This window comes from Eretmochelys imbricata, chromosome 16 (assembly GCF_965152235.1).
Source record: "Eretmochelys imbricata isolate rEreImb1 chromosome 16, rEreImb1.hap1, whole genome shotgun sequence".
NCBI lineage: Eukaryota > Metazoa > Chordata > Testudines > Cheloniidae > Eretmochelys > Eretmochelys imbricata.
The window spans coordinates 16,499,269-16,762,179 of record NC_135587.1 but is presented as its reverse complement, the minus strand read 5'-3'; the positions used below and the strand labels follow the sequence as shown (position 1 = coordinate 16,762,179).

Genomic DNA, 262,911 nt, shown 5'->3' with positions numbered 1-262,911 from the left:
GATTGACGCCAGGGTCTATGGAGGCTTCACTGGACGTGGAGTGACGGAAAGAGGCCACAGCCCCTCTTCTCTCCATGGCCTATAGATGCCAAGGGATACCCCAAAAGTGTCTGGCCCTGGCTGTGGTTGGGGCGCACCTAGAGCCTCAGCACATCCTTGGAAGCCCCTGTCCTGACCCACCCTTACCACCTCCATCCTGGTCTCACCACTGTGGGCCTTTGTGGCAAAGCACAAGGCCAGCCAGAGAATTCTGGGAAGGATTCTATGGGAGGGACCCCCCAAACCGGACTCATTTTACATAAAAGGCGTATGGGCCCCCGCTGTGGGAATAGGGCCCAGCAGTCTGTTCCCATCAGCCCAGCAATGGCTCTGTAATGTTTCACATCCGTCACATTTTCCAGGCTCTTTGCAAGAAGAGGGCTAGAAAGAAACTTTTCTTTTTTTTACATGAAAACGGAGAGTCTCCCTCTATTTCTTATTGTGCCAAACTGAGGAGCAAGGGAGACCTTGGGTGTCACTGAGCCCAATGCCTAGCTCTGCCTCGGCTCTCACACCCCCAACACTGTCAGTGCTCCCCAGTCCTGACCGGGGGCACCCCTGCTGTTCCAGTTTGGGGCTCCCCGCATAGCTTTGCTTGCAGGGACCCCGTCACTCAGACACCATCTTTGCCCTAACCTCCAGCACCCTTGTTATTCAAGTGACGCCAACTGTGCTGAACTGTGTTTTACGATGGCCAGGCACTCTCCCATCGGGGACTGGGCTGAGACGCCCAAACTCCTCCTCTCTGGTTCCCCGCAGGAAGGCAAGTTTGGGCTGCAGGACTCCAGGATCCCCATTCCCTCTTGTGCGACTGAGCAGAGCAGTCAGAGAGCTCCAAGGCCCCTTTCCCCAAGCACTTAAGGAAGCCTCCCGGCTCTGAGGAGTTGAGGTAGCTTCTTCTTCTAGGGAGGCTCAGACTTGAAAAGTGTCTCCAGTAGGTGGCAGGGACAGACCATCATTAATCCCTGTCAAGCTACTAGCAGGGAAATGCTACTGGGGTGGGATGGAGGTGCTCAGAGGAACAATAGGTCACCCGAACAGGAGAGCAGGAGCCCAGCGGGGTTACAAGGAGCGCCAGGCCGTGATTCCCTGAGCAGCTTCTCAGACAAGAAGAACATTTTGCTTCACCTGCCTTTGTGCTGCCCATTTCTGATGCGTTCCTCACCCAAGAGACCAGTTGAGGATTTAAAACCAAGAGCTGAAAGGGCTGAAGTGTGAGGGGTCTCAACCACAGAGCACCGGCCCTGAGGTGAATCAGAGTGGTGCCGTCCTGGCCAAACACTTGCTACTCAGCGCAGGCTGCGTGGGCATGGGACATCTGAGATTCAGATTGAGACCAGAAGAAGCATGGTATCCGTCAGACCCTTTGTTGGTGTCCCCTGAATAGATATGTGGGCACAGTTGGCAACGGGCTTTGTTGCAAGGATAGGTTCCTGGGTTAGTGGTTCTGTTGTGTGGTATGTGGTTGTTGGTGAGTATTTGCTTCAGGTTGCGGGGGGTTGCCAACTGTGCCCACATATCTATTCAGGGGACATCATCAAAGGGCCTAATAACATCAGCCACACTATCAGAGGCTCGTTCACCTGCACATCCACCAATGTGATATATGCCATCATGTGCCAGCAATGCCCCTCTGCCATTTACATTGGTCAAACTGGACAGTCTCTACGTAAAAGAATAAATGGACACAAATCAGATGTCAAGAATTATAACATTCATAAACCAGTCGGAGAACACTTCAATCTCTCTGGTCACGCAATCACCGACATGAAGGTGGCTATCTTACAACAAAAAAACTTCAAATCCAGACTCCAGCGAGAAACTGCTGAATTGGAATTCATTTGCAAATTGGATACTATTAATTTAGGCTTAAATAGAGACTGGGAGTGGCTAAGTCATTATGCAAGGTAGCCTATTTCCCCTTGTTTTTTCCTTACCCCCACCCCCCAGACGTTCTGGTTAAACTTGGATTTAAACTTGGAGAGTGGTCAGTTTGGATGAGCTATTGCCAGCAGGAGAGTGAGTTTGTGTGTGTGTGTGTGTGTGTGTGTGTTTCCGGGGCGGGGGGGGGGGGGCGTAAGAAAGCCTGGATTTGTGCAGGAAATGACCCACCTTGATTATCATACACATTGTGAAGAGAGTGGTCACTTTGGATAAGCTATTACCAGCAGGAGAGTGAGTTTGTGTGTGGGGGGGCGGAGGGTGAGAAAACCTGGATTTGTGCTGGAAATGGCCCAACTTGATGATCACTTTAGATAAGCTATTACCAGCAGGACAGCGGGGTGGGAGGAGGTATTGTTTCATGGTCTCTGTGTGTATATAAAGTCTTCTGCAGTTTCCACTGTATGCATCCGATGAAGTGAGCTGTAGCTCACGAAAGCTCATGCTCAAATAAATAGGTTAGTCTCTAAGGTGCCACAAGTCCTCCTTCTCAGTCATGCAAATGCCTACCATAGAGGAGCTGCACTCACTTAACACAATCCTTGCACGGGAACAGCTTCTTTGGGTTTGCAAGTCTTGGTTCATTCTGGTGCACTGCGTGTCTGCTGAGGGTTTGCACTGGGGCATGGGCTCCTACTTTGACTCAGCTACTCCTGTGGCTAAATCCACAATGGAGACGAGGCCCGAGACTTACCTCCAGAACCCAATGGTCCCCAGCTGCTGACTGAAAGGAGATGCTGGCCTCTGTCTGATTTGCTAGGAGCTTGTTTAGGCTTCCCCCACTCAGACGTCACTCCATAATCCACAACAGGGAGCCTCTGGTCATTCTTTCAAGTTTTTTGTGGAAGAGTCCTACAGAATTTAACAGAGAGCAGTTATTTTATATAAGTCTTTGTGGCCCATGCTAGGATTCAATAGGATGGGTCACAAAATATGGAAAAAGTCTGCATTTTCTGTTGCATTCTATATGTTTTTAAGAGCAATTTCTATACACCCTCCTAGCTGTTAAATTCTATATGGCTTGCCATAATGGTACTGATGAAGAAGTGGGTGCCGAGACACAGAGTAGCTGAGGACACGGACACTTGGATGGACACAGACGCTTGGTTTGGTGCATGCCTCTGAACTGCTATCGGCCAGCGTAAGCCTCACCATGGGGAAATGACAGCATCAATTCAGTCCTGCTAAGAGAACTTCACTCCCAATGCCAACCACTTCACAACGCCTGACTCCCTGCAGCGAGGCAGGTGTGAGGCTGAGGCTGTGATTCCACCCTGAACAATCCTCACACCCCAGCTGCCAGTATCCCCAAATGTTCTTTAGCTTTGGGGCACATATGTTGTGTCTTGTACCCTGGAGTACACACAGCTCAACCTTTACCTCTAACTGTGTCCTAGGTCTATACACTATTCTACCAATGCACCTCAGTCACATCCAGCACCCACCTTCTCTGTTGAGGTTGCACAGTTCTGCCAATGCACCTCACCCCAGACCTGCTCAACCCCACTTATTCCATCCCAGCATCTCCACACAGCTCTGTCCATGCTCCTCATTCCAGCCACGGAGCACCCCCAGCTAGTCTAGCCCTGGGCCTCCATGCTGCTTTGCCAAGACATCTCAGTCCCAGCCGACAACATCCAGCTATTACAGCCCCTCACCCGCCAGCTTGTCCCTTGCAGCTCAACCTTGATTTAACACCCCTTGCTATGCCAGGCCTAGACCCCCCCCTCTCAGTTCTGCCAATACACCTCAGTCTCAACTTTCAAGAATAGGGTCAGGTGAGGGAAGGGAACTGGAGGTTGGCTGAAAGAGCATAGACTTGATGGAGCTGCTGCTAGCCCCTTCAAGGGCATGGGGCCAGGCACCCTCCCAAAGGAGATCAGGAAGTGTCCAGCTTTTTCCATCTTCAGGCCTCACTGCAAGATTCAACTCTTCACCCATGCGTTCCCTGAAGCACCAGAGCAGAAGAAAGCCCATTGGTGCACTCAGAAATAAATAGAAGCCGATGGCCAAGCCAAGGAGTAGGACAGAGAACAGACTGTCTCTTCTGGACAAGCTCTCCTTGCTTTTCTATAATCTGTTACAGTTACCCACAGCAGTGCTCCCTGGTTAGAATAACTCGCCCTTAGAAGCTCTCTGGAAAGGTTCTTGAAACTTAGCCCTTATTTATAATTTAAACTCCCTCCCTCGCCTTTTCTTTTGTTCTTATTTATTTATTTAGGTCTCACAGCTTGCCTCTCAGCACTGGGGAGAGGGCACTGGAGACCAGCCGTGAATTACCAAGGTCTTAGGGAGTCCAAAAGCAGTTCCCACAGCACTGCAGTTTCAAAGCCTCATTAGCATGTATCGACCCAAGTTCTGACAGCTGCAACTGATTCCTCAAGGAAGGGAGAGTTCCCAGTGCTGAGAAACTTCACATCAGCTGCTCATGGCGAAATGGCCTGTAGCAAAGCAGCTGATGTTTCCCCGTGCTCCATTTTTTCCCCTTTAAATAAAAAGTCATTTTCCTCCTATGGATTTTGGGGAGGGGGGAGGAGCAGGGGGGGAGGGGGAGAATGGGATTGTTGGTGAGCATGAATTCTCCACAGAAAGGAAAGGAAGGAACCATTTCCTTCGGGGCTGGAGCTGTTCAAAGTACATTGCTAGGGGGCTTCTGGCCCCAGGGAATTGAGGCAAGGGAACCGCTAGGAGATCAGATGGGGTGGGGTGGAAGTTGAGGGAAAGGGAGGGCAGAGGAGGATGAGGGAAGCTGGGGTGTGTGGGGATCATGGTGCGGTGGGATGGGAGGAGACAGGATCATGGGGGGAAGGACGATGGTTTGGGGTGAGACTGAGGGGGCTGGGAGAACATGGGGTAAACTGAGTACAGTGATGTGGGGTAAGGTGGGGCCGAGGAGGGGTGGGTGAGTTGAGCTGAGGGGAAGCAGGGCAGAGAGGTATGAGGAGCCAGGCCAGCGGTTTCGGGGAAGGAGGCCGAACAGGCAGGGGGTTTTCTCCGACCCTCTCTCTCTAGCACATTCCCATTCCAACAGCTTCTTCTCTCGTGGCCAGTGCTGGGACGGGCCTTCTGACCCCCACTGCATGGGGCCAGCTAACTGACTGGCACAGCGCGCCCTAAGAGCAGAGCTGGGGGCTGTCCTATTTCCAGCCCCCCAGAATGAGCACACCCTACACGCTCCCAGACTCAGCTGTGACACATTCTCCATGGAGCACAGCCTTGGTCAACCTGCGCTCTCTGCTGTGCGCATGAAGCCCCAACACGGGTGTCTGCCTCCCCCCTCCACCTCGGTCCTCCCCTCTACACCCAGCTCCGCGGAGCCTGGCCCTTCAGCCAGGCCGTGGCATAGACTGGTCTGCACACAGACTGCAGGAGAGAGGCTCTGAGCTGAGCGGCCACGCTCAGGGAGGGAGGATGGCTAGGAAACCAGAGCGTAAGAACTGAGCTGAAGAGAATCTGACACTTTACCCACGCACTGCTTATTATCAATGCCACCCAGCCCGGGCAGGACCTGGGAGAAATGACACAAAATATAAAAGCTGGCCGGCTAGAAGTGGGCAGTGCAAGAGCCCTGGGGCGGTGGAGATTGCTGCCGGGTGCCCTGAGGGAAGAGGATCTGAGATGAAGAGAAGGGGAAGGGAAGAACTACTTCTCTCTCTTCTTCGCATGACTCTGGATATTTGGGAACAAATTTTGCAGTTTATCAGGGCCTCTGGATGTGCTTTGTGCTCTGTCAGGCTGGCACATTATTGCCAAACAGAGCTGCCTGGGTCCAGGAGGGGATGGGGAAGGCTCCCCCACGTAATAAAAAAAGCAGGGAAGAGAAATGCAAACTGCCTGTCAAGCAGCTGCAGCAGCAAGAAGGGGCCTCTGCCAGGGAGTCACTGACACCATGGGCACTTCAGAAGGAAAGCTCTGCCCAGGTGTGACGATGTGACGCAGCAGGGAGAGGGGAGTGTTGACCTGGGAATGTGCCCTGGGGATGGGAGACCTGAGAGCCTGTCACCTGAGCCGGGATGGGGAGGTAACACCTCTGCCCAGGAATGTGAACAGAGGCTGCAGGAGAGAGCAGTTTGGGGCTGGGTGGAGGAACACAGGGAACCCCAGGGCTGGGGTCTAAGCTCTCTGCTCCCCCAGAAGGACTTGACTGAGGGGTCCTGTTTGTACCCACAAGCTCTGTTTTGGACTGTGTTCCTGTTGTCCAATAAACCTTCTGTTTTACTGGCTGGCTGAGAGTCTCAGTGAATCCCAGGAAGAGGGGTGCAGGGCCTGGACTCCCCCACACTCCGCGATGACTGGTGGCAGCGGTGGGATGTACTGCACCCCAACGGTGCTTCCTGCAGTAAGTGACTGGGGAACAGTAAAACGAAGGGGGATTGACGGGGACCAGGCGTGCTGAAGATTCAGAGAGAGACACTTTCAGGGGGCGGTTAACCCCTGGGAGTGTGTGACCAGAGAGAAGGACTTTTGCAGTAACAGGGTCCCCCGGGGGATTGCAGTGAGCGGTCCCAGGGGCGGAGGAGTCTGCAGCTCGGTGACCTCAAGAAGGACTGGCACACGAGGGGTTTTTCCTGGAAACTGTAGAAAGCTGCCCAGGCCTGTGAGTGGCCAGCAGGGAGATGTACGCTAAATGCCTTAAGAGTGACCTGGTGGAGCTGTGCAGGCAGAGGGGGCTGCGCATTGGGAGGTCCACCAAGGAACAGCTGATTGCCCAGTTGGAGGAGAGGGATCGCTTGGATGACCTGATCCCTGTCCCGGAGGGAAGCCGCCCGGCGGACGCAGCGTGGGCCCTGGGGCCTGACCAGGCTGGGAGGGGTCAGACTGCTGCTGAGGACATCCCGAGACCCTTCCTACCTATGCCTGGGGGAGGGGTTGGGGGAAGCCCGGTGAATACCGAGGGCACCCTGACCCCGGCAGCCAGCAGGGGATCCTCCCAGCGGAGCTCCCCATCCGTGGGGCGGATGCGGCTGGAATGGGAGAGGGAGATGAAAATAAGGGAGCTGGAGGATCATGAAAAACAATGTCAACATGAGCAGGAGGAGAAGGAGCGGGAAGGGAACGTAGGCATGAGCAGGAGGAGAAGGAGAAACAAAGACAGCATGAACTGGAGCTGGCTGGGCTGAGGAGCAGTGGGGCCCCGGCTGCGGTGAGTGAGGGGGGACCCAAGACTACAAGGAGCTTTGATAAGTGCTTCCTGGCCCAGCGGAAGGAGGGGGAGGACATAGATAGCTTCCTGACTGCCTTTGAGAATGTCTGCAAGATGCACAGGGTTGACCCTGCAGACAGGCTCCAGTTTCTCACTCCCTTACTGGACCCCAAAGCCGTGGAGGTGTACAGCCGAATGAAAGGGCTGGAGGCAGGGGACTATGAACTGTTCAAACAGGCCCTGCTGCATGAGTTTGGGCTGACCCCCGAGATGTACCGGAGAAGGTTCCGGAGTCAGCGTAAAACGCCTGAGATCACATACCTACAACTGGTCAACCGAATGCAGGGATATGCCCGCAAGTGGACGGCTGGAGCCCAAGCTAAAGAGGACCTGCTTGACCTAATCGTACTGGAGCAACTGTATGAACAGTGCCCATCCGACCTGAGGCTGTGGTTGGTAGACAGAAAACTAACCCCCCCCAGCAGGCTCTCTCCTGCAGCCTCTGTTCACATTCCTGGGCAGAAAGAAAAGGAGTACTTGTGGCACCTTAGAGACTAACCAATTTATTTGAGCATGAGCTTTCGTGAGCTACAGCTCACTTCATCAGATGCATACCGTGGAAACTGCAGCAGACTTTATATATACACAGAGAATATGAAACAATACCTCCTCCCACCCCACTGTCCTGCTGGTAATAGCTTATCTAAAGTAATCATCAGGTTAGGCCGTTTCCAGCACAAATCCAGGTTTTCTCACCCTCCACCCCCCCACACAAAAGCTCATGCTCAAATAAATTGGTTAGTCTCTAAGGTGCCACAAGTACTCCTTTTCTTTTTGCGAATACAGACTAACACGGCTGTTACTCTGATTCCTGGGCAGAGGTGTTATCTCCCTCTCCCGGCTCAGGTGACAGGCTCTCAGGTCTCCCATCCCCAAGGCACATTCCCCGGTCAACACTCCCCTCTCCCTGCTGCGTCACATGTCACATCGTCACACCAGGGGCCCCTGAAGCCTGCAGCGGTAGCAGCCAGAGAGCTGCCCTTGGCTGGAACAAGGAAGAGCTGCTGAAGATGAGCACCCAGCCCTGTGTCCAGTGCTGTCCAGAAGTGATGGGCACAGGCTGTCGAGCTGCTCTCTTCCTTGCCCCTGCAGCTGCTCCAGGCCCAGTTGCAAGTGTGCACAAACCTTCTGTGATCAGTGAGCCTGGTCCTCCTTTATGAATAGTCCAAACATCCACTCCTTTACCCACTTTGTCTTCTGCAAAGCACTAGGGAGACCGAAAGAGCAGCTCATGGTGACAGTTCTGGACTGGGATTCAGGAGATTTTGGTTCAATTCCCAGCTCTGCTGTAGACCTGCTGTGTAACCTTGGGCAAGTCTCTGCATCTGTTCCCCTGCTAAAAATTGGAAGTGATAATCCTTCCTCTCTCCCACCATTCATCTGTGGTGTCTAGCTTGCTTGTAAGCTCTTTGGAACCAGGTTTTTTTTACTGTGTATTTGTACAGAGTCTAAACAATGGGGCAGGGATCTTGGTTGGGCCCTCTAGGCACTGCATAATACATATAATAGCAGGAGAAGGACATTTTTGGGATACCTGCCAGTACAACGGCTGGGCAGTGAGAGATGTTGCTAACCATGGATCAGTGGCTGGTGGTGATGGCCGTTTGTGGACTCAGGCGAAGACGACATTACTGATTTAGTTTTACGGGGATACACAGATGAACAAGAACCAGTTAGCCAGGCCAATGCTTGTGTTGAGATCTGTTTTACTTTATCCAGATAAGGTGCTAGATTAGAGTGACCAGACAGCAAATGTGAAAAATCGGGACATGGGGTGGGGGGGCAGTAATAGGAGCCTATATAAGAAAAAGACCTAAAAATTGGGACTGTACCTATAAAATCGGGACATCTGGTCACCCTATGCTAGATGAGAATCTGAATGAGAAACCATTGCAAAGCAGGTAGGCAAAGAGGCAAGTGCCAGGGCTGTTCACAATGACGGCGGTGAAGGATGCATCTTGCACAATGGCATAACAGCCGGACTTGCACTGAGTACAAAAGGCAGTGTCGTTCACCCATGCAGATCCAAAGGGAGCAGAACATAAAGCCCTTTATTAAGGCCCACTCTACTACTACTGGATAAGTATGGCTGGACTAGACTTACACTGGAAGTGACTGGAGGTTCTATCAGCAGCAGGTCTGTACGATTTGCAGCAATAGGTTGTCACAGCTGGCCAAGAGAAAGGAAAACTTTGACATGGCTGAAAGTGCGTGATGATTAATCGTTGCCACTGCTGACTGACAGTCTGGCAAGGGACCACGGAAGTGTCCTGGAACGTGCTTCATGGCTCGTCAGACACACTCCGGTTGGCACCCTGGCAGAGAACTGTTAACACGTTCCCAGAATGGGCTTTGTCAGGCACTGGTTGATTGATTGGCATGCTGGCAAGAGGCAGAATCTTTTACATGTCCCAGAGAGAACTCCACCGTTTGTCAGGATCCGGCAGACACTTGGAGAGCGAGAGCATTTCCAGAGACCCCTTTTTGCCAGGATCCTGCTACAGTTATAGGTCACAGAAAAAGCAGCGGAGTTAGCACACAGCTTGGTAACCAGCAGAGCAGTTTGCCCTGTTGCAAGAGCAGTTCCTGCCAGGTGACTCCACTTTGGATGCTAACCGAGAGGTCATAAGAACGGCCCTACTGGGTCAGACCAGAGGTCCATCTAGCCCAGTGTCCTGTCTTCCGACAGCGGCCAATGCCAGGTGCCCCAGAGGGAATGAATGGAACAGGGAATCATCAAATGATCCATCCCCTGCCGCCCATTCCCCGCTTCTGGCAAACAGAACCTAGGAGCACCATCCCTGCCCATCCTGGCTAATAGCCATTGACAGACTATCCTCCATGAATTGATCTAGTTGGTTTTTGAACCCTGTTATAGGTCTGTGTTGGATTACTGCAGCAGGGGCCCCTCTATGAAGCATGGCAAAATTGTTCACCTGCTTTCCTCAGGGGTATTCGTGTCATGCCTGGGAGTAAACTCCCTGGAGCGCGTGCTCCTGTTTTCAGTCAGCGATCACACTTACAGCCCCTTCAAATGACAACAGCTGGCTTCAGCTTCGACTTGGCTGATTGGAGAAATAAGCTCGAGCCAGGGGGTTTGGTCCATGTCCATCTCTAATCAGTACATCTTTCTGGGTCAACAAGTCTTGTGACTGAATTCAAAATTATTTTGGGCTTGCCCTCGCTCCTCCTCCTTTGAGAGCAAGATCATCAGAGGAATCTTCCTTTCATTTCATGTGGCTAGAGCCTGGAAAGATAACGTCCTCTTGCAGGGGAGGGGTCTTGAATATAGTTACAGGATCCCCCAGTCTCATTCTAAGCCGTGTTCTTCCGTGGGAGACCCCAAGCCACCTCAAGTATTATGGGAATTTCCAAATGCCACAGGGGAGAAGCCAATGGACTCCAGCCTTCTCAAGGCAGGAGAAGGAAGCGGTGGGACAAGAATGGTGGAGGGCACCCAGAGGGCAGCTCAGGAATTATCCTTGTTCCCTCTGTCAGATTGGGATGCCAATGGCATGGAACTGATCCACAGCCTGGTACCTCCACGGCCAGCTAAGGAGCCTTTGCCCATCTGCTCTGGTCCAGTTTCTCCAAGCATGATGGAGGAAGAGCTGCATGGGTTTGACTTTCACACGATGGTACGCTGTCACCATCAGGTCACACAGCCACGAGGCCCCAGAGCCAGGATCCCTTCCCGAGCATTTCGCCACCCAGCCCCAGCCATCCCAAACTGGGTGCCTCACAAGGGTTAAGAGCCTTCCAGGCGGCTGGGAGAAAACGTTCCTCTGATTTGCTTAATGAACGTTAATTAAGAAGACAGAAGATAGCAGATTCCTTCAGGGTAGAGATGAAAGGCTCGTTAATTAAATCTGGAGAGAGAGGGAGCAGGGCCAACTGATCCTCCTCCTGATCAGACTTGACAATGCAGGCACCGGCAGAGGCAAGGTGTGTCCGAGGGCAGAAAATCCCCCTTCCTCCCCCGCCCCTCAGTTCAAAGCAAGGAGTGTAGCCGGCATGGAGCTTAGTCTGTCTTTTGAAGGGGCACTCAGGTGCGGGGGTGGAATCACTTTGCATGCAGCGTGGCTCTCCGTAGTTTTGAGGGGAAGGGGGATCCTGTCTGCTACCAACACCCACTGGCCTGCCTTTCTGGTCTTTGTCTGGACAGGGGAGGCCGGAGCTGTGCTGTGCTGAGAATCAGAGCAGGGACAGTTACACGGAGCTCCTGTATTCCTGCAGTCACACCCGAGTCCCAAGCTGCAGAGAGGGGTGAACAGGAATGAGAGGAACCAGACTCTGTTCCAAGGCAGATCACTCACCTGGGCATCAGAGGCTCCTTTCCTCAAGCCAGAGTTTTTTATTGCAGAGGAGCCATCTATCTTCTCCAGCTCTGCCTGCTTTCTCCCTTCCCTTCCCTTCGGTCACTGGCCCCATCTTAAAAAATGGGTAGCGTGCAGTCTGTAGCTGGGGGAAGGAATTCACAGCCCTGAAAAGTGGGCACACCTGAATCGGGCACTGTATGGAGCTGGAGCCAGACGTGGCCAGCATTGAGAGCTGCTTGGGTGCAGGGTTTCGGGTTGGGCCCTTCCCTACCTTTAACCATTGCAAGAAAATAAACCCTGTACATAAAGTTCTCTCCTGGAAGCTGCACTTCCCATAGCAGCAAGTGAGAAGAGGTCTCTCTCTCTCTCAATTCACTCCCTGGGGAGGAGGAGAAGTGGGCTTAAATTTCAGTGTGCACCTGGGAGACTCTGGCCTTGCAGCTACAAATCTGATCCATAGGGTGTCTGTGCCACTCTTGCCCTCAGGAAATCAGAGCCAGGCAAAGCTATCTACAAAGGAGGAGCTCGGATTCTGGGTGCTAGTTCACTGGCGACCGTCCAACAAGACACAGCTGGGACAATCTTCCCTCCTGCAGCCACTAAACTGGCTCTCCCCAAAATTTCCCAACTTTGCTCAAACTCAGATGCCAGCCTTCGGTTGGAGCTGGGGTGGTTTTCACTGCCACACGCTACTACCAGACCAGCTGCCTGGATGGCCTGGCCCGATCCAAGCACCGGGACCGGCTGTATTCGGAGCTCTGAGGGACTGCTCTTCCCAGCATGGCAGCCGTTGGGGAGGGACTAGGTAAGGGCTCTTCAGTGAAGGTCTTTGGAGCAATTTCCAGCTGTCCTCTAGGGGTCCTGTGCTAGCAGGTGCCATTCATCTTCCACTCCTAGTGACTGACAGGCAGGGGCAGAGATGGCTGGGTGTGGAGGGGAAGTGGGCAAGGCCTTCAGGGGAGGGGAAGCTGCAAGAGCTGGGCCAGGGAACTGAAGGCAGCTACAGGACTCTGGTAGCTGCATTCTGGATGCACCACAGAACTGTCCCTCCGCTGCTAAGGGGTTAATACAGTTCAGCTGGATGTGGCATTCTCCTTCCGTTCCTGTCCTCAGGCCCGGCCCCATCTTGTACCATTGAAGTCAATGGGAGTTTTGCAACTGACTTCAGTGGGACCAGGAAACAGGATCCGGACCTTAAATTGTTGTGAAGCACTGCTGTGCGCTGTTAAGCAGCTGCCAGTCCCTGCCCAGAGGTGGCTGCATTTCAGTCCCTGGAGCTGCGATCCCCATGTATAATTTGTAAGGCACTTTGGGATCCTTGGCTGAAAAGCCCTGCCTACCCGCCAACTGCTAGCATTACTGCCTTCTTGGCCAACAGTCCGTGACAGTGGGAGCCTCTCGCCTGGGGACCCTCCCCTCCCACAGTGACCAGCATCTGGCATGATATTTCAATGCACTTGCTTTACCTCATAGTCATGAAGCAGGATGCTTCCTTCCTCCGTGAGCTACTTATTAAAATGGGCTTTTCTGCCCGAGCTGAGATCCAGAGACTGCCAGGCGCTAACAGGACTCTGCTAATACTCTCCATCCTTCCTGGGCCAGGCATTCAGCATACAAGCAGACTGCTCTACAGTATCGTCTGCTTTTATCTCCCATTTAGTTTTAGCTGCAGCTAGAGGGATCCCCCAATTCTATTTCCTTATCATCAGCATCTAGCATCCCTGGCAGAATCGGCCCTAATCTCCTTCCACCACATCACACCCTTTTGCGGCCACATATTCTGCGGGAGAGGGTAACATTTCTTTCTCTCCCACACTGGTGAGTTTGTTTCTCCTCTCTTTTTCCTCTGACTGCAGCTGCAATTCAAAGCTTACCCTTTGAGGATCCTTCCAACGGGATGGGATTAGAGGGAGGTTCTAGCCACAAGGCTACATGTGCATTTAAATAGACAGGGGGGAAAAGTCCCCTTTCTCTTCTGTCACATTCAGACATTTCCAGCCAAGAGAGGCAGCAGCATGTGCCTTGAAGCAAGGGAATCCATGACTCCATCTGCGTTACCTGGAAGAAGGGTGGTCTGCAGTCTGCACAAATACAAACTGCAACAATAATAAGGTGCTTGGGGCATCCCAGAGATATACACAAATAAAGAACATGACGAGCAGTCGGAAGGGAAACAGAGTCAATGGCTTAAAAGCCAAAAGGCAAGGGAGGTGTGGAGGGGGCATTACAGGTGAATAGGAAGGGAGAGAACAGAAAGACACAGAGAGAACAAGAACATGGGAAACCCACCTTGACCTGTTCCTGGGTGCTCAGCTCTAGAATTTCTGAGGAACCTTGGCTCCCCACGTGGATGCCATCATGTCTCACTTGGTACCTCATCCTTTCCTGGGTGACCCTGCCGGATGTGCCCTCCAGCAGCAGGCTACAGCAAAACAGGTACACCTGCCTTGGTTTCCCCCTTTCTTGTGGGGTCCCCAGTAATGCCAGACAAGCTCTCCAATTATCAACAGCCCTTTAAGGGGTTAATTTATTACAAAAGTCCCACAACCACAGCCCAGAATTCCCCTGCAGGATCCAAACACTACAATTTTTCGAATCCTAACAGTCCTTCAACACCAAATACAGCTCTGGTGTCTCTCACCAGGCGCCAGTCCTCAGGTAAATCCCCAGCATCTCTCACCACGCCTCACCCCAGCCCCTCTAGCTGGGGTCTTTCTCTGCCTTTTTTCCTTCTCAGATACGGCTCCAGCTCTTGTCCCCAGACATCAGCGTCAGCCTTCAGCCTCCTCGGTCTGTGGCAGTTTGTAGATGACCTGCCTGCCCCTGGCATTGCCTTGTGGCCTGGCTGCACTGCTTGCTCGAGAACCCTCATCACTCCCATCTTCAGGGCATCCCCTCCCTGAAGCTCTCAGGCCAGCTTTGCTCTCCAGGCTCTGGACTCTGCACTCCCACTCTGGGTTCTCAACTTCCTTTTGCCTTTGGACTGTCTCTCATTTGTAATGCCCAGGGGCAGCCCCACCCTCCTTATTACACCAAACTAGGGCACCCTTGGACCGGAACTGAAGAGCTGGGCCCAATTCCATTTAAGGGGCCCCTACGCAGTTACCCCCCCCCACACACACACACACACAGAGCTCCCTCACTTCCCCTTGACCTGAGCAAGGTTTGGTTCAGGGAAGCTTCCCAAAAGGCTGCTGAGAACTATCTGGAACTCCTGAGCATCTAAGACCCAGGCTCCAGGGTGAGATTTCCAAGTTGTACAACTTCCAGCCATGGGCAGAAATACCTCCCACGGAGCATCTCTCTCCCACAAAGCTTTAGCTTCCCAGCTGGGACCGCAAAGTAAAAACTCCCTGATGTGAGCACTCAGCCCCTTAGCATTCAGTTTAATTCTAGACCTTAATTCAAATGCTGGGGTGGGGGAAGGTTTTCTACATGCTTCTGCATCAATTCTCCCTTCCCTACTCTATCTCCCAAGTCCTGCTCTTGTAGATCTGTGTCTTTCCTGCGATAGTGGACACCATCCACATAGGTGCCTAAACCAGCATAGGGAGCAGCTTTCACCACAGATCCAGCCCTGGCCTCAGGTGAGCAATGCAACCCCACATGGCATCTCTGTGTATGCAAAACGGGTCATGCAGGGGATTGGGAATAGGACAGAACTTTCACTTCTAGGTTGCCAGTTCAAGTCCAGCCCATGTCAATAGTATTGGAAAGTTAGCATCATGGGCCACTCAGCGGCCTATGTGAAAGGAGTTACATGATCTCAGTCCAGTTCCACCACTTACAATTGTCACTTCAGAATGCCCCCCTTGCTGGCCATTTCAGCAGACCAGGATCAAATGGGCCAAGGAAGCTAAATTCCCCTCTCACTCATGTAGCTGATCTCTCCAAGGACTGCCAACTAAAAGCATGACCAGCTTGAGCTAAAGAGCCAAGGCTTCCTAGCTGGGCCTGTAATGGACTCACGTCCCTGGGAGACGCACTTGCCAGCACGGCTGTTGCTCCTGCTGAACCTGCTCTGTGATCTCCAGCCGTGTCATTCTAGCGCCTTTCACCAGGACTCAATGCACATATGAAGAAATGAAAATGGAAATCCTTTAGGTCTTAATACAATACACAGGCCCTTTAAGATTTGGGACAAAGGGCCAACCAAACAGAAAATGGCAAATGAAGTGTAAATAATGGCTGAAGTTTCTCTCTCTTCATCTGGATTTATTTTCTAAACCTGAACTTTATAAATGTCAGAGAATAGCTAAATGTGAGGCCCTGGAATAACTAAATCACTATTAGAATTCCCTGCGTTAACAACAATCATATTCTAGCTCAGTAATAGCATATTAGTGCTAATCCCTACTAAGGCAGAGGGAATTGCACACAGCTCTGAATGAAGGGGGTATTTGATTAACATTGTCATAAATAAAACTCTAATGATGCCAAGCTAAACCACGCCAGGGTGGGACAGGGAGGGTGGCACGAAGGGGAAAGAGTCAGGAGTAACAGAAGGAAATTAAGTCAAGAGAGATGTAGGCTTGAATATCAGGAGAAATTTATGGTGGGATCAGAGAGAAGAATCTATTTATTTTAGGTACTTACATACCCCCTGTTACCATAGCACCTGAACTCTCACCATCTTACGTGTATTTATCCTCACCACACCAACATGCTGTTATCCCCACTTTACAGATGGGAAACTGAGGCAAAGAGCAACTAAGTGACTTGCCCAAGCTCACACAGGAAGACTATGGCAGAGCTGGAAATGGAACCCGGGTCCTTGTACTAGGAATAGCAATGGGGAAGTGGCTATGTTGCTCCAGCCCTCGGTGACCTGTCCCTAAAGAATCAGAGGACAGAATTACCTGAGTGATGAGGATTCCACCTTAGTAAAACCCTGTTATCTAGGGTGCTTTTACACGTGGAAAAAAATTGGATATGTAATTCATATCTGGTGCAGCTCCAAAAGTGGTAGCGATGGTGGAAGCTGTAGGGTAATCAGCGTGCGCTCCCTTCTCAATTACTCAGGTTTCATAATGTCCTAATCCTGTGCAGAGAATCTTCCAAGGAAGCTGGGACCAGAGTTCTAATGCAACCTAAACAAAGAGAAAAATAAAACCAAGAAACTCATTTCTGGGGTAGGGGAAGCAACCTTTTTAAAATATCTTGTATAGAACTGAAAATTTAAAGGGCACAAATGCCACATCCTCCCTATTTACAGTTTTCATTTAAACTATTAACAGTGGAGGAGAGGACACAACACATGGAAATACCATATTGAGGAACGGATGGACTTGGGACCCAAGATGGCTTAGGACCATCAGGAAAATCCTAGTGACCATTGGGATAGGTAAATCACAGAGATCTTCTTGTGGTATAGTATAAATCCATCGGTCATTTTCAAGTGCCTGGTTTCTTTCAGCAGATGGATATACCCTATAGTTCCACATTCACGGTTACTCTCTCTGTTCCTCAGGGCAACAGTATTCATTGGGAAGAAATCTTGTCTTACGAAAGCTTTTACCCACAAAGTTTGCCAGACCCACACAAGAATGAAGCTTCCACCATCGGTGAGAGGCTAAGTCAAAGCCCATGGAAGTCTCTGCAACTCTTTCCATTGACTTCAGTGAGCTTTGGCTCAGACTCAGAAGAGGAGGAAAGGGGTCTTTACGCTTCTAAGATCATGTGCAGGTAGCTGAGGAAAACAGGGGACTTGACAATGATGGGCATTGGCTGGGGTCAGCTGAGCACAACAGACCTTTCTTGTGGATTTGGATAAAGCCAGACATGCCCTTTCGTTGGGTTTGGGCTTATTAGTAACCTAATGATTCAAGCTAAAAAATCTCAGAGTCCACAATCACCAGCCTTATGGTATTAGCTCACAAGCAAGGCCTAAACAGCATAACACCACTAGAAAATCTTTCTAATTAATTAGCCAGCAGCTTAGCCTTGCGCCTCTATAACAGCCTCCTGGACAAAGCTGCTACTCTTCCTCATTCACCCCTTGCTGTCCAGCTATACTCCCTTTATAAGCCCCCTTAATGGGCTTGTTAGCATAACCTGAGGCTACCTCATTTGCTAACAAGGCTCATCTGGCTCTTCTTTGATCCAGACAGTCTGGAGAGGGATTGGCCAAAGCTGTCCTCAGAATTGCTGTGATAGGAACCTGCTTTGCCCAAGCCTGGCACCTGGGCTGCTACAGCAGGGTGAGCTGTGCACAAAGTACCTTGTGCCACGGGAGCTTAACCCTGCATCCTGTAGAGTGAGGGTGGTGTCCCTCCCAAGAAACATCCCTCTCATCACTCATAGGATCTGGCCACCTGTTTGGAGTGGATGTCTTTTCTCCTTACTCCAGTTCACCTTAGCTGCTTAGTACAAACTCAGATCCCATCCCCTTCACCTGCTCCACATCTGTCCATGTAACCCACATGCAGGAGCCCATCCAGTATAAACTGGAATAAGTTTAGGTTCTATTATGTACCAGAAGTGAGTGATGTGCCCATTGCAGGGTCCTAGGCTCAGCCAGGAAATGAGATGTCCTGACTCTTTATATTGGTGTTTTTTATTTATTTAACATAGGGTGTATGAGGGCTGAAGCCACGAGACACTAAAGGGACCTGAACTGCATATCACATGAGGCCTGCAAAGAGAGAGCACTGTGTTCCAGTCCTGTGGTGGTTTTATTCCATTAATACTACTCCTTCAGGACTCTCTTTGCAATACCCCTCAAGTGCTTACATTACATTCCCCTGACACTCCCATTTTTTAACTCCCACACCCAAGAACCCAGGACAGGTGGCCTCCGAGACCGAAGATCTCGGTTTAGCCAAAGCATAGGACCAGCATGGGTGCAGTAGATCCTACCAACACCCCTCAGCTGCAGAGAGCATTTCAAGGGGTGATTCCAGACTCCAGGGCCCATTCAAACCCTTGGTCTCCTTCCTAACAAAAAGGGACCAGCCATAACTCCTTGCACATGGAATACGCAGCGATGTGGGCACAAGGCGGTGGGCTAAGACCCATTCATTTCATATATTGGCTGCTAAGCAGCTATCAGATGGTAACAGATGGTCACCGCCAACCTGAAAAGGAGCTAAACCAATAACCTAGAGGTGAAAAGCTCTATATCCCATTACAAGTCATTTGTTAAATTACCTTCTCAGTCTCTATTCAATTAGCCTCTGCTCCCCCCTATTAAATAACTCTCTGCACACCTGTTAAGTTACCAGTGAGGTTGGAGTGATTGTTATGAAGAGTCTAGGGGCAAATGAGTAAAACAACTGAACTTATTAAGAATCAGAGATGAATTCAACTGGGCTTAAGCCAAACTGGACAAGCTCTTCTTGTCTAGCTGTAGCTCACGAAAGCTTATGCTCAAATAAATTGGTTAGTCTCTAAGGTGCCATTAGTACTCCTTTTCTTTTTGTCTACCCCAATCTACTCCTTATACAGTGCCCACCACCATGGCATCTGAGCCGGTAAGAGACAATACCTGGTCCATCAAGTTCTACAAAAACTCCATGGAGTGCACTGTCCCGGCAGGATTTTAAGTTAGAGTCACCCATCCGATCATCTGAGCACATTCTCATTGGCGGATTACAACCTGAGGCTGATAAGCGGTCACCAGCAGGGTTTTGTAATTTTGTACAAATTAACCCTTTCATGAGGCATCACCTGCAATGCAAGTCATGTTCCTAGGAACTTAAAATTCCGCCCGCCTGCAATGGTGAATTCCTGCTCTGTGGGGTGAACTCCATTGAACAACACTGAGCTCTGGAAAATGAGCTTCTCCCTTTAAGAAAAGCAGGAATTTAAGGCGCCACCACTGTACCCTTCTCCTCCCAGAAGCCCCGGCTACTAGCTTGAAAATAGCCAAGGAAACACAGGACAGTTAGGCCCCAGTGCTGCTGTTTCACCATGCCAGCCAGACTGGGCCCAGAATTATCTGTTTATCATCATCATGTAGTCTCTAGGTCTTTTTCCTGCTGAGATTCTTTAAGGGGCAGTTTTTCAGAAGTGCCAAGCCCCTGGAGTCCCATTGGCTGTGATGAGTTGCAAGTGCTCAACACCTCAGGCAACTCAGATTCTGCCTGACCGCAGTATCAGTCTCCATCACCTCCTTTCTCTGTTTTCCAATAAAAACAGACCCAATTTACTTTGCACCAAATAAGAAGCTGTTGTGATAGCTTCAGGTTTGAAGCAAAAGAAATAACCCTGGTAATGTGATCTTCCGTGCCCTTATATTCCAAAGTGTGTCACACCAGACTTGGGCTGTGAGCCTGATTTAATATTCTCATGGAAAAGAGTGCCCCTGATCCAATTACCACTGGGATTTTGGTACAGTCAGCAGTCGCGATGCAGGATGGAAGAGGCTCTGGCCGGAGAAGTAAAGCGCAGAGACTGAATTACCTCTGCTCCCTGAGGAGGAACTAATCCCAGACAGGTCAGGCCAGGGTCACTGAAAGTGGCAGCCCAGGGAGTCTCTGACTACATTGTCCCCTGCTGCCATCCTCAGACAAGGGATATAGAGGTGACCTGAGTCCCCAGCTCCCCCTTGCTGCTGCTTAGCAGCAGCTAGCCCCTGCATGGCTAGGAGGAAAGAGCCACACATCCAAACAATGGCCTGGAAACAGTAAGCAAGTGGGGAGAGTCCAGTGACTCCTGTGTGGCCCCGCAGGGAAATGGGGTTCGATTCTCGCTGCCTTCTCCCTCACAGGCAGCTGGGGACGAGAGGGCAGCAAAGGCAGTGCCCACAGCTGAGGAGGGACTAGAAGGGCTGTCGCTCAGCGGGCGGCTCCCATGCTGAGGGAGGGAGGGAGGGTGCGGGAGGGCTTTTCAGCCCTCTCAAAGGGAGCTAGCCTCCCGCCCAGCCTGCAGGGGGAAATCACTGCTGCATGGATCCCCAAAGTGCGCAGCAAAGCTGACAAACATGGGGCCATGCAGTCCCCACCTGCACCCATTCCCTGAGCCACCTGGCACCCCCATGCTCCTGCCTGCACCACAGGATCAGGGCAGAGATGGGGCCAGGAACTGGGAATCCTTGTGGACTCTGGGCCAAGATGGACATGTGTCTACTGAGAGAGACAAGGTGGGTGAGGTAAGAGCTTGTATTGACCCAGCTTCTGCTGGTGAGAGAGACCTGCTCGGGACCCGAAGAAAAGCTCTGTGTGGCTCAAAAGCTCATGGTTTTCACCACCAGAAGTTGGTTCAATAAGAGATATTACCTCCCCCACCGCCCTGTGTCTCTCTGATATCCCGGCTACACTGATACTGCCTGCTCCTACTGACACCAACAATGGCAAGCCAGCGGCCAGCACCAGTGTCTTGGACCCCTGCAGTGGGCGCCATACAGCATGGAGGGATAGGAACTACTGACCTTTTCTTTCCCTCTGCAACATGGGGAGCAGAGGGGCCTATGTGCCAGGGATCAGGGAATAATGAGATACAGAACCTGACACACATACTCTCTCTCCTTCATCTGCTACTAACACTCAGATGACTCCAGGGCTGAAGAGAGCAACACCATCTGAATCACTATTGGGCCCCAACTCAGATTAGTGCCCCATTGTGCCGGGCACTGTACAAACACACAGTAAGAGATGGTCCTTGCTGCAGATAGCCACAGAGCCAGGACTACAACCCAGGTCCCATAGACCCCCGATCCAGTGCCCTGAGCACTAGGCCATGCTGCTTCTCAGCCGGGGAGAGGACGAGAGGACCAACATCATCTCCAGTGAAAACTACAAGGAGAGTTTTTAATTTTTAAAATTTTGAGCAGGGTGGAATGTAACTTCCCAGCTGGGACATAGCCAGAGCCCTGGCTGCACACCAGCCCATTTCATAGATTCATAGATATTTAGGTCAGAAGGGACCATTATGATCATCTAGTCTGACCTCCTGCACAACGCAGGCCACAGAATTTCACCCACCACTCCTACAAAAAAACCTCACACCTATATCTGTGCTATAGAAGTCCTCAAATCGTAGTTTAAAGACTTCAAGGAGCAGAGAATCCTCCAGCAAGTGACCCGTGCCCCATGCTACAGAGGAAGGCAAAAAACCTCCAGGGCCTCCTCCAATCTGCCCTGGAGGAAAATTCCTTCCCGACCCCAAATATGGCGATCAGCTAAACCCTGAGCATATGGGCAAGATTCATCAGCCAGACACTACAGAAAATTCTTTCCTGGGTAACTCGGATCTCACCCCATCTAATAGCCCATCACAGGCATTGTGCCTATTTACCATGAATATTTAATTACCAAAACCATGTTATCCCATCATACCATCTCCTCCATAAACTTATCGAGTTTAATCTTAAAGCCAGATAGATCTTTTGCCCCCACTGCTTCCGTTGGAAGGCTATTCCAAAACTTCACTCCTCTGATGATTAAAAACCTTCGTCTAATTTCTAGTCTAAATTTCCTAGTGGCCAGTTTATAACCATTTGTTCTTGTGTCCACATTGGTACTGAGCTTAAATAATTCCTCTCCCTCTCTGGTATTTATCCCTCTGATACATTTATAGAGAGCAATCATATCTCCCCTCAACCTTCTTTTAGTTAGGCTAAACAAGCCAAGCTCCTTAAGTCTCCTGTCATAAGACAGGTTTTCCATTCCTCGGATCATCCTAGTAGCCCTTCTCTGTACCTGTTCCAGTTTGAATTCATCCTTCTTAAACATGGGAGACCAGAACTGCACACAGTATTCCAGGTGAGGTCTCACCAGTGCCTTGTATAACGGTACTAAAACCTCCTTATCCCTACTGGAAATACCTCTCCTGATGCATCTCAAGACCACATTAGCTTTTTTCACAGCCATATCACATTGGCGGCTCATAGTCATCCTATGATCAACCAATACTCCAAGGTCCTTTTCCTCCTCCGTTACTTCTAATTGATGCGTCCCTAGCTTATAACTAAAATTCCTGTTATTAATCCCTAAATGCATGACCTTACACTTCTCATTATTAAATTTCATCCTATTATTATTACTCCAGTTTACAAGGTCATTCAGATCCTCCTGTAGGGTATCCCTGTCCTTCTCTAAATTGGCAATACCTCCCAGCTTTGTATCATCCGCAAACTTTATTAGCACACTCCCACTTTTTGTGCCAAGGTCAGTAATAAAAAGATTAAATAAGATTGGTCCCAAAACCAATCCTTGAGGAACTCCACTGGTAACCTCCCTCCAGCCTGACAGTTCACCTTTCAGTAGGACCCGTTGTAGTCTCCCCTTTAACCAATTCCTTATTCACCTTTCAGTTTTCATATTGATCCCCATCTTTTCCAATTTAACTAATAATTCCCCATATGGCACAGTATCAAATGCCTTACTAAAATCTAGGTAAATTAGATCCACTGCGTTTCCTTTGTCTAAAAAATCTGTTACTTTCTCAAAGAAGGAGATCAGGGTGGTTTGGCACGATCTACCTTTTGTAAAACCATGTTGTATTTTGTCCCATTTACCAATGACTTCAATGTCCTTAACTACTTTCTCCTTCAAAATTTTTTCCAAGACCTTGCATACTACAGATGTCAAACTAACAGGCCTATAATTACCCGGATCACTTTTTTTCCCTTTCTTAAAAATAGGAACTATGTTAGCAATTCTCCAATCATGTGGTACAACCCCTGAGTTTACAGATTCATTAAAAATTCTTGCTAATGGGCTCGCAATTTCTTGTGCCAATTCCTTTAATATTCTTGGATGAAGATTATCTGGGCCCCCCGATTTAGTCCCATTAAGCTGTTTGAGTTTCGCTTCTACCTCTGATGTGGTAATATCTACCTCCATATCCTCATTCCCATTTGTCATGCTACCATTATCCCTAAGATCCTCTTTAGTCTTATTAAAGACTGAGGCGAAGTATTTGTTTAGATATTGGGCCATGCCTTGATTATCCTTGACCTCCACTCCATCCTCAGTGTTTAGCGGTCCCACTTCTTTCTTTGTTTTCTTCTTCTTTATATGACTATAGAACCTTTTACTATTGGTTTTAATTCCCTTTGCAAGGTCCAACTCTATTTGACTTTTAGCCTCTCTCACTTTTTCCCTACGTGTTCTGACCTCAATAAGGTAGCTTTCCTTGCTGATCCCTCCCTTCTTCCACTCCCTATATGCTTTCTGCTTTTTCTTAATCACCTCTCTGAGATGCTTGCTCATCCAGCTTGGTCTACAACTCCTGCCTATGATTTTTTTCCCCTTACTTGGGATGTAGGCTTCCGATAGCTTCTGCAGCTTTGATTTAAAATAATCCCAGGCCTCCTCTAACTTTAGATCCATAAATTCTTCAGTCCAATCCACTTCCCTAACTAATTTCCTTAATTTTTGAAAGACAGCACTTTTGAAATCAAAAACCCTAGCTGCAGATTTATTTTTATTAATCCTTCCGTTCAGTTTGAACTGAATTAGCTCATGATCACTTGAGCCAAGATTATCCCCTACAACCATTTCTTCTATGAGGTCCTCACTACTCACCAAAACCAAATCTAAAATGGCATCCCCTCTAGGCGGTTCAGCAACTACTTGCTGAAGGAATCCATCAGCTATCACATCTAGGAAAATCTGAGCCCTATTATTATTACTAGCACTCGTCCTCCAGTCTATATCGGGGAAGTTAAAGTCTCCCATGATCACACAGTTTCCATTAGTATTTACTTTATTAAAAACATTAAAAAGGGCTCTATCCATGTCCAAATTAGATCCCGGCAGTCTATAGCACACCCCAAGCACTATCCCAGGGGAGGCTCTAATAGTTTTCTTCCCCAATTTAATTTTTGCCCAGACGGACTCAGTCATATCCATTTCATCGCTTCTTATTTCTTTACAGTCTATCTCATCATTGATATACAATGCTACTCCACCACCTTTACCTTTATTTCGGTCTTTCCTAAACAGCACATACCCTTCAATACCTGTAGTCCAGTCATGACGACTATTCCACCATGTTTCCGTTATCCCTAGAATATCTGGTTTCATTTCCTGCACCAGTAGCTCTAGTTCCTCCATTTTGTTACCTAGGCTCCTCGCATTGGTGTACAAACATCTTAATTTTTGCTGCTTGGCCTCACTCACATTCTGCACCCTATTAGGCACGGTCATTTTACTACCAGTGTAACCTATTAGACTGGTATCTACACTGCCCTTCCTCCTACCCATGGCTGTATCCACTCTTACTTCATTTTCTTTCCTCTCAATGCTAAAATTCTGGCGTGGAGATTACCTGGACATCTCCCAACCATCTCCCCCTAATTTCTAGTTTAAAGCTCTCTTAATCAGTTGTGCCAACCTCCATCCTAGAAGTCTATTTCCTTCCCTACTCAGATGAAGTCCATCCCGAGAGAACTGTCCTCTATCCATGAATGCCTCCCAGTGGCCATACATCCCAAAGCCCTCCTTATAGCACCACTGCCTAAGCCATCTGTTGATAGTCATAATCCAGTGCCAAGAGCCAGGATGTCAGTTACTGACCCCTTCACTCAGGGCCTCACTTTTACGTGATCTTATCCAGCTACATGAATAGCAGGACCGTGTTGCCAACTTAGAGACTTTGTCACTAGATTTAGTGACTTTTTGGTTTCCCTAGGGAGAAAATAAGTGTCAAAGTGACCAGTGACAAACCTAGCGACTTTCACTGCCAATGATAGGGACATTCAGAGAAAGAAGTCACCAATATCTATAGTCACGAAATCATTCACAAGTAGCTCAATAGTGTTCATAAAATCCATTCCATGCTCTTCTTACTACGTTCTGTTGCACACCACGTCAATGTCATTATGTCTCAACTAAGCACGTCCTCAGAAGGAATCACATGCCAGAGCTTCTTGGGCTGAGATCACTATACTCTGCAGGCGAGGAAAAGAAGTTAGTGGAGGCTAATTAAATACTTTGCTAAAGCCAGGCACACTTTGGAGAGAGCAGCAGATTAGCCAGGGCTTGTTTTTACACAAATGTTCTTCCTCACCGCTCCATAGTAGGGCGCACAGCCTGTGATGTAGGGAAAGATGGCTAATAAAGTGGGCAGGGTAGGGGAAGCAGGTTAGCCAGCGAGGAGAGCTGCACGGATGGCAGGTGGGGTGGGATGAGACAGGGCCATGTGCCCCAGTGGGGCAGGGGGGCATTGTGCCTTCAGGAAGGAAGCCCTCACTACAGGATCAAAGGTGGAGCTAGCTTGATTTCAGTTCCCCTTTACTCCTTCCCCCGGCTTGGCCTGGGGTTACGGGCCCAGCTGTTTTCGGAAATGAAACCCTGGCAGCAGGGGGAAGAGGGTCCAGCTAGCAGATTTTTGTTTTTAAATCTACTTTCTTTGCTCCCTGCAGAGCCGAGCTCAGGTCAGGCGAATGCCCTCTTGCCCCTGGTGCTGGGCTCTCCCTTTCGCTCACCTGTCTGCTCCAATCCAGGCAACAAGAAAGGGAGGCTCAGCTGAAATCAACCAACTGCAGCCATACTGGGCTGCCGTGTACAGAGAGCCGGGGAGGGGGGCGGCGGGGGGAGGCCCTCAGGATTTGAGACCAGCAATAAGGACACAAAGGGGCAGAGCAGCCGTGCCCCTTTTGTCCCTCCCAGGGTGTCTGGGGCTGGGAGGGGGCCAGCAGACACTGAGATTTGGTAACACCACCCAGGACCCAGATAACTGAGGAACGACTGTGGAGAGGGGAGGGTAATGGGGGTCTGGGTGAGACGGTCTGTGAGAGGAGTGGGGCCAGTGCATTAGATTCAGACCGAGCCAGGAGTAAAGCATCAGGTTGAAAACCCAGCTTGACTGCACAGAGACAGGTCCCCGCCTCTGGCCACCGACACAGACGCAGAGAATGGCAAATGAGGGCTCAGGCGAAATCTCCAGACGTTTCAGGGCAGCCCATGGGAGGAAGGGGTGGGGGCTCTCTCTGTCATCTTCCTCCTCCCAAAAATGACTGGGGAAGGGGGGGGTTACACGTATTCAGTGGGTGGAGATGGCTTGAGTCATCTCCCTGAGTTGGAGTGTAGGGAAAAGGGGTGACAACCCTCCCTAACATCCCAAGCTGCTGCGGTGGGAGCCAACACAATCCGCTTTGTTGCTCTGCAATTCAAGCCTATTTTAACCTCTAGGCACCTTGTTTTAGCCATCTGGTGAATCAGTATTATAATGCGAATGCTTATCTACTTCCTGGAGGTGCAGTTAGTCTTTGTTAAATAATGTTTGCAAGGGGCTTTGAGATCCTTGGATGAAAGATGCCATGGAAATGCTAAGTATTATTGCTTAAATAGTCTCCCTTTTCAAATCTCTCCCATTGGGGAGCTCTTACATTATAAAGACTGAACTTCATCATGAAGGCACTGGTGATGCATCCGCAGTCAAGGCTGCACTGAGATTTCCACTTAAAACAGGACTAAAAATCACTCTGTTTTGCTCTCTAATGATTGCTGCTCTGAATCCACCTTCAAGTCAATGTATCTGGATGGTTATTAGATATCCTGTGTCATTTATTTTCATTGACTGACACAAAAAGTGCAGTCAGAAGACTAATATTATCTCTGTCAGTTGGCACTTAAAATGTTGTTTTAATTGTATAGTGGTATTTTATTTGGCAATAATAAAACATAAGACGCAGCAAACCCTGACGATATTTCCCCCCCATTTAAAATTTCCATTCAGTCATTTTATGGTACATTTTATCTAGAGCACAACACATTAAACTTTTTTTAAAAGTAAATTGTTTAGTCGCCTCTGGTCTTTGGATACGTTTTCAGCCTGTAAATATCAAACCAGAAAACCCACTGATTATTCAAACATCAAATGTTATTTTTAACCAAGAAAATCTTTTTTTTTCAGCTTCTCTGAGAGAGAAACCTGTTTCTAGTTCCCCCAGACTCCAAACGAAACAGGAAACCATAGCTGATCCAAGATGTAATAATAAGAGTAATAAAAACACATAGCAGCTTTACATCTTCAAAGCGCTGTACAAACAGTAAGGTTGGGAATGGCACACTTTATCCACCCATGATTTTACTCTCACAAGGGCACTTTTATTGGTATAGGCGGTTAGGAGTGGAGCTAGTTTAGCACTGTTAATGCACCTCCCAAGGAAGGCTGTAATTTATTTATTATTAAGCTCAAGAGAGAGAGCCGTGGGACAAACCCAGTACTTGATGTGTCTGGATGTTATCGCTCTTCTCTTTAGATAGTAAGATCATTGGGGCAGAGATTAGGTGGACAATCCAGTTCCTCATTAAGCCAATGGGAGTCACACCACTGATGTCAGTGGGAGCTGGATCAGGCCCTGTGTCTCGTGTGTGCTCTGCGGAACACTGACAATGTTTATTTAGTGGTTGGTCATAAGAACAGCCAGACTGGGTCAAACCAAAGGTCCATCTAGCCCAGTATCCAGTCTCCCGACAGTAGACAATGCCAGGTGCTTCAGAAGGAATGAACAGAACAGATAATCATTGAGTGATCCATCCCCAGTCACCCATTCCCAGCTTCTGGCAAACAGAGGCTAGGGACCCCATCCCCGCCCATCCTGGCTAATGGTCAGAGCAGGGCAAATCTCCTAGTGCCTTCAGCAGGGCCAGGCCCTACAGTGGCGAGTGGAGAAGTATGAAGACCACATTTAAGATGGGTGTGAAGATCCTGGTGGGAGATGAATGATTGAAGGTGACACAACAGGGCAGAAGCAGATGTAATGGGGTGAAATTAAAAAAAAGAGAAAGTGAATCTGATTCACGTGAAAACTCCTGACAGTGATATCTCTTAGTCTGCAAAATAGTCTCCCGAGGGAAGTGCTATAATTTGAGACATTTATTACAATGACTTGATAAAGCACTCGGATAATACCCTGTAGGGAACAACCAGCCCTGCACTCGCATTAGGTGGCCTAAGTGGGTCTTTTCTATCTTGATTGCTATAGCATAGGCATAGAATTAGCAGATCTTCATTGGTGCATTGGGGCTCACAGAACCAATCAGAGGGAAAGTCAGTAGTTAAATAGCTAAAGATAGATAGAAATCTCAACTCAGAATAGAATGCGGGGGAGGGGATTTTGGCTCTTCTAAATGGTTCTCCGCAAATAAAGTTCTAGGCTGAAATCTAACGAATTGTAAGGAAATCAAAACAGATCTGACCAGGCCAGTGTAGACCCCAAGTCGTTCAGCCTTTGTCAGAACTCGGTGCAGGCTGACGGGACTTTCAGAGAGATGGATCATTTTAAGGAGAGGACAGTGGCATGTTGGTCCAGTGACAGCTAAGAAGAAAGAAGCGGAAATGCGATGACAAATGCACGACATGTGGCTTTACACCGGTCGATTCGGAACCACGGTGTGTTCTGCCTTCTGAAGTGCTGGCTGCCTAGAGAATGAAGCCTTCAAAATGACTGTGCCATTTAGAAACCAAACATCTGTCACTGAAACATAAACCTGAGGATTTTTTTCCCCCCAGAGAAAACATGAAGCCTTGAATAATCAACAAGACTTGATTACCCAGACGGACTGTGTCAGCATGAACACCCCTTCAGGTATTTTTTTTTTAGTATCTACAAATCACATAGCAGCCTCAGTCAGAATCTCTTCCCCTTCCCCGCTTCACAAGTTATAGGTTGGAAGCAGCTACCAGCAAAGCAGAGACTCTTTGTCAAATAACCCTGTTTTGTGTTGCGTGAGTGACAGGACACAAGACACCCAGGAGCAAATGCTTTCAAAGTTCAGGGAAAGTGACCAGTTAGCAATTCAGCATGATGAGTCAGATGATGGCTCTGCTTCACCATTCCAAACAACGCCAGCAGGTTCCAGCAGCAAAAACATGCCTGCAAGCCTGCGCCAGGTCCTTGGAGGTGGTGAACTTTATAACCGTTCGGCCAATGAATTCTCTCGACTTCTTGCAGGGCGGCGTAAATGGCTAATGCTACGGAAGTGCTGCCCTCACTAACACCTTCCATAATTCATTCACTCGGTGGGTCTTCTTGACATCTTCTGATGCCTAAATGAGCTGACCCCTTCTCTCCAGGGATGGAGCATGAAGGTTTTGGCCAGGCACAATAAAGTAGGCACACCCATCTGCATACCTGTCAGTTGGTCTTCCCGAGCAGAAAGAGTTAGCTCGGAGTCATTTCTTCAATGTTCAGATTTCGTGGAGGCCAGCTAATCACCAGCTCATCGGTGTCTAACTGGACAAGTTGCCACGGGAGTTCAAGCCAAGTGATGGGAGCCATCGAGGTGGTGGATGGTTGTACTGTGAGAGGAATGCACCCTCTGGGCTCATCATTTCAAGGGCCAAAGTGGGGCAGTCTCAGCACAAGTCCAAATTCTTGTGTCACCTGCCAAGGACTCCTACGGCATAGGCAAGGGTTTTCACCAGCCCACACTGTCAAAGGAAAGACTTGAGATAGGCAACCTACCCAGTCTAATATGTCACAGGACATGTTACCTGCAATCTGCTGCTTTACCACTGCAGTCACAGAATACGTGTTTAGAGAAGCCCATCATTTTGTGTCTGCCAACACCCCAACTTCTTCCTGCTTCAGCTAGTAACACTCCTGCCATGACTCACAGGCAGGGAGGCTAGAGGGCATGGTCCTTGCTGTCCATGTTCCTGTCATCCACTTCAGTCCCAAAGGCTCACACCAAAGGCTTCTACCCAGATGAGGGAGGTTTTCCTTAATGGTCGGTTTCTTCAGGTGGGGTATGAGATACCCAGGCAAAGGTTAATTGGTGAAAGCCAGAATCTCTCAGAAGTTGCTAGGTAACAGCGCCCTGCCCCTTAGGATGGGATCAGCCAATGGGAGCGTGTGCTGGCAACATCATGGTTCCAGTTTGTGTTTCATCATTGACTTAGTGTATTGACTTGCTATCCTGCATGGTGAGGGGGTGGCCGTGGACCTTCAGGAGCAGATCTGGGTTGCCTGTCTCCAACCTGGAGACGGCTCTTTCCTGCTCTGCTCCTGCAGTTTCAGATAAACTTTCAATAAACTCTGCTGTTATTCAAACTGGCAGTGGGATTCCTAATGACTTTTAGTAAAAACGTGGCGATTAAATGGAGGCATCTTGCAAACTTGCTGGGGAAGCTGGAAGCTCTGGCAGGTTTTGCTGGTGATCAGGGGACACTGCTGCCCCTGGAGTTTAGTTCTCCACCAGTGGACACCCCCACCATCCCATCCCCAGGTTCCAGCTGTCAGTGCTGTAGCCTGGGAGAGGCACCCACACCTGCCACTTACCTGCATATGCTCCTCCAAATGGCCTAGGGACGCTGTTTTCCATGCAGAAGATGGCTTACATTAAAATCTTTCCTGTGTTTTTTTAACGATAGCCCATTTGCCATCATTAACTATAGATGGAGTAATACTGCAGTGAGGGAGATCATGGCTGGAAATGAAAATCCTTGTTAACTGTGAGCATCTCCAGCAGGGGTTCCTACTTTATATCCTCTCTCTTAGTTCCTGTTGGGCCCTCCTCTGCTCTTTTGTGCCATTGTCCTGAAGAGACTTCTGGGTAGCCAGATAATGAGCTTCTTTCAGCCCATGGTCAGCTGCTCCCCTCCTTGCTCCCACCTCAGTTACAGAGTGGCTAAAGTGCTCTTTTCTGCACTGGCCCCCTGCAAAGCTCTTTGGATAGCCATATAATCAGCTTCCAGCCAGCCTTGTCGCTAGCTCTCTGCTCTGCACAAGAAAGGCTAAAGCGCGCTCATTTGGATCAATCCCCTGCAAAGCACTCTGAGTAGCCAAATAATCAACTCAGAACTAGAGATGGGTTGGAATTAAAGCCCTGGATCCAAGCATCCCAGGATATTAAAGAGAGAGGAAGGTAAGAGGTTAAAATTAGAACCTGGATCCACAGTTTTCAAACCAAAATAACCCATGAAACGTAGGAAGTTTCAAAATCCAGACCCCAGTGCAAAGCAAATAAGCCCCCTCTTTATAATGGACTGAATCAAAATCCTCTTGCTGAGCCCCTCAAGCTCCGGGGTGTCTAATATCAAGGTAGCCAAAATAGATGGCTTGAGCCATGATCCTGCAATTAGCTCTCCTCTGAACCAGCATTTCTGCCCTCCTTTGAGCTCCCCCTCTCTCCACCACATGCTTGATCCTGCTCGCACTGATGATGACGAAAGCTTTTCCATGGGCTTTGATTGGAACAGGATTGGGCCTGTACACCAAAGGGCTTGGGGGTGAGAGTTATAAGAACATTATCTCAGTGCTGAGCAGCCTAACAGTGACCACCCCTCACCTTCCCACCACACTGCCCCCCGCCCCGCCAGCGCGTGAACACAGCAGCGTGAGCAAGCCGCAAAAGCATGCAGATACGCCTGCTCCCACCTGGGACTATTCAAAGCCAAATTTTCATAGAAAGAATGGATTACAACAAGACAGTTCAATCAATATGCTGCTGTGGTAGAGAGAGGCAGAGGGAAAAAGGAGAAGGAGAAAGGGAAAAAAGCAAGAGGAAGAGAGAGCAGAAAATATTTGTCATGACTGTTGAGGTTGGTTTTTTCTTGTGTTTGTGTGCAAAAAGAAAAAAAAAGAGAAAAAAAAAAGCAATGTACACAAAGGCCCCTGTGGTTTCTGGGCAGCAGGCTCTCAATCTTCCACAGATGACTTAGCTTCTCCCACTAGCGAAAGCAGGAGCACATTTCTACCCTTGCTAATTGGAATTCATTGGAACATACGCAATACTGGGCCGAGCTCCTGGGTGCCGAGCGTGGGCCTACGCTCAATGTATTCCGGTCTCAGGTATTTATTTAACCTCCCCCTCCCCACTCTGGGCTTCACCACCAAGATTTCTCCAAGCTGATTAATGCTTCAGTAGCAGGGAATCCCCAGCAGCTGCGCCAGGGTGTTAGGGTGGGAGAGAGACCCCCTGCGTGGAACACCAAGAAGCTGGAGGAGTTTAAGCTTTCTGGGCAAGGGGGGAGTCCAGCGAGGGGAAAGGAGGTTGAAGGATTTCTGGACACGGGACTAAGGGTCCATACCTGCAATGTGAGGCGCTGAGCACCCTCAGTTGCCACTAAATGCAAGTGGAGCTGGGGATCCCTTGGGATCAGGCTCCCTAGGGGGTGTGGGGCATTAAGAATGTTCCTTCAAAGGACTCATAAGTTTTGCAAAGGGACAAGCAGGCCAGGGGATTTTACCAAGAGCGAAGAGGCCCAAAGCCAAAGGGGCTCTGGCAGGTTTCAATCGGGGATCCAAGTCAAAGAAATAAAACTGCTGTGGAACATATGGGTACCTGTGCAATAGATTCCCATCCCTGTTTTCCTCCCCCATGGCACCTAGTTTATTGATAGCATCTAAATACGCCTGCTGGACATTCACTGGGACTGACTTCATCGAAACAGCTTGCGGGGACCGATCTGGGCAGCACCACCCCACGGCAATGGAAATATTGACATGCCAAAAAATGGCACTGCCATTCCGAGATCCCTCATAGCCGAGGAGCCATATATTCCATGCCAGGTACCTGACCGTGCCATGCTGCCGCACCGCAGAAGAGCAGCTCAGTCACAACGCGAGAGAAATGCAGTGGGCCACATTGCACAGTGATGCTGCCTTACAACCACATGACCAGACCCAGTTCACCGGTGCAGCTGTGGACTCCACTGAAGGTCGGAATGTCTCTGCTGGACAACGGCTCTACCCAAGTTCTCTGCAGCCTCTTAAAGCTTCAGCTGGTAGCAGAACAAGGAGGTGCTGGGGACCGCGGCTGTGTTTGCACAGATGCTCTTTGCTCTCAGATTGCTGCCCACAGGAAGGATGTGGGACAGTTAATCATCCTACCCCGGGCAGCTCTCTCCTGACTCTAGTCCTGTGCTAAATGCTTCTTGTGCACTGTGCCAAATTCCTATCAGCGATGGAAGAGACCAGAGCTGAGGGCCCCTTCAGAGAGCGAGGAGCTGCTAACTACATCCAGAGAATGATCTGGGCCCCTTCCTCATAGAGGGGACATGCAGGGACTCAGCTGCCCAATGTGCTCCCCTTCATCATGGAGCCCAACTCAGCTACCATTCCTCCCCACACCACACCCTGCTCCCTCCCTCACTAGCAAGATGGCCATAGCACCTTGTCTTCAGGGGAGACACGGTCATCCCTCTCCCTGGTGGGAGAGGGCTCCTGACACTGATTAATGGATCAGGCGGGAAAGGGAGTGCTGTGAAACATGAAGGCAATGCCTTTCCCTGGGAGACCCATGGTACACTTGTGCCACACACCTGATCTCCACTAGCCTGGAGACCGAGCAGCTGGCAAAGATGCCTCTGAACCTGGCTCTCTGGACCCAAAAGCACAGGGGCTTGTGCTGACGACCGGCCCCCGGCTGCCAACCACGGTTCCACTTCCTTTAGCGGAGCAGCATTTGTATTGCATTCATTTTTCGGTTTCCAGATCCAGCCCTCTGGCCCTGATGCCAAAGCATTTATAAGTACAAAATTAAATACATGGGGCTGGATCCCCAGCTGGCATAAATCAGCCTGGCTCCACTGAAGTCCATCGATCAACCTTGCTGTAAACCAGCTGAGGATCTGGCCCATTTTACTTAAAGTTGAAATCAATCAACTGGTGCCACTGTTCCTAGCTGTCTGTGCCCAGTTCTCCCTTAGGCACAGTGGGACAGTGGAACTCACTGCGACAGGAGCTTGGTGCATCAGATAAATAGTACGGGCCCCGTTCTCCTCTCACCTGGGATTTCAGTGAGGTTACTCTTGATTTACACTGGCATAAGTGACTGGAGAATAAGGCCCCTCTGATTGCTTTGAAAAAGGGGCTGGCTCATTTTACGACCAGTGATAATGTTTATGCTGTAGCGGAGCACGGTCAGGTCAAACCAATCTCACCTCATGCTTCAGGGTTTAAGCTGATCACCTGGGCAGTCAAGAAGGGCAGTCCCTGCCCCGGTGCCTAGTACTGCCCAGGTGTCACAGGGTTATTTCCTTCTTCCACAGCAACAGCTGCTAGCCCTTGCTGGTGGCAGAAACCTAAGCCAGCCAGAATTCCCCAGGCCAGCTTAGCCCCTATGTTCCTGCCTCCCACCAGCCCTAATGGGAGTCAAGGAGAGAACAGACCTTTTCAGAAAGATTGTTTCCTTCCATTAGCTGCAAAAACCTTAATGGATCCCACATTGTTTGTCTCTGAAGCCTGCGTCCCCTTCTGCAGGCCAGTCCGCAGAGCAGTGTCACGCAGGCTGAGAATGTCCACGGGCCAATCTGGTTTGTAGAAGGTAAAGGTTGTGGGCAGAGCCTGGGGTGCGGCTCACTGGCTGGGACAGATGTGGGGAACTCTGATCACTATCCCGGTGACCCTGTGGGAAGCTCGGCAGCTGGGGCATGCTCTCCTTGCCACCGGGGTCAACTATTGTGCATTTCTCTAGTGCCCTCCCTCTCAGATCACAATAGACACATGCATGGATGGATGCCCTTCCGTGAGGGCGCCATCATCCCCATTTCAGGGTGGCAAAGGGACTCGACCAGGTCACTTGGTGTCCCAGCCAGGACTCAAAACCTGCCCTCCATGGGCTCCCAAGGCTGCTCTTCTCCTCTGGGACGTATGGAGCAGGATGGTCTCAGCCTTTGACATCCTGGCTGCACGTGGGACTCTCTCCAACCCAGGAGTCTCAGCCAAACGATCTTTTCCCCCAAACTGTTGCCTCTGTCTTGCTCTGTCCCTGTAACGCTGGCATGATCTCCCCAGGCTTATTCCTCTCTTCCCTTCCCCTGACCAATGGAGTCTCCAGGGCCAAAATGCTGCCTCTGATCTCAGCGGCTCCTGCCAGCATATCTTTCTTCTGTGCCCTCGCTGTATTCTGTATTCTCGCCCATACCAGATGTTTGATTTCCATTTGATAACTGGGTAAGTGCCTTTGTTTTCCTTCTCCAGAGAATCTCCTACTGTCACTCCCAAGCCAGTGCGATGAGGGGACTGAGGGACGAAGGGTTCGGGGAAGCTGGGAGCTGATTGCCACAGAGCGATAGAATGAGAACACATCAACTCTGGCACGTGTGTTCATTATTACGTTGTCTGCTGTCACCTGTGCTGTAGGGGCTGGATCCAGAGCCCCCTGACCTCCCTGGGCTTTGGATCCAGCCTCAGAAATCTATTTGTTTTGTGGCCTTGGCTATTGATTCCTCCTGTGCAGAGCAAAGACCCTGACCTAGATAATACACACAATGACTGACTGAGTTCTCTGCCTTCAGAAGAATCTGCCCTCCCGCTACGGGGGAGCTGCGTGAAGCCGTCGGTAGGAAAAGCCTCGCTGGGATTTAAAGCCGAAGCAATCTGCACTGGGGAGATCTGACGCTGATTGCAGGCCTTGCTTCTGGAAGTGCCTTGGCATGAAGTTAGGCCCAGGGGCCAGGAGGAAGCTCCAACAAGTGTGGCCAATCCTGGTCACTGCAAGGAATGGTTCTTTTTCAAAACCTGGGCTCGTGCCCTTCATGGCTTCTTTAGGGCACACAAGGAGGGTGGGAAAGGCTCTTGCCTGCTGCACTCTAGACTTGCCATGCAGAAGCAGGGAGATGGCAAGGAAATACTGGCCAGGAGGAACTGTGGGAAGGCATTGGCAGACTGGTGGCACCTCAGAGGCTTCGTCTGAGAGCACACTGCCAAGTGGTCCTCTTAGCAGCTCAAGTGTTGGCCACTGTCAGGCTTTAGCCCATCCCTCCCCCCGCCCCATGCCTCCGAGGGGCCAGCTGCCTGGGGGCGTCAAGCATCACCACGCTCAGGCTTGAGGGTTTTGCGTGCGGCCAGGAGTCAGGCTCAGGCCACCATGCGAGGAAGAGCCTGAGTTCATTTTGCAGTGAAGCCCTAAGAGTGGTTGCTCTCCCAGCTGAGCCAGGGGGGCACTGCGGAGGCTTGGGGGGATCTCCTCTGCAGAACAACTCCCACTGCGCCTGGCGGAGAGGGCCCCACAACAGGCACACACCCCGATGTCCTCCCTCCTCCCTCACCTGCCGCAGTTACGAGGCTGTGACACCGGTCCAGCCTTCACACAGTACGTGGTGGCAGCCCCCTCCGGCAGGCCAGGCGCACACGGGGATGATTTCACCGTGAAGGGGGCCAGAGCAACCTGTTCCCGTCCCTTCTCTTCCCCGGGGGCGGGGCGACAGCTTGCTCCGGTCGCTCTGCGCTGACAGGCCACGGTCAAGGCACAGATTTGAGATTCTATTCGAGCCGCTTTCCTTTCGGCCTTCTCCTCCCCTCGCCACGGAGCGAGGCGCCTTGCCTTCCTGCGAGCCAGGTACGTTTCTTTTCTCTCTCTGCAGCCAGGACAGCGCGAGAGGCCCTCACAGCCAGGGAAGAGAAAGAGATGCAGGGTTCAAACAAAAAACAAACAATCCCTGGCTCTATGTAATTTCTCTGCCGCCGATTGAAGGGGTTTTTTTTGGTACTTTCCCCGGTGTCTGTTTGGAATGAGGCGCGCATCTCCTTTGCATCCTGCACTCCTGGCTGCTGAGGAACGGAAGGGGCTCAGGTCTTCGAAGGAGCTGCCCTTTCATTATGAATACGATTATGATGGCTGATGAGGTGTGTGTGTAGCAACTACTTGCCAGCGCTAATGGCGGTGTCCCAAGAACCGTGCGCTCTGCTATTCAGGGGGTTAGTGCAGACAACTCTCTTGTCCCCCCCTCTTTCCTCCAACCCACCCTCACTTAGCATCTTGATCAGCCACTCGCTGCAGTGCGAAAACGCCTGCCAGCAAGAAACTCTCGTGGAGCGCAGGGAAGGGGCCGGGAATCGCTCAGCTGAAAAATGACTGGGCCAAATATGGTCCTGAGCTTACTGCGCTAAAGTTGCATCTGAAGAAGTGGGTTTTTCACCCACGAAAGCTTACGCCCAGATAAATCCGTTAGTTTTTAAGGTGCCACCGGGCTCCTCGCTGATTTTCACTGCACTAAAGTCATCGGAATCAGAGCCAAATCCATGATAACCCCCGCCCCCCCTCCCCGGCCCACGTCAAGGGGTGATACCTGATCTGTGCCTGTGAGTGTATTGAACAGGTGGGACACACAGGCCGGATGTAAGCGCTTAGGAAGCTGAACAGAACTTTACTGCAATAAAGACTGAAACAGCCACACCTCCTCCTGCCTCCTTGACTCCCCTGGGCAGGGCTCCCCCACCTGTTCAAAGCCCTGCCAGCAGGTAGAGAAACAAACTCACCTGACTCCCAGCCGCAAGGGGTCCATTTTAATCAAGACGATCCAAGTCACTGATTTGAATCATGACCTCAGATCAATAACTAAAAAGAAAGGTCTTGATTTAATGTACTGACTTGCTGGTTATTCCCCTTGGCCTGTGTTAGAGCAGACTCCTGGGCAGGTAACTAGGCACTTTGGTTCAGATCTTCAAAGATACGTAGACTCCTAATTGTCGGACCCAAGACGTAGACAGCTGGGTCTAGTGGTTGGAGCAGGAGTTGCTGCTGGGAGTCAGGCAACAATGCAGGAAACCTGGGTCCAATGTAGCAGCCAGGTAGGGCCCACTTACACAGCCAACTGTGTGTCCCTCTTTGGGTTTAAATAGGAAGCCCTGGCCAATCAGAGTTCACAGTGTTTCTCCAATCAGGCCCAGGAAACCAGCCCTGGTGTAAATTCAGGTCTCACGGCCTCTCCTGCTCAGGGGTTAGCAACCAGCTGCTGGGTGGGAGCAGGGCTGGGGGCGGTGCCAGGTTCAAGAGACGTGGTGTCATGACGTGCTCTATGCCGGACCACCGCTTAAAGGAGCGCCTGACGCCAGGGGGTCTGCTCCCCAGCAGTGCCAGCACTGGGTGTTTCCGGCACTCCAGTGCCACAAGCTGGTTCATGCTCGCTCTGGGCTCATAATAAACCTGAGCCCCCAGCGGGGAACTAGGATGCCTCTCCACATACCCCACCCTCCTGTCCCCCCACTCCATCCCTAAGCCCCCCCACAAGTACACACCCCTGGGGTGCGGAATCTGCCCTCCCACAGCCGGCATGGTGGAGGAGCAGGGCAGGTTGGGGGAGAAGGAGCCATCATGCGAGTGGGGGGCGCCTGACTTGGTAGTGGGGTTGGGATGTGTCTCTCATGCTGCGCCTGAGTCAGATTCCCCCTTCCTGCCTGGGCACCATTGAAGCCTCCCTGCTCACTGGGCTTCGCTGGCTGTTTGCCTAACCTTTCCTGTGGCTTTACTGGGATTTTCCTCGAGAGAGGAGACGAGCGGGGAAGAGCTGACCAGATTGAGCAGGAGATAAAAAAAATAAAAATCAAACCCTTCTGCTGGGCTTTTACCTCAAAGGCTCCAGGCTCAAATCCCTGGCAGACAATTACAGAATGCAGAGACAATAGAGAGAGGCCCCGGCTTTGTGGTGCTGAGCATTGAGCTAACACTAGGAGCTCAGCAGTAATTAATCAAGCAGCCTCCACCCTCTCCCCAGAGAGTGGAGGAGATGCTAATGGGGAGGCGAGAGGAATCCCTGGGTGCCTGGCCAATGCTGGGCTAGGCCTCGGGCCGCTGGGGTGCAAGCAATCCCTGCCAATGGAACCATCCCCCCAACATACAGCCTGCCAGGGCCCTGCTACCGAACCTCTTGCCACAACGCTCCCTTAGTGGTGTAGTGTAATCTGTGACTCAGGGCTGGCTTCTGCACAGCTGAGAGGCAAACAGCTAAGGCTGAATTCTCTCTCTTTGGCAATACTTTCCCAGGGTCTAATAATACTGACAGGGCCGACTGCCTTCTTTGCTTCCGGGTGCTTTCTAAGAGGAGATGAGACTCTATACAGAGAGCTGCAGTAAGAATGCAGGGATGAGAAACGGGTGAGAGCGGTAGGTGCCTATTATGACAGCGAACTGGCGGGACACATTCGCTGATCGCTTCTGAGCCGCTCCCCACCACCCCTGGGCATACGTCCAAGCAGGAGCTGGACTCTGCCCTGAGAGACAGCGATGGAACAGGGCCAGTCCTGGAGTCTTTGGAATCCCAGTCTAACCCCCCCTTTGCAGCAGGAGGGAAGGGGTGCAACCCCCTATGAGATCTTGGCACCCTCTGCTGGGCCACAATAGCCCCTGTTGACTGTTTGCCCCCCTTGGACCAGTGATTGGCAGGTGGGGGAATCCCACGCTCAATCTGACCCCATAGGAGGATGGACTGGCAAGCTTCCCCCGCTTCAGTCTTTGTCCAGATCATTTGTTTATTGTCTTCCCTTTCCCCCAAGTCCCCCAACTAGCCCCCTTGGAATCATTCACTAGGGGACCCCCTGCTCCAGAGACCTCAGCCTGGCCCATCAAATACAAGGAGACAGTGGGGAAGGTCCTGTGTGCCGGTTCGTGCTCGGGATCCGGCCGACACGTGAAGAGCTGCCCCAAAGAAATAACCCAATGGCCAGGAGCGCTGGCTGGGTGAAGTCCCCCGTCCCCCAAGTCACCTACTTCCAGTTTCAGGGCAGCCGGGATGTTACGTGCTGCTCTCTGGCAGCTACTCATGCAGCAAGAAGGATTCCAACACAGCTGGCTGGGCTGGAGCTCCCAGCTGCAAGCATCTGGCCCCACAGGACAGCTGTTCAAAGCACATTTCCACACACACATCTGGAGAGAGTCTGAGCAAGTCAAACCCGTCCCACTTCTGGGGCTAACTCCTGAACTCAGCGCCTGCTGCTTCTGCTGACTTCAGCGGGGGTTTATGGTCGCTCAACACCTCTGAAAACCAGACTACGGCACCTTTCTCTGGCCAAACTCTTGGCCAAGTCTCTGGGACTAAAGAAGGAGCTCAGGCTCTGGCCACTCTGAGGACCCTTCCTCCTTCCCCCCAGGGCCACCTTCCCCCCTGCCTCTCCTCACAAAGGCCTGTGCCCTTTGTCAAAGCTAACAGAGAGCCATGCACAAGCTGCCCGCGTTTCCCACCCGCACTCCCATGGCTCTGCGCAGGCTGGGGCTGGGAGGTCTAACATGACCTGACGTGCCACAAGCTCCCTTCTCAGCCAGCCAGGATGAGTCAGTCATTAGATCAACACCGGCCTCGCTGCGAGTTGCTAATGAATCTGAATAGACAAGAACAGAGTCAGCAGCCAGGACAGGGTATGGCTAGGGGCCATGTGCCCAGAGTGGCAGGGGCCCTGATTGCTGGGCTCTCTGCATTACCCCAGGGCACCCCTGTTGCTAACAGTTGGGGAGCCAGATTCTGCCAATGTTGGGTCACCAAGCCAGGACTTTGCTGTGGGAAGTGCATGTCTGTGGGGCTCTGGTCACAGAGCACTAGCCTTTGATTGTTATTATGTCCAATGTGCTTACGGTCGGGCCCGCTCTGTGCCAAGCACTTTCCAGACATTCGGGGTGGCCCGGAGGAGCTCCCAATCAAGGGACAAATGGCTGAGGAGCTAGACCATTCCTATATGCCACCCTGATCCAATGCACGCAGCATGCTAGCGTGGGACTGAAAGTGGCCAGGGCAGGAGATACAAGGAGGGGCTCAGGGAGGCTGGGCCCAGCATGGCGGGAGGCACAGAGGGCACTGGGGAAGCTGAGAAGCAGGCTGGCAAGGCTGGGATCATTGGCAGATCTACATGACATTTGACAAGGAAAGAGAAGTCGGGAGGGGCAGACAGCTGGGTGGGGAGCCTGGGGGAAGGATTCCAACTCCCTCCTCCAACGGTGGGTTCCTTTAACACAGCCTCGCCCTGCCTCTACAGCTGGAATAAAACTCTGTGCACGCGTTGATAAATTATCCATTAGGCATTGTCGCCAAGCTGGGCGAGCCCGTCTCATGTCTGTAGCATGTTGGCGAGCTTTCTCGCTAGCTACTCTGGGGAATGGGAATTGAAACAGTTATGTTGAAAGAACATAACACAGCCTGGTTCCAGCAGGTAGGTCTCCTACAGCAAGCGCCCCACCATAGCTGTGTGTTTATTAGCAGGGTCAAGCAATCCAGCCAATGACAATGGGGTTTCCGGCAATTAACCTCACCCTTCTGCCTCCCTGTGAATCTGTTTAAAAGCTGGCTTAGTGCGGCAAGTTTCAGAGGCTGCTGCGAAGACAGTGGGGGGGGGGTGATCCGCCCCCAGTGCGATACCCAGGCAGCAGCCAAGACTAACAGGCATTTCAACCAGCGCTGTGTAAAAGGGGCTGGTTGTTTAAATGAATGGAAGAAGATTGCTAGCAGCCCAACCCTCCTGAGGCTTAGCGCTGTGGTGTGGGCTGTGAGGAGCCTTTCCTTGCACGTGGGCTGGCGGATTGGTCTGTGGGAGGAGGCGGCTGAGACTCCAGGTGCTGCACAAGCAAGTAATGACAAGATGGTCCCTGCCCGGAAGACCTTGCAATCTAAGGATGAGACAAGAAGCTGGGGTGTCCGGAGCACTGGGCTGGATTTGCAAGCTATCATTTAAAGAGTGTGTGTACATGAGATTTCTGGTGTGCTGGACTTAGCCTGCCTTGGGGTATTTCAGCAACACACCAAGGGCAACTTACAAAGGAAGCTGGGGGGAGGGGTAAGAGCATCTAGACCTCTTTGAAGCCCAAGGAAAGTTCCGGTCTGAGTTTGGGCTGAGCTTTTGGGCCCCATAACCGCCCTCTCCTCATTGCCGTACACAGCAATGTCTGCACGCACTCCTACAGAGCTAGAGCCAAATCACCCATGACCCCTGTGCAAAAAGACACAATGGGAGGAGCCAGGCCATGCACACAATCATCACAACGGCATATGCACAGCACCAGGCACATGCCACACAGGATACACAAGACCCTTGCACCAGTGAACGTTGCTTACGAACAAATCGGCTTGACATAAGGACACTTTCATAAACACACACTACCATGAAACAAGCCACACAGCACAACAAAAAACACACAGCTCAGAAAAATACAAATATAGGCCAAAAGAGAGAGCGAGTGTGTGTGTGTGTGTGTGTGTGTGTGTATACACCCATATTTGGTCCATACGTATGAAACGTATATTATATATAGCAAAATATTCTCAACGCAAACCACAAACTCAAGGCACAGACACCCTGCATTTATACTGATAAATGCCATTTGCAGACAAAACAGCTTGACTCAGGGAGTCTTTTCTGCAAACACACACAACCGCACACCTGCCCCTCCCCACTTCCCCCAGCTACAGCCCCCCCTCCACGATCACAACTGCAGAATCCCCAAACAAACCACACAGTGCAAGCTAGCACACAGAGCACAGACATGGCTCTCAAGCTGCACAGGGCACAAATGTACACCCCAAGCAGCCCCGCACACCCACCGGCAAAGCTAAGTGTGCGCGTGCACCCCCCCCGCCCCCCCCCCCACACACACACATTGTCCCTTGCCCATCCCCCTTACATTGAAGCCTTCAGCCTGTCACACATGGTAACTGCTGACAAAGAACAACTGAAAAAAATCCATTCTGTCAATTGGCCCTGCCCCCCGCCAATGCCCCCCCCCCCGCTATTGTATTATGGGTTTATGTCAAGGTATGTTGGATTCTAAATTAAATGTCAGAGCCACTGTACATTCCTGGCTCCAGCTGCAGCAAATGAGTTGCTGGACTTGGAGAATATCCAGTTGTTCAGCTCAGCGTGCCTAACGCTGAGGCATGACAAGCCCATTGAATCATTCCTCGGTAGATTTCCAGGCCATGTGAAGCCAAGATAAATTTATTTTTAATGATAAATTTTATTGTCAGAGTTAAGTTGAAACAGCCTTTACGTGCACAGGCTGGCTGCTTCCAGTGGCTGATAAGCTGCAAGGTCAGAGCTGCCGGCCTCAGGGGTTGAGAGATGGGCCACTGGTGAAATGATTCGGATGGCCTCAACTCTGAATTTAGGGCCACCGCACATAGCATGTGAAGTGTAAACATAAGCTGGGCTACCAGCAGGACTGGAATGTGGAACGTTAAAAAGCAGGAACTTTTACCACTAGCGTTGAAGGACTCAAGGCCACAATTTTCAAGAGCACTCAGCTGCCATTTAGGCATTGAAACAAGTCACTAGCTTTTCAGCCCATTGCTGGGCTCCGGCTGGAAGTGTCAGCGTGAGAGCTGGTGGGTGCTGAGCATGACTGAAATCCTGACCTCAGCTGTCAGTGAGGCTTTTAAGATTCTGGTCCCATACCCCCATGCTGGTAGCAGACTCAAACCTCTTGTGTGACCTAGCCACTAGAGGGAGGCAAAGCCCAGCATTTCCCTAGCATGGAAACAGGAGAAGAGCCCAGGTGGTACCTAGACCACTGACCATGGTACAGTTTGCCATTCACCAGTGCTGGGCTACAGGGGGTGGACGAAGATGGAGGGGAACAAGAAGAGTTATCAGTGACTTTCCCTCCCTCTGCTTTGTCACCTGGCCGAACACCGGCCACTGCTTGTCTGGGGATTATGCCCACATTACTGCCAGCCAGACAAATAGCCACACGGCTATATCTGCAGTGCCACCCAGTGGCTGGACAGGGTAGTGCTAGAAGAGACATTCTAAGGGAATCTTACACATTGTAAGGAGAGCGATCACTTTAGATAAGCTATTACCAGCAGGAGAGTGGGGTGGGAGGAGGTATTTTTTCATGCTTTGTGTGTATATAAAAAGATCTTCTACACTTTCCACAGTATGCATCCGATGAAGTGAGCTGTAGCTCCCGAAAGCATATGCTCAAATAAATTGGTTAGTCTCTAAGGTGCCACAACTCCTCCTTTTCTTTTTGCGAATACAGACTAACACGGCTGTTACTCTGAAACCATTCTAAAGGAAGGAGCGATCACTGACCGCTGTCATTTGAGGTCCGAATCTTGCAAGGCATTGAGTGCCCTACACCTCTATTTGATGTCAGTTAGAATTGAGGACACTCAGCACCTTGCAGGATCGGGCTTTAAATTAAACTGACAGCAAGAGAGGATGGAATTGATCAAGACACAGAAGCCATCTTGGAACTCACTGTAGTAAATGGCCAAACGCCCATTGAATTCAATAAGAGCAAGAGCCCTTTGTGGGGAAAGCCAAGTGTAGGGGGAAACGTCCCCATCCTGGGGAATTAGATCTGACATGGCGCTCACGAAAAACCCATGTGTTGCAAATTATAGGTGTGTATGTGTGGGGGGGGCGGGGGGACAAACCAAGGCCCTGGAGCTTTTTCAACTAAGACTGGGACTGTCCAGTTTGATTCAGGGTGAAATTAACCAGCGCTCATCACCACTTCTGGAAGGGCAGAAGTTTCACTGCAGGAAGCTGCCCAGGGGAAAGTTTGCAGGGACAGGCCTGAAATTGCGGGGGTTTAGTTAATCGGCCCTGCCTTTTGTTCTGTGACCCTCTGGAATTAATTGTCATTTTCTCCCTGCCCTGCCTGACTCCTATTTGCTGAGCTCAGTGACCACAGGAATATAGGACTGGAAGGGTCCTCAAGAGGTGGCCCAGCCTCCTGCCCTGAGGCAGGACCAAGTATTAGACCATCCCTGACAGGTGTTTGCCAAACTTGATCTTAAAAACCTCTGTGGTGCCCAAGTGGATTGGATAATTAGGATCCTAGCGTACAATGGGAACACCAGATATTGAAGCATTCTGGCCCCATCGAGGCTGAGCACAGCCAAAAAATAGTCCATCAAGAACAGATGCTAAGGCAGAGCCATTCTAGCTCCCCAAGCAGCTGAAAGCACAGGTGTACTACCAGCGTGTGTGTGCGTGCACTACTGCCCTCTACTGGAGTATGGTGGACTTCCTAGTGTATTAACCGCCTTGCGACAAGCTGAGCTAGCGATGGTTTCTGTCTGTTCGACCCTGGGGGCGGGAGGGAATCCTTTTTGTATCTAGGGCTGAGGTTTCCCAGTTGGGCCCCCCCCCCCCAACCCCCTCAGCTCTCATCTCCAGGAGGAGGAAGCTGGATGGGATGGTGTTCTGTGACTGTGGATCCATTTCCATTCCCTTGTTCAGCCATGTCCCCGGAGCAGAATTCCTCTGGGCAGCGTCCACTGGCTCCCTCGACACCTTGGAGGAACAGTGGGTGCAGTCAGGGGGCTCTGCTCGGTGTCCCCCTCAATCCCTGATTTTTTATCTTTAACGTCACTCCCACTCCTGGTTTTTTGTTTTTTGTCCCCAGAAATCAATGGTGGCCTGGGCTTAGTGGTTCCTCCTCCCCTCCACCTGCCCCAGGACTGCAAATAGTCCAAACACATCTCATGCTAAGGTGTGGGCGCTTGGATGGTACAGCCTTGCCGACTGATAATTACCTGTCCATTCCCATTGGGGCACATGGCATTGGCCACTGTTGGAAGACAGGACACTGGGCGAGATGGACCTTTGGTCTGACCTAGTATGGCCCGTCTTATGTTCTTATGATGATCCAGGGAGGCTCTCTGGGCAACCTTGCCTAGGTTCCTAGTGCCCCCTCATGCATAGAGTGGAGCCATGCTGGGGAACAGTCTCCTAGACAAGGCTTCTCAGAGTGGAGGGAGAGAGACCAACTCTCTTCGTCATACACCTTGTACTGTAGCTGGTGGTCTCAGCACGTATTTGATAGAAATGCTATTCTACACAGTGTGTTGCTTCAGTAACAAAAGCATTAATAACATAACTGATATTCTGATATTCTGTACTAATGAGGGCCATATAAGCCCATGGCTAGATGCTTTGTCATTGATGTGTTTATTGTGAGTTAATTAGACCTCCATGTGCCAGCCTTTTTTCTATTGGCTAGAAGAGTCTAGGACCAGGCAAAATATGACATTATTGCAACTAACGTTCTAGTTTGCACATGTGCGTAACTGATTAGCATGGAGTGTGTAGAAAAGCAGATTGAGAACTGCTGAGGAGAGAGGAGAGCAACTGGTCAGCTTGCTTTCCTCTCGCTGTAAACCCACCTGGAATCTGCTTTCTGTGCTTACATTCAAGTTAAACACTTGGTGAATAAAACCGAAGTGATTTGTTACTTTTCAACACCCCACACTTCCCTTTACCCTCCCCGAATCCCCGCTCTGACATTCTTGTTGAAAATCATGGGCCTTCTTCTGAGCTCACGTATGCTAGAGTAAATAAGGCATAACATCACTGAGGCCACTGGCATTACCCTGGTGTGGAACTGGAGTGAGATCAGAATCAGTGCCCCTGGGTTTATACTCTGCAGTGCATGGAGCGCTGGATTTCCCTATCAGATTTCCCACTCACTTTCAGAACCTTGGAAATGTGGTTTAGCCCTTAAAACACAGGCCTGGGTTCCAGAACACCAGGGTTTGTGTCTCGCCCTGGCCACCAACTTGTTCTGTGACTCTGGCAACTCTTTGCCCCGCCGCTTCCCCATCTGTAAGGATAATATTTATCTACTTCGCAGGAGATCACAAGGCTTAAATAACATGTCTGAAGCCCACTGAGATGCGGGGGGAGGAGGACTCTCGAAGGGCAAAACGCTATTGTTATTCTGTGCAGTGATGCATTGTGGGAAGCATGCAAAGGGGAAATGGCAAATAAAATCAGACCCAGCAGATGACCTGGCTCTGTCCTGCTGGCTCAGTGAGAAGTGGAAGGTGCTGCTGCCTGGATGCTCACCCTAGGCCTCTCCATCCTGCACAGCGTGCAAGCTTCAAGCTGCCCTGCGGTCGTATGGGCGAGGGTGGAGTCGCTTCCCAACACCTCTGAACCTTAGCTGACTTGCTCCAGGCAGAAATTTTACAGCATGGACCAGTATACTTAGGCAATGCCTTGCATACACCACAACCCCTTGGCCACAGGCACAGCATCTCAGGCTCATCAGCTATTGTGCTGGTTCACAGAGAGGCTGGGACACAGCTGTCCCACGCCCTGGGCACTGGAAGGAGAGCAGAATCCCCACCAGCGGAGGTGACAGCAGGGCTTGTCAACGCCCTACGCTGCAGCCATTAGAGGGCGCCGGAGTCGCACCTTTCAACAGGCCTGACACTGAGGCCCCTGCATGGACACCAGCCAGGGAGCCAGTGGGAGCCAGCCTGGAGCTGGGGGAATGGAAATCCCCGGAAAGCACCCCTTGGCGGGGGCGGGGGTGGAGGGGGGCTCTGCACCATGCAAACAGAACAGCTCAAAGGAAAAGGCAGGTGAACTGCACAGAGGCAGTGACCCCAGGAAGCCTGAAAGCTTCAGCTACACAGCACATGGCGGGGGGAGGGGTGCACCTGCAGAGTCACTCTGTGCCCCCCCGCGCCGCCCCAGCACTGTGCAGGGACACTAGGTGGGGTCAGTGCCCCCTACGGACTCCTCCGCCCCCTAGCCCCACTGCCTCGCCCCCTCTGGGCAGCTCTGCCCCTGGCCTGCAGCTCTGGCGCCTCCGGGCTGGGCGGCAGCCCCTCGCGACCCGAATCCTGGCACCCGCTGCCTGGCCGGACATGCAGCCACCTCCGGGGAGCCGGGCGCGGCAGCAGGCTGGGCGGGGCTGGCGGACCACCCCGGGAAGGGACTGCCCGCTGCAGGCCCCCTGCGGTGCGCGGCAGGTGAGCTGCGGGGCAGGCTGTGCCTGGCATGGGGCTGCGGGTGAGGGGGCGCCCGGCTGCCCGCTGGGGCTGTTCCTTGCAATGGCAGCGGCTTCCCCGCACACCGCGTGGCTCCGGCAGCGGCTCGCGGGAGGCGAGCGGCGGGCGCCGGCAGCCCTGCCCCCTGGCCGGGGGGCACCAGGTGCCGCCGGGGCTGGGGGCAGGTGACGGGGGGGGCGCGGGGTCTGGCGGGAGGGGCCCCGGGGAGGGAGGTTTGAGAGACAGCTCCCTGCTCCGCGGGGCTGGCCGGCTGCTAATCCGCCTGAGCTCCACGGCTGCCGCGCCGTCCCCAGGCGTCGCCCAGCCGGCGGCACCCGAGCTGGGCCGGCCAAGGGCTGGGAGCGGGTCCGCTCCGCGCTCCCTGCTGCAGCCGCAGCTCCTGCCCAGGCGGGCAACGGGTTACTTCGTGCTGCCTGCCTGGCAGAAGCCTGGGGGGGGGGGCAAAGGGATAGAAGCCGGGGGGGGGCAGAGGGGGCAGGGCAGAGGGATTGAAGCGGGGGGGGTAGACAGAGGGGAGGAGGGAAGAGGGGTAGAAGCGGGGGGGGTAGACAGAGGGGAGGAGTGAAGAGGGGTAGAAGCAGGGGGGGGTAGACAGAGAGGGGAGGAGGGAAGAGGGGTAGAAGCCGAGAAGAGAGGGAGCAGGGCAGAGGGATAGAAGCGGGGGGGGGGCAGACAGAGAGGGGAGGAGGGAAGAGGGGTAGAAGCCGAGAGGGGGGGGCAGGGCAGAGGGATAGAAGCGGGGGGGGGGCAGACAGAGGGGGGAGGAGGGAAGAGGGGTAGAAGCCGAGAGGAGAGGGGGCAGGGCAGAGGGATAGAAGCCGGGGGGGGGGGACAGAGGGGGCAGGGCAGAGGGATTGAAGCGGGGGCGGAGGGAGAGGGGGCAGGGCAGAGGGATAGAAGCGGGGGGGGCAGACAGAGGGGAGGAGGGAAGAGGGGTAGAAGCGGGGGGGGGGTAGACAGAGAGGGGAGGAGGGAAGAGGGGTAGAAGCCGAGAGGAGAGGGGGCAGGGCAGAGGGATAGAAGCGGGGGGGCAGACAGAGGGGAGGAGGGAAGAGGGGTAGAAGCCGAGAGGAGGGGGGAGCAGGGCAGAGGGATAGAAGCGGGGGGGGGCGGTAGGCAGAGAGGGGAGGAGGGAAGAGGGGTAGAAGCCGGGAGGAGAGGGGGGCAGGACAGAGAGATAGAAGCGGCGGGGGGCAGGCAGAGGGGACAGAAGCGGGGGGAAAGAGGAAAGAAGGGCAGAGAGAGGAGGGAGGGCGCAGAGTCTGGGGAAGGGGCAGAGCGGGGCTCGTCCAGCAGATTTAGGGCAGGGAGGAGGAGAGGGGCGGGGGGTCGATCCAGGCCCCCTCCCCCAGGCTGCTCGGGTCTCTAGTCTGGGCGGCGGGGCTGTGCCGGGCAGATCAGTGGTTGGGAGGCGAAGTTCGGGGCCAGCCCCCCAGGCTCCGGCAGGGGAGCCGCAGGAGGGCGGGGCGCCGCCAGCCCGGGGCCGAGGGGAGCAGCTGGCTGGGCCGGCGGGGAGAGGGGCGCTGCGCTGCGGCGGTGCGGATTCAGCCCCGAACGCGCCGCAAACTTTGCCCGACGCCGCGCGGAGCGAGCTCAGGGGCTCCGCGGGGCGGCCCGGCCGCCTCCCGGGATCTCTCGGTTCCCGGGCCGGGGCGCGGATTCCCCCCCCCCTTTGAACCGGACTCGCTCCCGTCCCCCGTCCCTGGCCCAGAAGATGGTCAACGATCGATGGAAAGACATGGGCAGAGCGTCTCCACTCGAGGACGGGCAGCAGGAGAAATCCCAGGTAAGGAGCGGGAAAGGACGGGTGAGACAGGAGCGAGAACCGAGGGGAGGCTGGGTCCCCCACCATCTCTCTCCGGCGCAGGGGATAGACAGCGCCCCCAAAACTTCATAACTCCCTATGGGGGCCCCCTCTTTACCTGCACTGCGAAACACCCCGCGGTTACCCAGCCCCGAAGGGGTTTGTGTGCGCGCTGGGGGCTGGGGGCTGCCTGCTGGAGAAAGCAGCCCCTGGCAGGGCTGGCCAGGCGGAGTGTTGGATGGCAGGCTGCATGTTTGCTCCTTGGAGCCCTTGAGGAACGGGCAGGAACCGGGGTCCCTGGCTGGTGGAAAATTCGCCCTGAATTATTTAGGCTATTTATTTACAGTGAATGTCACATCATGCTCTAGGAAAGCAATTGAGAGTTACACGGGCAGCAGGTAACAGCGCCCGGGCTGCCCCAGCCTCCTCCCCTTAACTAACTGCTGCGCATTTCAAACACTTCGCTCACTTTTTAGAGAGGATTTTAGCATGGCGAGCCTGTGCTGGGGTCAGATCTGACCCTGTTAATGTACAGACTCTCCCACCACCGTCCCCAGCTGTAGTAGTCCGTGGAGCCTGCCTGGCTGGGTAGAAGAGCTGAGGGCGAGGAGGGCCAGCAGGAGAGGCGACTGGGGTGAAGGGGGTTCACACAGCACTTATTGCACCGCACAGACAGGGGATCGGGTGCCGGAGCCTGCTTGCACCCCCCTGGAGCAATGTGCATGTCCAAGGCCCCGTGTGTGTACATGTGAAGAATCCATGTGCAAGTCAGGAACACGGCCTGAATGTGTGCATCTCCATGCACGGGCTGTGAGTCTCCCTGCATGTTCTGGCACATATCCAAGGGTGGATGGGCACGAACATGTGTGCAAGCAGGTGTGCAGGTGCCTGTCCTTGTACCCCTGAGGGGAGTTGGCATCACGCGCTGCGTGGACCTGCAAAGGGCTAGAACACAGCAAGAAACAAACCTCCAACCAATGCTTCATAGGGAAGTGAAAGAAGCACAGAGGAAGAGCTGGGGAGGCTGAGATGGGGGCGGGGGGATAAGAAGAGACATATCCCTACAGCATTTCCAGCTCCCAGCACACTGCGTGGCGAGGAATCACAATAAGGAACCATGGAACTCAGGACCATGTGGGAAGCTCTGGCCCTTGGGACCTGACCTTCCCAAATGTACCAAGGGATCCGCGTCCTCCACCATCCCTGGCACGATTGCTTCCCCTTGGTCCTGTCTGCCGTTGGCCACCCAGCCATGTGTGATCAGGCTGGAGTGGTAGAAATGGATGTGACCATGGGCTGTTTGAGGATGGGGGGGCACGGGTTCCCTAGAGACAGCTGCTTTGTTCTTCTTCACCTTCTACATTTAAATGTCCAGGCAGCATTTACGCCCCCCGTTACCCCAGATGCCACCCCCACTTCAGCAGCTGTGCCGGACCTGAGCCCTTAGGGCTCCTCATCCCCCCTCAGGAGTTCACTGCGCCAACTTTCCTTTCACCCCCTAGCGAGGGTGAGAGCCACAGGGAGCAGCCTGCCAGCCCTGGGGCCATGAGGGAGAGAAATTCTGTCCACAGCTCCCCTCCAATTGTGCCCCACGTCCCAGCACACTCCTTGCAAGGTAGGCAGGAGCATTAGGGTCGGGGCTAGGGCTTCCCCTGATGGCAATAAATGAAGTTTCCCCTAGGTCAGGTTGAATGCTCAGCCCATCTGGGTAACAGAGAGCTGGCCCAGTTCCCCACCCAGGCTGTGACCCCAACACACTGGGCATTCATTGTGTATCAGAACAATCAGTGGAGTATGAATTAAAGCTGGGCTTTTCAAAGAAGCCTGGGGGAGCCGTGTGTCCAGCTCACACTGAGATTCTAGGGGAGTTGGGTTTTAGCTGCCATAGATTCCTTTGGAAGCCACAGCCTGGATCTTATTCATTTAAACCCAGGCAGACTGTTTTATAGAGCAGGTCTCCTACCATCTGCAGCATCTCCCCAACTCCCGAAAGAGCTTTACGGTGTATAAGCACTACCAGGCAGGCTCGGGCTTATACTGTATTACGGAGGAGAGCAGTGTAGAGAGATCCAGTGGCTAAATTAATCACTGCTAGGCCAGTCCCCAAAGGGTGTTGACATGAAGATCTAGTTCAAGATGAAATCTGAGAGGAGATGGCGGGGGCGGGGGGGGAGGTGTTAGCAGCATGGGAGCAGGGGAGAGAAGGGGAATAATAGATGTAGCTGCACCACTGCAAACCTCTGTTGTGGATCCAGCGTCAAACAGGACATGCATTTGAAACCTGTGTAGGCAACCAGGTCATACAGAGAGGTGGTTTGCAGAAGGAAAGGGCTGCTAAGGAGAAGGGCGGAAGAAACCAGCCAGAGCTGGAAAGCGGAGTAGAAAAGATTTTTGAGGTCAGCTGGGGGCAAATCCACAGATGGTCTCAAAAACCAAAACCGAACTAGCCCCTGAAGTGAGCAGGGGGCAGCGGAGTTCTTTGGAGGGGGGCTGATGGGGTTACGCTTATTGGCCCAGACCGTCTGAGCCCTGGGATGTGACTCTGGGCTGAGCACAGGCGGTACACCTTGCCCAGATCCTAGGCCACTGTGTTTGGCTGAACACAATATCATTGGCTTATAGCACCAGAAGGGTGAACACCGAATACACCCAAAGGGCCCTATTCATCATCACCTGCTAGACTGACCCCTAAAAGAGACGCAGGAGAGGGAGAAGGACTGATAGTTGCAGGGGTCCCTGCTGCCATGGTGCAAAAAGTCAGCTCTGTGGCAGCCCTGGGTTCAGGGGTGGGCCTGGGCAGGACAAACCCATAGCCTAGCTATTCAGGGGTGCCAGTTACCTGTGCTGGGGGCAGAACTAATTCCTGCAACCGCAGAATGCAGGGGGTATAAGCTGCAGAATTAATCTGCCTCAAAGAGAACAAAGCCATGGTCTCTGTGCTGATTTGCTTGTGGTCTAGGTGATCTGGTTAGGACATGGGAAGAGAGGACATCCAGATGCCCAGAATGAGGTGGTTGGGGGAGAGAGGGGCTCGTTATAGCCAGGCCCTGTAGGTGGAGACTGGACGATCGCTCTGACCCTGAGCACTGCTCTGTCGTGGCACAAAGGGGGCACCTGAAGCAGGAGTATGAGGCTACGGCGTGTACAGGAGCAGGGAGGGCAACCCAGGAGTAGGGGCCTGCCTGGGACAAGGCACAGGAGTGCTGATGAGAGAAGGGAGGCTGTGATGAGAAGGGAAATCAGTGAGTGCAGGGGAGGTGAGGAGGGGCTGCCCAGGGCAGAGCTCAGTGTGTGTGGCTGTGTATGGGGTAGGGTTTTTGTGCTGCTGTGATTGGTGTGTGCATGTGGCGAGGACCGCCTTAGTTGGGTAAACCAAATAAATTGGTTAGTCTCTAAGGTGCCACAAGTACTCCTTTTCTTTTTGTGAATTCAGACTAACACGGCAGTTACTCTGAAACCTTAGTTGGGTAGTGTCCCATCACTCTGGTGACTGATAAATTAACAGTCAAGAAGGATGATCCCCCCAGAGCCAGCTGGCCCCCGCATTGGACGATCTGACTTATAAGGATCTGAGCATCTTCCTCACCCTCTGCCTGATTCCAGCTCTTCTACCAGCTGCTCTGCATTGTCGCTCCCAGAGGTGGCAGATTCACCTGCTGGTGAGGTCAGAGAAGACCAGCTGCAGCCACCAAGTACAGCCAGTGGGTGCCTCTGCTCTGGGTGCCCCTCGAGACAGGCTTCTTCCTTCTCCTGACAGGCAGCTATGGAACAGCTGCTTGGGTGTGTGAGACAGTATGCATTCCGTGTAGCGCTGCTACCCTCTTCTGGCACATGCCAGCCAGCTCCCACGGCTCACCGGCGGAGGGGTGCAGGGGGCGGTGCTGTTTCGCAGGGCTGGAGGACTCTGTGCGCTCCAGAGACAAAGGTCCCAAGTGCATCTTCCATCCTGCTGCTGGGCATGTCTCTCAGCAAGCTGGGATCGGACTGATGTCCTGCGTCTCTGTGAGCCCCTAATTCTCTCTCACTCAGCACGAGCAGAACTGTTGCAGGGCTCATGGGCAATGGGACCGGGGCGGAAACAGGCAGTACATACAGGCACTGCACTCGCCTTTCCTGGATTGCTGGAGTACAGCCCGTTGCAGAGAGGACCTGTGGAGGGGTCCTGGGATCAGTCCCTGGGAGCCACGCTCTTTGACTAATCTAGGCCCTTTGGTGCCATCTGGCCCTTTCAGATAGTTTCCTCTTCAGAATCATCTTTGATGCAAGGATAAGAGTCAGACACAGCAGGATTGGGGGGGGGGGGAAGATACCCCGAAAGCAGGGAAACCCCCTCTGCCCTCACATGCTGGCTTTCACACATCAGACCCGGGGTCTCCTGGCTGCCTCTGCCAGCTGAGCTCCTGGGCTGTCTCCTTTACTTCCCAGGGGGACGCCTGCTCTGCGGAAGGGGACAGTCCTGCTCTTGTGTCTCTATCATTGTGTATTCACCAGCAGTGGCTCACGAGGCAGAGCTTGAGAGAATGCAGAGGATCTCACACACGACTGCTTTGGTGACCCAGCTCCGACCATAAGACAGCCCATCTGCAGCTCCAGCCGCTGTGCAGTGAAAAGGGTTGGGTGCTAGGCCAGCCCCCTGCTGCAGCCTTGGAGCCCTGGTCATTAACTCAGAAGCCAGGCTCTCCACTTGCTGTCGCTGCATTTCACCAGTTGTTCAATTGCTCCACTGGGCAAATGGCGATGGTTGGAGTTTGAAATTTATTTGACTTTCTTACTCGTTTCTGTGCTTGTGCAGTGCATGGGAGTGGCAGCTGTAGGAACCCCCAGGTATATGGTCCAGTCTCTCCCCCATTGCCAACTTGGCTGATAGTTTGGTATGAGCATGGAGTGAATTAGGGCTAGGGAGGATGATGTGAAAGCAATTAGGATTTGCTGGGGGATAGAAGGAGGTATGGAATTGTGTTCTCTTCCTCGTCTTCCATTCCCCAAGATGCCAGTAAGACCCCTTTATAGTCCCAATGTTCTAAATATGTCCCAGGCAGGTCACCTCTCAGGCAGCTCTATGGACGACATGCATGCTATCTACTAGCCCTTCAGATCAAAACCTACCAGAGGTTTGCCTTGAGTGAACACTTGTTTCGTCCTTTTGCTTTTGTGTTCCCGGGAAGGATGAGACAAGGCACTTGTATCAAAACCTCGTTTCTTTTCGCCTTCGATGAAACAGCTTCTTCTTTCTGCAGCGCTCAGTCCCAGAGTGGCAAGAGAGGCTTTCTTCTCACAGCCTCTTTCCTTCCCAGAATGTGATCTGTCAGTCAAAGCGACACTCCAGTCCTTCTAGGAGAGAGAGCTAGAAAGGAGGCTAGCGCGAAGAAGCAGCGCGTCTCCTGTTTCACACCAGCACAGCTCATGCAGCCCTCTGCTGCTTTAAAACAGGCCTTGTGACAGGCACTAGTTCCTAAGGCATCTGCCTTGCCCATCTGCAAGAGGCGGTTGTTAGTCCAGACTGAATGGGGATAACTGAGTCCATTCCAGTGTGCCTGTCTTGCATGTGGGCAGGGGCACTGAGAGGTTAAACAACCTTCTACCAAGGGGAAGAAGCTAACATGCTGCTTTGCGTTTAATTGGATAGCTAAAGGTGAACCGCATAGCAAAGTCAGACACCGTCTTTTATGATGCGTAAAGATGGCCTCCAATTTTTCCTCTTTGGTTTTTACATTGGAAATAACAGGCCTTCACTTCCTCCCTTTCTGTTGGTGGATCTTGTTGAGATCTTTGGAGGACTTGGGTAGTGATTTCAGGATGGGTTGAACTAAACCCCCAGATTCAAACACCATTTGAGAGTTTGTAATCTGGGACTCCATATTTTCCATCTTGGACCTCCATTTCTCTGTGGTACCCCATTTCCAAAGAGCTAACTCCTAGACATAATGGTCAGATCCTCAAGGGTCTGAGCCAATGCTCCTCTAATGCTAAGTAATGGAAAATGACCCCAAATCCATCTCCTAATGTACCCAAATCTCACATAAACCAAGCTATGCCTTGATTTACCGAGCTAACCTGAAACCGTCCTCCTTGAAGCAACAGACCGCTGCCTGATGTGCAGGTCTGGATTAATGTGTTAGAAACACAGAGCAAACGTGGGAACCTGTCTTCTCACTGAAAGCCTGCCTTATTGTCTTTGACATATTTCTTTTTAATACACAGAAAGCTGGAGTCTGTGACAAGCGCGTGGCTGCCTCTTTAAGGTGGTTCCTGCAGCCTGGCTTCCCATGCAGCCAAGTGCTGGTGCATTTCATGTCTGCTGCTTTGCTCTTCTTTGGGTGGATAAATCCATCCTGAATTCTGTTGCATGTCTCTGATAGGGAAGGAGTTATTTTTGGCTGGAGGTACAGGGAGGGCCTCCGCTTTGTCTTCCATGTATTCATCCAATCCGCAGCTTGAGTCACCTTAATGCAAATGGCTGTAGGACCATGAATAAAGGGGGGTTGAAAGCAGGTGTCATTCCAGATAGACATGCAGGAGGGGACAGTGCCTGGGAAATCTTTGCAGATGCAGCAATTTTGGTCTCGTTCCTGGATAAAGTCATCTTTGTCTCTTTGAATATGCAACACTTTCCCAGCCCTCAATTCCTTGTGACAGCTGCCACTGGGGTCAGAGGAAAATCATAGCCTCAGTCCTGCAGGTATAATGAAAAGGGGAGGCAGCCAGCGGGAAAATGGGGAGGTAATGCAGTCGCGACGTGTCAGCCAGCTGACGGCAGGGCAGAAGGGAGCTGGCGCTAATGGGGATCAGATCTTTGTGCCTGGTGATAGATAAAACCTCCCTGCGTCCCTCCAGGAGCAGTTTGCACGGACCAAGAGTCCTGCGGGTGAATCCAACAGGTATCGCAGGGAGAACTGACACAGGGGAAGAGACAGCTCAAGAGGAGAGAGATGCTGGTTGGGAGGAGCAGTCCTTCACCTGTGGGCAGCACAAGCTGCCAGGGGGCAGAAGGCACATGGGCAAATTTCTGAGCTCTCCGGCCATCTTAGCTCCTCGGTGCAAGGTCCAGTAGTTCAGGATTTGCTTCTGGTAGGGGAAAAAGGGGCAGGAGCATTTGGCCCAGAAGGAAGGGTGAACTATCCCATTCATCTCCCCAGGAGATTGCAGGGAAGGGTTTGGTCTGGGATCTCATTAGACCCAAGAGGGTGAGGAAGATATCTGAATGGGGACACAGTGGGATGGGGTAATGGAAGAGAGGGGTGTCTGTGATCGTGGGTGATTATCTGCTGTACGTGAAGTTTAAACCCTTCTAAATCTGCCACCTGGGCCAGAGAGTTCCACGAATCCTCTCTGTCCCCGCAGAGAATGAGCTGTGGCTACATCCTGTGCACGGTCCTCCTGTCTGTGGCCGTCCTCCTGGCCATTACCGTCACTGGCGCCATCCTCTTCATGAACCACTATCACAACCCCGTCACAGAGTCCCCGCCCATCATCAGCACCAACCCCGAGGAGGCCAATGCCCTGGTCACCATCGAGAAGGTGGACAGCTCCCGCATCAACATCTTCATTGACCCCAACTGTCCAGACCAAGCCAGCAGCTTCACCCGCCTGGAGAGCTTCCAGTCCTCCGTGCTGCGTGCTGTGACGGACCACGACACTGAGATGAAGTCATCCAAGGGACAGGAGCGGGCCCTGCTGGTCACTGTGGCGGAGGAGGTGGCCAAGCTCCTGACCCACGCCACTCAGCTGAGAGCCGACTGTGACAGCTTGAAGAAGGGGCACCACGCGATGGGGCAGGAACTCAAAGCCCTACAGAACGAGCAGGGGCAGCTGATACAGGTAAGCTGCACCTGCCGTGCCGGCAGGCTGGCTGACCGCAGCACGGAGCCAGAGACCGGCACTGGAGAGGGAGCGTGATGGCTATTTTCAGGATGGTCCAATCTAAATAACATTAGCTGGAGACTCTGGGCTGGAGAAGGTGTGGTGAAGTCAGAACTCCTCCCTGGGCTGCACACAGGGCTCCAATCTCCTACAACCTCAGGGTTGGCCATCCTCCTGCCAAGGATCATGCATTGCAGGTGGGAAATGCGAGGCTGGCCCCTGCTACCGCGCTCACCCACTAGAGACCAGCGCAGAGGAGGCAGCCATCCCCCCCATTGTTGTAAGGCTAATGCAGCATGCTGCTGGCAGGGCAGGGCGGCATTGCGGGGCCAGGGAGGGAGAGATAAAGCAGCATAACTGGATGATTCAAAAACTATTGTATTGGGGGGGCCAGTCCCAAGGGACCAATTCCACTATCCCTACAGCCTTCCTCCTAGCGGACGGTGGCTCCACATCTTCCTGTGGCAGCTTGCTACATGACGAGCTGGCCATAACATTTCTCCAACTGCAGCTCTTCACTTCCTCTTCTGACTTCCTGAAACACCCTGCCCCTCTCCTCTCGGTCACCTCCCCCTTTGCAGAGTTACGCAGCCAGTTGCTGCTTTTCATCCCGGTGGCGTGGGACTCCAGAGAGCTGGGTTCTAATCTCACCTCTGCCATTGACCTTCTGGGTGACTGTGACACTCTGGAGGTTCACCCAGGCCAGTAAGGGATTGTGTCACTGCCTGCCCAGTAACCTGGGGGGCCTCTGTGCTGTGCAGCTTTGACTCAGAGCCCTGACACCAGCAGCCTGCTCACAACACAGTGGCCTCACCCTGGCTTCCACCAGCCTGGTTACTCCTTGCAGGGTGACATCAACAGCCCCTCCAGGCCTGAGGCTCTCACAAACTATCTTCCCTGCAGTGTCCAGTCCCTCTCGCTGGACACTCACAGAAGTTATGAAGTTCGCTGCCTCCAAAGTGACAGAGCCCACTCCAGCCTGGTAGTTACCTGAGGATTTCACCCTTTAATTTAACACAGTGGTTTTCGACCTGTGGTCTGGAGATCCCTGGGGGTTTTAAGATTTCCTAAGCGGTCCCCACCTCCATTTAAAATGTTTTAGGGGTCCGCAAATGAAAAAAGGTTGAAAACCACTGGTTTAACACACAACACTGAGATGGTTGTCTAATAAAACAAGAATAAGTCTGTTAAAGAACAGAGATATAAGTGATAACAGGTAAGGAAAAAAGACAGGTGTGGTTACAAGTAAAACAAAATATCACTTGTTAGTCTAGTGACTAAAATATCACTTCAGTGAGTTACAATCTTTGTCTAAGCAGGGGTCTCACCCAGAGTCAGTTCCAGCTACTCTTGGTTTTCAGGCCAAGAGGATCCACCTCTCTTGAGCTCAAAGGGCTCTGCTCCCTCTGTGTCCCCTAGGTGATGGATGCCAAAATGGCCATATGCCTTTGCTTATATTTCACAAAGTCTATTGTCTCTGTTTCAAGAGTCAGGAAGGCTTCCTGAGAGTGTAGGCTCCATCCCCTGGCATGATCATTAAGCTTCCTTTCCCCTAGCTCATGTAGCTTGATGGCTTTATCTTATATGTAGATATACTACTCACTGTCTTCTGAGGTGTTACCTGGCTCAGTTTACACGAGAGGCATAACAACATTCCATTGTCTAGGACAGGCTGGGCTTATGCACTGCTTGCAAAACTCCTTTTCAGAACATTTCCATCACACATCTGTAATTCTTTATACACCACTCATACATACATCACACAATAATACTAATGACCAGTGTGTTACCAATTTGGACACGATACCTCACATGAGGCTTTTGAGACACAGATTATGACAAGTGTGTTGTGGCAATGAGTGTGTCAGGCCTGATGTGAGTTATGGTACAGGGTGCCCTCTGACAGTTGGCATTGGTGGGACTCCCTGGGCCACAGTGAACTTGGGCAAATTCAGCATTCTGTACCTCAGTTTCCCCATCTGAAAAAGAACCCTACACCTTGTGAAGGGCTACAAGATCGATAGCTGCAAGTTGCTCGGGGGTGTAACTGCTCCTTGCAAAGATGTCTGCTCTTCGTTTCCCCAAATCTCTTCTTTGCAGATCCCGTTTGCTGAGCCTTTTAAGCTTCTCGTCGCTCTGCAGTCAGGGAGCGCCTGTTTTACACTGTTGATGCCCACCCCTGAATGGAGGCCATGCCTATGACGAGCAGAGCAGCACGATCCTCTCTCTTGTTTTATGTAATACTCCAAGTGACAGCGCCCGCTCTGGGGCTGGCCTCTTTGTTCTGGAAAAGGTCCACATCGTTGCCTTCCAATGGTTTGGTTCTCCATTCTGACATGGATTGCAGGGATGAGGGGAGCCTTTTGCTGTGGCTACCCCCTCATGCACCTCTTCTGTGGATAGAATCATAGACTTTAAGGTCAGAAGGGACCATTATGATTGTCTAGTCTGACCTCCTGTACAATGCAGGCCACGGAATCTCACCCACCAACACCTGTAACAAAGCCCTAAATTATGTCTGAGCTATTGAAGTCCTCAAATCGTGGTTTAAAGACTTCAAGGTGCAGAGAATCCTCCAGCAAGTGAACCGTGCCCCACGCTGCAGACGAAGGCGAAAACCCCCCAGGGTGTCTTCCAATTTGCCCTGGAGGAAAATTCCTTCCCGACCCCAAATATGGTGATCAGCCAAACCCTGAGCATGTGGGCAAGATTCACCAGACAGACACCCACGAAAGAATTCTCTGTAGTAACTCAGATCCCACCCCATCTAATATCCCATCACAGGCCATTGGGCATATCTACCACTAGTAGCCGAGGATCAATTAATTGCCAAAATTAGGCTATCCCATCATACCATCTCCTCCATAAACTCATCAAGCTTTGTCTTGAAGCCAGATAGGTCTTTTGCCCCCACTGTTTCCCTTGGAAGGCTGTTCCAGAACTTCACTCCTCTGAGGGTTAGAAACCTTCGTCTTATTTCAAGTCTAAACTTCCTGATGGCCAGTTTATATCCATTTGTTCTTGTGTCCACATTGGTACTGAGCTTAAATAATTCTTCTCCCTCCATGGTATTTATCCCTCTGATATATTTATAGATAGCAATCACATCTCCTCTCAGCCTTCTTTTGGTTAGGCTAAACAAGCCAAGCTCCTTGAGTCTCCTGTCATAAGACAGGTTTTCCATTCCTCGGATCATCCTAGCAACCCTTCTCTGTACCGGTTCCAGTTTGAATTCATCCTTCTTAAACATGGGAGACCAGAACTGCACACAGTACTGCAGATGAGGTCTCACCAGTGCCTTGTATAACGGTACTAACACCTCCCTATCTTTGCTGGAAATACCTCGCTTGATACATCCCAAGACCACATTAGCTTTTTTCACAATCACATTGGCGGCTCATAGTTATCCTGTGATCAACCAATACTCCGAGGTCCTTCTCCTCCTCAGTTACTTCCAAGTGATGCGTCCCAAGCTTATAACTAAAACTATTTGTATTAATCCCTAAATGCATGACCTTGCACTTTTCACTATTAAATTTCATCCTATTACCATTACTCCAGTTTACAAGGTACAGATCCTCCTGTATGATATCCCGGTCCCTCTCTGTATTGGCAATACCTCCCAGCTTTGTGTCATCCGCAAACTTTATTAGCACATTTCCACTTTTTGTGCCAAGGTCAGTAATAAAAAGATGAAATAAGATTGGTCCCCAAACTGATCCCTGAGGAACTCCACTGGTAACCTCCCTCCAGCCTGACAGTTCAGCTTTTAGTGTCACCCGCTGTAGTCTCCCCTTTAACCAGTTCCTTATCCACCTTTCAGTGTTCATTTTGACCCCCATCTTTTCCAATTTAGCTAATTCTCCAGGTGGCACCGTATCAGATGCCTTACTGAAATCGAGATAAATTAGATCCACTGCATTCCCTTTGTCTAAAAAATCCGTTACCTTCTCAAAGGAGGAGATCAGGTTGGTTTGACACTATCTACCTTTTATCAAGCCACGTTGTATTTTGTCCCAGTTACTATTGACCTCAATGACCTTAACTACTTTCTTCTTCAAATTTTTTTCCAAGACCTTGCATACTACAGATGTCAAACTAACAGGCCTGTAGTTACCCGGATTGCTTTTTTTCCCTTTCTTAAAAATAGGAACTATGTTAGCAATTCTCCAGTCATATGGTACAACCCCTGAGTTTACAGATTGATTAAAAATTCTTGCTAACGGGCTTGCAATTTCATATGCCAGTTCCTTTAATATTCTTGGATGAAGATTATCTGGGACCCCAGATTTAGTCCCATTAAACTGTTCGAGTTTGGCTTCTACCTTGGATGTGGTAATATCTACCTCCATATCCTCATTCCCATTTGTCATCCTACAGTTATCCCTAAGCTCCCCATTAGCCTCCTTAAAGACTGAGGCAAAGTATTTGTTTAGATATTGGGCCATGCCTAGATTATCCTTAACCTCCACTCCATCCTCAGTGTTAAGCGGTCCCACTTCTTCTTTCTTTGTTTTCTTAGTATTTATATGGCTATAGAACCATTTACTATTGCTTTTAATTCCCTTTGCAAGGTCCAACTCTACATGGCTTTTGGCCTCTCTCACTTTATCCCTACATGTTCTGACCTCAGTAAGGTAGCTTTCCTTGCTAATCCCGCCCATCTTCCACTCCTTGTAGGCTTTCTGCTTTTTCTTAATCACCTCTCTGAGATGCTTGCTCATCCAGCTTGGTTTACAACCCCTGCCTATGAATTTTTTCCCCTTTCTTGGGATGTAGGCTTCCAATAGCTTCTGCAGCTTTGACTTGGAGTAATTCCAGGCATCCTCTGCCTTTAGATCCACAAGTTTTTCAGTCCAATCCACTTCCCTAACTAATTTCCTTAATTTTTTAAAGTTAGCCTTTTTGAAATCAAAAACCCTAGTCATGGATCTATTGTTGTTTATCCTTCCATTTAGTTTGAACTGAATTAGCTCATGATCACTCGAAGCAAGGTTGTCCCCTACAATCATTTCTTCTATGAGGTCCTCACTGCTCAGCAAAACCAGATCTAAAAAGGCATCCTCTCTTATCGGTTCCTTCAGACTTGGTGAAGGAATCCATCAGCTATCGTATCCAGGAAAATCGGAGCCCTATTATGATTACTAGCACTTGTCCTCCAGTCTATATCTGGGAAGTTAAAGTCTCCCATGTTCACACAATTCCCATTAGTATTTACTTCTTTTAAATCATCAAAGAGGTCTCTATCCATATCCAGATCGGACCCCAGCGGTCTATAGCACACCCCAAGCACTATCCAAGGGGAGGCTCTAGTAGCTTTCTTCCCCAATGTGATTTTTGCCCAGACAGTCTCTGTCTTATCCATTCCATCACTTCTTATTTCTTTACAGTCTACCTCATCATTGATATACAATGCTACTCCACCACCTTTGCCTTTATTTCTGTCTTTCCTAAACAGCACAAACTCTTCAATACCTGTATTCCAGTCATGACGACTATTCCACCATGTTTCTGTTATCCCTAGAATATCTGGTTTCACTTCCTGCACCAATAGCTCTAGTTCCTCCATTTTGTTACCTAGGCTCCTCGCATTAGTGTACAAACATCTTAATTTTTGCCGTTTAGCTTCGCTCACATTCTTTACCCTATTGGGCACAGGCATTCTACCGCCAATATTACCTATTAGACTGGTATGTACACTGCCCTTCCTCCTTATGTCCGTCTCCTACCCACAGCTGTATGCTTTCTTACTTCGTTTTCTTCCCCCTCAAAGAGAATAACTGGCGTGGAGATTACCTGGACATCTCCCAACCATCTCCCCCGAATTCCTAGTTTAAAGCTCTCTTGATCAGTTCTGCCATCCTCCATCCTAGGAGTCTATTTCCCTCCTTACTCAGGTGAAGGCCATCCCGAGAGAATCGTCCTCTGTCCATGAACGCTTCCCAGTGGCTATACATCCCAAAGCCCTCCTTATAGTACCACTGCCTGAGCCATCTGTTGAGCATCATAATCTTGTCACACCTTTGTTGCCCTTCTCTAGGAACAGGAAGAATCCCACTGAAGATCACCTGAGCCTCGATTTCCTTTAGCATCTTCCCCAGCCTGGCATGGTCTCCCTTGATACGTTCCAGCGAGAATCTAGCCGTATCATTTGTTCCCACATGAAGGATAATCAATGGATTCTCTCCCGCTCCCTTGCATAATGACAGGTTTCAGAGTAACAGCCGTGTTAGTATGTATTTGCAAAAAGAAAAGGAGTACTTGTGGCACCTTAGAGACTAACCAATTTATTTGAGCATGAGCTTTTGTGAGCTACAGCTCACTTCATCGGATGCATACCGTGGAAACTGCAGCAGACTTTATATACACACAGAGAATATGAAACAATACCTCCTCCCACCCCACTGTGAGGTATTGTTTCATATTCTCTGTGTGTATATAAAGTCTGCTGCAGTTTCCACGGTATGCATCCGATGAAGTGAGCTGTAGCTCACGAAAGCTCATGCTCAAATAAATTGGTTAGTCTCTAAGGTGCCACAAGTACTCCTTTTCTTTTCCCGCTCCCGTTAGGATCCTCTTCAGCCTCAGGTCCACATCCTGTATCTTAGCACCCGGCAGAAGGCACCCTTCTGTTCACTGGATCAGGTCTGATTACAGGCCTGTCTATTCTTCTCAGTAATGAGTCCCCAATCACTTAGACCTGCCTTTTCCTGGTGATGGTGTGATTCTCCAATCAATGCCCTGTTCCATGTGGCCTCATGTCCTCTCGATTCCTATTGTCCCTTGCAATCCTCTGCAACCCATCCTGTATCCTCCTGGGGCTCATATTTGGTGTTGTTATCTCCATTGACTCTTGCCCTCTTCCAATAAGACTATCTGCTCTTCTCTTTTTCCTTTCCCTCTCACCTTCAGTGACCACTTGCTGTGCCCATTCTTCATTTTCCAGCTCTGCAAACCTGTTCCTGAGCTCTATTTCTCCTTCACTGCCCCATCTTTTCCTCTGCCTGGTTCTCTTAGTCACATACTTCCACTGTCCACTTTCCTCACCCAGCAGTATCCCCTCAGGGTTCTTCGGTCCTGCTTCCATCTGCAAGTCTGAGCTTTTCCCTTCAGCCTGTTCATGGCTTCGCTCCATCATCCGCTCGAACCCCCTTCTAAACTCAACCAGTCTCCACCTGCATCTCTAATCCTCGGATCTTCTCTTCCGTCAGCTCTATCAGGCGGCACTTCATGCAGATGAAATTCTTTCCAGGTACCCTCTCCAGGATCATGTACATGCCACAGCTTCTACATCCAGTCATCTTAATTGTGTCTTCCACTACTTGGGTCACTACCATTGCTGCCTCTGTGTCTGTCATCGCCTTCCCACCTCAGTCCTGTTAGTCTGGGAAACACCAACCAAACCAAAACACCCACCCACAGACTTGGAGGGCACCTCTGCACTGCAGCGGTTAGGGGTGCTCACGCTAATGCTCTAAAAACAGCAGATAGTGCAGCTCAGGCTCTGAAGCCTGGGCTGGGGGATTTGAGAGCCCGCACTCCAGCCTGAGCCACACCTTTGAGCAGGAGGGGCCCCTCTGTGAGGAGGAGAGGAGTTCAGGCTTCGTGGCTGATACTGGAGGGGGTGTTTTGTGGACACTTGTGCACTGAGCTCCTCCCTCCCCCAACTCACCCCACATTCTGTAAGCCACGAGCACTCTGACTTTCAGGACATTTAAAGCTTGCATTGGAGATTGGCGACCCAGTGTGGATAAAACAAGAAGTGACCCAACTTCCTCCTCAAAGCCCAGCCCCAAAGAGAACATTTCAGGGTTTAAAAACTTTCCGCTACCTTTCATTTCCGCTCACGTCCCCGGGCAGCAGCTTGTCCCGGCACTGGCTGCCATTATGCTTGGCATGTGTCTGGGTTGTGCTTCCCGTTGCAGGTTTCCACTTTGATTATCAGCCTCAAGCGCATTGCCACAGTTCCGCCCTAATGCGTGGGGAGAGGGGGAAAGAAATCCGACATTAATTCCCTGTGGGACAGTAGGTAACTGCACATGTAAAGACATGACCCAAACATCCTAAAAACAAAATGGCCGACACCATGGGCACATCTTATTGGGAACACCAGTTTCTTCCAGTTGGTGGCCAGATGCCGGAATGGACATGATGGAGCCCCGTTCTGAATTGTGTCTCACTGTGCGTATGCATTTCCTCCAATATCTGTCCCACAGCGGAGCGGCTTCCTCCTGCCCCTCCCTGCCCCCCCCCACTTCTGAGCCAGTGTCTGAATGTCTTGTGCTGCTTGGGTCATTTCAGGGAAGGCCAAACATTTTGCAATCTGGCTGCAGTAGGGCACAGATATTTTTAAACTGACCGGGAATCCTCTCTTTTTTTTTTTTTTTTTTCCTAAAGATGCCTTTTATCCCCCAAATGGCAGACACGGGGTCAGGAGCTACAGCAGGTCAGCATTAATCTTTCAGATGTGCTGTGGGCTTGTCTGGGATTTGCCCTCGTCATTCGGCAGAGGCCAGGCCCCACTGAGTGAAGACAGAATAACTCCATTTGATAGCCTCAGTATTATTTTTAAGTGACATTAATGCCCTGATCCTGCTCTCAACAGAAGTTTTGCCAGGAGCTTCAATGGGAGCTTTCCCAAAGTTTGTTGGGGTTTGCATTGCGGCCCTCAGCCTGGGCCCAATTCTGTGCTCGATGCATTTTAAGGCAAAGTCTGGATTCTGTATCAGCTGAATTCACCAAACAGATTTTGCACTGAAATGTAATATGAGCGCATCACTGACCTTTCTGCAGTGCTTTTCGTCCAGGAGTCACAGCACAGACAAGTCCTTTACATGTTCAAAGCACTGTCCAAACACTGATCAATGAAGCTTCCCAACCCCTTGTGTGAGGCAGCGGAGTGTTCATTATCCCTATTTTACAGATGGGGAAACTGAGGCACAGAGAGCTACGTGATGTATCCCTAGCTCATACAGCGAGTCTGAGTTGAATGTAGAATGAAGAAGTCCTGACTAACCACCAGACCACTGCCACTATGTACAGAAAATATAATCTGGGCCAAGACGCCAAGGTCCAGAGGATGGAAATGGAAGGTTTGGTAGATGTCATTCCACTGGCACTCAGTGTTTGCAGCCCCACTCCTCTTAGCCTGGCATTTGGGGTGAGGGCTCTCCCTGTTGGCAGTAGGAAGAATGGCTCCCAGATGTGGTCTGTGTCCCTGTTCCTAGGAGGGATGCCCCTATTGGCGGCAGAATCTCAGGGGTACAGTAGGTGAAGTGATTGCTTGGGGGCCGGGGTGGGGAGCACATTGAGACAGAGGGTGCTGTATGTAGAAGTGTAAGTGCACTGTGTGAGGGGATTCATCCACTGGACCTGGCCAGGCTCAGCACCTGCCTTTGAGGGATGCATTCAACGCTGCTGCCTGCAGTCTCGGAAAGGGGTAAAGCCAGGAACTGGTGACTCAACAGATCGTTTGTCTTCTCCCCTCCCAGCTGCTCTCGGAGAGCCAGACCAACATGGCCCGGCTGGTGAGCTCTGTCAGCGACGTTCTGGACACGTTGCAGAAGGATCGAGGCATGGCCAGACCTCGGCTCAAAGCCGACTTGCAGAGATCTCCAGTCCGGGGAGCCCGGCCCCGGGGTTGTTCCAATGGTGAGACAGCCTCCTCCTCTCCTTTCCTGCACTTCAGGCCAATAACCCTAGGCAGAGGGGAACAGAAGTGACATTACTAGCGGCTTCCCCACAGCAAGGCCCAGACCATGCCAGCTGGGAACCGACAGCGTGGTCAGGGCAGTGCAGAGATACTCACCCCACTTTGTAGTGGTCCAGCAAAGCCCAGCATTTCCCAGAGAGCTACTCTGGGTTCGTGACCCTGTTCTGCTGGGCAGTGGAGGCATTCGGGGACACGGTGCATGGAGCGAGCCCATGAGCAATGTTCCAACCACAGAGCCATGGCCCAGGTGGCCTGTCATTGCTGGACACTGCAGCACTGGTGCCTACAACCACGGGCTCGTGAGCTGGATGGGCCTGGATCTCTCCTGTCCTCAGTCACCCAAGCAGAGAATATCCCACCTACAGCTCCCACATGGGGTGCTCAACCCAGCAGAGCACAGGGGAGTTTCTTTGCTGTGTCTGCATTAGCTGGCCAGATCCTGCAGAGAATGGGGGGGATGTCCACACACAATCTGATTCTACCATTACGCACACACGTTCGCATGCACGCATGCCCAGTTCCACTCCCCAGCCCAAGACAGGGTGACCACACACCCCGTTTTGGCCGGGACAGCCCCTTTTTTAAGCCCTGTCCCAGCCATCCCGACTTTTTTGACAAAAGTGGGCATTTGTTCCGTTTGCTCTTGCCAACTTCATCAGTTGGCAAGAGCAAAAGGGACAAATGACCAGGGGAGGCAGGGCTCAAGAGAGCAGCGATGCCAGCCCCAGCCTCGTACGGGTGGCAGGGAGAGCACAGGCAAGCAGTAACACCAGCCCCGCCCGGGGAGGAGGGGCCAGGGCTTGGGTGAGTGGCTTGGGCCAGCCCCGTTGTGGCGGGGGGCAGAGTGCCTCAGGCTAGGCCCACGCAGTGTCCTGTTTTCCCTTTGAAGAAATATGGTCACCCTGGCCCCAAGATCATCTGGAGATCCTCTGAAGCGCTCCTCCTCAGAGATGATAAAACCAAAGACCTAACTTCAAATCCCCCAAGGCCTCTGGGCCGTCTCCACAAACACAGTCACATAGTTGTCCTGAAATTACGCAAGCCCCTGGGGCAATGGAAGGCAGCTCCCCCCAACTCACACCCTCTTGCTGCTGGGCGCAGGTCCCTTTGCTAATAGGGAAGTGTAATCACCTTTAGCAAATCAAGCACCAGAAGGACCCAGGTGTCTCCTCTCTACTGCCTGCAGTGGAAAAATATTTCTGGGTCCTAGCTACCCCTGGAGCCCTTCTGTAAAGGTCCAGGCCACTTTACATGATGTGACACTTCACATAATGTGACACGTATCATGGCTGTGAGAAGCCCCAGTGGGGCTGCACGTCGCATCACACATGCACCTGTATTGTAGGCATGGCCTATTATTAAGGTTGTTTGACACTTCCCCGATAAGGTCTGATTTTCAGTTGCTTAGAACTTTGGCAAACTTTAACCCTTTGGGCCAAAATTTTCCATGCCAGGTGTCGGCCTCAGGCTGAATTGTTTTGGAAAATTTCAACCTAAACAGTGCCGATGTTTTTGAGAATGAGTCTAAGGAAAATGTACACTGTGTTGCCCGTGTTAAAAAAATATCCTGTTGACTTTTTCTTTGAAAAGCTCTGGTATCCTCCTGCTTTGCAGCAGATACATAAAATTTGGCAGGGGTTGGACCTTTGTGTCAGGCATGTGCCTTTTGCTGGCCCCATGAAAAGCTGCCAAAATTTGGCCAGGTTATAACCTTTTGAAAAATAAGTTTGCACATGCTCTGTCGAGACTTCTTAGATTTTAGCAGCTAAATTCTCCAAAGAGTCTGTCCACGCTGAGCATGCTCCATAATGCAATTTCCCTGCAATTGCTGCTTTAGAGCTGGTCCACACAAAGGTGACAGCCTACTACTCCTGTTGATTACTCAGTTAGCTCAAGTGGCAGGTCTAGGCAGCAAATCTAACGGTTCTAACCCTGCCGATGAACCCTGTGAGTGTCAATATGATGCCACACAATGGAATTTGTCTTTTCGGTTTGCTTTAAAAAACAAAAAACTAGGAAATTTCACCCAACCCAACTAAACTAAAAGACCATTATTAAGGTTGCAAAATCAAGCATTCAGACTTTAGGAAATCCCACAGTTAAGGTTGCCTGTGCAATGTCTGACATTGGGCACCCAAAATCGGTGCATACTCTGTGCCTCAGCTCCCCATCTATAAAATGGGGATAATACTACCCGCTTGCCTCACAGGGATGGTGTGAAAGTCAGCGAATGTTTGTGAAGCACATGGATTCTATGGTGATGAGCACTCCAGAAAATCTCAAGAGGAAGTTGATTCTGTTTTCACAGCAGGGTGAATAGTATGCAATAAACAAGGCCTGGACCACACGCTGAACAACAAAAAGAAAGATTGAATAGCTTCTCATTAAGTGTGTGCCATCCGTCCTGTGCACGTAATGAGGCAGAGAGGTCCTATGGAAAAAATACATGCTTATGTAATTAAAGACCCTATCATACTGTGTATACACAAGGGGGTCAAATTAAGGACACCCAGGCAGCTTTAATTCTGGTGTTTCCTAATGCTGGAGCACTTGACTTTGCAATCTTACTAGTGTTCTTTTCGCCGAGTGGCTAGCCTATAGTATACAGGGCCATGCAAAGGATGGCCGTTCTGTTTCGGGAAGGATTTCGAGCATTTGAACTTTGGCTTTGTTCTGAATCAGACTGAAAAATTAGAAATCCTCGAAGGAAAATTCCCCCTCCCCCCAAAAAAAATTCAATTTGGGTTTCTCAAAATGTTTCAATTTAAATTTCAACTTTAATTTTATATTTAAATTGCATCCGTGCCAACAAACACACTGATACTGTGTGTGCTACACATATACACTGTGTGTATGCCCCCTGCCCCCCCATCTAGCTACACTGCACTTCCTGCAGGCGCCCCCTCTCCAATGCAATACATACACCCACACTAGCTATGGGAGCAAGCAGCCCCTTCCACTGCACTCATCTGCCTGGCAGGGAGGCCTCGGTGACATGGTGCTGGGAGAGGGGAGAGTGCATATGGTGGGTTAGCCATAGCTTTCCAGCAGGGAGGCCAGCAGGCTCCCTCTCGGTGCCTTATTACTGCCACAGATGGTCCCTAGAAGCCACCGAGACCTCAGCTAGGACGCTGCTTGCCCCGAGCCTAGGAGGAAAGAGAATGAGATGAGAGGGGGCTGAGTGGGCCGTGAGCAGCCAATTAGATCAGGCAGTGGGGGTGAGAGCCAGAAACCAACCGCGAGGCTCTAATTTAAACAATTAATTAGCCTTGCATTGCTCTCCCTTCCCTCCCATGCCACGCTCCAGGCTCGCGGCCCCGGGACTGCTTTGACATCTACTTGAGCGGACAACAAGAGGACGGCATTTACTCCATCTTCCCCACTCATTATCCCTCAGGCTTCCAGGTCTACTGTGACATGACGACGGAAGGAGGCGGGTGGACGGTAAGTTGGTTGCCTGCATTGCTGAGTCGCTCTGACATAGGAAATGGCACTCAACGCACAACTCTGCCAGCCTCTGAGACACCCTGCCAAGCAATGGCCTATGACCTTGCACGGTGGGGTGGGAGCAACAGCACAGAACAGATCCCAAGGGCTGTGCCCAGTGGAGAATAGAGAAGGCGGTTCCCTGAGCTTCAGCTAGACATCCGCTGCTGGTGCATGGGGGCAGAGTGCCAGCATACCGCCAAAGGTAGACCGATGGTGCTGACCGGTGGCGGGGGCTCTGTGAGGTTCAGGAATTGGGTTCAGCTGTACACCAAAGGCCCTGTTGTCTTGCCTGGGTTTAGAAGTCACTCGGAGTTACTCAGTTCTCAAGGTGGGAGCGTAGGGCTCTGTGCAGTTGGGCAGCCCATCCATATCCAGCTCTACTGCATGGACCCAGTGGGTCTGGACATCTCAGTAGAACAACCCAGGCACCCCTCCTGGTATCTCCTGCCCTCGGTTGGCCCAAAGACAATCCTACACCAAACTCTCCTCTGCTGTTCCAACTCATGAGATCTGGGTTCAAATCCCAGCTCTGCACCAGACTGCTTCTGGGACTTGGGAAAGTCGTTGCATCTCTCTGTTCCTTAGCTTCCCTGTCAGTGAAAGGAGGGCCATATTTCCTTCCTGCCAGCCTGCATCTGTCTCATCTTTGTAGGAGGCAAGCTCTTCGGGGCAGGGGCTGGCTGTTAGGGTATGTCTACGCTGCAGTTAGACACCCATGGCTGGCCTGTGTCAGCTGATTCAGGCTCGTGGTGTAGTGTAGATGTTCTGACTTTGGCTGCAGCCCGAGCTCTGGGACCCTCCCACCTCAAAGGGTCCTAAAGTGATGTACACTGCAATTAAATAGCCTCTTAGCCTGAGCCCCGTGAGTCTGAGCCAGCTGGCATGGGCTAGCTATGGGTTTTTAATTGCAGTGTAGACATACTCTAGCAAAGTGGAGTCCTGATCTCCGATGGGGCTGGTGTAATCCAGAGTGAGTAATCAGCTGCAATGCCGCACTTAGAGGAGGGCAGGAAAGAGGGGGAACAGCTGGACACTGTTGCCATTGCACAGATTGGGGGTTATATTCTGCCCTGTAGCCACATAAACACAAAGAGCAGCAGGAGGACACCAGGCGTTAAGTGGCCAGCCCAGGCGACAGAGTCACGACTCCTGGGTTCCATTCCCAGCTCTGCTGGGCTGGCTGAGTGTGGGCGAGTACCTTCCCATCTCTGTGCCTCGTTTACCCAGCTGTAACGTGGCCATGACGGTTCGCGTGCCTCGCGGGGCCGGCCTGTCTGAAAAGTACTTTGCCACTCTCTGATGGGGGGCACAAAGTAGGATCAGCTGAGACACACTGAAGAGTCTCGAACAGTCCCTTCTCCACAGCCCCCGGCATGGCAGGGCCAGGACTGTGCCAACTGACAGAGAAGGGTTGGGTGGTGCAGGGCGCACACTCCCGTGGCGGGACCCCGGAGGCAGGAGAGGCTGGCAAAGCAAGTGTAGGGTGAGGTGAAATGATTGATCAGGAGGGATGGAAGAGGGAAAGCCGAGGTGAGGAGAGACAGAAGGGATGTTCTCGCTTAACAAGCACCTCTCAGCGCTCTTGCTGTTTGCGTAGCCAGCTTGTGGGGGGGGGGGATCCAGAACCCCCTCCCTTTTAGGGCTCCAGAGGTTTCTGAGAGAGCACGAGCAGGAGAAGAGGCGGTGGGCAGCGACTGGTTGTGTAACCGAGAGTGGCCAGGGGAGAAGGGATGCAGACAGGCTTGGGAGAGAAAAAGGGAGTTGCAGTCAAGAGCTGGCAGCCTCAGGCAAAAGGGTCAGTGAGGAATCCTGATTGGACGTAGCTCTTTCCTTTGGATCGATGGAGCCAAGGCCTCGATTCCATAAAGCATCAGGAGAAATTTGCAACAATGCCTGTTGCAAGAGCCCGTGACGGCTGAACATTAACAGCCGCTCTCCCTCCATCAGATCCAATCTGCCTCAGCGCCATCCCGACACCACTTGAGATCAGAGACCAGTCAATGGGAACTGGTGGGAGACTCACTCCTGGGCTTTTTTTCTCTTCTCTGGAAAAGGAGCACGGAGAAAGCCTGGCCCCAGGACCCATCCGTTCTCCTCACTCCTAGCTCCACTCGCCTGGCCTTCAAAACTCGCCCTTCATAGGGTCACCACTGCCCGGAGCTGGTCCAGCTTTCTCTGGCATGCTGAGGGGCCCAGAGATGGCGCCACTTTTCCCACAATGAGGGGCTTTGTCCCACAGCCCCCCATACTTAGCCCTGCCTTCCCTGACACCCCGAGGGACCTGTGACACTGCCCAAAGCAGGCCGTACATTCCCCATCACCTTGAGGGGGCCAACCCCACTGCCCAGAGCAGACGCTATCCACCCATGATCTGAACACACTAAGGGCTTGTCTACACAGTGACATTTACTGGCATCACTCCACTGGTCAGATTATGTACATGAACCAGTATAATGCCAATAAATTTCCCCTGGAGACACACTGAGAGACAGGGCCAAGGATTCCTGGCTCACCCGTCCCCCACACACTGTTTGTCAATAGGGAGGCACTGGGGGACGGGTGGCCTGCCTGGCTCAGACAGGGCAAGATTTCACTCGGAGCCAGTGTGGGGAAGCAAGCCCCCTAGAGGCAGCGCTACTGGCTGACGCAGGCTCCTGGCCACCCTACGGCTCAGCTGGCCCTGCACTAACTGCCGAAGACTCTCCTCACCCTGTCCGCTGACTTATTGTCTTTATGGAGTGTGACACGAAGGCCACCTAATCCCAACAGCGTGCAGCTGCCAATGACATGGAGCTGGCCAGCTACAGGAGTCAGTAGGGAGGGCCCTTGGAAAGGGCACACGAGGGGAGGGCAGTGAGACTCAGCCGGGGGTCAGGCGAGGCAAGGCTGCCCTCACCCCTGGCTGTGAGGTGAGGAAGGAGGCCAGTAGGGGAGACACCACAGCACAGTCCCCAGGCTGAGACTGCCCTGGAGGGGCCTGAAAATCCTGGCCTGGCCTTCCCCAGCCTGCGAGGACAGCCAGGGCTTCCCCAGGTGTGAAGTGGCACCTGCCCAAGCTGACGCATTACTCGGGGAAAGCTTAAGGCAACCCAGAAGAGGCACGCCGAGGCCAGGAGATCTGTCTCCGAGACAGGCTGCGGGGGACGCTGCAGCTGGGAGCGCCTCGGGTTGGACTGGTGGGGGCTGCGCCCTGGCTGGTGGGAGAACCGGCCGAGTCTGGGCCGTGCCCTTTAGGTCACGCTCGGCTGCTGAGTCAGCCCCTTGGAACCGGGCTGTGAAATGCCCCCCCAGCTGGGTGCTGGAGGAAATAAACCCCCAGGATCTGATGCCTGTAAGGAGCTTTCAGCAGTGGGGGAGGGGAAGGAGCTTAGCTGCTCTGCTGTGAGGAGACCAAAGCGGTTTGCAGTGTGCGTGGCAAGTGCCTGGCTCCTCTGGGGAGCCCAGGCCATACAGTGGCCATCAGCCTTGGCTCTGAGTGCAGATCACAGAGGAGGGCCACTACCATCATGCCATTGGTACAGAGGGTGAAACTGAGGCACGGAGCAGGCAGGCCTGACTTTCAGAGATGCTGAGAACACACTACCCCACTTAAAGTCAAGGGGAGCTGCAAGTTCTCTGCACCCATGGGGATCAGGCCAAGAGGCTTACCCAACCTCACACAGCCAGGAGGAGAACCCAGGAGTCCTGACCACTGCTCTCATCATCTATTAACTGAAGCACACTGCCCGGTAATATAACCCCCAACCACATGGTCGGGGTGGATCCCGGGGGCTTCTGAAAGGGAAGCAGGGGAGCCAGATTTTCAAGAAGAGTTCGGCACCCAACCTGCACCCTGTGTGCTGAGCTCTGCTGAGGATCCCTGCCCAAGTGCCGCGTTCCTGTCAGCTGGGAGTCAGAGACAGGCTGTGCCAGGGTTTGGCAGGGTCCGTGGCAGAGGCAGGACTGTTCCATTAAACACAAGATGTTGGTGCATCTGCCTGGTGGGGCGCTGGGTGGGAAAAGGGAAACTCCTCGGCCTCCCCACTGTGGAGGGAGAAGGCTTGGGAAGGGGGTGAAGAGATTGAGGGGGATTCCCTAAGGAGAACTGTGCGTGAGGCCCCCAGACTCCGGCTGTCAGCCCTGGCTCCTAGGGGAGCAGCCGCCTACCAGGTGGGATGAGAGGATTAGCCAAACACCGTCTCCAAGGCCGTCCCAGTCAGCGGGACCGGGGCTGAGCTGGACACTCAGCGTTGAGGGAGCTGAAGAAAATGATTTAGCGTCAGGCTGCATCAGCGCTTCTGTGCCTGTGCCAAGTACCTCAAAGGGCCAGGCCAGCAGGGAGACAACATGGCCCTGCCCTGGGGCCAGCAGCGACCGGAGGCACAGCCCCGGGCAGCAATCCCTGAACAGCCCTGCTCTCGGGGAAACGGCTGAGATGGAGCAAGCTCTGCTCGTGGGAGCAGGCAGGCCCCAATCCTGCAATTAGAACCTCATGGCTGGCAGGATCGGGACCTGCCCTGGCACTGACCACCACCATGGTCTGTGCCAGTGGGGAGAGAAGAGACCAGCATTCACTACCCCTTGGGAGGAAGTTTTGTCTTGTGGTGAGAGCAAGGGACTGGGAACCAAGACTCTGGGGTTCGCTCTGCCATTGACACGCTGGGTGGCCTTGGGCAAGGCATGGCCCCTCTCTGTGCCTCAGTTTCCCCATCTGGGGCTATCCCTACTTGGCTATTGAAGGTTACTGAACTTTGCACACTGCTAGTATCAGTGACTCAGGGATGAAAGAGGTGTCAGGCTCAGCTGGAAGCAGGGGGGCAATGTGTGGGGGTGTTGGGTCCTTGGGGTGTTGAGTCACGGAGGCTGCAGTAAAGTCATACACATCACTTGGAGTCATGCAGCCTGGGATTGATTTTTTTAAGCTATTCCTTTTGACATGTGGGGATATTTGCATACGGGTGGGTGGATGTGCTGGCAGTGGCTGAACCAGTTTCACTGGAGAGCTGTTGAGCTAAGCCCGGGGTCGCATGCAAGGCTCAGAGACAAAGACCAGGCCAGCAAAGAAATTGGATTCCTCCAAGGCTCTAGCCCAGGCATACTAGTCAGCACATCTCAAGGACATCAGGGCAGGGGGCAGGCCAGACTAGAGGGGGAAACCAATCCCAGCCCATGAGTCCAGGCCAGGGGCTTTCACACTGTTATCACTGCCTTCCAGTGGCCCCTGGGTTCCTTACCTGCTACAGCCCAGTTGGTGCCGGTGCTGACTTGGTGTCTGACTGGAGAAAGAGGCTCCCCTGCTGCCTTCTGCCATGTGTCTGGTCAGATGTATAGGGCATGGAGGCCAAATAACTCGCAACCTGCAGCACAGTGGGTCAGATTTACAGCGTGAAAAGGGAGTGAATGCTGGTAGGGTGGCCTAGTGGGTACAGCACTGAACTGGGATTCAGGAGACCCGGGTTCTTATTCCTGGCTCTGCCACTGACCTGTTGGGTGACCTTCAGCAAGTCACGTGCCTGCCCTGTGTCTCAGTTTCTCCTTCATCTTCCCTGTTTAAGTTATACTCTCTGCAGGCCAGGTGTGTCCATTCCCTAGGACAGTGAGGTCCCAACCTCTGCTGGGGCATCTGGGTGCTATTGTAATAACAGTTAATAATGAGGATTAAAACATATTCTAAAAGGGCACCTGCTGGAGGGGAGAGGCCCAAACTTCTCCTGGCTGCAGTAGGAGCAAGGTATTTATGAATCCCAGATTCAGGTGGACTCCATATTGTTCTCTCTTTAACGGCCCATCAGCCGTTACCTTCCCTCATACAACCTCTTTGGGTGTCCCGGGCCCAGAGCTCTCCTCTCTGACTGGTGCAGATTGGAACTGGAATGTGAGATTTCTTATCTGAGTGTGGGGCTTAATCGTTTTCACACTCCCTGCAAGGTAGCATTGCACTCACCTGCATTTAATGACTGCACCAGGCTCCTGGCAGGAAGTACGTTACCAGCTGACCCAAATCCTACTGCCTGGGCGGGTGACATCCCTCCACACCTTTGATTAACACCTCGTGTCATTTAGTGGAGTAACAATCGTATGACTAAGGAGGGTATCCAAGCAGGCCTTCAGAAAACCGGGCTGCTACTTCCTGCGTTGGAAGCCTTTGCAAATTCTCTGTGAGCACCGGGGCTCCTTTAGGGCAAGGGCTTCAGAGGAGATCCTGCAGCTCGGGACTGCTCTGTATCCCAAAGCAAACAAGGCAGGCTGGTGTCAGAGACTTGGCCACACGGTGCACGGGGGAAGGGCCCAGAATGGCAGTGTGTGGTCTGGGACTCCGGCAAATCCATTTCTAGCACACTGTCACTCCACCCGCCTGACCCGGAGAGCGCTGGGCACGGACCAAAACTAATCAACCCCACCCCAGACTCAAGCGATGAGGAAGGGGACCCGGTTTGGATGGAGAGGGAGTCCCCACACCCAGGGATGCTGGGCATTGCTGTGCTGCCAATGGTTTGGGGCCTGGTGATTTATTTATCTCGCTGTCCTTTGCCCGGGCCCCGCTACAGCTCCCAGGGATGGTGCTTTGCGCACCAGTAACTCTACAGTGACAATCGAAAGGCGAGTGACTCCAGGCAGAGTAGGTGACGGTAAGCAGGAAAGATAAATATTTCAGCTCTGACTTTAATGGGAAGGGGAACAAATCCTTTTTGCTTAAGAGGGGGAGATCCATATTTTATGAGCTGGAGAAGAGCAGCGATGGAGCTGCTGAAGCTACAGCAAATATTATGCTCCCCCACCCCCCTTGGCTTGTTTGCTGCCTGCCTGCCTGCCTCCCTCAGGCTGGAGAGACCTAGAGCAACAGCATTCCCCCACACCTGCCCCATCTCTCCCACATGCCTCAGCCTGCTATCTCCCTTCTCCCCTGGCTAGATTTCCACCACTCTCCTCAGCCCCCTGCTCTGGCTTCAGCTGCAGGGCAGCCGAACCCTCTCCTCACTAGGCTAGGAGCGGACATCTCAGCCCCTGAATTCAGACACAGGAACCCTCAGTTCTGGGTACATCAGCCAGCCAGATGCTGTTCCTCTCCTCGCTCTGTGCCCCACCCCATGGCCCGCACACCCCCACAGACAACACCTCACCCGAGAAGGCTCACTGTGATCTGTGCTCTCACAGCAGAGACCAGCATGGACCCAACCACAAGCAGGGCCATGGACTAATACTCTGCACTCAAGTAGCCTGTGTCATGTAAGGATCTCAAAGTGGGGGGGAAACCGAGGCACTGAGTGGGGGCACGGCCAATGGCCGAAGCAGGATTCCCTTTCCCCTACTCCAACCATTAGAAACTCTCCCCAGTCCCCTGCCCCAACTAGCAGCGACTCCTGCTCTGATCCACAATAGAACCTAGGAGTTCCTGCTTCTAGCCCCTTGCTCTGGCCACTAGTCCCCAGCACCAGCTGTCCCCACCACGGCGATGAACCCTGCTCAGGACTCCGGAGGATCAGGAAGGTGTGTTGATACCCACCGCGGTGTTTCTTGAGAGAACTCTGCATGTCGCTAAGCTGCCAGAGCATCTCTCTAATCGCCAAGCCCTCCTGGGGCCCTGAGCTGGTGAAGATGGGCCCCTCGCTGCCCTGAGCAGCGCACAGACAACTGGCCTAGTTACAAGTTAAGGTCAAAGCAGCTTAAAGGGGAGCCTCATGGCTGCCTCTGCCCCTGCCCTGCTCCCTCCCTCTGCGCACAGGATCATGGCAGCCAATCGGAGCCAACATCCCTCCTGGAAATCAGCTTTGGGCCCCTTTCCAGCCAAGCGGCCTCCTCCCGTCAGCTGAGTCCAACGAAAGCCCTTTTAAAAGGGCTTAACTGCAGCTTCTCAAGTGCTCAGTGCAAGGATAAAAATTAAGGCTCTAATTCTAGAAGGTAAGTACAGCATGGATCAGAGGGAGCGCTGGCCACCTCTTCCATGCAGCACCCCCACCCCCACCCCCACGCCTGCCATACGCTACCCTTAAGTCGGGACAGCAGACCTCTGCCAAAAGCTTGCTTGCAGGGTCTTGCTGGAGAAGCCTGTGCAGGGGGTGATGCACACCAGTGGTGCTGTATCAATGCTGCCAGAAACATGGCCAGATCAGCTGGCTGAAGTTACCCATCTGCTCAGGGTGAGCCCTGAGGGAGTGCACAGGAGCTGGGTGTGCAGCTAATGGCAGAAATGCCCAGCATTAACCCAATCAGCAGGCACTGCTGGGGCACCCTTCATCCGAGGGCCAGACTCCCTGCCAAGTGACCCCGATGGCCATCCGGAGGGACTCTGGATTTACACCAGGGCATGCAAGGGTACAATCTGATCTCGCATCTCAACCCACCCCATTGAGAAGGGCAGCTACATCCCCATTCAACAGATGTGGAAGCTCTAAACTCATAGACTTTAGGGCCAGAGGGACCACCGTGATTAGCTAGTCTGACCCCCATGCACATCGCAGGCCACAGAACTTTACCCACCCACTCCTGTAACAGACCCCTAACCTCTGGCTGAGTTACTGAAGTCCTCAAATCACAGTTTAAACTTCAAGTTACAGAGAATCCACCATTTACACTAGTTTAAACCTACAAGTGACCCATGTCCCTTGCTGCAGAGGAAGGCGAAAACCTCCCAGCGTCTCTTCCAATCTGACCCAAGGGAAAATTCCTTCCCGACCCCAAATATAGTGATCAGTTAGACCCTAAGCATGTGGGCAAGACTCACCAGCCAGACACCAGGAAAAAATTCTCTGTAGTAACTCAGAGCCCTCCCCAGCTAGTGTCCCATCACCAGCCATCGGAGATATTTGCCGCTAGCAGTCGCAGATTGGCTACATGCCATTGTAAGCAGTCTAATTATACCACCCCCTCCATAAACTTATCACGCTCAGTCTTGAAGCCAGTTAGTTTTTTTGCCCCAGGGCGGTTCCAGAACTTCACTCCTCTGATGGTTCGAAACCTTTGCCTAATTTCAAGCCTAAACTTGTTGATGGCCAGTTTATATCCATTTGTTCGTGTCCACCTTGGCACTTAACTTAAATAACTCCTCCCCTCCCTGGCATTATCCCTGTGATGTATTTAGAGAGTAGGGGCCAACTCACCATTGTGCCAAGGCCTCTTTATGCCATCCTGATGGGAACACCCCCTGCACAAAGGGGTTTGGCTCACTGGTGTCTGACTACTGGACAGTAATGGCCTTGGGGAGGGAGGGGGAGGCCCTGCCAGAGTGCACTGCTACCGGGAGTCACATGAAGCAAAGCCTAAGTTAGAGCAACCCCAGGGCTGCTCTAACTAATATCATGGGACCATGCCATCCCCAGGCTGTGGGAGTGGATAGGTGACTTGAAATCCCCTTTGTCCCTCCCTGCTCCATTCCTGCACTTCACACCTTGACACACCAATAGAGAAATGAAATACATAGAGTTTCACTGACTTGCCCGAGATCACCCAGGAAGTGAACACAGACCTGTGCTTTAACCTCCAGATCTCACTGCATCTAGGCCAGATTTCCAGAAATGCTGAGAGCCCACGCCTCCCAGTGACCTCAGCTGATGTTGTGGACACTCAGCACTTTTGGAAGTCAGGCCTCCTTTTGTTCTCCTCCAGACAGACTTTGAGAAAGTAACAGATTTTTTAGACAAAGGAAACGCAGTGGATCTAATTTACCTAGATTTCAGTAAGGCATTCGATACGGTGCCACACGGGGAATTATTAGTTAAATTGGAAAAGATGGTGATCAATATGAAAATTGAAAGGTGGATAAGGAATTGGTTAAAGGGGAGACTACAGCGGGTCATACTGAAAGGTGAACTGTCAGGCTGGAGGGAGGTTACCATTGGAGTTCCTCAGGGATCGCTTTGGGGACCAATCTTATTTAATCTTTTCATTACTGATCTCGGCACAAAAAGTGGGAGTGTGCTAATAAAGTTTGCGGATGATACAAAGCTGGGAGGTATTGCCAATTTAGAGAAGGACCAGGATATCATACAGGAGGATCTGGATGACCTTGTAAACTGGAGTAATAGTAATAGGATGAAATTTAATAGCGAGAAGTGTAAGGTCATGCATTTAGGGATTAATAACAAGAATTTTAATTATAAGCTGGGGACGCATCAATTAGAAGTAACGGAGGAAGAGAAGGACCTTGGAGTATTGGTTGATCATAGGATGACTATGAGCCGCCAATGTGATATGGCCGTGAAAAAAGCTAATGCGGTCTTGGGATGCATCAGGCGAGGTATTTCCAGTAGAGATAAGGAGGTGTTAGTACCATTATACAAGGCACTGGTGAGACCTCACTTGAAATACTGTGTGCAGTTCTGGTCTCCCATGTTTAAGAAGGATGAATTCAAACTGGAACCGGTACAGAGAACGGCTACTAGGATGATCCGAGGAATGGAAAACTTGTCTTACGACAGGACACTCAAGGAGCTTGGCTTGTTTAGCCTAACCAAAAGAAGGCTGAGAGGAGATGTGATTGCTATCTATAAATATATCAGAGGGATAGGAAGCTTGATGAGTTTATGGAGGGGATGGTATGATGGGATAACATGATTTTGGCAATTAATTGATCATTAACTATTCATGGTAAATAGGCCCAATGGCCTGTGATGGGATGTTAGATGGGGTGGGATCTGAGTTACTCCAGAGAATTCTTTCCTGGGTGTCTGGCTGGTGAATCTTGCCCACATGCTCAGGGTTCAGCTGATCGCCACATTTGGGGTCAGGAAGGAATTTTCCTCCAGGGCAGATTGGAAGACGCCCTGGGGGGTTTTCACCTTCCTCTGTAGCATGGGGCACGGTTCACTTGCTGGAGGATTCTCTGCACCTTGAAGTCTTTAAACCACGATTTGAGGACTTCAATAGCTCAGACATAGGTGAGAAGTTTAATGCAGGAGTGGGTGGGTGAGATTCTGTGGCCTGCATTGTGCAGGAGTCAGACTAGATGATCATAATGGTCCCCTCTGACCTTAATAACTATGAGTCTATGAGACTGAACTGGCCAAGCTGAACAGAGTTAATCAGGGGCCAGAGGCTTAATTAAATGCAGTGGTGAGACAAGAGGCCGCATTTTCTGGATCCCTGTCGATAGCTGATGCTTTAGTCCAACGATAAAATAGAAGGGAAAAAAACACAAGGGGACAATATATTAACATGTGAGAGACCGAAGGTTCATCAGCCAAAGATCACGGGCACCCAAGCCAGCTGCTGGGGGAAGCAGCTTTTATATAAGGACATCTTGGCTCCATCTGACCCCAGTTCTGAGGGGGCCATATCAGGAGAGTCCACCCCAGCTCACAGCCCCAGCTCTGAGAGAGTGAGCGGAGGGGGAGCTGCTGGTGGTTTGGGTTGCTTCTTTTGCTAATTCTCAGCACCAAAGCGTTGCTGGGGAGCATCACTTTGGCCATACCATGGTCAGCGTGCCCCTTCTCACTGACAAATGTTCATGGAGATGGGTCTTTGCCTGCCAGGAGGCTGGGGGAACGGCTGCTCCTCAGCCAGATCCCCACATTCACATGCAAAGAAGGGGAGTCACTGCATGGCTGCAGCTCATTCAGAAAGAGGAAGGATGGATCAGTGGTTAGGGCTTTAGCCTGGCCCTTAGGAGACCCAGGTTCCATTCCCTGCTCTGCCACAGACTTCCTGTCAATAGTTGCTCTGTGCCTCAGTTTCCCCACCCATATAACAGGGATAATAGCACTTTTGCATCTCATAGAGGGGTTGTGGAGATAAATATATTAGAGCTTGTGAGAGGCTCAGAGATTGTGGTAACAGGAACCCTATAAGGATCTTAGATAGATTGAATGTGTCTGAAAACTGATAAGCCCATGCATTCAGATATTACAGGGAGGAGACGTAAGTAGCTAGCTAGAGAGGAAAAACCCACAGACTTGAGAATCGTTCATCTGCATTGTCCGGTGGATAGTTACAAATAAATCCAGCTTGGTACACACACAGCAGGGCACAATTCCTGGGTGAGTGTCCTTGGAAATCAATACTTTACCCCAGCTTCAGGAGTTACATCCTGATCACTAGGCAGCTACCAAACACAGAGCAGAGATCCTGTTGGTGATGAATGCTTAACAGTTGGATTTCCCCGGTCACTTAACTCTGGATCCATTTATGGGAGTAAAATAAAGCAGCTCTGCAGGATTTACCTGACCAGCAAGTAGTTCAGGGCTAGGGCTCTTGACGCTCAGGAGACATGGTTTCAATTCCCCGCTGTGCCACAGACTTGCTACGTGACCTTGGGCAACTCGCTTGATCTCTCGGTGCCCCAGTTCCCCACCTGTAATATGAGAATAATGACATTTGCCCTTCCTTCCGCCTTTGGCTGTCACATCTACTTAGCATGTAAGTTTTTTGGGGCAGGGTCAGTCTCTTACTCTGTGAGGGTACAGCATTGAGCACAGGGGACCCAGATCTTGGCTGGGTCTCCTGTGATCATAGAATATTAGGGTTGGAAGGGACCTCTGGAGGTCCTCTAGTCCAACCCCCTGCTCAAAGCAGGACCATACCAAGTACCGTCCCTTATTTTTGCCCCAGATCCCTAAATGGCCCCCTCAAGGATTGAACTCACAACCCTGGGTTTAGCAGCCCAATGCTCAAAAACCACTGAGCTATCCCAACCCCCAGCCCAGCCACTGATCATGCACTCACTCAGTCATGAGCACTGGCTGTTTTGCAAACTGATGCTTCTGTGTCCTCCCCTGGGTGGCATCATTGTACAGGCAGAAGGACCCGTTTTTATTGACGTTAACCCAGGGGGTTTCAGACACCAATGAAAGTTGGCGTTCTGGGCAAGACAACAAGTGAATTCTTTGCTCTGAGCTGATTCTCCCATCCCTAGGAGATGGGCGACAATGACATGGCACGTCCCCTTACACGCCATAGTTCCAATGTAATTAGCGAGTGTACAGGGTTTGATTTGCGCCCAAGTCTGATAAAGCGCTCCTGGAGCGAGACAGCTCTGCAGAGAGCCATGCCATGGAAAAGGCAGCGGGATGCCTGGCTCCTCATGGGAACTGCTGGCAGTGGGGACGGGCTCCGAACTCTCACTTCCTAGCTGCTGTGCCCAGAGCTGGCCCTAGACCAAATGGCGCCCCAAGTGGAGAGTGTCTTTGGCACCCTCCTTTCCATTTGTTACACTTTTGAATACCCAACAGCACCCCGAGCCTGGTGCCCCCTGCCCCTAAATCCGGCGCTGGCTGCGCCTTTTGTTTCCCCAGGTTTTCCAGCGGCGGGAGGACGGCTCGGTGAATTTCTTCCGCGGATGGGAAGCGTACCGGGATGGATTCGGGAAGCTGACTGGAGAGCACTGGCTAGGTACGCCACTCCAGCCCACTGCACAGGCTAGCAAAACCATCGGCCCAGGGTCCTTTTAAATTCTCCTTGGCATGTTGGGGGGAAGGGGGGGGGCTTGCTTTTCTCGTCCATGGTATTTTATCTAGGGAGAAGAACAGAAAAGTCCTTTGATGTATCGAACCAGCAACTGGGGAGGGGAATGGAGGTTGCACATGTGGGTTGGACCCACTGGGATCCACAGTGCTAGAGAGCACTGGGGGAAGGGGAAAATGCACCTTTCCTCCTGGCAACAGCGGAGACCTGGGGCAGGGCTGGGGCCCAATCTGGAGACAGCAGGAGAGGGTTTATTGTGGCTAATAGCAGCCCACTCCCCTTTCTGCAGATATGAAGGCGGGGTGGGTAGGGGGGAGCTGGAGACAATAGGATGCTGTGTGAGGTGGCTAAATACCTTGTGCCCAATGCCGTGTGGCTGTGACTAATCCACTCAGCAGAGCCTCCTACTCCTGAAGCCTCTTGAGCGACAGGAGAATCCCCATTAGCAGAACAGGGCCTGGTACGCAGTCAAGCGGGTCCAACTCCAACACAGAAAGCCGGCCTAAAAAACTCAGGGCCAAATCCATCCCTGGGGTAACTATCAAAGTCACAGCATTACCTCGGGGTGGGGCAGAGTTTGGCCCCTTGGGGGTATTGCCCAGAGACTCTAGGTTATGGCCCAGCGGAGACAAGAAAAGCCAACCCCTGCAGGCCGTACCACCCCCTACGTCCTACAAGAGCCCCTGTCAAACGACCTGGCCCTCTGCTCTGTGCCGAGGTGCTGGTATTCCCAAGGGAGCTCGCGGCCGGCAGGCAGGGGGCCCGGGGCTCAGGTGGCATTGCAGGGATCTCACTCCCTGTGCCCGCTGCACTGCCAGGCGGGGATGCTGCAACCACAGGAGCGCAGGAGGAAGCAGACGAGCCGAGCAGAGGCCTCCGGGGCTCTTTGGCCCTCCCTGAGGCTGAGGAAACGGACGCCAAAAACTTCACAAAGGGTGAGGCGAGCTGCTCAGCAACCAGCACGCTCAGCCCAGCCCCTTACTAGCCATCCCTGCCGCATGGACACCCAGGCATGGTTGGTATCCTGATGCAAACGCAGAGCAGGGCGGCTGCTGCGCAGTGGGGCCCAGGACCTCCGGGGATGTGTGTGTGTGTGTGTGTGTGTGCTTCTGAATCTGGTTAGGGCCAGGGGCGCTATCTGAGGGCTCCCCCATGCAGGAGCCCTGTGCCAGCCATGCCGGCAGGAGAGGAGCTACTAATTAAAGTGTGTGCGGGCCTGTTAAAGGGGCTTGCTCTGTGTGTGTGTGTCTGGCTGTCTCGGGGGCTAATAGCAGCTGACCAGTGAAGGGCTGGGGCTGGACTGCTGGTTCAGGAGAGGAGGTTCAGGGGGGAGGGAATCAGTAGCAAACAAGCCAAGGGCCACACTTGAGCTGTGGAAAGGAGGCACCTGGCCTCCGTTTCTGAACAGCAGAGCGAGGCTGTGGGTGGGGAGGAGGTGGGGAGGCAGAGTCGCCACTGGCTGGCAGGAAGATGTTAAGTCTCTCAATACAATTGCACCTGTGTGATACTTTAAAACCAGCTCCTGCTAACAGGCAGCTCCGGGTTGTCTTTAAAGACCCTTCCCCTCCTCCCCCGACTCCTAGGAGTGAAATCTCCAAAGGATGATTGCTCAGTGAGATGTCAGGGCAACCCCTTAGGAGTGCCCGCCTCCCCCGGTCCTGCGGGCACAGCCCCCTGCTGCAATGCATGCTGAGCGCTCCCACCAGGGCAAGCCCCAGCTCAGCAGCTGAAGCCAGGAGCTGCAGTGTGGAGGGCCCCTCTCCCCACCCCAGGGCATAGGTGGAACTCACCAGGTGCTTCCAGAGCCACCACAGCATGCTCTCTGCTCCGCAAGGTGAGCACGGCCTCGAATCCTGGAAACAGGCAGCGGGGAAGGGAGAGAATTGAAAGAGACCCAGACTCACCTTGGGAAGCGTCACTTATTGCCACTGACGGCTCCTGAGACATTTAATTAAATAGCCTCTTCATTAGTAGATGAGCAAACGGACTGCAGAGCTCCCCGCATGTGCTGGCGTGTCCGGGAGAGAGGATCTGCTCCCCAAGCCAGGACTGACATGCAGAAAAAGCCCCGTCCTTCACCACCCCTGTAGGGACTGGGGGGGTTGCTTTGGCTGCAGTGGATTGTTAACCTGACAGGTTGAACTCAGCTGGACGAAGGACGCCCCCCCCGTCTCTGGAGATGAGGAGCGGCCTGTTTGGGGGAGCCTCATGTTTGCTCCCTCTGTCCCTCAGTTCTGCTCCCCATCTCCCCTTTCAGGAGGGTCACCCAGGGCGGGGTGGCGGCCGAAGCATTCTGCTGTCTGCCCAGCATTCATTACTCACAGGTCCGTGGTGAGCCTGCTGCCAGTGCCCGCGACTGACTCCTGCTTTACCACCACAGGGCTGGCGCGGCTCCACGCCCTGACCACGCAGGCCAGCTACGAGCTGCGCATCGACCTGGAGGACTTCGACAACGGCACGGCCTTCGCCCAGTACGGCACCTTCGGCGTGGGCCTGTTCTCCGTGGACCCGGAGGAGGACGGCTACCCGGTCACCATCGCAGACTATTCCGGAACAGCAGGTCGGTCTGTGCTGCTCACGGGTCGCTCCCCGGTCCCCACCCCGCCCAGAGCACATTGCTCGGGGAGAACGAGGTGGGAAGGGGAGATAAGGCCTCGTTTCTGTGGGGCTGTGTCAGAGCCGTCTGCAGCCAGACCCCTCCCTGCTGTCGCTGCGTTGAGTCCCACAGCCTTTTGCCTTTGATGAGCCCCAACCTTTGCCATTCATTCCATATTGCTACAGGGAGGAAAACAAGCTCACACCAGCCCTAGGGAGGCCTGGGATGGCGGGCAGTGGGGTCAGGAGTGAGGTACATCAGCAAAGCATTTGGGAGCCTAAAAGTGGACTAGCAGGGGGAGCAACTGGTGGGACCGGAATTGCCTTTGCAGGACTGTAGCAATAAGGGGAGTTTGCACAGCTTGTTGCTCCTGGCTCTGCTCAGCCTCTCTCACTCTCTCGAGTCCCTGACCTCCAAGGCCTCCGTCACCAGGGCAGACCCAGAGGGCAGAGAGGCAAAGCCGCTCCAAGCCGCTGTTTGCACCAGAGCCGCTCACTGCGCTGGTGCAAACTGCGGCTTTGCCTGGGGCTCTAGACAGGCGGCTGGAATCCAAGCTGAGGCCGGACCTGCGCCCGCTCCCGCACGTATCCGTTCAACAAGGGAAGCTGGCTTGAGGCTGAGTCTAGGGAATGCGGGAGGCTGAAAAGCAGGGCTGGGGCGGGAGCGGGGCCCAGCAGCGATGGGCAGGGGCTTTGCTGATGGCCGCTCTCCCCTCGCCCGGCAGGGGACTCCTTCCTGAAGCACAATGGCATGAAGTTCACCACCAAAGACCTGGACAACGACCATTCGGAGAACAACTGCGCCGCCTTCTACCGCGGGGCCTGGTGGTACCGTAACTGCCACACCTCCAACCTCAACGGGCAGTACCTCAAGGGCCACCACAGCTCCTACGCCGACGGCATCGAGTGGTCCTCCTGGACCGGCTGGCAGTACTCCCTCAAATTCACCGAGATGAAGGCCCGGCCTGTCAGAGAGGAGAATTAGCCCAACGGCACGACCCCTCCCCTGCCCCCTTTTCCTCCCTCTCCCCCTCCCCCACAGCTCGGTGTCGTCTTGTCCGTGAGTCGGGGGCAGCCAGGGTGAAAAGCCCCTCTGATAATGCACCGCTCTGGGCCGCGCTGTCAGCAGCGGGACGGGGGGCCCAGTGGGAGCCCCCTACCAGGGGAGGGGTGGCTCTTCCTCTGAGGGTGCGTCCAAGGGGAGAGGCGGTCGCTGTTGCCTCCTTGCTCCGAGCACCTCCAAGGACGCGCACCCCCCTGGCGGTGGAGTCGGCCCCCCTGTGTTTTGCCTCCCCCCTTCCAACAATCCAGCGGCACCCTGGGCTCAGGTGTGTGCCACGGTGGGGAGCCGCCTGGACCTGCTGGGCCTTGGCTTGTCATTACAGGGCAGCTCCAGCGAGGCGGCCCGTGAAGATCCCTTGGGAAAGCCCCGGGAGGGCGTGGAGAGACTCGACCCGTCGCGAGGCGACTGAGCTGTTAGTGACAGTCCCTGGAGGCAGCGGCTGGCCTGTAGTTCCTGGTGGGTTTTGCCAAGGGGGTACAGCAGGCACCGAGAAGGGCAAGCCATGGGGACAGGCGTTGGAGAGCTGGTGCGGGGACAGAACCTAGGAGGCCCCACTCCCAGCCCCTGCACGCAATACCAGCTGGGCCGTTAGAAGACCCCCCCCACCCCCCCCGTCCGCCTGCCGTGTTGATTCCCTGCACTGAGCTGGGCTCCCAGCACAGAACAAGAGGGCTGGGCTGGCAGGGGCCCCAGCTGACGCCGTAAGGGTGGCATGTATAAACTGCAGCCCCAGGGGCTCAGCAGATGGCACACAAAGACCGCAGAAAGGGGGCAGCGCAGATTCTTTGTACCCACCCTGGGTTCACTGGAGCTGCCTCCTCCCCACCAGCCACTCGCTTTCTGGCTCCAAGGCTCCACTGGCAATGGGGTGTCAAGTTTTCATCAGGGAGTAGGGTTGTATCTATCCGGGGCGGGGGGGATACGGCACCTGGCCTAGCTTTCTGCTGCAGTTTAGCCCGGGTGTGCCTCTGGACTGATGAGCAATTCCTCCTCCCATTCAAAATGGCCCCGCATCCCAAATCCAGTTTCTGCTGACGCTCAGCAGCTGCAGCCTCTGTCCCAGTGACGTTCCCAGGCCCAGCAACGACTAACCCTCCCGCAGTCTGCAATTCCAGGCCGGGGGCGGGGGGGGGGAGACAGTAATTCAATCTTGGAACTGAGGAGGAGGTGACCCCAAACAGTCCGCCAGCTCTCCTGGCCCCATCGGGCTCGCTGCATCGCTACATCCCACGTGGGTGTGCTTGCAACAGACACCCAGAGAGTATTGGCTGGACCCCTCAGAAGGGATGGTTGGCCAAGGCGGTGGGGCAAAGCTCATGACTGCAGCGTTGGAGGTGGGAGGGCTGCAAGCGGGGAGCCAGCTGTCACTCCCAGGCAACGCTTAGGGGTTACGTTTCATGGAGTCTTTTTGCCGACCAAACCCACTCGGAAGGGGGCAAACCCAGACCCCCTTTGTGGAAATGTGACCTTAGCTGTACGGTAGCCGTGATCTTCCCCCAGCTCCATCAGAGGCTGGCTGCAGGGAAGAACCGCTGGTTCTCCATGGGGGGATCCCTGCCCCTGTCCTCTAGGTGCAGAGGATGGGGAGCTGGCCTTCATTTCCAGCCCACACAAACCTTGCTCTGGCTTATACACCTGCAGATATTCAAGCCTTTCATTTCTTCAAATCCCATGAAGGTTTTAAAACCTCCCCCCGCCCAAACCCTGAGCCAGGTGTAATATCTGTGAGGCGTGGCTAACCGCGTCGCAGCCCCATCCCAGCGGCCGGTGCTTCATGCTGACCAGACCAGACAGCTGGTGACAGAGGGGCTCCAAGAATTCTTGTTCTCTGGGACGTCACGGAGAACAGGGACGAGCCAAGAGGATTGAGAGGAGCCATTGTGTGGAATGCGTAAGTCACAGCCAGTCCTCCTGCTCCCTTGTCAAGGAGGCACTTCATAGCCCAAGCTGTTCAGAGTCAAGCCACATGGTCAGCAGCAGAATCCTTGCCCAGGTTTCTCCGGGCCCAATCCCCAGCGTTCAGGGCTTTGCTTTGTCGGCAGCACTCTGCAGAAGCCATGGCGCAGGTAGACGTCCAGCTGCTTACAATGAAAGAGAGGGGAGGGGAAAATGGGAACGCTCCTGCTCCTGCCTGAGATGCTGAGGATGGAGCAGAGCCCTGCCAGCACAGGAGAGCTCCATCCCCATCTGCTCTGCAGGACACGGGAGACAATTGGGCCATATTCTGTCTGTACTGGAATCTCTAATGGTAGGGCGTGCTGCTGAACGCTGTGGTGTGAAAGGGTTAAATGGTGCATGAGAAGGAAGCCCCTCCCCCATCCCCTTAGTGCCAGACCTGAGCATGCTAGAGACAGGTGTCTCAATCAGGAACTCGTTTGGATTTTGTTTAATGCCAAACCACACAAAAATGCTCAAAGCCTTCCAGTTTGTGGGGCATCACTCTGGAGACATCATCCCTGCAACTCAGCGGTGCCAACTCCCCCTGCTGGTGGCACTTGGCAGCACCATTTACAAGAGAGCAGTGCGAAGAAGTTTTGTGCTTTGCTTGTTCTGACTTCTCATGCCTTTGCGTTTCCCTCCCACCACTTTACGGGCCAGGCTGATTCTCTGGCACTGACATTTCATGACTGTGTTCTTTTGACTGTTTTCTGCCAGGGGCGAGCAGCTACCTGAGCAGCGATGTGACGGATTTAAACAGAACCAGGTGTGGGCTCTGGCGCCGCCTAAGAAGGCTATCCCAAGGGAAGCTGACTCTTCTTTGTAGGACACTCCCGTAGGCAAGAAAACAGCTGGATTTAAAGGGGGATGGGGGCTGTAAAGCAGGCATCCAAATCAGAGTTCTTCTTAGGGTTACTAAAGCATGGGGCATTTCGTTACCTCTGCTGGGGCTGCGTTCTCCCCCATCCTCAGGGTAGAGGGAGATTTCAGAAGGGCAGAGGGTTGCTTTTGGCCTTTGAAAGACACCAGGTGCCAGCCACAGGGGCTGTATTTTTTTTTTAAATAGTCCTGGAGAGAAAATGCCCATAGACCCTCCTCACCCAACCCCTCTGCAAATTACTCTGATCGGTTGCTGGACAAAAGGATTCAAAGAATACACCACCCAGGATCAGAGCACTCTGCTGGGAGTGGGGGGAGCAGGAGGAAAGGAACATAATTGAAAGGATAATGAAATTCACTAAGTTACTGTTCACTTTGTCTATTGCAGTAGATTGAGGCCACTGTACCAGGCCCTGTGCAGACACAGAGCGTCTCTGCCCTGACGAGCTCACAGTCTAGACCAGACAGACAGCGAGTGAGAGGAAGGAAAGCTCAATGTATGCCCATTGTACAGATGAGGAACTGAGGCAGAGTGATTAAGTGTGTTTCAGGCAGTGGTGGTGGATTAGAGATTTATACTTCTCTACGCATTAAAAAAAAATTCTCTGTAAATCTGTATGTGAACTAACAGGGAGCATTTGGGGAAAGTTTTTTCACAGTGAGGGGATTTTCTTGAGTGGTGTGTGTTGGCGAGGCAGGGTGCATTATACATTTGGGATTATTGTGGTTTTCCCTCTGATGGGGTCCAAGTTTCCATCCTGAACATCTGAGGCCTGCCTCAGTTCAGTAGCACCTCTGTTACTGTGAAACCCACCAGCTTTAAAATATGTCTTTTCCTTCCACCCAGACTGCACTGGACATAGGCCTGGCAGAACTCCATTTTCATTTCTTTAGAACATTGACAGCTAATATCAAGGTTTATTTTTAAGCTCTGTTTTAGATTATCCATCTAAATGTCCACAGCTATGGGAAATTTTGTGGAGGGAAGGGTTAAACAATTATTGAATGACAGATGTTGAGATTCAAAAAGTTAAAACTTAACCACCATTAAAACAGAAGCTGTCAACATCACACATCAAAATACACAAAGATCCTTCAGCTCTAATAAGTTCTACTTTGTGTATCTGTAAATTTCAGTGATCACCCATGGAAATAGTTTCTCCTCCCTTTGTGTGGGTACAGTGAAATCGACATTTACTGCAACATTTACAGATACACAAACTAATCCTTCCAAGCCTAGCGATACACTTGCTGTACAGAGCTGCACACTGATTGGGTTAGATTAATTAAACAACATGACATCAGTTCAGACCTGATGTCTGCTTTTACTGCACAAGGAAAGACCTATGCTACCTACCTAAGGGTTATCTACATTTCCACCTTGACCTAAGCTACCTGCTGGAGAGGGGAGGTCAAGCATTGCCGGGAGCAGAGCTAGAGAAGCAGCTGTCCTAGTGGAGGGGAAACCTGTGAATGTTTCTCAGTTGGTTTGTTTTTTATTTCACTGGAACAAACTGTAAATAGTTTTTATAGCATTTGCCTTTGGGACGGATGGGAACGCCTGACTACAGACCCAGACTGCTCAGCCAGCCGCCAGCCTGGGAACATGGTAGCACTCAAGGAACTTTGCTCAGTGGGGAAAAGACGTGCATTGGCTTCCTGTGTTTCCTCCCGGGGCCATTGTTCTGGGGGTCGGGGAAGGTGAAAGTTGTGTGCTCAGTCAGTCACTGGGCACTTTGTGTAACTGGCCCTGTGTCACCCAGGACTCCTTAATGAGTTTGTTTTGAATTGCATGAGAGGTATTTAATACAATCAGAGGCCCCAGGATTTCCAGGGATTAGCTCTAAGAGTGCACAGATCAATCTGCAGCCTGGCATTAGACTAAAACCTGTCTACGATGACACCTCCCCTGGAGAGAAGCAAGAAGGGGGTGAGGTCTGGGAAGGGCAGGACAAATGCAGCCAGACACCAGGTGCTGGGAGAAGGCGGCACTGCAGTGCATACAATATCCCTCCAAGGAGCTTCCTGAGGGTCTGGCCCCCAAGCCTGCAGCCTCCAAACCTGCAGCGTAGGAAGACCCAGGCCGCCAGCTGGTCTGGAGCAGCGTATGGCACGCTGACCAAAGGGCTGGTAAAAGGCCAGCTGGGACAGGGGCTCAGGTTAGATGGGAGCCCCTTTAACCAACACTTGTTGGATTGCTGCCTTTGGCTCCTGGCCCATACAGAATCAAGCAGGGCTGGTGCAGCAGTTTTCCATGCTGCAGGGTGCTGGCTTAATTTCACCAGCCTGGGTAGCCAGAGGACAAGGATGGGTGTCTAGGCAGGTGCCACACCCATGCCTGCCCTTCGAGGTTCTGGAAGTTGGGGGGACAAAGCAGTTTCCTGAGCTGGACTTCACACGGCCAGCCCGTTGCACCCGGGGGCCGTGGCGGAGCTGGGGCCACAAGGCTGTATGTTCAGGTCTGAGCTAGTGGACGGGTTGTGTTGTTTAGCAGTACAATGAAGTCTAGCGCGTGTGTGATTGGTGTCAAATGCTGTACATGTGGACTTCCAAAAACTCCTTAATAAAAGGAACTCATCACTCTGGACGTCCTGCGTCTGGGTCTCCATCCACCTCCAATCACACCCCCCGCCCAGCTGAGGTTATTTCCCTGGGCTCTCAGCGCTGGGAGCATCTCGCGTGCCCAGAGCAGCTCCTGGCAGGGAGCACTGCTCACGTGAAAGAGAAATGGCTCTGCGGAGCAAAGCTGACTGCAGCAGCTGCTGCCTGCCTGCCTCCCTCCCTTTTATGCCAACCCCAGAGAGGGTGGGCCTAGGTGTCTTTCTGCTGCCAACAACTTTGGGTAATTCTAAGGCCACGCTCCCAGCTAATGCCCCTGGAAGTGTTTTCCCCACCCAGCCCTTGCATGCTCCTTTCCCGTATGCTGGCTCTCGCCACCCGGCTCTCTGCATCGGCGCCAGCCTCCGTCAGAATTTACCATGCTGGCAGGAGGAAGTGGGTTCACTTGAAGAAAACTAGGACTAATTACTGCCGGCCTGGCCGAGCTTTGATCGGCAGCAGCCTTTCCCGCCATCGAACCTGCCGGGAACCCGTCTGCTGCACCTTGGCAGCCGCTCTGAGAGAGGAGCAGCTTCAGTTCAGAGGTTAAACGAGCATATTTGCTTTTCTAAATATAAAAGCCCAGATCATTTCTATGGCTAGAGTCTTAAAGGGACAGCTCCTCACCCAGCGTACGACCGTGTAGCGCTCATGAAGCTTTGCTGATTTACTGCAGTTGAGGGTCTGGCCCCAAATTCAATCCACCTCATTGGGGTGGATTTCCAAGCCCTTCACAAAAATTAGTTGGGTCTCTCAACCCCTCTATGACACAGGTCAGTGTTAACATCCCTGTTCTACAGATGGGGAAACTGAGGCACAGAGAGTAAGTGACCTGCCAAGGCTGTTCAGAGAGTCAGTGGCAGAAGTAGGAACAAAGCTCAGGGGTTCCTGGCTCCAGGGCCCACGTTTGTTCCACTAGGCCATGCTGCCAGAAGACAAGGAGCCAGAAGAGTGGTTGGTAAACCGCAACCTGCACCATGGGTTGGGGGAAGGAAAATCAACGCCAGAAATACAAACCCAGCCCAGGCTTTCTTGGCTGAGACAGGTGAGACACGCAGGAAATACCCCATGCTGCCAAAGAATTCAGCCACCTCCCTGTTCCTGCTAACCCCCCCTTGATGAGCCGAGGGCCAAGGGCACAAGGTTGGGGGTGGGGGGGATGTCTCACACTGAGGGGCAATGCCCATTCAACAGCAGCCTTGTCAGGCTAGCAGAGAGGCGCACATCATGCCCACCAACCATGGGCCAGGCCTTCCGCTCCAGTGCAGATTTGGAGCCAATGCAGAATGGCATTTCCCCCTGCAGCCCTTCCCAGCTGGGGTGGGCACTGCGGCTGAGCGTCCTGCATCTGACACTGGCTGGGGCAGGGGGATGGGAGATGGGTGAAGGGAGAGACTTGGACAATTCGTTGGGCTCCTGGCAGGGACGGTTCCCAGAAAAGCTGACTAGGGAGGAACGTCAATGAGAAAAGTTTGCCCTCATGGAGCAGAGCTGGAAGCTGGAGGGGTGGGGGCCAGGCAGAGGGTCACAACAACCAATGCCACCCAGCACCTTCAGTCCCAGTGCTATATGTGTGTGCAATTCAGGGGGTCCTTCTTAGACCCCCTGCTGCTTTGGGGTGTCCAGAGACCAGCCGTGACCGTGAGCCCTTTTGTCCATCTCCACTTGGCCAGGCCCCTCTTCCCGCTGTGCAGACAATCCGGCCCCTGCGCACTGATGCTCTCCCTGGGGCCACCACTGAAGGCCACTTGGAAACATCAACTGGTGCAGAACACAGCTGCTTGCTCGCCTAGTGGCAGCTCATGGCTGGACACAGTGCATCACCCCCATGCTCCAGAAGGCTCTCCAGGTGCAATCCCTTATGGTGATTTGAACCCACACATCCCTTCATGGTGTTGGTGCTGCATGCCTTGGAGAGATGCTTCACTCCTCATGCTCTAGCCCAGCCATGACGTAGGAACGGACAGTCTCTTGATCTGGAATCCTCTCTTCCTTGGCCCAGTGGAGTTGGTTTACCATCTGGGCATGTAAGGTCCCACTAGCCACGGAGGCTTTTCCAGATGGGTGGTCAGTTGGTGTCCCAGCCGGACGGCAGTTGAAGGGATCTCTCTTTTGCCGTTAATTGATGTAGTTTCAGGTCCCATGGGTGCATGGCACTGTTCACGCACACCTAGAGCCTGCAGCAGCCCCCTCGGCGAGATGGCGACAAGAAACCATCAAGCAGGCAGTTACAATCCAGGAGTAACTCTCGGATTCATAGATATTGAGGTCAGAAGGGACCATTATGATCATCTAGTCTGACCTCCTGCACAACACAGGCCACAGAATCTCACCCACCCACTCCTGTGAAAAACCTCTCACCTATGTCTGAGCTATTGAAGTCCTCAAATCGTGGTTTAAAGACTTCAAGGAGCAGAGAATCCTCCAGCAAATGACCCGTGCCCCATGCTACAGAGGAAGGCGAAAAACCTCCAGGGCCTCTTCCAATCTGCCCTGGAGGAAAATTCCTTCCCGACCCCAAATATGGCGATCAGCTAAACCCTGAGCATATGGGCAAGATCCCTGAGCACAGGGCAGGAACTCCGCTGGCCAGAGCTGCCCATTGCCTTTGCTGCCAGCCGAGGGTGACTCACAGCTAGTTAACAAAGCGGGTCCGGGGCTGCTTTCTCCAAATGAGGTGGCAAATCAAAGGAGTGCGTTAAGGACCCTAATCAGAGCCAGCTCACTACTCCCATTGTGGCTGCTCAGACAGGCCCAATCAGTCAGCGGTCTAATCTCCGTCTCCACCCAGCTTCCCAATGGGATCCCAGCCTCTGGAATGTGCAGCAATAAACCCACTGAGCCCCCGTGGCTGGGGGGGTGACGGGGGGGGGACGGACTTGATCATTAACGCTTCAGCTTATTTAAAGGAGTCAAAGCCCAGCTGCCTGGCTCATCCTGGTCTCCGGTGCAGCTCTGCGTAGACTGGTTGCCCAAGCAGAAGGAGCAAGGTAAGCAGGGCTCTGCCACTGGGAGAACTGACTTGCTGCACGAGATGCTCTTCCCCTGTCCTAGGCCCCGGGGGCCCGGAGCAGCCTCCGCTCTCACTGGAGTCAGTGAGGCAGCTGCAAGCTCTCAGGAACAGGCCGGATGGGCCACATCTGCGGCCCTGTGCTGGGTAAGGAGCAGAGCGCTCCAGGTACCCGCTAACCACAGCTCCTCACGGCCCTCGGCCGAGGGGCTATCAGGCCTGCTGTGGAGTCCCTAAAAGGGGGGAAGGTGGTTCCCAAGCCAGTCCAGCCTTTACATCAACACCTGGCAGCCTGGTGAGCTCCTTTGCAAGTGGCTGACGAGGGCCAGAGCCCAGGGCGCGAATGAGGAGCAGAGATCTCCATGGGAAAGCGAGGCCCCCCCAGAGCCCTCCTCCGCCTGTCTCCCCCCAGCAGCTCCCAGGCACAGTTGTCTCCCGGTCCTCGTGCTTTGATTTTAAGCGTTCTGGAGTTGCCACATCCAGCGAGGAGCGGGGTTTGCCACAGCCCCGGTGCAGCTTGGACAGCCATGGCTGTCCCTCAGCCCCCCGCCCCCTGACAGTCCTGGGGGTAGCAGCACAGAGACAGCCATGGGAGTTCAGCCTCCAGGCTCCTGGGGCACAGACACCCACCCATAAAGGAGATGGGCCACCCGCCCACGCAACACAGGGCCCTACACAGCCGCAGCTTCCTCGCCTGGCTCTGGGTGCAGGGACTTTAACGGAAAGGATTTCCTGGGAAAACATCTTCTCCCTTAGGCCAACCCTCCCCACCGTCCTTTACAGAGAGGGAAACTGAGGCATAGAGCCATCGTGCAACTTGCCCAAAGTCACAGTATGGTAGTTCTAAGAATGCAACCTCAGTCTCCTGCTCTCTCTGGTACGGGACAGTTCCCTGCTTTGATCACTAGACCACGCTGCCACCACGTCAGCGGGAGGCTTCGGAGCCTCATCAAAAGAGACATCAAGCATCTTTACTGAATGCCATTAGCCATTGGTGCCATTAGCTTTGCTGTGTAGTAGGAAGTGGAGGATTGTTCAGGTGAGTGCACTGAAGCTTTCCTTGCAGTGCCCCTGGGAGAAGCCTACAACTTGAGATCCCATCATTACAATGAAAGGGTCCTGCCCTACGGTCCGTCAACCCTCGCCCAGGCAGAGCTGTGCTCTTCCCATGTGGCAAACCAGGCGAGTGCAGCAGGATTTGAACATATAGCGCACAGGGTACGTCTACCCTACAGCCGGGTGCAACTCTCATGGGAACACAGACCCGCCCCAGCAGGGCTTGAGCGAGGGGGCGCAGTGTGGGTACTGCAGCTCGGGCTCTGCTCCATCTCCCTGGGTTGGGAGGCTCGCTCTCAGTGGCAGCGTAGTCAATACCCAGAGACCCCCAAGCACCTAGAGAGAATGCGAGTGTAGCAGAGACGGGCACCAGGCCAGTGGGGCAATCAGCTCACACATCCGACCCCAGACCCTACTGAGCGGGGCTTGGCAAGGAACTTCCAGCACGAGCCATTCGATGCTGGGGAAGATTTCAAATCGGCCCCTAGGGACTGCCAGGCCAGATCCTGCTCTGCCGGGTGCCACAACAGACAGGCAGGCAGGCGACTCGGCTCAGCTGCTTTGCAGAACCTCGCCGCTGGACTCTTGGGTGCGGCTTCTCTCTCACCCTGAGCAGGGACTGGTTGGCTGGGGGGTTCTTCTGCACTGGGAGCCTCATTAAGCGGTGGCTGCTTTTAGAGGAGGTGCTGACATCTGGGAAGAGGTCCACTTACAGGCACATGCCTCCATTGTTCTTTTCCATTCCCACCACCCAGATGAAGGCTCCCTACTCCTTCTTCTGTCTCCTCTTCTTGAGCTTGGGAGCCTGTGTCCCTCCTGACGACAGAAAGGAAACGGGAGAGCCAGGGGACGGGATCCGGTTTGAGACAAGCTGGCAGGGACCGGCAGACGACGCCTCTCAGAACGGCCTGTGGAGGGAAGTGCTGTGGTGGAGGAGATTCGAAGACCTCCGTTCCCTGTTCAGCGTGGCCAAGGAGCTCCAGGGCTTTGGCAAGGAGAGGGCCGGCTTCAGGTTCAGGTTCGGGAGGCAGGAAAGCCGGGAAGAGGAAGGCGAAGGGGTCGGTTTCCTGCGGGGGGACGGTGAGAAGCGCAGCAGCACCCTGGGGAACCTGGCGGAGGAACTCAATGGCTACAACAGGAAGAAAGGGGGATTCAGCTTCCGCTTTGGCAGAAGATGAAGGACTGGACTTGACTGAGTCACCCCGGGGGGTCATACCCTTTACTCTGCCCTTCCCAACTCCTGCCATCTCTAGCAAAAGAAGTGCTTCGGGTCCCATCCTCTTCTACCCTGCCTGCTAGTTTCCCTTGGAGAAGAGGGTTCGGGGAGGTTGCTATTTTTGGGTACCACACTCTCTCCATCACTTTCAACTCTGTCTCAGATATCACATCCCCACCTCAGTGTCCATGTCCCTGCTAGGCCAGGCCCCCGATCGGGGACTCGGGGGGTGGGGGAGAAAAGGAGGGTGGGTGTTAAAACCCCGGCACCTTGTGCTGCCTTTGCTGGAGCTCACTATAAGTGACCAGGGGCCGAGCAGTGTTCATGCTGCCCCTGATTGTTCTGAGCAGTCGCCCGCTCCACTGTCAGGACATTGAGCGGGGTGCGCTGCTATGAATAAGAATCAGCAGACCCAGCGCTGCCGTGCTGGTAAGTTAAAGTAGAGAGACTGAATGATTATAGGGGGATAATCAAAGTGTTGACAGGCTCCATAGGGACTGCCTGGAGCTGACATCTGGAATACGGCTGTGAATGAGGAATAGGTCCCACTGGGCACGGTGTACAGTTCTAAAAGCTCCTGCTCTCTCTCATTAACACAAACTCCCTCCGGCAGCAAATGCTGTTCAGTGTCACGATGCCATTTACAACAGGATTGCTCCTGCATGCAAACCAGGACCAGGCAAAATGGCCCAATAAACTGTCATCCTTCAAAATCCCACAGAGTGAGTATGCCAGTCCAGCCATCGGATAGGGGCCAGGCTAGATCCTGAAGCATTGCTGTCTCCCAGATCCGACTCGGACAGCTTTTGTTAACCGCTGTCATACTGACGCGGGACCGGCTGACCGACAATAGCGTTGCAGAGCAAGCCCAGATCTTTGCCTTGCTGCTGAATTGTGCCCGCTTTAGCCACTTGGGCCTTGCCTCCACGCCCATGTTGGTTAAACAGTCCCAGTGCTGGCGAAGTGCGGAGAGCAAGTGCAGCTTGGTTGCTGACATTTTAAGCACAGCATCATCTACCCCCAGGACACTGTGGTGGAGACGCCAGTGGCTGGTGCCCACTAACACTGCCGCCAACTCTACCACTAGTGAAGCTTCACCACTGGGAGGGCTTAGCAGAAAAAATAGAGCCAGCAAGGCCCTGCAGACTGAGCCTGATTCTCAGCGCTGGCCTCTCTTTTTTGCAGATGCTGTTTTGTAACTAACTGCCTCCTACTGGGCATGCTTTTCCGTGCCCTCCATCAATGGCAGGCACAGATATGAATAATTAGAGGTCCGATTACCTGGAGGTGATAAGGGGCTAATGGCTACTAATATTTCACCGTAGGCACACAGAGTAGTGGCAATTATTTGCAGGTGCTGAACTGCACTCTCGAAAGCAGAGAGCACGTCAAGACTTGGCTGAAAAGCCAGGCTCCAAAAGGGGCACTGCAATGCACATTGTGCAGGCAGCCCTCTCAAAACCAGCGCCTCCCTCAGAGGCCAGCACAAATTACCCTCTTAGTTGACTCGAACTATACTCGAAATGGCGTGCGAATGCTTCCAGTGGGTTACCCGAGACCTGGGTATGGTGCAGATTTCTCTGGATAGAGAAGTGGACCCGATTCTGGTTTCAGTTACACTGATGTAAAACTGGATTTGCAAGGGAGCTATTCTGTATTTACAGTGATGTGAGAGCAGAATCCCCCCCGCCCGGTACAACAAGCACATTACCCACACCCAGGTCACTCGAAGGATTAACTTGACTGGCTGTCTGGAAGGCGGCTGCTATTTGAAGGGGAGAGGCAAGGCAGGACATTTTTCCTTCCCTCACCTTCCAGCGCTGTAACTGAGCGCTCACTGCAAGCGGCATTCAAAATATAAAGGGGCCCAAGCAGCACTCAGCGTGTCCAAGCCAAAACGGACTCAACCGGGGGAAAGGAGTCAGATACATTTCGAAATGCACTTTTGGTCCTTCTCTAATCCCAGCCCACGAAAGGCCCCGAGTTCAGAGAACACATGTGCACCAGTCTGATTGAACAGCAGAGCTGGGGAGCGGTTATTGATGTTACTATGGCAACCCCTCTCTCTTTTTCCCTTTGTGAATGTTCAAATCCTCAGTAAATATCCACTCGTCAATTTTACGCAGAGCTGCCAGGAGGACAGCTGCATTTTTACACACATCTCAGCGAGAGTCGGGAGCATTAAATATTTCACCCCGAGAACCTTGCGTTTTGTTAGGGAAAACCCATTGCTCTGCAGCGGTGACACTTGGCAGGGAAGAGCAGCTTTGCCCACTTTGGGAGAGGAAGTGAAGTCTAGTGATTAGAGCAGGGGGCTGGGAAGCCAGGACTCTGGGGGTTCTATTCCCAGCTCTGGGAGGGAAGCAGGGTCTAGTGGCTTGAACAGGGGACTGTATGCAAATGTTTGTACAAGATTATTATAAAGGGACAAAGCTATCTGCCATTAGGGCAACTTCTTACAAGCTAGAGACTTTCATTTTGCTTACCTGGTGACTGGAGCAGACCTAGGTGTGTCCGAGCTTGGTTTCAGACAGCTTTATCCTGCGGGGGCAACAGCTGCATTGTCATCTTCAGCAGGAAGGAAAGAGCCACCTGCAGGGCTGTGATGTGCCACAGGCTGGCCAGGATCTGCTGGGTAAGCAGTGCTTCCTTGGAAGGGAGATAGGCAAGTCTTTCGCTGGTTTGGGTTCCAAGGGATGCTTCAGGTTAGTTTTCACTAGATACTGAGGGAGGGGCCAGCTGGGGGGGGGGGAAGTGTGTGGTGAGGGTGGGGGGCAGTGGAATGGAGAATAACTCCTTGAAGCACAGTTTTGTATTTGCTCAAAACATTTTATTCCTCTCCCCGCGACCAATCCCCAGGACGGTGGAAGGGCCCAGCTCCACTGCCCCTCATCCTGAAAGGCCACTCCACTTTGGGCTTCAGGTTCTCTTCCCAGTCCTGCTCACTCCGGGGACACCAGCTCCCCCACTTCCTTATGGCCGCTCCTTACCTCTGATGGGAGCGGAGGGCTTTGCTCCCAGTATAGGCCACCAGATGGCGCGAGAGCTCAGGGGCACACAGCTGGCGTTCTGCCCTCGCAGCTCAGAGTCCGGCCAGCTCTCAGGGCGTTGGGCGATGTGTTGTTCAGAAGCACCAAGTGCCTCTGACGATTAGGCCAAGGCCCGTGTGCCTTTGGTGGTAGCGAGAGCACCAATGCCAAGCCCCAGCACCAGGGAAGGGACCGTTTCTTGAAAGAATTCCCTTGCCATTTAAAAACTATCGACAATGCAAGAGGGAGGCTAGTTTTCAGCTTTACCGGAGACTTTTCAAGCGTCAGGAGCTTGCTCTGAGTGGGGACTGGCCAACCTCATGCCGCGGGAAGACTTTTCAAGGGGAAGAGTGCAGCCCGGCAGAGCTCTGCTGTGAATCCCAGCTTTGCGTCAGGGCCAGGGCACCCTGGCTGTCCAGTCTCCAGACTAACCTTGCCCAGGGCCTTTCAAATTCATCTCAGACCGTGCTCCCCTTCTTGATCGTTCGCTTTCCTGGTGGCCAGCCTCTCTTCTGCAAATAGCCAGACATCAGACCTTGTCAACACTGGTTTACACACACTGCTTACTCACGGACTTCCTGCACCAAGTCCCTTTTCCACTGCTGAGAGACCCAGTGACAGCCCTTCTCCCCCACCTCCCCTGCATGGTTTGTTCTTGCCAGGTAAGCTGGAGCTAACCATCCATGTTTTAACTTTATCTTGAGCGGAGCTGCAGCCTTGCGAAGTCCAAGGTGGTGGCAGAGTTTGGGATCCCAGATGGGTCCATCCGCACAGGAAGCCCCAACAGCGTTTCAGTCATGTTGTGGGGGGAAGGGCAGAGCTACCGTGTTATAACAATCTCTCAGCGTTGTCTCTTTGCACTGAGAACTGTGTTATTAAAAACTGTCCTGAGTGGTGCACTAGCTGGGGTGGCCAGCCTCTCAGATAAGCTTCCCCCGGGACTAGAACCCCTGCTGGAAAGGTAATAATAGACAGAGGCTCAGGAACACTTACTGATCAGCAGAGAATTCACGCCAAACAACGGGGGATACTGCCAGAGAAACATTGGCAGCACAAATCCATAGCAAGATTTCCCTGTAGTTGGCAACATTTTCCCCCATTGGGAGAGGTGCTTGTCTAGCAGCATCTCTGCAGGATAGGAGGCTTTGTGTGGGTAGAGGGGACTCATTTATTTTTTGTCAATGAACATTGACCATATTTTGAATCTTGTGACAAGTGATTTCCTCAGCAAAGCTGCCGCTAAAAGAGCACGATGCATTTGAGGAAAACCTGACAGGGAGCATTACCATTTCAAACAAAACAAAAGTATTTTCTCCCCTGAGCATTCACTCACTTTCAGGTTCAATAACCCAGAAAATTGGAGCAACCAACCTGTTAAATGCATCAATCTGTTAAATCAATTCCCACGGTATCTGGCTATGTTTAGGGCTTGTCTACACTTACAATGCTAGGGCAGCACAGCGGTGCAGCTGTAGCGCTTCAGTGTAGACACTCCCTACGCCGACAGGAGGGATTTTCCCATCAGCGTAGGTAAACCACCTCCCCAAGAGGCAGTAACTTGGCCAATAGGAGGATTCTTCCCTTGACCTAGACAGTGCTCAAGGGTGGGGATTTTTCACACCCGAGTGATGCAGTTATAGTGACCCAATTTTCTAGTGCAGACCAGGCCTGAGTGTTTTACCTCCTTTTCCCCCTTCTAATCCTGTATTTCCTGATGCTTTCCCCACCAGTCAACTGACCTCCCCTCTCCCAAAGATTATGGTCCACATTAGGGGAGAGAAGGATTTTCAGGAATGATTTCATTTGGCATGTAGCCCCACCACCTCTTTCTTGCTCTACAATCCTTCCTACCCCAATCCAAAGCCAGCGCAGCATCTACCCACAGCGGGCCGCTATTAACTGTATCCATGTCGTTCTGTTGAGATGTAAATCTAAAACATTCTAGGTGTGGATCTCTCCAAGGGCCATTGTCATAAAATAATTGTGAACTTCCTGTACTTTCGTGTGCATTTTTTGTTGGCTGAAACCAGTCTAGTAAAGAATTAATCCAGGACTTGCTAAGAGTGGCACCAATTTTGCCACTAATAAAATTTATACTTACCTATTGCACATCCCTGCTTTTATTTTTTTTAAACAACCTTCTGCTAATTAAGTAATGGTTCAATCTCACCTGCATATCAGCAACTGCAACTGGACAAATGTTCTGATGAACCCCTATGCCCCATATAAAGGTTTCCGCTCCCTTTATCATGCATGCTAAATCTTTCGGGAGGTCAGGATTCTGGTCCCTTACTGAGCTCTGTTACTAACCTGTTACGTGAGTTTGGGCAAGTCACTTCACCTCTCTTTGCCTTCTCACCCTTGATCTGGTCTGCCTCGAGTATAAGCTAGCTGGGGCAGGGACTATCTCTGTGTCTGCATGTCGCCTAGTACAATGGATATAAGGATATGACAAATTGAGATTTGCTGACTGGTCAAGAAGAAATCCTCTGGACTGTTCCATCAGCAGTGGTTAAGCTCAGGGGGCAGCACACAATGGTCAACAGAGGTCTTAGCTCATCCATCACTCCACAACCAAAGCCTTTTAGGAGCTTGGGAATTTCTGCCAATTTCACGCTAAGAATCCGAGAGCCAGGAGGGAGAATCCTGGCAGCAGCTCTCTCTGGAGCAGTACCCTTCCCAATTTTCAGAGAGAAACTGTGGCACAGACAAGGTGTCAGTGAGTCCGTGTTAAAGCTGGGATTAGGAGGCAGAAGATCCTGGTTTCCAATTTTGGGGTCAGGCCACAAAGCCCTGCCTGCCTCACAGCAAGCACATACCTTGGAACCAACTATGGATTAGCTAGACATTGTTTTAGAAGAACGGAGAGGGACGCCCCTCCACATCAAAGGGGAAGAGAGAATAGAGACTAGATCTTGAATGCAAAACACATGGCGGAAGAAGAAAAGTCTAGGCTCAAGTCCTGCTCTCACTGAAGTCAGTGGCAAAACCCTGACTTCAAAAAGGGACCACATTCAGATCTTTATTCTGTACATTTTTTCCCCCCTGTATGATTTTCAGAGCTAGTTCTAAAGATTCTGGTAACTCGCTGCCCTCTGGTTCTGATCAGCATGGTGAGCAGAAAGGCCTTTGTGAAATATTTCATCCAGAAAGGGGGCCTCATTTCAGCAGCAGAATTGTGGACGCTTGCACCAGACAGAGGTCATCTAAGCTGAAGCAGCCTTGCCAGTAGACCAATGAACTCCTGGTTTTCTTTGACACAGTTTATTTTTAAATATACTATGCAAGAGAGTGCAGAATAAAAAATAACACCCCCCCCCCAAAAAAAACAAAAAAAAAACGGAGAGCCATGTACAGAAACAATCTGTATTGGACCAAAATAAAGGGGAAACGGCCCCTTTGGTATTACAGAAACAAAGGACAGAGCTATTTACACATTGTAAAAAAGACAAGTCTACAGAAGTGTGTAATACTGAGATACAAATGTATAATATAGTGGCACAATATGTTATCGACAAAGTTAAAACAGTACCTCAGAAAAGAGATAGTCCAAGGGGTGGTTTTTTGGTGGGGTGTTTTTGTTTGTTTTGCTTGTGGGTTTTTTGTTGCATGTATGTTTGTATTTTGTAAAGGCAGCCTGTGGTGTTTTGTTTTCTATTTGACTGTCACGTGTTACACCAAGGTGATCTGTGAGGGCGAGAATGGTGTGAGCATAGAAAAGATCAGAAACCACCTACAAAACAAACAGTTCATAAGAGGAAAAATAAAATATCATCGAAAGCAATTAGTGTTTAAGATACACATGGTGGGGTTTCACAGGAGATACTGGGGGAATGAGGTGGGGAGATTGCTTTCTTCTCTTGTCCCGAGTGAAAGGAGTTAAATTGCACTGTTAATTGTTTTAAAGTCTTGTCCTTTCAAGAACACAGGGAGTCACAGTTAGTCCCCAAACCTGCTGGATTAACTGGGAGGGTCAAAGTGAACTGGGAAAGGCTGCCAAGGAATCACAGGTTCAGAAGTTTGTGGCATCCTTCGACAGTCTCCTTGAGAGGTGCACCCCAGGCAAAAGGGGTCCGCAGGCTTCTCCGATCCCTGCTTAATCCTGGACAGAACCACCCGATCATTAGGGTGATCAAGGTTTCCACTGGAATTAAATAAACTACTTCAAAACCCTATGTATAGATTTTAAACTCTTCAGTGGGATTTTGTACAGACACTGAAAGGAAGGGCTCGCCATGAGCTGCTTTCCTCTTCCAACCAGGGCTGTATGAGAGAGCAGCGTCCAGGTCTGATGTAGCCCTTATCTGAGCTCATTACTCCCATGTAGCTCACCTAATTTGACGTGGCTGGAAATCTAACTAGACAAAGAACAGCTCTGCTGATGCATCAGCTCATGCCCATTTGGGATGCACAAAATCAACTAAAACCACGGCTGGAGGCACAGTGGTGTCTTTAAATTCATCCTAATCCACCTCCCCCTGTTGCCACCCTTCTCTCCCTCACCCAGCATGCACTCAGCTCATTGCTCTCACAAAGGATTTGCCACTCCCCCAAGCTTGAGCCTGGCTAGTGTTTTGCATCTGCAAAGCATGGATGTGCTCTTCCTCAAAAACATCACTCCTTTATCGTTACCAAAAGAGATCCACAAACGGACTCCTGTACCACTGCAGTCAGAGGGACCATCCGTGCCATTCCAAACCCACAGTGATTCGTCGGGGGCTCTCGGACATGAGGAAACATGGATTCCTTGACCAGCAGCTAAGGGTCACCGACAGAACCACAGGGAGGATTTTCGTAAACGTATTTCGTAGCATTCTGTTTCATGACAAAGTTTCATTAATAACTCCCCCGTCACCTCCAAATCTGTGGTGTTAGTGTCATGGATGTGCCTGCGGGGAAGGGGACACTGTGACCCCAGGAAAGCAGGGTGTATATTGCTATTCAAACACTCATCCTCGTGTACAACAGGGGCCGGGGGAGGGAATCAAATTGCAGTAGGAATTCCTCCAGGAGGAAGGCAGAATGTCAGCGTCCGTCAGTCCGGGTTCCATCTTAAAGCTCTGTCCAAAACAATAAAATATTATAAAAAGGCCTGGTGTGACCTCAGCATTTAGACTTGTAATCCACAAGGCAACAACTCCACAGACCAGAGGATTTTGCGTATGAGAGAGACAGGGCACCTCGGTGAAAGGGAGGAAAGTGCATCTTGATGAACACCCTACTTTAGGCAGTAGGGCTGTGTTCCACAGTCTGGGCCTTTTGCACATCCCTGTACTGAAGGCCCCTGGGTCCTTTGTCAGTCTACCATTGCGCTTATGCTGTAGTTCTCTCTGCAGTTGGCTTTGGCCTGTTATTTAAAAAAAAAAAAAAAAGAAAAGAAAAGAAAAGAAAAAGAAAAGTGTTACCTGGCTTCTGCTACCTCTGAACAATATCGCTGATTTCTTTCACCGAGCTGAGAAGTTTGCTAAAGTCCTGCGTGGCTGCAGGGCCGCTGCTAGCGGTGGCCGGACAGATCTGGAGCTCCCGAAGGTTATTCTCCAGCTTGTTGATGGCCTCACGGAAGGCAAATTTGTTCCTCATCTGCTGGATGGAGTCCACGTAGCTCACACAGAATGTGTAGAGGTTTTTGCCAGCCTCCAAGACGGCGCTGTGGCTCGCCATTTGTTCGGAGTTCTTGTTGATGGCCACGCGCAGGGCCTCAGTGCTTTCCAGTACCACTCCCTTGGTGATGGTGCCACTGGCTATCCTCTCTGGAGGCTGGCGGGTTTTGCGCAAGGAGACTCTGGTGGATATGAGAGGGATGAAGGCTGTTGATGACGGCTGGTCCCCGCTTGGGGCGGGTGGGGCAGATGAGGAAGAGGGGGCTGGGGCCGCTGTGGTCAGCAGCGGCTTTGTGGAGGACTGTGGCTTTGGTACAGAGGGGAGTCCAGGCTTTTTTACACCCTCCCCTACCTGGTTTGGCTTGGCAGCGTCACTGCTTGCAGTGTCTGCAACCTGAGCCACCTGTTTAGATTTAGTACCAGACCCCGCATCTGCTGCTTCGTGGCTGGGGCTGTGGGATGATTTTCCAGGCTTCCCAATGGAAGCTGAGGAGAGTGGAGGCGGAGGGGCCGGTTTAAGCTTTGATAACTTCATCTTGTCCTTTCCTGATGACTCGGAAGTCTGTTTGAGCCTCCTCATCCTTGGCTCCTCTATAGAAGCCTTGCTGGCCACCACAACCCCAGCAGAGTTGGGTTTGACAGTAGGACCTTGGTCTGTCATCCCAGTGGTCCCTAAGGCACTGGATTTGATGCCATCATCCTTGTGGGACAGGCTGGAGGAAGGAGCGATTATAGGTTGCCTGCGTACAAGTTTTGGTGTCAGAGAGGGTGGGCTGGAGCCAGGGCTGGACTCCGTGTCTTTGAACACATCGTCAGTTGTCTCTTCATTTTTCTTCAGCAGCCGGGGAGGGGGCGTCACCATCCCTCTGACAGCAAGATCCGTCTTGTTCTCATTTGCCCGCTTCCGAGGCAGGGCTGGCTTTTCGCTCTTGTGCCCGCCGAAGGTGGAGGAATCAAACTGCCGCACTGTGGACTGCAAATCCCTGGGCAGCGTCACGGATCTCCACTCCGTGTCCCTGGCTCCATGGGGCACACACGATGCTGAGCAGGACCTCAGGAAGCGCTTGCTGGCATTAGAACTACACTCTTCTTCACCAGTTGCCAGCCGGCTGCTCGTCATGGAGCTGTTTTTTTTCCATAGGTGTGGGGATAAAAAGCCAGAGTTCCCAGTGACAGCTCCGTTAGTGACTCCAGCCCCATTGCTCGGGCCCTGGCACTTTGAGGCATCGATGGCATCTGCAGGGGGCACGATGAAGGCTCCATTGCTGGCATCCCTGCTTTCATCCTCACCTCCACCCTTGCGGTCCGAGTGGCCGTCCATCTCCCGGAAGGAGCTGCTGCGTTTCGGAGGGGCAGGGGCAGTCTTCTTCTTCTTCTTGATAAGGGCACTGAAGAGGTTGGTCTTTTTGTCTTTTGGAAGCAACCGCTCATCTTCATTTAAACTGCTCTCCAGGGGAGCTCTTTCCTTCCGCGGGAGCAAGGGAGAAACAGCAGGTTCGTGCTCCAGAGGGTCTGCAAGGAACAAAAGATTCTACTGAGCTTTGCTTAAAGAAATACAAGTTTGCTTTCCTTTGGGATCACATTGCAGCACCTCCTAACAGGTGCAGGCTCTGTAAACAGAGGGCCGAGTTCAGACCTGGTGCAAGCAGGCACTGCTCCACTGAAGCCAAGGTTGGATTTGGTCCAGAATCTTTGGACACATGAATTCTTGGGGGTGGGGAGTGTTTATAGGATGCCCTGCCAGAATACCTCACCCTTTGTTTTCTCAAGCAGGCCTCTGACTAAGTCAGTCAGACGGGAATTTACATTTAAAATTCAGACACACACAAATTAACCCTCGTTATCCTAGAGTTCCTGACATCACATCTGGAGTTTTCTCTAGCCTTGTTGAGGATAAGCGAACAATAAGGTCAACTTTTTTTTTTTTTGGTCCCTTTGTTGTTTTCTCCCATGTGACTGAAGGTTCATTTTTTAAAGGCTTGTCTGTATCCACACACTCCCTGTTTGGTTACTCTAAGGTGTCCATAATCCCCAGCTGATATGATCCTCTGGTGAAGTGTATGGTACAAGCAGAAATCAAGGTTATTCTAGCAGCTGAATACACCTAACCATGTCGTTGTGAAGACAGGCAGCCTTGCACAATGGAGGAATCCAGAGATAACAGCCTGCTGCAGTGGAACTGCTCTGGAAGGAGAGCGGGGTGGGGTGACCCTTTTTCCACTTACATGAGAAATACTTCAAAAATGAATAGTGGTTTATAATACTTTTGTCAGGAGTCCTGAAGGTCCCAATATTTGAACAACAGGGTCTCTCGTTCACAGGTCAGGCATTAGAATAGTGCTCAGACAGCCTAATTCAGAAGAGATGCCTTCAGGGTATTGTATACATTTACAGCTTGAGTAGGCAGCAAGAGGGGGAGATGGAGCAGGGTTAAATAGGGAAAAGAGGATGCTACATAGTCATATTCTGGAAAATATTCTGGGGTTTGGATCCTGGTTGAGAGGAATTCTTGAAAAAAAGGGAAATTTCAGGATTGCAAAGTCACACTTTTTTGGACATGTGTATTTAAACCAGTCACATGCACCTGAACACATCTGGAGGAGCATAAGCAAAAAGAGCTTTTAAAAAAATTTGGAAGGGGACACCCATTTCTGAGAGCAGATATGGGTATGTGAACTCCTCTGCTCATTTAGGAACCAACATGAAAAATGTTTCTTCTCAACACTGATTTTTCAAGAAAACAATGACTCAGGTCCCTAACACTCCTTCCCAGGGACCAACAACTCAGTGATCAAGACTTAAACTCAAATTTCTCACTGAGTGCTTGCTACTGATGGGAAGTGATGCTCACAGGTCTTGGATATTTGTAAGCAACTGGAAATGGGAAGGGACAAAGGACATTCTATAGGTACCTATTGTGAAGTTGACACAGTAAACACAGCTTCCAGGTTCAGACATGGCACCAAGACACACCTTCTCCAGAAGAACCATCAAGTGTCTGTATTATATAAAAAGAGGAGTTTCGGTGGTGACCTCCTCCCAAAGAGGAGTTTCGGTGGTGACCTTCTCTCTCTCCTATGCATGTATGCCTATGCACACACACAGAGGTGTGTACACAGAGGTATACTAAAGATCTCCAAGATCCCAAGTCCACAGAACATACTGCTTACTCCCGATGGGACAGCTGAGCAGGCACATTTAACAGGAGTTGGCAAGAACCAAGAGATCAAATTTTTATTGGGTTTTTTATTTTTTAAACTTTGCATTTCAAAATGCTCTGGATACAAATTAACTGCCCATGCTCAATGTTTTGTCATTGTTTCAACTGCCTCAAAATGGAAACTACACGCTTTGAAAAACTGATTGAAAGGCTGTTTAATTTCGTGGTAGATTTTGTAAATACCTCAGTGTCCCTTGCTGAAACTATATTTGATATCTGCCACAAGTAATACGCTTCAGTGTTTCAAAACAGACAAGTCTGGACCGTATATACCAGAGCCCTGATCCTGAGCAGTGATCCAGCCTCTTTGGACCACTCTGGTGATGTAAAGGGGCTGGCAGCCAGGGAGATTCCTCTCTGCTGGGAATTCCCCCAGCACTGGAGCAACTTCAGGACAGTGCAGCGAGTCCTACCCTATCCCTTTGATAACTCCTGACACAGGGGTGAGAGAGACGATGTGCTCAGAGTATTCTGTGCTATGGCACTGTTCCACTGGGTGCCATGGGGAGCAGCTGTAAGCTAAAACAGCCCTCAGGGCTGCTCTAACTTTCAGCAGGGGCTGCACCAGTCCCTGAACCAACTAGGAAATCAGGAGGTAGAGAGAGAACACAAAAAGGAGATATCCCCCCTTCCTGGGCTGCATGGCTGCTGCAGCTCAGAATCTGCAAGTAACACTGATTGCTAGCAATCTACAAGAAGTGCTAGGAGCTACAGGAACAGAGTCCCAAACCCATTGCGAACCTAGGAAGAGAAGTGCCTAATGACAGGACACATCCAGAGAGCAGGTACCTATCATTAGGCACTTTTCCCATGTTCTCTCTGGGTCTGGGCCTCCATTTTATTTCAATCTGTCTCACTGGAGGGGAATAATTGCTGTAGCTAGAACATACCACATTCCCCTTGTCCTTTAGGATGCGCCATCTCCATGGTCTCACTGGCATCTTTGCTTTCAGCAGCTCTCCTGGATGATCTCGTTTTGGTCGGTAGTTCTGGAGCCTGCAGGAAGTTACTCACTACGCTTCTCATGCCTTTTTTCCCCAACTCTTTCTCCACCTCTGAAAGGCAAAGAAAAGAATGATCACAAGGAAAGCGCGCAGGGGCGGGGGGGGGGTAGAGATAAAAGGCAAAAATACTAAGCTATCTCTGGACAACAGGGGGGAAAAGACAAGCTGACAGCACCCAAGGGAAGGGGGTTCAGCCAGACAGAAGGCCTGTTGGTAACAAAAATAATACAAGCATCTGCCTGCTCCATCTTTTTTACACTGGGAAGTACAACTTACAAACAAAGCTTCACTGCAAAGCAACTTGGTGGGGATGTTCAGATAGAGCAATAAACTACGTTACAGTGCACTTATGCCATCGCCCCCATTCCCAGAAACAGTGTGATGAATAGTGCAAGTGGACTTACCGTCTGATATGCTGGATTCTTGAAACATCGTTTCAAACGCTTGGTGGATTTCAGCAAACGAGGGCCTATCAGACGGGCTCCACTGCCAGCCTGAAAGAATACTTCTACTCAGGACTTCTAACAAGCCTTACAAATATTCATTAAGCCTCACACTACCCCTGTGAAACTAGTTCAATATCATCAGCCCCCTTTTACAGGCAGGGAAGCTGAGATTTAGATGTTAGCCACCTGATTTTAAGGACACTGGGCACCCTCAGCTCCCACTGACACCAGTGGGAGCTACGCCTACACAACAACTCCAAAAAAAATCAACCATAAACGACTAATGGCCAAGGGGATTAAGAAAAGTCGTTCCCAAGACAATTAACAAGGCTCCCTTCCCCATCCTAGACAAACGTGGACACCCAATTCTTTATTTAGATTCCCAGGAAAGAGGAGACAAAGAAACTTGAGTTAAACAACACCTTCCCCAAGACCTGGACAATTCCCACTCCTAGTAGAGAAGAAATACCCCCAAGCCAAGTCTGCATGTCTTCGGAACATTTACATCTTCCCGGGACAGCAGAGTTTAAGACTGTAACCACGTGGTGCATCTTCAATGGGAAACTAACAAAGGCTCCTTGTGCCACAGTGTTTAACCAGACCCTTGTACAGTGCTACTACCTCTTTGCAGAGCTCCATCAGCTTTCACATTTGTCTCTATATGCTTTTAGAAGACTCACATGCTCTCATGAGCTCGTAGACTTTCTCAGGACAACCTTCAGGGCGCTCCATGCGGTAGTCTTTCTCCAACAGCTCGTACACCTGAGACAGGTCAATTCCAGGGTAAGGGGACATGCCGTACGTTGCGATTTCCCATAGCAGGACGCCAAAGGCTGCAATAGAGAAACCAAAAGGCCTTAGAGTTGTTTTTTAAAAAAAGAAAAGAAAAAAACCCCAATAATCTTGCAAGTTTGCTGTAAGTGGATGCACAAAACAAAAATTCCTGGGCACTTAAACAAGCTCCCTGTTCTAGGTGGCTCAAATTCCATGCTCAGCAGCAGGTCAGAAACTAAAGTAATGTAACGAGCTTTTTCATCAACACAGACAAGTCTCCTGCAATACGACAAGATAGAATTAGACTAATTTTTAATGTATCAGCTGTCTCAAACCTGAATGTCTTGATATCCTTCAAGTCCTATTAAAGGCACAATTAAGAGATGCCATTGTGGATTAATTGAAACTGCTTCTCTGCTACACTGCAGTCTTGCTGTAAATCTGACTGCTCTTCTCATCTCTATTTTCCCTTTTTCTCTTTAGGATTCCCATGTCCAACTGATTCACTGTTTACGGGCTGCCCCCGTTCTAGGAGTATCAAGATATACAGAAGGGAAAGCTGCGGTCCCAACATTGTGATGGAATTCACAGCGATAGCTGCCAACTAGGCAAGAACTATGAGAGACATCTGGTTACAAGGAAAGTTTAACAGAAGGCACCACAGCCAAATAAAAATAACTTCTATGATCGGGATGCCCTTTCTGTATTGAACTGTGGTGAGGATGTGAGAGAGCCCCATGGTTCGACAACTAAACTGGGATTCAGAGTACAAAGGACAGACCCCGCACCAGTTCAACAACCTGCACATAATTAGTTCGGTCATTGTATTCTGTTTTTAGCCTGAAGGGAAGGCAATTATAATCCTACGTAAGTACAGAAATCACATCATATTATATGATAAACAACCAAGGGCAATTTAAACCAGCCACTTCCATGAGCATTTCTGTTTGAATTCTGTCCTCAGGCAGTGGAATGAAAGTTAGCAAAATCCTGCACCCACAGCAGTTGTAGTGAGTGACTGGGAGAGGGCTCACTTTATTTTGAGTCAGATCCCAACTGATCAGGATTTGGCCCAATATTAATTAAAAATAACCTTGCGTGTTTAGAATACCTTTTCTCCCAAAGCGCTTTATCATTTCAATGTACACAGGAGTCACCCCAACCACTGAAGTACAGCAGCATCCTTGATGGATCATGGCAACTGTTCACAGCAACACCACACACAGGTTTAGGATAGCACAAAGAAAAATTAACACCTTATCCAATAATACAGTACCCAGAGCTTTGCCGCCATCACCAGAACATTCACAGCATCAACAATCCCTTTTCAACATCCTAAGAATAAAACCCCACTCCAAGCAGAACTTGCCATAAGACGAAAAGGAGAACAGCCAGAAGTCCACTAGACACTTCACTACTGCCAAACTGACTTTATGTGGAAGGAACTTGGGGTCAAATCTTCAGAAAGTCTTACATGCCACTGAATCCTAAATGACAGGTTTCAGAGTAACAGCCGTGTTAGTCTGTATTCGCAAAAAGAAAAGGAGTACTTGTGGCACCTTAGAGACTAACCAATTTATTTGAGCATGAGCTTTCGTGAGCTACAGCTCACTTCATCAGATGCATACCGTGGAAACTGCCTTTCCACGGTATGCATCTGATGAAGTGAGCTGTAGCTCACGAAAGCTCATGCTCAAATAAATTGGTTAGTCTCTAAGGTGCCACAAGTACTCCTTTTCTTTTTGTGAATCCTAAATGTCTATGGTCACTTATGCAAATGGGTCTTGGATTCCTAGGTCACTTAGACACTTTTGAAAATTTGCCCCTCAGATACTGTGATGATCAGCAGCAGTATAAAACCTCAAGACAGACAGACAAAGTGCACTGGGAATTTAGGGAGTTAGAATGGATAGACTTCGGCTATATCATACAGGCTATCTATCCTGTTCTTATCAAAAGTATTCCAGGCTCTTCAAGAGTATCAACATGTCTTCAAGTTCTCTCTCTGCTTCTCATCTCATTCAAAGGATTCTTTTAAAAATGAGCTCAGAGCTATCACTAGGCACATAGAGATCATGTTTAAACATCTCAGACTCTCATCCTCATCCTAAAAGTAGTTTACAGAGCCAGTAACCTTCAACAACATAATGCCCCAAAGTACCATTCTATGGCATTGATTCAGAGCTGGCTAGGGCACCTATCCTGCAAACACGCATCTGCTTAATTTTTACATGTGAGGACTACTCTCTCATGTGTGAAGTTACGTGTCTATTTAACTATCTGCAGGATTGCAACCTCAGAAGAAGTCCTGACTGACTAAAAGTGTGCAGCTCCTGGGTTTTCCTTTCAGGTCTCCCATTCAAACACTGAACCAGCCCACACATGATTAGCTGTGACAAGGTCACAGACCAAAGTGGTTCAGCCACCAATCATTCTCTCTCTCTTTGGGATTGGTTCAGCCACCAATCATTCTCTCTCTCGAAGAAACAGTTTTTAATGTCTTGATTTTATAGCCAGGAAAGAAAAAGGCTGTCATCTCATGTGCATGTAAGTATATTCTTACCCCAGACATCAGACTTAATGGAGAATTTGTTGTAAGCCAGACTTTCTGGCGCAGTCCACTTGATTGGGAATTTGGCTCCAGCATGGGCAGTGTATGTATCACCTGTCATCAGCCTGCTTAGACCAAAATCTGCCACCTTCACCAAGTGGTTCTCCCCTACAAGGCAGTTTCTGGCAGCAAGATCCCTAAGAAAGCAGACAAGAAAAAAATAGGCCATGAAAAGTCTTCACAATATCACACTTTTAGCAGCAGAGAGGACTTGGCTTATTATTGAAGAAATCCAGGACTTTGTATGCATTTTTCTGTATTAAGGATGTAGAAAGGGGGAGATTATTTGTTCTCTCCACTTGATAAGGTTGTCATCAAAACTTTTTTTTTAAAATTAGATTACAACCTTTTAGAAAAATTAAAAGCTGCCACTATCAGGATAAAAATAATTTAAAAATAAAGACCAGTGTGTCAGTGCTCATTTTATAATTTATCTTAGATTACTGAAAAAAAGGATGTTTAAGATCCTCACCAGTTTTCCTGTTTATTATTTACATATCACTCAACTTAAACAATGAAAATATATTGGTCAGTTTCAGGGATCTCGCAAATCAATTTCACTACAGTTCCCATGCTTACCAGGTTTAAATCTCAACCACACAAACTATTTTTTCCAAACACATCAACTCACATAATATACAACCCAATGTAGTGCTTTTTCATACTGAACTAAAGAAGTTTTATTTTACCGTAAGTATACAATACCATTTGTAAAAAGCAGAAAAATATCTGTACAAAATGCAAGCAACAGAAAATACAGTATCTCTCTTTCTGATGTGGATGGGCACGCATAGGAACTGCCACAGCAGATCAGACCAGTAGGTCCATCCAGTCCAGTACTGGTCTCCGACAGTGGCCAGCACTAGCTGCTTTAGACAAAGGTGCAAGAATCTCTGCATAAATAGTTAAGGAATAACTGGCCCACAGGGAAAATTTCCTCTTAAAAGTTAGCAACTGGTTCAACCCTTCAACCTTTCAAATCTCTTTAAAAAACTTTACTATCATAAACCTGTATGCTCTTATTACCCCTGTAAATGTCCAATTCTTCTTTTAATTCTGTTAAGTTCTTGGCCTCAATATCTTGTGGCAATGAGTTCCACCGGTTACTTGTGTGTCATGGTGTAACAGTATTTCCTGGAATGAAGTTGTTCTGAAATAGCTAGTGCATTCCTCAGCACACAACACTCCTTTATTCTGAAAATATGCTCACTAGGTACACCAATTCTACCACCACCTAGATGGCAGGCAAGGGCTTTGACACAGACTACAAAAATTGTATCCTGATGACCTGGATGGTCAAAGGTGATCAACATGGACAATCATAATCTAGGAAAATCTGATTATGGAACAATTCCCCATGCTTCATACACAGGATTCTGATTTGCAGAACAGTGGGCAACAATGGACTGAAATCGTCCTTCTATTTATATATCAGCTAGTGAGGGATGCACCGACTGCAACTCACTAGGTCATGTATAATGTTAATATGGTCAAAGTGCATTGCGTGTTTAAAATCGTGAACGTACATGAAAGCATTTCTGCTAGTAATAGATTTTGTAAAAATTTACCAGATTTTGTCAGCTTATGTTAGAAACTGATTTCACTACAAAGCTAAACAAAGTCTACTTCAAATCTAAGCAAGATCTGCCTCTCTCTGATACTTACTCTTTAAAAAGTCGCTTACAGAACTCAGAACTTTAAAAAAAAAATAGTACATTTTACCAAAGGCCCATTAAGCTGTGAGGCAGTGGTCTGACTATCCCCATATCAGCACTGATTTCTACCATGTTTGTCTAAATAAAAACTCCTCTTTACAACCCCATTCCTACTCCTGCCTGATTCATTCAATGAGGTCACAGCCCATCATCTGAATCCATGGATGTGGACTATGACAATCCCCCTGAAATAACTGGGCAAGAGGATGCAGGGGTGGCAGATTATAAGGAAGAAAACTTCTGTTTTCAGAAGATATTTGCGTCATCAGCAATAATGGGAAATGAAGTGCAAAAGCATGCAAACAAACGGGATTCTGCAAAACATTTTGTAAAGTTCACTTGCTACATGTTGAGGGGACGACAATCTTACAACAACGCAAATCGAAAGCTCAAAACTCTGATGCTGCAAGTAGATGTTAACTTTGATTGACAGGAGCATGTGAACCCAGTTCTCATGCAGCACTGGAAATATGTCTTACAAGGAACCTTTAGCATTTCACACATGATCCTCATGTGAAGTCTCTATGAAGTCATATGTACAGATTTCATGTTCCAGCTAATTGGGTGGGAAAGGTCACAACTGTGCCAAGGAGAAGATCTTGTATTAAATAAAACAGCAAAGACTCTCAAGCCTCCATCCAGGCTGTCTCATTACATTGCTAGGAGGTGATTTCTTCAGACAAAGAATGCAAAGCACTAACCATAATTGCAGCACACTTAAAGGTCAACATCTCCGGACTTTAAGACTGCAAAGATGCTTAATACAGAGACACACGCAATTCATGCAATAATGGAAAAGAATCGCCAAAGCAGATGAAAACAAGGAGGGGGACAAATCAAAGCACTATGAAAAGGCAGCAAGGTGGCTTTGCTGGGAACCCCAGTATGAGTATAGCAATGCCAACAGTTCTGGGGAAGAGGTCATTCTGCTGACCATTAGCTTAATAGGAATGAGAGATGATCTATTTCACAAAGAGCCATGATTTTTAGGAATCTCTGAACCTTTAAATGACAGAGGGGCCAATTTAACTACCTCACCTTACATGGCGATACCTTCACAGTATGTGTGGGTAAGAACGACCACCATGGCAGAATGGCTGTCTTGAGATGTCTCTTGTAGAGCGTCTTCTGAAGTGCAGTGTCCCAGATCAGAATGCAACACATCAAGGAGTTAGTGTAAGTGATGCACCTAGATCCCATATTGCTACACTCTGAAATTCAAGAGCTTTCTGGAGTTTGAGAAGTGGGTGAGCACTCAGTGTCATTCTTACCTGTGAATGAAGTTTTTCTTCTCCAGGTACTCCATGGCTGAGGAGATCTGAGTCGCCATGTACAGTAGCACCACAGCATTCACCTCCTGCCGGTTACACTCGCGCAGATAATCCAACAGATTCCCATAAGTCATGAACTCTGTGATGATGTAGAACGGAGGTTCCCGTGTACATACCCCTGTGGAACACAACATTTTAGAACACATTGAGACATTGTTTATGTCTGCAGATTCTGCCCTTTGGGACATATATAAGAGTGTGTGTGGGGGGGGGGAAGGGGGAAGGGCGGGGGGGACTTGTTTCCCAAAAACTGGATAGCAGTTTGTTTTATATTTCCTGCTTTAGGCTCTTGTATCTTAAATGCAAGGAAGAAAAGATAATTAAAATCAAGTACTACTTTTACAAATTGTGAATTTTGCAAGAGAATAAGTGTCTGTATCTGAAGCCTTGGTACAGTAAGCAGCTTATCTGCTCCTTAACATCCATATCGCTGCACAAGGGTTTAATTCAAATCCCTTTGCTTGGCATTTCTATCACTCACCTAATAATTGCACCAAGTTAGGATGCTTGATCTCCTTCATGACTGCGGCTTCTTTTAAGAACTCTTCTACCTCCATGGTGTCCTCCTGAACAGAAAAAGAAAAGCTTCAGCAAGGATAACATGCACAAGGTGGAAACAGATTTTAGCAGGTGGACTGAAGAATCACTGCAAACTGAAGGTGTAAGCTGAGACTGTCCCAAAACTACTGTTCCTTACTGCAGTTGCATTACGCTGTTGGGTGGGGCTCAATCCTCTGTTTAACTGGTCTACTGTCATTCTTATACTATCAGCCTCTTTTGGCACAAAATAACTAGTTCCCCTTTTGTGGTAGGCCCCTCTCCTGCAGGGAGATTATCTGCTTAGAGAGCCCATTTAGAGTTCCCATCTTTAGAAAAAGACTGACGGCACTTGCTCATGCCACAAGAAATAGTACTAGGGTGACAAGAGGTGAATGAGGCAAGAAGACAGATGAGAACAAAAGGCACAATGCTACACATGCAGATGCCTGAGGCTACCTGCATCCATTACGAACCACCATTTCAAGGACTCAGAGTCGTCTCTGTTGATTGGGTCAGTGACAACTGACAGTGGCTGCTTCACAACTGAAAAGTGCAGGTTTTATGGCTTATGAATTTGTTCCTGGCTTTTAGAGTCTAATCTGTGATGTAAATGTTCTGGCTAGATGTTGCTGCATATTATTTGTTGAGTGTCATTAAGTTGCTTGCAATTACACAAAACAAGGAAGATACTGTCTTTATTTGAAGGAATATATATTCCAAAACAAATGTGCACTGGAAGGCCAAAAGGTCATTTCGAAGTGGTTCAAAAATATACTTGTAAATACAACTATTCTTTCTATATCAATGTTTCTTTCACTGGTGGATTAATGCTGATAGGCTTCATAGAAGAAGTGTTTTAAAGAGGGATTGCAAGGGATTTGCTGCTGCTGGTAAGGCTGATAACATGGGTATGGCTGATGCTGTAGACCTAGCTGGTACTCTATTTCGTTGTTAGCACTGATAGTTCTATTAAAACAGTTTCACTCCATCATTTACTGTTCCTTTACGAATTGGTACTGTTTAATTGGCAGCTGTAGTTTCCTGACACTGTCAATATTACACAGCTGTGACGTTCTTGGGAACAGAAATTTAAACCATTTCCTTTGGCAAACGAAATTGGGTTAATCAGAGTTTCAGAATGATCCTAAATACTTGTTTATCTAATGTTGGATATGTAAACTCCACCAGGATCATTCTGTACAGAAGATGGCAATTTTTCCTTTGTGTTAAATCTCTTATCCCTCAAAGAAAGAGGTAACAGAAAAGAAACAAACAGAGAATTACTGTAACAATTATTTGTTTGAGAATCTAGTGTTCATGAAAGGTACCAGATTTATCCAATTTCAATTTCCAATTATATCACACCACAGATCTGGTACAGCAGCGTCAGCAGCACCACACAGTAATATATCTCAACCCTGACCTTAAGAGATCACCTCCAGAGGTATCAGGGTAGCTAAGGCTGCATGACCAGTTCAAATCACTGGCCTCTCTGCTAAGGAAATGAACAAGGATTTCATTAGGTCAGTCGTGATAGATGTAAACTAGATATCTCTGCACTATGAAAAGGACTGAGATGATCAGCTCACTTTACAATGGGCCATGAAAGTGCCCTCACATGACAATAATTTTTAGTCACGATCAGCAGCAGGTTGGATTCAAACTATTGGCCTAGAAGTTAGAAAGCTTTGACTCCAATTGCCAATCCATTCCCTGAGCTATCCTCCACCAATAACATTGTGTTTCTGTTATCTCAGATCTGTGTGTGACATTCCTATACCCAAGTACATGAAATAAGGAAAGTGCCTCAGCCTTAACACTGAAATTTCTTGTTTTTAGTTAGCATATGGCATCAAAACTATAACCTTATATTACAAACAGAACACTTTTTGATCAATAGCAATGCTCACCATCAGTCCAGTTACTGAGAGGCTGCTCTGTAAGAACTAAACCTAGGAAGTGAGTTAGTGCTCTTTGAAAGGATATGACATTCCTCTCATTGCTTTAAAACTGATTCCAAACTGGAATAGCCAGCTCACTAGTGAGTATTCTTTCAACCCCAAACAACACTGGCTTCTGTTATTTTGGGGTCTTAAAATACTCAATACACGGGACATTCTGGCTAGGATACCTTGATTTTCCAGTGGAATATGCTAGTGAGAAATGCACAAGCACTAACAGATTATCTAGCACCATGCAATTATATGTGATAGAAGCACAGAACACGTCACTTTGGGCCCTTGTTTTCTCTCTGTATAAACTACCGTATATACTCGTTCATAAGCCTTTTTTTTTTTTTTTTTTTAGTAAAAAAGGGAAGTACCAGTGAAGGGGGTCGGCTTATCAATGGGTATAGAGCAGGAAAGGTGGGACACAGCCCCTCCCCACAACAGAGGGGGCAAGGAGAGGCAGCATAGCCAGCAGAGCCAGAGTCTCTCTGCTTCAGGCCATGCTGCGCTCCCCACAGCCTCCGAAGCAGCTGCAGCTCTGGGGCTGGCAGGCTGCAGCCGTGCTGCTCAGCCCCACCCCCCAGAGCAGGCTGTGGCCGTGCCGCCCAGCCTGTCAGAGCAGCTCCAGCCAGGCCAGAGACATCCTCCCCTGGCCCTCCCCAGATAAGGTGGGAAGGGATGGGATGGGGAGAGAGTGTGGGGGTCCCGGGCTAGGGGTGGGGTCATGTGGGGCGTGGTCACAGGGGTTACTCCCCTGACCCCCAGCTTCTCTCCCCCCAAAAAATTTCCCCACCGGTTGCTGTCCTGGCCTGTCTGGGTAAGCAGCTGGCACACTGGGACAGTTTGTTTACTTAGGTTTACCTCCATGCTTGTGGACACTCGAGGCAAACAAACCGTCTTGGCCCGCCAGCAGCTTATCCTGATGGCCCGGGATCCAAAGTTTGCTGACCCCTGAATTATAGGGTCGACTTATGAATGGGTCATAGAAATTTTCCATTTTTACTTATCCATCTTGGGGTGTGTGTGTGGGGGGGGGTTGGTTTATAAACAAACCGTCTTATGATCGAGTATATGTGGTACTTGGTTCAGCAGGTTCAGAGCTACTCCTAACCAGTTTAAAGGAGGCTGGGTCACAAACGGGCTGCAGTGAGATGCAAGGAAAATAATTCATCAAGCACGAAGGATATCAGAAGAACCAAGGACATTTTTCCCCTAGTTTTTCTTTTCATTATTATTTCTAATATGCAGATCTGGGGCATCGAGGGAGACAAGGAAAAGCAAGAGAGCTTTGGAAAACAGTCTCTTAAAGGACAATAAAACGAGTGCTTTGGGCTTCCCTAAAGAAGCCATTGAACACGTGGCTCCTCCTGCTGGCGTTGGAATATAAATGTAAGGTATTACAATATTCCCTGAAACTTTGAAGATAGTCATAATCCCATCGGTCAGACAGTAGACTGATGGATTTAAAAGAAACTGGATTATGAATTTGCTTTTAAGTATGGTTTAGTGTGCATAATTTCAGATTACAGTGCTTCTTCAGTCTCTTTTAGGGTATTCGAATATTTCCCATGGGAGAGTGTTGCTCTGGATTACATTATGAACCATTTTCAGTCATAAAATATTTACTTGGAGTATCTGAAACAGTCACAGTCCTTATCAAGGTAGCTTTTTCTGACGCACAAACACGGAGATTTTATGGAATAATACACTGTGCCTTTGCTGCTAGAGGTTTTCATCAAAGCAAACAAGAAAGGAATGCAAAATTATTTGAGGTAAGGGGAGAAAACATCTTTGAAATGCCCCTTAACCCTCAAATACCACATCAGCAGCAAGATTGCAGATGGCTACAATAAACTCAGTGTTTCAGGAAAACAACTGGTCTCTCATTATTCCTTTAAATAGACATTTCATTCTGCTTGTCAAATCCCTATTCTAGCAACACTATGGGGATCAAGGAAGAGTTCTTCCCAGCATTCTCCTCTGCAAACGAGATATAATCACACTTTAACACTAGGTGTCACTCTCTCCATAGAATAAAGAGGAAAGGGGACTTGAAGTATTATTTTTCTTTGGATGAAACCAAGTGGGGAACAGTAACACTTAATAACAAACAGAGTGTTATAAAAACAGTTAAGTGCCCAAATGATCATCTTCTGAAACCATAACAACCCAGGAATATTCTGGTAGTCAGAATTCAAGGGGTTAAAAAAAAAAAGAGAGATCACTTTCCCCAGGTCCAGGACTCATTTTTATTCACAGACATAAAGCATATACACATTCCTCTCCATTTCATGATTTCCAACATGAAAGCTTTCATTTGTTATTGTTTCCGTACCAGCACACCACACTGCAACTCCAGCAATGATGGCATGGTCTGAAGCTCGCGTTTGAATTCCTAATAGTAAGAGTTTACGCTATGTGGATGGAAGGCACTATGGGATCTCAATGAGCTTTTTTTTTGGTTTACAAAATCAAACCTCAATGCCTCTGTGAGCTAGGTAAGTATTATCCCCATTTCACAGATGGGAAACCAAGGCAGAGAGAGACTAAGTAGCGGAGGCAGGAACAGAACCTGATTCTCTGACTTCCAGTCCAAGCCACTAAGAGTCTAATCTATTTTGGTTGTAGATAGTTAATCCAGAAAGTTCCTTCCCCTCATCCTAAATCTTTTAACAGTGAACAGCTACTGAAATGCCTATTTTCTAGGTGCACAAGGAGCTCGTCTTTTGGGAAAGGCACATGATGTGACTAGAACAATTAAGGTATCTGAAGTACCAGTGAAGCATGATCTCTAAATTACATTGCCTGTTTCACATCCCACAGTAACCTTTACCAATTTGTGTCAGTTATGTGACACCTCACCTTTGCAGCTCTCCTTCCCAAAAATGTGAGAAACACACATATCCCAGGCTTTAGCCTGGTTACCGGACACAATAAAGTCCTGCCTATATTACAAGTCAGAACAACATTGTAAGCAGCTTCCCTGACTTGGTTGTAATTGTTGTGTAGATGGAGCCTTGGAAAACAATAAATAGAGCCCTGTGCAGATAAAAAATGTAGTCTGTGGATATCCACAGATCTGTAGGGCTCTAACAGTACAAACGGTCCAACTCTCATATAAACATAAAATAATTAGAAGAGGCTGACAAATGCACTTAACTAACAGCCACAGATGTTCTAGACCAGATGTAAGTAAAGGAAGGATTTCCAACAATTTGCATCATCTGACCCTGACGGAGGAAGACGGACAGAGACCACTATCCAATAGCCAGGCTTAAGAAGGGGTAGCATAAAACTTGCGTTCCAACTGGAAGGCTATGAATAGAAGCTTTAGTTCCTACCTTTAAGGTCTTCACAGCCACTGTAAGGTTATATTTCTTCCAGACTCCTTCATATACCTCTCCATACTGGCCCCCTCCAAGTTTGTGCTTCATTGTGATGTCAGTTCTCTCAATCTCCCACTTGTCATAGTTTGGAGACACTCCGTAGATAGTGGGCTTGTTGCGCTTGGGTGCTGGGTAGTGTAAAGTGGTGATGAGCCCATCTGCTACAGTCGAGTGGTGATGGACCAACTCTGCCAAAGTGTTGAAGCGGCTCTCTGAGGAGACATACAGCTGAAAAGCAACCACGAGAGAGAGAGGGGGGGTTCATTCACACAACACAAATAGGGTATTGATAAAACGGCTTTAACATGCAGACACATTATATTTTGCTTTCCTGATATTATAGTTTGTTTTTGTTTTACTGTTGCTTACAGTAGGCCGGCAGACACACCACCTCCAGCTGCCATCTGGTTAGATCTCCAAAGCTAAGCAGAGTTGAGAATGACCAACACTCGGATGGGAAAACCTCTGATGCAGATGACTGAGCAGGCAACAGTCTTTCCTCTGAGTCAGTATGGATCCAGTGGCCTTGAATCGTGTTGCGGATCACCCTGTTGCTGTTGGAAGTGCTCTCTTTCAAAGGAGGCCCTGGCCACTTGTGGTCATTTAAGATCCCATTCGCTTTTCAGAGAAGTGGAATTGTTAGCCCCAATGTCCTGACCAAATTTCTACTTGGGTAATGACATTCTACCTGCATAAATTCCCTTTGAAGTTTCAGTAGGACACCATATGCCTCTTCACTCTTGTGCTATGAGATTGTGTAGTGCTGCTGTGTGGCATTAAACAGCTGGGCTGTTCCAATCCAGTGATCACTGCAGAGCAACAACACACTTTCAGATTTGTCTGGATGAGAGATGCTACACGGATGTAAGATCATTGCCACTGAACGTGAGCCTTCTGTGGAACACTAACAGTATGCTGCACATGCCTTTCTCTAGGTCTCTTATACATTTAGCAAGCTTGATGCATTTTGAAACCAAAAATCCCTTAATAATGCTGGGCAAGTGACTCAAGAGTAACACACTGCATTCCCAGTGTTCAAATTCCAACCCAACTCTATACTCCTTGGGCTCATAGAAGCTGGTAACATGGGAAAAGGATGCCGATAATCCCCAAAGTAGAGAGGGGGAACATTTCACTGCACCAGCATATTGGTCTGCGCTGGGAGCAACAGGCTGAAGGTGGCAGAGTTCCTCTTTTCGATTGAAGGATGTAGCCTTGTCATAGAGCCAATTCAAAGCCGAAGGAGGAGCAGTAGTGTGCCTATCAAACAAGGGAGATGCATCTGCAGCAGGGAAGCTGAAGAGAATCAGATGGGGAAAGTGAGGCGTAGCGTAGTCTCTAGTTTAAACCCTGCCAATCGCACTGTGCGGGCTCTGGCTTTCTGGATCTGTGTTTGGTTCAGTGGACCCAAGCAAGGGGAGGGCTGGGGACTGGAGATGACAGAATGTCTGTCTGAATGAGTTAGAAAAAGGTGTGAGAGGGAAGAGATAGGGAATAAGGAGAAGGGAAACCAGACACCAGTTGCATAAAATGAGGAAGCCTTGTAGCGCAAGAGAAGCATTCCTCCAACCCCTGGCCCCCCGCCCCAAAATCTCATGAAACACACAAACGGGTCAGCCAAATGGTAGTAACCCTTAAGGTTAGTCACAATGGGCAGAAGCTTCCAGTGCTCCAGGGACTTATCTGAAACAATGCAAAAAAGGTAAAAGCTCAACCAGACACAGCATAACCCAGAGGGCAAAACTGAAATGTGTAATCTGCAGCGATGGCCCCATGTTCTGTCTGTCTGTCTCTGTACCACAGGATGAGTCACAAATATGTTATGCTGTTGCAGCCCTTTGTATCTATTATCTTTCAGGCTAAACAAGAATTACAGGAGTCTTGTCCTCTGTAAAGTTTCTGGGAAATGTAACATCTATGCAAAATTTGGAGCCTAGAAGATAACTGTGCTGTAGGGACACCCTCCTCCACTGACATGGGGCCATAATCCTTGTCTAAAATGGCATTTCCTCTGAGGAAAATATCCTTTGAGCTATTGGAAGAGAGGCATACATGCATGCCCAACTGCTAGTCTTTCTATAAAACCACTTGAACTGAAGCCACAAAATTAACCGTTCAGGGGATAACGCAATGACTAATGGATGCATATAGACATTCTGAGCTGGGGAGTTTTGCACAATGAACTGTGGAGATCTACATTCCCTTATTCTTCCTTTTCTTTAGCTGCCTTTGCCATTGGTAAGGCTCATGCAGGAAGTTTGTATCTACAGAAGGCAGAGTTGGCTCAAAAGGGGACATTTTCTAACCCCCTACAAAAGTCAAGACAACATTCTTCAGTGAAGTGTGAAAAAACCTTCATAATAGACGAGGTGAAAGCACTTTTGGCCCACACATAGAAAAATGAACCAACATAAATGATGCAATGCAGCATAGCAAGAAACAGCTAGCTGTTAGTGGAGCAGCCTAGTTGAACTAGGACTCCTTTATCAACTATTCCAAGCTACTACAACCACTGTTTTAAGCAGATAGTATCTGTATGAAAGCAACTTCTCTGATACTAACCGTTCAGATACCACATTGATGGGTGCAACAAAGAATGTAATTAGACGATAGTTCAAGATCCCTTTGGCATACAGTGTGCTGATATCCCTTTGCATTAAAAAATGGTGATCTTGCTCTTATATGTTGGTTTTCATTTTACAGTCTCAAAGCACTTTATATATAGGATTTGAACTGCACAATATTCCTGTGTGGCGGATAATATGCCCATTTTACCTTTCTATTGGAATTGGGTTTTGGAAAATATTGTTTATAATTAATCTAAATTTTAGGCCAAATTGGATCGTACAGTGTTTCTTTACATCCAGATGAGGAAAGTGATACACAGAAGTTAAAATGACTTCCCAAAGGTCACACAGAGAGTCCACAGCAAAGCAGGAAATAGATCTTCAGATTCCTCTGTCCTCACCTCAGATCTCAAGACCACACTTCCTCACATTTTTGCATGCACAAAATTTACTATTCATGAATGGATCCCAAACAAAAACTTCACTGTACAACTTTTCTGTAGACAGGGCTTTTCTATCCTCTTGATGCTCAAATCCCAAATTCAATCCTGAACGCCTTACTTCCCATCAGCACTAATGGAAACCAGAATTATGCTGATGTGTTCAAATCTACATCTGGAATTTGTGGCATGCATCAGAAGAAAATGAAACAAACAGCAGCTACGAATGGCTATGCTATGCAATAAGCCACATAAACATTCTGACCAAATATTCACGGCTACCTCTCTCTTCCTTAGACCTCTTTCCCCAAATATTCACCCAACCTGTTTGTCAAAGAAATTGCACCAGGGACCCTCCGTTGCTGCTGACAGCAGTCCTCGTATAGACATAATGGATTTTAGGCTTCTGCAATGTGTAGGGTCACATGGAACGTTCATATAAATTGTTTGCTGGCTGCACTGCTGATACGTTGCCCGGACAATTCTTGTAGATCCTCAGAAAACCTGTGATGCTGGCCCCGCTTCAAGGGTCTCCTGTCTGTTCTGCCTGCACAGATTAGCTGCCCTTCTGCAGCTTCTGTCACCAAACTGCATTCCCTTCTCTGCTATGGCTTTTTAACATTCACCCACTCCCAGGAAGGTCTCAATGGATTCCATGGCTGACCCCCCCTGCTTTCTGATGCATACTTAACCTCAACAGATTTCATCATCCACAACTGCAAAACCAAAATTAAAATATATAAACATCACCACAAAAGGAAAAGTGCACAGGTAGTCATGATAAAAGCATCAGGGTTTCAGTGATGGGTTTCCATCAAGGTCACTCACGGGAAGTTCAAGAGGAAACAGAGAGAACCATATAAGATGCACAGTCCTGTGACCCTATATGCTGAGAATGACAAGATTTTAAAGCCAGCTCCACAATGCTGTTTGTTTGATTTGGTTATTGAATAGGAAGACTTGGCCTCAAGTGCAACCAAACTAGGAAAATCAAACTCTCTGGAGTACGGAAGGAGCTTACCCTGAACCTGGCTGCCCTGGGCCAACCAGCCAAGAAAGAACACTTTTAATACCTTCCTTAAAGTAAAGAAGATGTGGTCTGGGTGAAGATGAGCCAGTGAAGTGGAAAGTAGAGAGAAAACTTCTTGAAGATCTTATTTTCTAAGCTGTTGAACACCAGTGGGTTTGATTTAAATGGTGCTAAAACTAAAAAGTAGTCATCTCTATCTGACCCTTTCCTATACCCTTCTATTTTCCTTTGGAAAAAAGATGAATAAAAGCTGTGCTATGCAAGGCACATTTGTATGCCAAGCAGCAGTTGTTCCGCACATTTTTGTAATACCTCCTTCTCCTGACACTGTGTTCACTCAGTCACAGGATATGATCCCACCACCACCATTCATCCTAACTGTGGCGCTTGCAGTATTAAATTCCTCAGATGGGCTGACTAATGATACAGCAAGCTGAGAAGGCCCCAGATGCCCAGAGAGCTGAGGGGAAGGGCTTTGCCATTTGCTTTTTCTTTAGGAGAGGGATGATTTACTGCAGAGCAGTTAATACAGTTTGATACCCAGCAGTTCAGAATGCAAGCGTCTGGCCTGGCCAGTCCAGTATTTCACTTGGTAAGGACTTGGACATCAGCTCTGTCCCTGGTAGAGACCACATTACCGTCTCCCCTCCCCCGCCATAGCTTTTGGATTTCATGTGACTCTCAGCTACAGGTTTGTTTTAATGAATTCTGCTTGTCTGTGCCTATTCTCAACAATGTTGATTAGAACAACTCTGGGGAAAAGAAACCATTAACCTGCGTAGTATAGTTGTGAGCTGATCACCTGAGCTCTGCTTGATTGTTTCCTGGGATAAACAGCACTGCCAAGATGCAAGCTTCCAAGTACCAAATCCTTAAAATGCTACAATGGGGATCACGTGGCACGACATCTTGCAGTTAATTGGTCATGGAGCTATGCTCATTTACAACATATGAGGATCTGGCTCAACATCTTCATAAGCAGGCAACACACATCCCCAATACCAATTTGGAAAGAAGCAACATTAAACTTCTAGACACAGAGAAAGTATAATATTCCCGACCATCCTTTAACTTTCTTAAGCGGGCTTGTCTATATGAACATTTAGGGTACGTCTATACTGCATAGTAACTGCAGGCTCAGACTCAGGTTGGAGCCCAAGCCCCGCTTCTGTCCAAATACGAGCACGAAGGACCCAGATTCTAGGACACTATGGAAAGTGGGAGGATCAGTGCCCGAGTCCCTCTGTGATTCTGGTCCAAGCCCGGTCATTTTGCAGTGTGGACACAATTCAAGCCGCAGACCTGAATCAGAAGGTCTGAGAAGTGCAGTATGGACACATTAGCAGGGCTGAGACACCCAGGTCCAGCAACTATAACCCAGGTTTAAAATGCAGTGCGGACGCTCAAGTGCGGGCTTGGAAACACTGAGTTTATAAGCCCGTTTCCACAGACCCAGGCTTACAATGCAGTGTAGACATATCCTTAGTTCGTGGCAAGCTGGGACATAAATCTACCTCGCACGAGCCTGCCATGCAATAAAAAAGTTCCTAGCATGCTTTAATCCACTCCCATTTCAAAGCGTGGTAGAACAAAGAGCGCTACAGCGGCAGCACGGATCCACATGGACACATAGCTGGTGGCAGGCTAATCTGAAATGGATTGAAACCCCAGTTTGCCACAAACAGTGTTATATAGATAAACTCTAAGTACATAACACAGACCATTTCACTTTGCTAATTTCAACCATGTGGAGCCTGGCTGCATCCTGAATGAGAGAAGAGCAGGGGGAAAAGGAAGAGATCACAGTACCTATACATTGCCTTGACAAACCTTACAACATTACCCTAATTACAAAGCTTTTAATTAAAGCAGCTAAGAAGCATTTTCATTACAGAACATTTGCTTTTCTATAAGCTTCTTCCATACTTGAAGTGTCTTAAATGGTTTTACACAGTGATGAGTTAGACAAATAGAGAAGCCATTAAGTACTCAACATTGCAGAAACTAGAGTTTGTTTTACTGACCTGATCCTGCACCAGTGAAATCAGAGAGTTTTGCCATTGATGTCAATGGGAACAGGCCCTTACTGGGCAAAGGAACACTGGCCTGGACCAGGACCATGGAACCCCTTGTGGCTGATTTTTTAAAAGGCAAGGGATCTTTAAATTACTAGATGTTGGCAGAAAGGGCCTCATGGAGAACAGCAATAGCCATGCCCCCCGAGCCGTACTGCAACATCCAATTTAGACTAGATTTAAAGAAACACTGCACAATCCAATAGGGCTTAAAATTTAGATTAATTAAAAACAACATTTTCAAAACCCCAATGTTCTGATGAAATTCAAACAAAAACCCTAAGGAAAATAACACTTTAAAACAAACGTTTCCCTGCAGCATTCACAAGCTGATTACAGTAGCACTTGCTAGTGCACAAAAACCTGAAAGTGAATGAGACAAGAAACTGGCCAATACAAAAGTGAAACTACAGTGCTAAACCTTCCTTTCATTATCCAAGATGAAATGAAGAACAGAAGGCAAAAAGCAAACAATGATAGCACATCTAGTGGTGTTGTAGCTGTATTGGACCTGGAATATCAGAAAGACACGGTGGGTTATCAGAACAACTTTTGTTGGTGAGAGAGACAAGCTTTTGAACTTACAAAGAGCTCTTCTTCAGGTCTGGGATTCCCAGTTTGTTTAAAAGCGTCATTTAACTGGGATTTCCAGACCCAAAGAAGAGCTCTGTGTAAGCTTGAAAGTTTGTCTGTCTTGACAACAGAAGTTGGTCCAATAAAAGATACTGCCTCGCCCACCTTGTTTCTGTAATGATAGAACATGATAGCTTTACAATTATTTTGGTTCCAATAACCTGACGTGTTGTTAGTAACACAGATAAAGAGACTATTTTTAAAAGACATGACTTTTAACTTGATAGTGTCATTTTAAGCCCAAATTATGCTACTTGAACCTCTGGGGCAAAATTCATTCCTGATATAACTCCACTAAAGACATTAATGGAGTGACATCAGGATTAATCTGGCCCAAGGTTTTCACGACTGAGACATACCAACACCTGTTAGGGGCTTGTTAAAAGGAGACACGTTTTCCCAAAGCTCTGCTGACAAATGGTTATATCATCATCTGAAGTGCTCTTTGTTTAGATGTTGTAGGTCTGTATCTAGGACCTGATTCTACTCCTGCTGAAGTCAATGGCAAACCCTCAGTTGATTTCAGTGGGAGCTATACTGGGCCCTTTCTACATCAAGCAGTTGAAGTGGACAGAATGGTTTTTCCTTTGCAATTTGCGAGGTTTAACTCCTACCTTTCCATCAGATGCAGTGTTTATCCTGTAGTGGTACACCCTTCCCTCGTATCTCAGTGATATAGACCTCTGTCCTGGGCTGCTCTCACTCTCTCGCACCAGAAAGCTGCCATTGATTCCACTGCTCAGCAGGTACTCAGCGGCATTGCGCGATACTGGTCCATGGTACCAGGAATGTTTCTCCAAACTATTCACTGGGGTGATGTAGTTACTTGGTACCCAGCCCTGCCCATTCTTTGTTTGGGCCTCACACCATTCCCCGTTATGATTGTAGCCCAAGACACGGAGCTTTTCACCTTCACATAAAAACAAAATATAATTAGACATGGCAAACCTGGGATCTGAGAGTAAAGCTACGTGCCTTCTGGCTCACACATCGCCATCCAAAGTTCTGCAATCAGAACATATGCACTAATTCAGCAGAGAACTTAGGCATGTGCATGCCTTTAAACACAAGTATATTCATCAAAGCCAATGGGACTACCCACATGTTTAAAGTTATATATGTGCTTAAATGCCTTGGTATATTTAAAGGCCTAAAGTTAACAACTCTCTTGCTAATGCATGAACCAGAATAGAATCCAGCAAACTCTACCTGAGCTACATAGGCTCTGCAGGGCTAACAGGTGGGAGAAAAAGGAGTAAAAACTTATTGATTAGTAAGGCAAGCAGATGTGGTTTCAAGTACACACATGGTATAGAACCTCTGAGTGAGAAGGGGATATTTTTATATAGTCACTTTTCAGAGAAGAGCTGCATTTTAATGAAACAGTTATAAAGCTACAGACCATACTCTAAAAAGTACTTTAAAAGTACAGTTAAGGTTTAATTCAGCTTTAAATCCTGGCTTCCATTGAAGGGCTTAATTTTAGTATATAATTTTCTTCCCCCAATCCAAACTTTAAGCAGACTACCCCATTTAAAAGGCTCTTTCCTTGTGCCTTCATTTGTTTTAGGACAATTTCCACTACAATGGTTACACTGATGTGTTTCATAGGAATTATGAACTCAGATATTCCTGACTGACTTCATTTTCTTGTTCCTTGTCACAGATGCTCTAAAGCACCCCCTGGAGATCTCTTACCTTTAGTTATGCTGAGAGTGTTGTCCCCACTCGCCACAAAATCATATAGTGCAACAAAAAGATTGGGGTCATTTTCACTAGGACCAGACAGGAGGTTTTCCTTGGAGTTCCAACGGGCTGCTTCACTCAGACCCTGGGGCTCAAAATCGGATACTACTGGCCTCTGAAGGGCTTCTGGAGGAGAAGAGAAAAAAAGATACAAGGAAAAAACAGGTTCAATCTTGCAGATAAAAGCCATCTGTTTTTTGCACCCATTATGAGTTTCTCGTTTATTTCATTTCTTGACATCTGTGGTCCTCATGTACATGGGCAGAGGGCAAAAATGGTCATTCCTTAATACAAATCTTATGGAGCATACGGAGCACTCTCATTCCAAAGCTTTGTGCAATAGGGTCCCCACATTCTTTTCTGTAACATGCATTTTCCCTGCCTTCCAAAGGCATGGTGAAGACAGAAGACATCTTTTCTACCTCTCAATACATTTCTGTTCACGTAGCCTGCCTGCTGCTTTGCCAGTCATAGAATCACAGGACTGGAAGGGACCTCGAGCAGTCATCTAGTCCAGTCCTGTGCACACATAGCAGGACAAAGTATTACCTAGACCAGAGTGGTGGCCTGGTCCGCAAGCCATTGGCTGCTGGTCTGTGTGCACATTGGGAAAAAAAAATTGCTGGTCCCCCCCCCCCCCCCATCAGATAGCTTGAGAAGCACTGATCTAGACCATCCCTGACAGGTGTTTGTCTTGGCTCAAATACCTACTGGATGCCACATTTATTTATTGATTTAATTTTTTTAAGAACAAAGGTAAATCTGCTAATTTTTTCTAATAAATAAAAAACATCAACGATCCCAAATCATAAGACGACACACAGGACAATGATTATGGGGCACAGTATACTGAGGTTACAATTACAAATACTTCTACTTTAAAAAAATTATAAACTACCCTTCCTCTTCATTATTTTACCTAACAAGTTCAGAGTACAAGGCTGTGTTTCCCCCGACAGCAGTTGGTGACATGCACAAAGCAGAGATGGGACCATTTTTCTTTCACTTTTTGCACATTTGTAGGTGTCTGTGATGCCTTCAGCTGCCTCAAGGGAAAGATTCCCGACAGCTGGTCTTCGCAATGAAAACTGAGTTTCAAGGCCCCCTGTACAAAGTGGCCCATTATACTGCTAGTATTCAATAGAAAGAGCAACCCAAAATTTCAAGCTAGTCCAAGCACAGCAGAGAACCTTCAAGCTGCTGCAAACTTCTACCACGTATTGTAGAATGGATTAGTTCAGCATACACCCAACCCCACCCCTGCTGCCACAAATTAGTTCCAAGCCTTTCTTTCTGGCGTTCACATGGCAGCAGCTTGGAGGGGGGCGTCGCAGGCCAGGAGTATACCACAAACTTTTGCCAGTACAATAATGTCAGTTAGGGGTATGATTCTTCATGACATTTTTATACCAGCAAAAATCCCTAGTATAGATGCAATTATACAGCAAAAAAGTCCTTCTGACAGTATTGTTTATTTTGGTTGAGGAACTAGTATAAACTGTACTGGCAAACCCTTTCTAGGGTAGAGCAGGCCTTGGAGTCGAGCTCCAGCTGGGTGATGCCCAAGACAAGGATGGGGAGTGCAATGCCCTTGATCTGGAGAAAACTGTTTTACATTTCCAAGAAAATACCAGTTCTCACACCCTCCCTGGCTCCCTTTTGTGATGCAGGAAGCTCCAAGAAATCTTTTGTTCAGGTCCCCTTCCCTGATCAGTAATGATCATGGATTGACCATTACTACTACAGCCAGCTGGAGTTTCTCAGATGCAAGTGGGGAATAGTAATTTGGGAATCACTCCAAACTTTTAGAAACATGATTTTGAAACAAGCTGGGAGCTATTTACAAAATGAACCAACATTAGTGGAAAGGAAGGTTTTAAACTCTGTGTAGAGGGGATATTACATACGAGTGGGGCGTGAATGTGCTGTGACTGTTATTACATCGGAGAATGGCTAAAATCCAGACTTCATTAAGTTAGGTCCGGTTGCTTTAGGGTATGTGGAGGTAAAAACGTTGTTCAACAACTGACAAAAATTCAGTAACCTCAGCATGTTGGTGCAAGTCAGCAAGATACATACATGCTCAGAGTCTGTAGTATTAACACAGTTTATTATAATCATTTGGACTGGGTAAATTCAAAGATATCTATACACCTAATTAAGCCTACTTTCTTAGCCAAATACTTGCTATTGGGAAGTATATTCATATAGTAGATCAAGAAGTCAAATCATATTGCTTCACAAAAAATATAAAATGCTAAAAGGTCAAAAAACAACTGAGAAATTTAGAAAAAGCATATCTGAAGCCCTGTTTTTCCTTCCTTTTTGTGTAATGCTGATACATATTTTAATGCTCCAGGCCTGCTTTAATAGGGACAAAAAAGGAAGAAACAGAAAATTAAGCTATAATCATTTTACCATGAAAATACTTTGATCTTGTCAAGCCCATTAAGCTCCCCTTATCAAACTCAGGGTGCTGCACTGATTGGAGTTACTCCAAAGTGAGTTACATCATCAGACTGGTAAACACCTGGAATAAACAGACAGCAAACAGCTGGAGGTGACTGATACACATCATCAGTAAGAAGTGGTTCTATGATGAAAGAGCTGCTCCCCCCAAATATGGTGCAAGCAGTGCAATTTATGCTGTGGGATGTACCATAACCTCAGATAGGAAGGAAAATGCCTCCCACTAGGGACTGTTCAACAGGAAGGCAGGAAATCCAAGGTAGTTTCACCTCCAATTACAATGTGACTGAGGCCTAGCAGGGGATTTGCTCGGGCCTGTCCATGAATCAGGATACTGGAGTGAGGCTACAGTGCCCCACAAAAGTCCTGCTCTCAGTCCCAGTCCACAGTGATGTCAAAATCTGATTATGTATAGATACCAAGTTACTTGTTTATTTTCAGACCATCAGATGACACTGTCAAAACATTAAAAGCAACTGCAACGTACAGTACCGAAGTCTAGAAGACTAGTTTTTTTGAGAATACGTTTTTGCAAGCACCATCTGTGAGAAGTTATTCTGGGGAGTATGCCTCAAACCTTCACTGATAACTTTCCACAAGCCTGGGGATTGGGGAGAATGGGACTACTGAACAATCTAAACTGTTGGCTGGCCTTTTTTTCTTCTTTTCTTTTAAACTGGGAGATTATTATAATAGGAAACATCAAAGAGTCTCCCTGACCTTACAAGTATGGCTTAAGCCAGCACAGATCACACAGTACATGCTATACACATGAGATGAACACCCCCCTCCATCCCCCGCTCCCTGGGTATCTTTTGACTCATTAGCTATCAGAACTTTACAATGGGAGACACACAGAGCACACAAACAAATGAAATGCCTATTCAAGAACATTGGGGCTAACTTACTAAGAATAGCTGAAAGAAATGTAAGACAAAGCTAACAGGCTTCAACTGTACATACCTGACACAGAGATAGGCATATCCTGTCTGGACTTCTGAACGTCTAAAAACTCTCTCTGCAAGACAATGTTATGTTCCGATACTCAGTGTAGCACAACCTATTCACATTCTCTCCTATTGGGGCTTAAAATCGATACAAAATAGTTCTCTGTCACAGTCACTCAGGCTTTTACTTCTACTGGGGTGTGCAGCAGAAGCAGAAGTCCTATCAGCACCACTCTGCCACTCTCCCTTTTCCTTAATGATTTCCTTTACTCTCTCTCTGCCCCCTGTTGACAGAGGCCTTTATCCTGTCTTGCTTGCTGCTCCCTACACTTGGAACAATCACCTTCTTTTTACCTTGGTTTCCATCTCTTGGAAATGCCAGCTCCAACTGTACAGCAAAATCCCTTAAATATCCACACTGTACCTCTCCAAGTGAGATAACATCTTGGGGCACTGACTATATCTCACTGTATTTGTAAAGCACTGAGCCCTCTTTTCAGTCACAAACATTCTGGGCTAGAACCAATGATGGGAGGTGAAAAAACTTTAAAACGCATTACCAAGCCATTCAGCCAGTCAGATCCCTCCATAACTTACCTCTGCCGTGATGCAGACTGAATGCTGTCAGCTGCCAACGACAAGGCAGGTGGTGAGTTGAGACTACTGCTTCTTCTGCAAGAACTCACTTTATTACTACCTTGTTGTCCCCTGGTGCTCCAAGCGCTCCCATTTTGATTTTCATTCATCAGTGGTGTCCTGTCATAGACCTATGTGATAAATTCTCTGGGATAGGAGCTCTCTTTTGTTGTTCCCTATCCACATCCACACAGTGTCCCGCACGGTGATGCCTGATTCTTGCCTGGGGCCGCAAGGCTCTACTGTAGTACAAATCTCCATTGTGATCAACAACACGGCTACTTGCTTCTTTATAGCACCCTTGTACTGGGGTAGATACCCACAAACAGACTAAATAAACAACAGTTGCTGCAGTTCTTTTGAGTCAGATATTTGGTGAAATACTTACCTCATCTCTTCTAAAAGAAGTCCCTCTCTCACATAGCATTCATTCATGTTAATACACTAAAAGATCTAGTAGGCCTAGCAGTCTCGTTAATTACTGCTTACTTCAGGTAGAGAGTCACTTTTAGAGACCATATATAAGAAAAGTTCTTGGATGCAAAGAATTCCGGTCTAGACCAAAGTGAGCAGATTTCCTTAATAATTAAAGCACGGGGCTGGAAAACAAAAGGCAAATCACAGCATTATGACAAGCGTCCAAGGCTGACAGCTGGGCAGTCCCTTGGGGAGGAAGAGACCTCACATCTTCCAACAAAACAAACATCCCATCGACTTCCAAACTCGGCTGGCACTTTTTCACATGGTCATGTGAGTGAAGGAGTAGCTGGAGGACACAGAATAGATTATTAATCTCCTTGTGTCAGACTGTCAATCAATCTGAAGTATTCCCCCTCTCCCTGACTCCCCAAAAACTTCTACTAAGAGCCAGGATACACAGACTGAATAAGATTAAATATGCCTGAGTTTTGTGCATACTTGATGACTGTTGGAATAGCTGCCTCTTTATCCCCACTATTTCCTTAGTGGCCACTCACAGATTTTCTGCGCCTCATGGAATCTGTATTTTAAAAAATCTGTAAAACAGACCTTCCAAAGAGAAGGGAGATTCCAGGTTTTAATTCATAACCCATCCCACTCAGCGAGTTCATGCTAAGCCTGTTCGGTCAACCAGTTTATAGCACAGTCTCATATAACCTTCTGCAACAAACGCTTTTACCATAACTCGCGCTGCAAGCTAACATTTCGTTAGTCTAGTCTAATACAGTCAGTGCAACAACAAATGTTCACATGAAGTGTCACCTATTTCTAAATGAATAGCAGCACAGATCCAAACTCTCACAACCTAAACTATTTCATTCACATTTAGTCACACGCTTCCACATTTGCTCCATCATAACTCCGCTGGCTGAGCTCTACATTTTTAAAAAGTCATTCCCCTTTTTCACAAGGGGAAGATCAGACGCAGCCTGCATTGATCGGCACAGTCAGAAAAAAGTCTTGGACACGCTAGAGTTTAAAAACGAGCTTCCACAGAATACACACGATTTATAAATTTCAATAAGTACTTTACATAACACAGCACGCCCTACTAACCAAGCGGGTGACAGCTGGAATGAGTTCCAGAAAGAAAAAAAAAGCCACAGCCCCAAATCTATAGATGAATTTAACTACGGTCATTTTCTGAGAAATGTGAAAGCAGTCACACACTGACAAAAAAGTCCTATTAGGCTTTCTATTCCACCCCCTCCCTCTCTCAGCAATGCAGGCATGAGCCACACAGTGTACTTCCTAGTATTCTTTCCAGTCAAGCTTAACAGTCTTCCCAGTGCGATGGCTTCCACCACTTCCTCGGAGAGACAATTCCATAGTTTTTAATAGGCTTCATCATCAGGATGGGTGTTTTTCTGGCATTTTCCCGTTTTTAATTTCATCACCTTAATTCTGCTTATAGCCCCTTGATACCATGGCAAAGAATTCTTGACTCTTGGCATTAACTAGTTTGAGACAGGCAGCATGGCACAGATGCTAGGACATAAGACACAGCAAGGGAGACCTAGATTCCATTCTCGGCTCTGACACCATCTTGTCGTGTGATCTTGGATAAATCACTTTGGGTAAAAATTGCAGACGTACCTTAGTCTCAGTGAAAGTCAATGGGGCTTGGGCAATTCTGAAAATTGCAATCTGTGTTTTAATTTTCCCCTCTTTAAGATGAAGAGCAATGATGCTCACCCATATCTGAGCTATGGAGAAGGAAAACATTACATAAGAGCTAAGCACTTAACTCAACATGCTTCCCAGAGAGTGTAGCTACGCGTGACCAGCCCCTGGATAGTCAGTTTTATAGCTGAAATAAAATATAACTCTTCCCATGAAACTATAACACCTTCCTCATCCCAGCCCAATGTGGAAGGGTAACAAGCAGTATCCAGGTCTGTAACAAAAAGATGTCACAAGGCAGGAACCACTGGAGTTAGTGGATAACTAACAGTCCATAACAAAACCTGAAACATACAATGATGCAAAGAACCATACTATCGGCGGGAAAAGAGAAGCCAGGGGATAGGAGTCAAACTGAATGCACATGCTTTACTGGTCTGCAACCAAAATTATTTGATTGGATAAAACAAAATGAAAGAGCTTCCCTGAGCAGCAGTGGCCACTTAACACACTTTATTTGTTCCAAATTTATTCACCACAAAGCCAGATTTTGATCTCAGTTACATCAGTGTAAGCCTAAAATAAATCCATTGATTTCAGTCAGTGTTACTGAGATCAGAATCTGGCCTGGTACCTCTGAAGTGCATGAAGAGAAGCTCTCTCCAAGAATAGGACAATGACTATTGGCTGCTCCAAACCCCAGGCTGGTCTAGTGTAACTGTAAAATGACAATTTACCAGAAAAGAGTATCCACATAATCCGATGGCTAGGAGTTTAGATATCACATCTTCAGTTACTTTAGAAAACAAAGGATTTTACCAGCATGCACAAAATAGTTTTCTACCTTTCGAGAATGTTTACAGGTTTAAATAAGGCTTCTGCTTTATAGCATTATAACCAGCAGGCTTCCAAAAAAGGAAGCAAGAATATTTCAGCCCCAATTTGGGACATGGACTCGCTCCATTTTTCAGATCAGATTGGCACACGTACTCACTATGCCTCTGCAAACTGGTAAAGATAAGGGCGGGTGAGGGGGAGCCGATGATAAATGTTTCTTTTCCTCCCATTTTAAAATATTTCCTAGTGGGAATAATGTCTTCTTCTAGCCTTAGTCCCATCCATTTGGGGTCAGCTCTTTGAGTCCTTCTCCATTACAGTCTGTCTTGAAACAGTTCTTCAGAATCTCCACACCTGGGTTTCCAAACCTTCTCTTATCCTCCACTTCTTAAATTTAACATCCTGCTTCCTATACATTCTTCAGATCTTTTTTAGACATGCCTAAACTATCTAACCCTGGATTCCTCATCTTTTCTATAATTAGTACCACTTTTACACTTCCCCTAATTCATTTGTTCTGAACATGATCCAGGCATGTTAACATTTTCATTTCCAAGGTGTTCAAGATCTGTTCCTGTCTCTTCCTCAGTGCCAGTATTCTGAGCCATACAAAAGTGCAGGCCTAATTGTGGTCTTGTAGATCTGACCTTTTCAATTTGATAGACATCCTTCTATCACAGATCGCTCCACTCATTTCTCTCCATTTAGTCCATGCCTTTCCAGTTCTACATAGAAGTTCATTGCTGAGTTCACCATTATCCTATAGTATTGAATCTAGATACTTGACATTCTGGACCTTTGGTACTGGCTGGCCCCTCAGGGTACAGCTATGCAGCAAGCAGGATCCTGCAGCAGTGAGTCTCAGAAGCTGGGTATATAGGTTCATGCTACGGAGTTACAAATAGCTGTGTAGATCTTCAGGCTTCAGCGCCGGAGTTCCACCCCGAGCATCTCCACACCAATTTTTAACGAAGTAGCATGAGCCCCGCGAACTTAAGTCTGTAGACCCAGGTTCTGAGAGTAGTGGCCACAGGATCCTGCTTGCTATGAAGACACACTCCTGGACTGAGTGTCATTGTCTTCCCAGTGGGAAACGTGTGAGAGAGAAAAAGCCCAGCTTAAATCACAAATGAAATATCAGCATTAAAACTAGTTTAAGAACTACATAGTTAATCAAACAAGGAAAAATCTGAGAGGTCCCAATTCATCAATACACTGAAGAACATGCTTACTTATAGCACATGCTTAAGCCCATCCCTACTGAGCAAAGCACTTTGAAGCAATACTCAACCCCTTCCACATACTCACAAGTATGCAAAAAGGACTTTCAATGATCTTCATTCCTAGAAACTAAAAGATCAGTATAACAGAAAAGACTACTACAACTTCAAGTCTTGTAATACAAGACCATTGTGACATGACATTTCTGATTGTTTAGTAACAACACATGAGCGGATGCACACAGAGCACAACAGAAATAACAGTGAGTGGTTTCAACTTAGTGTAGTAAACTTCCTGACAGTAGCATGTCCAAGATTTAGGTCTTGTCTTTACAAACAAAAATTATGACTATTAGGGTTTTTATAAAATATGTTCATGAATTTATTAATAATTTGAATGAATACAGGTTTATTCTGTTACATTCCCCTATAGTGCTTGCAAGCCACACACTGCAGCATTGTGCTAATGCATGAGGACTATAAAGTTAAATGAAACTAACTGCAAATTAAAGTTAACTGATTGGTCTATTTTCATTACCCAAGCTAAGAGAAATGCAGACAGTAAACAGCATCAGTGCTGAAAAGTCAATTCAGTTTGTCAGATTTTTCCAGGTATTCTTAGCAACACAGGTAAGTAATTAACCGCTTCCTTCATTTTAGATATGATTTTCAACCAGAATCCCTTTAAAAAACAAAAACAAACAGCTTTGCTCGACTATGATTCAAACAATGTAGATTTAGGGAAAATCTGACATTTAAGCTAATGTTCAGTAGTTTTAAAACAGCAGTTTCAGACTCACACCACCTATAACACAAGCACAAAACAATTACACTGATTGTCTTCCTTGCTGAGCATCTGGTAATGTTAGAGAGCACAACAAAATGGGGTTGCCAGTGTGGGCACTATCAGTGTTTTTCCAGCAAGGTTCAACAGCCCTCAGCAAGGATCCCTTCGTGATCCAATCAAAACCACCCTTCTGTACTAGCACCTCATCCTAGGCAAACAGATTGGAAAGTAAGTGCACTCAGCTCTACAAGATAGTGCAGTAGGAGATGCATCTTCAGGAGTAACTGGCTGCAACTGTTTTCCCACACAACTAATGGTAATTTTATTTCTCAATTACCAATGAGACTTTGTAGTCTACGATAGTCATGAAAGCACAAGGCTGCCACTTGCTTTCTCTTTTTTCTCCCCCGTAACTCCACATGTTGCTAAGACAGGGAGAGCACAGTAAGATCTTGAGGGTGTGGGTGGGTGTCTTGTGACACTGTGTTGCAAGGTAACTGGGGAGGAATAGAAGATGGCACACAGCTTGTAAGGATTCGAGAGAAACAGTCCATAATTTATGACCCTTGAGGAATATTTATCTCCTGGCGCTCTTTACAAAGTCTTACTAGACCATAGGCTCAGGTGAGGACCTGTTGCTTCCATCAAAATGATCACGTCCTCGTGTGGAACAGATGTCCTCATTCTTTGTGTAATATACGCAAATGGTTTGCACCTGTCTCTCTGGAATTTGTGGTTTGGATCAGCCAACCTGGTGCTCAAGTGTGACCATCAGAGAGAAATGGAATAGCATAGGAACATATACTATAGTTTTCTTCTTAAAACTGCAACAGAATTGAAAGGTATCTAAAATACTTGATCAGGCTTTGAGCTTCAGAAAGGGATAGCAGGAATAATTTTTTTCCGCTGTTATGCTGTTATATTTCCACTCTTCAATCCCCTTCCCAAGAGAGATGCAGAACTGATCAGGATTATGATGCTATCTGTATTCCCTGATTCCTTGGTCCCAGCAGGAGAGTAAATATCATTAAAACTGCCAATTGCAAAGCTTGTTCATTTCCATTATCTTCGGATGCTGACTTCAGCTTTGTCCCGGGCTGGGAAATAAATTTGATCTAGATAATCAGTTTGCTGGAAGTGTTTTTAAGCATTGTTTCCAAACTCATTTCCCAGTCCACTATAGGAAATGAGTATACAGATGCAGCTTTAGAGAAACTGAAGTAAAGACATAATTTATAGTATCAGGGGATCACCTCATAGCAATTTGGTCTTGCCTGTGAGCACCAAATCAAACTGTGTTATAACCCCATTTTGGAACTGTAAAGACAAAGGCTGTAGTACATTTCCATATCATCTTTTTAACATGGTTTGATTGTATCCACACACGTAAGACCACATTGTACAACAGCAAAATTAGAGCAATACTATGCTGTATCACCATCCCTCAATGGTAACTTTTGCTGGGAAGATTAGGGCCTTATGTGTTACATACATTATAAAAACTGTATGAAGGACCCAGCTGCAATACAGTGGTGGCCCAACGTGGTTCAAGTCTTCCCATAAAAACAGGGGTATTCTTGGCTGCTACAGACTACCAAATCAAAATAGGGAACTAGATGACCATCTCCTTATGCACCTATCTATAATGTGTAGGGGAAAAACTATGTGATCGTAGGGGACTTCAATTTGAATGACACATACTGAAGGTCTCATGCCACCAGTACTAAAACATCTTTGGATTTTTTAAACAGTATAGATGACAATTTCCTAACTCAAAAAGTGTGCAAACACAAGCAACTCTTTATTAGACCATGTCCTAACAGAAAGAGAAACTGACCACAAAACTAAAAATTAACAGTGATCATGACTTGATATTTATAATGTCCATATTTATGTCATATTTATAATGTCCAAGCAGAATAAAGTACAAACCAATAATATATAACAAGTCATGATCACTTAATTTTTAGTTCGGTGGTCAGTTTCTCTTTCTGTTAGGACATGGTCTAATAAATAAATAAATACACACACACACACACACTTGGTGCTTTAATAGGGCCAGTTTCACAAAACAATTATGAGTGAACTGAGCTGGGAAGAAGAATTTAGTCATAAAAATGTGTATGATAATTAGAAATAATTTAAGAATACCTTACTAGATGCCCAAAAAGTCATAACTGAGGAAGGCAGCCTGGCTGGTTTAAAAACTGACCTGGTTTAGAGGGGAAGTGAAGGCAGTTATAAAAAATAAATTTTATATATAAATAAAACAAATGGAAGAAAAGGGAAACTCTTCGTAATTAATATAAATCAGAAATTGGGAATTGTAGAAAATGGATAAGGGAAGCAAAGGGACACAAGAAGAAATCTAAGGCCAGCATTGTTACGGATCATAAGAGGTTTTATTTTATATATATGAATGAATAAATAAATGCATGGAACAAAAAGAATCCCTCCAGTGGTATTGGTCCACTACTAGATGGATATCATAGAATTATCAAATAATAATGCAGAAAAGGCAGAAGTGTTTAATAAATATTTCTCTTCTGTATTTGGGGGGAAAAGATTATGTAGTCCCATTATCTGATAATGATAACTCTCTTTTCATCCCACTAGTATCTCTGGAGGACATTAAACAGAAACTACTAAGGTTTAAAACTTTAAAATCAGCAGGCCCAAATAACCTCCATTCAAGAGTTTTAAAAGAGCTAGCTGAGGCACTTGCTGGACCATTAATGTTGATTTTCTGTAAGTCTTGGAGCACTGGGGAAGGTCCATAAGATTGAAAGAAAGCTAATAATGTGCCAATTTTAAAAAAGGGTAAAACGGGATGGCCTGGGAAACTATAGGTCTGTCAGCCTGACATCATTATCGGGCAAGATAATGAAGCAGCTGATATGGGACTTAATAAAGATTAAAGGAAGGTAATGTAATTAATGCAAATCAACAAGGGTTTATGGAAAATAAATTTTGTTAAACTCACCTGATTTTTTTTTTTTGTGAGGTTACACGTTTGGTTGGTAATAGTGTTGATATACCATACTTTGACTTAGTATCACACAACATTTTGATTATAAAACTTGAATATAAAATTAACATGGCATACATTAAATGGATAAAAACTGGCTAATTGACAGATCTCAAAATGTAACTGTAAACCAGGAATTGTCATCAAGAGGGTATGTTTCCAGTTAGGTACTGCAGGGATTGGTTCTTGGTCCTATGCTATTTAATATTTTTATCCATAACCTGGAAGAAAACAAAATCATCCCTTATAAAGTTTGCATAGGATATAAAAATTGGGAAAGTGGTAAATAATTAAGAGAACAGGTCACTGATTCAGAGGGATCTGGATCTCTGGGTAAACTGGGCACAAGCAAACAATGTGTGTTTTAATACAGCTAAATGTATACATCTAAGAACAAAGAATGTAGGCCATACTTACAGGATAGGAACTCTATCCCAGGAAGCAGTGAGTCTGAAAAAGATTTGGGGTGTTGGTGGATAATCAGCTGAACACGAGCTCTCAGTGTGATGCTGTGGCCAAAAGATAATGCAGTCCTGGGGTGCATGAACAGGGTAATCTTGAGTTGGAATAGAGAATTATTTTTCCTTAGTATTTGGCACCAGTGTGACCACTGCAAGAATACTGTGTCCAGTGCTTATACCCGTAATTCAAGAAGGATGTTCATATATTGGAGAGAGTTCTGAGAAGAGCCACGAGAGTGATTACAGGATTAGAAAAAATGTTTTATGGTGATAGACTCAAGGAGCTCCATGTATTTAACTTAACAAAGAGAAGGTCCAGGGGTGACCTGATGAATAGTCTGTAAGTATCTACATGGGGAACAAATATTTAATAGTGGGCTCTTCAATCTAGCAGTGAAAGGTGTAACATGATCCACTGGCTAGAAGCTGAATTCTGACTGGAAATAAGGCATATATTTTTACAACGGGGGTAATTAACTATTGGAACAATTTACCATGGATTGTGGTAGATTCGCCGTCACTGACCATTTTAAAATCAATACTGGATGTTTTTCTAAAATAACATGTTCTCAGAATTGTTTTGGAGAAGTTCTAAGGACAGTGTTATATAGGAGATCAGACTACATGATCACAATGGTCCCTTCTGGCCTTGGAATCTACGAATGAAAACAGTATTAAAGAAGAGTGGCACAGACCTGGATTGTACAGAATTAGTAGTTCTGTAGACTGGTTCGGCCCGGTCTACTCAGACAAAATAAAACTGTTTTATATCCAAGCCTGGCCACTACTGGATCTCCCAACGTGATCGTTTTTAATTAACACAGAAAAAAAATCTTACAAGGGATGGAAAAAGAAAGAAGCGGGGGAAAGTAAGAATAGAAGTGGTGGGGGAGAAAAGAGAAGAATGCTTCTACCACTTGTTCTTGTTGATATTAGACCTGAACAAGTAACAGCAAACATATTTTACAAATTTAGACTCTACTATTTAGATATCTACAAGCAAATCACAATTTCTTCAATTTGATTTATTAGAAATTATTCATGTCTTTTGTGATTTTTTTCATTTATAAATTAATTGGGAACATTTCTCTGGTGAATATTTGACTCTCGAGCAACAGTTACCTGTGATTGGTCAAGTTAAGTCACATGGTTTGGTTTCCATTCCCTGATTTGATGAGTGAACAACATACTTCTGGAATGAATATTATTTGAACTTCAGTAGCACTTAAGAGGCCTCAAAGAAGATCAGGGAACCACTGCACTAGTTTCTGTACAAATACATATGGACAGACAATCCCTATCCTGAAGAGTTTATAACAGAAATAAATAAGACAGACAAGGATTGGAGAAAAGCAATGTTATCCCTATTTTACAGATGGGATTAAGTAATTTGCTTAAGGTCACGCTGGAAATCTGTGGCAGAGCCAGGAAGCCAGATCTCTCAATTCCCAGTCCGGCGCCCTAACCACAAGTCCAATCCTTCTCTATCTAATCATGCATACAAATTTAAAATTCAGTTTCCACAAATACTTATACACGTGACTTGGAAATTCGCTTTCCATGAGCATTCATTGAAGTGAAACTCAGTTGCATGAACTCTTGAGGAAAGCAAACACAAAAGGCATATGGATCAGATCAAAATGAATTAAAACAATATAACTGAATATTGGCAGAAAATATTTTGCAGTATTCAACCAGCTCTGTTGATCTAAATTAAATATAAGATGCTTTTCAAGCATCTAGGCTCCTTTACATTTCATTCCTAACTTCAAGAGTGGCTTCTCTCCCCGCCCCCTTTCCCCCCAAAAAAGGGAGACCCTTCTGCAGGCAAAACTAAATTCAAGGCCTGCAGATATGGCTTTGTTTATTTTATCAGCAGTAAGATCCCTTGAAATTTTACAACCATAAATGGTAGAGCTATGTTCCCTTTGTATACTGTAGTTAATGAAAATCACCTGGTTTTGAAAACACATGGAGTCACATATACCATGAAAATTCTCCTCATCCCCATAAGTGAGAACAAACTAATGAGCTTAGGTTAACTTTGAAAATAAGAAGTGTCTCCGTTATAGCCCCAACTCAAAAGTGGAGGAAGGACTTCTCTGCTAAGGTCCACGATCACACAATCTGGCTGCTCCTCTCACAACGCAGAGCCACACAATATACCAGAGGCCTAAGCAAAGGGATTCCAGACTTTAGGAATCCAGCTGTTAGGCCTCAAGAAGCCAAGACTTCCCCCCAGAATCCACTTCAAACAGCCACAGTTTTGAACTTACCTTCCAAATAGCAGCTGGAGGAAGAAGAAAGTCCTTTTTTCGATTTGCAACCCACCAATTTCAAGCAAATCTCCAACATTTTCATTTGTTAGTTTGGCTTCGGCTTGTGTGTTCTCTCCCCTCCCCCTTAGGTTTCACATACACAAAAAAGAGTTGCCAGTTAAGAGATCTAAAAATCCAGCACTCTTAAAACCAAGAAAAGAATAAGCCAGAGAGACAGATAATCCACAGGGCCCATAGTACCAGTCCCAGAAACTTAACTCAAGTTTTGCTCCCCTCGTTAACTCTTTTGTCAGGCGAGAAAAAAAATCCTACTAAGTTGGAAGCAATTACTTCTTGCGGCAGCTCCAAAACTCTGCCATTCCTTCCCTCATACTCTCACTCCGTTAGGCACTTCGTGCAGGCAGAGCTGCTTACGTTAAACTGCCAACAAAGGGCCCCCTTCAGGCTTTGGCTGTCTGACTTCATGACATCAGATAGGCTAGTTACGCCCACAGCATACTTAACCCCTCATTGTTCCAACTTGCCTACGATTCATGTCAACAGCAGGATTCTACTAACATATTTCTTCAGTCATTTCCAGAGAACAAAATCAGCAAGTCTTCCTTGCCCTGGGAGCAACGACAGCGTCATTGGAGGCATTTCCTTAGAGTCAAAGAAACTCAAAATAAAGTAAGGGCTAATTATTATTATTTATACAACACCATAGATGTATATGGGAATTTACAGTAGTAAGAATGCACAGACTGGCAAAGGATAGACAATGTCCTAGCGCCGAAGAACAATGGCACTTTATACTAATACTTTGAACTTTACTCCTGTGCAGAAAAGCAACACTGGCAGCCATTCCCATTCACCACACTAAGTACAACGCAGGAGAGGAATAGGCATTATTCCCCAGCACGTACAATTCTGACACCACTGTGATATTTACTGTTGTATAGACTCACATACCTAGACCTGAAGTAATTATACTTTTTGAATATTTGTTACATAGAGGGGCAATACTTCTGAGAACCCCAATGGCCTCTCCCACCCTTAACACTGTTTTGCTTTGCAGGTTTGTCCTGCTTGCGGCTCTTCCCAATTTTGTATTTGTGGTATGTCCAACCAATGCGTGGCTCAGCTCCTCTGTTGTCTACATTGATCTACATCCCCTTGTTTAAATACATACACGCTTTTACATTGTTCTACACCAGTGGTTTTCAACCTTTTTCATTTGTTGACCACTAAAAAATTTTGAATGGAAGTGCGGACCCCTTTGGAAATCTTAGACTTTAGCTGCAGACCCCCAAGGATCTACAGACCACAGGCTGAAAACAACTGTTCTATGGTAGCAACCACCTTTCATGGACCCCTTAGATACAGTCTGTGGAGCTCCATGGGTTTGCGGACCACAGGTTGAAAACCACTGCTCTACACAGTAGACATAAAATGGAATATATGTAATACTGTATTCTTCTAATTCTTTAGAAAAAAATGAACTTCAGCAGATCAGATGGGTACACACCATCACAATGTGTGGAACACTGCTGCTGCAAACATGACTAGAGCTCTTGGGATCCACAAAGAGGACTGACCCCAGCATGACTTCATATTTTCCCTCCATGTGTTCCCTGCCCTGAAAGTTTCTCTCCATATTTGTTTTAATAAACAGTTGCGCCAAAATAAACTAACTATTGCACTTCTCCCTTCCCGCTAACATTTTCAAATATTTAATATTTCAAGGGAAACTCTGCATGTCTCCAGGATCTGAAAAGCACGTATCTAACACAGCAAACACACAGTCCAGATTCTCCATATACATTATTTTAGAGCATTGTTTTGCTTCAGAGTTCTGGTCTGTGGAGGTGCATTCTCCTAACAGCACAACTTGGAAAGAAATCACCAGTCCGTCAACCCATGCCATTTTTTAAAACGGTAAGAAACACTGTTTCTGATCATACCACCAGCTGCATTCTTTCTATAGCATAAATCACTTTGCACCCATTTCTGGTTTTATCCACACATCTCAAAACATTGTAAAAAAAATAAAATAAATAAAGATTGGTGAGCACTATTATTCCTATCTCTGTGACTCAGTTTAAGTGAATTCCTCAAGTTCACAGTCAGCGGTAGAGACAAGGACAAAACTCTGATCTCTTCACATTAAGTATGGTGCCCAGCCCACAGCACAGTGCTACCTCCCTTAAAAAGGAAAAAAGAGTATTGCAGTTCACTCAGGGCTCTGCTTGAACTGTGCTCTGGAGGTGGATGAATTTAGCCAAGATCCAAGAGCAACTGAGGGCTATCTACTCACTCAGAGACCATTTATTTTCCAAATAGATACTGTATGCACAGAGTTTACACTTTTGAAAGATTTAAGCCATTGAATTGTGAAAAGGAGGATTAAATCACAATATTGTGAGGAGGGTTATGCAAGACACACAAGTGACCCAGTCATCATGTGCTGATGAACTGCGATGGAGTAGCAACACAATAGCGGATCTGAATCTCATGTTGTAATGTTTAGTTATACTGACCTATTCTACTTTTCCATGTCATGAATCCTTTTCACTGCAGCTGCAGGAATGCAGAATTCCAATGGAATTACCACGACTGCCCCCATTAACACTCAACAGCCTCATTATGAATAAGGTAATACAAGCAATGCCAATCGAATTAATAAGGATTACATTTATTATTTGAAGTGGTTTGTGCTTGATGCTTTTAAGCCAGGTTTCAAATTCTCTTTATTCCCTTCCTTAGATACAGGCAATAGCTATATCAACACCTAAATACACTTCTGAAGAGAGCACATTCAATTCCCTATTACTAAAAACTGAACATTTAAAATGTGTGGGTGTATGCAAGATTTCTGAGTAGTTTCTTAAGTTTCCCTGTCAAGATTACAGACACTTCCATCTAGTACAGTCCTTTTAGTTGTTGAATGGAGTATGTGCATGGATATTCTGATGTTAACTAATGTAGTTGCTTTTCCTGGCTTTTCATTTTTACTATGCATTTAACATACAAAGATTGAGACCATATTGACACAATGATATTACATCTATCTAGTTTGCTTGCTCTACATGCAGTGATTTAACTATATTAAACTGAAGTGCATCTAAACCTCTTTGCTATGTTGGTTTAAGGTACTTTCCTTGTTAATCATTGCATCCACACATCTCTGCCCTTGTTCTAATTAACTGCTCAGCATTCTGGGCAGATATCCCGTGGTGCAATGCTCCGCAGCTCAGCTCTGTGACTTTTCTCACAGGGCATTGAGGGATGGCTACTGGAAACTAGAGGAATTCTGGGACTGATGGGGGCGGAGTCAAACTAAAATTCCCATGATTCATATACGGGCTTTCATTAATTTCGCCATTGCCATTTTTGAACTTCTACCAGGTAGCATGGAGGACCCACTGCAGAAAGCTGTGATCATGACAGTAATTAATACAAACAAGTTGATGCAAGTGCATTTGGTTAACAAGGAAAGTACACTGGCAAAACAAAGTGACCTAAAGTGCTTCCATACAAATATAGTTAAATTGGCAATGGGACCAGCACCAGGAGTGCCCCCTTGTCTATATTTGCTCTGACAGTGTCTTGTAGATATTCGCATTCTAGTGACTCTTCTCCAGACTGGATTAAATATGCTGCTCTCCAAAGAGGGCAATTAAATCCAGGACTTCTGAATAAGTCTACGCAAAAGGCACAGGGGGGCATGGTAGCTGTAATGGCCATGTGAATTCATTACTACCTGGTATCAGAAAGGATTAGTCATGGCTGTCTGCCACCATTTCAATGAAGAGATGACATCAGGTCAAGATGATCCCAAAGGAATGGCTGGGCACAGAGGTACACAGACAGATCAATCCAGGTGTGAAGCAATGCAGTGTGGAATAGTAACTGAAGGACTGCCAGAAGTGATATATTTCAGAGTAGCAGCCGTATTAGTCTGTATTCGCAAAAGAAAAGGAGTACTTGTGGCACCTTAGAGATTAACAAATTTATTTGAGCATAAGCTTTCGTGAGCTACGGCTCACTTCATCCGATGCATTCAGTGGAAAATACAGTGAGGAGATTTATATACATAGAGAACATGAAACAATGGGTGTTACCATACACACTGTGATCACTTAAGGTGAGCTATTACCAGCAGGAGAGCCGGGGGGGGGGGGGACCTTTTGTAGTGATAATCAAGGTGGGCCATTTCCAGCAGCACTGAGGAACAGTGGCGGCGGGGGGGGGAGGGAGAATAAACAATGGGAAATAGTTTTACTTTGTGTAATGACCCATCCACTCCCAGTCTCTATTCAAGCCTAACTTAATTGTATCCAGTTTGCAAATTAATTCCAATTCAGCAATCTCTCATTGGAGTCTGTTTTTGAAGTATTCTTGTTGAAGAAATGCAACTTTTAGGTCTGTAATCGAGTGACCAAAGGTCAGGGTTCCAGGGGTGTATCTGTGTGGATTTGTTCTTGTGCTTTTTCAGGGAGTTTCTTGAGCAAATGGTGCAGTTTCTTTTGGTAACCCTCAACGGGATCAGAGGGTAATGGCTTGTAGAAAGTGGTGTTGGAGAGCTGCCTAGCAGCCTCCTGTTCATATTCCGACCTATTCATGATGACGACAGCACCTCCTTTGTCAGCCTTTTTGATTATGATGTCAGAATTGTTTCTGAGGCTGTGGATGGCATTGTGTTCTGCACGGCTAAGGTTATGGGGCAAGTGATGCTGCTTTTCCACAATTTCAGCCCGTGCACGTCGGCGGAAGCACTCTATGTAGAAGTCCAGCCTGTTGTTTCGACCTTCAGGAGGAGTCCACCCAGAATCCTTCTTTTTTGTAGTCTTAGTAGGAAGGTCTCTGTGGGTTAGTATGTCGTTCAGAGGTGTGTTGGAAATATTCCTTGAGTCGGAGACGTCAAAAATAGGATTCTAGGTCACCACAGAACTGTATCATGTTCGTGGGGGTGGAGGGGCAGAAGGAAAGTCCCCAAGATAGGACAGATTCTTCTGCTGGGCTAAGAGTATAGTTGGATAGAACAACAATATTGCTCGGTGGGTTAAGGGAACCACTGTTGTGGCCCCTTGTGGAATATAGATTCATAGATTCATAGATATTAAGGTCAGAAGGGACCATTATGATCATCTAGTCCAACCTCCTGCACAATGCAGGCCACAGAATCTCACCCACCCTCTCCTGCGAAAAACCTCTCACCTATGTCTGAGCTATTGAAGTCCTCAAATCGTGGTTTAAAGACTTCAAGGAGCAGAGAATCCTCCAGCAAGTATTAATACAGTTGTTCTTGTACAGGTGCCAGAACCATTCATGTTGTCAGCACAATGCTGGTCAACTGTTGCTGCAAAGCCAGCAAGGGGAACACACCACACTGCTCTTTTTGGTAGGGCCTAATTTAGATAGTTTAGTGTCCTTTTTCTTTTGTAGAGAAGCAAAGTATGTGTTGTAAATGGCTTGTCTAGCGGCACTGCTATGGGTACCCGCATGGCCACACAGTATGCCAACGTTTTTATGGCTGACTTAGAACACTTCCTCAGCTCTTGTCCCCTAATGCCCCTATTCTACTTGTGCTACATTGATGACATCTTCATCATCTGGTCCCATGGAAAAGAAGCCCTTGAGGAATTCCACCATGATTTCAACAATTTCCATACCACCATCAACCTCAGCCTGGACCAGTCCACACAAGAGATCCACTTCCTGGACACTACAGTGCTAATAAGCGATGGTCACATAAACACCACCCTATATCGGAAACCTACTGACCGCTATTCCTACCGACATGCCTCCAGCTTTCATCCAGACCACACCACACAATCCATTGTCTACAGCCAAGCTCTGCGATACAACCGCATTTGCTCCAACCCCTCAGACAGAGACAAACACCTACAAGATCTCTATCAAGCATTCTTCCAACTACAATACCCACCTGCTGAAGTGAAGAAACAGATTGACAGAGCCATAAGAGTACCCAGAAGTCACCTACTACAGGACAGGCCCAACAAAGAAAATAACAGAATGCTACTAGCCATCACCTTCAGCCCCCAACTAAAACCTCTCCAACACATCTGTCATAAATATAAAGGGAAGGGTAAACACCTTTAAAATCCCTCCTGGCCAGAGGAAAAGTCCTTTCACAGGCTTAAGAAGATAGGATAACCTCGCTGGCACCTGACCAAAATGACCAATGAGGAGACAAGGTACTTTCAAAGCTGGAGGGGGGGGGAGAAACAAAGGCTGCGTGTGTGTGTGTGTGTGTGTGTGAGTGTGAGTGAGTGTGAGAGAGAGAGAGAGAGATGCATTTGCCAGGAACAGAAAGGAATGGAATCTCAAAACTTAGTAAGTAACCTAGCTAGATATGCGTTAGATTCTGTTTGTTTAAATGGCTGAGAAAATAAGCTGTGCTGAATGGAATGGATATTCCTGTTTTTGTGTCTTTTTGTAACTTAAGGTTTTGCCTCGAAGGATTCTCTATGTTTTGAATCTGATTACCCTGTAAGGTATTTTCCATCCTGATTTTACAGAGGTGATTCTTTTTACTTTTTCTTCTATTAAAATTCTTCTTTTAAGAACCTGATTGCTTTTTTCATTGTTCTTGAGATCCAAGGGTTTGGGTCTGTGTTCGCCTATGCAAATTCGTGAGGATTTTTATCAAGCCTTCCCCAGGAAAGGGGGTGTAGGATTTGGGGAGGATTTTGGGGGGAAAAGACGTTTCCAAGCGGGCTCTTTCCCGGTTATATATCTGTTAGACGCTTGGTGGTGGCAGCGATAAAGTACAAGGACAAAAGGTAAAATAGTTTGTACCTTGGGGAAGATTTAACCTAAGCTGGTTAATATAAGCTTAGGGGGTTTTCATGCAGGTCCTCACATCTGTACCCTAGAGTTCAGAGTGGGGAAGGAACCTTGATAGCATCATCAAGGATCTACAACCTATCCTGAAGGACAACTCATCACTCTCACAGATCTTTGGAGACAGGCCAGTCCTTGCTTACAGACAGCCCCCCAACCTGAAGCAAATACTCACCAGCAACCACAAAACCACACAACAGAACCACTAACCCAGGAACCTATCCTTGCAACAAAGCCCGTTGCCAGCTGTGTCCACATATCTATTCAGGGGACACCATCATAGGGCCTAATCACATCAGCCACACTATCAGAGGCTCGTTCAACCTGCACATCTACCAATGTGATACATGCCATCATGTGCCAGCAATGCCCCTCTGCCATGTACATTGGTCAAACTGGACAGTCTCTACGTAAAAGAATAAAGGGACGCTAATCCGACGTCAAGAATTATAACATTCAAAAAACAGTTGGAGAACGCTTCAATCTCTTTGGTCACTCGATTACAGACCTAAAAGTGGCAATTCTTCAACAAAAAAACTTCAGAAACAGACTCCAACGAGAAACTGCTGAATTGGAATTAATTTGCAAACTGGATACAATTAACTTAGGCTTGAATAGAGACTGGGAATGGATGGGTCATTACACAAAGTAAAACTATTTCCCCTTGTTTATTTCCCACCCCTCGCTGTTCCTCACACATTCTTGTCAACTGCTGGAAATGGCCCACCTTGATTATCACTACAAAAGGTTCCCCTCCCCTCCCCCGCTCTCCTGCTGGTAATAGCTCACCTTACCTGATCACTCTCATTACTGTGTGTATGGTAACACCTATTGTTTCATGTTCTCTATGTATATAAACCTCCCCACTGTATTTTCCACTGAATGCATCGGATGAAGTGAGCTGTACCTCACGAAAGCTTATGCTCAGATAAATTTGTTAGTCTCAAAGGTGCCACAAGTACTCCTTTTCTTTTCAGAAGTGATATAGTTAGGAATGAACACACTCATCATGAAGTGGACTTATCCCGTTCCAAGACAGCCACGACATATTTTGGTTTAAAACCAGGTTGTGCGCAGACGCAAGGCACTTTGAGGTGAGCTGACTACTATTACGCCAATGTAACGCTGCTGTACAGGTAAGGCCTGAGTATCCAAAAGCTGCGCTTTACTGATGACAATACTACGCCGACATGAGAGTTTCTCCCGTCGGTGTAGCTAATACACAGCCTCGAGAGGTTGTAGCTATGTCAACAGGTGAAGCTCTCCCGTCAACATAGCACTGTCTACAGGGGGGTTAGGTCCGTATAACTATGTCTAGGGCCCTACCAAATTCACAGCCATGAAAAACACATCACGAACTGCAAAATCTGATTCTTTCGCCCCCACAAAATCTGGTCTTTGGTGTGCTTTTACTCTATTCTATACAGATTTCACAGGGGAGACCAGCATTTCTCAAATTGAGGGTCGTGACCCAAAGGAGAGTTGCAGGGGATCAAAAGGTTGAGGGGGGGGTGGGGGGGGAGTACTGCAACCCTTACTATTGCACTGCCTTCAGAGCTGGGCGGCTGGAGAGTGGCAGGTGTTAACCGGGCACCTAGCTCTGAAGGCAGCATCTGGCCAGCAGTCGCGCAGAAGTAAGGGTGGCAATACTATACCACACCACCCTTACTTCTGCGCTGCCGCCTTCAGAGCTGGGCAGCCGGAGAGCGGTGGCTGATGACAGAGGGCCCAGCTCTGCAGGCAGCAGCACAGAAGTAAGGGTAGCAATAGCATATCATGCCATCCTTCCTTCTGCACTGCTGCTGATGACAGCTCTGCCTTCAGAGTTGGGCTCCGGGCCAGCAGCCACTACTCTCCAGCTGCCCAACTCTGAAGGCAGCGCCGCCGCCAGCAGCAGCACAGACATAAGGATGGCGGTACCGTGACCCCCCCACCCCCCACCCCAAACTCCTTGTTGGGTCAAGACCCCTACAATTACAACACTGTGAAATTTCAGATTTAAAAAGCTGAAATCATGAAATTTACAATTATTAAAATCCTATCACCGTGAAATTGACCAAACTGGACTGTGAATTTGGTAGGGACCTAACTATGTCGCTCAAGGGTGTGGATTTTTCACCTGAGCAACATAGTTATACTGATATAGGTCTGTAGTGTTGATTTGTCCTAAGGCAACTTTATTTCTGAATGAGAGTGCCCACTCAAGGGTTTAATGTGCTTTAACTCACGCACGTTCAATACACTCCATTAGTTAAGTTGGCCATAATTCCCACATAGACAATCCCTTTGTGATCCCATCACTGTCAACTTCATTCATTCCCTCCTCATTCTCCCTACTGTGTGTTACTCTCACTTGGATCAGGACAAACTAGACTAAGCACTAGGGGGCAAGGACCTTAGGGCTAGTCTACACTGGCAACGCTAAAGTGCTGCCGTGGCCATGGCGCAGTGCCAGGAGAGAGCTCTCCCAGCCTCTAAAAAAAAAAACCTATCTCAACAAGGGGCATAGCTCCCAGTGCTGGGGCACTGTTTATACTGGCGCTTTACAACGCTGCAACTTGCTGCGCTCAGGGGAGTGTTTTTTCACACCCCTGAGCAAGAAAGTTGCAGCGCTGCTAATTGCCAGTGTAGACAAGCCTGTGTCTCTATTTATAGTGTGCTGTAAAAATAATGGGTGTTGGGTAAACAAAACTCACAATAGTGCCATTACACGCACAATGATCTTCTAATTGTTAAACCAATTAACCCCTTTTAAACCCCCCCCTCCCCGCCCCACACACACAAAACCTGGTCAACAGAAGTGTGCTGATTTCAGGATTATAAAGACTGATTCAACCTTAAAGTCAGTTGTTCTATTACATACAAGCTTTTGTAATATACAATTATTATTTTATTTCTTACTTTTTAAAATTACCTCCAGAGGTCGAGGCACCAATTCTTCCAGAAGACCATGCAAGTTAAACACCACTAATGTGCATGATGGCTGCAATGGGAGGATCAGACTCCATAAGCAGAAAGTGAATTCTGGGATGATCTCACAGTAAAGAGGAGATGGTGTAAATTTTGCTATGATCACATTAAAAGCAGACAGTGCTTTTCACCAATTTTAAAGTGCTGCTGAACTTTGTTTTAAAATTCTCATCTGAGATTAAAAAAAGGCAGCAGCTTTTGAGTCCCCAGAGTAAAGTAGAAGCTGTTGCTTGTTTGTTTTTTGAAGGCATGTGTTAAATGCACAAGGATGGAAAAAGTCAGTTGAAAGACATGCAGCATAAGCTAGAGAATAAAGAAAGGGACTGAGTGAGAAGAAAGACATTCTGTACCCAACTTTGGTGCAAACTTGATTGGGGTCATTTTAAACTCTGTGCCTCAGTTACCCCATCCGTAAATGGGGCTTATCTCTTCACAGGAAGTGTTAGGGCGAGTTAATTCATTGATTGGAGAGCACTTTGTGATCCTTAGAAGGATAGGGCAACAAAACTAGAAAGGCTTTTTTAATAATACACATCTTAATATGCCACTGCTTCTGGTCTGTGATCCACACAAGCAAGACCAAATTGCATTATAGCACAGTCAAAGAATTACCATATTAGACTGTTCTGCTCTGAAATGGAAGGTTTCACAGTGCAGATGGATCCTATAAAATGCAATTTATAGTGTAACACCATCCCTATCGCCCCCCTCCCCCCCCGTCACTGTCCACACCGATCATGGAAAACATGCTAGATCTTATGAGCAATCACTATGTTTTAAAATAAAATTTTAGCTAGTACAATTTTGATTCCAGTGCAAATGGAATGCTTCCTCCCCTCCATGGGCTAGTCCAGCCTTCTTTTAGACACTGATTTAACTGTAAAGCTCAGCCGGGATCCTCAAACTGCTGTGGTGGTCTCCATTTGTCAAATTTTTTTTGGCAGATACCAAGATCTCTGATACTGGGGACTAGCAACTGAGGAGCTCTGGTGGGGTTAACTCTGACTTGCAATGTGATCAATTTCGTGCAGCACAGAATTCTTTGACTGATGCAGACCAAATTTTAAACCAGCTTGCAATGAATAAAACTTCAGCGCACTACGCATAATTAAGTAACAAGAACTTCACTTTTATATGCCAAGGAAAACATGGAAAAAATCTCAAACTGGACTCACCGTGATCACTAAAGTTAAAGCTAGCACAGATCATATGGCATGGCCAAACTTACTGACCCTCCAAGCTGCATATGGTAATCTTCAGAAGTTTGAGACTCGGGCACACCCCATGGGGCTGAAGCACAGAGCCGCAGCAGGTGCACCCCGCAGGGCTGAAGTACCAACCTCCCTCCCTTAGCCCAGAGGTCCCCAAACTGTGGGGTACGCCTGCCTATCAGGGTGCAAAGGAACGTTCGGGGGGGAGGGGTGCCACAATTGGCCCAGGCCAGCCCCCACGGAGGGTGGGGAGGGAGCACCACCCAGCCTCGCCCCCAGTTATGCTCCAGCCTTGCCCCCAGCCATGGCCCCGGCTCCTGCCCCCGTGCCTGGCCCCATCCCCAGCCATGACCCCCCCCCGTGGCCCAGCTGCCACTCCCCTCCTGCCCCTACCCCCAGCCTTGGCCCTTGGCTGCAGCTCCGTTCCCAGCCCAGAGGCGAGAACAGGGACGGGGCTGGGAACAGAGCCACATGGCCGCTGGCCCATTCTCTGCTGTGCACCCCGGCATCTTTGTGGGAAGGGATGAACCCCACACTGCTCTCCTATGCTCTGTTAACTGTCATGAAGACATCACGGATGGCAGTGCAGTTAATCATCAAACTCCTAACTGAAGACGACTCGCAGGCGCCCAACATTCTGCGTGACATGGATAGAAGCAACTTGAGATTGCTTTTGGCATTCATAGAGCAGCTGCATAGGGCAGACTGTCACTTTTGGGCTCGGGAAACAAGCACCGAATGGCGGGATCATATAGTCATGCAGGTGTGGGATGACGAGCAGTGGCTACAGCACTTTTGGATGCAGAAAGCCACCTTCCTGGAACTGTGTGTGGAGCTCGCCCCAGACCTGCGGCACAAGGACCCCAGAATGAGAGCTGCCCTCTCGGTAGAGAAGCATGTGGCAATTGCTATGTGGAAGCTGGCGACTCCAGACTGCTACTGGTCGGTCACCAATCAATTTGGAGTGGGGAAGTTGACCACTGGGGATGCGTTAATGCAAGTGTGCAGGGCTATTAATCGCATCCTGCTATGAAGAACCGTGACTCTGAGAAATGTGAATGAAACGGTGGATGGCATTGCAGAAATGGGATTCGGTAACTGTGGGGGTGGCAATAGATGGCACAGACATTGCAGTTTTGGCACCAGACCATCTTGCAACAGAGTACATCAATAGGAAGGGGTACTTCTCCATGATGTTGCAGGCACTTACGGATCACCGACGGCGCTTCACTGACATGAGTGCAGGGTGGTCTGAGAAGTAAATGACGCATGCATCTTCAGGGACACCGGCCTGTTCAGAAAACTACAAGCGGGGACTTTCTTTCCAAACCAGAAGGTTATAGTGGAGGATGTTGAAATGCCCATAGTGATCCTGGGAGACCCGGCGTCAGCTGTAGCTCATGAAACCTTACACGGGACACCTGGACAGCAACTACAGGCTGAATAGGTGCCAGATGACAGTTGAATGTGCCTTTGGCAGACTAAAGGCAAGCTGACAATGCATTTATCGCAGGCTAAACCTTAATGAGGATAATATTCCCATGGTCACAGCCGTGTGCTGTACGTTGCGTAACATCTGTGAAGATAAGGGCGGCAGGTTTGCTATGGGTGTCGTGCTAAGGCAGACCGCTTGGCTGCTGATTTTCAGCAGCCAGATACCAGGGCTGTAACAGGAACCCACGGGGGGGGGGGGGGGGGGGGGGGCAATTTGAATCAGGGAGGCTTTAAGGCAGCACTTTGACAATGAGCACCAGTAATGTGTGTCTCTCTGTCAGAGGCGCTAGCTTTCCTCAGACACGGTGGTGTCATTTGGGGCCTTATAGTCCTGTAAGACAGGGATAACAATGCCTGTGCCAGTGGTGGGGCCTGCAACCTCAATTTGTAAAAAAGAAAAAAAACCGGTGATTCATCATGAAAGAATTTTGCTTTTATTCAGCAAGAAACAGCGCACGCACACACACACACAGATGCCTGATGGGGAAAGGAGGAACCAGGGATGGACAGACTTTCACAACTGTGTGTAGGTCCAGCTATCATTTTGAAAGTTGTTTGTGGGGGTGGAGTGAAGGGGAAACCGAGACTGCCCGGAAAGTGAAAAGGAATGCGTGGGCGGAGTTTGGGGGGAGACGGGGGGGTCATGGACAAGCGTGCTGCACGGGAGGGCGAGCACAGATCTGCTCCATCTGCAGCCCTATTAAGGACTGCAGCATCTGCATTTGCTCCTCCATCACTGTAATCATCCTCTCAGTTGCATCCTTAACAAACGCTTGATTCTCTATTCTGTCCTGCCCCCAGCACTCCTTATGTTCCCTTTTTTCTTCATTTGAGCACTGCAATACCTCCCAGAACATGTCTTCTTTGCTGCGTGTTGGGCGCTTTCTTATCTGGCGGAGACGCTCGGCAGGGGTGCATGGGGTGTTCCTGAAGGCCACATCTGGTGAAGCACAGGGGACAATGCACAGAAGCGGGATTGTTAAATTCACGCACAGCACTGAAACGTTTCAGTGAAATACACCTTTTGAAACACTGCCATCACTTTCTCACTGACCCTAGCCAGGCACACATCTCTGTAAACAGCCAAAGCATGGTGAGTGTTGGCGGGGGGGGGGGGGAGGGCTCCTCCGCATGGGGAAAAGAGCACACTCTCTTTGCAAGGTGCAGAGCATTCTATGGAAAAAATTCTAAAATTCTCCCACGCTTTTCCACAGGCCGGGGTCATTCTAGCAGACATCTCACTGCTAAGGGTAAGCAGGGAAATGAGGGTACATCTACTCCACGCTTGTAGCTTCCGCCCTGCTCCCTATGCTGCTCGCCTACGTGCCACTTTGGTCCCTGCACAAGTGATTGCCGAATGGCGTGAGAAAGTTTCCTACAATGGGGGAAGGAACAAAGCTGCTCTGCCACAGAACCTTCAGCGAAGGATTAGCGAGTACCTCCGGGAAACTTTCCTGGACATCTCTCTGGAGGACTAACCGTGGGACCTCGGCGTGCATCAACACCATTCTGCCGTACCCATTAGCTACACAGGGAAATGTCCACCTCACAGAAACACAGACAGCCTCCCACATTTCTATATCCTGAACCCATCTCCAAGCTGCACAAGCCACAGCCACTTATCAAGTATCTCATCTCCTGCTTCTTGCTCCCAGGAGAGCGACTGCTGAGACTGGCTAGACACCTCTGGAGCGGAGAACAGTTCCTGGCTGCCTGCCCCACCGGGCAACCCTGCCGGGAGCTGCACATCCTCGTTTAACTCCACCTCTTCATCAATAACTTTGTCTTCCAGGTTAGGTCCTCTTTCTGCCGCCTCCGTTCCCTCCGAAGTATCCACAGGGCTCTTGGTGGTGGAGGTGGGGTTGCCACCAAGGATAGCATCCAGCTCCTCACAGAACCGGCAGGTTTTAAGTGAAACAACGGAGCGACAGTTTGCCTCTCTCGCCTTATGGTTCACCTGCCTCAGCTCCTTTATCTTCGCTCTGCACTATAGCATGTCCAATCATAGCTCTCTTTGCACAAGCCTCGAAAAATGTGCCAGTAGGTATCCCAATTCCTATGGCTCAAGCGCAGCTGGGACTGCACAGCCTCCTCTCCCCATATACTGATCAGATCCAACAGCTCCACAGTGGTCCAAGTGGGACAGCATTTGGTGCAATAACATGCTATGGTCACCTAGGATGATGTGATGGGACCTCTCCATGCTGAGACAGCAGGAAACAGAATTTCAAAAATTCCCAGGGCTTCTAAGGGGGAGGGGAGGATGGTCGTTTACCTGGCTGCAGGACAGCACAGTTCAAACCGCTGACCAGAGCGGTTAGGATAGGCATTGTCAGACACCTCCTGGAGATCAACTAAAGTGATGAGATCAAGCATGATGTCTACACTGGCACTTTGTCAAGAAAAATGTAGAGGAAAAAGACATAAGTTTCTCATCGTGGTGGATGTATTTAGTTGCCAAAACCGGGCATTTTACCCGACAAAAGTTGCATCGCAATGTGTACACATGCACAATTTGGTCGACAAAAAGCAGTTTTTGGCAACAAAACTTGGTAGTATAGACAAAGCCTTAAAGACAATCTCAGATTTAAACAATCTCTCGACTCAATTGCTTTCTGGTCCTGATAATTACTCATTGACACCTTGTAAACACGCAAAACATATCCCATAAGACTACTGTTTTAATGCATACTCAAACATTCCTTGCTTATTACTTACCTAACAATTGGTGTACTATATTAAAAGGCAATTATGTCTGCAGACAATGTTTTATTTTTAATACCTACAACCTAGCACAGGTAGTTTGTGAGAAAAAAGAAAAGGAGGACTTGTGGCACCTTACAGACTAACAAATTTATTTGAGCATAAGCTTTCAAGAGCTACAACTCACTTCATCGGATGCATTCAGTGGAAAATACAGTGGGGAGGTTTATATACATAGAGAACATGAAACAATGGGTGTTACCATACACACAGTAACGAGAGTGATCAGGTAAGGTGAGCTATTACCAGCAGGAGAACAGGGGCAGGGGGGGAGGAGGGGAACCTTTTGTAGTGATAATCAAGGTGGGCCATTTCCAGCAGTTGACAAGAATGTGGGGGGTGGGAAATAAACAAGGGGAAATAGTTTTACTTTGTGTAATGACCCATCCACTCCCAGTCTCTATTCAAGCCTAAGTTAATTGTATCCAGTTTGCAAATTAATTCCAATTCAGCAGTCTCTCCTTGGAGTCTGTTTCTGAAGTTTTTTTGTTGAAGAATTGCCACTTTTAGGTCTGTAATCGAGTGACCAAAGAGATTGAAGCGTTCTCCAACTGTTTTTTGAATGTTATAATTCTTGACGTCGGATTAGCGTCCCTTTATTCTTTTATGTAGAGACTGTCCAGTTTGACCAATGTACATGGCAGAGGGGCATTGCTGGCACATGATGGCATATATCACATTGGTAGATGTGCAGGTTGAACGAGCCTCTGATAGTGTGGCTGATGTGATTAGGCCCTATGATGGTGTCCCCTGAATAGATATGTGGACACAGCTGGCAACGGGCTTTGTTGCAAGGATAGGTTCCTGGGCTAGTGGTTCTGTTGTGTGGTTTGTGGTTGCTGGTGAGTATTTGCTTCAGGTTGGGGGGCTGTCTGTAAGCAAGGACTGGCCTGTCTCCAAAGATCTGTGAGAGTGATGAGTTGTCCTTCAGGATAGGTTGTAGATCCTTGATGATGCTATCAAGGTTCCTTCCCCACTCTGAACTTTAGGGTACAGATGTGAGGACCTGCATGAAAACCCCCTAAGCTTATATTAACCAGCTTAGGTTAAATCTTCCCCAAGGTACAAACTATTTTACCTTTTGCCCTTGTACTTTATCGCTGCCACCACCAAGCGTCTAACAGATATATAACCGGGAAAGAGCCCGCTTGAAAACGTCTTTCCCCCAAAAATCCTCCCCAAATCCTACACCCCCTTTCCTGGGGAAGGCTTGATAAAAATCCTCACCAATTTGCTACAGCTCACTTCATCAGATGCATTCAGTGGAAAATACAGTGGGGAGATTTATATACATAGAGAACACGAAACAACGGGTGTTACCATACACACTGTAACGAGAGCGATCAGGTAAGGTGAGCTATTACCAGCAGGAGAGCGGGGGGCGGGGCGGGAACCTTTTGTAGTGATAATCAAGGTGGGCCATTTCCAGCAGTTGACAAGAACGTCTGAAGAAGAGCGGGGGGGGGGGGGGGGAGAATAAACAATAGGAAATAGTTTTACTTTGTGTAATGACCCATCCACTCCCAGTCTTTATTCAAGCCTAAGTTAATTGTATCCAGTTTGCAAATTAATTCCAATTCAGTAGTCTCTCCTTGGAGTCTGTTTTTGAAGTTTTTTTTGTTGAAGAATTGCTACTTTTAGGTCTGTAATCGAGCGACCAAAGAGATTGAAGTGTTCTCCGACTGTTTTTTGAATGTTATAATTCTTGACGTCTGATTAGTGTCCCTTTATTCTTTTACGTAGAGACTGTCCAGTTTGACCAATGTACATGGCAGAGGGGCATTGCTGGCACATATCACACTGGTAGATGCGCAGGTGAACGAGCCTCTGATAGTGTGGACTTCCTGGACACTACGGTGCTAATAAGCGATGGTCACATAAATACCACCCTATACCGGAAACCTACTAACCGCTATGTCTACTTACATGCCTCCACCTTTCATCCAGACCACACCACACGATCCATTGTCTACAACCAAGCTCTATGATACAACCGCATTTGCTCCAACCCCTCAGACAAACACCTACAAGATCTCTATCAAGCATTCTTCCAACTAAAATACCCATCTGCTGAAGTGAAGAAACAGACTGACAGAGCCATAAGAGTATCCAGAAGTCACCTACTACAGGACAGGCCCAACAAAGAAAATAACAGAACGCCACTAGCCATCACCTTTAGCTCCCAACTAAAACCTCTCCAACGCATCATCAAGGATCTACAGCCTATCCTGAAGGACGACCCATCACTCTCACAGATCTTGGGAGACAGGCCAGTCCTTGCATCCGATGAAGTGAGCTGTAGCTCACGAAAGCTTATGCTCAAATAAATTGGTTAGTCTCTAAGGTGCCACAAGTACTCCTTTTCTTTTTGCGAATACAGACTAACACGGCTGTTACTCTGAATCCTTGCTTACAGACAGCCCCCCAACCTGAAGCAAATACTCACCAGCAACCACACACCACACAACAGAACCACAACCAAGAACCTATCCTTGCAATAAAGCCCGTTGCCAACTGTGTCCACATATCTATTCTGAGGACACCATCATAGGGCCTAATCACATCTCCCCACTGTATTTTCCACTGAATGCATCCAACGAAGTGAGCTGCAGCTCATGAAAGCTTATGCTCAAATAAATTTGTTAGTCTCTAAGGTGTCACAAGTCCTCCTTTTCTTTTTGCATATACAGACTAACACGGCTGCTACTCTGAAACCTGTCATTTTGTGAGAAAAGGCTCTCTCAACATTCTAACATGCTAAGCATATATTAGCCCGCCAAATCTTTTGGGTTTGTTCACAGAGCTAGGGCATGTCTACACTAGAAAATTAAGTCAACCCATCTTAGGTTGGCTTACAACCCATGTCTACACTACCCTCCGTCAGTGGTGTGCGTCCTCACCAGGAACGCTTCCACAGACTTACGAGGGGCAGTGTGGGGGTGATGAAAGCCTGGGCTCTCAGTTCCACATGCAGCTCCCGCCTCCCAGCTCCTCGCTGCAGCCGGGAGCCCAACAGGGAGCACTGCACACGTAGTCTGAGCAGCTCCCAGCAGGGAGCCAGGAGCCTCGGTGCAGCTGCCGGGCTCCCCATGGGGAGCTGGGAGCCTCCGGGCAGGTGCAGCTGGGCTTGGACCTGGGAGCAGGGAGCCCGGGCAGCAGCCAGACTTGGGGAAGCTGGGACCCGGGAGTGGAGGGAGCAGCCTGGCTCAGAACGGGGAGCATGTAGCCTGGCTAGGAGTGGGGAGCCAGGGGGCCAGCCAGGCTTCATACTGGAGCTGTGAAATTGACAAGAATGACGCCAACAGCCAATATAAGTAATGCAGTGTCTACACGGACACTGTTTCACCCTAACTACACGAACATAAGCCCTATGCCTCTGATGGAAGTGGAGTTATGATGTCGGTGTAGTAGGGCACTTACATCGGTGGGAGAAAGGCTCACAGAATTAGACTAACAAACTGCCTTACACCAACCTAACTCTGTAGTGAAGAGCAAGCCCAAGAACTGGGCCCCAATCCACCAAGGTGCTGAGCACTCTCAGCATCCACCGACTTCAGTTGGAGACGCAAACTCATTGCCTTGCTGGTTCAGGCCCATAGTCTAACACAACTGCGCAGAGGAATCATCGCTAGGAAACATCACACTCTCCATACATTCAACTTCTTTTTCTAGAATTCACATCCCCATGCTGCCACAAATCACCCAAAACAAGAATATTCATATGATAAATGTTTTACCCTAGGGGTCAGCAGCAGGAGATTGCAGAGGGACTATAGGCCTGTTAATCTAACTGAAAAATTCCTTGTCATTAACATGGCAGAATCCTTCTTCTCAATCTCTCCCCATAATGGTAAATATGGGACACTCTCACTGCTATACTTAAGGTCTGTCCACATTGGCCTTGTCTATAATAGAAAGATTAGTACCATTTCTACAACAGTGCAGTGAGCGTGTATGCACTAGCATAGATAGGGCTCAGGTATTTTTACCAACATGTCCTGAAAACCTGCTCAACTGAAGCTTCTTGCCACCACCTTAAAAGTAATACATAACTCTACCTCTCCTTAGTTCTCCATCCTTGCAGGAGCAGCAAAAGCACCCTGGAAGTGGGGGGGGCCACTAGGATTGCCAACCCTCTGGGATTGCCCTGGAGTCTCCAGGAATCACAGATTAATCTTTAATTAGAAATTATGTCACGTGATGAAACCTCCAGAAATACCTCCAACCAAAATTGGCAACCCCAGGAGCCATAGGTGCCTGAACAGTGCCCGCCCCCTCCCCCCCCGCACCACACTGCCCCCCCCCGCAAGGTCCCATCCCTTCTCCCTAAGCCCCTATACGGCCCCCTCCTCCTGAGCCCCCACGCTCTGTTCACTCCTCTCTGCCCCCTGCTACTAACCCTTACAGCCAGTAAAAAGTGGGGGGGAGGCATGGCCCCCTGGCTCCTCCTGCTCCGGCACCCCTGCATCCTTGTCTTACTTCATATCAGCTTTTGTCATTCCGCCTGATGCCAGTATTGTCTGCCTTTCTTCAGCCTCTCATGCAGACATCTCTGCCTCGTATGCAATTACACGCATGGAACACCTTTCCTAAGCTTATCCACAGGCCATTACACCTTCTCTGCATTCAGACCCTTCACAGACCCACTTTGGCTGCAACCTGAAAAAACAGATGACTAACAGAAGTCTGAGGAGTAATACTGAATACTTCATATAGTCGATTAGTGAGCATAACTGTTTATTTCTCCTCTGACCACTCTACATAGGTGCTGTACCGCTTCCCCCGGTCTGTCTGACTTCAGTTTGTGAGCTCCATGGGGCAAGACCTTTACTGTTGGAAACTGTACTGTGGGTACTTCTGGAAGGACATAAAATAAAAGCACACACAAGCATAATGAAATGTTAGCAATTTTGGAAGCTAGATATCCCAAGAGCCACTGTGATAAAATAGGTGAGGTCCAGAAAAGAATTCTGGGCTAATCATGAAAATAAAGCACACCAAGCAGTTCAACTGAAAAACAAAACGCTTTTGCAATACAACATGTGTATTTGTTGCTTTTACCTCCTTCGTCTAAAAACAGATGTTTGTTATTTGCAGTTCTCACAACTGAAGGAGTCAATTGACAAATGGTGGGATTATAGACATGGGCTGTTAAACTATCTGAAATTCCTTTCAAGTAACATGCCAGAATCCTTGTCTTTAAGGTGGTGGCAAAGGGGCTATGCCTGAAGCGTAAACTCTTGAAGTCATCACTTCATGATATCCTCCTTTCTAATTTCGGAGTGTCAGTAAGAAAGAATTGCATTCATTGTCAGCGTTTGAACCCTTTATGGTTTTCATGTTCATGAAAAGCCTATTAGCATCTCCCATTGAAAGATTTTGAAACATTTGCAGACAAAGAAAGAAAAGAGGCTTTCTGGAATTTCTAGCATCAAGATGGAAGTAGTTCTGAAAGGCGTAAATCACAAAACCACACCTTTGTTATATTGACTTTGCTTTCTTTATCTTGTCAGCCTATCAAATAAATTGTTAAGAAGGGAGTGGAAACTGGGAGTTTGAGAGTGATATGGAGAGTTGTTGCTAGTTTGGGGATTTTATTTAAGTGTGTACTATAATATTTGCTGCCAGATCAGAGAACATGGAACATATTTTAAGGCAACAAGGACATAATCAAAATAGACACGTACCCAGAAAATTTCAGAAAATGAAAAGTAAGTTTTTCCACCAAGTACTACCTCTTTGGTAATTGTGGAAACCTTTTTTGTAATTTAAGAAAATGAGAAGGGAAAGGAAGGGTTAAAAGAAACACACCAAAAGGGGTTAAACCGAAATAACATTGTTCAAAACTGATGGGTTCATGTAAGGATCATAGTTTAACCTTGCATGATTTTTAGTACAACAGCACACACAATAAGCAGCAGGACTGTAAAAGTGTGGTTGATTCTTGGTGGTAAGGAAGTAGTTAATTTCTTCCATTCAAGGGCTGAAAAACCTGCCAAAGCAGAAGACCAGGCCTGAAAGATCAAATTACATCTGAGGAGGGGGTGGAAGGGGAGAATAAGAAAAGAAAACAAGTATTCTGAACCTCTGCACAGTATTAGGCCCAGTAGGGATTAGAGGAACATGGAAGAGCCAATATTTATCCAAGTTATCTCCAGCGCAGTTGAAATGGACTGTAAACATATATGCTGTTCTTCTTCTTATTAAAATATTTTCAGATGGATAGGAACCACAGGCTGTAGCCAGCATTCACAACTATTATACAAAAATTAACTTTTTAAAAATGGTTTGAGTGGTTGAGGATCTCCATACCCCACCCCCACCCATTTAATTGCTATTCATTTTGTCCTCAAGGTTAAAAAAACAAACACTCAAGGAGGAAATGAAACCAGCAGAGTGCTCTGCTATTAGTTTGCTCAATAGCACTATTACCATGAACACACACAAGAAAGTCAAGTTTAGAAAAGCAATAGCATTTGAAGGGCAGCCTGAGTGATCAAGAGAATGTACATATTGATAACGTATCCAGACCTAATCGTCAATGGTGCATACCAAGACCTTGGTCAACACTGAAGAAGCATTAGGAACCTTCTCATTTATTTAAAACTAGCAGTTCTCAAACTTCATTGCATCGTGACCCCCTTCTGACAACAAAAATTACTGCATGACTCCAGGAGGGGGGACTGAAGGCCGAGCCCGCCTGAGCCCCGTCGGGGGGGCCAAAGTTGAAGCCCAAGGGCTTCTGCCCTGGGTGAGGGGCATGTAACCTGAGTCCTGGGCAGTGGGGCTTGGGCTTCAGCCTTGTTGGGACCCAGGGCCAACACCAGTCTTGGCGACCCCATTAAAATGGGGTCCTGACCCACAGTTTGAGAACCCCTGATTTAAACCTTTGGTCACCTCAGGAGGAAATAACCTGGTCAGTGGCCAGTTACTTGCCAAGAAACGCACTGCATGAACAGCTGTGAGGTTTGAGAAGACTGTGACCGCAGTGATAAGCCACCAGGGGCATAGTTTCAGTCTGAACATTTCTGTTGCACTTTCTTCATCACCAACTGCTCTGAGACCTCATTGTCTAAATTCCTAAAATATACAGAAAAAATTAAAAATAGTCTATATATTTCCACTTTCCCCGAGCAAATAACCATTTCTAGTGTTGGTTCAATTCTTTGGCCCTGAAGATTCTCAGGGTAAATTAAGTCATATAGGAATAGATAACTTTATTCCTCCAAGTACAGTATGAACATTTTCATCTATATTTCATGACAGCAAAAGCGTGGGTTATAAGAAGCTAACAGCAACCTCCGAGCACAGGTTCACTGCTTGCCAATATTCCACAAACTAGTCCTTACACACTAATGCAATGTTTGCTGGCAAATCCAACAAGAGTTAAGAACAAACACATTGCTAATTTTAGCAAATTTAAATTTCTCTTCTATCTTTAAAAATTCCACAAACAGACATAATCTGTTCATAATTCATCAGTATCTGGAGATTTTACGGTAAAAAGTAAATCACAAGGACCATTATTCTCTTGGGCCCCAATTCTGCAAAGGATCACACCTGGATATACAGTTACTCCCACACAGAGTACCATTATCCCTGGACAGAAGCCTTTCAGACGAGGGACTATATATTTTCTAACATTTTACAAGGATTGCAAAATGGCTTCCTTTACAAGCCAGTGCTTTCCGACCAGAAACTCAAGGCTGAGATAAGCCTTTAATTGAGGTGTGTGTACGTTCCATGAGAAAACAGAGGTGAGTTTACAACCATCCTCATTTCAAGATTTTTTTTTCTACAGTGACTTTTTTTTAAAACCACAGTATATGTCTTGTCTCAGACTCCCACAGATTTACATATAAAATCCCAGTTCACCTGAAGTATTAATAACTAATTATTTTCAGTTTGAGAAAATGAATAAATACCCCTTAGAGGAAAAAGATTTCAGTTAAATAGACTTGCCTGTGGCTATGCTCTCCTTCAAATATTTCAGCATTTTATTTTGTTGGCTGGCAACAATACAAATGTTATAGGATTCATGCCGGGAATGCGCAGTAGGGGCAGGACTAGTATTTCACTTTGATTAGTAATGTTACTGAGACTGTAGCTAAAAGGGGGAAATTGGAGAAAAACAGCAGCTACTTTATTGTAAAAAGGCAAAAAGCAAAAAAAGGACAACTCTTATTCACGTGCAAATTGGGGCACTGATGCAGAAGAACAACTGTCCATCATGCTCCCTTATTACTTAGTGCATTGGCACAAGGGATGCAGTTCAAATGTGGAAAAATGAACCAAAAAAATAAAAATCAAGAGAATACATTTGAAATCTCTAAACATAAAGCCTCACTGGAGAAAAATATAGGTTCTAACTTGCACAGTCTTTTGCAAAGGAAACTGATCCTGTTTAGCATTGTTTTCTGTGCGACACACTGTTAAAAATGAAACAGAGGTCCAATATAGACATAATTGGGAAAAGTTCTTTAATTAATCTCTTTCCAGGAGGAGTTTCTTTGGTGGGAGTGAGTATGCTTTTGATTTTAGATGTAGAAAAATTGCATGAGGGCAAGCAGTATGTCCATATAAGATCTAAACTATAGAGAAAATAAGGCAGAGAAAGAAAGAAGAAGAAAGGCAAGGACAGAGACTGAAAAATAAACCAACAAACAAACATTCCTGATCTCTGGAGAGTCAGAACTCTGTATTCCAGCGCATGAGGAATATGAGATTCTTTCCTTTCACCCTCTTTCTTTTCCCTACCTGTCCACCATTACTTAGACCCATTCACAGGGCAGATCCATTACATGTGATCAGAGGATTACAGTAGTTGGGATGAATAAAGATTGTAGATTCTTCTGGTCCACATCATACCCAGAAAATAAAGCAAAGCATAGAAGTATAAATGAATAGCAACATCAGGCACCCCAGAGGTTATTTGACTCTGTTCCCATGCTCGCCTAATAATAGTTGCCAAGTCTGTAAATTTTAGACTCAATGGAGTGACTTGATGGTTTTCAAGAGAAGCAGATTTTTGATATCTTACAAAAGTAATTAGAAACAAACTAGTCAAGTAAAACACCTAAATCATTGTTCTGAATACCTGATTCATAGATGCACTGTTCTGGATACTTGATTCACAGATCTATATTAATCAAGTATTCAGAAGAATGCATCTAGGCATTTTACCTGACTAGTTTATTTCTAATTACTTGTGTAAGATTTCAAAAATCTGCTTTTTTAGAAACCATCAAGTGACTCAATTGAGACTGAAATGTACGATGTACAGCTGTGGTGCACCTATTTTTGGTGGCATTTAATAATTCATTCTTTTAAAAAATAGTTGAGTGAAGCTAACCTTCGAATTCACGAGTGCAATGCCGTCTTCCTGAGTCTGTGGGCAGCCATCTTCAAACCAAAGTTTTTACATAGGTGACCTAAATCCATTCCCCTCAATGGTGAGGTGCTGATTTTTAACAACCAATTATATGCAACGGTATTAACTACGTTGCTGATGATCATTTCAGCAGAAATTCCCAGCTAATGTGCTTATCCAGAATGGCTGGATATCCCAAAAGTTAGAGATGGAAAAGACCCATTGGTTCTACGGTATACAACCCACAAAGGAGAGAGTAGGTACGAAGTATATGAGACTTCCTGATTTTGTTCAGCCTGTCTAGCACGTTTATGGATTCCTGCAGCAGGCAGATAGAGAAGCTGTTCTGAAACTCATTAATGATCACTGCTCTGTAGGACTCCCCCTCTCTGCCAGTCTGAAGCCACTTCCTGACTTTCAAACAGCTGAGAAAACATTATTTTCCAAAATTTAAAAATATTAAATTTCAAAGTAGGGAACCTTTACCTGCTGCAGCTGAAGGAGGCAAAGAAGCATGGACCTTTGAATGCAGCTGCCAGCATTTGAATAGATAGCTTCAGCATCCTGCTTGTAGATTTGCCCACAAATCCTACAGAAACATGAGACTGACAGTCATTGCTATATGAACGGACCAAGAAGGATTAAGACTCGTTTGATCAACCGTTCAGAGAATTTCAAGGGGATAAAAAACATTTGTGGTGTTTACAGACTTACTTCCATCTGAATCACAAGAAGCTGCATCCAAAGTTCAGCTAGAATCGAGTGACTTACATTGCTCCAATCCAAGTATGGTGAAGGAAATTGCTTGAATTTCTAGAGAGCTGTGTGACTGAAATCCAGATATGTGAGAGGGCTGCTATTTATTAAAACCTCTTTGGAAGTACTCACATGTGAGAGATGTGTTTTCAAACGAGGCATGCCACCTGCAACTGTCCCTGCAGATATTGTCTAAAAGGTTCATAAAGTGCTATATATATGACAATTCTATAAATAAATGCATGGCTTTTTTCCATCTCTGATCAAAATACAGTGCATATTTATTTAGTTTTTATGCCAGGGACATGAAGCTCTGGTAAACTACAGAAACTCATTTCTGGAAAGGCTGTAAACTACTAGTGTATGCTTTCATTAATGCTTTCTTGCTGTTCTTAACATGTATCCCCTATACTACATCCTTAAAAGGCTATCACAAGTCCAGGTATATGGACAAATCAGCCCATAGATTTTAACTATTGGTGTGACAGACAAGTGCATCAGGCACATTTGGCTTTTCAAACAGTTAATTTAGTTCTGAACATGATAAAAATTAGCACAACACACAACGGGTCAGGGCCTCAGCAGCACTAGGATAGCTTTGTGAAGCACTGTAGCTGCAATACTGCACTAACGGTGCCTTTGTCCCCCTGGACAACTCCCTCTGGGCAGGGGAATCCTTCAATGACAGAGCTGCCATAATGGTTCTTACACCACTCCCAGTCTGTAGTTGGTGAAACGGAAAGGCTGTTGGAAGGGGGAGAAGCAAGGGTGTCCCCATATTCCAGCAATCTACAGCTACTGAAACAGAGGATCTGGGAACTAACCCAGCACAGCTTACCATAGGAAGGACAGGTGGCTTAAGGCCTACTTTGCACAACTTCCACCCCTGCGCTGCAATAAGCACTCCTTGACTGTAGCTCAAGATCTGGCTGGGTGCATTGGATCCCCCACACCCAAAACACACACTTGTCTTAAGTTCTCTTCCAAAGCCAAACATCTGGAGTGCTCAAAATGATGTTCAGTCAAGTTAATGCCACTGGATAGCAGTAGACTGCATGAGTTCAATTTAACCACAACAAGCAGAGAAGAAACACTGACTTCTATCAGGAAAACTGATTCTTTATAATCCTCTCTCACCTTTCATTTCTTCCATTAAGAATGATCTTTAAAATGTTCTCGAAAATACAGTGTCCAATGCATTGTGAAGCTGAGTGTATTCATCTCCCTGCCAACATGCTACAAAAGGATGGATATTTATCATCATGCTTTTCCTGAGTGTCTGAAGAAATGACAGAGAGCAGTGTAACCAGTGGAACGTGGGGCTACAAAGCAGTTTCTAATTACACATCAACTTTTACTATTTCGGATTCAATGGTGTGGCTTTACTGCAAATACAATTGCTTATTTTGGATGACGTACCTGAGTCTACAGGCCCCTTCTTTCCAGTGCCACACAATCTGTCTAGCACGGATGGTTTGCATGTCTTATATGGCATTTAAAGCCCAAAGTTACAATACAGATTTAACACTGCGTCATGTATTATAATGATTCACTGTACTTCAGTTCCACTACCTGCAAAGCTCAACTGGGCACACTGTCTCAAGGTATTCCTGGGAAAAGAAAAAAAATGCAACATTATGAAGAAATAAAGGTTCTGAGTTAAACCAACAAAAGTGAGGAAATCCAGAGTTAAGAACAACTGCTCTGTTAAGCCTCAGGTCTGGATTTCCTTGCTTTTTTTGGTTCAGCTCAGATCCTTTATAAGACTGTACACCTGGAAGATGTCCAGAGGATTTTCACAGAGTGACAACCAGTACATCTTAAGGGAGATTTATTAAGGGTGCCAGGTGATCCCATTTCAAAAACTTTCCCCCTAAGGAATTGGAGAGGCCAGAGAATAGAAATTTACTAGAAAACTCCTGGGGCTCTGGAGTCAAGGAGGGATGAAGCCAGTACTTTGCCTAGTGTGGGCTGATGAAAACTGTTGGAGATCTGAAGTAAAAAGCATTTAAATCATGCAACATACCATTTATGTTTTTAACCTGATCTAACAAAAAAGCAAAATGTTTACAGATTTAAGTGATATGTCTTTTTTTTTTTTTTTTTTTTTTTTAAAGTCGCACCTGCACTGAATCCTTACACAATCAGCTGGCATTTTTGCAGGCAGGACTGTTGTGAAGATTAGCTAGGTTGTTTGTAACAAGCTGGAGAGTTTGGCTCTTTGTAGCCTAGACTGTCAGTCCCCAAATAGGACATGGTTTTAAGAAAAATGGATTTATGGATTAAGTGTAAAACTAGGAGTCAAGTGACCTGGGTTCTATTCACAGCTCTGCCACAGACGTCATGTGTGACTTTAAGCAAATCCAGTGCCGCCCAGAGGATTCAGGGATCCTGGGGCAAAGCAATTTCGGGAGTCCCTTCCATAAAAAAAAGTTAGTTTTGTAGCCCCAAGCGGTAAAGGAAAAAAAAAAAAGAAAAAAGAAAAACCCAAGTCGTGCCACCAAAGAAAGAAGAGGACAGGAGGACCTGCCACCAAATTTGGTGGACTTCGTATTGTAATGACAACTGCTCTAGCCCACTTCATTCTTGAAGATTTTAGGAAGTCAATTAAATGGCAACTGGCTAATTGGAAAATACAAAGGCTTCCACAAATGCCTGTCAATATTGATTTCACAATGCCCTTTTCAGCGTCTGCTCTCTTCATGTTTGCTTTTTCTTATGATATTATAAGAAGCTAGAACAGCTATGAGGAACAGCCTATTTCCAGGAACAAGGTTTGTTTAAACAAAATGTATTAAGTGAAACCAGCTGTATTAAGGGTAAATGCCATCTGAGGCTGGATGCTGAAAACTAGCCGTATTACAGCATTTGGGTAATTATCCCTTGCTTTTAACATGAATAATAGCTGTACTGTGGTATTACTAAAGAGACTGACTGGAGGATGAATGCTTGTATCTGTGACAATTCTGTGTGTGCCGTCAAAATGTGTATATCCTATTGTTAAAAAATTGTATTAATAATGTCATTGCCCACTTCATTCCTCTAAGCACAAAGCTTTCCCCATCGCCATTCACCAATCATCCTACCTACTACTACTCTACAACAAGTAGCCAGGAGGGGGTTATGCAAAGGTTGCTAGCTCTTCATTACAATAGAGGGAGGGGCAGTCTCTTGTGATTGGCTCAGTATACACAGTTGGTCAGTTAAGCTGCATCACATGGGATGATGTTTTCACAATAGCTGATGCCAAAAAGGGACTTGACTAATTAAAATAGCAACTCTGTGGAAAACTGACTGGTTTGAAACTTTAAAAAGTTGAGACAAAAAATCAACAATGTATGTACAATAATTTCACCAAAGTCCATTACCACTGGAGGTGAACAGGATTCAAAACAAGGTTGGGACATTTACGTGGATAACAATAATATTCATACAGAGTTAGGATACTAAGTACTCTTAAAGTATAGAATAAAGAGCTTTGTAAGGGATATAACCCAGTGCTTTAGGGCATAAATCAGCTATTGGGGACCAGTAAGAAACTTTCCATGGGTAGCACGGTATCCCATAACTCCTTACCATAGGATTTCTTGCCACATTCCTCTGCAACAGCTGGTGCTGGCCGCTGTCAGAAACAAGATACACCACTGCTCTGATCCAGTATAACAATTCCTATGTTTATTGCTCTATAGAATCTCTTCACAATGGACGTCGTCAGACCTCAGATATTAAGGACTGGTCTATGCCAACAACGTACATCAACGTAACTATGCCTCTTAGGGGTGTGAAAAATCCAACCTAACCCCGAGCGTAGAGAGTGCTAGGTTGACAGAAGAATTCTTCCACCGACCTAGTTACTGCCCCTCAGGGAGATGGATTAACTACAGCAATGGGAGAACCCCTCCCGTTGCTGTAGGGAGAGTCTACACTGACGCGCTACAGCGGCACAGCTGCGGAGCAGGAACTGTGACACTTTAGCATTTTAAAGATATACGTACATTAAGCTATCCAAATATTTACCTGCACAATACTAATGGTGACCCAAGTACCATTGACCACAGACTGGCAAAGCTACTGTTCACAGCGAATTCTCCAAGATCTTGCCTGTTATGGCAGGGCTTCCTTTTGGCAACTGCATCTGTACATACTCCGAGTTCTGTGATCTGGAGCAGATAATGTCCAATTAACTTGAAAGATATTTCTGTATGGCTCACCAATGCAGTTAGACTGTAATCAAGCACTGCAGCTGTGAAAAGAGAACCATTAGTCATTTTACTCGGGGAACCAAGTAAGGATGACGACGGAAATGAAAGCTGGGATTCATTTGTTTTCACCAAAACCGCCCACAAAGGGGAGGCCAGAAGAATACCCATATTTTTACATTTACATGCCAACATGTTTTAAGGCCAGAAGATTTTTAAGCAGAGATATATTTAATAGATCCAACATAAATCCAAGCATCAACTATCAAAATCAAATTGCACAGCTATGATGTAATAAAATAGCTTTGATTAACATGAGGTCAGATTTGAAATTTGGCTTTAGGTGTAAGAAAAACCTTTCGCAGAAGGTGCAAAAATATATTTCAATTACTTATATAAATCACAATTTATACATTTTTAATTTTTGCTCCAAATACATAAAAAAGTCATATAGAGCTGCATATACCCTCCCATGTTCCAGATCACTCCTCGGTCACAACGAGCAATTAAGGTTGCATGATTATATGAATTCAGGATGACAGCCAAACCTAATCTCTGATGTATACACACTTCAGTATGAAGGTACAATCACAAAACCGATAGTGTAATGTTTTTTGTAATGTTGATAACACAGTATAAGAACAGGCTACACAAACATAAAAGTACAGAGATTGGTATATCCAAAAGGGAGTATCTGTACATTTGATAGGACAGGGATAAACGTTTGAAATGGATAAAGATTCAGAGAATCAATGAGGACAGAAAAAACTATAAAGCCCAGCAAGTAGATATTTAGACTGTTTTATTACAGAGAAAGATAGGGGTCACATGCCATGTATTGAAAAGAGGTGGGATTTGAAATGAGTTAAGGGCACAGAGACTAACAAACCATGTGGTTTAGAAAGAAGTCTAGTCTAGTTTTAGATAGGCATGGGGAGTGAGCTGGAAAATATACTGATGAGTTTAAGGGGCAGGGGGGAAATATCTGTCTATGTGAGTCCCCGATGAAATGCACATCACCATCATACCTAAGTATTAAGGGTCTACCACTTACCTGGGATTTTCAAAAGCACCTAACAGAGTTTGGAGCCCAAATACCATGCTTACCTCCCCTAAGCTCCCTGCAGTTATAAGTCTTATTTAACAAGGACCAAAGCATCCACTAAGTTCTCTCTCGGCCTCCTCAGAGAGTTGGGGTTTTTGTGTTTTGGAAGGAAGTCATTCTGTTCTGAAGGAAGGCTTTGTTAACAATGCCTTACATTTTGATCTGAACAGTCAGACTTGGTCTCACTCTGATCTCCAGCAAAATTTCAACTGATGAAGTTGTACCAAGAATAGTCTTCCCCAACAGTGAAAGAGCCGTGACGTGATGTGAACCAAGAACCTCTTGACGCCAGTTGACAGAAGGCACAGGGATACATATGGGTTACAGAGATCCCTGGGATCTGGCATCTACCTTCTAGACCACTGAAGAATGGCAAGTAAGGTCTCTAACGAAAGGCTGTGTAACGCTCATCATCATAATCACTGCGAGATGTATGTACTGAAAATATGTGAAGAGATGTATACATACTAAAAATTATGTTCTTTAGGTTGGCAAGTTAAGGCAAGTGACTGAAAGATGATGCACATATCCAGTCAGGCAGCTGGGATGAGATGCTTATCCCACTCTGGCAGGTCACGTGGAAATTAAGTATTGTATTGTTCACAATGGATGCCCATTTACATTCTTAACAAAATGCTTATCAGTAGATTGCTGGTGCTGGAGGAACAAACAAAAACAGTGGGGGTTATCCTGTTTAGGGGGTGCAGATGAACCCTCAATTATTCCTTCAATCTGTGAGGACAAGCTGCCAGCAGGCTTGATCTTAAACAAGAAGGGATCTCAGCCAAACTGGTTGAAAACACTGGACATTTATGTAAGCATCTGGTAGAAGATAGGAGAATACCTTGCTAGTTAAGTTTAGGGTCTAGAAAGTCTGCTGTGATTCTGTTGTGTGTGTGTCCAATATTCATACTTCCTATCACTTAAACATCTGTGCTTTGATAATAAATTTGTTTTTCTCTCTCTCTCTATATATACACACAGTGTTAAGTTGAGTGGGGCTCCTAAGTTGAATCTTGAAAGCTGGGGTATACTATTCCCTTGGGAGCAGCAAACCAGAGTTCTGTGAGTGTTCAGTGCAACAGTGGCTGAGCACCTCAGAAGGATTCTCAGAGGACTACGCAATTGGTGAGTCCCTATCACTAACCTGTACACAGACAATGAGGCCTCTGGAGTGCTGAAAGGTAGTGCTTGTGTTGCCAGAGGCTGGTGGTTTCAAGGAGTTGATCCACAGCAGACACAGATAACACTTCCTCATGCTAAGCACAAGTGGTGGCAAGGTGCCTCGCAATCCTACATACTCCTAGGAAGCAACACACTTGGGAGTTTTCCCATCATCTCCATAGGGTGGAATGGTGTCAGTGGGCTGTGGATAATGAGGTTGACTCAATACGGACCTTGTAAATTAGGAAAAGGGCTCTGAATTTGGATTTTAAATTAATAGGGAGCCAGTGGAGCAACATGAGATAGGTCTGCTTTTGTTGTTTAGGTGGAGGGCAACTTGTGCGGTGTACCAGCCACAATCTCCATATGAGGCTTTTAATAACCTGTGACCTAATGTCCAAGGTCAGTGGTGAGGTCAGAAAACTGGCAATTTACGAACTGTTTGCCATTCCTATCATAAGAGGACCTCACAGATCCACACTTTGCTAATCAATAGATACCATAATTTGTACCTGGAAAGACTGCAGGCTCTCCCCACTTCTCATCAAAGATTTAGCAGCAACAACAGTGCTCCAATGGAGATCTTATATTACTAGAACCTCATTACATTTACAAAATATGCTAGAGCACATTTACTAGTATACAAGAATTGAATACTGTGGTTATGTGTTTGCCATGTCAACGACTTCCCTAAGCTCTAAAAGTCCCTTTTCTTTTCTTTTTTTTTTTTTGGGCGGGGGGGGGGGGGAATTCATAACAAAATCATCATCTGTGTCTCCTCAACAAGCCAGATACGGAGAACAACTACACCATGAATTATTACAAATTTATCTCAAGTGTCCACTGGAGTGGGCTTTTTTAAAAAAGCATATAATTTTATTAAATAGCTTTAAAGAACTGTTTGTTTTATTAAAGAATTTGACTATTCTAATGATTTCCCATGACAAACTCTGACTTTTTAAAACTAAAATTATGACTTTTCCTGTTTTTTGCTACAGCAACCAACCCATCCTAATCAGAAATTAAACTAAATTATGTTTGTCAAATTACTTTTATAGCATTTCTTTATTTACTTCCTAACTTGCAACAGGTCTCCCAGTCAGTGTGAATTAAGGAAGGCTTGCTAATATATGCTAGGTGGTGGCATAATTAGAGGCAGGATAATCTTGTGGCTAGGCCACTGGACTGGGACTCTAAAGACCTGAGTTCAGTTCCCTGTTCTGCCAGTCTTCCTGCCTACCTTGGACCTCAAGCAACTCACTGAACCTCTCCATGCTTCAGTTTCCCCATCTGCAAAATGAGGATCATACTTGCCTATGTCACAGGTGTTGCAAGGATAAACTCGCTTTTGTCTGTGTGGTACTCAGACACTACAGTGATGAGCATCATAAGAAAGCCTGTAAATAAAATTAAATATAATAAACAATGCACTGAGAATGGTGTCAGAGGGATAAAATCATGGGTCCCTCACCCTCTCTAGCTGCAGGGACGGGGAGCACTTAAGTAGCAGTCCGTTCAACCCCTGAAGGTCAAAACCCTTAAATGAGCTCTCATGAGCCAACATTTGCAACTGCATCTGAAGGAAGTAGCATCTAACCCCTTTGGCTAGATGGAGGAAGGATGTCAAGAGGAGCAAAAGCCCATGCAAACAGCAAATGTCCTTGGACATAAACTCTGGTGCCTAAAGAAACAGCTTCACCTGCTGTTGTAACCATGGTACGGAATTATGTACATCTTTACAGGGCTGTACTATGGCTCTGTAGCACAGTGAAACATACCTTAGCCCCCTAGTGCCTCAGCATAGTTACATACACTGCAGAAATAGTTCCAAATTTGAAGGTGGATGAAAAAGGTTAAGGAGGGATGGGGGAGAAAATGGTAAGTCCACAGGACTGTCCACTTGTCCTCCTTCCTTCCCCACCCCCCGTCATTCATTTAGATACCAAAACACACCTATTATAAAGTGTAGGGCCAGAAGCGACCATCAGATCATCCAGTCTGACTGTCTGCATATCACAGGCCACCAATAGCACCCAGTAACTGCACACTAAACCCAACAACCGAAATGAAACCAAAGTAGTACAGCCCATGGGGGACTAGACTATTATGTGCCACAGGCAGAGAACAGGAGGGACAGAGGCCCCCGCGATGGCAGAGAAATGATTAAGAAGAATTAGAGATTTCCTGAATACCAAAATACTGAGTATATTAGCAAGTATAACAAGTTTAACTCCCTCTTCCAGCTCCACACCCTGCCCCTGGGAGGATCACTATGTTTTGAAGCTTCATTTATGTTTACAATGGTAAAGTCCCTATAAACTTCTTTGTCACCAATACATTTTTGTGAATTCAACATAACACCCCTAAACAAAGCAGTAATCAAAAATACTGTATCTTTAAATCCATCCCTGTTTCCTTTCCAAGTTTCTGTTTGGGGCTGTTACAGCTCCCTTGGGACTGCACTGACTCATTGCATTTTCTGGATGACGCAAGTGTGCTTTTCTGCACAACTTCAAAACAGGCTGCAAACGTTTCCAGTCAAAAGTTGGCTGCTGAAAAGCCAGATAATCCGGGTGATCTTGTTGAGCAGGCATTGTCCCCATCAGGCAGGGAGCAGTCAAGTTTCTTCCTTTACTGGAAACTTATTGATCAGTGGCACTTTTACTCCTGGGAAACACTACTAAGAATGTTCAGGTTTTCATTCTGAAATCCTAAATGGCCCTATGGGTCCCGAAACACCTAACCATCTTGGCCATCCACCCAGTGACCTCATATCCATCTTTTCACCCTAGCTTCTCTGAGGGGGGATGAGTATATCACCATTCCAACTGCACTTCTCCCATACCCAAAATACTCTCTCTCCAACTCGTGCCTGCTCTTCAAATCCTTCCGTAAACTTACAGGGCCTGTCCTGAGTTCTCTGCATTGATATGTCAGAGAGTGAGCCCTGGGTTCCCAGTTTCTCACTCCACTCATCAGCAAAGTTGTGGAGAGGACACAGGCAGTCCTGTGCATGGAGGAAGCACTGTGCCTTGTGTCCCTCAGTAGCTACCTTTCTGGTTGACTGGGGAGACGTATTGATGGGTGGGTTCTGTAGCAGTCCTGTCAAGTCCTCAGGAAGTGAATTCAGTAAGAGGGAGGTGGAATCTTCAGTGGAGAGAGATTAAATCCTATGCACTTTCCCTTTATTGAATTTTTCATGCTTCTTTCCTCTACTCACTATATCTCAGGTGTAAGAATTCTTGCCTACGGTGAACAGCAAAGGGAGAAAATGACTGGGCTTGTGCTTTTTGTTTGCTGCTTTACTATATATAAAAGTGGCCTGACAAGTTTTAGACTCTGCTTGTTTCTTACATGAGAACTTCAGGTCTTGTCTACTCTGGAAGACTATGGTGACTGGATAACTAGCAAACCACAACATCAAAAGTGTCAAGAAGTTGAACACTGAGCAATGAAGAAAGGAAGGATTTTTAGAATAAATACATTTTAAATGACCGTGGCTTTTTAAAAATTCTTCTTAATCTTCCATTAGACCTGCTGCTTTGTTCTGAGTTTGGTGCCCCAGAATGCAACACTCTAGAATGTCAGATAATGGTGAAAGCTAGCTTTGTAGAAACTGCTTTGTAAGAAACTGAAAATTGCAAACTGTTCACCTATAAGAGCCTCATACCTTCATGCAACCACTCATTTTCCCAGAATTTGCAATAATACATTCTGGGACAACCAACTCAAAACTAAGGAGCAGACTTCTTAGAAGCTAAATGTAGATACTTCTAAGTCAACTTGAAAACCTATATGCTCAGCATCCCCCTCCCCACGTCCTGATTACCGGGATACTTATGTATGTCTGTAGTTAACTCAACCTGGAGTCGTGTAGCCCACCTTTAAAGCAACAGAGAGGAGAAATGCAGTTAGAAATACACATGCAACTCTCTGACATGAGAGCAACATGGTGGTGTCAAACAACAAAAATGGAATGGATTTTCTCAATACTTAAAGGCTTACGTCTTTTCCAGTCAAAACTCAAGGGACATTTTCAGATCTAGTTTTGCAAAGCAAGGCTAATTGAGGACAGTGATGAGAAAAATATTGGAAAGTATGATTCATGGAGGTGGATCACCACCATCAACACCCTTAGGAGGAATTTAGTATGAGTATACACCACAACCATAACCTTATAAAATGATGCAACTCCAATCAATCAGAGCAGGCTTGAGGATCATTTATATGGACACAGTGTGGCCTGGTGTATAGGGCACTGGAATAAAAGTCAGAAGACCTGGGCTCTATTTCCAGCTGTCACCAACCTGCTGTTACCTAATGGCAGTCACTTAATCTCGGTATCTTCATTTCCCTTCCTACTTTTTGTCCATCTTGTCTATTTAGATCATGCGCTCCTCAGGGCAATTACCGTCTCTATGAGTTTGTACAGCGCCTAAATACCAAAGAGCTATCGATCTCAGATGGGCCGCTAGGGTTTACAGTAATACAAATGATTAAACTGGAGTGACTGGAGCACTCAAGTATTCCAAGAGAAGGTCCAAAGGCAAGAGAGAAACATGAAGGCATTGGGTAATATAAGGTTTCTCTGGGAGCCTCACAACCTGACACAGTAGAACAATTTCTTCCTCAGAGTCAAGGGCTAAGGAAGAGAAGCATCAGTGCTGTAAGGTAGAAGCTAGAAGAAGGATGACTAGCACCATTTAAAACCAACAAATGGGCATTAGTGAAGTTTCAGGCCTGTCACCTTTGTCATCATCAACACAAGTACTCAAATGTATTAGGTGCAGACTACACACAGTATAAAACCCCAGTTGTGGTTGCAGTTTGGTACTTCAATAGTAAACAAGTCCCATAAACCTTGGTATATACTACTGATAATGTCACTTAGGATCAAGTTTAAGTCAATGCATTTTTTATTCTTTATCTACTGGTTATATCTTAAGCTAAAAGGAAATTCCCTTCATAATTTATGAGGACACTAATAGTCGTGTAATGATTTAAAGAAGTATTTTTTTTAAATCCTTCCAGATCCTCTCTGATCAAAACATTCACTTAAATTAACCGTGTTAACAGATATGATTGTGATGGTCCAGGGGCTGCCACCAATGGAAATGGAAGTCCCTTCTAAATTCAAACCGTGTGTACAGCTGTGGTGTGGTTCACCTCATGAAGTTTCACATCAAGACATGACATTTAGATAGCAAACACTCCACACTTAGGAGGTGGGTTCATCTCCATTAACAATATGGTCTCAAGTCTCACCCAAGCAGAGACAACGAACTGCCAAATTACAGGTGATGGGTTTAGAAAAGTGGACTCTGAGAAGAAGAGAATTTTATAAAGAACGTTTAGATCCCAGAGGTGGAAACAGAGAGCCAAATTCTGCAAGCCTGGCTCAAGAAAAACATCATCTGAAGTCAAAGGGTGTTTTGCTCAAAGAGGAGCTGAAGAATTTGGCCCAGAGCACTTTACTCAAGAAGCCATCTAATCCCAGGACTTTAAAGCATAAGCAAGCTGGAGGGAGGAGGAGATCTTGCAGGAAGACTGAGCTCTCCTAGTAAACATCTGAACAGTTTGGAATACTGGCTATGCTATTAAAATAAGCCGTTGCTGCTTTTCCAGTATCTTTTCCTCTGTTTATCTCAGTTGCCATGGCTGCCACTTGAATCATCTTAACAAATTGCACACACATGTCTCCGGCCACGCTATTTCCACTCACTCCACAACTCCAGATTGACTTGTACTCACCTGGCAGCCCTGCAGGCCAAACAAAGTCATCATGCCACAGTGACGGAGAACTGCTTCATTGACATCAGTGATTAGTAATTGCTTTTGATTTCAGATCTGGATGACTCGTTAATACTTCAAGGGATCAGCTCAGTAACAGGGTGCAAAAAAGGAGAGAGAATGGAAAATTCAGGCATCCTGTGGACATGTATTACTTGGGTTTTAATGATAGGGCAACGGCATGACTGTCTGTGCTTTCAGCCCATTTATGGAGCAGCACTGGTCTTAAACCGAAGGGCTATTTTTCTGCCTACCTGAGACAAAGGGGATGAGCAGAACTAAAATACAATTCTCTTCCAATTATAAATCATCTCACTCTATTGCAGAGATAGTATATTGTCCTATTCTAGAAACAACATACCAGTATATACTCCAAACATACCTAAAACTACACATTTCAAGTAGTCAGAGAGGGACGAGACACTGCCTGGCAATTGAGAATAAACCTCATGAAATGGGCATTCCAGACTGGTGAACCTGATGCTGCTGGGAAATACAGGGCTCAGAGAAACTTTACCTCATTAGGCACTGCGGGAAAACAGAGACAACCCCCGAGCCTTCTGCAACTGTACAGATAAGATCCATTTTCTAAGTAACATTCTCCAAGGTAGAAACTCCACAAAGATGAAGTAAGTCCCAACCAGGAGGAGTAAGTCTGGCACACTTCACTCAGATGCCATGGCAGTTACAGGACTTCTCCGTCCACCCATCTTCTTTTGTTCTTTCTATAACATTAAGTCAGGAGCAAAGAATTGATGTTGTTGGAAAACAGTAGTTGAAAAAGAGATGCTGCAAACAGTAGTCTTTGCATAGACAGAGAATATACTGATGCTAGAGACAGAGGGGCAGGTTAAAGAGAGCTATCCTCTATTATCAGAGGACAGGCTCAGGACATCATCAGGGTAGGCTGGTGTGGATCTTAGGCTGAGTTTTAATGGGGACGAATTTCCATCTGGAGTCAAAAAGGATGGAAATTTAAGAAAACTGCTCTTGCATTACCAGGAATCCCAGTTTTTTTCTGACCTCCTGCAATCTGGACCCTACCCAAGTGAAAAAACCCTGCTGAACTGGCCATTGGTATGCTTCTATCTGTGCTCCTCAATCTTCCAGCGTAAGAGAATCAGATCTTGGGATTCCGAAAACTGGAATCCCAGAGTTACATTGACGTTCCAGAAATGTAACGGCACCTGTCCTGGGAGTTTGGGAAATTTAAAAAAAAAATTGAGAACTTGTCATATATAAATAAAAATCTTCGGGCCAAGATCCTCAGCTAATGTAAATTAGTGTCCTTCCATGGATTTCAATGGAATTGCACTGATTTACATCAGCTGAAACTTTAGCCCTTAGTATTTAGACAATTATTCTTGCCATCAAGAGTCATGTGAGGCATATATAAATTTCAGAGAGCTTTGCAGTTTTCTTATTTTACTGACATGCTGCAGGATATTGCACTGTAACTGACATAACACCAGACCTCTGGTATGGTAACTATTCTTAAGCACACAAGATTGTAGGCTCTCAAGTAATTTGATTCTAAATTCCTGAGATTGCAGATTTGCTCCAGGACTGTATTTGCTAGTAGGGCTCTCCTGGCACCAACAGCACGAAATTAACGAGACTAGCATCATCCAAGGTAGTTTCATAAATGCTGGGACAGCCAGCACAGTGCTCCAGTGCAGAAACACAGGCATGAATGAACTGCTAATGCTGGTTTACTTCTACTGTTGGGATGATCTGAGAGAGAGACACAAACTATATTGGGAGAGGAGGATGAAGTGAAATGAAAAACAAAATGGCGGGGGAGAAGGACTGACCAGAAGATAAACAGAAGGGTGTAGAAGATGAAGTGATATAGTAATAGCAGTGGCAGCTGAAAATAAATTCTCCCTCAAGAAAAATGTAAGAAGTAGGGTAATCATTCTCTGCACAAAAAATGTGAGAAGTAGGGTAATCACCCTCTGCACCCAGAGATGATGGCAACACTGCAGAATGCACCTCTCATTTGCTTGGAGTTGTCCAGTTAAACATATTCTTGCCAGTTCGTCCTAATCAAACTGGAGGATATAGGGGAAAAGAATTACAGAATGGGACAGCTTTCTCCTGCTCAGAGAGAAAATGATTCCTTATGAGAGTAATGGCACATGCTGTCCCATACATGAAAGTCATACTAGACTAGATAGTAACTAACATATGACTTTTCCCCAACAAAAATCCATTCCCTTTGATTCTCTATTCTTGGGCTCTGAATGGAGGGAGCCTGAAAGCTAAAAGATGACAAGAAAGCCTGGATCATGGTGTGAACAGAAATTTTCAAATCCAGGTGAGCAACTTGTTCCAGCACTGACAACGCCCTCCTTTGAAAATCAGGATACTTATTTAGGTGCCTAAATATAGAGTTAGGTGCTTAACTTTAGGTGCCTTCATTCAAAAGTTTCTGTATGGAGATCTTAGCGCAGACTCCTCAGGCAAACCAGTGCCAGAGGAAGATTCCCTCATAGTCACCTGTATATGAAGTTTGAGACACCTCTCCCTAGCTGTGTGTCACTGGTAAACAATTTGTATATTGAACAACTGCTGGGAATATGCCCCTCCTGGAGATCAAACATGTTCCAAGTATGTTAATCAAGGATGGACATACTGTCATTGCAAGAGGGGCACCGCTTGAGGCTCTGGCCTTAGATTTCGTGTTTGTAATCTTTAGACTGACCTCCACTAGCATGGAAGCAGCTCAGTGGATCCTTAACAGAGATTAAATGACTACCAGAAGTGAAAATCCCACTATCTACAAAAAAGACTGTATTTTCCTTAGGTGAAAAAGGGGACCAATGGGAAAGTGACAGACAAGACAGAGCTCACTACCGACAGTAGTCGGAAGGAACTCAGTGGTAGCCGAGGCTTGATTCATTTATATATGTCTGAGTGGGAATGCAATCGCCTAGATAGGGTGCTATTCAGAAGTTCTGAGCTCATACGACTCACCATCAGTGGGGATTCCTGTAAGCAATAACTCAGCAACAACAACAACATACCAGTAGACTCATCTGCATTGCTCTACATAAGGTTCCATTAGCAATTTAAATTTAAAAAAGGTAAGTTTAGCTAATAATTTCCTCTGGCTGTAACTTATTGGTTATGAGCTTTTCAAACAGAGCCAGCAATGGCAACGGAACTGTGCAAGGTCTAAGGTGTTGACATATTTTACATGATATAAAAACATGACAACACTTAATTTTCCTCCCTTGCTCCCTTTCTAGGCACAAATATTGTGGATTTGATTTGTTTAGGAAGAAGGTACAAACTCAAGCCTTATGCTCTCACTAGTCAATACTGCATTGTTGAAAATGTCTTTTCAAGTAGTGATTTTTTTTATTTTTGAAGGATGCCACCAAGTGGTAGAAATCATGAACTTCCACTATAAAATGAGCAATACAAAATTTCATCTGAATATGCTACACCTTTGAAACAAAAGAGGCATAAATACTCCACCCCACGTAGCACCAATGGGTGCATAAAGATCAAAATAATCAATGCCTCAACATGTTATATGCACAAACACAAGTCTGAATCTTGGGACATACACCTCTCAACTTGCCAAGGCCCAAATGTGTGTCACAATGTGTGACAAAAAACAAAATGAGCAATGCAAAACAATTATTCATGCAGGAAACATCCTGTAGGATTCATTCTTTTAGAGTAAAAAACTCTCTTGTAACCTCAGTTTCATAATTCTTTACTTCTGATGTAAACAGTTTTCCACAGTTAAAGTGAGAGACACCACGTTTGTATGAAACACAGGCAACTTTGGGACTGAAATGAGGAACATTTTAGAGGGCAAATGGTGCAGTGTCAGTTCTCATTATCAATCTGCAAAGTAATAGTTTTCCACTTTAACCCACATTGCCAGTCAAAATGCAATGTGCTGTATATAATATGCTGTAATAAAGAAGTTATTTCCTGCTGTTCTGCCTTCCTTCTACCATAGTACTGGGGAGATGAGATTTTAAAGTGCTTACATGTGAGCAAAACCAGCTACTAACTTGTAGATTTTCTTTTATTAAAGAAACTACTGCTAAGTCTTGGTACCCTAAATTGTTAACAAGAGACCACCTGTCACACAGGGCTTCCCATAAGAAGCATCAGACACAAAGAAAAGTGAGGAAGATTACCCAATTCCACCATACGCACCATGGTTTCCTTTAGGAAGCATCAATCAGTTCTAAGTTTTTATAATACAGTAGCACCCACAGTGTGTTGGGTATGTCCACACACACAGCAAGGCATGATCTATGACCCAAATGTGCTTACAGTCTAAGGGATTTGACCCCATGGACTCCTCTGTAGTGTATTTAAGCCAGCAGGGCCGAATGAAATTGATCCTAGGGTACTTAAGAAATAGCTAAAGCGATCTTGGAACTGTTAGCAACCATCTTCAAGAATTCATGGAGGATAGGTGAGGTCCCAGAGGACTGGAGGAGGACACACACAGTACTTATCTTTAAAAGGGGGAACAAAGGGGATCTGGGAACTAATAGACCAGTCAGCCTAACTTTGATACATGGAAAGATACTGGAGAAAATTAATCTACTTGTAGGCACCTAGAGAATAATAGGGATATAAACAAAAGCCAGTATGGAATTGCAAAGAACAGGTGATCGCAAATTCACCTAATTTCCTTCTTTGATGAGGCTCCCTAGTGGATGGGGGGGGAAGCTGTAGATGTGATATATCTTGATATTCATAAGGCTTTTGACACAGTCCCACATGACATTCTCATAAGCAAACTAGGGAAATGTGGTCTAGATGAAATTACTGTAAGGTGGGCGTACAACTTTTGAAAGACCTCATTCAAAAAGCAGTTATCAATGGCTCTGGGTCAGACTGGGAGACCATATCTAGTGGGGTCCAGAAGGGGTCAGTCCTGGGTCCAGTACTATTCAATATTTTCATTAATGACTTGGATAATGGAGAGTATGCTTATACAATTTGCAGATGACACCAAGCTGGGAGGGGTTGCAAGCACTGGAGAATTCAAAATGACCTTTACAAATGAGAGGACTGGTCTGAAATCAACAAGATGAAATTCAATAAAGACAAGCACAAAGTACTACAGTTAGGAAGGGAAAAAAATCAAGTGCACAACTATAAAATGGAGAATAACTGGCTAGGCAGTAGTACTGCTGAAAAGGCTCTCGGGGTTGTAATGGATCGCAAATTGTATATGAGTCAACAATGTGATGCAGCTGCAAAAAAAAACATCCTAATATTCTGGGGTGGTGTGATGGGGTATATAATCCCCACAGCACAAAACCAAGGGTTAGTGAGCAGCTCTGGGCACAGAACGCCCTGCCCAGCTGCAACTGCTGAGAATATTCACAATAGAGGCAGAGCTCAAAAAGGCAGTGGCCCAGATCGGTCAGAGCAAAGGAGTAGTCCTACACTGGTAGCTCCTGCAGAGAGGCCACAGGAGCTCCACACCTACTTGACCAGATCCTGCTGCAGACCCGCCGAAGGTCCCCGTGAAGACCAGGAATAAGGGACCACAAGTGAAGGAGAAGAGCCTCCAGATCTCTGTCAGTGAGCAGCCCAGGCAAGAGTCTATAAGCCAACCCCTGTTGTGACTTTGGAGGGTGCTGTAAACACAGTAGGAAATAACTCAGGGAGTAGGTTTGATGGCATTCACTACTGCAGGCCACAGGGCCCTGAGCTGGAATGCAGCGGAGCAGGGAGAGCCCAGGTTCTCCTACCACTGGACCCAGACCCTCACGCTGGGAGACATGGTCTCAGACCCGCACCACTGGGCAATACTGCCAGGCTCAGACAGCAAACCCCTATTAAGAGGAGTGTTGTATGTAAGACATGGGACGTAACTGTCCCACTCTACTCAGCACTGGGGAGGACCCAGCTGGAGTACTGTGTCCAATTCTAGGTGCCACACTTTAGGAAAGATGTGGACAAATTGGACAGTCCAAAGAAGAGCAATAAACATGATACTAGGTTTAGAAAACCTGACCTATGAGGAAAGGTTTAAAAAATTAGGCATCTTTAGTCTTGAGAAAAGAAGACTGAGGGGGGAACCTGAAAACAGTCTTCAAGTATGTTAAGGGCTGTTATAAAGAGGAGAGTGATCAATTGTTTTCCATGTCCACTGAAGGCAGGACAAGTAGTAATGAGCTTAATCTGCAGCAAGGGAGATTTAGGTTAGATAGTAGGGAGGAAAACTTTCTAACTATAACGGAGATTGAGAAATCCCCGTCATTGGAGGTTTTTAAGAACAGGTTGGACAAACACCTGTTGAGGATGGTCTAGGTTTACTTGGCCCTGTCTTAGTGCAGTGGGCTGGAACTGATGACCTCTTGAGATCCCTTCTAGCCCTACATTTCTATTGGTCTGTAATTAAAGGCGAAACTCCAGTGTGGACATGTCCAGCAATAAGATCTACAGAGCTATCACATTAATAGTGTATAAATCAGTGTTGTCTCTGCAAGTCAAAACTGAAAATGATTGTGCATGCCTGCTTATACTTAACTGTCTCTGCAGGAATGGTGTAATGTTCTGAACAGCATTGGCATAACATGGCAAAAGCTAATTTAGATAATTAGTTCTGAGTAGTCAGTAAACTAATCTTGTAGGGATACTCTGTGCTGTGTAGACTTGCTTTTTGACAAGCATTGTTAGCTCCTTGACTTCTACATTTCAAGACTCGCTCCTTGTTTCAGTAATAGGGCAATTTGTGGGTTAACTTCTAAGGAATTATTTTGGTTCTCTTTGGTAGTTCCCCTGGAACTCTAATGAACTCCTTCAGTTGGCAAGATCTGTAGAAGATTTTTTCTAAACACAGTGAATTTCTTTTAAGTCACAGTTTCTCCACCCCCTAGGGTTGCAGCCTAAAATGCAAATCAGAATGCATTAAAGGGTTGTGGGGCTCGCTGGGCTCAGCTGCCCGCTCCAGGCATAGCGACCTGGCGTATGAGGCCACAGCATTGCTCAGGTTGATCTAGCTGACCTTCTGTCATGACAACAGGGCCAAATTTGAGTGAGTGCCTCTGAGACCCCATGCACCAATCCCACTTTCACAAATTAGGGGGGCTTGTCAAACCTGAGTTGCGCTGCAACCCCAAGAGGTCACAATGTCCAGAGTGGAAAGCCAAGCCCACCCAGCCTCAGAGAACAGGAGCCGGGAGGGAGCGTTTGATGTCATGCTCTGAATTAAGTACCAGCCCCCCAATATGCCCTGTACTCCTCAGACAGATGATGCCTGATCCTCCATATCTCCTGCCCTGCCTGTCATCCAAGGCCACCAATGTATCCCTTGCCCATGGGTGGGAGACTCCCCCTCTGTCATACAATCCAACCTGTCCCCCAGCCCCCTAGATCCTCCTCCAATGTACCCCCAGCCCCTTCCCCTAGCCACCCTCTCTTTGCCCCAAATCCCCCCACCTCTTACATTCTCTACCCCCCTGCCGGGGGGGGGGGTGGCACTGTGTATTTTTGGGTTCTTGGATCACTGCCCCTCCCCCAGTTGCCAGTGGTGGGTGGGGGAGTTCCCTCGGCTTTTCATATCTGGCTGGAGTGTCTGGAATCTTAGCTCCAAGCTGCCCACCCCCAATGGGCCCCTGTGGGAGGTCGGGGAGGAAAATGAGGTCTCCGGGCATCTCTGTGTCACCACAAACCATGAGCATTTACAAATGAGTCTTGGGCCAAAAAGGTTAAGAACCACTGTTCTAAGCCACCTTTCCCAACATAAGGCTCAGATGCTATCTTTTAGCCATGCTATAGGGTCGTCTGCTCCTCAATAAGCAAAGTTCCCCAAGAGATGCAATAGAGGTCTTGAAGGAGAAGCATGACAGAGTTCAATCTTCTGTTACTTGCGTGGAGGGCAACTCAAAACATGTCTGCCCAGCTGAGTGACTTCCATAGCTGCCTGGTACAGAGGCGGGACTAGGCCACAAAGTCTGAACTGGAAAAGGCAAGTGACAGAGGGTGCCACACAGTCTTCAATAACTAAGAGCCTAATTAATAACATCACTTAAGAGAAAGGTGGAAGTATCAGAGAATCAGGTGGGCAAAAAAAGGACTGAAACCTAGTATCCCCCAACTGAATAGCAAAGGGGCCCAACTGGGTTTATGGCCAAAGTTACCCCCGATTCTGAATTGGCACTCATGCCGACAGTGTGAACCTGAACAGAACCAGAAAAGAGGACTGTTATTACAAAGCAGATCAAAAGGCATGAGGGAGTGAGAGTGGATAATGCTAAGCTAGTTACTGAGGTCAGGGTTTAACACTGCCAGGGCTAAAGGATACTAATTAAATAGTTTTTTCCATTTTCCCCAGGTTGAGGCCCCTAACCTAGACAAGGAGTAAACAGCAGACTCCTTAAAGACTTTCTACATGAGATGTGAGTTCAGGTCTCCTGAAAAATGTGTGGCCGATAGCCCTCAAGACCAATGTTCAATTACCCACAGGATAAAGCACAGGCGTCAGCAGGGAAGCTTCCAGAAGCTGCCATGCTAGTGTGCCTCAAGCCAGACCCAAAAGAACCACTTCTAGCGAAATGAAGGTAAGGACTGAAAGGGCATGGAAATTGAACTGAGTTTTTGCCTAAGACTAGATCAACTGTGTTTGTGATGTGGACTCCTGTACTCTGCAGACTCATCTGCGCATTTTAGCCAGTAGTGTATCTGCACTGACACAAACCTGTAATATAGTCACACTGCACTATGTAAACCATGATTTTCAAATGGGGGTAAGTTGCACTGGAGCAAGGCACAGTTTGTACCAGTGCAGTGAGGTTTGGAGCAAGGCACAGTTTGTACCGGTGCAGTGAGGTTTCCACCAAGGCAGCTACACAGATGACTGAAAACATCATTGCTGACAAGAGCAAAGTGCACTGAGATCACCAATTCATTCCATATAGACCATGAAACATCAGAGAGCAATGATTTCCACTCATCAGCTGACCTGGTTTGAATTAGAATTAGCAATCTAGAAGCAATAACCAGTCATTTGAACTATCCAACCTTTTAGGCGATTTAAAAAAAAAAAAAAAAGAAGAAAATCCCTTAGCCAAAGCAAACAGATCTGGAGGCCTGAGAGCTCCTCAGGGCACAATGTAATATTGCATCCAGGCCTTTGGAAAAAGCACCCACAGCAAAATAAAATATTTAGAGCCCCAACATTTCTGACAATATGTTCCCCATAAATGATACAAGATTGAAGAGTCTGAAAATGATTGTGTGTGACATGTGGTCCAAATGTGCCTCTAACAGAAATACTGATTAACTAGGGTTCTACAAAAAGAAAAGGAGTACTTGTGGCACCTTAGAGACTAACCAATTTATTTATAGAAATTGGTTAGTCTCTAAGGTGCCACAAGTACTCCTTTTCTTTTTGCGAATACAGACTAACACGGCTGCTACTCTGAAACCTAGGGTTCTACAGACACTGTAAATAAAAGTTCAGATAAAAGAAAAAAATTGTAAGCACAGATAAAGATTTCTCTTTGCTCTAGAGTAGAAGTGAGCAATCACTCCGGCTTTACTACTTCAAACCAAATCCCGTTAAAGGGGTTCGGGATATTTTCTGAACAAACTCCTTTTTAATTATGTCCAATCCGAGGAGTATGTTCTTTATCTAATCCTAATGCAGAATGATTAGTTCTGCTTTTCTTATTTCCACAGAGTAACTCAGACAGAGGCTTCTGGTTTCCAGCAAGGTTCCTGCTGCCTACTGAGAGTTTGTCTATACAGTGTTAGTCCACACAAGAGCAGTGTAAATGCTAGTGTGCAGTAGTGTGCTATGCACTGACTGGCCATGTGGACCCTGCTGGCACACACTAAAAGTTCCCTAGTGCACATTAATGTAGTCCCGTTTCAAACTGTACTATGTTAATGTGCACTAAGGAACTTTTAGAGCATGCCAGCAGGATCCACATGGGCCAGCTACTGCATCACACGCTAGTGTCCACTAGCATGTACACCATTCCGCTGCAGACGAACACGCCACATAGACAAGCCCTGGGTTTTCCAGCTATGTTGATGAATAGGCAAAAAGGTCTGGGGACTTGCCTGACATCAGATTGAGAAAAGTTAGCGGCTCAAACGAGCGTTACAGCCCTGGATTCTTACAGTTCCCAGGATTTTCCTCTGTGCACTAGGCCGGTGGTTCTCAACCAGGGGGACACGTACTCCTGGGGGTACTTAGAGGTCTTGAAGGTGATACATCAACTCATCTAGATAGTTACCTGCTTTTACAATAGGCGACATAAAAAGCACTAGCAAAGTCAGTACAAACTTAAATTTCATAAAGACAATGACTTGGTTCTACTGCTTTACGTACTACACACTGAAATGTAAGTACAATATTTATATTCCAATTCATTTATTTTATAATTATATGGTAAAAATGAGAACAGAAGCATTTTTCAGTAACAGTGTGTTGTGACACTTTCATATTTTTATGTCTGATTTTGTAAACTAGTAGTTTTTAAGTGAAACTTACATACCCTCAAGACAAATCAGACTCCTGAAAGGGGTACAGTAGTCTGGAAAGGTTGAGAGCCTCTGCACTGGCCTACAGAACCTAACCTTCTCTTCAAATGATACTCAATCTGTTCTCATAATTTCAGCTATGATAAGGTTCTTAGAACAAGGGACTTCTCTTCCAAAAAGCACAAAGCAGCTTTGACAAAAGTTCTGATGAAAACTCTAAAGGTAAAAATACAGCTGCTCATAATTAGGAAATTCTACAAAGACTGCTAACATGCAAGATGAACACTACATTTTCAACTTTCAGCAACAGAATTTTCAAACATGTTTCAGCATATGATTTACAGGAAAGGAAACTCCAGGGGATGTTTTATATATATTCTGCCTAAATATTTTATCTGAAGGAACTATTTTTATTTTAGCTAGATTCTGTTGGGCTATACATCCTAGGAAATCCAATACAATTGAGACTGAGAGCCAGGGATTCCTCGGGTCCATAGACAGTTCTGACACTGACTTCCTTAGGCAAGTCACTGCCTCTCTGTGCCTCAGTTTCCCCATATGAGACTACGGGATTGTCTACCCGGGGTATTTCTGCACTGATGTAGCTGCACCAGTTCAAGCCATGAGTGTAGATGCTGGCAAAAAAGCGATGTGCAAACCCTGCTTAACAGTGCTATACATCTGTTTGCAGGGCTGCCCTTGTGTAGCTACTTTGTTGTGGCTACACTAGTACAAAAATCCCTAACATAGACAAGACCCAAGAGAAATAATGACATCACAAGAGCAAAGAGACTGAGCAGCTTACAGGTGAAGGGATTTCAGCGAAACTGTTTAAAACTTATTTTTGTTAACTCCCATTTAATTTAACTATGACATTAACGCAACATAATGAGTGACAGTTGGGGAAAAAAGACTTCTTGTTAAAGATTCAACACTCACTCCCCTTCAATTAGTGCATGAGGACTAATATACATCCTCTGAGAGCTACAGAAAGTCCTTCAACAAAACTACCCTATCACTCCTCCTCCTCCTCATGTCACCCCATCAACTCTTATGCCCCCTCTCCACACACAGCTGTCATGTACATGCTCTCACTCCTCCACATCCTAGTTCCTCTCCAACTTCAGGTCATGTCACCACCCTCATCAGAAGGGGATTCCAACCAGCATATGGACATTCCAGTACTTGCACACACCAATACAACCCCTACTCCCTTTTTGACCTCTCCATCTCATGAGTTCCCTCTCTCTGATCACCAGCTCATTTTCATTAGTATCGCTCCTGGCTGGTTCCTCACCACCTACAACTCTACTTTCCCCATTACTTAATCCTTCCTCTCCTCACATTCACGGTCATCAATGCCAAGGTTTACACTCTTCTGAACTTTCTCCGGGAGGGGGTAGGGGGGAAATCGGTGCTGCCTGTGGGAATGTGACTCAAGCTGTTGGGGTGGCCAAACGTTTACATTTTGCCTCCCCACTCTCAACAGGCACCAGCTGTCTGTGGCAGAAGCCCCTAGCCCCACCACAGGGCAGAAGCCCCAAGCTCTCCCCCACCCCTTGTCTGGTAGGTGGAGACTGGAGGGGCATGGGGTGCTCCGCGAGCCACATTTTAACTAACTTGCGAGCTGCAGTTTGGCCACCCTTGCAATAGACTTTCTTATATATGATAGGGCCCACCCTATAGCAGTATTTCTACAGCGCTATTATGAATACTCAGATAAGAAAATGATCTCTAGTCTTCATGCAAACAGTTAACTTGTCTATCTTGCAACAGGCTTTATCATGTAGCAGCCATGCTGGGTTACCATGGTTCTCAAGCATGACCATGAACAAGCTAGGGAAAGGGGGTGGGGAGAAAAAGGCCAAGTTATGCCTGGAATTAGCCTGTGGAATGCAGCAGGGGTCACATTCCAGAACGGGTACAGCACATGCCACACGTTCCAGCCCCTCAGCATTCTGCAACTCATGGATGGAGGTTTCTCCGAAATCCTGGGAAACTCACAGTAGGCGATGACCTACACCCACTTTATCTTCATTATGCTTGGCATATCCCAAATACAATTAGATGAATTAAGTCAATTTTTTGCTGTGCCCGCTTTCCTTCAGAAAACAGCTTGTGACATGGTGTGATTGGCATCAAGCCTACCATGAGATTCCTCAGTGATATTTTTCTCAATAATTCTGCTGATGTTATGGAATTCCGTCCGTTGCTCCAGCCTCATGCAAAACACTGATACAAGACAAGTGTAAAGTATAAAGTGGGAAAGAATTACCATATAATGAGAAGGGTTTTTAGCCTTGCACACACAATGTTGGTGTGCTAATACATTGCAGTCATTAAGGTTTCCACCTTTCTGCAGAGTCATTTCAGATTTGCAGTAAGGTCCTCACGTTGGGCACTTCCCTTTTTAAACTACTAAAAAACAGATTAAACAGTTGAAGACCAAGATATTACGCAAGCAATAAACCTGAACACTAATCCCATAACCACAACACAGCCATCTGTTGAGCAATGGTACAACCCAATTGCTTGCGATGGACAGTAAATTGCCTGCAATTGCAGTAAATGCATTTATTAAAGTACTAAAGATGCTTCTCATGAAAATTAGGCAGCATGCCTAAATACTGTCCTAGTTTGTCAGACCCTTTGCTGCTCTTAGCCAGGGATATAACACTTAAGATACCTGGCACCACTGACCATTACCTAGTTTCTGATGTTGAAGAGGCAAGTTTATTGATATTCATTTATATTAAGGTAACACCCAAGGGACTCATACTGGAGCCATGTTATGCAGAGCACTGTACTAACACGGATGAAGAGACATTCCCCCTGACATATTCGGAGGTCTTACTGTCTTTGCTTCCAGGATAAGGAATATGCTATAATTTCCCTAAGGGGCTCAAAAGCAGAAATAAATGCATGCATTATTTCCTAATAGTTTAGTAGGAAACAAAGGAGGGAGATGACCTGCTGTGTCCCACCTATTCCAACGCACATGAGGACAAACTGATTGCTGAAATCTAATATAAAATGACATTTCATTCTGGGAGAAGTAAAGTGGCGCATTTGCCTAAAGTAAAATACACTCCTTCAGCTACTGTAACCAAAGGAAAAGGCTGTATGATGATAGAGATTCCTGGTGGTTCTGACACAGTGGTTTATTTTCCTTAGGACAATTAATCGGGAAAGTTTGGAAAGATCTGAATATGCACTTTGCTGGCGTCCTTTCAAAACAGAACCTAACCATCACCAAACAGCAGGGGTCCAAACAGTGAACATGACCCAAGTAAAGTTACTAAACCAAAACTAAGTGCTGGGGAGCCACAGAAAACAGAACCACATTCCCAAAAACTTCTGGCACCATAAATGCAGAGAGACTTAAGCTAGTACAGAGCTCTACAGTTAGCCTGTCCTCAGGAATGTAATGGAACTCTTAGAAGTTGGAACAATCAACTTGTCACTATCAAAAAAGTAAAACATGAGAGAACAGAATGGAGAATTCTAGCCTAGTGTTCCAGCAAGTATGTATTAAATTAGGCAATGTGGCTTAATCAACTTATTGCTCATGAACATTAGCTCTCCTGTGGTGAGCGCGCTCAATAGGACACATTCAAACAGTGGCTCTGAATCAACACGCTAACAACTGAAGCTGATGTGCACAAAATCACACTTACTTGCACTTTTTGTAGTTATTGGAGGTGACAACAAAGTGGCAGAAGATCATGTGAAGAGGGGGAAAAACTGGAATGTCAAGAATGCCAGGCACTATGAATGTCTAACCTGGCCAGAAAGGAGAATAAACTGGCCTTCAGTTTACTAGGGCAGTTAGGAGCTCTCTCATTTGGAGGATTTTCAAAGGGCATGGCTACACTTGCGAGTTACAGTGCAATAAAGGAGCCTCGGGCGCACTAGCTCACTACCCGTCCACACTGGCAAAGCACGTAGAGCGCTCTGACTCCACGGCTACAGCGCTGCTGGTACTCCACCTCGGCAAGTGGAATAACTTGCTGCACCCTCGCTGGAGCGCCATGGCACCAGTGTGAATGAGATGTTGCTTTACTGCGCTCTGACCAGCCTCTGGAAAAGTCCCATAATCCCCTTAAGTCAAGTGGCCACTCGTGTCATTGTTTGGAATCGGCTGTAGGAATGCGGAAATGCCCTTTGAAAGCTCTGTTTCTGACAGCCGGCTACTTATCTGCTCCGAGACAAAGCAACCATTAGTGTGGAATGCTGTGTTTGTGAGAGACAGAGAGAGAGGTGGGAGGGCGAGGGGGATCTGCTGCTGTCTGAATTTACATGACAGCATGTGACATGCTCTCAGCCCCCAAAAACCCACTCTCCCCCCCCCACATACACACAACACATTCCCTGTCACACTCCACCCCACCCCATTTGAAAAGCACGTTGCAGCCACTTGCATGCTGGGATAGCTGCCCATAACGCACCACTCCCAATGCCGCTGCAAGTGCTGCAAATGTGGCCACGCCAGTGCGCTTGAAGCTGTCAGTGTGGACAGATTGCAGCGCTTTCCCAACTGCACTCTCTGAAGGCTGGTTTAACTCAAAGCGCTCTACATCTGTAAGTGTAGCCATCCGAAAGAAGCATCATTTAAACTATCCAACAGAAAATACCATGCGCTGATTGAACAGTATTCATACCACAAGGATGTGTGTCACCATAAATACTGCTCCTGAAAATACACAGAACATACTATACACTATTTTGCACTTCTATACTGTACATTCACTCTGTCCTGGGGACAGCTGGCTGTAGAGATGCATTTAACCAAGTAACAATTTCTCTTTTCTGTAGACTGACAATATCAAGTCCAATCCTATACCAGTATAAGAAGTTTCCAGGAATGTCACTGCATTTTTCTCCGAAGCCTAGAATGTCTGTAGAGTCAATGAGAAGTGAAGGAACCAGCTGCAAACATGACTGACAGCTTTCTTCGTTCAGAATATTACCAAGATGAATCATTACTGGGTTTCATGGTCAGTTACAACCCGACTTTTAAGTTCTCAGCATTCTGACTTTATGAATTACATCAGTGCAGTGTACAGCTACAGTAATGCATGCATCTATGTGATGCCAAGAGTCTAGACCATTGTGATATCAGAAGTAATTCAATCAGTCAGCACTCTTGCACTACAGCTAATTTGCATGCAACGATTTCATTGGTGGTATGAGGGAGACAAAACAGTGGTGGATTGTTGGTCCACCTGACACACTTGTGCATAAAACTGCCACCTGCACAAATCGATACAACTTTCCCAGAATAATGCCCAGAAACAAATCAACACAACTACTCACATAACACAACAAGCGTGCACAATAACCTCAAACACACATAGCCCTGCACTGCAGTACACATGCCTTATTTGCACCTGCACAAATCCACACAACTCTCTCAGTACAACACAACCTACATGCACATCACCCAACCACCACCACACACAACAACATGAACATGAACTCCCACTTTTGGCTTTTTTACACATATGATTTTACTATTTACACCCATGTAATAGCACAGGCTTTCAGTGACTAGTTTACATTATAAACCAATACTGTTCATTTGAAAAAAGTGTAGATAGTTTATAATTATTATAAAATGGTGTGTGCATGAACAGAAAATATAATCTGAGTTCAAGGCCACACCAAGCCAACTATTTAGAAAAAGCTGTTAAGGAAACCTGTGGAAAAATGATAAAGCTCACATTTTAGAAAGCAATGCTAACTCAACAGCTATTTCTCAAACAGCATGGGAGTAAAATGTATCGCAGTATGCTATCATTAATAGTTATGTCTGTCTGCTAAACAGCAGTCTATCACAAGATATTTTCTACAAGTTCAGTGCCGATGTCTAAATGAAATGGGAATTTTGCAGCAAACAAAAAACACAAGTGCAACCTTAAGGGAATCCCACTGGTTCACAATGTGGCTTTATTCCAGCAGTCTAAGGTTTGCATACCAGTACCGTTGACTCATATCAATAAAGATAAGTTTCCAGTACTCTGGAATGCCTGCATGTACAAGAACACTGGGGTGAAAGGAGCCATAAAGCACGGCCTCTTTCACAATCATGTTGGCAAATCAGAAATAAACCAAGGTGTTAAATATTGCTGAGTAGGGAATTCACTCTACCAATTCATCCTGGGGGAAGCGAACTGATTGCTTAAGAGGGTTGGACAGGCTGGGCTGGACAATGCTGCTTGGGGCAGGAAAGGTTGTGAGGGGTTTTTTGGTTATTTTTCCCCTTTCATTTTAAGATCCATGGGTTGTTTTTGTTATTTTATTTTAAAAAGTCATGTTTTATGTAGATCTTTAACCACTGAGAGCAAAGGGAATTGTTCCATTGTCACCAATGGGCTATGGATTATGCACCTAAAGTTTACAGCACAGTTTGTAAAAGTGTGAATGAATAAATTATTAGTTGTAGCACAATCAGCAGCCCCTTGCATGACAGCTTTGTCTAAACCAGAACTTAGGGAGACCCTGTGTAGTGACACTGAGCAGCACAGGCTGGGAGCTAGAGGGTACATCCACACTGTGATAAAAGATCCATGGCACAGCTGTGGCTGCCCCGGGGTTGCTGACTTGGGCTTTGGGGCTCGAGCTGCAGGGCTATAAAATTGCAGTGTAGATGTTCAAGCTCAGACTAGAGCACAGGTTCTGAGACCCTGTGCAGGAGGGGCGTCTCAAAGCCTGGGCTCCAGTCCAAGCATTTACATTGACTCAGGCTCTGAGACTCCATGCTGCAGGTTATTTTACCCCAGTGTAGGTGTCCCCCAGAGAGTCCGGCAGAACTAGGTGAGCACAAGGTATCCAGCAGCCAAAGAATTTCCCAAATTCCACCTATTCGCTACTGTGAAGGACACAACAACAGCCAGTTATCTGAAATTATTGCTTTTGAGTTACTGCTCCTCACAAAGTGAGAGAAGCTAGGAAAGCTTTTTCAAAATCTCTCCTGTTCAAGGGAGAGATTCCCCTGGTCAGCTGAGGGAGACTGAATATTAGCCCTTGTGCTAGTCTCAGAACAACAAGATACTTGGACAGTACACAGAACTTGCTCCTTTCCTCTCCTGAGGAAATGTAATGATGATGGCAAAGTGTTTTTATCAACTCCTCAGATTATAGGAGCAGACACTGCACTATGTCTCAATATGAGAATGAACCACAAGAACAATGGAAAATCCATTAGCAAGCTGTGCTTGCTTCCACCCCTGCCACTAGATCAAATGTCAGAGAGCACAGTGGGTTACATTACACGAGTAGGACGAGAGGACCAGGGAATTGTTTTGAACTGATAAGATAGTATTAAACTTTTTAGCTTTTACAAGTGTGAAGACAACCAGTCCCTATTCTCTTCCTCCCTTAAATTTCTCAGATCTGGGGCAAAAGCTTCTGTCAAAATCAGAAGGGGCAGAGTATAGTCAACTTGAAGCATTAATAACAACAACGACAAAGACACCTAAAAAACGTAGTAAGAAGAAGCAGGGCTCTTTTTGCCTGCTTTCTGGTTTCTGAGACTTTAGGGTTCAGGTTTTCACTCTTTTCTCCAGCACAATGAGGGAGGGGTAGAATGTTTTGTTTTTAATGAAAACTGAGATATTCTCTCAAATTCAGGAGCTATGGCTTGACCACCAGCCAAGACTGCAAAGCTCACAAGAATTAGCAAAGCTGCTGTTTGCGAAACAGAAGTCACCAGATCTGAATTCATCAGTTTGTCACCAACATTTGTGCCTACTCCTCTGCTAAGCAGCATACTGCTTTCTTTAATGTTAGGGTTAGAGGGTTGCTCTGTGCAAGTGATATTAATATGGCAAAACACAAAAAGAATGTTCAAAGCTGAAACCATCCCTCAACCCCCGTCACCCTCTTCTTCAATTAGAAGTGATCAGGTCATTTAAGAGATACAAACAATCAAGCTAATGTGCACGTTTATACATTAAAATTAAGTTTCCATACCATCTCTCCAATTCAATTTACAACAGATCTGAAAATCTGTAGATACGTTTGGCACAAAGATCCAAATAAGCTACCTTTGAAAATATTAACAATGCACTGAAGAGTGAAATTACTTGTACAGGTTAACTACATTAATGTCCTACAGATTATTGAAATGCTATATGAGGCCATTTAAGGCAGGGAAACTATGTTCTAGGAAGTGGGGAAAGGGAATAAAAAATTAAGTATTCTCCACTGCAACTGCTTCAACTACAAGATGATTTTCATTATCTTTCATCTGCCAAAAAAACAAATTAAAATATCAATCAAATGTAGCGATCCAGGTAGAAACCTCAAACTGCATCTCTCCCTCAACAGCAGCAATTATTGTGTCATTGTTCTCAACTTGCTAAGTTCTTCAAATGAGATCAGAAATGACTATAGCGGAAAACACAAAACCTCAACAACAACAAAATCTCATCTTTGGTACCTGAATTACTTCTGAATCAAGATATTTATACCCCTAAAACCAGGAAACAATGAAATGGAATTAAGGCTGTCAGCTTTTCCATTATGAAACAACAGTCATAAAAACCATCATTTGGAAAGTCTTAGCATTTTTCTATTTACTAGACTTTTTATTTTTAAAATAAGGGTTAGTAAAAAAGTTATGAATTATTTTACGAAACAATATGGCAGAGTTAGGTCCTCATGCACCAAACGAGTCCTGAACAAATGTGAAATGTAATCAATATTGCTCTAACAAAAATCCAATACTTGTACAACACATGGTCCTTTGAACTACCACACTCAACTGCCATATTTACAGATTAAACTTCAGTGCCTGCCACAAATGACTGATCCCAGCTGTATTCATGTCAAATAGTCATTGGTAGCATCCACTCTTCTTAAGGTTGAATTTATTTATTTCAGGACAAGCCAAAACAAAATGCATCCCCCAGGCTCTAAACACCCTCACAAATAACTAAAAAGAGCACTTGATACAGAGCTCAGTGAAGTCAAAGGAAAAATTTCCCACTGATTTTAATAAGATCTGGCTAGGCCATTTAAAGAATAGCACCCATAACTCCATGTGAAATCAGTTCAAGATGTAAGAAGCTTGGCTCCTTTAAAGAAGTTGGGAAACAAAACTATCCTTAACAGCAAAACAAAAAACAAAAACCAAAACCCACACAACACACTGAAGTAGCAGGTCAGCAACTAATCTCCTTCCCTATGCTCGCAAAATACAATGAACAAAAATATTTCCTTCTTTATTCTAACCCCCTTTCCTGGTAGTCCATAACTGACCTAGGAAGATCCTTTTTAATATGAAATTACTCATGCTTTGTCTCAGTTCACAAGTGACTTTTTTTTTTTTTAAACTAACATTCATTTTGTGGCTAGGAGTGCCAGATACACACTTTTACTCCCAGATTCCAGGAGAAAGGTTTGCATCCTCATCACACACAAATGGCGGAATCTAGTTTTGTAGCCCCTCACTGAAACAAACAATTGAAGAAGTTTAAAAAAATTAATTTCAGTAGTTAAAGTTGAAGTTGCTGACTTTAAATGCTCACATTTTTCTATTCTTCTTTGCGGCCTCAAGTGAAGAATGTATCTCTTACAGGTACACTGGAATTTAGCAATGCAGAAACAAAGCTCTCCAATGCCGGCACCGTCTTTTTATCTATGTTTGTACTGGATCCAGAATAACGGAGACTCAGTCCTGATTGGGGCTGGTAGACACTAGTGTAAGATCAGTGTTTAATACCACTAATATACACTAATTGAATTAATGGGTATATATTGTCAAATCTGAAAAAAATAGCACTCAAAAGTCAGGAAATTCCAAAAGTTACGATTTTTGCCACAACGTTAACTTAAGTGGCATTGTACACCCAGTAAGTTGCATTTCTGCACCAGTATGCCAAGTGCCTGAAGGAGAGAGTGGGACTGGAACTGCACACCTTTCCCACTATAATCCAATCACAGTCCAGTTGATTCAGCAACGCAACACTGTTTGCTGAATTCTTGTACGTCGAAATCTATATCAGACTCCATCATCATCACGTTGTATTTACTAGTCCTCATTGATCTGTTCACCATCACCATCAGTAATACACTGTTTAGTCTCTACCCTATGAGCAAACGATTAAATTGACACTGCTGTAAAAATTTAACTTTGGGAATTTCCTGACTTTTGATGGTTTTACTTTTCAGTCTTAATACTGTATTAAAGGCTAATTTTTTTTGCATTTATTTGATGCACAGTTGGGCCCCAACCCTGTAATGGGACCCCAAGAGGATGGACCTTTGTATCCACACAGAGCCCCAATGACTACAGTCCACCCGCCTGGATCAGACTGGAGGACCAGGCCTTAAAATATGAGCAGAGGGTACTACAGAGCCACAACTTCCAGCAAAATATATTTTCAATATTTTGATATGTAAACATCGGTAGCGATAGTAGGCCTGGTTTAGATGCCTTGCCAGTTTAGATATACACTATACAAATTGTTTTCCAATAATATCTTTGGGTTTTTTTAAATGCTCACAACAGAAGGCATTAAACCTCTTCTTTTTTAATTTAAGTATTTAGATCCCTTGTATGCCAAGCTCACAGCAAGTTTGCTTTAGAACTAAAAAAAAAAAAGGGGGAGATGGGGGGAGGGAACAGGTTGATAATAGAATACAGTCTTTCATCTCTACTTCATCAGTTGGAACCTAGCCCAGGCTGGTAGAGATCAAATGTCACTGTCATCTGAAGTCTGGTCTGTAGCAGATGTGAAATAAACTGATGATCATGGTCCAGGTCCTAAAAGACAGCTGTCTTCATCAGAATATACCAGCACAACCATCACCCTTGCTGAGACAGCTGGCAGCGAGGCAAAGGAGTAGGAACAGACCAAAATGCCCTCTAACCTCGAAAGATGGTCGCTTCAGGGCATTTGTGACGTTTATGCACAGGGGCATCATGGGTAAATGAGTGCTGCTGCGGCCACCTGGTTGCATGACCATTTAATGAAAAGAGGACTCTGGTCTGTGAGGACTGTCAATCTAGCTCCTTTCACGAGCGCTAAATTCACATAATAAGTCATTTTTAAAAGGAGAAAATTAGTTTAGCATAATTCTACAAAGTTATTTCATTTGTTTTTGCTCCTGTTCATTTATTCCAATCCGCTGCACCTTTCCTTGGAGGGGTTATTAGCTCTGCTAATGGCCGCCAGCACTCATTTAATTCTTCTTAATGAATGTATGAGTGAGTAGCGGAAGCTATTATGTAGAGCTTAATAAAGGGCGGGAAGGAATTTCCTAAAATTTATTGCCACAGGCTGCTGCTTAAAGATAAAAAATAAATGGTAATTGCTTGGAACAGGAAGGAGGAGGAAGATAAAAAGTCCCTAGACATGAGGTACAAAAACACCAACTGCTATGAACCAAAATCTCAAAGCCCAGAGGAACAAGATGGCCTCCTAGTTCATTTTTTGATGTTTAAGACATTTCCTTTGAACATGGATTCTGACTGAGAAGCTTGATCTCATCTGAAAGGATTATTTTATGACACTGGAAGGATAAACATTCACCTATGAAGGAAGAACGGATAGCATTAACTCAGATGGCATCTTATGGAAATGTGATTTATATACTAGCAACAAGATGGACAGGTTCAAGGACATCCAGAGTGCATTTTTGGATCATATAAGCACAGCCATGATATTAGGATCACATTCTGAAGTCAACACCTAACATTTTATAGTGCCTTCCCATCACCACCACCTGTTCCATTCTCCACTGTTTTGGTTTGAGCAGGTGAAGAAGGGGGAGTAAGTGAGGGTTGGATGTGTGTGCTACCATTTCTTCAATTTCTGTTATTGTTGGTAAAAATCAATAGACTGAATAGAAAAGTAGTATCTGTCCTGGAACTTTAAGTGTTTGTTCTACATTAAAATGCTGCAATCATACTGTCATCCTTCGAGTGAACCCTAGGTCAAGTCTCGACAACTGGCAAGAACAAAGTGGAAATCAAAGACTCATCCAGTGTAATTGCAACCTGAAAGAAAAATACAGGTTTTCAAAACTATGCTTTTGATTATGAAGCACAACATTTCTCAGTCCATCTAACTCACTCTGAACTTTACCCAGACAGTATAATCCAACCATACAGATGAGTCTAGGTAAGAAAACTTTGATCAATACCTCTGAACCAGAAGGCTAGCTTCATATGTATGCTTTAGAATTTACTTCCTGTAAATAAAAAGTGACACACCTTGCATATTGTACCAAATACACACTAAGAACTCAGCTAGTGGCCAAAAACAAGGAACCTGTTGGAGTTCTGTGTTAATTAAGGAAGCAGCAAGTTGAGAGTACAACCACTTCATGCTGGACAGAGCAACAGTCTGAAAGACGTAGACCAACACGAGAAACATACGTAGACTTGTCTCAAGTCAACCCAGATCTCACATACGACTTTGCAATAAGACGACACAAGTCTTTTTGCAACCCTGCACAGCCTTTTCAAAATGCAGTGGGGAGGAAATGGCTAAATGGAACTAGAGGAAGAAGTCAGCGAAGTAGCAGACGGGATAGACAAGTCATTAGCTCCTTGTCAAAACAAAGGTAGAACAAATGAAGTGGAGTGGAGGGCTACCCTATATTTACCAGTCAGTAAATCCACCCAGGAATTTTAAAGGTGACCTGCAAAGGGAAAAAATTGTACCTCCCCCCCTCCTCTTTTTTGGGGGAATGCGGGGGGGGGGGGCGGTGGAACTTCTTGATGATGTATGAAAAGCTTTATGGTTGTTTTTTCTGAAAAAAATTGAGGTATTTTTACATTGGAAATTCAGGTCCTGTCTAGCCTGTAAAACACCGTAGTAACTGGAAAACTGTGAAATAACGACAATACAAGAGTCACAACAATGAAAGCTGACCAACTGAGAGGGGAAGGGATTTTTAGTCAAGTCTATTTAAAATCAGTTTTTCTTTACATCTGTTCAAGTTCAATTACTAATATTCTGGAGAAACGAGACCTATTAAAGATTCAATGCCCTCTACCCCTTCAATGATCTAACGATATACATCTTTGGGACATACAGGCCTCCAGAAAAAAACAGGGAAGACCAGAGTTCACATTTCTGATAGTTTTAAAGTAAAATATAAGCAGGGAGGGCAGAGGGAAGGGAACACAACAAAACACACCTTTCAGGCCTGCCTCATTGCAACCTAAAACAGCACAAAGAGCACACACCCAATTTGTCTTTTAAATGCTTTGCAGGTCACCTGTAAGTGCAGATCAGCATCATCTTTAGCAGACAGTAAAAAATTAAGATTTTTTTTTTCTAGACAGGGTTTCAGTTCCTTCACCACTCCTATTTTACTAGCCTGGAGGAACAAAATAGAAAAGTAACTGGTCAACCTAGAAAGAGCAGCCAGATTGGAGGATGGGAAGAAGTAGCTCCAGGAGGCAAAGTAGCAGTTTGGGAAATGGAGATGAGAGAAAGTTTTAGCACAAAGATAACTTGGGATAGGGAACTGCAAGACAAGTGTCAAGCATTATGGGATGCATTATGCAAAAAGATAGTTGGAGATTAGGGGGGCAATTACTGAGTGCATTGCAGGCTGGCATGGCCGGAGCTTTCTTTGTGAAAATCAAAGCAACAGACCTGCCCATGACTTCCTTCCACATTACTATTTATTATGTGTTGACATGCTCAGCTTCATAAAAGACATACAACACATCCCACAAAGCTTCCAATCTAAATACACAACACAAAATGCACTGAGAGGAACAGAGAATTCAACATGGAATACTGTACTCCCCCCCCCACAACCCCGCCATACTATTTATATCACCTTTTATGTAATAGCTCAGAGGATCAGAATTGCAGGGTTTGTAGAAGTAGTCATTTTGAGGAGAGATTGGAAAGAAAAGGATTTTTTCTACTTTTAAAAATCAATATTTAGCCCTGTGTCAGGGCTATTTATTAACTTTCTGGGATGCGTATTGCTGTTTCTTACCACCACAAGCAGGAACATGGAATCTTAATCACTTCAGAAACAACTGAGCACTGCTGAGTTCCTTGCACTACAAAAATACTGTAACTTCTCAAAATCAATATGTACATTTTACCTATTCAAGGACAATATCTCTCTCTTTTTTTGGGGGGGTGGGGGGTGGAGAGAGGATGAAAAGAGCAGTGACAATTTCCAAAGCAGAACTTGAAGTGAACCAGGGAAGAAACAAACAGTTGAATGTGGAAGTGATTTTTTCCCCAAAGCAGGAATTTCAATTTCTAGTGTGTGCAAGAATCAGATGTGGGAGGGAAAGTGTAGGTGGAATAGGAGAAAGGAGGAATCAAGGACCTTGTCATTGTGTTTATCAGTAGAACACAACGTATCAAAACAACAGGGAGCTCCATCATCCAGGATGTCTCATAACCACCCACACAGCAGGAAACAGGAGACCAGCTCTGCAGAAAAGTCCTGAACATTTCCTCTGGTCTCCCTTTCACCCCTCCTTCCAATCTACCTACCTGCGTGTACGTACGTGTGTGATAAAACAGCTCTATGCAAAGTACTCTCAGGGTCAAGCTCCTAAACTGAACTTTTTTAAATAACTCAGACACAACTATGATTTAAAATAATCATTCTCTTAATAGAGAAGCCACCTTAGGAAGCGTTGATGGGAACTGGATCAAATGCATTAGCCTGTCGAATCAGGGGTCGCATTCAGCTTCATTCTAGTGACAGTCTCCATTCGAGAGAAGTCCAATGTCCTAGTTCTGCAATGAAATACACACATACAGAACCCACACCCAAGCAGAGACTCAATGACTTTAATGGGACATGTACTCAGGCAAAAACCTGCACCCATCTGATCTCATTGCAAGATCAAACCCAAGACTAGAACAACAGGGGAACAACATGTCAGTATTTAGGTGCACTTGGAGAGTTGGGTAGAAAGTGCTTGCTCAGAGCCTTCTCACCGTGCCTAACAGTACTTCACTTATAAAGCATTAAATTCATTAGGGTGGGTTGGAAGGGTTTTTAAATAAACATGGAATCCTCTCCTCCAATTTTTTTTGTCCAAAGAGGCACATTTTTATAACTACCCATTCAATGCATCCGATGAAGTGAGCTGTAGCTCACGAAAGCTTATGCTCAAATAAATTGGTTAGTCTCTAAGGTGCCACAAGTACTCCTTTTCTTTTTACCCATTCAACATCATTCTGTAAAAAGTTAATAAATCCTATTGTTTGTTCTTCTTGATTTAAGCATCAAGAAATTAAATTCACCTAAAGTTATTTTCTTGATATACCTCTGACGGCACACTGCTGAGAAGGAAGCAACAACACTTCTGCGGCACCACTTTTTATGTAAGCATCACCTTGGTGTACTGGGATTGTTGCTAGGGTGCATGATGGAACCATCCTACAAACCAAAGTAAATGGAAGGTGAACTCAAACCACACAATCACACTGTAAGATTGCAGCAAAATGTCTCCAAGGTGGCCACGTGCTCCTTTACTTTGAAAAATTTTAGAGGCAAAATTGACCTGCTTAAAGTAGTGCATTTTTAAAATTCAGCTGCTAGCAATTTCAACTTCAGAGTCATAAAAATGTACTGTGTTAATAATTGAAACCTAAAATGCCTGTCTGATTTGCTATAGTCCTTAGTCCCTCTCCCCAAAGGCTCCATTTGCCTAGGGGGAGCACTTCACAACCTGCATCAATTTTTAGAAACAACTTCAGTGGATGAAAGCATCACAGCCATACAAATACTGTCATCCTTTTACTGCCCGAGTTTAAAAAAGGTGACATCCCAGAGAACCATCTAAAGCAGTTTAATAGTAGAATGGTTATAATATGTCCATCAATCCCATGCACTCCAAATAATCCAGGATACAGTTATTATAACTGCAGTTCACTCATAGTTTCAACATTTCAGCCACAAAATCTGCCCTTTATCAACAGACAGACAATGTTCCACCATCTCTTCCATGACTCACTAAGACTAGGATGATGAGGCATCCTTACAGGATGATTCAAACCCAACTAGTGGCCATTATATGTGCATCATTCCAGGGCCTTCAGATCATCATGTTCAAGGTCCTGCTAAGGCCCACCATTTCCTAATTTGGAAATGTTGCACATTACAGGGCTGTCTGAGCCAGAGAGCAACAGCAGGCGTTACCTTGACCGGTACATTCTTAACGCCTTCATTATTAGGTAAGGCTAAATAATGTGAACTTGACCAAAATGTTTTAACACTGATCTACTGGGAAGAAAACAGAACTAAACACTCTGTTAATGGTTCTCACTTTACTTACATTATTTACTACATTAAACTGAATATAGCACCTTTAGCTTCTTTGAGTCCTTACCTGACATTAAACAGTGTTGAGTTTACTTTTATTTAATGTTCTTCAAGTCCTGTGTTCTTAACCAGAGCTAGGCAAAGCCATTATCCTGCTCTTTGAAGTTTCCAAGTACCATCAAGTGATGTCTGCTTATCATCAGCACAGCAGTTATTCAGCTGAAATGCATGATGCCTGTGCTTTGCAGAAGCAATTGCTAATTACAGCAACCAAAATGATTAAAGTGTTTAAAGCTAGCAGTTGCCTCCAAAAATCCAACCATTATTATTCTAATCTGCCCTCTGCATGGCTCAGAAGATTACCTACTTAAATAAGAAATGTTATTAACACTGTATATTTTGTTAACCAGTCCAATAGGCTTTAGCACTCTGTGGCCTCCTCCAGACCTATTTCTGTTGCAGATTCAGACAGAATCCACAGATTAAATTTGTGAATTCTAATGCAGAAAGCCACAGGGAAAACAACCAAGGAACTACTGCATCACCGCAATCCTCAAAGAATACCTTGCTGCTTCAGTTCTGATCCAGAGACAAAGCAGGGCAAAACGAGATAGTCTTTTTCTCTAAGGACCTAACTATGCTGGTCAGCAAATTCCATAGCAGTTTCCATTATTATCAGCAGTAGTAGTATTACCGCACCATCTAGGAGTCCTACTCTTGGACCAGATTGTGCTAGGTGCTGTACAAACAAAGACGAGAAAGACTGTCCCTGCCCTAAGGGGCTAACAATCTAACTTTAATTCAAGAGACAACAGATGTAGCTCAACAGTTTGTCTCTTTTACCAACAGATGCTGGTCCAATAAAAGATATTACCTAATCCACCTTGTCTCACAGACAGATGGGGAAGTATAAGTAAACAATCAGACAATACTGGTCAGCATGATACACATTTGTCTCTGGAATCTGAAGATAAACATTGAGATAGCTTTGCAAATATGTATGGAGCATGCCCAAGCATGTTGGACAGCATGGGAAAAAAGCATGAAGGTATTTGACTGAAGATGTAACAAATGGAGAGTGGAGGTTGGCATCCCTGGATCAGAGGGGAGAATCAACTGTATAGTGAATGAGAGATGATAGGTCGGGTGGGAATTGACTGTGAAAGGCCTTGAAAATTAATACAAACAGCTTATGTTTGATGTGACAGAGAAATGGGAGCCAGTGGAGGGATTTAAAGAGAGGGGTAACAGGATCAAAACGACTGGTTAGGAAAATTATCTTTACAATGGCATTCTGAAATAATATGAGGGGAGCAAGATTGCATTTGTCAAGGCTAGAGAGAAGGATGCAGCAGTAAACAAGATGAGAGCCATATCTTAGACATGTTACATAGAAAGAATTGGCAAGCTATTGATATAGCCTGGATGTGAGGACCTGGAAAGAGGTCTGAGTCAAAAATGGAGCACTACAGCCCTACCAATACACATTTTTCCTCACAGATGAGGAATATACAGGGGTAAGCAACATCTAAAGCAGGGGTGGGCAAATTTTTTGGCCTGAGGGCCACATCGAGGTTCCGAAACTGTATGGAGGGCCGGGTAGGGAAGGCTGTGCCTCCCCAAACAGCCTGGTCCCCGCCCCATATCCACCCCCTCCCACTTCCCGCCCCCGACTGCCCCCCTCAGAAGCCCCAACCCATCCAACACCCCCCCCCCTCCTTACCATACCACTCAGAGCACCAGGACTGGCAGCCGTGCCGCCGGGCCAGAGCCAGACATGCCACCGTGCAGTCTAGAGCATTAGGGCAGGCTGGTGGCTCTCGCAGCCGTGCTGCCCAGCAGGAGCTCGCAGCCCCACCGCCCAGAGCGCTGGCGGCACGGCGAGCTGAGGCTGTGGGGGGAACACAGCAGGGGAGGGGCCAAGGGCTAGCCTCCCCAGCCAGGAGCTCAAGGGCCAGGCAGGAGGGTCTCGTGGGCCGGATGTGGCCCGCAGGCCGCAGTTTGCCCATCTCTGATCTGAAGTGACGTATATGATCATACCTTTCATATTGTAGGGGTAATTATTATTATTATTTGAATTATGCTAGCACCCAGAGGATGCATCCCCCTTGTGCTATGTATTGTTCAAACACATAACAGGAGACGACCTTTGCTCAAAGAGCTTTTCTCACTCTCTACAACTAAATCCCAAGAAAGGGCATCTTGGATCTGTTTTGTACCTTGGAGATCTTCAGGAAGCGTTTATTAAATAACCATACATTAGGTAATACCATAAAAGGTACATAGAAATTGTATTTAGGAGGATCCACCAAGAGTCATCATTACATAAAGGTTAGAATGGAGAGAACCTCTGTCAAATTATCTATATCTTAATAGAAATAATAGTTTCGCATTTAATTTAGTACTTTTCACTGGAGCATTCCAAAGCTGTTTGCAAACATTAAGCATACCCAGATATAATACAAGACTTCTTTCTCCAACAGCCATTGCAATCGTTCTGGCTAACCTGGAAAATACAGTTTTAAAAAAACTTTATACCTGGACAGCTTTACAGAGGATGTGCAGGAGGCTTACAGTTAGTAAAAATAACACACAAACACATTCGAGTATGCATATGTGTAGCCTAAACTACATTGCTAGATGCGTTAATCTTTTTCATAACTATTACCTCCCCCCAAAAAACTTCACTAAGACGGAGATATTACCAGGCTACAGAGTTTAATTTTTGTAAGGCCATAAAACACTAATAAGAGTTAGACCCCACAATATCTTCACTGTCCCTTTACCTACCAATGATCAGACTTCTGACTTTAAGAAAATATTAATACAGTGGGTTGAACTGTGCTCCCCAGATAACCCCCATGAATCCCACTTACAGACAAAAGTTTAAATCTTCAGAATTGCTGAACTTTTTAAACATACATATTATTACACAAATATTTACAAAGCCACTTTCCTCAAAGTTGCTCAGGAAAGCTCCTTTTGTAAAACTGTAAAAACAATCTAAAATACAATACAAACAATATGAAACAATACTGAAACAGATGCTAGGCAGGAGGCAGCAATAATTGAAACTGAAGACAGTGCTGATAAAATATTTTCAAAATTGTATTTCTACTGTTTAAAGCAAGGAAGAGTAGACTGAAATGAATGCGGTGCTCCCATGCTCCTGCCCCAAAGTCCTTATGATAAGTGACAAGGCACTATACCTTACAACCTAAAATGCAGCAGTTCATTCCCTTAGTGCAAGGGATGTCAAAGAGATATGCACCATCAGAAAGAAGGCCTCAAACCAGTCAGGATTATGGGCTTTAAAAGTAATTATTGTATAAGACTTTAAGTTCAATAGTTCTACAATATTCTTTTAGCAACTTTTTAATAATAGTGTTTGATTTAAAAGACCTGATTGTTCACCATCTTCTAATTCAGGGCGGTCACTTCTGATCCCAGATCTTACCATTAGTTTTTGATACCACCTTTGACATCTCTCTCTCTCATTAAAGGGCTACAGACCATTTTGTCAGAACAGAAATTATACCAACTACTATACAAGATCCGGAAAAGACATCTAGTGGCTAGGTTTTAAAATTTCTCAAGGTTCATTTAAAAAAATATCACAAAAGATTAAATAAAAGAGTAACACCTGTAGTTGAGTTTTCTACAGCATATCCTCACTGACAATTGCTGTAGTTATGAGAGAAACTGGTGAGATCAAGAACATAACACACAGCATCTTAGTGGGTCATTAAACATATCTAGCAGTCAGTAGAGATGGTTTTTGAAAACATGAAGTTTCAACAAACACACAAAGAAATATTTTCAGGAAACCTGAATGACTTCCAAGTTAGTTTTACATCTTCATCTTCTACCACTGACACTCCCAACTGCTTGAAAATTAGCAGTACTTTTTCTTGATATAGACAAGGAATTACCAGTGATTAAAAGTTTTAGCAATTTCTACAACAGCTGTGCCAATTTCTACCTTTCTTTGCAAATCAGGAGCTGATCAGACTAGTGGTTATACTGTACTGCAACAAGTTGACAGTGCTAAGTTAATAGATGGTTTTTGCCTTCAGCACTTTAGATGGTGGATGGGTACAGTAAATAAAGCTTCTCTTTGTACAGCGTTTATGACAGGAAACACAGGGAGCATGCGCAGCAGTTCCCTTCACACTCCCAATTGTGATGAAAATCTGACACACACAGGAAATATACGGCAGGGGGGAATTCCTGTATTTTCTCAAATTTCAGTATCCCAGTTAGCATGTACTATTAAAGGGCAGTGGTCACATCAAATTCAGCACCGCCTTAATCATATATATTGCTCACGTTCTCAGAGTCCATTATTTTGTCTCAAAGTCCATTATATGTAAATATGCAACACAAACCAGAATACAGTAATGTTCAGTACAGAAACTATTTGATGAGCTTTAAGAGAACAGAGCTAACAGGATTTGCTTTACTGATGACTGAGAAAGCAACTTACAGGAGGCGTTTATTCAGAGGCAGACTGGACATTCTCCATATTTATGTTCAGGGACTTGAGTATGCTTTAATTGACATGGCAGAGATGAGGTAGGAAGAAAAATTAGACCAGAATATAAATGCACTGCAGTCCATCAGCACAGCAGCATTTATGGATAATGACTGCTTGAAACAGTCATATGCAGCAACACTTGTTTTTTAATACAAGTAATTAAAAGAAGCCTTTGTAATTAATAATCTACACAGAAAATCCATCACTCAGTAAAAATGACAGAGCAAAGATATGCTACAATACTGATCAGCTATCCTTTAGACTCCTGGGTGAATCCTGATCTCGCCGACATCTGTGCAAGTTAGCAGTAACCCCACTAAAACAGTGGAATTAAATTGCTGTAAAACTGAGAGCAGAATCATGCTTTATACACACAATAAGAGACTATAAACCAGACATCCTGGAAAGGGAACAGCAAAGCAAGGTATGGACAGACCTAACTTTGTAGAGACTTTAGGCAGCACTAAAGGCTGAATCTCAAGGAAACTTGCATTCAGAATTCCTAGTAAACACACAGCAGGGAATGTCATTCTAGACAGATAAACTAAGCATGTGGATAAGGAAATCTTCCCAGAGTGTAAAAAAAAAAAAGAAAAAGAAAAAAGAAAAACTTAAGCAATGTTATACGATTTGTACCAAATGTTGCCCTCCAGTGTCTGCAGCTCCTATCAACTTCAACAAAACTCACACTGAGCATTTAAGAACAGAACTGGGGTCAAACACAGTAGCTAAAGAGGAATAATTGAAAGAGAGTAGGAAAGAGCCATCATAATTGTTCGCTAAAATTCTCTGGATACTGATTAATATTTCTGTCCAATATTTAGTGCTTCACCTTCCTTTAAACTAGAACAGCAAGCACTGATAAGCAGACTGACTCCTACAGTTCAAGTTTAATTTGAGTTCCATCAGTACAGAAACAAGATTTGATAGAATATCCAACAAAACCCTTTGTAACTTCTGCTTAAATTGGTTTTATATTTCTACAACAATACTCCTCAGTGATTCACAGCAGATCTTTTAATACATCTGGCATGCACATGAAGACGACTTGTGCAGCAACAGTAAACCCACATCACAAAAGACTACTGGGTGAAGACAGTGGCTCTCTTTATGATGATATCAATAGATACAGTACATAAAATACAGGCCAGAAAATATGGAAAGCACAAGATATGTGAAACAGTAAGTAATTCTAAAAAAATTCCTATTTTCAAGAGTATACTTGGCTTTTACTACATTCATACAGACAGAAGCAAAAGTGAACATAAACCAGTCACAACACTGTGTAGAAGAAACATAGTGAACACAGGCTAATGTCATAAGCATCACACTAACGTACGTTTAATCCTACAATGCTACACATTTGGAGTATATCAACATGACTGCAGCAACATTCTACACAGTTGTGAGATTTAAAAATTATGAGTCAACAGTACTGTAATTGAAGGCTTCAGCTTTATCAATTTACCACTCGCTGAATATTCAATTAGCACAGGTCTGCTATTGGAAATTGAAGTAAAAAGAAAAGGAGTACTTGTGGCACCTTAGAGACTAACTAATTTATTTGAGCATGAGCTTTCGTGAGCTACAGCTCACTTCATTGGATGCATCCGATGAAGTGAGCTGTAGCTCACGAAAGCTCATGCACAAATAAATTGGTTAGTCTCTAAGGTGCCACAAGTACTCCTTTTCTTTTTGCGAATACAGACTAACACAGCTGTTACTCTGAAACCTGGAAATTGAAGTGTTATTATTCCAGATAAACATTTAGATTATCTGAAGTCAGCTAACAGTTATACCTTGTCTGACATCCTGTCATGAAACCCGAAAAAGGAGTTATATTTACATTCACAAGTGATAAGTTTAACATGATTATACAGTAGTAGTGGTAGTGATTGCAGCAGCAGCGATCTATTCTTATTTATATTACAATAGTGCCCAGAGGCCCAACTGAGATTGAGGACCCGTTTTTCTAGGCACTGTAAGAACATAAAGAAAAGGAGTACTTGTGGCACCTTAGAGACTAACCAATTTATTTGAGCATGAGCTTTCGTGAGCTACAGCTCACTTCATCGGATGCATACTGTGGAAGCTGCAGAAGACATTATATACACAGAGACCATGAAACAATACCTCCTCCCACCCCACTGTCCTGCTGGTAATAGCTTATCTAAAGTGATCATCAAGTTGGGCCATTTCCAGTACAAATCCAGGTTTTCTCACCCTCCGCCCCCCCCCCCCCCCCACACACACACACAAACTCACTCTCCTGCTGGTAATAGCCCATCCAAAGTGACCACTCTCCCTACAATGTGCATGATAATCAAGGTGGGCCATTTCCAGCACAAATCCAGGTTTTCTCACCCCCCCCCCACCCCCATACACACACAAACTCACTCTCCTGCTGCCGGAGAGTGAGTTTGTGTGTGTATGGGGGTGGGGGGGGGGTGAGAAAACCTGGATTTGTGCTGGAAATGGCCCACCTTGATTATCATGCACATTGTGAGGAGAGTGGTCACTTTGGATAAGCTATTACCAGCACTAGAGTGAGTTTGTGTGTGTGGTTTTTGGAGGGGAGGGGGGTGAGAAAACCTGGATTTGTGCTGGAAATGGCCCACCTTGATTATCATACACATTTTAAAGAGAGTGGTCACTTTGGATGGGCTACTACCAGCAGGAGAGTGAGTTTGTGTGGGGGGGGGGGCGGAGGGTGAGAAAACCTGGATTTGTGCTGGAAATGGCCCAACTTGATGATCACTTTAGATAAGCTATTACCAGCAGGACAGTGGGGTGGGAGGAGGTATTGTTTCATGGTCTCTGTGTATATAATGTCTTCTGCAGCTTCCACAGTATGCATCCGATGAAGTGAGCTGTAGCTCACGAAAGCTCATGCTCAAATAAATTGGTTAGTCTCTAAGGTGCCACAAGTACTCCTTTTCTTTTTGCGAATACAGACTAACACGGCTGTTACTCTGAAACCTGTAAGAACATAATGAACGAAAATATCTTGAGCCCAGGTTTAATTCTTATCTACCAGGGAGTTCCTCTTTATACACTTAAAATGAAGTGAAGGACAGAAGAGAAAGTCTCATATTCAGGGCTCCTCTCGGAAGTTCCCCACCATCACCTCTTTCCCCTCCCCCCCCCACACGCTTAGTTTCAATTACTTTCCAAATGAGCCTTGCAGCAAAGGAGGCTCATGCAGCACAACCATGCACGGTCACTTCACAGCAGGACTTTCCCAATAGCAGTTGGAAATTCACTACTATCTCATGAGTCTAGTAGGTTTCAAACTGCCCTTAAGTAGACTTTAAGCTACATAAGTGTGTGGAAGTCTTCTACTTGCATGAACAGGAAAACATGGGAGTCCCATAAGCACCTGGTCAATGTAAGTTTCTGGGCAAGGTGTAAAGATACTAACAAAAATGAAGTCTCTCTTTGTATCCTAGCATTTATCAATAAAGAGTGTGTAGCATTAGTGTTTGGAAAAAAATCAAGGGAATTAAATCAAAAAATATATACTAATTTAAATTATTAATAATCTTACACTACACTCAAGTCAAACAATGCAAAAGTTAAAGTTTTCTTAATAAGGTTAAGTTCCATCCATCATACATATGGATTTTTTTTTATTACTAACCCAAATGTATATTTTAACATTCAGTGGGCCAAGTTCTGCCCTCCGATATGCACTCACACTTCAGTTCATTTGAAAAGGAGCTGAGCAGCTGCAGATCAAGGGTAAATGAAGGCTCCATGAGTACAAAAAGGGCAAATTAAGGTTATTATGAGAACTTCAATTTTGCGTTTCTTGACGTGAGTGCTTTAGCATTCCATTAACTGTAATTTGTATTTAATATAATATGGTTGTATTATTATGTTCAACTGTCTTACAATACTAAAGAAGCCACGTGTCGTTCCATTTTGTACAAAATGCTGCATGCCTCTTAAGAAAAGCTCATTCCTCTAAGAGAGAGCAGACATGGATTGTATACTCTTCAGGGCAGGGACCCTGGACTCAGTCCTCTGCTGAAAGAAGCATGAGCTCATCACATTAGGAGGAGAGGTACAGGTGGCCTTTCCACTTCCCCTAACCCTAGGCTGGCCAGGAACTGAAGCAGCCCGTGGTGCACGTTAAAGTACTCTAAGGGATGCTGTAACTGGCTTGGAACTGCCCTCCCTTAGAAGCCATTATGTTGGCAAGGATCACAATGAACTCCAGCCCACAGAACAGCTCCGATATCGGGGCAGGAAGGGAAGAAGGAAGAGTCAGAAGCTCTGATAGCTGTACACCAGTTGAGGATTCCCCCATGGTGGGGAAAGCTTCAACTGCCCATTTAGGAGACATTTAAGGCCCCTTTGCACCACTCCAGTAGAACAGATGGACATTAGTGGGGCCAAGAGTCTGATGACTTGTCTTTTTACATATTGAGAGCATGTAGGGCATTATTGGCACTATATAATGAACAATAGCTAAAAATGGAGTTATTCTCATGCAGATTGTTTTGATGTACATTGTTATCCATAATTACTTACACTTTAACCACGTTGCTAACCAACTAGCAGTGCAGAACACTCAGGCATTTGAGATTTTTTTTAAACATTGCATATGGGTGTGGTTCTGTCAGGTTTATATTAAATAGAACTTAGCTCTGAAAGTGGCTCCACTGAAATCAATGGGACAGCTTATTAAATAAGGTACTACTTGATGTAAGGGTGACAGATGTCCCATACATAATGTCCACTCAATGGAATTCTGTTCTCTCATGGGGACATTCTGTGTATGGTAGAGTTAAACCTATCAATGTATTTTTGCCATTAATTATTTTTATAAACTTTCCTTCCTTGGAACTTTAACACTAACAATCATTTTTAAAAGACATAGACTGACATGGACTTTGCTAAGAGATTTATAAAAAGAATATTAAAAATTGTTCAATAGGTCACCTTTGTGCCAAGGCCAAATATAGTGTTCTTTTAAACAGACGTTGCTGCGGGTGACAAGCCATTCCAGCTGCTCCTCTCTCAGCTATCTGCGATGACATAGGTCCCTTCGTTGAGACCTTACCTTGGGTAGCCCAGCCTCCAGTTTCTCTTTAAATACGCATTAGGTTTGACTGAAAACGAGACACCTGACTTTCCAGGGGACAAGATGGTGCACACAATATGGCAGAGAACATGCACACACTGATTTAGATCTTACAGGCAACCATGTAATGAAAATACTAAAGAGAAATTACATAAAACAATTAGATTTTAAAATCCTGAAAAGAATCCCAATTTGTTTTTATACCATATGATCCACAGCAGCTTTATGAATAAGAAGTGAAATATGAATCACTCTCTGTCCATATACCAAAAGGCAATAAAGACAGATTATGGACTATTTTCTTTACATGGCAAGAAAACTACTGATACGCAATTTGAGAGAGACGGGGAGCACCTGAAGCTATGTTTTTCCTCTCTACAACCTAAACAACCAGACTATTTTTAAAAAATTACATATAATTCATTCCCAAGATAACATTTTGTAGGCAAGGTTTCAGCCAGGAGCTATGCTTTTATGCCAAGCCCAAAACAGGGATGAATGACTAGAAACAGCAGCAGAGTCTTAAATACTAGCTGCGCTACTGAGGTAAGAAGCTTTTCCTCATGTGGATAAGCGAGACTGAACTTTTGCAGTCCCCTTAACAGATGTACGAGTCTTGAGGTTCCCTTTCAAGTTGTATTCTTTTTTTAATCAAGACACTGAGGTCTCTTGTGGACATATGGAGTATTGCCATAATAGACAATATTTTTTCTTGTAAATGTGCTGGGTTCTTCTGACCTCATGTCATCCTGACAAAAAGTTACCTTCTGTCTATTCCTGTAAAATGATCAAAAAGCAGGATTTCTGCCTTGACTCCCAGATCAAAACACCAAACTCAGTTGGAATATTGTGTTACTTGCAGTTTAGTACTCTGTTTCTCGCTCCATCCCATCTAAGCTTGAAGCTCTGTCTAGAGCAGTGGTTCTTCAAAGCCGGTTTGCCGCTTGTTCAGGGAAAGCCCCTGGCGGGCAGGGCCAGTTTATTTACCTGCCACATCCACAGGTTTGGCCGATCACAGCTCCCACTGGCCGCGGTTCACCGCTCCAGGCCAATGGGGGCTGCGGGAAGCGGTGTGAGCTGAGGGATATGCTGTCTGCTCTTCCTGCATCCCCCATTGGCCTGGAGCGGCGAACCGCGGCCAGTGGGAGCAGCAATCGGCCGAACCTGCAGACGTGGCAGGTAAACACACCGGCCCAGCCCGCCAGGGGCTTTCCCTGAACAAGCAGCAGACCGGCTTTGAGAACCACTGGTCTAGAGAAGCAGAGGCAACAGAGATGGGGCAGACATGTGTATTTGATTAAAAAATAATAAAATACTTGGTTTGGAGTGTTTTTGCAGTGCGAACATGCCACTGATACCACAGCTGTCATAGGCCTATCATCCAGCTTCCCAAGAATTAGCTTCACTTTTCAAACAATCACTGTACGGACACATTGTGTGGGAAGAGGGGAGAAATACAAATCATTTTTAATCATTGATTATTTTAATATTTTAAACACACTTAAGACTTCTGCAGCATCTGTCTGCAAATAATGCTAAGAATGATATTGAATTTTCTGAACACTGGGAAATTCAGGATGAAGAATAGTTTCACAAATTAAGTCCCCTTACAAAATAAGTGTCGGGCGCATTTATTTTAATAAACTTTTTCACCTGCTGTTTAATTGTGTTCCCAGAGAAAGCAAAGCTTTCAAAGTTATCTGATGGCCAAAGATGACAAATGCTGGTCTGTTTCCTGCATGAATAAAGTTATTCTGAGTGGAATAAAAATGCTAAATGACCATTGTCAGAATCATATTTTCTAGCCTAAGAAAGCAGTTAGTAGCATGTTGTCTCAGAAGAACTTCTGAACTCAAAGTAAGTGCGGGATAGAGATTTAGTAAAAGAAACATTTCAGCAACATATTTTTCTGTCTGTCTGTCTTTTAAAGGGGAACCATAGCTTGAAATCTAATCAGTTAAAAATACATTTAACCTGCCCCTGAATCCCACTGCCCTTTTTTGGGGGGAATGCGGGGGAAGCTTTAAAAATCACATTTCTCTGTCCCGTTACTGGGTGCAAGGCCCACACAAACATAAGGTGACACTAAGCTCCCAGTCCTGCAAGGTGCTTCACACAGGCGAACACCTCTGCTTCCATGAGCATCATAATACAGGACTGAGGCCTCACTGGCTACCTAGGAGCACAGTGAAAATGAGCGTCCACAAAAGATGTCAAATACACAAAGTAAAAAACAAAACAAAGCAGTTCTCTTTGTCTTGGGTATTACTACTATAGTAAATATAAGGTTTCAACAAAAGTGATATATTTCAGTTGCCCTTTACGTAGACGCAAAAAAGGTTAGTCATGACATGAAGCACAGCATCCTCACTTGAGTCAATTGGTCCAAATCTTTTACATACAGAATTCAAAGGATTCAAAAAACAAAAAAATGTTTCTAAAATGTCTGCCCTGGATAACATTATGAAGAAGTTGCTTTCCCCGAAGTTAGCTATATAAGAATGCCCACTGGGGTTTCACAAAACTAGGAAACAGCAATCTAACCATGAAAAAAATATGATCTTACCAGCTGATCACATAGAGGGGTCACCAGAAACCTTAGGGAGCAGAAGAGGGAAGACACAAAGGCTAATACCCTTCTTTTTGAAAAGATTTCAAAATGTTCTTTCAAAACATTTTCAAAACATTTCATACAATTTAAGAAAACACTAATTTGCAGGCTAACTACAAATCAAACAGAGCAGCAATCAAAACACCTACCATGTTCCACGAAGACATTGCAATGTGGGCCTCCATGCCTAGATGATTCTTTCTTCCCTGCTCCTTTGATAAAGTGCAGGGCAGGCAGACTTGGCCTCCTCTGGTCCCCAAGAACTTTTCCAGGCTGCTGCCCCATAAAGTAACAATAGGCAATCTTTCCCAGGACAAGAAGGGTGTGGAGACGGAGATCCCTGATCTTCCAGGTTGGCAGAGAATTTGGAAGTAAAATAATATTTTAGATGTGTGCGTTTGTTGCGTTTACTGCATCAGCAAACTGATCACTTTAAGCAGAGAGTTCAGTCAGGTGCACAGATTCTTTCCACTCTTTAAAAACTGCAACAAGACTCTTCAGGTGGCTTTATGCAAAGCTGAGAGTTATAAGATGTTCCACTTACTTAGTAGCTACAAGTGTTACCAAAGTTTCAAGTTCTTGTCTGTAATGAGTCTTCCACTGAGTAAGTGGGAACTAGTTCATCTTACCAATAAGAAAACCACATATAGGGTCACCCAGGCAGGAAATAGTTATTCCCATTGCAATCAATGTCAGGGTTTCTTTTTTTCTCCTTTTCTTTTGCATAGCACTTAGTTAATAAAGGCCAAAAAGCCAGTGATTTGGCTTCAAGTATTAGTAAAGTCAGAGAGAGTCAAGTGTGTTAGAGTCATTTTAGATTTCCAAATAAACAAGGTGCAGACAGTTCAAAGTCTTTGGGGATCCATAATGACTTTGGAGTGAGGGGGATGTTTCAGTGGTGGAATTTGCAGTCATCCAAGCCCAACAGATTTGCCTTCTCTGATAACAGGTTTTCTGCCACTCTTACCACTGCTACCTCTCTGATGCTCTGGGTAAAGTGAAGCAAGTGATTGGGCACTTCAGGATCATTTTGGAGCAGAAGCAATAACAATCATCAAGATATGACGGGTAACGAATTACCCATCTGCACCAGCTTGCTGCTTATAAGGCAGAGAAGCCAAACCTGACTTGTTCCTTATTGCTCATGAAGGATATAGATGCCACTCTACTCAGGTCATTCGATGCTGGTGGCAGGAAAGAGGCGTTAGTCCAGTGATGCTCTCCAGGAGGAAGATTTCTGCACAGCAGCCAGAAAAGGTCAAGCTGGGGTGACCGGGCTGGCTTCATCCCAATTGGAGAGTGTAACACTTTGAAAGGCCAGCTTGGTGAGTTATAGCAAGGCTATGGCTTCTGATCATCCCAAAGCTTGACAAGGGAGTTAGAGAGGCCAAGAACCCTAATCCCCACATGCCCTGAATGCTCCCAGGGGCCAGAATAATGGCGGGCGGGGGGGGGAAGAGACACGACTGCAGTATGACAAGGGGGGAGGGTGTCAAACCCCAGTCTGGGGTGGGGAGAGGAAACAAAGAGGATGAAGCTCAGCGCTGGTGGGGGGGAGAGGGGAGATCAAACGCCCCAAAGGGGGGGGGCAAGGCCTAGTCTGAGGAGGGAGGAAGCCCCTTGGGGCGGAGGGCAGGGAAGGGATTAAGCCCCAGCCTGGGGGGAGGGGACCCCAGAGGGACGGGGCAGGGCTGCCGTCTGGGGGGAGCGGGGGCAGTGACGGGCTAAGGGGCCGGGGCTGGGGCCCCCCGGGGGCGGCTGCGAGTTCCCGGCTCCCCCCCGCCCCGGCCAGTCACATCCCCGCCCTGCCTCCGGCCAGCCGCCGCCTCTGCCTCCGGCCGCCTCGCCGCCGCGGGGCTCGCACCGGCACCGGCACCGGGCTGGGGGGTCCGCTGCCGGCTCGCTCAGGGCGAGAGGAGCCCGCGGCACACGGCGGCCATGACGGGAGCCTGCTGGCGCCCGAGCGAGGCTGCGAGGGGCGGGGCACGCAGCGGGCGGGGGCGGGGCGGGGGGCGGGGCGAAGGACGCGGGAGAAAAGTGGGGAAGGGGAGGAGAAGTGGGGGGAGGGGTCAGAGGAGATAGGGGGGAAACTGTACCCAATTGTCTGACAGTCCCACTGCAGCTTGGGGGGGGGGTCTCTAGTGGGAGTGACCCCCCCCACACACACACCCCTTACCACTCCTATGTGACCTGGAGCAAGTCAAGTCAGTTACACTATCCCGTGCCTCTGTTTCCCCACCTGTAGAATAGGGATAATACCACTTCCTTCCGTCCCCCGTTCGGCCGGCTGGGGGGATTAGATTGTAAAATGTGTGGGTCAAGGGTGGGCTTTTGCTACGTGCTCACACAGCGCCCAGCACGCTGGTGGGCTCCTGCTTGCCAGACACCTCCTCCCAGACCTGCTCTGAGCCGGCCTCTCTGGCACTGTACTTACCAGGGTGGGGGCCCTGGAAGAGAGTCCTTTACCACATTGGGGGATGTGCCCACTGAGATATTTGCAGCATTTCCAAGTCTTGTGGCCTGATCCTGCCAGGTGCACCCAGCAGTTGTTGTTGTTGCTGCTCTCAGAGAGTACTTGGCACTGCACAGGATCAGGCCCACTGAGAGGGCATGCCCACAATTAACCTAATTACATAAGCAGTAATGATCATTTATTTTCATTGGTGTCCACTGTTCTTTATGTCTACTCACTCAATGCTGTTCCTGTCTGCTCCTCCCAGCAACTCCACTCCTCCTGCTAATGCTCGCTCAGACTGCTCCCCAAGCTGGATCTATCACCTGACCCATTGTACACCCTGGCTCACTACTCTCTCATAGGACTTGTCTACATGGGGAAATTGACCAGAATAACTATTGCAGAATAAACTATTCCAGAAGAACTCCCCATGTGAACGCTGTTATGCTGGAAAAAGACTGCCTTCTTCTAATTTAGCATAATCCATTTTCAAAGTGGATTAAGCTAAACCAGGAAAAGGACTCTTGTATTTCAAGGAAAAGAGCATCCATACAGGGAATTATTCCAGAATAGCTATCATGCTTTAAATTCACCCTCTACTTTATTCTGGGACAACTTCCCTGTGTAGACAAGCCATAAATGTCTTCCTCTCCCCTTAGGTTACAACTGACTCTGTAAAATGCTATGTGGTTGTTTAGGAATTAACCCCATCTATGTTGTCTACCATGTACCAACAACTTCCATTGTATCCCACCACATTCTACCCGTTGTTCCCTGTAATTCTGTCTTGGGCATCTGGCAACATGAGCTTTCCTCTCTTGATTTAGAGATGTCAGTGAAGCCCTGCACGGAATTATTTCTCTTATGTCACTGCTGCTTATTTGCTCTTCCCAGAGGATGGGCTGCAAGCTTGATGTTTCTTTTCCAAAAGCACAAGTTCAGGAACCTGGCAGCATTCTCTGAATGCAGCCATCCAGCTGATCCCCCTGAGCCAATCTGTTTTTCAGCGCTGTTTGCAGAGTCTATAAATCCTGTTGTTGGCTATTTCAGTCATTTAGACTGTTAACTCCTTGGGGCAGGGACTGCTCCATCTCTGTTTCAGAGAGGGACAAGCACGGCGACCATGCTTAAAGATTGTTTCAGGGACTTGGCAATCAGCTCCAAGTTTTAAACTCTTTGCCCATCCCCAGGGTAGCTGACAGGGCAGGCTCATGTGAAGACAGTGATGGATCCTCTTCTCACAAAAGCTTGGATTTTCAATTGTGCCTAAGGAAGTTAGGTACCCAATTTTAATGGGAGTTTGGCACCTAACAGCCTAAGACTCCTTTGAAAATCCCAGCCTAGGCTCATCTCCCTCTCAGTGCAAGTTATGGGGAAGGGCAGGAATCAAAAGCAGCCTACTCAGATAAGGGAACATGTCAGTTCAGGAATTGAATAAAGAGACTATGTGAACCCCAGAAATGCCCTTTGCAACTTGCCTTCAGGGTTTAGTTGTGGGTTTGCTGCACTAGCAGGAATTGCATAGACCACTGGAGACCTCTAGTGGCCATTTAGAAAAAATATCAGATTCCATTTCTTAGAACACATGAAAGGAAATAGCCCCTTACCTGTGCTGATGCTTCTGTTCAGAGGACCCCGCCCAGCAGGACCAGTAAGTGTTAGTTACTTGGCTTCACAGTAATTGATATGTTCACACACCTTCACCTGTTTGACACGTCCAAGGACTCTAACTAAGAGCTGGAAACTTCCTCTGCTAAAACCAAAAGGAAACAAAAAGCTCAGATCTGAAACAGATGGGCTGGATTTTTAACTAACTTCTCACCCATCTCCGGCTGCAGATCCATGTGTATCGACCCGTGTGACCTACGTAGACATGTGAGAGGAAGATGGGGCTGGTGAAAGACAAACTGGGGCATGGAAGGCGGTCTTATCAGAGAAGCCCCCTACAGGCAAAGACACTGCACATTTTCTGTTAGATAGATAGATGCCCTTCCTTGTTCTTCCTCTGAAAGTTGAGCCTGACCATGGGCCATTTTGATTAGAGATCCACTCAAGAAGAGGCACCACAGGCTCCTTTCTTCCTCCATTCCTGAACCTGAACCTGCTGGTGACAAGAGGAGGTCCCATGGTTACAGTAGAGCGCTGGGAGGAAAGATAGCCGTGGGTCTAAATCCAAGCCAAGCAACTCAGTCTCTGCTGGCACTAATCTCATTTGGAAATTGGTTTCTCTCACATCATTCAACTATATTAGCTAAACTACTTTCAAGAAAGGTTTAAGCCGATCTGCACTCCCCCTTCCTCCAAGTACTATTACAGGGTTGTAGTGTGAGGCTGCCAGAGGTCCAGAAATATGGCAAGATTTTAAATTCACATAGCAATTTCCAATCAAGCCATTTCTGGATGACAGCTGACAAAACCCTCCTGGGAGGCAGCGAAGAGCAGTAATTTCATCCCTCAGCCCACTTTTAAACCAGGTTAAGGTGCTGAACGTGGTTTAAAGGCAGAGAGAGTAGTTAAGGATACAGGGTAGAATGTGGGTAATTCACCTGGCCGCCTTTTGCCTGAGTCAATCCCCTTGGAAAGCAGGAACCATTGCTGAATACTGTCTTGCTACTTATATTGCTCCACACCCAATAGCATTTAAAAGCTACATACTAAAGCTGGGCAAAAATCCCCAAACTCCCCCTTTCCAGCAACAAACAAAATCTTGACTCAGTGACTTGGGTAAAAGAACATAATCTGCTATCATACAAGGAAAATAAATGCTGCTAACCAATTCTAACACGTACAGGGTAATGGTGAAAGGACACCCCTGTGGTTAAGTCTTCTTGGGTTGTTTTCCTCCATGAATACTTGAATGGCAGAGGTGCCTGCATCATTCACAGGCTCCAGCTTTTAAGGAGAAAAGGAGTACTTGTGGCACCTTAGAGACAAAGAAATTTATTTGAGCATAAAATAAATTGGTTAGTCTCGAAGGTAACACAAGTACTCCTTTTCTTTTTGCGAATACAGACTAACACGGCTGCTACTCTGAAACCAGCTCTTAAGGAGGTAATCTATCCAGACTTTTCCTCCCAACTTGATGATGTGTTTGTCACAGTGTTTAGTAGGAAATGTTCTCAAACCTCAGATGCAGATCACAGCTCTGGTCACTAAAGGTTCCTGGGCCTTGCTGCGTGGAATGCATTACATGGAACATGCAAAATACTCATTTAACAGCTGGAAGATGCAATATATAAAGCTTAGTGCAGCAGGCTGAAATTCTGCAAACTTGAGTGGAAACTGCCACCTAGTGCTTAGTCAAAGGCAACTGCAGGGGGCAACACGAAGGAGATGGAAGGCAAATTGAGGCATATATCTGCTTCCCATGGAAAGTCTTGGAGCAAAGGCTCCTGCAGCAAAGGGCTGAGCTGAGGATTTTCAATATCAGTATTAGATTAAACCACAAACAGGACAAGTTTCTTGGTTCTATCAATGGGCCCATCGCAGCCAGAATCTCCAAGCACTTTACAAGCCAATTAATTCAGTCTCTGACCTCCCTTATAAAACAGGCATCATCCCCACTTTACAGACAGAGAAACCCGAGGCACAGAGAAATGGCAGACAGTGGTCGAGCAGGAACCAGAAATGCGAGTTGTGACTCAACATACCCTGCTCTACCCACTAACCTCACACTCTCCTGAGGATCCCAGGGAGGACCCATATTTTAAGGGGTGAGGAGTCCTCCTTAGGACGGCCCGGATGGTCCTGACCTAATTCCCCAGGGATCTTTCAGGAAAGCAACTATTGTATAGGAACCACTGGAAGCAAGGCCACTCTGAACTGGGGCGACCGGACAGCAAGTATGAAAAATCAGGACGGGGGTAGGGGATAATAGGCACCTATATATCACAAAGTCCCAAATATCAGGACTGTCCCTATAAAATCGGGACATCTGGTCACCCTACACTGAGCACCCGAACACCACACAGGAGCACCATGCAGGGCAAGATGTCCCATGCAGGGAGGCTGGCAACGTCTTGATGGAGAGTGGGTGCAGAGGAGAGGGACAGACAGCTAGCAATAGCTTAGCAAGGGATGCTTCAGCCACTTCTGCACAGGCAGGATGAAGAGATGGGACCCAGCAGGGTATAGTGCAGCCACTGACGTCCTTGTACAGGAAGGACTTGACCTAAGAATGGTTCCTTAGTGAGACCCAGTTCATCACGGTGGGACACAAGCTCATCCAAACAAACGACTCACAGATTCTCTCTCAAAAAATATTCTTTATTGAAGATTTTTTTAAAGAAAAATCTAGTAGGAAACAACAGCTAAATCCTTCACTACCAGAGCTCACAGTATCAGACCTACAAAATAAAACACTTGGGATCATCACTTCCATGCATGGGATGGGAAGAAGCCTTTTGCTCTGGAGGATCAAGGCACCTTGCCTGACTACTACCTCTGGGCACTCAATACGCAGTGAGATGGCCACCTGGCACCAGCAGGTCTTTGTACCATTCTGTACGCTATATTCTAAGAGCAGAAAATGCAAGAACTGACCATCCAAATCCAGTGTGTGTTTGGAAGGGGGCAGAGAGAGCCGCACAGCACGCTGACAGAACCATTCACAGGCTCGGCGATGAGTCCCGTCCTTTGGAGATGGGTAGCTGTAATGTGGGTCTTGAGGGAAAAAATGTGTCTCTTGAATAAAGGACATATTGGTAGAACTCCTATCACTGTCATGATCAACCACTGCTGGGACCGGCTACGTGATCCTTGGGGAACGGCCGGGGCGGGGGACAGACGCACACCATAAGGCAAAACAAAATACATTGTTTCCTCTGTCCTAACAATGTGGCCCACGTTAGGGGCACTTTAAAAGCACATTGCCCACCATGGCAACCAGTCTAGCAAGCTACATCCCAGTGGCAGCCGCTCTTCACAAAGACCATATGTCCAGTCTGTAGGGGTTTACATTGCCCTACAAACCAGAAGGAATCCTGTATTTTCTGAGCTCTGGAAAGACATTTAAGGGATTGGGGCAATGCAGGAAGTTGGGGAGTCAATGCTGCTTTGGCGGGATTCCAAGCTGCCATATCTCCTTCCCTCATCCCTCCAGTTCCAACAGCCTCTGCCGGGTCTCCAGCACAATCTCCTGCATCACCTCTGGTTTGAGAACGTCCTTGATCTGCAGTGAAAAGGAGAAGTGCAACGTTTGCAGTTGTGACCCCGGCACATGAAGTGGACGAGGCCATGCCAGGTGCACAGGGCAATGAACTGCAGGCAGGTGTTAATGCAGCATATGGAAACACGGGGGCTGTGGGCCAAGCAGATTCTACTGGCAACAATCACAACAGATGCCCCAAGTCCTGACAGCAAACTAACCCAAGGGCACGAGAGGGGAACTAATGAGTCTTGCCTGGTCTGTCAGGGATGGTCTAGATAATATTTAGTCCTGCCACAAGTGCAGGGGACTGGACTAGAAGACCTCTCAAGGTCCCTTCCAGCCCTACGATTCTATACCTACTGAGTTGAGGGTACAGACACCACAGCCCTTCTTAAATCATGTGCTTCGGTACTTAAGAGGGAGCATTATATTGGAGGTGGAGCTTGACTACATGTCCCACCGTGCCTGGGAGGCTGACACCGGACATGAAAGCAGGAGACATTTTAAGTCTGTCTGTTTGGCGAGGATAGGAGAACAACAAAGGCTTGTTGATGGGATCTCTGTGATAGCATATGGCATTAAAATCATTAACAAATCATGGGGCAGAGGGGCGTTGACTGCACCATATCCAGCTACAGAAAGTCGGGCACCAGGAACCTTCCAGCATCGGAAGGGGATGTGCATATGGGAGAGAGAAGACAAAACTCTGACCTTCCAGTCCATTCTAGGTGAGACACCTCCTCCTCACCTCACCCTATCCTGGTGCAATTCCAAACCCAATAGGTTTGATGGGGATCAGACAGGAAGGGGCTGTTCTTTCATGCAGGGAAGAAACCTTTTCGTTGCTAGCGAAGGAGATATTTGTTTCTATAGAGCCCAAGCTGAACATTACCAGATGTAGGGATTTTCAACCCATCCCCATCCCACCTTTCCACAGCCATCTGCTTCACGCTGTGACAGAGGACATCATATTGCCGCTTACGATGACAGAGGACCTTCTGGGTGGATCCCAGGCAGCGAAGGCATGCCCTATCCTACTGGCTTTGGGGTAAAGTGGTGTGGCCCGTGCAGCAGGGAGGGAAGAAAGCAGCAACTGGACTCAGTACCTGATGGGGGTGGGAGGCCTCGTAGCAGTACACAATGCTGGTGTCGTAGAGCATCAGTTTCTGAGCAACCAGAGCCAGGATGCAGTTCCGGAGTCGTGAGATTACCTCCCGGTCATGTAAGGAGACTGGCTGAAAGGGAAGCAAGGACAAAAGGGGAAAAACACGGAATGTGAGAAAGGGATGAATTTGCAAGGAAGTACTGGAGGTCTAGGACAACACAAGCATCACTCCAAACCGAAAACCACATCCAGTAACTTGTATCGTCTACGTAATACAGCTTCTGTCCCTGAAAGTGAATTCAAACGTCTAAGGAGGCAGGGGAACTAGTGATTAAAGCAAGGACTGGGAGCCAGGAATCTTGGGCTCTTTCCACACTGCCAGTTAAGGAATGTGGTCTATCAGTTCTGGTCAACAGCTACTCACTGCCCATGATATGGCTCCACTATAAAGGAAGCCTGGATGTTCAGACAGAAAACTCTTTGTCTGAAGGTTCCCCCAATTCCCCATGTGTACCTCCTTCCACTTCCCCACCTAAAATTCCATGTCTCGGGCAACGTTCTGCCATCCAAAAGCTGAACTGCAGCTTTTTGTAGCCCATTGATGCTGTTCCTTAATTTGGCTGAGTGCACCAGGCCTGCAGCACACACCAGAGGGACGAGAGAGATCAGGACCAAGCATTAAACCTGGGCGCCCCGCATGGCAGCACAGACTATCACCATGAAGCTACGCAGCTGTCTGTGCAAGGAAAACCCTCTCCCCACACAAGCCAACTCACTCCACACAGGCAGTGCTAATGGAACAGTCCATTGTTTCAGCTAGGATGCATGCGGTTTACTGCCAATATTAAAGGGCTAGGAATTCGGCTAGCAGTTCACTGTGCGTTAGATATGTGAACAAATCATGGGGGTGCTGACTGAGCCAGCTGTGGTGGTTCCCAGAGACCTGCCTGTTCCCATGGCAGTGGCTCCCTTCCTTGTTTCCAACTGCTAATTCACACTAGCAAACTGCTACAGATATAAATATTTCCTTCATGTGTTCCACATAAGCAACTGCTGTCGTGTCCTCCAGGACATTCCGAGATTGTGAACGAAAGGGGAGATGCCGCAGTGACAATCTCTTTATTCAGGCGTGGGCCATGCTATGAAATGTGTGTAAGCCCTTAGGTTAGCACTTTCCCTGGACACAGGTTCCCTTTACCATAGATACCAGGGTCCTGTTTCTTGGCGCCAGGCTATTGAAATACAGCTTGATAATGAGGCCTTTTGACGAGCAACTAACCAACCCAACCACCGCTGAAGCACTGTTTCCTCACCTCCAAATCGGTGACAAAGCCCCCTGCCTCTTCATTCTTCTGCTCGGGCGTTGGATAGATCCAGATGAAGCCGTTGTTGCCAAGGATCACAGAGGCGCCGCAGGGCAGATCATGGAAGTGAGTCTTCTGGCGTTTCACGAGGGAGGGAGAAACCTGAACGAGCACACCCTGGCCAAGCTGAAGAGGAGAGCATGACACTTAACAAGAGAGGGGTGTGGCCCGACCACTGACACCAACTCCATTGGTGGTCTGGGAGCCAGTCAGCTTCAACTCGGGGCTTTGCTGTCCCCATCTGGGAAATGGGGATATCAACCCTGCCTGCCTCCAGCGTGCTGGGAGGATTAACTAATGCCCAGGCAGCCCTTTAAAGACAAAGAGTCTACGGAAGCTTTCAGTGAGAGATGTACTAATATCGTGATCATACCAACATCCCATCCAGCCCTCCCGAAAGGCAAAGAGCGAGAGAGGCTCCATTTAGCGGCACATTTGATCCAGTCACCGTCCCTCACCCTTTGTACAGTAATCCTGCTCCGCTTTCAGCTTTGAAGTGCTAATATCCCGGGTCTGATAACTGTGAACTGCAGCCTAATTACAAACAGCCCATTGACTTATTTCAACACACAAGACCAGAGACAAATGCCAAGCACATAAAGCCCCCGAGTCCTGGGGCAACAGAGAGAAGGAAAAGGCCCAGGCAGTCCCGGGCAGGAAGAGCTATCAGGAAGTTTCAGCCAAGAGCAATTTCTCCCCAGGGTTCTGATACCCAGAAGGGGTTCACTATCTGTAACTGCTGATAGGGAGGGCTAAAGGGCAAATGGACAAGATACATTTCACACAGGGGGACTCTGCATTTTATTTCACTTTGGGCTCCAGTCCCTTCATCTTCCCAGCCTGCAGATACAGGTTAGTAACAAAATCTTGTTCTTATCTAGAACCCTTCATGCTGAAGGACCCCGCACTCGGGAGCCAACTCTGCTCTCATTTACGCTGGTGCACAGCCAAACAAATTCCAGTGACAAGGAAAAGTAGCAATCTGCTCGGTACCTCACCTTCCCGTATTTCAGACTCCGTGTGTGCAGTGATACAGCCCCATCAGAAAATACTGCCTGGACTTCTGCCTGGCAGTGCTGCTTAAGGAAAAGAGAAGTCTGCCTCCAACCAGCCCCACTAGCCTTCATTCCCCCACCTCCCATCGCTCCTGCTGGGCAACCCACAAACGAAATATTCAGGTGGAGTTTCCCTTTATCCCATAGTTCTCCACCAATCCCCAGCACTGCTGTCTGATGGTACTTTCCTGGTCATTTCAGGGCAGCCTAGGGGCTCAAAGCTCAATCTTTATTCTCAGCCTGGTAGCCTCACAAAGGGCCATGCAATACACGCTATGGAGTGACAAAGTGGCATATCTTGGCATCCAAGACAACACAGGCCCACAAGCCCAGGTCCATCCCCCAGCTAGCCCACCAACAATTAGTCCTTGGGAAGTGGGGAGCGAGGGCAAACGTGCAGAAGAAGCAAACTGGAGGTGAAGGATTTGGGGAACAGCATTCAGACCGGCAGTAAGACCAGCCTGATAAGCCTAGGAGATCACCAGATAAAACAGATTATAGAGCAGGTGTTCTCAAACTGGGGGTTGGGACCCCTCAGGGGGGTTGCGAGGTTATTACATGGGAGGTCGCGAACTGTCAACCTCCACCCCAAACCCCGCTTGCCTCCAGCATTTATAATGGTGTTAAATATATAAAAAAGTGTGTTTAATTTATTAGGGGGGTCGCACTCAAAGGCTTGCTATGTGAAAGGGGTCGCCAGTAAAAAAGTTTGAGACCCACTGTTATAGAGTCTAAGACTGAGTGTCTCCTACGATGGTCAGCAGATGATCTCTGCCTTCAGGGATGGTGTGCACATGTTGTTTACCTCCAGCAGCCATCCTAGGACAGATGCTTCCTTCAAGCAAGCATCCCAGAACAGGATTAGAGCCTCATGGAGAGGCTGTCCAGTGCTCCTGACCATGATACACCTACTGTTTAGGCAAAAATGGGACCTAAGGCCAGACAGAACTGGGGAGGCGGAAAAATGTCAGGTGGAAACAAAGGGGAGGATAACACCCTTCCTGTCCCACCTATTTCAGTCAGCGGTGGAGGAGAGAACTCTTGGATTAGGTCACACATATGAAGAAGAAAGGCTCATGTTCTGATTAACAGAGAGAGTTAATCTTCCGGCATTCGGCTATGCACCAAAGACCCACAGACGCTTCCTGCCTAAATGCAAACGAAGGAAGGATACACTGATAAGATCCCCTTCCTGTAGATAGTCCCTCATTGCAAGCTCATCCTCCGCTGATCTCCTCCTCTGAAATGTACAAAGGGAGGAAAAGTTATGTGAAAAAGTAACTGATCCCCATCCATTTTAATTCCGTCCACCACACAAAGTTCTGCCACCACAAGCTATGGGCATGGCCTCCTTAGATCAGCAGGTAGAGCACCTGCCTCCTTCTATAGATCATAAAGCCTTCCAAGGGATACTCTGCTGCTGGACGCATTTTGATCGGGTAAGGCACTGGAGAATATGCTGTAGGAACAATCCAGCCTGGCCAGGATGAGGGTAGCTGACTGGCTGGGACCAATACGTCTCCTCTATCTCAAAGTACCATGATTCTCATAACCCAGAAGTGTAAAAGGTGCAACAGCTACAGGAACAGATACACGTCTACACTTCAAACTGGGAATGGGATTCTGAGCTTGAGCAGACATACCTGTGTTAGCTCTGATTGAGCTAGCACGCTAAAAATGCAGCACGAGCAGCTGGCCCGAGTACATATCTAGTGCCTCTGGCAGGCACGCACTCAAGGCTGCTGCAGCTACACACGATTTTTAGCATGCTAGCTCGATCAGGGCGAAGGTGGGTATGTCTCCCCCCAGCTGGGCATTACATCTCCAGCTTCAAGTGTAGTCCTATCCACCGAGTGTATCAGTTATGTAGATGGAATGACACTTGATGGGATGAGCTGCCTTCATGCAGAAGGTCCTGGAAAGGGATACAGCAGATTAACCTGCAGACCTGCATGCATAGATGAATTAGCTGGGCACCAATGCTGCACTCGCAACAGCAACTGGGGAAAGAGATACGCAGCCTCGCAGCTCATCTCAGCGCCTAGCTCCTCACATCTGCTGCTGTTGAGCAGCAAGAAAGGAATCCAGCAACACGCTACTTGGCATTCACTCACCAGCTCCCCTCCTGGTAGGTTCATGGATGAGAGAAGCAAGACTGAATCCAGCCTGGCGTTGGTCTCCACCTTCCATCGTTTCTGCTGAACCTGAGGGGGAGGTGAGAGAAGTTCCTCTGTTATTCTGAAACATCAATCATGTGCTTACCAGTGGAGCAGGATTTTTAATGGCCAGTAGAACCAGAGTCCCCAGCAATCAACACCAACCAAGGAACTTCATACAAACAAAAACAAGGAGTAAGTGACGAGATTTGTCTTGTTCTCTGTTTATGTGAACATACCCCACCCGATACAAACATCCACTAAGAACATTAACAGGGGATCTCAGGCACAGATGTAGCACACAAAACGACTTTTAAATCAATTTTTAAGACTCCAACTAAATGTTACATTAACCATGTCCCTTTAACGAAGGAGGCTGATATCATCTCCATTCTACAGATGGGCAATGACTTCCTTAACGTCACACAGCAGCTCAGCCTGGAATAGAATTCAGGATCTTAAAAAAGGAAAGGTCCACTACAGTAAGATGCTGAATTCCCTCAATGCCCAGTGGCAAGTGCTAAAAAGGCTGGATGCTAAGGTGCTGGGCACACTAGAAATGTCACTGATCAGACACAGATGCACCAATTACAGTCCTATGTTGTCACTACTAACCTGTACTAACACTCTTACATTTTAAATGTAAGACAAGTGTAATTCTGGTTTTAGTGTGTTATCAGGGAAAACGAGTCATTGGCAGGAAACAGTGGCCAGGATCTCCTTCGCCTTACCTCTGTGACTCTCCCAACCACAATGTCACCAACTTCCCCATTATACCTGGGAGCAAGACAAAAAGGGAAATTGTGTTCAAGCAAACCTCTTCCCAGACTGGCTCAGACACATCGCTCGACTCAGATACATGTATCAGCAGGAGACTGATTAAAAACACAGCATAAAAAAAAAAAAAGCAGGGCCAAGCTGGCAAGAGTCATCTTTGGAGCCTGTGCAAACTGTAGCATCAGTGTTTCCAGTACTAACCTTTATTACCAGGGATTTATAACTGGCTCAGTACAGGAGTAAGTAGATGAAATTATCTGGCCTGTGTTACACAGGTCAGACTAAATGATCTAATGGTCCCTTCTGGTCTAACAATACATGAACAATATGGCTATGAAATCCACCAATCTGGTGTAGACGGAAGTATTGATCTGATAAAGTCTGACAATTTCTACATTCACCCCAACATCTCCCACTGTTGGACACACACTGAGACCATCTGTTGGCTTACGCCCACCCTCTCTGAAGTCGTTAAGTGGGAAATGCAGTGCTAGGAATTACACAGAAGGAACATCTGATTTCTAAATAGGTTCAGAAAATGACTTCTGCCTCAAAGTCTGTTCTCACCTGGTTTTCAGAGCTTTGACACAGATCAGTTTGTTCACTCTCTCCACAGCACCTGCTACAGATGCTACAAGTTTCTCATCTCCCATATACGTGCCATGGCCCCTGCCAAAAAAGAATACATCAAACATCCACACATACATCTGCCATCCCGACCACCCTGGGGTTGGCCAACCAACCTTTTCGCACCCCTGGCTTAGAACTGTCACAGAGTTATTAGGGAAAGAGTTCCCAAGCTCCCTAGAATTAAAACAGGAAAGAGAAAGGGGGCTATTTCCCCACCACTCTAGGGCTGAGATAGGTCTCTCTACCCGGTTCCCAGCGAAGAGTCTGTGAAATAAAGATACCTGCAGGTGGTGACATAGCTCAGCCTACATCCTCATGTGCACTAGTGGTCCAGCTTTAAGTGAGACTGATAAACCCCCCCCCCCCCCAACACTGCGGAGAGGGAGAGTGACTTAGGGCCAGTTCTAAGCATGAGCCAAGCAATAGCGTGAGGGCACTGAGAAGTTAACAGCCAGATAAAGAAGACCAGACCACACCACACCACACCAGACCTCACCCCACCCCTCGCCAGCAAGGTGAGCTGGAGGGGAAACCAAAGCAGGGCAAGCAAGTGTTCAGGGGTCCCCTGAGTAACCACAATGACTCTCGCTTGCGGCCCCAGCCCCGAGGAGAAGCCGTTTTCTGCAACTCGACTCTGGGGATAGAAGCAGGGGCAGGGAGGAATGAGCAGCCCCCCAGAAAACATGGGATTGAAGGAGAACTCTGTTAATTCCCAGTAACCCCTGCCACTGGGATGGTGTGGAGGAAGAGACCCTGTCCCACAACCCTCAGAAAGGGTACAGGGAAGCTGCAGCATAGCCCCATTCCGTGCAGTATAAGGGACCCTGCCCCATAGCCTTAGCTGCTAGGATGGGGGGAAAGGGAGGGTTGCCATTGGGATGCTAGAGGACAAAAGTACCCTGCCCCATAACCCACGCCCTGGGGAGGGGGGCTGGGCTGCACCCTAGCCACATGTCTGGGGGGATAAGGAACCATAGCCCATGCCCCAGGGCTGTGTGGCAGCGCCATAGCCTCCTGTTTGGTGGGATAAGGGACCCTGCCCCATAGCCCATGCGCCGGGGGGGGGCTGAGTCACAGCCTCATATCTGGGGGGATAAGGGACCCTGCCCCACAGTCTCTGAGCTGGGGGGAAGGGCCCTATCGGTGGAAGAAATCTGGGGGAGGCCCCTCACCTCATGTAGCCCGTGTCTGTGGTGATCGTGTCCCCCGGAGCCACCAGGTGCTTGTCGCTCCCCTGCGCTAGGCTCTGGGCCACCAGCTTGCGGGCCACCGGCAGCCGCACCTCTATTGCCGCCATCTTAACTCCTGGCACTTTCCTTCCCAGGCTTCAGTGCCCGTCTGAACCACACGTTCTCTCCGCCATGTCAGTTACAGGCAAGCGCGTGCGTGGGAGCTGCCATCTTGGCTTGGGGCGCCGCCATCTTGGATGAGGGCCCGGCGAGCCTCAGCAGTGACAAGACTGGGGAGGCCATATTGGATCCTGGCAGAGAGCGGGACTGGCCTTCACTGCGTTGGGTTCAAAGGAAGGGACAGGTGTCGAGCCATGTTTAGTGCTGGCAAGCTGCCTCGGGCTCTGGTGCCCTCCAGTGCTGGTTGTAGGGTTTAAGGCTACAGGAAAATGGCCCCCCAAGACAGGCCACATGTTGGTAATGCCCAGAGGCAGTATTTCATAGTGAGCGCTGCACGCCGGCCATAGTAACTGTGGGCGTATTCGGCCCCACATCCCCTTAGGGCCCACGGGCCCTATACGCATGGCCAGCACTGGCACCAGCGGGCAGCCACCCCCCTGCAGAACGGTGGGGAGCAGCAAATCCCCACTAAACTATGCTGCTGCAGCAGTGTTACCAACTCTCATGATTTTGTCTCATGCTCGTGCTAATTATTGTTTTCCTTAAAGCCCCAGCGCCTTCAAACCAGATCCCAAAGCACTCAACAACTCTGTCATGCACAGGCTTCATTTCAGCTATCCCTGAGACACAGCCTACTCCGGGGCACAGCAGCTGTTTAACAGCTCACGGCATTGCTAAATGAGCGTCTGACTCAGTGGAGCTCAACCACGGGTTATGCAGCTCTCCATGGGTTACGTAGGCCGCATCCACTCTCTCTATATACTACCTGTATGGCCCAGAGGAGGTCACATGGGCCGCAGCTGTGTGCTGATTGGGCCACAAGCAGCCCGTGGGTTGAGCACCACTGGTCTGACTGAAACTGCAAGAATGTAGTGTCTACACGTAGACAGGAAAAGGAATGTAACGTTAAGAAACTAATTTTTACAACTAAGAAAAACCAGCTCTTGTCATTTACCTAGTCATCCTGTCACTTAGGGATTTAAGAGAGAGATCATACCGTGGTCATCAGCCAATGCTTCCCATTGCATTAAGCCTAAATGCAGCGCAGGCGTCCATCTGGTAAGCTAAATTATCTTCTCTGGGTGGATGGTTATATCAGAGAACAGCTGTTATTGTTATTAAATATTTGCACTGTGATAGCCCCCCAAGGGTCCAAGCAGCATAGGGTCGTCATAGAGCCAGGAACTGTATAAACACATAGCAGAAGAAACTGGTTCATGTTCAGAAGAGCCAAATCATCATAATCCTTTCTGCCGTTCAGCTGCTGTGCTGAATCCCACAGTGTGACTCGCCTCTCACCCCACAGTGGTGTTGCTCCTGACAGCCCTGGTGTTAGCGAAAAGAATCCAAAGTGAAGCTGAAGAGAGCTGTAGTGCTGTCTTGTATTAGACCTGATCCTGCAATGAGATCCACCAGTGATATCCCCATGTATCCTAAGCAATCTTCTTGCTAGTGACGTGACCATGGTGGACAGGAATTGATTAGGATAGTGGCTGCTGGAGTATCAAAAGCGGGTCTGCCCCAGAACATTGGTACTGCCTAGAACATGGTATGGTACAAACAGGCCCTATTTAGGATTGCAGAGCACTAACAAATCTTGATCTATGATATATGGATGTGTGTTTGTCTTTAAAGGCCAGGTGATTCCAGAAGGAGGTGGGGATAGTCCTCTGTACCTCTTTGTTAAGTACTGCAGGAGTTATTTGTAATGAATGAAAATTGGGGTTCAACACCCTGTGCTTACATACATATGAACACCATGTGTCTCTGGCTCTGTGTGTGGCCTGTGCGTAAATTGCTTTTCCCCACATTTTAAAACCATCATCTTTCAAGATGCAAGGATGGTTCTTGAAAATAATCCATGAGGATTGAGCAGTAAATTATGCTCTGTCCAAAATGTGTGAAATAGATACTAGATGTTAAGGCCAGGAGGGACCATTATGATAATCTAGTCTGACCTCCTGCATAACAGGAGCCAGGCCTCAAAATTTCACCTGGTGATTCCTGCTTCAAGCCCATAACTTTGGTTGAACTGGAGCATAGAAAGGCATCTAATCTTGATTTAAAGACTCCAAGTGATGGACAATGTACCACTTCCCATGGGAAACTGTTCCAGTGCTTGATAATACAGTGATGGGATCTTTTGTTCATTTCATTCAAACACAAGCTAGGATCCTGAAGACACTAAGGAAGTGAAAAGAACCAAATTTCAATGATACCCTCTAGGAGAAGCTCCACTATCCCCTTTCCAAGGCCAGCATTATGCTTTCCTTGAACACAAAGAGAAAGAAAACTCCCAAACAACTCACCTTCTAAATGATAAATGTTCCAAGTAATTTTTATTTAGAATACAAGAGAGAGAGGTACAAATGTATTTACAGCTGTGTACATATACCATCAAATAATATATAATATCAAAGTTTTGTAAATAATGTTTTACATAAATATTTACAAAGGTAAAGTGACAATTGTTTTCTGGAAGTAAAACACAGTTTGCGAAAACTCTATACATCTTATACTTATAATTAATAATATTATAATAGGTTTTTTATATTCTATTTCACAAAACCCTTCTTATTGGGTTCATAACTGTGGCAGGACTCAAGGGGGCGCTCCGGACTGCATTTTGGGTGTGGTTTGGCCAAAGGAATTATTTCTCTCTGGTCTCCAGAGGGCAGTAGAGGTAAGAGTTTAAATAGGCCCTAGAGATATGGATCTCCTGAAGGACAAGCAGCCCTAGTTTAGAGCTGGAGGAGGAACACCCATGCAGTGTGGGAGGTGGCCTTGGCAAGGTGAGCTGAGAGTGTGGGGAGCACTTCTAACCACTCCAGCTCACACACTTCCTGGAAAAATGCTTTTGGTGACACCAGACGACTTGCTTGACTCTCCATTTCTTGAGCACACGATGGGGCAAATTTTTATCAACGTCCTGTTGCTCAATTGCCACTTTGCACGTCCCGTCTGCATGGGCAGAAGCTCAGATGTGTGTGCAGTTTCAGAGGTCTTAACAGGTACACAGCTTAGGCATGAAAAAGTAGGGGTGTGGTTTTTGAACTAATACACTTGAGTCTGTGGAAACTTACAAAAGATCCTTCCCACTGGCGCTAGCTCTGGCATGGCAGACCAGCCGGACGTGGTATGTGGTGGACCAGCTGAAGTGGCATGGGGACCAGCTGGGGGTCTAGCATGGACTCCAAGCCTAAAGAACATGGTGGCAAAAATGGAATCTGGCCCCATGATTTTTTCTGTACTTTGCTCCCACCAGTACTAACATCAGAATAGGGTTTTGTAAATATCCCCAGTGCAAACAGCTTTGGGGCCAAAATTGCCACTGGTGTAAACAGGCACAGCTGCATTGACTTCAACAGAATGGTGCCCACTCCCACCAATGGTGAATCTGGCCTTCCAGCTGCACTAACTTCAATAGAAGGAAAAGGAATTTTTCTTCTCTTCCTCCAACTGGATTAAACACAAAAACCCTTGGAAAATGTTTCAGAAATCAGCATTTTGGCTCTCCCCTCCCCCCACATATACTGGTGTCTTCACATTAGGGTTCATGTTGTTTTTCATTCTCAATGTGTTTACCCTCCCAAATGCCTTTATGCCACTCGCTGCCTGATGCCAAACACCTCTTCGTCAGCAAACTGTTTAATTAAGAAATCGGCCCTGCCCCATCCTCTCTGCCCCCCACCCCTCCCTGAAGGGTTGATGCCCACAAATTCATCCGCATTATCAATGCCAGTCTCCGACAGCTGGAAATGGCTCCCCGGAGCCCGACAGTGGCTCACAGCACCATTGTAGGTATGTGATGTGCCAGGGAGGCAGGGTGGGGCCCGGGCAAGGCTGGGGAGTGAGACTGCAGGGAGGCATTGGGAGGTCGGTGCCTTGCGCTCTTCTGGTGGGCCCGGAGTCCAGCGAGCTGGGAGTAGGCACTTTGGCAGACCTGGCACTTGTAGGGACGCTCTCCGGTGTGCAGACGCACATGGTTGCGGAGTGTGGAGGACTGGCTGAAGCGGCGGTTGCAGAAGCGGCAGACGAAGGGCTTGTCCAGGGTGTGGATGCGCATGTGGGAGCGCAGGTTGCTGCGGGAGTTGAAGCCGCGGTGGCAGATCACGCACCGCATGCGGCCGGCCGTGCTCGCGCCGGTCTCCACCGTGTGGAAGTCCTCTGTGTAATAAAGAACAACACAAGGAGTCAGCCGCTGCCCTCTGCTCTGCAGCCGAAACAGGATCTCAGGGCCTGAGCAATTCATGCCCTTCCTTGTGCCTGTAAGGTGACTTCATGGCACGAGGGATTCTCAAGGTTACAGCACCTTCAATAAAGACAGAGGCACATTGGTGCATGGTGACCGGTCGGGACAAGCGCAGTAGCAATGCCCCTGCAGCACATAATGAATCGATAATAAATAACCAGCATTTCTGTAAGCACTGCGCAAAACTCAGCTGCATCTGCCATCTAAGGATCTCCAAGCACTTTGACCAATTAACCCTCCCAGCCCCCTGGGAGGTAGGTCTCTCTATTTCAGTTTTATAGACCAGGAAACTGGACACAGAGCTTCTCAGTGACTCACTCAAGGCGAGAGTGAGTTGGAGATAAGAGCCAGGTGCCCTATGCCTTAATCACTAGCCTTTCTTCATGGAGGCGGGGGATTGCTGTTTTCTGTCCTTGAGATCTGGGCCTGTGTGCTGCTAAGATGTCTCTCAAGGACTGGGTTAGTCAATATTTGAAGGCAATAGCTCCCCCCTTAAGACTCAGGTTTAAATCCTGGCTGGGAGTCAAAAGAAAATAAGATGGGTGGGTTGCATCTAGCCCTTATGGGGTGTTTGTCCATGTCACAAAACCACTGCCCACTTCGCGATTGGGCTCTGGAGGAGCCTGAGGCTAGAACAGCAGGGGTCTGGATCAGCATTGGCAGAGCTGGGCAGGGACTTGGTGCTAGCAGAGCAAGGGTGCTGCAGGCCAGACTTGGGAGCAGGGGACAAGTCTGCACAGCCTCTGTCTGCATCATGCCTGGCGCTAGCCAGCGCTTTCAAACCTGCACAGACCTCAGCACCACAACAACAAAGAGCGATGCTACCATCTTATCGGGGGAGTGCAGGGCTTTGAAACGATGAGCAGCTGGCCATGGAATTCACAGCACAGCAGCTCCGGAGACACGATGAATCCTTGCTCTTGTTTTTCTGTGCTGGGGGAGGAAGCCTCCCCTGCCCATGCGAGTTGTGCTCTCACTCACAGTGGGTCCATGGCTGCGCATGACCCACTCCTCCTCCCAAGGATTCGGGGTCGGGGGGGCAGGATCAGTCACTTCCGTCTCTTCCTAAAGGATCTCCACGAGATCTTAGAAACTATGGCCAGGGCTGTCTAAAGAGCCCTGCACCCACAGCCGGGGCCAGATTTCCAGAAGCGCTCATGCTGGGTGCATGCTGGGCACCGAGCTCTTTCGAAAATCTGGCTGAGTCACGATGGGGGCTGAGTGCTACTGGCAATCGGGCCCCGGTTGTGGGGGCCGAGCACTTGGTGATCAGGCCCTGAGCTCTTCTGCAGCCCTGAGCCCATGCACATACAGAGAAGCAGTCACCTCGGCAGAGGCAAAGAGGCAGGGCGGGTGAGTGTGAGTGAGTCAAGGACAGTGGGGCAAACCCCACATCTGCTCAGGCCCTGGGATCTATAATGCAGTGCAGGCAGGAGCACCCTTTTTAAGGTCACACTGAGGCAGCCGCACAGAGCAGGCTGCATGGGGCTCACTATCTCTCCTTTCCTTACTACAGTATTATGTTCTACAAACTGGTCCCCCTTTGCATTCTGCCCCCTATTGGACCTGGAGATCTAAAATGCCCTGTTTCTGGCTCATTCGCTCCGGTCCCCTTCTCCGTCTGTCCCAGTGGGAAATGGCAGAACAAGCAGAGAAGGAATCCCAGAGGAGTTAAGAGTCCCCTGTTATGGGATCTTGGGAGAAGATGGGGTTGTAGGGGATTAAGGAAGGGGCCACCATACAGCTCAGGGAAATCAGTGACTCAGCACTTAGCCTCTGCTAGTGCAGATCACTGAGTCAGCACTTTCTCTGCCCCACTCACCATCCAGGAAGCCTCCTCCAAGTGGGAGTGATGAATGAAAGGCTCTCTCACTGCTGGATTTGGGCCACAGGCTATTCAGGCTGATTGGCCTTAGGGATCCTGCAGACAAAGCTGTGATAGCCCTGGACAAGTCAGCATGGGGAGGCAATGCTAAGACTCACTGATGTCTCCGGCAGAATTTCGGGGGAGCCCCTTGGCCTTAATCCTTATGAGCTAAGCAGCCTTCGTTCCATAGTGGGGCTCAGAGGGATCCCAAGAAGAAAACTACAGAGCCTACCCTCTCCATTTTGGGATCCCAGTGGTGTTGGTTCCACCAAAGCCCCAGGCAGTTTTCTATTGGGGCAGCTAAAAGGAAAGCCTGGAGAGAACAGCAGCATAAGGGAGACCCAATGTGCTCAGACCCTCCCCCTTACTGGTATTACAAAGGGCTCAGGCAACATCAAGTTATTACTGGTCGTTATCTGTTGAGTGCTGGAGTAAATCAGTGCAAGTCTCCCAGTGGAGCGAAGCCAATTCACGCCAGCTGAGGAGCTGGTCCAGGCTGTGCAAACAGCTCTGGAGAAACGGGGCCCAGGATTTTACAAGGCCAGACAGGTCAGGCCCTGCGGCAGGTATCTCGAGCTGCAAGGGAGCAGTGGTTGGAACAGTTCAGAGCCAAGTGCTGGGCTCCCTTCAGAAGCACACCTGGTAGAGAAGACCCTCAAGGCTTTATTCCATCCCACTCTGCGCCCCTCTTCATCAAGGTCTGTCAGCACTGGGTCACGGTCCACCATCAGTCCCTGCTGGATGAGCCCTGAAGGAGCCTGTTTGCCTGAGAGGATCCAGGTGCTAGTGAGACCCCTCCCACCCTTCATTGTCTAGGGATAGCCAGGGCACAGCCAGCAGGGCTTGTGTGCGCAGAATGCGGGCTGGGGGATGAAAGCTGATGTGCATTTGCAACAGTTACTGTCCTATCTAGCGCTACGTACCGTGCTTGTTTTTCTTCTGCTCCTCCTCCAAGCCCGGCACGCCCGGGATCCCCAGGAAGGTGTTGTGGGAGTTCCCATACCAGACCAGCAGCTCTTGGTCTGGTGGAATCATCTACAGGGAAAGAAAAAACAAACAGGGTGGTGATGTGAATAGATTTTTCTGCTTGTTGCCTCCATGATAGCTGGAGCCAGAGGCTTCCTTAGACTACTAAGGCAAAATTCATCTCTGGTGTAACTCGGGGGTTACAGCAGAGATAATCTGGCAGCTGGAATCTGGAGTGATTCCAAGCGGGACCCTGGAACTGAGAGGTAAAAGACAGGAATTATGGCACATGATTAGAACTGCACATGGCATCCAGACACTTGCCATTTCCCTAGTTCCAATAGCCCAAACCATGCTGAGCACACTAAAAGGACTAGAAAAGGCAGACACACAGCCCAGAGACCGGACTGTCTGAGAAAGTGCTGCCGAGACTGGAAAATAGTCAGAGATTGATCATGACAAATAGACCTGACAGCTCCCTCTGGCTTCAGCGACAGGCCAACAGTGGCTTTATCTTAGAGGCCTCAACTGAGCTCAGAGCCCCATTGCGCTAGGTGCTGTACTTACACAGAATAAGAGACAGTCTCTGCCCCAAACAGTTTACAATCTATATAGACAAGAAAGACAAAGGGTGGGAGGGAAAACTGAGGCAGAGAGAGGCAGTGTTAATCTGATCCAGTACTGCCCCTAAACATTTCGGCCCAAATTCTGTCCTGTGCTGAGATCTGCTCCTGTGCGGTAGGAAGGGGGAGATCTATCTGGGAGCCAGGTATGTGCTGTGCTGAACCTAGGGGCTGCTCCATCTTACCCCAGCTGAGATGTGGCAGAGCACGACTCTTCTCTGCCCCCAGCAAGCCTCCTACTACCACCAAAGGAGCCAATTGGTGTGGGGGTGGGGGAGGGACCTGCTGGTGCTTTTTAAGCTCAGACAGGAAGTGCAGATACAATAGCTAAGGGCTTGGGTTGCCCAGAGTACAATCAGAGAAGAACCTGACAGTTAGTTAAAGGAAAGGCTTGCACACTTCCCAGTAAGGGGCAGTGGTTTGGTGGGAAGATGGGTCTAAATCAGTGGTTCTCAACCTGCGGCCCAATCAGCACAGAGCTGCGGCCCTTGTGACATCCTCAGGGCCATACAGGCAGGATTGGATGCAGCCCACATAACAAAGACGTGGCACACAATGGTAAATGGGTTGAGAATCACTGGTCTAAATTCTACTTAGATTCTCAGTTCTTTGGGGCAGGGATAGGCTTTTTGTGCTGTGTTTGTACAGCACCTAATACGGTGGGGTCCTGGGCCATGCCATGCCAGTAATAATCATAAATAACCCTACAGCAAGGTCTTTGATTCCTGCCGCATTTCAGTGCAGCAGGCGGAGTATTCTGCAGCAGCCATAAGGACATTTAAGAAGCGAGGTTTGAAAGCATCTCTTCTGCATTATTTATTGTGGTGTTGAAATCCATTTATTTTCCTTTGCCCTTCACTTTTTCAGTGTCTCAGGTTTGTGGGAGGACAGTGCATACCTACATTGTAGAGATCAGGGGATTGCTGGGGCTTTTGGCAACTGGGAAGTAGTTTGAAAACGTAGGGTGAGCAAACCATATTCTGCTGAAATGACCCATCAAGAAATAGTTAACCGGGCTGGCATTTAGAGTGGTGTCATTAGGTTTCAGAACAAGGCAATTCTCACTGGTCTGAGCTACAATTTTAGGCTGTCAGACACTGTTACACTAGATCACACCTACTTCGTGTTTTTATGGTTTTCTATGCAAATCATGTTTTAGAGATTTAATTTAAATAATTGTAATAATAAAAGCCCAGATTCTGGAGCACAACTTTGCAGCCATCGAGTCACCGAATACACAGGGGCCAGATTCAGCAAAGCACTTAAATATATGCCTAACTTTAAGCATATGAGGAATCACGCTACAAACAATGGGAATTGACCTTAAGTTAGGCACTTGGTTAATATGATGAATAGTGGCCTATCTAAGGGTTGAATAGTATGAACTTGGAAATAAATTGTAGGTCTCACTTTCTGGCATGCATGCTATCATTTAACCGTCTCATTGAAAACTAGTCCCTTTTAATAGAATAGAATAAATAGAAGAGAAGGGATGAACGCACATCCAGCGTGCACGCGCTGGATTGCACGTATGCACCAGTGTGCGTGCGTGTGGACGAGGGCAGAAGTGTGCGTGTGCACAGAAAGATGTGTGCACACAGGCACCAAGGCAATCTGAATCACCCCCACAAATCTCACGGCCTTCCGATTGAAGGTTGAAACTCACTGCCTCAACTTTGCACGCCCACAGCTGCAGCTAGACACAGCTGAGGAAGAAGATGAAGAAGGAAGAGAAAGTGGGAAGAAAGAAAAGAGGGAAACAAAAATTCAACAAGCAAATAAAAGCAATTAATTACAAAAATGTCCCCAATCTACCTGCCTAGGGGGGAGGAGGAAGGACTAAGACGCCTTGGGTCATTAGTGGAGTTGGTTTAACTGTGTGGGCGATGTTCAGACACTACCGCAATGAAAACAGACGGATTGCGTGAAAACATAGACACTTTGCAAGGCTGTGTGCTGGGAAAAAGAGACCAAAAGAAAGTGTGTCAAAGTGTGTGTCCACCTGTGGAGAGAGTGCAAGATGGGGGGGAGGTGAGAGAAGAGAGAGTGTGTGTGTGAATGCAGATGAGAAAGATGTTGTGTGTGTGTGTGTGTGTGTGTGTGTAATAAACTGGATTTTTCAGTATATCGGTTCTTTTTCTAGCATTGCATCCTACCTCTGCTGGATTCCCAAGAAACTGATGTCTTTTTTAATGACATGTAATCATGTATGAAAGCATTGCTTTCCATGATGTTATTGCAAAGATTAGATCCACATTTACAGATCAGAAACTCGGTCTTTGGGAATTAAGGGCCCAATCCTGCTGCCTTTACGAGATTAGCCCTGGGGTCTATTCAGGAGAGTCAAATCTGCGGGATTGGGCTCTTACTACTGTCTCCAGAGGGTCACTCTGTTCTGAAATTAACCACCCAGAGCCTCAGTCCTGGGATTCATATTTACTTTAAACCCACGTTTAGCTTTTGTGAAGTTTCAAGGTGGTGAATAGTGGCTGGAATCACTCGCTGTTCTGAGACACTTTAGTTGTGCTCCCGTAACTCAACAGTAGCTTTGATTTAAAGGGTGCGTATATTACGTTTGGTGAGCAAGTGGCCCCTTCATTTGGTATTTCAAAGCGGGGAAGCAGCCAAGATATCAAGGGTCATTCAGCGCCTACGCATGGACAGAGATGTTTGCAATAAATAACCTACATTTCTTAAATGAGCTTTGCTCTGAGGGCAGAATGGATACACTTGCTGTAAAAGATATGGTGGAGCCACCCCCCTCTAGCGGGTTCATCAAAGGGATTCTAAGGATGTACCCAAGCGGATCAGAGTGGATGAGGTCCACTGGGTGAAAATCCACTTCTAATCCCCCCTCCCACAAATAGACACCTCAATAAATATTCACCCCAATGCAGGCTGATCCAGCATTCTGTGTGCCCAACCTCCACTCCTAATGATTTCAAACAGAATAAACAGAGGAATAGGAGCCAACTTCAGAGCGTGAGTACCTGTGGCACTGTGCGTGTGCATTGTGTGGCTGGGTATGGGACTCTGGGGCGAGGAAGGAATGCAGAATCGGGACCTAGACCGAGCTATTAAAATCTAATCTCAGACACTTTCAGGACACTTTGATTTCCCTCCCTCTCTCTTTCAGAACAAAATTCGTAATTAACCCCATCTCCATCTGACACTGTGGAGTGATCCTGCTTTATTTAATTCACTGGGAGCAGGAGCAGACCCATGCACACCAGTAGACGTCTGGATACCAGCATGTACCACACTGTGCTTAACTGTGACATTTATTTCCTTTGTCAATTGGAGTCACAAACTCTTACGTTATTATAATTTTGGGTTTTCTGCGATCTAGAAGAACTGAAAAATAGTGTTCTGGTGTTTGTAGAGTCATGGATTCAGACATATGAGCAGTGTGAACTGCGTATTACTGTCTGTCTGTATTAGGTATTATATACACACCTATATATGTATCTATCGTCATTCATACACACACGTATGCTAGCCATCACATACATGTCATCGATCTATATTTCTGAGAATTATGTCAGTATAATACTATGATTGTATTTCATCATATGGTATAAAAAACAAAGATAAAAAGCAGTTACACTCCCTTTACAAGGAGCAACCTTTCCTGCAGTCCATCCACAGGAATAAGGAGTTTAGGATCAGCTATAGATAAAAATCTGAGCTATTATTTTTCCGTTAGGCAAAGAAACCCCACCTGTGAGGTACGTTACATAATAACAACACTTAGCTCTCCTGTGTCCTGGATTTACACAGGTGAGCTGGGGATGGTTTCTAGCTTCGGGCAGTGCCTTACGCTGCAGAAAGCTGGTTACAAATGCCCAAGTTGCCTGCCACAGAAAAGGAACAGTTTTCGCTCGTTCTGCACCAACCTATTTGACTTGACTGTTTCATTTAGCTCCAGGATAAACTGTGGGCCTGAATGACCTGTCCCTATGCTGGCAGAACTCCTATCTGAAGTCAGTGGGAGTTTGACCTGCCTACGGGGCACAGAATTGGGACCCAATGTTTTTTCTTTCAAATCTCACTTTGGGGGTGATCTGCAAGGTGCTGTGGACCTGGGTCACCATCCAACAAAGCATGTGGCTCACCTTTAAGCCAATGCAGGGCCCTAAAAACTTCAATGGGACTATGCACATGGTAAGCACACACACTTAAGCTGGTTGGGGACCAAACTGCTCAGCACCACGCAGGCAGCCCCTTGCACGTTCCCTTCCGCTAGTGTGTTCAGGGCGCAATTGTTCTATCCTGGATCCCTGGAGCTGGCTCTGTTGGACACACGTGGCAAAGAGCAAAACGGCGAGCGTGTGCTCATATTCCTCTCCTGGCTAAGAGAGTCTCCAGAGCCAAGTGAATCCAATCTTATTCCTGGGGCATTTGTTATCCTCGACTCACTGCTGGAGTCGTGCCAGAGCCAATCCTGCCGTGATGGGAGGTTGGATTCAATGAGGGACATTCCCACCCCTGCCCCCACCCAGGCAGCTGAATAGTAATACTGCTGAGACCCATGTCGGGCTCTGAATCCAACATCCCTTTCATCCGAAATGCGGCCGCCACCTTGAACTCCAACTGCTTCCTGCTCGGCAGGCAGGGCCCACTGGCTGCCCCAAGGTATCATCCCAACAGGGTTTGAGGTGGGGCCTTCCCCTCTGTGTGGCATGCTCCCTATATGCCCCGCTTCCAGAGACTTTCCATGGGAGTCTCAGCACCTCCTGGGCCCTGTTTATTTGTCTCTCTCTGCAGGGAGCTTGCGGCATTGGCTTACAGGGATTTTTTTAATATCGGGTGTGTGGAACATGTTGCCTTCAGCTCTGATATTGTTAGGTGCTCAGAGGCCTGTGGGTGCCTCTTGGAGATGATTACCTCCCATTAGAACTGGCTGGCTCTATTGCTTGGGCAGTCCGGTTGTGTGCTGCTTGTGAGGAGCGGTCCCATTGCAGTCCTGAGCTCTCCTGGGGGGCCAATTTGTGATGAAAGACAAATAGCCCTCACCTTTCCATGCAGCCGGGAGCCAGCACCCCAGCCGGCGAGATCTGCGGTCTCAGAGCCACAGCCTGGCAGCTGTGCTATTATTAAACCTGTATATTGTGGTAGTTCTGAGAAGCCGGATCGGGGCCCCTTGTACTGGCACTGATGAAAACATGATCCCTGCCTCAAAGAGCTTGCGACTGAACTCCACTAACCAGAAACATGGGCTTGGCCAGTTCCGTAATTTGCAGCTCTGGAAGCCTGATCCTGCACATCTTTATCCAGCCAACATGCCATGGCCTGATTCTCCTCTCTCTCACACTGGTTTTACACAAAGCTCACTGGCGTCACTCCTGATTTATGTCGTTGTTACCAGGAGCAGCACCCGGTCCATGGAATTCAGTGAATCTTTTGGCTGAATCAAGACTTGCAGGATCAGGGATCTGTGTAGTTAACTTGAATCCCCAATACTTTAATTTTAACAATAACGTAACCTGTATGTTTTATGTTAAACCTACCTGATTCTGATTTGTCCCAGGCATAGACCTAGAAGCGGGGTCCATTAGAGGCAATGACAGAATCCTGCTCCCATTAGAGGTAGTGGCAAAAGTCACACTGACTTCAATGGGAGAAGGAGCAGACCCCTAAGGTTAACATCTCAGTCCTCCACACAGATCCACAGCAGAAAGAAAGCCCAAGTCTTATTTATTTTCTCTTTCCCGTTTCCTGCACACACACACACCCTGTGGATCAAGACTGAACTGAAATGGGAGGAAAGACAAACTCCCATTTTTCCAGGCCCCCCCTGCAAACCCAGGCAATGGCGATTGCACCGAGCCGCCCGCCAAGCTCCGTTCTCATGTGTGCGCGTGTCGCTCTCCAACACCGCCCCATCGACCCCTGCTGCTCTCGAGAGGGTCTCGGTGCCAACATTTCTCCCTCCGCAAGCCACTAGCCTTTTCACTGCTGCCTGAATTAGGCCCCTGAAGGCAAAGTACTGACGAACAAGGGAGGATGCGCGATACGGGGAATGCCGGTTCCCTGCTCCGCTTCTCCCCAAAACACACACACTTTTTTCCAGCCTCACTTACCTCAATGGCCTTGTAGAATATGCTGTTTCCTATCTGGATCACTTCCAAGTTCTGCTCCTGCTCGTTCCTGGCACACTTGATGTAGGTCATCCAGCTACGGTGGTCTTCTTGGCTGGCATCGATGAAGTAGCGGACAGTGCCATCTTCATTGAAGACCTAGGGTGAGGAGCAAGGGAGTGATATATTAGTAGCCTCGTGGCTGAATGTGCAGCCCAAGTCCTTTCCACCTGACACACCCAGGGATGGCTCAGGGTCTTGTGGGTGCTGTGAGAAGTCAGTGGCCTTTAAACACCCCCTATGCACACACAGAGCCTCAGTAGGTCAGGGATGCTCATCCCTGGGGCTATGTGGCAAGTTTGTAGCGGCTGGGGTGGGTGTTATTTGTCATGATGGGAGGCAGGGGTCAGAGGGGTTTAATCAGTTAAAGGGAGGGGGCAACACATAGGATGGGATGTTCAGTGTGTGTAGCTCATCTTTCCCAGTGGAGATGACGTGGGAGGGCCATAGAAAGGGGAAGCCCTGGGCATGTACAGGCTGCAACAAAGGCAGCAAACCTGCATGAGCAGCACCTCAAAGCCAGCAGCTTTCCTGGCAATTAAAACACACAGATTGAAAGGGCTCCATCCCTGGTTACACTGGAGATGGGCAAACTCCCTAGTGAGCCACACTGGTTATCTGGGAACAGGGACAAGGTCCTCACTTCCCGCAGCAAGTACTGCTGTCTGGTGGGGCCTTGGCCTTCCCTTTCTCTGCATGGCACAAAAAGAGGCCAGCAGAGGAGGTTTGGTGCTGGGCCAGGAGGAGATTTTGGAGCCGAACCCAGCTCCCAAGGAAGCGGATGGAAAAACTCCATCGGCTTCACTGAGTCGGATCAGGCCCGGGCCCTTCCAGATGAGGGGCTATTGAATGAAAAGGCCTTGCCCTTACCGTAATTTCTCCTAGCTACAGCCCAACCCCCTGCTGTTTTCCATCAGCGGACTTGTACCTACAGAAATGTGGCCCAGGCCAGCCCAGCCTTAGCACCGAGGTCCTTGCTGTTCTCACAGGGGTCAGTTCAGCTGTTTCTGTAGCGCTTTGCCCCCTGCGTTTTGTTAAATTAGGCTTGATCTAAACCCCAGGGTCACGCAAGGTCTGCCCCGAAAGGCTGGAAACCTCGTGTCCATTCCGGGCAGTCCCCAGTTCCCTCCGGCTGGCCCAGAGCACGCACCAACCCGCTTTCCCGGGCGAGGCAATCATTCCGCTGCGGGTGAAACGCAATCGGGAATCCGGTGCGTTTTACTCCAGGTCTAATGGCACCGTGTGAGGCAGGTTCTGGTCTCTCTACCTGGCTTTGTGAGCGAGAATTTGCATAAGGCAAAGGAAACCTTTCTCCACTCTGGGCCGGGGACTAACTCCAGGGGGGCGGAATTTATTTATTCTATAAAAGATTCCTTTCTCCTATGGAAATCCTGCGAAATTAACACACACACCCCCCTTTGGGATAAATCAGGTACGTTCACCGGCATGTCTAGCTCCTTTAACGGGACCATCCCAAAGCCCTTTAATTAGCCCCCCCACCATATCACCGTGGTCCCCCATTATACCGTGGGGAAACTGAGGCACGGGGGGGGGAATGACTTGCCACAGGTCGCAACGAGCAAGCGACGGGACCGAGGAGTCCTCATTCCCTGTCCCGTGTCCTGGACCGCAAAGCCGGTCGTTAATTGCTCTGTGAAGCGAGGTCTGCGTGTTCCTGCAAGTTGGGCGCACAGGCACAAGTTGCGCGGGCAGGACGGGGCTAGCTGGGTAACAGGGCTCTCCCGCTCAGTGGAGGGGCTATGCTCAGTGCGCAGGAAGAGTTAGGTAGCCCATCCCTGAACTCGTGAGCCCCCCTCCCCTCTTTACCTCCCACATGAGATTGTTGTTCTTGCACAGATCCACGTGCTCCGGCGAGATGACTCTGCCGGTGAAAGGCCCCATCTCAGTGCCAGCTTTGATCCAGGTCTTGGAGAAGATGCCCAGCCCTTCCCCGGGGATGGAGCTCTGGGCGATGATCACTTCTGAGGGCAGGACCAGGCTGGATAACTTCTGCACCTCTGCGGGGAGGGAAGAGAGAAGAGGGGGTTGGGGGGGGGGAATCAGGGCTCGTCTTTGCCCACCCCCGGTCTAACTAACCCCGATTCTACCTTTTGTCCGTCTCCCCCAGTCTCTAACCCAACCCTCCCCCCACCCCAGGTAAGCGGCGCCCGGACACCAGGGTTCCCTGCCAGGGACCGAATCCTAGCGCCGCGTTCTGCGGGCAGGGGAGTTCCCTTCCCGGGGAGACAAGGCACCAGACTTCAGCGAGGGACTCCGAAGCTGGGATGCGAGGTGGTCTCCCCTCCCCTGTCAATTTCTGGGCGGCGCTGGGAGACTGGAAGTCATGCTGCCCTGGGCTGGGCGGGTTGTGGGGCAGAGGAATCCTCCCTCCCCACAGCCTCTCCTGCCCCTGGGCACCTACAAAGTACGGCTTGGCAAATTCTAACCGAACTTCGCAGCCTTGCCCGGGCCCCCCAGCAAACCCGCGCCGAGAAATGCCCCACTCGCATCCTACAAGGTCTTACAAGCTTCCCCTCCAAGGCATTGAGAAGGCACCTGGGGGGAAAAAAACCCGACGTTGAGAGCGCGCAGGGCGGAGAAAGGGGGTTAAATGGTGTCTATTTCAGCCCATCGAGCAATTTGTCACGCAGCTAAAGTGATCCGCATTCATTAAACTCAACTAGAAAGCAATTGCTAATTCTAAATTCATTAGCCCTTTAAGAATGCTGTAGCGATCCATCGCGCCTGAATGGCGCAGGGACTTGCTTAAAGGGGCCCAGGAATTCCTCTGACAAAATGGGGAGATTAGCTGGTTGAAATAATGTGAATGAAAATGGAATTAGGCTCCATGGTAAATTAAGAGAGGAACAGAAATCCTCGAGGGGGGAAAGGGAGCCGGGGCGCCCCATAGATGCCAAAGCGAGAGAAAACAGATTGTCCCCGAGCTGATGAATGAGGAATAAGAACTTGAGACATCTTAAAGAAAAGAAACGTCCCCCCCCCCTTCCCCGCCCCGGCTCCCTTTTTAAGGTCTTGGTTTAAGTGGGAACTTTCTCAGGTCAAGCCCAAGTTAACTAAATGAATTAAACCCCTCTTCTCTCTCAGTCAACTGCTATTACACGCCTAATAAGGCCTTAAATGCCAGGGGCTTAAGGCTTCAATGGGCTGAGGATAAACGCTGAGCAAAGCGGGGAAGCGATGGGAGGCCGGAGTGGGAAAGTCAACGCGGGAAAAGGGAGCTTGGGAAAGAGACTTGAACATGCAAAGTCCCTCGGAGGTGGGGACCCCCGGGGCGCACGGATCCGCAGAGCAATGGCTGCTGGCCTTTTCCTCTGGAAACCAGGAGCGCTGGATTCTCCCTGGCGCCCCATGGGTGGGATGATTTTCAGCCGAAGGGAGAGAGGCCGAAAAGCTGCCGGGAATGGGGCCGGTGGGAAGCCAGCGGGCGGAGCGCCCCGCGGACCTTGGCGCGCTCTGGAGGGTGGCTCTCCCCAGATGGTCCCGGCGCCGGCGCCTTCTTCTTGCCCTCCAGAGCCGGCTGGCGGGGGCAGTGTTTAGGGCCTGGCCCGATCCTCACCCCCCGCCGCTTCCCTTGCGAAGCGGAGCGGAGACGAGGCTACTCACCCCCCGAGAAGGACTGAGCCAGCACCTCCGCCGTGAAGGCCGTTTTGGGGTTACTGTGGCTGTTCTTCTCCTCGAAGAGCTGCTCCCCCAGCACGTTCCTCCACCGGCCGTAGAGAAAGCTGTGGAGGATGTCCGACGTGATCACCTCCGCCAAGGACAGCCCCTGCGGCTTCAGCCCCGTCTTGAGAACCAGCGCCTCCGCGGGGAGCACGGAGCCCATCATAGAAACCCAGCGGCGGGGGGACAGGGCGGGATCGCCGGGCAGCTGGGCGCAGAGGGCGGGCGGGGAAGCCGGGCGCAGAGCGCTGCTCAGCCCGGGGCGATGGGCTCCTCGCTCTTGACAGATTCCTCTTGGCAAACTCTCTCAGCCGGCTATATATGAGCGGCGGTGACCCTCCTAATTGGTTATTAATGACCCCCCGACGCTGGAAGATAGACTTGTTCTACCAGACTGAGGCAAACCTTCAGAGACCCCCCCCTTCCCCCTGGGTGGGGGGTGGGGGGGGGGAGACAGACACGGAGAGAGGCAGCCTCGCATATCCCAGCAATAGCCCATCAGTGGAGAGAGAGACAGAGAAAGCTTCTCTGATGGACACCTGCTCTAGAAACATCCGTAGACCTTCCCAGCCAGCTGGGGGGAGGGAAGGGGAAAAGGAAACTAAATACTAAATATAATAATAAAATAATAATAATAATTAATAACCCCCTTATCGCGGGCTGGCAGGGGGACAGCGGGCGGTGTTTTCACACAATGCGAGCGGTGGGCGCTGCAAAAACAGAGACATTCAGCTAACCTGGGGGGCCGAAGGCTGCATTGGCTTTCAAGTGAAGCCACCTGGATTCGCCTTAGGAAAGACGGGAGATTTTCGCTCTGGCGAGGAAGAGCCAGGGGGGAGGGCAGGCAAAATGGGTTTCACTCCCCAGCTCCTGCTCGGGTTTGCACCGATACCCCATAGCGCACGTTTACACGAGAGCTTTGAACCCTGCCGACAAAGAGAGAGAAACGCCCGGCTGCTGTTTGCCTTGGACAGCACCCGCGGCCCTGCAGCAGGACAGAGCCGAGCTGCTGAAAGTTACTCAGGGTGAAACCGACCGGAGGGTTTTTAATTGTAAGTTGGAAAAATCAAAGCTCCTCCCGTCTCTCAGGCGCCTCCAGCTGCTGGCCAGGTACAACCAGGGTCCCTTCGATCACTGGGGCAGAGCGGAGAAGTAAGCGGGAGAAACGGATCTGCTGGACTAGGGGCCGGTTTGGCTCTGCCGAACCCGAGCGGCTGTTACCCCAAGAACGGCCGGGCTTCCAACGCCGTTAAAACGACCTGAGCTCGCCCACACGGCTGGGCGGATCTGCGTCCCCAGCACCGACCCCCGGCTCCTTCTCCTGGCGCGTCCAAACAGACTTCGCCCTCGATTCGCAACCTCGGGGACAATTTCGCCCTAAGAAAGCCGAACCTGGCATTTTAAAACTACAGGGGGGGGGCGAACACAGCGTTCCTCAGATCTGGTGGGCTCGAATGTCTAGATCCAGGCTCATGGTTTAAACATTACCTTGCAAAGACGATTTTAAGGTGGTGGGTTAGATCATAACAGGGGATAAGGGGAAAATTCCCCCTTCCGCTTCTCCTCTGTTCGGGGGAAAGGCTGTACGGCCCGTGCAAATCTTTTGTTGGTAAACGCTGCATTTCTGTTTTGCAAGAACTAAACCGAAGGCGCGGACATTTAGTTCGGATTATGTGGTTTAAAAACACCGACGCATTCGAGAAACAAGCCTCTTCTCCTTGGGAAACAACTAAATCCCCCCCCAAAGCTTCTATTACTAGAACTAGTAAAAAAAAAAAAAACAACCCACCTCCCGCGATGTGTTTGCAGGCAGCCCCACCAACGCCTTTTGAAGCTACAAGAAAATTCTTTAAATCCTATTAAGAACCGCAGAAGCGGCTTTGCGCTGAGGCTGGGTTTTACATTTTAATTCGGAGCGCAAGAAGGCAAAAATGGTGTAAAACCTAAACGGCCGTTTATACGGATCCTGAGTGCAGGGCGATTAAATCTAAATTTCCCCCCAGCTGTTGCCAATACTCTGGGAAAAGGGGGCAGGGATCCGCTCACCTATGGCTTTCCTCAGGTCAGTCCTTAGATATTAAACTTTCTAGGCTTCGATTTCCACGTTGGAGGGGAACGCCAAGGAGAACCAAAAGAGACTTTTCTTTCAGCGGGGATTTCAACAGTTTGGGATAAAGGCAACGAGAAACGGCCGGCAGAGATTTGGAGCGCTCGGGGCTTTTCAGTCTCCGGTGGCCCTTTCTAAGGAAAGTTTGCAAACAATTGTCAACCAAAGAGAGACACTAGCGGGGAATCAGAGAGCGCGGAGCCAAGGAGAGCCCGCGCAGCTCCGTTGGAAATCGCTCCATTCCTCTGCCCGTTCGTTCTGCGCTACGGTGTTTAATTTAATCTAATCTACTCCTGACTAATCTCAAAAGTCATTTGGCGGGGGGTGGACAGCTCGCCCTGGCTTTGGGACTTTACAGAGCCCCCGTTAGGGAACGTGTAGGGAGAAGCTGGGACGGAAACGTGCTGAACCATGTCGTTAATAAAAAGACAACGAGGTAAAACCGGAGCAGCAATTTCCCCCTGGGTTTCTTCTGCTCGAAGTGAGGGTAACAAGTCTGCAGTCACCAGGCACCCTCGCCGGGCTCCGTGGATGACAGATTGCGGAGAGATCAGATCGTTTTTAAAGACAGAACCGCGGGGCCACCGAGGTGATCCTTTGCCAGAATACATCAGATGTGAAACTGACGCGCCCTGGTGCGTGCCTGTCTGGCTCCTGCAGTCCTCACTCAGGCACAAGACCCATTTGAAGACAAAGGCAGCTGGGTGGGCATCTCTTCTTCTGCCGTCCGGATTGTACTTTCTGTGGGGCAGGGAACTCTCCACATAGGTGACCATAAAGCATCTAACCCAGTTAGCAAGGGTGTGTGTGTGTGTGTGGGGGGGTGTATAAAATAAGAACCAGGCCCATGATGTTGGACCCAATGTTAACTAAGGTGGAAAGGAGAAAGGACCTGAGACTTAGCCACGCCCATTGCAATCTATGGAAAGGCTGCCAGTTTGCATCAGTGGGCGCTGGATTGGGCCCACAAAGGTTAGTTAAAGGTCTACCAGGTAGGCACAGCCTGGGAGCCCAGAGGTTGCACATGTTGCATCCAACGCAGCAAACCCACACCAGCTTCAGGTTCACTTTGAAATAAACCCTGGGAAAATCCCTTGCAATGAAACAGCCCAGGGGGCTGCCAGCAATGAAGCTAGGACAAGAGAAAAGGCCTCTGGCTTTTTCCTGACACACCTGACTGTCTCAGTTTGGCCCAGCTTCTCCTGTTGCATTTCTCAGGAAAAGGGGGTGAAATCGGAGTAGATTTCCCATGCCCTGAGAACCACCAGCCCCCAAGCACCCTCTCCCCCACCCGCCACATTACAGCCCTGCAGGGGGCACCTGCCTTTTGGCCAGTGCACCAGGATTGGGAAAAGGGGATTAGGAACAGGAATTTCTTTGGACCTGCTGGACCTCAGTCCTCCACTCTAGGAAACTGAGGTGCTGGCTTTGTATCCAATCCTCGCTCGGGCCAGGAGATGGGGCAGAAGCAGATTGTCTGGATCTGGGTAGGGCGGAAACCCCTGGGACCAGCCCAAACTTCTGGATTCTTGTAGGGCAAGGAGCCCTTCAGCTGTTGGATCCAAATAACAATGACGTGCACCCATGTTGCATTGGTGTCAATGAGGACACAAGCGGTGGGCAATGGAGAATCAGGCCCCAAGGAGCTCAGAGCCCACAGAGCCCAGCTGTGCAGGGAAGCGTTCCCATAGACTGTAGTAAGGACTATTCAGGTTAGTGCTCACAGGTTTGGGCCCTCAGAACAACAGGGCTTGAACAAGCAGAGGAGCCCTGGGAGGACAGGACACCGCCAATAGGTTCAGACAGTATTTGAAGAGAGAAAAAAGGCCCCTACCACCCAAAGGTCGGGGCTCAGCCGTCAGAATGCTGGGTTTGGGGGCACCAGCACAAGCTGTGGGTAGTTCTTCCCCCCCAGGTCCTATAGTCTGTAATTGCTATGCTGTGCTTAGTACATTTGCAGAACATCAGTGAGAGGTGGCCACACACAGAGAGAGGAGCGAATCACCAGGGGCAGGATCTGTCATGCAGATGGGAGAAAAGAATTTTGCCCTAATCTTGGTGGCTTAAAGCTATTGCAACCCAAGAGATGCATTAACTGCCACACACTGGAACCCTCATGAATGCGAAGAAATCTATCCCACTTCACCCCATGGTCAGGCAGCCCCCCACTTCATTTCAGGATCCTGTTCACAACCGTCCTTATCCAAGGCCCACTGGAGTTAATGGAAAGACCCCCACTGATTTCAGTGGTCTTTGGGTCCGGCCCCCAAACCCGCACATGGACTTTTCAAGATTTCTCTCTGTCCTTCTCCCATCCCCATGTCTGCTACACCAACTTCCTCTCTGCCTTTGTACACCCCTTCCACTGTGGGTGCAAGAGCCTTCTCCCCTGCAACGCACTCTGATTGGAACAGCTTCTCTCTCCTCTCTCCATCTCATGGTCTCTGTTTCATTTCCAAACTCAGATGCAAACCATTTCCCCCCTTTCCCAAGCCTTTGAGTCTCTGGCTGTTATCTGTGATGTAATCCTGCAATTGTATTATTTACATCAACCCTGTAAGGAATTTTGGTGAAAGTGTTTTGTAAGAAGGCTGTGACAACGAAAGGAAATTGCCCAGTCATGCTAATAAATTCAGGAAGATCTCCACAGGGTATACGGAAGCACAGATCTTTAGATGCCTTACTTACATGATTTCACTGCAAGTAGATTATACTTTCCTAAAAACAAAGCTGAAACAAAAACTTAGCTGTACAAAAAAATTCTTTCCGGCAGAGCATCAGAATTTCTGGGCTGTGGCTATCGGCACACTTAGCCTATTTGAGCCGAGCTGCATGTAACATAGATATCAGGTGTAGGGCTTTAAAAAAGGCCTTTATTGCTTTCACTCCAGTGCAAAGAGAAGTGGGTCCCTTTTACGGATTCTTTTCTGGAGCTGTACATTGCCCAAATTATTCGATGACAAAATATGCCTCTTAAAAACATAGGGTACACAGCCCTTCAGGTTCTTGTTAAAATCCAACCCTGCTCCGTTGACTCAGCCTGCGAGATATCTGGACAGAGCATGCCCCTCTTGGGGGGGGAAGACACAGCACTAATAACTCCAACTCAGAGCAATCACACACACACGTTTGCAGTGTACAAGTGGTCAGATCCACCTTTAAATACACGCTCCCTCATTGCACAGAAGGGGTGGGGTAAAGTAAATCTACCTTTTGTGAGTGATTAAAATTAGCCCCAGCTGTTTTCCAAACAG

General features: G+C 47.6%; 5 protein-coding genes across 8 annotated transcripts; 2 read left to right on the top strand and 3 right to left on the bottom strand.

The window, feature by feature from the left end:
* Window positions 1–49,570: 49,570 nt before the first annotated feature.
* Window positions 49,571–87,675, top strand: FIBCD1 (fibrinogen C domain containing 1). The gene is made up of 7 exons (XM_077835979.1): window positions 49,571–49,642; window positions 57,002–57,478; window positions 67,012–67,171; window positions 70,540–70,676; window positions 83,927–84,023; window positions 86,476–86,655; window positions 87,416–87,675. The coding sequence occupies exons 1-7, from the start codon at window positions 49,571–49,573 to the stop codon at window positions 87,673–87,675; spliced, it is 1,383 nt and encodes a 460-aa protein (XP_077692105.1).
* A 10,314-nt stretch (window positions 87,676–97,989) lies between these two features.
* QRFP (pyroglutamylated RFamide peptide) lies at window positions 97,990–98,412 on the top strand. Its single transcript, XM_077836273.1, has one exon. It carries the CDS (start codon window positions 97,990–97,992, stop codon window positions 98,410–98,412), a length of 423 nt encoding a protein of 140 aa, XP_077692399.1.
* A 6,317-nt stretch (window positions 98,413–104,729) lies between these two features.
* ABL1 (ABL proto-oncogene 1, non-receptor tyrosine kinase) lies at window positions 104,730–225,353 on the bottom strand. Of its 4 annotated transcripts, none has more exons than XM_077835872.1 (12): window positions 224,131–224,226; window positions 134,965–135,076; window positions 132,499–132,672; window positions 131,415–131,710; window positions 124,011–124,283; window positions 118,662–118,746; window positions 118,121–118,298; window positions 115,087–115,271; window positions 112,430–112,582; window positions 111,708–111,797; window positions 111,190–111,354; window positions 104,730–108,591 (listed from the first exon to the last, which is right to left on the bottom strand). In XM_077835872.1, exons 2-12 carry the CDS (start codon window positions 134,993–134,995, stop codon window positions 106,895–106,897), a joined length of 3,327 nt encoding a protein of 1,108 aa, XP_077691998.1. In that variant the 5' UTR covers window positions 134,996–135,076; window positions 224,131–224,226; the 3' UTR covers window positions 104,730–106,894. The 4 variants fall into 4 exon arrangements, 3 of the variants coding, with proteins under 3 accessions (XP_077691998.1, XP_077691996.1, XP_077691997.1); XR_013348185.1 differs by lacking the exon at window positions 134,965–135,076 and adding an exon at window positions 109,992–110,077 and having other exon boundaries at window positions 108,567–108,591; window positions 224,131–225,353; XM_077835870.1 differs by lacking the exon at window positions 134,965–135,076 and having other exon boundaries at window positions 224,131–225,353.
* A 5,328-nt stretch (window positions 225,354–230,681) lies between these two features.
* Window positions 230,682–240,036, bottom strand: EXOSC2 (exosome component 2). The gene is made up of 9 exons (XM_077835950.1): window positions 239,845–240,036; window positions 238,610–238,711; window positions 237,997–238,042; window positions 237,224–237,313; window positions 236,284–236,349; window positions 235,053–235,121; window positions 234,004–234,180; window positions 232,692–232,820; window positions 230,682–231,606 (listed from the first exon to the last, which is right to left on the bottom strand). The coding sequence occupies exons 1-9, from the start codon at window positions 239,967–239,969 to the stop codon at window positions 231,526–231,528; spliced, it is 885 nt and encodes a 294-aa protein (XP_077692076.1). The 5' UTR covers window positions 239,970–240,036; the 3' UTR covers window positions 230,682–231,525.
* Window positions 240,037–243,805: 3,769 nt separating this feature from the next.
* Window positions 243,806–257,716, bottom strand: PRDM12 (PR/SET domain 12). The gene is made up of 5 exons (XM_077836158.1): window positions 257,494–257,716; window positions 255,697–255,887; window positions 253,813–253,968; window positions 247,064–247,175; window positions 243,806–244,188 (listed from the first exon to the last, which is right to left on the bottom strand). Exons 1-5 carry the CDS (start codon window positions 257,714–257,716, stop codon window positions 243,806–243,808), a joined length of 1,065 nt encoding a protein of 354 aa, XP_077692284.1.
* Window positions 257,717–262,911: the final 5,195 nt, after the last annotated feature.

Coding starts and splice junctions, on each gene's coding strand:
- FIBCD1 (XM_077835979.1), top strand. CDS start 49,571: ATGGTCAACGATCGATGGAAAGACATGGGCAGAGCGTCTCCACTCGAG. Junction 49,643..57,001: donor GGCAGCAGGAGAAATCCCAG/GTAAGGAGCGGG, acceptor CTGTCCCCGCAG/AGAATGAGCTGTGGCTACAT. Junction 67,172..70,539: donor GCCCCGGGGTTGTTCCAATG/GTGAGACAGCCT, acceptor GCCACGCTCCAG/GCTCGCGGCCCCGGGACTGC.
- QRFP (XM_077836273.1), top strand. CDS start 97,990: ATGAAGGCTCCCTACTCCTTCTTCTGTCTCCTCTTCTTGAGCTTGGGA.
- ABL1 (XM_077835870.1), bottom strand. CDS start 224,266: ATGGGGCAGCAGCCTGGAAAAGTTCTTGGGGACCAGAGGAGGCCAAGT. Junction 131,711..132,498: donor CACTCTCAGCATAACTAAAG/GTAAGAGATCTC, acceptor TTTTATGTGAAG/GTGAAAAGCTCCGTGTCTTG. Junction 111,355..111,707: donor AGAATCCAGCATATCAGACG/GTAAGTCCACTT, acceptor TTTGCCTTTCAG/AGGTGGAGAAAGAGTTGGGG.
- EXOSC2 (XM_077835950.1), bottom strand. CDS start 239,969: ATGGCGGCAATAGAGGTGCGGCTGCCGGTGGCCCGCAAGCTGGTGGCC. Junction 238,043..238,609: donor GTCAAAGCTCTGAAAACCAG/GTGAGAACAGAC, acceptor TCTTGCTCCCAG/GTATAATGGGGAAGTTGGTG. Junction 237,314..237,996: donor TGGTTGGGAGAGTCACAGAG/GTAAGGCGAAGG, acceptor CCTCCCCCTCAG/GTTCAGCAGAAACGATGGAA.
- PRDM12 (XM_077836158.1), bottom strand. CDS start 257,716: ATGATGGGCTCCGTGCTCCCCGCGGAGGCGCTGGTTCTCAAGACGGGG. Junction 253,969..255,696: donor ACAACAATCTCATGTGGGAG/GTAAAGAGGGGA, acceptor TCCTCACCCTAG/GTCTTCAATGAAGATGGCAC. Junction 244,189..247,063: donor GCAGAAGAAAAACAAGCACG/GTACGTAGCGCT, acceptor TTTATTACACAG/AGGACTTCCACACGGTGGAG.